Source organism: Phascolarctos cinereus, unplaced genomic scaffold (genome assembly GCF_003287225.1).
Source record: "Phascolarctos cinereus isolate Bilbo 61053 unplaced genomic scaffold, phaCin_HiC Scaffold_4;HRSCAF=312, whole genome shotgun sequence".
Taxonomy (NCBI): Eukaryota; Metazoa; Chordata; class Mammalia; order Diprotodontia; family Phascolarctidae; genus Phascolarctos; species Phascolarctos cinereus.
Window position 1 is genome coordinate 312,730,543 of NW_027555847.1, and position 243,793 is coordinate 312,974,335.

General features: G+C 39.5%; 1 protein-coding gene across 2 annotated transcripts; it reads left to right on the forward strand.

The window, feature by feature from the left end:
• Positions 1 to 112,381: 112,381 nt before the first annotated feature.
• Positions 112,382 to 233,769, forward strand: MAP1B (microtubule associated protein 1B). Of its 2 annotated transcripts, XM_020998390.2 has the most exons (7): positions 112,382 to 112,643; positions 120,259 to 120,360; positions 203,246 to 203,328; positions 205,269 to 205,409; positions 216,548 to 223,070; positions 227,708 to 227,946; positions 229,188 to 233,769. In XM_020998390.2, the coding sequence occupies exons 1-7, from the start codon at positions 112,466 to 112,468 to the stop codon at positions 229,341 to 229,343; spliced, it is 7,422 nt and encodes a 2,473-aa protein (XP_020854049.1). In that variant the 5' UTR covers positions 112,382 to 112,465; the 3' UTR covers positions 229,344 to 233,769. The 2 variants fall into 2 exon arrangements, with proteins under 2 accessions (XP_020854049.1, XP_020854050.1); XM_020998391.2 differs by lacking the exons at positions 112,382 to 112,643; positions 120,259 to 120,360 and adding an exon at positions 200,609 to 200,707.
• The last annotated feature ends 10,024 nt before the right edge of the window (positions 233,770 to 243,793 follow it).

A 243,793-nucleotide genomic window follows, 5' to 3' on the forward strand; every position in this document is an offset into this window, starting at 1 on the left:
CTCCAAATACTCATAAAAAATGGCTCTAAACAAATTCTGAAGCAGCAGAACCCACGAAAAGACAGAGTGAAACAAATTTACAGCCAAAGACAATCTGAATGATTGATCAGAAAGGTGTATTGCACCAGGCTGGGAGCGCAGCGCAGCGTGGGCGCGCAGGCCACAGAAAACCTGGAGCAGGCCTCAGAGGACTGAATCACAGGCAGCTGTGGAGGTTTCCAGACTCCTCAATTCACCAATGCCAAAGACAACTTAGAAGGTCAGTGGGAAAAGTCTGTTTCTGTTGGTGCTGAGAAAGGAAGGCGGGGTGTCAGCTCCATTCCCCAAGAGCCTGGCCCTGGAGGGGGCAGCTGCTTCCCGAGCTTCCAGCCCACAGACTGAGGGGGAATCCAGTGGCTGATCAGAGAGTGATCACAGGGATCTCTTTGCCAGTGCTGAGGCAGGAATCTCTTGCTTTGCCCCTGTTTGGATCTGGGCACAGTTCTGGGCAGTGGTGCTGGGTGAGGAGGAGCGCTGGCTGGTGGAGCTTGTAGTGGCTGTGAGAGGAGCCCCTCCTCACAGTTACAGGACAGGAAGGAGTACTTGTAGTCACAGGCCAGGAAAGGAGTAAACACCTCGCCCTTTATCATACCACCTTGGAAGAACTGATACTTTACAAGTCCCTACAAGTATCTCAGAAAACAGCTATACAAACCCCCGAAACTTGGGACAGTACATTCTCCACATTGGAAGCAGACTCTTACCTTAACAAAGAGTTTAAAACTCAAGTAATTGGCCGGGATCATGAGCAAGCAAGCAGCAAAAAGAGTCAGACTATATTATCTTACTTTGGTGAAAAGAAGATCAAAAATACAACCAGAAGAAGACAACAAAGTCAAAGCTCCTACATCCAAAGCCTCCAAGAAAAATATGAATCAGTCCCAGGCCTTGGAAGAGCTCAAAAGGGATCTTGAGAAGCAAGTAAGGGAAGTAGAGGAAAAACTGAGAGTGATGCAAGAAAATCATGAAAAACAAGTCAACAGCTTGCTAAAGGAGACCCAAAAAAATACTGAAGAAAATAACACCTTAAAAAATAGCCTAACCCAAATGGCAAAAGAGGTCCAAAAAGCCAATGAGGAGAAAAATGCCCTAAAAAGAAAATTGGCCAAATGGAAAAGGAAGTCCAAAAGCTTACTGAAGAAAATACTTCCTTAAAAATTAGAATAGAGCAATTGGAAGACAGTGACTTTATGAGAAATCAAGACACAGTAAACAAATCCAAAAGAATGAAAAATTAGAAAACAATGTGAAATATCTCATTGGAAAAACAACTGACCTGGAAAATAGATCCAGGAGAGAGAATTTAAAAATTATTGGACTATCTGAAAGCCATGATCAAAAAAAGAGCCTAGACATCATCTTTCAAGAAATTATCAAGGAAAACTGCCCTGATATAGTAGAACCAGAGGGCAAAATAGAAATTGAAAGAATCCACAGATCTCCTCCTGAAAGAGATCCCCAAAGGAAAACTCCTAGGAATATTGTAGCCAAATTCCAGAGTTCCCAGGTCAAGGAGAAAATATTACAAGCTGCCAGAAGGAAACAGTTCAAGTACTGTGGAAACACAATCAGGATAACACAAGATTTAGCAGCTTCTACATTAAAGGACCGCAGGGCATGGAATATAATATTCTGGAGGGCAAAGGAGATAGGATTACAACCAAGAATCACCTACCCAGCAAAACTGAGTATAATCCTTCAGGGGAAAAAATGGTCATTCAGTGAAATAGAGGACTTTCAAGCATTCCTGATGAAAAGACCAGAGCTGAATAGAAAATTTGACTTTCAAATACAGGACTCAAGTGGAACATGAAGAGGTAAACAGGAAAGAGAAATCATAAGAGACTTATTAAGATTGAACTGTTTACATTCCTGCATGGAAAGATGATATTTAACTCATGAGACCTTTGTCAGTATTAGGGTAGTTGGAGGAAAAAAATTATATGTATGTATATGTAGATAGATAGAGGGCACAGGGTGAGTGAAGATTAAGGGTCATATCTGGAGAATAAAATTAAGGGATGAGAGAGGATTATACTCAGAGAAGAAGAAAGGGAGAGGTAGAATGGGGTAAATTATCTCACAAAAAAAACAGAAGAAAAGTCTCTTACAGTGGAGGGGAAATGGGGGAAGGTGAGAGGGAATGAGTGAATCTTATTCTCATAGGATTTGGCTTAAGGAGGGAATAACATACACATTCAATTGGGTATGGAAATCTGTCTTACCCTACAGGAAAATAGGGGGAGAAGGGGACAAGAGAGCAGGGGAATGATAGAGAGGAGGGCAGATTGGGAAAGGGGTAATCAGAAGTAAATACTTCTGAGGAGGGACAGGGTCAAAAGAAAGAATAGAATAAATGGGAGGGCAGGATAGGATTAAGGGAAATAGAGTTAGTTTTTCACAACATGTCTACTATGGAAGTGTTTTGCATAACTGCACATGTACAACCTATATTGAGTTGCTTGCCTTTTCAATGAGGGTGGGTGGGGAGGGAGGAAGAGAGAAAATTTGAAACCTAAAGTTTTAAAAACATATGTTTAAAAAAATGTTTTCACGTGCTATTGGGAAATAAGAAATACAGGAAATGGGGTACAGAAGTCTATCCTGCCCTACAGGAAAATAGAAGGGGAAGGGGATAAGAGAAGGGGAGAGAGATAGAAGAGAGGACAGAGTAGGGGAAGGGATATTCAGAATGCATGCCATCTTGGGGTGGGGGAGGGGGAAGATGGGGTGAAAATTTGGAACTCAAAAACTTGTGGAAGTGAATGTTGAAAACTAAAAATAAATAAATTTATATTAAAATATAAAAAAATAAAAAATATATTTATAGCAGCTCTTTTTGTGGTAGCTAAGAATTGGAAATCAAAGGGATACCCATCAATTGAGGAATGGCTATACAAGCTGTAGTATATGGTTGTAATGAAATATAATTGTGCTATAAGAAATGGCAAGCAGGATGATTTAAGAAAAACCTGGACTTACATGAGGTGTACAGAACCAGGAGAACACTGTACAAAGCAAGAGCAATATTGTTTGATGTAGAATTGTGAATGACTTACCTATTCTCAGCAATCCAGTGATCCAAGACAATCCCAAAGGACTAATGATGAAGCATACTATCCATCTCCAGAAAAAGAACTGATATTGATTGAATACAGACTGAAGCATGCTACTTTTTGCTTTCTTTTTTTCATTTTTTTCTTTTATCAGCCTTCTTGTACAAAATGACTAATATGGAAATGTTTTATACAATTGCACATGTATAACCTATGTCTGATTGCTTACCATCTCAGTGAGGGAGGGAGAGAGGGAGGGAGAGATAGAATTTGGAACTCAAAACTTTAAATAAAAATGTTAAAAAAAACAACTGGAAAAAAAATAGTGAAAGGAATGCAAGAACAGAATAGAGGAAGTCAGAGTTACTGAAAGGGCAAATGTTGGTGCAGGCAAAAAGAAGGAATAAAAGACATTACCTATGTTTATCTGTAACGATAGTATGGATTTTTCATTAGAATGTAAATAAACTATGTAAAAGGTTTTTTTAAAAACGCATATATCTTATGTCTTGCAATCAGGAAGTTCTCCATTATCTCTGGCCCAAGTGTCTCCCACCTGAAAAGTAAATATGTTCCCTGGTGTCCAATCTTCAGAAGAAACATAAAATGGCTGTTCATTCTCCCTCAGATAGTAGCACTTCATGGGCTAGCCCTGAAAATTATTGGTAATTCTGTTCAGTCACTCCAAGACAAAATTAGGCCCTTTTTTGGTTCCCCTAAATACCTAAATATCCTTTTCTAAAGGAAGGTTTGTGGGAAGGCCCACAAACAGCAGACACATTAAGCTTAGAGAGCCCAGAGGAATGCAGGACTGAAAAAGTAGGGGCACTGACTGACTCACTACAGCTCTCCACAGGCCATGTTTGTTCTTATTAGACCACTAAGGGCCTTTGCCTAAATATGTCCAAGAGTCTTCTTATACACCTTGCCCTGGCTTTTTCTAAAAAGCTAGCCCCTCCAGGGGTTCACTACAGTCATATTTTTCTTTGAGAACAAAGGACAAACAATAACAACCATTACGATCCACTGGATTTCGATGACTCTGGAGGAGACACTGAGGCTGATGCCTTTGCACAACTCTGCCTCACTTAAATCCAATTCATGGACAAGTCAAGACATCATCCTCATGATGTCATTGGTCCTCTTCAAGAACTGAGGATGAACAACAACCATTACGACTAGCTCATAGCTCACACATTGTTCGAAACTATTTCCCCTGAGAGAATTAATGGTAATCTTCAAACAGGACTTTGAACAGGAGAGGATTTTGAAAGATAAAGGGTATAATTCTGAACTTCAGATGCTCGTTAAATATGACCTGAATGTTTCAAATATATGTGAATGAAGACCCATGGTCATACATACACATGCCTGCCTCTGTGTGCACATACATACACACATGCACATATACTCACGAACACAAAAATTTCTTTTTTTTTTGAAGCATGGTTAAGCCCAATAATAATGAGACTCTTTGCCACAGAACTGAAAATTTTCTTTGAATTCTCAAAGTCATACACAGTCAAGATAGACAGAGTAATGTGCTGTTAAGTGTTTAACAACCAGCTTTCTGGAAACAAAAATGTACACATGACATACTTTCACATTTAGTCTGTACTATTAACATTTTCTCCATCACTTTCTAAAGTGTAAACAATCAATAAAACTATAAATCAAGTCCTGATTTGTAGCATTTGCTGATTTTTGAGGTGTAAATGCTCATACTGAAAATTTAACAATCAGTTCTAGAGAGCTGCTTAAAGCTAGCTCCAGCACACCCCTGGATAGCATGAGCCTTCTACTACTCCCTTCACGCAGGTATGCAAAGCAACCTCCTTGGCATAACAGACTTATGAAGAAAAAGAAAAGCCCAGACGAGAGTTAGTGCATGAATAGCCTTCTCCACAGTTGTTGTTACAAACACAGTTTAATTAGGTATAGCCAAGATCCATCAACTAAGTCATAAAACACTCCTGAGGAGACATGTGCCCAATGAGGAAAACACTTTAAGTGAAATTCACTGAAAAGTTTTACAGAGGTTGACATTAAAAAACAAACAATCCAGAACTGTTAGCATCTGGAGGGTTGATGTTTGAGCCCATCCAAGAAAGAAGGGATGAGGCCTGAGTCCTACCTTTGGAAGGAAACCTAGACACAAATAGGGAGCAGGAATTCAATCTCTGGTTGATGTTGCCGGCTCTCACGCAGAAAACATTTTCCATTATCTGAACCAAGAAAAACAGAACCAAAACCACATAAGAATATGGCTCTTGCCAGTGCAACATAAAAGAGTTAAGAAAGCAACATGCATGGGCTTGTCCAAGGACATTGTGGTTTAGGGTATTGAATGCAAGGGTCTCAGCCTGTTGGAGGCAGCCAGAGTTGTGTGGCAACTGGTGGGGGTGGGGGGGAATCTATTTGCTTTTCTGTAGAAAGTTCCTCAAGAAAATGGCATATTCTTGACATGGAAAGGGGAGAGTGTGGGCTCTAGGAGAGCATCTTACATATTAAGAAGTTATTCTTTTTCTCTCCATGGAGGACCCTGTTGTCTTTTCTCATGTGAAGGACAGTCTTTGAGGCAGGAATGACTTTTTCTGAGTACCTAAAAAGCCACGGCCTTGTTATGTTTCTTTACAGAGGTCATGGTTACTATCTAACATTCAAGAGCAAGAATTGTAATTAGAAACCAGAAGAGTTCCCACTTCTTGTATCCTAGGCTGAGTATTGACAAGAGGATTCTGAGGCTTTGCGCTGGAGCAGAATTCATCCATTCTATGGGATGTATGGGGCAACTCAAGCTCAGAGGAGGCAAAATGAGATCACATGGTGAATTAGAATGAAATTGGGTCATCAGCATCAAGAGCGCCCCCCCTCCCTTTATGAAGTCTTGGCGGGGGGAGAAACAGGAGACAGAAAAAGGCAGAGACAGAGACACAGAAAGACAGCAAGACGGAATGAGACACAGAGAAAGAGATTAAGACAGAGAGCACTTCATTAAGTCTAGGTCTATTAGAGCTGGAAGAAAAACTTAGTGCATCCCCTTAACAACAAATGAGATTCACAGGGTCACCAGTTGTTGTAGTTGCTTAGGGCTCATCAAGACTAATTCCTTTTGAATAGTTTCCCTCTCAGATCTATGGAGAACAGAAGAATTCATGACCAAACAGGAGATAGAGAACATTATGAAAAGCAAAATGGATCATTTTGATTACATTAAATTGAAAAGTTTTTGCACAAAGCCAATGCAATTAAGATTAGACGGAAGGTAGAAAATTGGGAAAGAATTTTTACAACCAGTCTTTCTGAGAAAGGCCTTATTTCTAAAATATATAGAGAATTAAGACAAATTTATAAGAACACAAGCCATTCCCCAATTGATAAATGGTCAAAGGATATGAACAGACAGTTCTCAGATGAAGAAATTAAAGCCATCTATAGTCATAGGAAAAAATGCTCTAAATCATTATTGATTAGAGAAATGCAAATCAAAACAACTCTGAGGTACCACATCACACCTATCAGATTGGCCAACATGACAAAACAGGAAAATGATAAATGTTGGAGAAAAATGTGGGAAAATTGGAACGCTAGTACATTGTTGGTGGAGTTGTGAAATGATCCAACCATTTTGGAGAACAATTTGGAACTATGCCCAAAAGGCTACAAAAATGTACATACCCTTTGATCCAGCAATAGCACTTCTAGGGCTATATCCCAAAGAGATCAAACAAATGGGAAAAGGACCCACATGTACAAAAATATACATAGCAGCTCTGTTTGTGGTGGCAAAGAATTGGAAATGGAGAGGATGCCCATCCATTGGGGAATGGCGGAGCAAGTTGTGGTATATGAATGTAATGGAATACTATTGTGCTATAAGAAATGATGAACAGGCTGACTTCAGAAAAACCTGGAAAGACTTATATGGTCTGATGCTGAGTGAAGTGAGCAGAATCAAGAGGACTTTGTATACAATAACAGCCATGTTATGCAATGACTAAGATTGTTGAACTGAACCTTTCTCAGCATTATGAGGATCTAAGACATTTCCAGGGACCTCAGGATGAATAATGCTGTCTACATCCAAAGAAAGAACTATGGAAGTCAAATCGCTATCACTTATTTTTGCCTTCTGTTGAGTTTTGTTTCATCTTTCTGATGGTTCCTCGTATTGGTTTAATTTTTACTTACAACTTCACTAATGTGAAAATATGTTTAATGGGTATGTAACTGTAAAGCCTATATCAGATTGTGGGCCATCTTGGGGAGGGTGGGGGGGAGGAAAAGGGAGAAAAATTTTCAACTCAAAAGCATATGGAAAAAATCAAAAATTTTAAATTAAAAAAAAAGACTAATTCCTTTTGTTGTTATGCAGTCCTGTCCGACTCTTCATGGACCCATTTGGGGTTTTCATGGCAAAGATCATTTTACAGATAGGGAAACTGAGGCAAACAGGGTGAAGTGACTTGCCCAGGGTCACACAGCTGGTATGTGTATTAGGCCAGGTTTGAACTCAGGAAGATTAGTCTTCCTGACTCCAGGCCCAGCACTCTATCCCCTGTGCCGCCTAGCTGCCTGTTCTTTGTAAATGAGGAAAGTGAGCTGTGCAGTAACTGAAGGAAGCCCTGGCAGTAGGGTGGAAAAAGCATTAACTCTTGAGTCAGAGAACCTGGGTTCAGATACTGTCTCTGATACTATCAGTATGACCTTGTAGGACCTTGTCCAGGAGTGATCCTCAGTTTTGTCAGCTATAAAGTGAAGGGATTAGGGTAGTCAGCCTCTCAGGTTCCTTCCAGCTCAGAATCTAGAATCCTAAAGTCACATAGCTAGTGAGTGGGAGCTCTGAGATCCAAGCCCAGATCTTTTGAATCCAGTTTCAATGATTTTTCTATTATTCCACGCAACAGTCGTTTAGGAAGATGTAGTGGATTGCCAAAACTCACACAGCTAGTTGATGGAAAGTAGAATGGGTATAGTGCATAGTCAATGGTATGCTGGTGAATGTTTAACAATCAGCTCTCTAGAGGAAAAAAGTATGCATGACACACTTGAAAATTTAATCTGCATTATTATTAAATTTTATGATTACTTATTCAATATCATACATACTACATTATACATTATACTAAATATTATATAATTTATTTTTATTTAAATTAAATCTGCATTATTAATATTTTCTTCATCATTTTATTAAGTCTAGACAATCAACAAAATAAAATCAAGCCCTGATTTGTACCATTTACCTATTTCTGAAAATGACTAAACATTCACTCATATATATTCTAGTTATTATTGTTGTTGTTAATCTCACTAGCTCTAGGCTTAGGCCTAAGTGGACAGAATTCTCTGATCACCACATGCCAGTCACTTAACTTGTATGAGATTTAGTTCCTAATCTGTAAAATAGAGATAATATTTGTAGCTTCTATCTCATAGGATCTTTGTGAGGTTCAAATGAGAAGCTGGACACATAGACAGTATTATTTCTGCCAAAGAATCAGATCTGTGCTCTCTAGACAGCTAAGCCCACTATTTCTTTCATAATTTGAGAGATCTGCGATCTAATCAGTGAGGTTACTTCTTCCAACCCATCTTATTTCACTCTTTTTCACCTTCTGTCATTAGTTCTCCTCAGGGGACCTGACCCCTGTGTGCTATGGGCCTTCTATAGATCTCCAGGACCAGTATAATACAAAGAGGGCTATTATTATTCCAAAGACATGCTTGAAATAGGTCTGCTACAATTTTTTGGAGCTCTATTAATAAAATGAGTAATTTAACTTATATTTCTCTTTCTTTAAAATAGTTCTGAATGTTTTATATGGGATCCAGTGTTGAGGCTCAATAGATACAAGGCCTATTATTTATTCTGTTGTGCTTTTAGCTGTTTGACATTACTACAGCTAACACTGGGTAGCTTAGCATTATAGACCTTGAGGCCTCTGAGGAAGCCTGTGCCTCTAGGGAGAAAAATAAAAGCTTTGTGCTTGTGCTCATATAACTTTTGATAATCCATTATCTGTTCATGTTTTACCTTTCTGAAAACTATCAGATATGGCTAGGCCTCAGCGGTTCACCTTCAAATTTGTCCATTAATATGATGAATAATTTCATAAATTTTATTATCTATGCTTTTTCTTCACAGTCCAGAGACTCCTGTCTTTTGATTCTGTTTCCCCAAGACCATAAAAGCTATTGCTTTTCTCATCTATTTTGAGAGAGATTCTTCTAGTTCAGTTCAGACCCTCTTGGAGTTTGAGAGTGTGGTGTGTGTGTGTGTGTGTGTGTGTGTGTGTGTGTGTGTGTGTATACCCACATTGGGGATCAACCCCCTTGAGGTGTGGGAAGAAAGCTACACATACATACATATGTATTATACACAATTTTATAAAATGTGTATATTATATTAGTGTATTTATATATGCATTATATATATGTCACACACAAATTTATATAAATACATATACAACTATGTGTATGCATAAGTATATATGCACTCTATATACATATATGTGTTCTCTATGTGTTCTCTATGTATGTGTGTGTATCACACACATATACACATCAGCTAAGTGGCACAGTGGATAGAGTGCAGGGCCTGGAGTCAGGAAGACTCATCTTCTTGAGTTTAAATCTCAAGACATTTTCTAGCTATGTGACCCCAGGCAACTCCCTCGGTTTCCTCATCTGTAAAATGAGCTGGAAAAGGAAATGGCAAGCTACTCCAGTATCTTTGCCAAGAAAACAAGAAAACCCCAAATGGGGTCATGAAGAGTCAGACACAACTGAAAATGACTGATCTCTCTCTCTCTCTCTCTCTCTCTCTCTCTCTCTCTCTCTCTCTCTCTCTCTCTCTCTGTCTGTCTTCATATACATATGTATGCAAGTATATATATGTATATATGAGTGTGTGTGTGACAAAGACTCACCTCATCCTCTCCCCCAGAACCAGGCCAGGCCATCTCAAAACCCAGCCATGCTGTCTGATCACTGGCAAGTCTATACAAAGAGCTTTTGAGGGAAAACATGAAGCTGGAGAAAACATTATCTCTCGATAAAAATAGTTGAATTTTCTAACGTATTCCCAGAACAAAGACTGAAATGATCTGTGGAAGAAATGTGAAATGATTATTTAAGTGGCACCAAATATAACAGTTTCTTTTTTATTGAGTTGAACATCTGATTTGGGGGCTAATTTTTCATTTGTATCCAATTGCTGCACAGAAACATTCTGAATGAAAGAAAGAAACATGGTAACTTATTTTTAGTGTTTTCTTATTAGTTTATTAGTCATGCTTCCACACGGAGACACAATTTATACAAACATGTCCATTTGTTTCTGGATAAATTATGAATAGCATAAAGATTTTTTTAAAATTCAATTTGAGAAATTTGAGCCATTATCTGACCATGAATTGATAAGAATTTGTTTGGACGACTCAATTCCCTTCCCTGTGCTGTGTTGGCAGGCTTTAGAGCGAGATAAAAATCTTAAAAGCAAAAGATATTTAGAGCAAGAAACAGGGCCTAACCACACTGGAATATTTGCAGGCATTGCCCCACTTGGGAATACCAGTAATCAGCTGGACATTCCCTTCCATTTCTAGAGTTATTTATGAAGGAAATGCTAAGAAAGAGTCTCATCATTTATAAACTCAGCATTAGAACTGGAAGAGAGTTTAGAGGTGATTCAGTCTTATACCCACATTCCCCTGTTTAGACTCAGAAAGATTAACTGACTTACCAAGCTAATGAACAGTAGTCAGGACTTGAACTCAGAGCTTTCAGTTCCAAGACCAGGACATGTCCCATTATTTCCACATTGCTTCATCAGGGTCAGTGTCTGCTGCTGCTATAGTTTTTCCAGATTATCAGTTCATACCTCACATGCTTAGGCTGCTGCCTAGGACCTTCTTCTTAGGTTGAATCACCAGAGGAGAAAGTAGCTTCTTCAAATTTTGTTAAATTCCATATTACTGGCTCACTGAGCTGTCTTCTGTCAACGTCCAGCTGGCTGATGTAGCTATCAATTAAAAATCTCACTGACTGATTGACCCAGTACAGAGAGACAGTTCAGTTAGCCAGTAACAACTATAAGAAAAGGGAGAAGAAATGGTTTCAATGCCCATAACAGAATTTAAAAATTCTATTAGAACAAGAGTCATAGGAATATAGATTTAGTGATGGAAGGGTCCTTCTGGGTCATCTAGTCCAGGGCTTCTTAAATTTTTTCCACTCACAACCCTTTCAATGCTTCTTAAACTGTGGGTGATGACCCCAGTAGTCTAAGCTCATAACTTTACAGAAGAGGAAACTGAGGCCCAGAAAGTTAAGTACTTGCTCAAGGTCATGCAGGTCATATGTGGCAAAGCCAAAATTTAAAATTAGTGGCCAATTCAGCACTGTTTCCACTATACTACCATGGACAGAAGAGACATTGCCTATCATCTTGCTCATTTGCTGATAAGAAAGTAAGATCATAGTGGTGAAGTGTCTTTTCCAGGATCACAAGTTAGTTAGGAAAAGAACGAAGATTGTCATAGCTTCTTATTGATATGGATACTGATGGGAAGTATAGTTTTTTCCAGCTGGAAGGAGATAGCAAAGGATGAAGGAAGCAGAAGCTTCTCAGGACAGCTAGCAGAGTGCAAAGAAAGGGTGCTGCTACCACAAACTAAATTTAATCTAGTGGTTGAGCCTTGTCTGGCTCTCTGACATGTTAAAGAAATGATCTTCTGCTACAGAATGTTACTGTTTGCCTGATTGTTGCTTCTACTAGGGCCTGGTGAATTTATCCCTTCTTCACTTCTTCCCCTCACCTGTCTCATTGCTATCTGGCTAACTGGCCTTTTCTTATCCATAAATCTTGTGTATCTGCTGTCTGCAATCTTATAATGGACTTTGTCTCCTGATGAATCTAAAGTTTTTGGTGGTGGTTGTTGTTTTTTTAATCACGTTCTAAGTGAGTAAAGGTCCTAAGTGAATAAAGGAGTGCACCACTCAGTGGGAAAGGTTGAAAGGGACCGATAGATGTAGACTTAATGAAGTGCTGTCTGTCTTTGTCTCTGTCTCTATCTCTGACTCAATCTCTTTCTTTCTGTCTCTTTCTGTCTTGCTCTGTCTTTCTGTGTGTCTGTCTCTGCCTCTCTCTGTCTCCTGTCTCTCTTTCCCACAAGCCTTCACAAAAAGGGGGCGGGAAGCTTTACTAAAACTTCTGCTCCTGCTCTTATTCCCTTCCTATGCTGCCTTTCAGGGCTTTGATAGTAGAATATGCTATAAGAATGATAAATGATAGTAGCAGTGATCAGACCTTGGAGATACTGGCAGATGAGTTCTTAAAATGGTAAAAAAAAAAATTCTTCCACAAAAAAATGGTTTGAAGTAGATCCAGTCCATCTGTATATGCACAGAGCTCCTTTGGTTGCATGACTCCCATTGCCATCAAAGGCAGCAAGTTCAGTATGTGGGAGAATAGGTGCAAAGGACCAATGACAAGGCCTCGGAATCACAGCTGTTTGTAAGCATGCAGTTGTCCTCAGTGGACCTAAAGGTGTCTCTCTGGGGCTTAATCTGATCATAGACTCATGTTCAGAGCTAGAAAAGACACTAGAGATGATCATCTAATTCTAGTCCTGCCTCTTTGTTTTAGAGATGAGGAAAATGAGACCTGGAAAAATTAACTACCCAAGGTCACATGAGTATGAAGTGATTAGAGCCAGGATTCAAATCTGTCATGGCTAGTGTTCATTCTATTGTGTCTTGTGGCCTCCCAAGGCTGGATGTACAGTCTGGTTGGGCGATGCTTCTGGAATTCTGGTTTAAGTGGTAAGAAGAAAAGTAGAATATCAGTGAGAATCAGAGAGTTAGTGATGCTAGGTGTACAACAACAGTATATTTGTAAATAATAACAATAATGTCATTCGTATTTTGTTGTTGTTCAATTGTTTCAGTCATGTTGGACTCTTTGTGACCCCATGTGGGGTTTTCTTGACAAAGATATTGGAATGGTTTGCCATTTCCTTCTCCAGATCATTTTACAAATAAGGAAACTGAGGCAAACAGGCTTAAGTGACTTGCCCAAGGTCATACAACTAGTACATGTCTATGATCAGGTCTGAACTCATTAGGATGAGTCTCACTGATTTCAAGCCCAGTGTTCTATCCACTGTGCCACGTAGCTGCCCAACATTTGCATTGAACTTTCTAGTTTTCAAAAAGTTTTCTCCTACATTATTTCATTTGCGCCTCATAATAAATATATAATGTCAGGAGGGTAGGAATTATTACCAATATTGTGTAGGAAACTGTCCTTAAGATCCCACTGTTATACAGCCATGATGTAGGTTTATAAGCTTTAAAGATGAAAGGGATCTTAGAGATCATCAGATGCAATGTCTTCATTTTATTGATAAGCAAACATGACTCGCCCAAAGTCTAACCCAGGGCAGAGCTGGGCTTCAAACCTAGTCATTAGATTTCAAGCCCAGGGCTCATTCTACCTCACCATACTTCCACCTGCAAGACAGGAAATATTCATGACCAAAAATTGTTGGGCACTTGTTAAGGGGCATGATATCATGAATCAAGTGACTGAAACTTATTCTCTTCAATATTTTCAGCTATCTTTATCTCTGATTCATGTGTTAATAAAATGTGAGAGCCAAGAATACCTCAATTTTCCATTTGTATTCTTCACATTTAGCATCTCATATATGCTTAGTGAACATCTCCATATCCCATTACATTCTATTGAATCATCTACATGAGGATCAAACAGGTTGATGGGGATGGAGCTATCCAATCACCAAACATACTGTGTACCCGGGGCTGCACTAGCAACTTTGAGAAACCAAAAGAAGTGGAAGACATAATCCTACCCATAAAGAATTATAATTGAATCTAGCTGGAAAAAACATTTGATTTACTAAACTTTAGTCCCATTAGTCTAGATGGACCAAACATGCCATGGTTGTTTGTGCTGGCTGACACCATTTGCTTTTCCCTTCTGCTTTGACTTTATTTTAATTTGCAAGGCATAGAAACTGAACTCGGTTACTAAGGCCGATACCAGATAGTGGGCTGGAGAGCACACATTGTTGAGAAATCCAACTCCCTCACAGCAGAAGAAATAAAAGGAAAAATGAAACAAGTAATTCTAATAGGTACCATGAGGAAATATGGATATATTGGCAGTTAGAATAAGTTGTTTGGAGATATTATTATAAGAACTTGGTCTTTGAATCTCATTCCCAAACAAACTTATTATTTATAATAACAGCATATGTTACATAACACAGTAGACACTTAATAAATGCTTGTCAATTGATTGACATTAGAAAATTGGCTCCTTGAGGGAAAAAACAGTTTTGCCTTTCTTTGTATCCCCAGCACTTAGCAGGGTACCTGGCACAAAATAGGTACTTAATAAATTTTTATTGACCAACTATAGCAATAATTATAGACCTAGACCAAGAGGCAGATATATAGTTTAGCCTCCACAAAGTCCTACTCTGATGCACTGTAATTGTGTGCAGGAGCCCCTGAGTTCTCCAAGGCTATAAGAACAGATCACAAGACCTGGCATGTTTTACTATTCTTGAAAGGTTTCTAAGATGGTTCTAGTAAGGGAGAGTCATACTAAGCATGGAAAAGTTCATACTAATAGATTGACCACTTCATGATGAATTCTTTGGTCACGGCAATCCATAAAGCAAAGACGAATTAAAAATGATCCTCAAACCTCTATATTTCCCTTTTGCTTCTACAGAAGAGGGGCAGCATGGTGGAAAGGGGGACCAAGGGGAAAAGGAATCAATCACACCATTTATAAACATTAATTGGTATTTTGTTATTCTAAATGTGAGATCTTTGTGCAAGAACCAGTAAGTGGACATACCGCAGAAGGAAATAAGTGATTTCAATCTTAATATTTTTCTTCCTATAAATGAAACTGGAAGGAAAAAAGAAGTTGTAGCTAGATCACAAGTTGGCTCCAAGATTCTCTTTGGAGAGGCAAATAAAATAATTGCTTTTATTTCTAGGAAACAAGAAACATCATTCCATAAGACACTTGCTCACCTCATAGCGCTCATGATAAGCACTTGCAAGAAGACTCTCATGAAAATCATTAAAACCAATTCACTAACATCCATTGCAGAGGAAGAGGTAGAGAAACACTGCAAGGAATTTGATTAAAAGGTTTCAGGTGGTGTCAACATATGTTTTAGTTTGCAGTGAATTCAATGCAAAGGTTGGCAGAAGGGAAGGTGATGAAAAATATGTTGGAAAATACAGTTCAGGAGCAAGGAAATAGAGAGGCCAAAGACTTATAAACATATAGACATACAGAAGTCTAATGCCTATAAATCATGAATACTTTCTTCAAGAAAAGAATTGAGACAGAGGACATGTTAAGCATTGAATTGCATCACCAACAAATGAAATTGATTATGTTCTGACATCAAGAAGTGACTCATTTCTGAATTAATTTTCTATGTAAAATCAGAATGCCAGCATACGTTAAAGCAAAGACCAAATTAATAATAAAAAAAACAACAACAACTAGGAGAACGAAACTGAGAAAAAGATATGGTAGGGCACTCAACTCCAATGTGCTAAAAATAAGTTTGTTTAAATAAGAGGCTGACACAAGAAGAAGAAGAAGAAGAAGAAGAAGAAGAAGAAGAAGAAGAAGAAGAAGAAGAAGAAGAAGAAGAAGAAGAAGAAGAAGAAGAAGAAGAAGAAGAAGAAGGAGAAGAAGAAATGAGATTAATGTAAGGCAATTGCCATAAGGAAACAAAAGGAATCTCCAAACTTCCTTAGTTAGCAAATATGACCTACTTCCCAAGAAGAAAGATATGGCAGGCAAGGGGAACACTGGCTTATAGTATGAACTTATTTGGAAAATCTTGTGGAGAAAGATAGTAAAAGATGATGAGCAATATTGCATCATAAAACAGTAAGAAGTCATGGATAGAAAAATCATTTTAAAGAATGTTTGGAAGGAGAGAGATCTAGCTGAGCTAAGTCAACATAAGGACGTTTAAGGATAAATGTAGAAAGAGAATAAGAAACAAGACATCACAGTTACAGATGATCTTTTAGAGAAAGTGGAAATGACACTGAAGAAAAGATAAGAAAAGCCACCTTTATTGAACTAAGAGGAGGTCTTTATTGAAGGCAACACAATGTTGATAATGTCAAGAAACCAGTTCTCAAAATATCTGAAGGAGGGCAAGATCTGGAAAATCTCAGACCTTATTACCAAAAAAGAATTACTAAGGGAACATCAATAATTATTTATCCATGTTTTCCCCATTTATTTATTTATTTATTTGTTTGTTTGTTTGTTTGTTTGTTTGTTTAGACTGTCATCTAAACACATACAAGGGTATTAAAGAAGAACAGGCAGAGTTATGCAAGGAATATATTGCAATACTTCTTTACCATTACACAACTGACTAAAAGATGTAAAGAACACAAGAGTCACTGTGCTTCCTGTTTGTTGACTTAGAAAAAACAAAACCAAAAACATTTGATTCAATAACATGAAATGCCACCATGAAAGTTCTGTGATGGAAACCATCTCCAATGAATAGGTCAGAATAATTTAGATTCCTTAGGAGCTAAAATAAAAGATAACATTGTTTGATGGCTCTCTGTTAATATCAAGCAACTCATAAAACAAGTAGATGTGAAGTCACCAAAGATGTTCACCACTGTCATGGAGCACATCCAGCACAAAGTCCAAGTCAAAGAGGAGGAGATGCTCCAGATTCTCCTGCTTGGGCATGACGGTGCTTATTTTATTAATCCCCAGACCGTTGTTTCCTAAATGAGATCTATCATTATCCCCCAAAGAGTATGAGCTATCTTCACAGGAAAAGTCAACTGGATAAAGAATGACTATCATGACATGCAATTGGATGGACAACCTATACAGTTCATTCATCAGTATATTGGGTAGCCACTGCACATGAAGAGTGAGTTGGGATTGGAGCTGAACAGGGGGAGGAGAGTGGGCTAGATTGCCTTTGTGAAACTACATGGTGTTCTTAATGACCCCAAGTTTCTCACTGAGACCAAGGCTCATCTTTTTAACACCAGTGACATTGTAGTGCTACAAGCCATAGGAAACTGTTTTATCCAAAGAACTGAAGTTAGAGAGCACTTAGTGGGCCTGAGGAGACAGCAATGCATTAATGGAATCAGAGGGATCTGAGACAGCAGAAATTGGACTTGAATCCTACTTTTAGCACTTACCTGCCATGTGACCCAGATTTTATTGCTTAAACTCTGATTGTCAGGATTTTCTTTTTACAAGAAATCACACAAAAAAGCTATGAAGGATGTCATCAAAGAAATGTATTACAGAAAAATATCCCACATCTGATTGTGGGAAAAGAGCAAGGGGGTAGGCCACATGTCAAGAAACTCAAGAAAGCTTCCCAGCATGATGAATGATCCTCTCTGGTCACTTTATAGGAGGATGTGGACAATAGTCACACAGCTCTTATGATTTACCTGTGGTTACATATGAAGGTCAAAGCCAGGACTCAAAGCCAAGTTTTCTGATTCCAAATCCAGTGCATCACAGTTATCTCTTCAATATTAGGGAGGCAGATAAATGAGGAATATGGTGTATATAATGTTAGATATTGTGACTATGTTGGCAGGTTTTGCTCAAAGGTTTTTCTTTGTTATAATGGAGGGTCATATGGGGGTTAAGGGGAAATGGCTGATGTAAAAAATTTTTAAACCATTTAAAATATATATTAGGCAGCAGATTTGGGTAAGAGAAAATAGATTTGTTTCCTCTTGCTCCAGAGGGAAGGACAAGAATCAATAAATGGCAGTCATGAGGAAGAACATGGATGAGATGATAGATTTAGAACTGGAAGGAATCGTAGAGGTCATCTAACTCAATCCTTCACTTTACAAATGAGAGATAAGGAAAATGAGGCCCATAGAAATGAGGCAATGTCCCCATAGTCACATAGGTAGTAAGGGGAAGGATTTTCAAACCTGGATTCTTTTTTTTTTTTTTTTTGGCAATTGGATTTAAGTGACTTGCCCAGGGTCACACAGCTAGTAAGTGTCAAGAGTTTGGTCTGAGGCCAGATTTGAACTCAGGTCTTCCTGACTTTAGGGCTGGTGCTCTACCCACTGAGCTACCTAGCTGCCCCAAACCCAGATTCTTTTTTTTAAAAAAATTTTAATTTTTTCCATATGCTTTTGAGTTGAAAATTTTTCTCCCTTTTCCTCCCCCCAACCCTCCCCAAGCTGGCACACAATCTGATATAGGCTTTACAGTTACATACCCATTAAACATATTTTCACATTAGTGAAGTTGTAAGTAAAAATTAAAACCAATACGAGGAACCATCAGAAAGATGAAACAAAACTCAACAGAAGGTAAAAATAAGTGATAGCGATTTGACTTCCATAGTTCTTTCTTTGGATGTGGATAGCATTATCCATCCTGAGGTCTCTGGAAATGTCTTAGATCCTCATAATGCTGAGAAAGGTTCAGTTCAACAATCTTAGTCATTGCATAACATGGCTGTTATTGTATACAAAGTCCTCTTGATTCTGCTCACTTCACTCAGCATCAGACCATATAAGTCTTTCCAGGTTTTTCTGAAGTCAGCCTGTTCATCATTTCTTATAGCACAATAGTATTCCATTACATTCATATAGCACAACTTGCTCAGCCATTCCCCAATGGATGGGCATCCTCTCCATTTCCAATTCTTTGCCACCACAAACAGAGCTGCTATGTATATTTTTGTACATGTGGGTCCTTTTCCCATTTGTTTGATCTCTTTGGGATATAGCCCTAGAAGTGCTATTGCTGGATCAAAGGGTATGTACATTTTTGTAGCCTTTTGGGCATAGTTCCAAATTGTTCTCCAAAATGGTTGGATCATTTCACAACTCCACCAACAATGTATTAGTGTTCCAATTTTCCCACATCCTCTCCAACATTTATCACTTTCCTGTTTTGTCATGTTGGCCAATCTGATAGGTGTGATGTGGTACCTCAGAGTTGTTTTGATTTGCATTTCTCTAATCAATAACGATTTAGAGCATTTTTTCATATGACTATAGACGGCTTTAATTTCTTCATCTGAGAACTGTCTGTTCATATCCTTTGACCATTTATCAATTGGGGAATGGCTTGTGTTCTTATAAATTTGTCTTAATTCTCTATATATTTTAGAAATGAGGCCTTTCTCAGAAAGACTGGTTGTAAAAATTCTTTCCCAATTTTCTACCTTCCTTCTAATCTTAGTTGCATTGGCTTTGTTTGTGCAAAAACTTTTCAATTTAATGTAATCAAAATGATCCATTTTGCTTTTCATAATGTTCTCTATCTCCTGTTTGGTCATGAATTCTTCTGTTCTCCATAGATCTGATAGGTAAACTATTCCTTGTTCTCCCAGTTTACTTATGGTATCAGCCTTTATCTCTAAGTCCGGAACCCATTTTGACTTTATTTTGGTATATGGTGTAAGATTTGGGTCTATGCCTAGTTTCTGCCATACTCTTTTCCAGTTTTCCCAGCAGTTTTTTTCAAAGAGTGGATTCTTATCCCAGAAGCTGGGGTCTTTGGGCCAAACCCAGATTCTTTAACTCCAAATTCAGCACTCTTTTTGCGGCTCCATATAACCAAGAACTTCTTGGCAGTTTGAGTGGAACGGACTTTGAGTTAGTGAGCCAAGGAGTACCATCACTAATTTCTGTAAGGATGGACAGCCATTAAGATCCCAGGATTCTATAACGGAATTAGTGGATTGGATATAAATAGGGCTCTTCTCACTGCCACAAAGTTAAGGGAAATGGACTTGCCATATGTTGAAAACTGAGTTACTTGATGCAAGCAAGGGGAGACATTGGGTTGTGTTTTATCTTAGTAGAAGTGGGGTGGTGTTTTACTATACCATATGAAAAGACTTCCCTCTTCTTTCCAAAGCTTCAGTGCTGCCTTGTTGACCTAGCAAGACTCCTGCATCTCGCTGTGTGCATCCCTGACTCCTAAGAGAATCTTTCCCACAGTCTCTGACCCTTTGGTTAGGGTGAGAAGTAGGAGGAAGGAGGCATGTTAAAAAGGGAGTAGAAGCAGCACATCTGGAAGTAACTTATGAGATGGTAGAGTTCCAGGATTTGCAAAAGAAGGAAGACCAGTCGTACAGGGGCTTTTTGTTCTTTCCCTCTTCCCTAGAGAGGGGAAGTGAGTCATGGCACTGAGTGATACTCTTCCCAGAACTCCGTGCTGTGACTCCACAAAATGAGTGGCCTTGCCTTAGGAGATAGTTTCAATTCTATCCAATCCTCAAGCTGAGAGGTAAGGTGAATAGGACCCTATACCTAGAATCAGAAATCCCTGGATTCAAATCCTCCTTTAGATACTATAGCTATATGACTCTGGGGAAGTCACTTAACCTTTATCTGCCTTAGTTTCCTCACTTGCAGAAAACATGAGTTTGAACTTGATGACTTCTGAGGTCCCTCCTAGTTTTAAATTTTTTATCCTTTGCATAACTATTAGGTACCATATTCACTGTTGTGCCTATAGCAATCCTTCCTTGCCCCTCTATTATCTCCCTCTTTCCTTTACCAGAGTGTTGCTGCCTCAAGACAGAGAACACAACTGTCCTGTAATCAAGGCTGACTTTTGGACATAAAGATGTAAAGAAAGTTATACTTCCCTTACTGTTGATGTAGGTGCTAGTGACACCAAGGAGAGGTCCTAATGGTGCAATGGAAACGGTGGTGGATTTGGAGTCTTAAAGAAGCTGCTTTGTTCCTGGAGTACTCATTGAACAACTCAGCTTCAGTTTCCTCAACTAAAAGATGAGGGTATGAGACTATATCACCTTTAAAGTCCATTCCAGCTCTAAATTTGTGACATGGAGGTTCTGAAGGGACACAGCAGCTTCTGACCACATTGTGGGCCCTGAACCACTGGCTAATTACGTGAGAGCAGGTCTAATTCATGCCTATTAGGGCTAGATTGTGATGAGATTTCAGTACCTGCACCTTGAAAATTAATTGTGCAGTAGTTCACTTTATTTTAATCTCTTTTAAAAATTTTATTTTTTTAATTTTATTTTTAATTTATAGAATAAAACGAGCATTTCCATAACATTGTACAATAAAAAGATGATTGTACATGAAATGCACAACTTGCTATTCTTTCAAATATACCACAAAATTATCATGTAAGTTTTTTTCTTTTTTTCTCCTGCTCCCCCCACCCCAGAGATGGCTACCATTAGACACAAATATGTATGTGTGTATATATATACATATATGTGTATATATATATATGTAAAATTATTCTGTACATACTTCTATTCATCAGTTCTTTCTCTGGATACAGATAGCATCTTTCTTCATATGTCCTTTATAGTGAATTTGGGTATTTGTAATAGACAAAATAACTTATTCACTCAAAGTCATTCTTAAAACAATATTGCGGTTATTGTATACGATGTCTTCTTATTATGCCCAAAGGGTATAGGTATTTTTATAGCTCCTTGGGCATAATTCCAGATTGCTCTCCAAAATGGTTGGATCATTTTACAGCTCCACAAACAAGCCCTCTTAGTTGCTAATAAATTCCTTGAAAAAAAATCAATCTTTAAATAAGCATAGGCAAAGAGGAAACAAAATCATTTATTTTTGTGTCTTCCTCACACCTCGACTTGCTCTTCAGACTTTTCCTCCTTTTCATCAGCTGTTTTCTCACCTGGAGAAACTTCTACCCTGAGGTCTTGCTATCCTCCACTGATGACTCCCTTAAAGGCTGCCCTACTTCACTAAGGGTCGCCCCCATGCTTCACCTCACTCATACAATTTTCCAGGTGGTCACCACCCCCATTATCAGCTCCCTTGTGTTATCTTCTCCTGTTACATGTTGTTTGTTGTTGTTTGTCCTTCATTTGGTAGAGGATCAATGACATCATAGGGTGATGTTAATTCGTGCTTGAATTGGATTTAAGTGAAGCAGAGTCTCATAAAGTCATCATCCTCGCTCTTTCTTTCAGAGTCTATGAAGTCCAATGACAAGACAAAAGTCAGGATGACTAGTGATGACCCAAGATGCAGCAGATGACCTTGATGTCTCTGATGTCTGACCAATTTCTAAGTGTTCCACAGTCCCTGATTCAGCCACTTTCATGACCATTGGAATAAATTGTTCTCATCTGCCCATTGTGCTGGGGGGGGGGTCTTCGCATGCTTGGAGTAGACATCCCTCTAACTCACTGAGGCCTGTCAGTTACTCTCAACATGATTTAGCCTGTCTACTGGGACAGTTTTACGGGGGATGGCCACTATACATGCTACAGTTTTTTGGAGACAAGTGTGAGAGTTGAGTGAAGGTGGATACCAAAGTGTCCCAGTGGGACCCATAGATGAGCAGCTATGAAAAGGGCTCATCGAGCCCTTACACCCAGCCCAAATTCCTTGAAGATAAGAACTGTTTTGTTTACTTGTATCAGTTTCTCCATCTAAAAGTGGAGATAATAATAGCATTGGTACTTCACAGCCTTGTTGTGAGAATCAAATGAGATTACATACACACACACACACACAGAGTTTTACAAACCTTGAAGTACCATAAAAAATGATAGGTATTGTTATTATTCCAAGCCTCTACCATTGCAGGAAACTTTTTCTGGAGCTGTTCCTCTCAGCCATCTTTCTGTCCAGATGAAAGGAAGGTTGGGGGTGTTGAAGAATGAATAACCATTGAAAATTTATCTTATTTTTGGAACCTTTTTCCAAATAATTTTGTTAAATCCCCATGGACATTTCACCCCAGTCCTGGTATCCCTGGTATTTCTTTAAGGTAGGTGACAAATGGTGCTGTTTGCATTGAAAAGCTATATGGTTTGAAAGGAAGGAAAGGGGGAGAAGGAGGAGGAGGAGGAAGAAAAGGAGTAAGAAGGAGGAGGAGGAGGAGGAGGAGGAGGAGAAGAAGAAGAAGAAGAAGAAGAAGAAGAAGAAGAAGAAGAAGAAGAAGAAGAAGAAGGAAGAGGAGGAGGAGGAGGGATTTTTTCATTAGATCTAAATTCAGCTCTTCTGCTTATTAGCTATGTATATGGTGTAGTGAAAACAGTGCTAAACTTGGGGTCACAGAATCTGAGTTTGGATTCTAAATCCACCACTTACTATTGAGTGGCTTTGGGGCAAGCCATTTAACCTATCTGGTCCCTTCATCTGTAAAATGTGGGGTTTAGATTAGTTGACATCTACTATCCCATCCGACTCTAGATTTAGGATCCTAGTACTTTGGCGGAGGAATGTTACATCTGTGGGGCTCTTTCCTCACAAAGTAAATATGATCAGCTCTAAAGTCCTTTCCATTTCTAACATTTTATCATTTCTGAGTTGGAAGCTTAGACCTACAGGGATTGTTGCCTCTCCAAGCCTCAAAGAAATGACTGTTAACCTCCTCAGAAGTTCCTAATTTGATCACAAACCAATAGACATATAGACAGAAGGATACTGAGAAGACATCAAGTCCATTAGTACCTTTAGGTAAGCTAATACTTAACTTGTCAGCTCCCTAAAATGTGTTACCCAACTAAGCTTCCTCAAGCACACTTTGCAGTGGGGGTGGGGAGGGAATAATCTCAAAAGGTATGAATCAGGAATGCATCCTCAGCTGAACCAACTTTTCACAGACCTCCTAAAAGGCACAATGGATAGCCAAACCACACACAGTATGGCAGCCTATCTCAGCACATAGGATACAAACATCAGTGGACACAAAGGTAAATATTGCTACCAGTCAACTTTGTGTATCTTTCTCTTTCTGTATGCAAACAACATATAGCTCTGTGAACACAGTGTTTGGAAGCTAGTTTCTAAACACAAGTGGAAACCTAGCTTCTCTCTTATTAAGTGTGCTGGCTTAAGGCAGTTCTATTATAGACAAGAGGCTAATATATTTCTTGGAGCTATTAGCTACAACACTTCCCTCCCTGAACTCATGATCTACCTGTACTAAACTCTGGTGTTTTGTTTTTGTTTTGCTAATATGTTTTACTCAGGAAAATGAAAATCTATCCCATTTTTAAGATTTTTTTTTAATAAAATGAAAGAATCTTTAAGTTGGAAGAATGTATTGGAAAAGTACTGTGTTTAAAGTTAGATAACCTGGCAACAAATCCTTCCTCTGCCATTTATTACCTGTGGGACCTTGGCCAAATCATTGCCCTAGTCTGGACCCCAGTTTCCTCATCTATTAAATGAGAAGATTGGATTAAATGTCCTCTGTAGTACCTTAGAACACTAAATCTGTGATCTGATGACCTTAGAAGTTGTCTGCTTAAACCTCCCTTCCCAGGTCACAAATATACTCTATGTCATCATATGGTTACTTAGCCTCTGTTTGAACATTTCTGGTAATTGATGAACCCATTAGCCTTTAATCCCTGAATGAGTGTTGCTTCAGACAAACTGAGACCTGCAAAAGACCTTGGCCTCAAAAGGCCAAGGTTTCTCCCACTATCCAGGGCCATCACCAGTCATTCTGACTCATTTTGCCACTGGGATCCCAATGACTCTGGAGGAGAGAGTGAGGCAGTCCTGCTTCACTTAGCTCCAATTCACTTGCGAGTCAAGACATCACCCTCCTGATATAATTAGTCCTCTTCTAGGATGACGGATAAGCAACATTTTTTTTTGTGGTGGCCCATCTTATTGTTGGAAAGTCTAGCTGTTAGAGAGTTCTTTCTTAGATCAGACAGTAATCTGTCTCTCTCATTTCTATCCTTTCATCCTTATTCTGATTTATAAAGCTTCAAAGGAAAAGTCTAATCCCTCTCCTGTATAATTTGTTGTTGTCATTTTTCAGTCATTTCTGACTCTTTATGACTCCTTTGGAGGTTTTCTTGGCAAAGATACTGGAGTGGTTTGCCATTTCTTTCTCTAGCTTATTTTACAGATGAGAAAACCAAGACAAACATAGTTAAGTGACTTGCCCAGGGTCACACAGTTAGCCAGATTTCAACTCAGGACAATGAGTCTTCCTGACTCCAGGCTTGGTACTCTATGCTCTATGGTGCAACCTAGCAGCTTTCTCTTATTAGACGATCACTATCATGTCTTATCTTTGCTCTCTGCCTCTACTCTAGTAGTCATTTATTACCATTAATTTTCCTCAGTTCCTTTAATAATTTCTTATGTTATATGGCTTCCCCAAGCCCTGACTCCATCCTGACTCTCCTCCCCTGGCTGATCTCTGGTTTGCCATGTGAATGAGTTTCCTACTGAAAGCTACATACCCTCCTCCTTCACCTGCCATTCTGAACAGTCAGGTCTTTGGGAGTGGAGGAGGGACAAGATTCAGCAGCAGGCTTGCTTTACATCAGCCCTTGGGACATTTCTGGAGGCTCAATAAGCAGCTCAAAATAGTATTACCAACCATCATATTTCTGATTGAGTCATCACCATTCTTGTGGGAGTGCTATTCACCTAGAGATTTGGGAATATGTTTAGAGTCTGAGTTTTGCCTACACAAGTAGTGTGTCTCAGTCTTTAGGTTTAGTGAGGTGATAACAGTTTGGCGTATGGAAGCCTGCAGCTTTATGACTTGAAGGCTTTTTTATCGAACAGAACACAATTATGTGAAAAAAATTACAATAGAACAAAACAGCTAGGCTAAGCAGTATAATGAACAGATAAAACAAAGGGAAAGCTGAGTCACTAATGGAAAGAAAGAAGGAAGGAAGGAAGAAGAGGGAGGAAGGAGGAAGGAAGAAAGGAAAGGAAAGGAAAGGAAAGGAAAGGAAAGGAAAGGAAAGGAAAGGAAAGGAAAGGAAAGGAAAGGAAAGGAAAGGAAAGGAAAGGAAAGGAAAGGAAAGGAAAGGAAAGGAAAGGAAAGGAAAGGAAAGGAAAGGAAAGGAAAGGAAAGGAAAGGAAAGGAAAGGAAAGGAAGGAAAGGAAAGGAAAGGAAAGGAAAGGAAGGGAAAGGGAAGGAAAGGGAAGGGAAGGGAAGGGAAGGGAAGGGAAGGGAAGGGGAGGGGATGGGAAGGGGAGGGGATGGGAACAGAAGGGAAGGAGAGGGTTTGGGAACGGAAGGGAAGGAGAGGGAGGAAGGAAGGAAGGGGTGGGGAGGGAAGAGAAGGGAAGGGATGGGGAGGGAAGAGAAGGGAAGGGATGGGGAGGGAAGAGGAGGGAAGAAGGGAGAAAGAAGAAAGAAAAAGAAGGAAGGAAAGAAAGAAGGAAGGAAGAGAGAGGATAATAATAAAGCATTTATTAAATGTTATATGCTAGGTACTGTGCTAAGTGCTGGGGATAAATATACAAGCAATCAAGACAGTCTGCTCTGAAGGAATTGATATATTTAATGAGGGAAGAAAACAATTTAAGGATAGCGAAAAGAGCTAGGTAATGCAGGCATCAGAATGGTTTGGAAATGTCTAGGGAGTGACATGGAAATTTGTTTCTGCCAACACAGGGTGAAAACTTACCTACCAGGCAGCTAGGTGGTGCAGTGGACAGAGAGCACTGGGCCTGGAGTCAGGGAGGCCTGAGTTCAAATTTGACCTTATACACTTACTAACTGTCTAACCTTGGGCAAGTCACTTTACCACACTCTGCCTCAGTTTTTTCAACTGTAAAATGGAGATAATAACACCTACCTTACAAGGTTGTCATGAGGATCAAATGAGATAATATTTGTAAAGTCTCTGGCACAAAGTAGATTCTTAATGAGAAGACTGTTGGAGTGAATGCAACCTAGTCTGGAAATGAAAAAGAAATAAAGAGGTTTTTTAAAGAATTGTTGAGACATGTAATACCTGAGATATTATATCCAATGTGAGATTTCTTTACTTGAGTGATCTGAATAAACGAAATTGTATAGACTGTGGATTTTTGACCTTTTTTGTGTATCATAAAACCCTTCAGCTGGCAGTCTATTGAAACTTCTATATCCCTTCTTAGAGCAATGTTTCTAAATGCATAGAATGAAATGTATAGAATACCAAAGGGAAATAATTATACAGAAATACTGTTATCAAAATATTTTTTTAAAAAACAAGTTCACATGGAGAGCAATTTGGAATTATGCCCAAAGAGTCATAAAACTGTGTATGCCCTTTGACCCAGCAGTTAGGTCCATTTCCCAAGGTGATCAGGGGAAAAGGAAAAGAATCTGAATGTTCTAAAATATTTATAGCAGTTCTTTTGTGGTAGCAAAGAACTGGAAACTGAGGGGATGCCCATCAATTGGGGCATGGCTGAATAAGTTATGGTATATGATTGTGATGGAATACTGCTGTAAGAAATGGTTAACGAGTTGATTTTAGAAAAACATGGAAAGACTTGTATGAAATAATGAAGATTGAAATGAGCAGAACCAAGAGAACATTGTATATTGTAACAGTAATATTGTTCAAAGAGTAACTATGAGTGACGAAGCTATTTTGAGTAATACGATCAGTCAAAGAAACTATGAAGGACTTATGAAAGAAAATGCTATACACTTACAAAGAAAGAACTGATATATGAAAGTATGGATTATATGGTTCCACATATATATCTATATCAAATAATAATTTGATATAGATAAAAATTCTCTAATGCTGGGTTGGGATAGAGGGAGAAAACTCAGACCTCAAAATAGAATAAAAAAGTTAAACTAAATAGATAGATGGAAACAAGTTCATGGACCCCCCAGGTTAAGAACCCCTGATCTAGATTCATCCTAAGATTTACATTTAGACAAGACATCTCTCTTTTAAGTTTTTGCTGAGTTCTGGCCTTGGAACCAGAGAACTTGGGTTTGAATCTGGTTTGAATCTCTACTCTGCCACTTCCCACCTCTGAATCTTTGAGCCAGTCACTTAAAACTCTCTTTGCTTCAGATTATTTACTGTCAAATCAGGTTGTTTGACTACATGACTTCTAAATTGCTTCCCCTTTGAAAGCTCTGATTCTGTAGCCACTTGACCCAGCCACACCACTCCTGAGTATATTCTTCAAGGGGGTCAAAGACAGAGGGAAAAGTCACTTATATACACAAATATTATAGTAACAATTTTTGTAGTGCCTAAAACCGATAAAGAAAAGTGGGTTTCCATAGATTGGTGAATGGTTGAATAAATTATGGCATACATTTCAAGAAATGACAAATATGAGGAATTTAGTGAAACTTGGGAAGCCTTCTATGAACTAATGCAAAGTGAAGCAATAGAATCAAAGGAACAATATATAAATGCCAATCATGATATAAAAGAAACCACTAAAATATATCAGGCTTTGAATCAATGCAATGGTTAATCTTGACTCTAGGAGACTAAGAATGAAACACTTTGTTATAGGGGTAGTGGATGATAAGTGGGGAAAGAAGTACACACAATTAGGCATGGCTAATGTGCCACTACAATTTGATTGACTGTGCTTCTTTGTTATAAGAGGTTTTTTTTAGAATTATATTGGGAAATGTACTTCTTTCTCTTCTTTGTAGAGGTGAGACACTATGGTTACATGCACTATCAGATGCCAATGACATAAGGCTTAGTTTTGCTAAACTTTTTCTACCTCTTTCTTTTATATTTTTTGTTACAAGGAATCATTCACTGGATAGGGGAGGTGGGATAGATATATTAAAAAATGAAGGAGATTAAAACCAAAAAATGCCAATAAAATGTACTAAAAGGGTATAAGCTGGAAGTTTGTAGCTCGAGACCAGGTTGTAACTAGTCCTATGAGCTAGAGCTGGTTGCTATAGTAATGCTACAAATTATTTCATTTCTCCCTACCTCAGCTAAAATATTGATCAGAAAGGCAGGGAGTGAATTAATAAAGGGACTGAGAAATCTGTTCCTTCTTTGAAAAAAACAAACAAACACGGGGTTTTATCCAGAACAGTGGAATCCCACATGGTATAACAAATTACTCTTTTCTATCATCTGCTTGTATAGAGAGGTAGGAAATACTAGGAACAGGAAAACTGAAAAGAGATACTCTCTTCCTTTTCTCTCATGATGTTTTATTTATCTTGTTAGCTAAAACAGTGAGGTTACAGGATCTGGAGAAGGCAGACTAGTGCCTGCCTTTGAGTAGCTGTGGGTATGTGGCTAAGTCTTTGTCCCTAGAGGGTTCAAAGACAAGAGTTTTTGATGCTAAACTGACCTGAAGTCTCAAAGCACTGAGATCATTGATTCACCTTCAGAACTTTTTGGCTCAAAGTTAAGAGATTCAGAGTGAGTGGAAATAAACATTCTAACTATTGTGCGATGAGAAATTATGAGCAGGATGATTTCAGAAAAACCTGGTAAGACTGATATAAACTGATGCAAAGTGAAGTGAGCAGAACTGAAAGAACACTGTGCGCAGTAACAGCAATATTATAATGATGATGAACTGCTACTCTGATCAAGTCAATTATCCAAGACAATTCCAAAGAATGTGTGATGAAAAATGCCATTCGCCTGCAGAGAGAGAACTGGTTAAGACTAAGTACAGATTCAAGTATAACTTTCCCCCCTTTGTTTTTCTTGCTTTTTTGGCAAAATTGCTAGTATGGAAATATATTTTGCATGATTTCACATGTGTAATTAATAACACAGTGCTTGCCTTTTCAATAGATGGAGGAGGTACTGGAGGGAGGGAAAGAATTCAGAACTCAATTAAAAAAACGTCTTTTGAAATTAAAAAAAATTAATGTTGAAAAAGAAAAAATAAACATTCTACTCAAGATCAGGAAAAGAAAAGGTTAAATTAAGTAGTGATCGAAAAGAGTTTAGGATTAGAGAGAAAGGCCACCTGGATTTCTGTTTTCTTTAAAAAGCTTGCTTTATCATATATTTATAGAACTTCCTGGAATTTGGGATTTGCTATTTCATAGCAATAAAAAACACTTGTATTTTTGTTACATTATATAGTAACATGTATGTATGTGGAAAGTTAGATAGATGGATGGTTGGATAGATAGATGATAGACAGATAGATAGATAGATAGATTACACGTATGAGTTGGAAAGCATTCTGTTACCCCTACCTATGGAAGCATGGCTGAGGACACCATGAGGACATAATTAAGGCACCACTTTCATTTGATATCTAGAAGGCAATATCCTCTTGAAGACCAGACTTATAAACCTAACCCTCTAAATTGGCAGTAGTAAATGGCACAATGTAATTTTCATTTTGCTTACATATAGATGAGTCCAAAGTATGTCCAAACACTGGGCCAGTGAAAAATATTCTCAGTAAGAGAAATATTCTCTAGAAACTAACTTCTAATGAAACCAAAGTAGATAGTCCATAGTCCCTCCTCTGAGCAACCCAGGCTGAGCCCAAGTTTTTTAGGTGACTTACTTTAAAGCATTGGTTCTTACCTCTAGAAATTTCCTAAATAGGATTTAAATTTTTAGTTTGGATTTAGGCAGCGACCCTCAAATTTAGGAGCCACTTTTTCCTATCAAAGAAAGAAAATCAAAATGGGGGCACTTTACATTACTGCTGCAGACCCTTTCCTAATTGCTTCTCTGCACCCAATTTCCCTTTCATTTCCCTCCATTTGTATGTATCATTCTGGAGTTTAAGCTCTAATTTGCTACTGGAGCTTGGATGCCTGAAAAGAATGCTAGTGGTTGCATGCGCACTGTCTTTGACTGGGGCTGCTCAGCACTGCAAATGTCTTCTTTTCAATTTGAGCAGAAGGAACTAAGTGTATTTCTGTAGGTTGGGACAAAATTGTGCCAAAAAATACTGGCCTGCTTGATGACATTGCTTAGCACCATGGCAACCTGGTGCTTAGGAATTATGGAGTGCTATCTCACCTTTCCTGGCTCCTATGATCTCCCTCGGCCTCACAACATCTCCCATAGGCATACACAAGAAAGGAGATGACAGTCAGAGGCATAAGCATAAATTCCAGGCCTTCAAGCAAACCCTCTTCCCATCCATCAGTCCATTGCTCTCTCTGGAGTGTCCCTCCATTGGTTCCCAAGCCTGGCAAAGTGACTATGTGGGTATCAGTTTTGTCCATGGTGATAGTATTTCCAAGGGGTTAAGAAAGTGAGAACCATCATAGTGTTTCCTTTGTTTCAGAGAGTAAAGGAAAGGCCAATAGGAAAGAAAAGTGGTTAGAGATGACAATAATTATAGCGAGGTTTGTACTGAGAAAATGAGGGGGAAGATAGAGACAGCAGGGTACAGTAGAAAGAGAACTCAATTTGGAGTCAAAAGGATATGGTACAATTCTTAACACTGCCACTTATTAATCATGTGACCTTATCCAAGCCACTTGACCTCTATGAGTCTCAGTTTTCTCATCTATAAAATGAATTAGAATAGACAATGTCCACGATCCCTTCTGGCTCTGATGCCAGATGCTGGTGGGGTGGAGTGGCAAGGGACACTAATGATGTGCTATCTCCTCACTCTGCTTTAATTTGCTTGGTCTATGGGTCTGGCCCCTGCAGCCAAGCTCCAGTTTATTTTCTATTCTTTGAAGAAGACACAATCTAGATGGTCTGGACCTGGACTTCAGTTTCTGACCCAACACTACTGTCTTGAGTGACAAAACATAGGTTTAAGCTTCCGTAAGTTTTTATTGAGTGTGGAGCTGTTGGAGCTTAGAGAAACCTAGAAAGACCGAAAATTGCTGATGGGATTTATCATTACTAAGTACTTAACATTTTTGTTTTCTGTAGTATTTCTTCCTCCAAAGTCCAACTCTGATGCTTCAGCATAGCGCAGAGGTGACCTGGAATCTTGATGCCTATTTCATTTTTGAAAATTTTTAATTTTTTTTGGCCTCTCTTTTTTTTTGTTTTTTGGTTTTTTTGGTCAATTTATTTTCATTTTTAAAATTAATTTATTTTGATTTATCAACAATCACTTCCATAAGCTTTTGAGTTTTAAATTTTTCTCCCCCTCCCTCCCCAAGACAGTGCGCAATCTGATATAGACTATACATATACATTCCTATTAAACATATTTTCACATGTAAGTATTGATGCCTATTTCAATGGAGTACAAGGCCTGATAGATCCTACAAAGCTGGAAAGTCTTTAAATACTGGCAAGGGCCAGGAGTTTGTTATCTAAGGACCAGCCCAGCTGAACACAGAGAAGCTTCTTACTAAAAAAAAAAAAAGGCTACAAGATGTTGATTCTTTTGCCCCATCCAGTCATGAATACTGACTACTAGACATGGAAAGGTTGATGAATGAATGTATCCGTTAATCAACGAAAAGGCATTCATAGCCTTTTCCAGCTCCAGTTCTCTGGAGCTTCTTTTCCAACTCTCACTCAGATTGAATAGTTGAGTCTCCAGAATGTGACTACTACATCCCTTAGGACTCTAGAGGTGGCCTTGAGTCATTGGGGAAGGGGATGTCTTCCTAAAACTAGAGCTCATGAGCTGCCACTGGTGTGCCTCCCATTGTGATTATGGGTTGTCATCTTAATTAGCTTTTAGTAAGGAGTATTGTAATATAATTGTGCAGTTGGTACATGAATTGATAGTTAATTTATGAAATTATGAAATGGGTCAGGCATGCCCAATTCTTTGGGTACTTATTGGGAAAGACTTCTATTGGCAGCAAAGAATGGGGTGACAATCACACTTTAATTAAACACAGAGGATATGGAGGCAAAAAAATACAGGAAAACAGAGACAAGTAGTGAAAAGTAGTACAGAGGCAGATGGCAACATGGGAACAGGGAATGGGATGGTAAAGGAAGGCAGCATGGCGAAGGGGTAGGATGTGTAGAGACAAAGAATATCACTCATGTAACCACAGATTAGAGTTTGGAGCGCTAAGCAGCATGGACCCTTAGGGGATGGAAAAGTACTTGGGAGCATGAGTTTGAGTTCTTGTTTTTACAAGGTTGGGGCTTTTTTTGAGAAACAGACCAACTCCTATCTGTACCACCTTGGGGTTAGTTCATTAACATACCAAAATCATCTCAAAGTTAGTGGTAAAACTTCAAATCATCATCTTAAAGTTATCATTGCCTTTTTGATGTTCTGCTGATCTGAGCTGTAAAGGTCTAAAATTTGTCTGGGATTTACGTATCATAGGACCAGAACTTTGACAAGCAGCACCTGGATAGCTTTCTCCTAGTTCGGCACATATTACCTGGATGTGAATTTTCATTAATATATGACACAACTTGTTAATTATTCTCCTTTGATCTTGGGATGGATTGAAGCCTGGGGCTCTGCTCTTTTTCCCAGTCAATTCCTTCTCAGGGTTGGTTTAACCAGAACATTCTCACCTCTCTGCTTACTTAAATCTCTCAAGCCAAACTATCTTGATGTTTCATAAATGATCTAAATTTCATAAAAGACCAAATTTCCTCAGCTAATTCAAATCTACTTTCTATGTTCATTCTAGTTGATGAAGGGATTTTTTTTGTACTTTTCCTTAAGTCTATAATTGATCCAGGGGAGAATATTCTCACGTAGTTAAGATATCAAGGTTTCATGTCTGGACATTTTAAATGGGATGGCAGTGATTTGATTGATTTATTTAATGAGGTCCATACTTGCTCAATTATTTAAGCATTGACTAAGTGCCAAGCACCATACTAACTTTTGAGGATACAAATATAAAAAGTATGATATTTCTTGCCCTCAAGGAGCTTTCATTCTAATAGGAGAAGACAACACATATAGAAAGGCAGTGACCAGGGAGGATTGTTTTATACAGGAGTCAGAGGGAAGGTGAGCAGAGTCGTAGGACCATTGATTTACCTATTCCTTCCAGGAATGGTAGCGTTTATTTGATTACTGTTCCCAGAATAAAAAGTTGAAAAGTGGGGATGAGAGATGGGGGCAAATACACACACACACACACACACACACACACACACACACACACACACACACACACACAGAGGATGGCATAAGAGAAAGATGGCCAAACTACTCCTTGGTGGGCTACATATAGTGAACTTTCCAGTCAGAAGTGAAAGATTTGGGTGAGAACTGGAATATCAATCACCCCAGAGGCCAAGAGCAGATGGAAGCATCTTGGAATGAAGGTGGCCAGAGTGGCAGATGGAGTTCCCTCACTGGTAAAATTATGAATCCTCTGAAATTGAAATAAGGATACTCTTTAGGAAGCTTCCTGCTTTTTTCTTATTGATGGATATAAATGTGTAAATACATGTCTCTGTCTAACTACCTATCTTTATAGTGATGCAGTTGGTAGAGCACCCACCTGGAGTCAGGAAAACCTGAGTTCAAATCTGGCCTCAGACACTTACTAGCTGTGTGATCCTGGGCAAGTCATTTAACCTTGTTTGCCCTTGCTCATCTGTAAAATGAGCTGGAGAAGAAAATGCAAAATCCCAAATGGGGTCACAAGGAGTGAGACATGACTCAACAACAAATGTATTATGAATTTATGGCACACATCTGCAAACATTTATGGCATGCTGATTGTTTGCCAGACACTGTGCTGAGTACGGGGCAGACAAAGACAAAGATAAAATAGCTCCTGCCTCCAAGAAGCTTATACTCTATCAAGGGAGACAACATATTTGTATATGAATAAAATAATAAAACAAATACAAGATAGTCTTTGAGGGGGATCTCTCATTCTCTCTCTCTCTCTTTCTCTGTCTCTCTGTCTCTGTCTGTCTTCCTCTGTGTCTGTCTCTCTTTCTCTGTCTCTCTTTGTCTCTCTGTCTCTGTCTCTTTCTGTCTCTCTCTGTCTCTCTTTCTCTCTCTGTCCTCTGTTTCTCTCTGTCTCTCATTCTCTCCATCTATCCTCTTTAGAACTACTTGGCTCTCTCCCCTTGATACTTTCCCCCCTTAAATACCAGGGGTCTGTCTGGAGGAAGAACAGCAGTCTCTGGTGCCGACATCATCCGGCCTCAGGGACCAGTCTCAGTGAGCAGGTGTGGGTCAACCCTCATCTCTGCAGGGGGTGGGAGGAGTCACAGTTAGACTAGGAGTGAAAACAAAAGCAGGGAAAGGAGAAAGGAAAAAGAGTTTCTTTTTTAACTTCATTCTGTTCCAGTGATTTGGAGGCTGCCAGGAAGGGCAGGCTCATGGCATCAGTACCCCACCCTTGTTCTTATGGGGAAAATGTCTCACCCTCCACAGGGGCCTTTCTGAATGGTCAGATGCTCTCTTTCATTTGATGTGTTGCATGTAGCACAGTGGATCAATCATGTCCTCCTCTACCTCAAAGTTCAAGTGTTATCACTCCATTCACCAAACTCCACACATCATTCTGTGGGAGCCCCATCCTGTGCACCCACATTCTTGGATGTGATCAGGTTTCCAGTGCAATGCAGCCAGAAATTGGGAGTATCTGAGTCACATTAAGTGATCTGCCCCCTCCCCCTCAAAGGCATCTTAATCATGTGCTCCTCCTGAGGAGCATGGTTGATTATTTAAAAGAAGCATCTCTTCTTTCTTTAGTATCCTGAGCTAACTTACTTAGGCTAATGCACCTCCTCTACTGAAGGACCTCAATTTCTTTTCTCCTCCATGGACTAGTTAGCTCATTTCCTAGTTTTAAGAATACCATTCTATTTTTTTTCTTTTTAGTAATTAAAAAAATATAGTAAAATGATCCTTCTGAAAGGGGCCTTCTATCATTTTCTTGATTTAAAATCAAAGTGAATTCCTGTAGTCCTGCGAGCAGTTGTTTGCTGCACAGAAACCTTGACTGTGGATGCCAAGAATGAGGCTAGGACTGAAACCAATCCTTCCATTAGGTCTTGGAGCTGCCCAAACCGATGCATGGTATATTTGCAAAAATGACATTTTATATTTTCCCATACCCAAAATGCTGGAGAGTTGGGCTCCAAAGGATTGAATCTATGTTCCTTTAAAGGTGTTCAGAAGGCTAGAGCTGGTGCCTGACCCCAGAGAGCAAGCTGGCTGAAGCAGCAGATTGACAGTAATTAAAGCAGGATCTATGGCTTCTGGGCATGCCTGGTGGGGGAGGGGTTTCCTTTGGCAGGGATTCTGGCCTGAATGAGCAGCAAGAAGCTGAGCTGTACTGCACCACAGAGACTGCAGCATGCACTGGCACCAGGCAGCAGGGCCTGATGGGGTTGGGGAGGAGCCAGGCTCAGCAGGGCTTCTGTCCTTCTCCAAATGGTATTTGGAATCTGGAAGGGGATAAAAAAAAAAAAAAAGAAGTCTTGATGAAAAAAAAAGCTGGAAATGGGATGGGGGCAGGGGAAGAGAAATGATGCAGTGCCATGCAGATTTTTCAATAACGAATGTCACAAAACCTAAATTACCAAATGGCAGAGTTGAAAGGTCTTCTCTTACAAATCCAACCTAACCCAGAATTCCCTCTCCAATATCACTCCTAAGTGGTCATCCAGCCTTTTCTTGAAACCCTCCACCGACACTAACGCTGGGTGCAGCCCATTTCACTTTGGAAGATTTTTGGTTGTTTGAACGTTTTTCTTCTCATCTCTCCTAAAACTGCCTCTTTACAATAGGCTGGTTGCTGCTGCTTCTGCCCTGTGGGGCCAAGCAGAACAAATTCCCCTCTTCCCTCAGATTACCCTTCAAATATCCTGACAGCTAGTATTTCCGCTGCTAAATCTTCTCTTTGAAATGAGAATGCTGTATTCGTACCTCATAGGGTCATTGTGATAACAGATTTGAAAGCATTTTAAAGAGTTGTAAGAGCGCTCCAAAACTTGTAGGCAGTATTTATTATCTTTTCTCTTTCCCTAGAACAGCCTGAAAATCACGGAGCTCCAAAAAATACTCACACTGCTGTTGTACACTCTGCTAATGTTGAGTACTTTAAAACAAAAGGGAATTAAAATTAGTTTATTTTAAGCAGTTTGATGCCCCCTTAAGAGGAATGGAAGCACTCCGAGGTATCTCCAAACCAGAGCTAGTGACATTTCTAAGTTGGCCATTTCCTTTTCCAGTAGATTAAGGCAAACATGTTTAAGTGATTTGCCTCAGGTCATACAACTAGTGAGTGTTTGAGGTTACATTTGAACTCAGATCTTCCTGATTCCAGGCTCGGTGCTCTATCTACTGATCCACCTAGCTGCCTCCAAGAAAATGTGCTAGATGTGTGTTATTATTTTACTAAATAAACATTTTTCATAGCACAAATAGTTCAGAAATTTTTCTTTGTATCCAGCCTAAATCTGTCTCTCTAAACTTCCACTCCCTCATTGGGCCTACTTCTGTCCTCTGGAGCCAAAATAAGTCTAATCCTTCCAAGTAACAGCCTTCCTACTATCATTTCTCTCATAAGTCTTTAGTCTGCTTTCCCACCAGATACTGGTTGTACTTCATTTGTGATCATACCCTAAAAAGTAGAATGCTCCTTATCTAACTTGACAAGTGGGGTGTGTGTGTGTGTGTGTATGTGTGTGTGTGTGTGTGTGTATGTGTGTGTGTGTACACGTTATTGACTGATGCAGTTTATCTTTTCAGCACCACCCACCTCCTGGTCAAATCCTAGCTTATGATCAAGAAAAACAATTAAACAAAAAAAAAGGTTTACCAAATTGTGTTCTAATAGTCCCCCTCTTCTCTGCCATGAGGTGGGGGAATCTATTCTCTTGGACCTTTATTAGCTGTTTTAGTTACTCAGAGAGCAGCTTTCTTTTAGAGTTCTCTTCATTTGCATTATTAGAGTTGTTGAGTATATTACTCTTTTGGTTCTACTCATTTCTCTCACATCAGTTCATAGAGATCTTCCTATGCTTCTTTGATTCATCTTCATCATTTCTTACTGCTCACCATACTTCATTATGCTGTGTGCTATAGGTTTTTCAGTCATTCTTTATTTGATGTGTACCCACTTTGCTTTTAATTGTTTGCTACCACAAAGGGTGCTTTGACTTCCTTGGAGTATGCATCCCCAAGTGGGACATATAGGTTAAAAGCTATAGAGAGTTTAGGTAGTTTTCTTGCACAATTCTAGATTGAAATGGAGTACAGCTGAACCACTTCACAATTCCACTAACAGAGCATTGGAGTGTCTGTTTTCCCGTAACACCTCCAACACTGACTGTTCCCATCTTTTTCTACCTTTGAAATTTGCATGAAACCAACAGGTGACTAGTTTTCAAACTTCAGGTGAGTGGGGCAGAGATTTGCTTCCCTTTAATAGAGTTAAGCTAGAATATGCTTAATTGTAGGTGGGGAGGGATGGGAGACATATACAGGAAATATCAAGAAAGCTTACTGTCCGTGACAAGAAACCTTCTTTGTCTGCTTTTAAGAGATTACTTTTCATATAGCTTAGCTGTAAGCTTTGCTTTATCATCACTGCTTGTTCTTCCAGCTGGAAGAAATCCGAAAGCTAAAAGCCTGAAACTTCCAGAGTAGGAGGGCATTTGGCAGCAGTGTTATTAATAATGTGGAGACTCATTGCCTGGCCAGTGGGCTTCTGGGTAAATTAGATGAGAAATTTCTTGAGTCTAGAATTTCGTGCTGGATCTGCCTTCAGACACCTGCAATGTTCAGATTCACATTTGCTGCTGTGGATACACTTCTTATAAGGCTGTAGGGCAATGGGAAAAGAAAAATATATCCAACCTCCCAATTTGCTACTGCCATCTTCTTTATACCAGAACAGTCAAGCTGCCTGTCAGAAGTGTGGCTCATAAAAATATAGAGCAATCTAGAGTCCGGATAGTGAACTATTTGTGAGTGCAGGCTACTGATTACATCAACAGATACAGGAAAAGCTTTTGTTAAAATACAATACCAATTTTTGTTAAAAAAAAACACACTAGAAAGCATAGGAATAAATGGACCTTTCCTTAATACGGTAAATCATATCCATCTATCCAAGAATCATCATTGTATGTAATAAATATACTAGAGGCTTTAAAAAAATAAGATCAAGGATAAAGCAAAGTTTTCCATTATTCCCATTACTGTTTATCATATTACTAGAAATCTAGCTATAGCAACAAGACAAGAAAAAGAAATTGTAGCAATAAGTAAAAGAGAAACAAAAGTGTTCCTCTTTGCAAATGATATGATGTTATATATATATATATAGAGAGAAAAAAAACCCTAGAGTCAACTAAAAATTCATTGAAATAATTTCAGGAAAGCAGTAGGATAGTAAATAAATCCATATAAATCATCAGGCTATCTATATATTACCCATAAAATCTAGCAGGAAGAGATTTAGAAAGGAAATTCTACTTAAATTAACTATAAATATATAAAATATTCCGGAGTTTACTTACTAAAACATATACAGGAGCCCTATAAATACAACTACAAAATGCTTTTTAGAAAAATAAAGACATAACTAAATAGAGGGAGAGATAAAAATCACTCATAGTTGGACCATGCCAATTTAATAAAATGATTGGTTTTAATAACAAATTTAATTTATTATTTATTAATTATTTTAATAATTTAATTTTAGATTTAATACTTTAATACTTCTTTTAAATTATTATTCAATTAAAGTTTTAATAATAATTTAATTAATAACATTACCTAAAATGATTTACCTTTTTAGTGCTATATCAATCAAACTATTAAATCAAACACACACTTTAGAGAGCTGGGAAAAAGATAATAGAGGAGGCTTCCTTGCAGAAAAAAAAAACTCATGCATTCAATGGACTCGGAATTATAGATTCAAAACTGGAATGGATCCTAGAGATTTTTTCTCCCTCCCCCATTTTATAGATTAAGAAAGTAAGGTCCAGAGATGTTAAATTTTTGGCCCAAGGTCATCCAGCCTGTGCATAGCAGAGCTGAGACTCAACCTTAGGAGAGAGTGTGGTGTACCAGCAAGAGCACTGACTCTGGAGTCAGAGGACCTGGTTTCAAATCTGACCTCTGATGCCTGCTACCTGTGTGACCTCAGTCAAGTCATTTCACTTCCTTAAGTCTCAGTTTCCTCATTTTTCAAATGTTGGGCTTGTCGCTTCCTGATTTAGTCCTATTATTTCAAGTCCAATGTTCTTTCCATTGCAACATACTCCCTCTTTTTGTAGCTGTGCAGCAAAGTCCAAAATCTTCTTTATAGTAATAGAAGCCTCTAGGAAAAAGGAGACTGCTGACTGCAGTTCCTTAGGACTGAGATAGCTCCAATGAGCATGTGAAGCTATTGACCCTTGGGTACCTTTATGCTAAAAGGCATCTGGGATTTCTCTAAAGGACTATGGGAAGGGGCCGACCTCATTAGGACTGCAATGGAAGTATCATCTTAGGGACTAGTTGCTTCTGGAAAACGATTTCTGAGCTTCAGATAAAGCATGGGTCTTGTCAGGAGATACAGCATGGAGGTTACTCCTTCACCCAACATATACTCTCTTGTGAAGTTGGTTCATATACAAGGAAGCAGGGAACAAAATGCTTTAGAGTCATGCTACACTCTAAGCACCATGATAATCCTATTGGCATGCACTGAAGATGATTTGCTGAGGGCTGCTAACCCTAGCTAGTTCATAGGGGTGGTAACCCTAGGCCAGAATAAATTGTGATGGGATTGGCTTGAGCTGCAGAATTTGGCAGTTTCATCAAAGACAGCAGACCAGGTAGGGGAGGTGGGTTGTGCCAAATGTCTTGAAGAAAGAATGTCAGCCCTGTCTGGGTGCTTCACAGGATCAAATTAATTGAGGCTAACTTTAGCATTTGACTTTATTGCTGTGGGACTGAATCTTCTACTTATTTACAATCATGTTGTTGTTGTTGATGATGATGATAATAATGATGATGATGGTGATGGTGACTATTTGGATCAGGATAACTACAAATCTAAACCCAGGTCAGATTTTGGGAGATATTAACTATTGTTTCAAATCCAATGTTCTTTCCATTACAAAACTCTTCCTCTTTTTGTAATGTGGAGCAAAGTCTGAAATTCCCTTTATAGTCACAGAAATCTATAGTAATAGAATAATTTCATGAAATAAACAGTGCAAGGACACTTTAATATCTGTTTCTACTGAATGTCATGTATCTATCAATATTACTTCAGCGTTTTGATGGAGCTATGATTTCATCAGTATGGGTACTTCCTTCAGTCATGTAGCTCATTTAAACCTTCTCATCATCTCTGACTCTTGTTCATATTCCCCCATAAATACTCCCCAGGGAACCTACCCAATATTCTGGGATCCTTCTTCTAGATTTCTGGACATTATTGAGGTATCAGTGGAACATACAGATTATCCATCAGTTATCTCCCACTTCTTTTGGTCATCTCCCATACACAAACCTTTAATGGAAATATTTACACAGTGCATTTAGGCCCATCATGCATTCTCTGCTGGTCTTTGGGTGACCCATAACTTTAATTCATTATAGACTATGGTATTGCATGACTCACCAGGCACATAGTACTACCAGAAGAATAGGAGAGAGACTGGACCTGTGATTTAATTGGTATAGGGAACTTCTAGGTGAGGAAACTCCCGATATAAATGCGGGTAGGCATCTTATCGGCAACTTAAGAGTCTTACAGTACCTGAGGGCACTGAAGGGTAAAGAAACTTACCAAGCCAATCTCTGTCAGACACAGGTATTCCTGACTTTGAGATTGGGCGCTGTACCCACTATGGCATGTTACCTCTCTTTACTAGGTAGTACAGTGGATAGAGTGCTGGGCCTGGAGTCAGCAAGACCGGAGTTCAAATCCAGCCATATTTATTAGCTGTATGACTTTGGGCAAATCCCTTAACCTTATTTGCCTCAGTTTCCTCATCTATAAAATGAGCTGGAGAAGGAAATGGCAAACCACTCCTGTATCTCTGCCAAGAAAACCCCAAATGGGGTCACAAAGAGTCAGATACAACTAAATGACTGAACAACAACAAATCCTAGTCAGGACTTCAGACAAGTTACCAAAAGAATATTGGCATTAAAAGAGAAGGACCATTGTTCAAGTGACAAGCTTGACATCATCAAAGTCCTGAACAATTTTCCAACTGCAATCCAGCATATTCTCCACTTCCTATTCAATTGTGGGCCCAGCTCACTGTTCATCCAAGTGTCCATGGACCAGCTCTATGGACTATCCATACAACCTACGTGGATGCCAGGCTATCTTCATCCATTTGTTTTCCCAGTGCAATTAGTTAAGCTGAGCCCTTTGAATGATGTTTTTTACTGAGAAGGTCCTGCGATGGTCTGAGACTTGATGCAAACAAGACAATATTATCTGCAAATGAAAACATCTGGAGGACCTCGCCATCCTGTGGATAATACTTTTTCCATTGGACTCTGTGCTGGATAGCCTCTATGACAGCCCCTGTGGTGAGCATATATCTCCCTTGTTTCTGCCTTGCTTGATATTTCTAATCAGGGCCATTAAACAAAATTATTTCAGTTGTTAAACCTTTCAATGCATCTTATATGATTTTATTTTGTGCTTGTGAGGCACTTTGTTATAGGAGAGACTTTGTAGCTATTGGGATCAAAAAAAAAAAAGCCAACAAACACACACTAAAATTATACCCTTACTGCCTACCTCAATGACATGCTTTAAACTAGAATTTATGCAACGGTTTTTTGCAAGCATACATTATCATAGTGCGGATGGCCATAATTTTCATCATTACAGCCAGTATGACAATAATTGCTTAAATCTATGTAGCATTTTATGATTATTAGGCTTTTTCTTATACATGATCTCATTTTATCTCTACAACAATGCTGTGAAAGAGGGAGAGCAGATATTAACCCCTTTACAGATGAAGAAACTGAGGGCTGTGGAAGGTAAGTGGCTTGCCCAAGGGCATAGAAATGGCAAATGGCAGTGAGTTTAACTGGGGGGGGTGTCTTCTGACCAACAACGCTCTCTCTGAGCCACCACAATGCCTGTCACCACTGTTTTCCACATCATGATCTGTCAGAAGAAAAGTAACAGCCACCTAAGCAACACTTGATAATCCAAAGACACTTGGAGGTCTTCTAGATCAGGGGTGGGGAACCTGAGGCCTTGAGGCCACACATGGCCTTCTAGGTCCTTAGGTGTGGCCTTTTGAGTAAGTCCAAGTTTTACAGAACAAATCCTTTTATTAAGGAAATTTGTTCTGTGAAGTTTGGATTCAGTGAAAGGGCCACCCATGGATAAAATTGGTTTTCTAGAACTAAGACTCAGGAGGTAAGAAAGTACAGGGTACATTCAGAGAATAGGGAGTCTTCCAGTTACACTGGAGCAAAGAAGGCAAGGAGGGAAAAAAATCAGATAATCTTGGAAAGGTAGGAAGGCACCTGATTGTAGAGGGCCTTAAATGATGGGCAAGGAATTTTAACTTTACTCAATGACCAGTAGAAATCCTCTGAAGCTTTTTTGTTTTAAATTTTTTAATTAATTAATTAATTTTTAGTATTCAACATTCACTTCCACAAGATTTTGTGTTCCAAATTTTCTCTTCATCTCATCCCTCCCCACACCCCAAGAAGACATGCATTCAGAATATACTTTCCCCTAATATGCCCTCCCTTCTTTCTCTCCCCCCTTCTCTTATCCCCGTCCCCTTCAATTTTTCTGTAGGGCAGGATAGATTTCTATACCCCATTTCCTGTGTATCTTATTTTCAAGTTGCATGTGAAAACAATTTTTTTAACATGTGTTTTTAAAACTTTGGGTTCCAAATATTCTCCCTCCCTCCCCGCCCACCCTCATTGAGAAGGTAAGCAACTCAATGCAGGTTATACATGTGTAGTCATGCAAAACACTTCCATAGTAGTCATGTTGTGAAAAACTAAGTATATTTCCCTTAATTCTATCCCACCCCCATTTATTCTATTCTCTCTTTTGACCCTGTCCCTCCTTAGAAGTGCTTGCCTCTGATTACCCCCTCCCCCAATCTGCCCCCGCCATCATCCTCCTGCTCTCTTGTTCCCCCCACACACACCATTTTCCTGTAGGGTAAGACACATTTCCATACCCAAATGAGTGTGTATGTTATTCCCTTCTTAAGCCAAATCTGATGAGAATAAGATTCACTCATTCCTTCTCACCTTCCTCCATTTCCCCTCCAATGTAAAAGCCTTTTCTTGTCTGTTTTATGTGAGATAATTTATCTCATTCTACCTTTCCCTTTCTCCTTCTCTCCATATAACCCTCTCTCACCCCTAAATTTTATTCTCCAGATATCATCCCTTCATCTTCAACTCACCCTGTGCCATCTATCTATCTATCTATCTATCTATCTATCTATCTATCTATCTATCTATCTATCTATCTACATACATATCATTTTTTCCCCTCCAACTACTATAATACTGACAAAGGACTCATGAGTTACAAGTATCATCTTTCCATGCAAAATGTAAACAGTTCAACCTTAATAAGTCTCTTATGATTTCTCTTTCCTGTTTACCTCTTCATGTTTTTCTTGAGTCTTGTATCTGAAAGTCAAATTTTCTATTCAGCTCTGGTCTTTTCATCAAGAATGCTTGAAAGTCCTCTATTTCACTGAATGACCATTTTTTCCTCTGAAGGATTATACTCAGTTTTGCTGGATAGGTGATTCTTGGTTGTAATCCCATCTCCTTTTCCCTCCAGAATATTATATTCCAAGCCCTGTGGTCCCTTAATGTAAAAGCTGCTAAATCTTGTGTTATCCTGATTGTGTTTCCACAATACTTGAATTGTTTCTTTCTGGTTGCTTGTAATATTTTCTCCTTGACCTGGGAATTCTGGAATTTGGCTACAATATTCCTAGGAGTTTTCCTTTGGGGATCTCTTTCAGGAGGTGATTGGTGGATTCTTTCAATTTCTATTTTGCCCTCTGGTATCAGGGCAGTTTTCCTTGATGATTTCTTGAAAGATGATGTCTAGGCTCTTTTTTTGATCATGGCTTTCAGATAGTCCAATAATTTTTAAATTCTCTCTCCTGGATCTATTTTCCAGGTCAGTTGTTTTTCCAATGAGATATTTCACATTGTTTTCTAATTTTCATTCTTTTGGATTTGTTCTACTGTGTCATGATTTCTCATAAAGTCACTAGCTTCCAATTACTCCAATGTAATTTTTAAGGAAGTTTTTTTTTCAGTAAGCTTTTGGATTTCCTTTTCCATTTGGCCAATTTTGCTTTTTAAGGCATTCTTCTCCTCATTGGCTTTTTGGACCTCTTTTGCCATTTGAGTGAGGCAGTATTTTTTTGTGTCTCCTTTAGCTAGCTGTTGACTTATTTTTCATGATTTTCTTGCATCCCTTTCAGTTTTTCCTCTGCTCCTCTTACTTGCTTCTCAAAATCCTTTTTGAGCTCTTCCATGGCCTGGGACCAATTCATATTTTTCTTAGAAGTTTTGGATGTAGGAGCTTTGACTGTGTTGTCTTCTTCTGGTTGTATGTTTTGATCTTCTTTGTTACCAAAGTAAGATTCTATGGTCTGACTCTTTTTGTGCTGCTTGCTCATGATACCAGCCAATTACTTGAGTTATAGACTTTTTGTTAAGGTTAGAGTCTGCTTCTAGGGTGGAGAATGCACTGTCCCAAGCTTTGGGGGTTTTGTGCAGCTGTTTTCAGAGATATTTCTAGGGACCTGTAAATTTTCAGTTCTTCCAGGGTGGTATGATCAGTGGTGAGGTGTTTACTCCTTTCCTGGCCTGTGCTCTGGTCTGAGTTACCATAAGCACTCTTTTCTGTTTTGGAACTGTGAGGAGGATTTTCTCTTCATCACCTCTACAAGCTCCACCACACCAGCACTCCTCCTTGCCTCAAGATCGCCACCCAGAACTGTGACCCAGATCCAAGCACAGGCAAAGCAAGGGAATCCTGCACCAGCAAAGAGATCCCTGCAATCCCCCTCTGATCAGCCACTTGATTCCCTCTCAGTCTGTGGGCAGGAAGCTCAGGAGGCAGCCGCCGCCTCTGGGCCAAGCTTGGGACTGAGGCTGGGACCTCACACTTCTCTCTCACCACCACAGACACAGACTTTGCCTGTTGTCTTTGGCATTCATGGGTTGAGAAGTCTGGAAACCTCCACAACTGCCCATGATTCAGTACTCTCCCTCTGAAACTTTTTGATCAGAGGAAGAACATGAGTAGAACTATGCAGAAGGAAAATTAGTGTGGCAGGAGTAGAAAAGACAGTTTGTGGGAGGAGGATAACAGGGAGAGTAAAGGTAGGAAGGACCATCGGAGACTTTTTGTTGTTCAGTCATTTTAGCATATCCAATACTTCATGACCCCATTTGGGGTTTTCTTGGCAGAGAAACTGGAGTGGTTTGCTTCCTTCTCCAGCTCATTTTACAGATGAGAAAAGAGGCAAACAGTGACTTGCCCAAGGTCACACAGCTAATAGATGGCTCAGGGTGGATTTGAACTCAGGTCTTCCTGATTCTCTCCCCAACACTGTTTACTACGCCACCTAGCTGCCCCATTATGGGGCTAGGCTACTTCAGTAATACAAATGGGTGGTAGTGAGGGCATGTACTGAAGAGGTGGTCCTGGGACTAGAGAAGAGGTGGCAAATGTAAGAGCTATTTTAGAGGTACAACAAATAGGATGTGTTTGTATTATTAAATGCTAATCAAATGTATTATCAATATTGTGAAGCAGAGACTAGAAGCACAGAAGGGATTCAGAGGAGAGAACAAGTGGGGGTATAGGAGATGATTTTTGTGTGTAACATGGCAGTGGCTAATGACAGTCCAGTCCTGATGAGCACACACAGTGTTCTCTGCATGAAGCAAACATGAACTCTAGAGCACGTGTTGGTATTCTATAATTGTTCCCTGTCTGTGCAGTGAAGAGGAGCCTTTTGATTGACCATGGAGACAGAACAGAGTATGCCTGCATACCCAAAGCATCACCTGCCAAACCAGTCACTGTTTTCTCTCTGAATTCAAGTGGGAAGAACAAACTGTTGTAAGACCCTGAGTAGGAGAGTCCCCTGTCTACCTGGTCACCATGTTTCTTTGAAGTCGATTCTGTCCCTATTGGATCTTTTCTTTCCTGTTCTTCAGTGAAAGGGTATTGGAGACAGAATAACCTTCCGAGATTTAAAAGGCTGGAGGACCAGAGGTCCGGTGACAGGAGTCCATATCACAGTCTGCATGCTCATAAAGACCAGACTCTCCTTAGCCATCCCCCTGTTATATACGCAACCCTTGGACAAGATTCTAGGATGAAAACTACATATACTCAACTGCCTCATAATTTTTCTTATATGGCTGGCTTGCATTGTTATGGAATTTTCCATATATGGACAGGTGCCATTTCAATTATTTTGTAAACCTCTTGAAGGCAAGAACTGCATATTTTACTTATTTGTATTCCAGTCCCCAGAACAGTGCCTTGCACACTGTAAACATACTCAGTAATGACTTATTGGTTCCAACAGTCTTAGGCATCATACTCAGTTCTGAACTGACAGCTCCCCAATGTCCTATCCCTGACTGAGCTGGGGGTTTTCTTCTCTCAGCTCTCTCATCAAATGTTCTATCTCTGCCACAATGTTTACTTACCTCTTTATCCTTTAGTCTTCATCACAGCTAGGGCAGATAGGAGAAGAAGGTGCTCTTTGGTGCATATTCATCAGTGTCTGTTTACACAGGGAAAACAAGGAGCAAGGCTGTTTTTCCAGCCAAAAGGACACCCAGCCTGTCAGGGACTGATCAGGGATTAGAATAGAGGTCATGTTCCCTCAGGTCAAAATCTGTCCCTACGTCCAGTGAGCTCTGCTGTCTATCTATCTGAGATAGTTTTCTTTATTAGGGAAAGGAAGGAAAAATGCTTTCTCCACTAACCCTTGTTTTAGGTCTATGAGAAAAAAAAATTGCACTCATATTTGAGGAGAAGAAGAAAAAAGTAAGGTGTTAGAAACAGAAGCATTGGCAACCCCTTACTTTCCTGAGAAAAACTGCTTTAGCTCCTCTCAGAAGCAGGGGGAAAGACTTGTGTTCTTACAAAACAAACAGGCTATATAATAAATACTCCCTTGGAGAGTCTAGTCTATTTAAAAAAAAAACAACAAAACCACTGTTTAATATATTTGTTTCATTTGGGCCATGACTCATTGCTTCTCTGAAGCCTATTTTTAGGTTTTCTTCTTCATTGTATTTTTCCTCACATTAGACTACGACAATGTATCTGAGAGACAGTAATCACCTTGATGCTGAAATGTCACTTCTTATTTAGAACAAAATACTGTATATGGCTTAATACTTGCATAATGTTAAGGTAAAAACAACATTTCTTCCTTTCCCCTCCAAAATCAAATCAAAACAAAACAAAACCCTCCCAAAGTGATTAGAACTTTCCCCCCTCCTCTCCTCCACCTCCTTCCTGGCTTCCCTGGCTCTGGTCTCAGCTAAAATCTCTTCTGTCAGTGGCCTTTCCCAGATCTCCTCAATGTTAGTGCCTTGCTCTTGAGATTATGTCCAATTTATCCTGCAGACATCTTGTTTGTATTTAGTTGCTTGCATCTTGTCTCTCTCATCAAATTGTAAGCTTCTTGAGGGGAGGAACTGTTTTTGCCTTCCTTTGTATCCCCAGCACTTAGCCTGGCACATAGTAGGAGCTTAATAAATGCTAGTTGCATTGACTTGACAATTCATCCCAATCCTGGAGTCCAGGAACGTCAGAAAGAATGACCAACAACTTTATGCATACTTATCAAGTGTGTACTATGTGTGAAGGACTGGAAAAACAAATGTCATCACTGGAGGAAATTATGAGGTTAAACATTGGTAGCATAACTGCCTTGGCTTTGCCTACTGTGTTTAAACTTTCCAGTTTGGGGTACTGTGTTTGTCTTTTTGTTGTTCAGCTGGGTCTGACTTTTCATGACCCCATTTGGATTTTTCTTGGCAAAGATACTAAAATGGTTTGCCACTTTCTTCTCCAGCTCATTTGACAGATGGGGAAACTGAGGCAAACAAGGAAGCTGACTGAATCTTCCTGCCTCCAGGCTCAGCACTCTATTCACTGAGCCACCTAGCTTTTTGTTCATTTCCCTGCTTTAAAAGTAAAATTTCCATTGAAATGTATGCAGAAGCCACCCACCTAAATGCTCTCAAATTAAGTGGGTAGACCTTTTTCTCCCTAGGCCTGCTTTTAGGTTTGTCTATTTAAAATGAATGAATCCAGTAATATCTGGGGCATGTTCCATCACAGATTTTTTTTTTACAGTGTTGTGAATGCTATACATAATTTCTCCCTCACTCTCAGAACACACACACACACACACACACACACATTTTTCTCCTCTTGGGTCAGCCCCCAGTTTAGCTCTGCTGAACAATCTGTGTTTTGGTTTTAAATGATGAAATCTTTCTCTCCTATCTTTCCTGCTTATCTTTCTGTACCTTGTATAAAATACATCAGACAGCTTGGATTTTTGTTGGCCAACATATTTATCACATTTGAAATACTTGGAAGTTAAAATTAATTATTTATAATTATAGTTTGACAACAGTTTAAAGGATTGTGGGTAAACCCTGCCAAAGGTGCTAGAATTATTTTGTATTGGGAATGAGTGAGAGAGCTAAACTCAAGTCTGAGTGTTGCAATATGGTGGACTAGGAAAAATAGTAAATCATAGGTCACATATCCAAAGGAGGTCAATGATGGAGATAAAAGTCTCAAAATATAATTAAAGCAGCACTTTTGGTCATTACCAAAAACTCTAAACAAACTGGGTGCCCATTGCTTGGGGAATTGCTAAAAAAGTAATTTTTTTAGGGGCAGCTAGGTGGTGCAGTGGATAGAGCACCAGCCCTAGAGTCAGGAAGACCTGAGTTCAAATCTGGCCTCAGATACTTACTAGCTGTGTGACCCTGGGCAAGTCACTTAACCCTAATTGCGTTTAAAAAAAATTTATGTTTCTCCACATCGTTGTTAACAGTTTGGATTTCTCCATTTAATAACTGTCTTTTAACTAAACTTTGAATACTTATCTATTGGGGAATAATCCTTGTTCTCATATATTTGTCTCTTTTAAAAACTATATCTTGGATACTAGACTTTTATTGGAGAAATTTGCTGTGAAGATTATTTATTAAAATATATTTAAGATTATTTTAACCCTTCTAATTCTACTTATAATTATTTTGTTTATGCAAAAGCTTTTCAATTTCATATAACAAAATTATCCACTTTATATTTTGTTTAGATAATATTCTCTACCAAATTATAGCTGTGAAAGTTACCTCATTTCCTTATCCTATAATTTTGTTTTGAAATGATATTTTATATTTGCTTCATGTATCTATTTGTAGTTTATTGAGGTATGAGGTTATTGTGTAAATCTAGTTTCTGCCAGATTTCTTTGCATTTTTTCCACAACTTCCCCATCACACATACATAAGACTGGCAAAGATAACAAAAGAAGAAAATAGCAATGGTTACAGGGATTGTGGGAGAATACGTACGCTAATGCACTATTGGTAGAGCTGTACATTATAGTTCAACCATCCTGGAAAATAATTTGCAACTGTACCCCCAAAGTCTCTATACTGCATACTATATACTTTGGCCCAGGAATTGCACGATTAGACATATACCCCCAAGCAAGTCAAGGAGAGAAAGGACCCATATCTACAAAAATGCTTACAGTAGCACTTTTTGTATTAGCAAAGAACTGGAAAGAAAGTGCCCATCATTTGGGTGATGGCTAAATAGATTTTGACATATGAATGTAATGAAAATCTTGTACCATAAGATCAAATGAATAGTAAGGATTCAGAGATACACGGGAAATTTTGTAGAAACCAATGCTAAGTGAAATAAATAATCAGGAGAATAAATTATGTGATGAAAGCACAATAATATCAAGGAAAACACCTTTGAAAGACTTTTTAACTCTTCAATGCAGCAAACAATAGCAACTTCAAAAGATGAATGATGAAACATAACTGTTACCTCCTAAAAGAAAAGTAATGGACTAGAAATGCAAAATGAGATATGTATCCTTGAATGTGGCCAATGTGTTCCTTTGTTTTGCTGGCCTCTACATATTTGTTACAAGTGATAGTTTCTAATGGGAAGGGTGGTTGTAGGTTAGTGGGTATTGATAGACTTGTCAAAAAAATCAATAAAACATTTTTAAATGCACAGAAGAAAACAAAAAGGAAGGACACATAATCAAAAGGGAACAATTTTGGTGCTGCCTTGTTAAATTTAATGCTATGTATGTGTATATTTCTTAAAAATCAAAGTATAGATATGTATGTATCTATACATTAATTAGTTTAGTTTCTTATACAAGTCTCTTCCTTGTTTTCCCTCATATCCTGAAATATTTGTGTCTGTTGATGATCATTCAGTTCAAAGTAAAAAAAAATTAATTTAAAAGAACAAATTATTATTCAGGAATGCAACGAAATGTTATTATTCCATAAGAAATGACAAACATAAGGAATTAGGAGAAAGATGAGAAGGCTCATAAGAAGTGATGCAAAAAGAAGAGAATGGAGCCAAAAGAGCAATATTTGCAAGGACTTCAATAATGTAAATGAAAACAGTGCTAAAAGGCAGCTTGCGAAACTCAGATTAATTGTAATGAATAATTTTGGTTCTGGAGAGCAAAGGATGAAATGCAGCAACTGGCAAATAGAAGGCACTTAGTACATGCTGGCCCCTTTGCTTGTCATTGATCCATTGAACACACTGTCTTCCTCTTAGTTAAAAGGTGGGTGACTATGTATGTAGGAGGTGGCACACACTGTCAAATGCAGTTGCCTTAATAGTTGGTTTTGCTTCACTGCATTTCCTTGCTGTAAGGAAGGTATCAGTGGAGGAGGGGGATGTGTACCTAGAAATGGCTGTGGTGTTAAAAAAAAAAAACAAAATATCAAAGCTTAGAGTTGGGGTCTGGAACTGAAAAAGGAGTGAAGTGTAGAAAACTTGGAAAACATTGATATATGCTTGGACCCTATGTCAAGCTGACTGAGTAGCATGAGATAGCTATAATTTACCTTTTCTGTAGATTGCGGTATGATCCACGGATAGATATCTAAACCAAGGAGGTTAAAAAAAAAGAAAAAGAAAGGAAGGAAGGAAGGAAGGAAGACTAATATACACCAAAATATTCACCAGAACACTTTTTGTGAGAGAAAACAAAACAAAACAACAAATTATAAACAAAGTAGATGCCCCAGTAATTGGGGAATAGCTAAATAAATTATGACTAATTCATGTAACAGAATATTATTACATCATAAGAAAAAATTAATATGAAGAATTCAGGCAAGTCTGAGAAAGCTTATAGGAACCTAAGGACTTAGGTAAACAGAAGTTGGAAAATAATGTACACAATAGCTACAACAATGCAAATAGAAAAACAAACAAAAAAGTTATGTAATTATAATGAACAAATTTGGCCTCAAAAAGATGAGAAAGTGCACCCGTCTCCCTTCTTTACAGAGGTGGAAGAAAACAGGTAAGGAACACTGCGTATGTGGTCAAACTCAGCTGATATGTTGATCAGTATTGATGAATTGCTCTTTTTCTCTTTCTTTTAAGAAAATTATTTCCTACAAGGAATGTCTCTCTGTGCGGAGAGAGACAGGAATATATTTGGAAATGAAGGTGATGTCCAGAAGAAATAAAAAGTCAAAACAATTTTTCAAAGTCTATACCCTTTTATGGGTGGATGGGAGATTGTTAAGACTATATACATTTAGAGTTGATGAGCATTTTTTTAAAAGTTGTACTCTTTTAACTTATCATTAAAATACGGTACATCATAGAATAAGACCTAAAATCTCTTTTGTTACAAGATCCTTCAACATTTTGTGGCATCATTGAGAAAATTTCTAATTTCATAGGAAATGGCACCTTGTTAATAATGCAATAAACTCTTGATTAATTTGTAATCCCCGTTACAAGTATTAACTCATTTAAAGCTGGTGGGGAGGGCATTATAATGGCTCCCCAGGACCATGTATTCCTTCCTCCTCAGATTTAGAGAGTTTAAGTAAAAAGTTATGAGTTTATTCACAGTAGCTCTGAGATCCCAGTTAGGAAAATTCCTAAGATTTGGGCAGAGGTTGATCTCTCTACCTAAGTTTATATTTATATTTTTAATTAACCTCTGGCCCTTTTGTGGCTAAGACAAATTCACTTTCCTGAAAACATTTAGAGAATGAAACAGCAGATTATGTTCTAGTGTCTGTGGACAATCAGAAAGCAAGAAGAAAAACTGGGGAAAAAAACTACCTTTTCTTGTGACTTCCTCCAGCCTGGGTCTTTTGCTATGAGATGCTAGTAGGGCTAATGACCCTCCTCAATATCTCCATTTTCTGCCATAGCACAGTCCTACCTTTATTACTCAGATATATACTAAAAAGCCACATATTCTACTTTCTGAAATTCCTCTCCCTTCTCAGATCATTAGCAATTTATAGATGATCCCCAGAGGCATGATCAAATTTTCTAGTTTATTGGAACAGACTTCCTGTCTAGAGGAATCTTGCTTTATCCACTGGCTTTCAAAGACTTCTCATACTTAGTCTAAGACCTTTTGATTGTTTGATTGAGTAATGTTCTCATCTAGTTAAGGTAATAGTGCTAAAATGGGGTAAGGTGGTTTCAACCCACTCCTAAAATATTCTTAGATTTATCACTGGTTTTGTGTTGGCTAGAGAACAATATGTTAGCTGTAGGAATATAAGCCAAGGAGTCGTTTTCTGATTTTAGGTAAGTATATTACATTTTTGTTTTTATTTGAATTCATACAAATAAAAGATCATTGCCTGAAAATGTTTTTTATTCAGTTTGAAAATAGTGCCCAGTATAATGCCACCCAGCGAATAATCCACACCTGAAAACATGCTTTAGTTTCCCATCCCATCCAGCCACATGCCCAGGCTGTATCACTATCTGCCTGCAAAATGCAAGATGCACAACTTTAGAGAATCCATTCCAAATGTTCACATGGACCATTTGTGCCTGACCTGTGGTAGAGCATTCTGAGCTCCTATTGGTCTGATCAGCCATCTATGGTCGGACACAAGGTAACTTGACTCTTGTATAATGATGTCATTTTGGTCCTCTTCAAGAACAAAGAACAGCAACTAACCACCAACCAGCTATAGACCAACAACATCCACACCAGAACTGAGACCTGGACCTCTAGAGTTGGGTCTTCTTGGATCTATAATCCAGGCCTTGGGGAAGTTGCTGCACCTTCTTTGGAACTCTTGTCCTAGGGCTGATCCCAGTTCAATAGTGACTGAGTTCAAATTAGCCCACACTAGGCCTACTGGTTGACCTCAGGTCATGTTTGAGCTTCATATCTCTTCCAGACATCCAGGCATTCATCCAGGCCATCTCTCCACTGCCACTGCCCATTAATCCCTACATCCCACTTTTTACCTCTTTCAGACAAAACACCCTTCCCTTTCTGAGGTCAATATTTATCAATATTTATATTTCCAGTACTTAGCATGGTGGCTGAAACAGTAGCATTTAATAAATTCTTTCTATCTCTATCTCGCTCCATCTTTCTTCCTTCCTTTCTTCTATTTTTCTTTCTCTCTTCCTTTCTCCTCCCCTCCTTCCCTCCCTCCCTTCTTCCTTCCTTCTTTCTTTTCTTTCTTACCTTCCTTCTTCCTTCCTTCCTTCCTTCCTTCCTTCCTTCCTTCCTTCCTTCCTTCCTCTCTCTCTGTCTCTGTCTCTGTCTCTGTCTCTCTCTCTCTCTCTCTCTCTCTCTCTCTCTCTCTCTTTTTCTTTCTTTCTTGCTTTCCTTCTTGCTTTCTTTCCTTCTTTCATTAAGGATGAAAGTCATCAAGGATATGGAGTTTATGACTGGAGATTCCAGACCTGAAAAGAAAGTCCCCTTGGTTGAAAAACTGAGGCAGATGACCAGTGCTTCTTTAACAGATGTGTCAAAGAAGGTTTTGTCGTATCTTATTCTTTGATGAGCACACTGTCTAACTGTTCCTTTGGGGGGGGTGTAGTGTGGTTGAGATCAAAAAGCACTGAATTTGGAGTCAGAGGACATCAGTTCAAATGCCAGGACTCCTATTGATTGCTTGTGGTGCCTGGAGGCTGATAGGTGGTACAGTGGTTAAGTTCACATCCAGGCTCAGACATTTAAAAGCTGTGTGATCCTAGACAAGTCATTTAGCCTCTGCTACGCCTCAGTTTCCTCATCTGTAAAATGGGGATAATAATACCTCTTGCCCAGAGCTATTGTGAGGATCAAATGACAATGTTTATAAAGTATCTGGCACCTGACAGGCAGTATATAAATGCTAGCTATTATTATTGTTATTGTTATTATTCTGGGCCTCATATTCCTCACTTTTGTTGTTGTTGTTGTTGTTATTTTAGGCAATGGGGTTAAGTGACTTGCCCAGGGTCACAGAGCTAGTAAGTGTTACATGTCTGAGGCCGAATTTGAACTCAGGTCCTCCTGAATCCAGGGCCAGTGCTCTGCCCACTGTGCCAGCTAGCTGCCCCTCATATTCCTCATTTTCAAGAGTGAGGGGGTTTGACTAGGTGACCTTAAAGGTATCTTCCAGCTCTAAATCTATGATCTTATGACCAGATGTTATCTAAGATGCCCCTTCACTTTAAATACTCATTCCAAAAGCAAAAGCAGATACTCAGTGCACTGAATGGGTATCAAAGAAGGAATAACAGATCCAGAGCAAAGGCAATATCCTTGACAGGAGCATATTATCATCATAGTAGTTGGCATTTATAGAGTGCCTGCTGTGTGCTAGGCACTTCACATTTTAGCTCATTTGAACTTCACCGCAACTCTGAGAGGTAGGTGCTGTTATTATCATCCCCATTATACAGTTGAGGACACTGAGAGTAAGAGTCTGCCCGGGGTCACACAACTAATAAGTACCTGCAGTGGGATTTGAACTCTGGTCTTCCTGACTTTGGGCCCAGCACTCCATCCACTGCTGCACCAGCTAGCTGCCTCATAGCTTTCATACTAGATATGGGCACAAGAGAAGGGGCCAGGGACAAGCACAGTTCCCAGGTTCAACTCTGAGTGCCGTTCAGCAAGAGAAGGATATATCAAGTACTGGTTTTCCCTGTGTTCCACCATCAGTGGCGGAATAGCTTCCGTGTTTTGTGAGTCATGGCAATGCCACGGAACGTACTGAAAAGAATGGGTCCGCTGGGGGCCATCGAGTTTGGCCCACATTCCCTTTGCTTATTCAGCACATTCTCTCTTGATCACTGAGAGCAGCTGTGTTTAGTGAGCTGGAACCTAAGGAGATCAATAAAATGTGAGCTAACTATGCCGTTCGAAAAGTACTGATTGTGGGGAGGGGGTGGGGGAAGGGGAGGTATCCTGTGTGCCTCCTCAGTTTGGTGGACAGAGAAGAGGCTATGTGGATTCTGCCAGATATCCGAGGATATTCTTGATCAGGATCTAGGAGGCTTTGCTGTTTCGATAGCCAAATACACCCACACAAGTAGGTTAAGTGCCTTGTACTAGGCTCATAATAGTATACGGTATGGCTATATTCAAAATACTGCAAAAAATGAGGCATATTTTACTTTATGAGTAAGATATTTTCCTGAAATTTGGGATGCAAATCAACCTTTCACAAATCAAGTCCCAATTTCAAAGGATTAGCAGAGGTTCCCAAACTTATTTGACCTACCACCCCTTTAAAAAAATTACTCAGTGCCCTCTAGGGTTAGGTTAGGTCGGGAGTGAGGAATCTATGGCCTCAAGACCATACGTAGCCTCTAGGTCCTCAAGTGCAGCCCTTGAGAACCTAGAGGGCCATATGTGGTCTCGAGGCAGCAGGTTCCCTATCCGCAGGTTAGGTTGACCCTTATTTTTATTCAATACCTCCCAATTGCATCTGAGGCTACTACTGCCCCCCTCCCCATTTCAGCACACCCCCCCGGGGGGGGTGATATCATCCATTTTGGGAATCTATGAATTGGGCATCTCCCTCTGCAAAAGAAGCCTACTACGAATTCTATTGTAAAGTTAAAAAAAAAACCTTTTGATAATGGAATTCATTACCCTATGATCTGTTTTTTAAGTATTTGTGGATATTTGGTATCCTTGAGGTGAAGACTAGGAGTGTTGTGAATAAGATGCTATTGGCAAGGACTCTCACTTTAACAGTGAGAAATTTTAATTCCTTTCCTAGTCTGGTTCCTTTACCCACCCCTAGTTAAGCAGACATTTCAGAGACGGCCATGAGGGATAGAGAAGCAATGGAAGTCTAAGCCATATACCAATCTTAAAAATCAACAAACATTGGGGCAGCTAGGTGGCGCAGTGGATAGAACACTGGCCCTGAAGTCAGGAGGACCTGAGTTCAAATCTGGCCTCAGACACTTGAAACTTACTAGCTGTGTGACCCTGGGCAAGTCGCTTAATTGCCTAAAAAAAAAAATCAACAAACATGAGCCTGGACAGTATCTTTCAGGAAATCGTAAAGGAAAACTGCCCTGAAGTCCTAAAACCAGAAGGTAAAATAACCATAGAAAGAATATGCTCACCACCTCAAAGAGATCCCAAATTGACAACGCCAAGGAATATAATAGCAAAATTCCAAAATTACCAGATGAAAGAGAAGGTGTTGCAAGCAGCCAGAAAGAAACAATTTAAATATCATGGAACCACAGTCAGGATTACACAGGACCTTGCAGCTTCTACATTAAAAGACCGTAGGGTGTGTGGAACATGATATTCTGTAAGGCAAAGGAGCTTGGATTGCAGCCAACGATCAACTACGCTGCAAAAATGAGCATGATCTTTCAGGGGAGGAGATGGATATTCAAAGAAATAGGGGACTTCCAAACCTTCCTGATAAAAAGACTGGAGCTCAACAAAAAATTTGATCTTCAAGTACAAGATTCAAGAAAGACATAAAAAGGTAAATGGGACAGAAAGATACAAAATATTGTTAATAAGGGCAGACTGTTTACATCCCTACAAGGGAAGATGACACTTGCAACTCTTGAGAACTGTATTGTTATTACACCATGTTAAAGGAGTATACATAAAGGGGGTGGATATTAGTTGACTTTGATGTAATGTTAAAAAAAAATCTAATCAAGTGGGTTAAATGGATCCAAGTAAGTGGCTAAGTCTGATCTTAGAAAATGTACTGAGAAAGGAGGAGGCAGACAAGGGTAAATTACATTACAGGAAAAGACAGAAAATCCTATTACAGCAGAGGGAAAGAAGGTAGAGGGGGTGAGCATTGTTTGAACCTTACTCTCATCAGATTTGGCTCAAGAAGGGAATAACATAATCAGGTATACAAATCTAACTTGCCCTATATGCAATAGGAGGGAAAAGTTTAGAAAAGGGAGGGAGGATAGCAGGGAGGGAAGAAGCAGTAAGGGCAAAGGGGAAGGATACAGACGGAGGCAGTGGTCAACAGTGAAACACTAGTAGGGGGAAGAAGGAGAAAGGAGAAAGAAAAGCAATGGGGGGGAAAGTATGGAGAAAAACATACAGATAGCAATCATAACTGTGAAAGTTGAATGGCTATTTTTTTTCCTCTTCTGTTGAGTTTTGTTTCCTCTTTCTGATGGTTCCTCCTATTGGTTTTAATTTTTACTTACAACTTCACTAGTGTGAAAATATGTTTAATAGGAATGTAAATGTATAGCTATATCAGATGTGTGCCGTCTTGGGGAAGGTGGTGGGGAAGAAGGGGGAGAAAAATTTTAAACTCAAAAGCATGTGTGATTGTTGATAAATCAAAATAAATTAATGAAAATTAAAAAATCAACAAACATCTAATAACTAAATTATTTAGCAAATCATTATTTGATTATTTATTGAATGGTTTTATTTAATTCTTAAAATTTATTATTTTTAAACATCAGTTGTGTGGCTAGGCACTAATCTAGGTGCTAGGGATAAAAGTAAAAAATTGAAACAACCCCTACTCTTGGGAAGCTCTTCCCTTTAGCCTTGTGCTGGATTTGGAACCTCCTTCTTCTCTTGACCGTCAAGGAAAAATTGGAAACTTCATCATCTTTGGCTCTCAGAGTACAAAATAACCAAAAGAGAAGCTTGGTAAAGCAGAGATGGGGGACATGTGGATGCTGCTACTCATGGAAGATTTCCCAGAACTTCTATACTGAAGAGCACAATAAAAGGAGCACATGAATGATGCGTGATTTCTTTTTTATCGCTGTGGGAATTTTCCTTGCTAAAAGCAAATTGTCCTATAGGGAATAAATCCTAGGCAGTTGACTAAGGCATGCATCAATCAAGTGACTTGACTAGCATCATGCCTCTGGTAAATGTCAGAGGAAGGATTTAAACTCAGGTCTTCCTGACTCTAGATACACACCTCATCCACCACTCTACACTGCCTTTGAAAACCAATTATTTCATCAATATGGGAAAAGGCCAGGCCTCTGATCACTACTGCAAAGGATGCCATAACTACACAGTAAAAGATCTTACAACTTAAAGGAAACTGTTTACAATGAATCCAGGAGGGCTTTCTGGCAACTGCTTAAAACTAAGCAAGACAAAACTTTTTAAAAGCCCATTTATCTTTCCATCAACAAACATTTCCCATATTGTTGTCAGACAAATGGAAGTGACAGTTTCTGACAGCATTCACGAGGTGGACAAATCTTTAAAATGAGAATATTTGGCCACACCTATGAAGAGCATTTTTCATCTGATAAAAAAGAAAATAAGAAAACTAGTATTTCTTAAGTACCCAGTACATGCCAAACATTATGTTAAGTGCTTTACAAATATCTCATTTGATCCTCATAATAACTCTGGGTGATTATTACTACTACTACTGCTATTATTACCCCTACTTTACAGTTGGGGAAACTGAGGCAAGGAGAGGTTTAAGCCTAGGGACACATAACTAATAGATTTCTGAAGTCAGATTTCAATTTGGGTCTTTCTGACTCCAGGCCCAGAGCTCTATCCACTGTGCCACCTAGCTATCTTTATAGGTACTTGAATCAGGCAAACACTTCCAGGGCACCATGTCCTTGAAAAGATTACTTCTCATTTGAGCTTTTCACTGAGCCTTGAGTGGGATAGGGTTGAAAGGTTCTGTGCAAATACAAAATACTGCAGAGCATTTTTGTAATGTTGGTGTCAGGGGATCAGGGTTAACACCTAGAATGAGCTGTTGTGTTATATAAGAGTTTTACAATTACAGCTATCCCAAAGTAGAATAGGCTGATACCAGAGGTAGTGAGGTACCCATCACTAGAAGTATTCAAGCTAAGATTAGATGATCTTTTGTCAGTGATATTCTGGAGGGGATTCTTATCCAAGGGTGGATTGGACTAAAAGGTATCTTCTAATTCTGAGATTCTGGGCTTTAGTTGCATACAGCTGTATTTCAGAGACGTGATTTGACCAGTGATCCATCTGGACCTTCTTGATGATGAGTCATGTTAAAATGTCTTTTCCTGTATTGCTCTAAATCAAACCTTGTGAGGCAGTGGAAGGAGAACTTGATCCCCAGTCAGAAGACCTGGGGCTGATACCCAGCTCTGCTGCTTACTTTTTGAATGACCCTGGGAAAGTCTCTTAACCTCTCTGGGCCTCATTTTCTTCCTCTGTAGAATGAGGGGATTGGACTACAAAGGTGTCAAACTCACTGCCCATAACACTCCCAGGTGTAGCAGAACCAGATTAAAATGAAATTGGGAAATATTTAACAAAATACATAAAGATACAATAGAACATAGATAATGTTAATATGAAGTTTTCTAAGTCTGTCTGCTGCCTGCAGGGATCCTTATGTACATTTTAGCAACCCTTAATTCTGTTTGAGTTTAATAGGATTGGACTAGATGACCTTGAAGTTCCCCCCCAGCTTTAAATCTCTGATCCTATCATCATTGAGTGTTTTGTTTTTAGAGTTTTTTTAAGGCCCTTGGTGTCTACCACATAGCCAGGAAGGAAAATATCTAGGAGGAAAGTATCTAGAAGTAAAATGTACATTTCAGCTTATTTCTGTAATCTTCCCAGAGGCTAGAGTTCTTTCATCTTACTGATATTCACATAAATAGGAGCATTATAGAGCAGCATTGGGCATATTATTGGTGAATCCAGGTCAGACTAAGGCAAATAAAGCTATGTCCATATGGTACCATGCAAAGAGGAGATTTGTTAATTTAATCAATGTAGGAAACTGATCTGGGCAATTCAGGCCCAACTTGGCTAATCTTGAATAAATTCCATTGATAAAACTAGATAAAATTCTCAAAGTGGATGTTAGATCTGAATTATTTATTCTGTCTGTCTTCATAATCCAAGTTAACTAGATAATTACAACATCACCCATAGCCTTTAGTTGCTACCATGTGGATCCAGCTCCAGGGTCTTTTGCTTTGGAAATAAAATTAGGTTTAGGAGAGGTAAAGGAGGCTACTGAAAACAAACAATATGAGTGAGCTAGGAAGTGCCTAGAAATTTCTGCTGACCTGAATTTAAGCCTCTGAAAGACCAGATGGAGTCCAGGAAGGGTCCTGTTCCCTTTATGCTCCAGTTCTTAGGTGATAGTGGGCAAGAACAAGAAATCCATCCCTTTCCACACACAGTGAATGTGCTGTGTGTGTCTCAGGGGAAACTGGAAAGGAAGGACCTGGCCATAAAACCGATGGCTACAACTTCCTCTGAAATATTTCTTAAGAGACATTACTTAGCTAACTGCACACAGGTCAATGATTTCATCAGGTGTTTTATCACATGGCTTCAAAACACTTTCCTATTTTCAGATTTCCCTCTATTATATTTGCAGGGAAAGACCAAAAGAATAATTTCATCCCTCAGATGAGTGAAGGCAAAACCAGCTAAACGAATGGAAGCTAGTCATAAAAGCTGTGAATTTGATACTTGCCTGGGTTTAATGTCTTTTCCTATGGCCATTTTTATCAAGATGATTTATTCATATTATAATCTTTGAGCATAATAGATTCTTTAGCTTACCCTCACCTTCACATGACCTTGAGTTTTATGATAAAATAACAGCATTGGTTACAGTGACATTGGTCACAAATCAGCCCTAGAATAACTTAGATAACAAGGCAGTGGAGGGTTGTGCGTGTATGAAGGAATTTCAGCCTTGATTATTATATGGAGAACTTCACGCATGAGTAACAGTTGGGCGAGGAAACATGGGGGAGGGTGACTTGGCTCTGTAGCTGGAAAGAGAGGGACAGTGAAGAGGGAAGAGCAATCTTAGAGCTAAGGTTTGTGTTGGGTTCTTATTAACAAGTTGGAAAATAGAGCATAAAGGGTCTAAGACATCTCCAAAGGTCTCATGATGGAAAATGCTATCCACATCCGAAGAAAGAGCTGTGGAGTTTGAATGTAGATCGAAGCATACTATTTGATATTTTTTTTCTGTTTTGTTTTGTTTTCTGTTTCTTGTGCTTCCTTCTATTGGTTCCAATTCTTCCTTACAACTCACTAATGTGAAAATGTTTGATGGGAATGTATGTATACATTATCAGATTGTGCATCATCTTGGGGAGGAAGGCGGAGAGGGAAGGGGAGAAAAATTTGAAACTCAGAAGCTTATGGAAGTGATTATTGATAAATCAAAATAAATTAATAAAAAAAAACACAGATGAACAAAAAAAAGAAAAATGGAACATAGGCACTACCCCTGTTTGGTCCACACCTTTCCCAAAGTAAGGATGCCCCCTTGAAGCTTTCCAGCCCCACCTTGCTTAGTGAAGATTCCTAAGAGGAAAAGGGGGGAGACAGAGAGAGAGAGAGAGAGAGAGAGAGAGACAAAGACAGACAGAGACAGAGAGAGAGGAGAAAAGAGTGAGTGAGAGCGAAAGGGAGGGAGAAAGGGGGAAGGGAGAGAGAGACAGAGAAAGAGAGAGAGGCAGAGACAGAGAAAGGGAGGAAGGGAGGGAGAGAGAGAAGAAGGGAGGGAGGGGAGGAAGAGAAAGAGGGAGGGAGAAAGAAGAGAAGGAACATTTTCTCATCTTCTCTCTAAGGGCCTTTTCTTATCTATAGCTCCCTTAGGCATCACTGAAAGAGAATCTATTTCTTCTTTCTTTCCAATGGTCTTTTGGAAAGAGTTCCACGTTAAATGATAAGTTTGTGGGGTTCTGAGTTACCCCCTGAAAAGAATGTTCAAGAGTGTTGGATTTGGACTCAAAAGACCCAGTTTCATATTGCACCTCTGCCTCTTGGTAGCTGTGTAACTGAGCAAGTAACTTCCCCTCTTGTCCGGGCCTCACTTTCCTCATCTGTAAAATGAAGGGATTGGGTCAGATGGCCTCTAGGGTCTGTTCCAGCTCTGAATTCATGATCCTACTAGCTTAACTAGCACAAAGCTTAATTTCTGCAATAGTGTCAAATGACAAATTTCTTAGTTAGATACTTAGTGGACAGTAAATTTAAAGGGCATCTGGCTCTTTGGAGCGATATAGAATCAAGAGGCATTTTTTAGTTTTCAAGAAAGAAATGAGTGAGCATTGAGAATGCTGGGTGTATGTAACCTTTAAAAAACAATAACAACTATCTCTAACGAGCTGTCAGATACCAGCCAAAGAGCTCATTTCCTCCCACAGGTTCAGAACACTGCAGGAATATCTGATGCTGTGGTATCTGGGCACCTATTTTTATAATCATCCAGTTATTGATGAATAGAAAATCTTTTTTTTTTGTTTCCACTGACGCCTTCTCCTCTCTTCATTTTATTTTTGGTGTGTAAGACACTTTGGAATCTAAAGAAGCACAGTTGGGAATGCTCCTTGATTTCACCCACAAGAACAACATCCTGTTGGCTTATGAGTAAGGATGAAATCTTGATTTATTTATTTTTAAATTTTGAGTGCCAAACCTCTCAATTTTTCCCCTTCCCTTCAATTCTACCTCTACCTCCCTCAACCCTGAAAGCTAATTTTCCTAATGCATTCCCTTATCAGCCTCATCCTCCATGTGCCAAATATGTATATGGTGGAATAGTGGCTAGAGCTCCAGGCCTGGAGTCAGGAAAATCTGAGTTCAAATGCAGCCTCAGATACTTACTAGCTGTGTGGCCCCGGGCAAGTCACTTAACCTTGTTTGCCTCAGTTTCCTCATTTGTTAAATGAGCTGGAGAAGGAAATGGCAAACCACTCCAGTATCTTTGCCAAAAAAAAAAAAACCCAAATGGCGTCATCAAAAGTCAGACACAATTGAACAAGGAAACAACATGTATATGTAATATGTATATACACGCATATTATATATATCTAACAATGTATATATGCATGCATACATGAATATATATTTGAAAAGATACACATGCATTTATATGTATATGTATATAATTTGCCCCATTTTCTTCTCCCTCAACTCCAGATGTATAAAATAAAATTAAGCCAAGGGGTCTGGTACAATTGTATTTGCCCTGTTTCCTTTGCATTCTCCCAACCTGTGGAAATTTCCAAAAATGACGGCTACAGAGCCATCCCATGTTCAGGAAAGCAGCCGAAGATGGCTTATAGCATCACAGGATTGGAGATTTAGAACTAGAAGAGTAAAGATTTTCTAATCCAAGCCCTTCGTTTTACTGAAAGCTGAAGAGACCTGCCCCAAGTGGTAGGTAAGAGCTGGGCTTCAGACCTTGCCTGAGCACACACCTTTCCCGCCCCCACTGGAGCCCTGATGGGATCTGCCACTCATGCCCAGGGCCTAGGTAATCAGCGGTTTCTCAGGTGAGGCTGATGGCCCTTCTGTGCCATTCATAGTCCTAATTTGGTGCCCTGGAGCTACCTTCTTCCCCTGTCATAGAAAACTGAAAAAGTGGCCCAGGAGACAGGCTCAGTCTTCTACCAGTCCTTGAACAAGCTCCAAAAGCTTCCTTTCCTGTAAGTTGGCTCCTAAGATGAAAATCCCCAAGGGTTGACATTGCAGGAGAAATCGAAGGTGGATAGCTAGTCCAAATGCTAAGGGAGGGAAAAAAGCCTGATATTTTTTAGTTTAAACCAACAGAATAGAAAGTGCATGTGAAGTATATAGATAGCTATTGAGCCCAGGGTTTCAGCTAAAGCAAGAACAAAATAATTTTCACTTAAGGAAGGCTTTCTGGTGGAGTGCATTATTGAAGACAGTGTCTGGGCCACTGAGGGGTAGCCAGATTCCTCCAGACATGGAACCATTCCTCATCTGTCTACCTGAGGTGACTCAGGTGCAGTCCTGTCTGAAGGCCAGGCTCTGTGGCAGCTCACCTGTGGATGATGACAATTTCAGGCCTTTTCAGATACTTTGGAGGAGATCGATACTTGTTGCCTGAGAGGGCTTCAGAATTCAGCTTCCTTTATCTTCATGCACATAAGCATAGGCACAAGCACTCAAAGTTTCCCCAGCATTTTTTTTTGTCCTGTGAGTTATTAATAAATAAAGAGTGATAAAGCTTGATGGAGCCTTGATAAAGGGCAGTTAGGGGACACCATGCTGCATAGACTGCTTGGCCTGGAATCAGGAAGGCCTAAGTTCAAATTTAACCTCAGGTACTTATTAGCTGTGTGATCATGGGCAAATTACTCAATATCTGTTTGCCCCAGTTTCCTCATGTGTAAAATGGAGATAATAATAGTACCTACCTTCCAGGGTTGTTGTAAGGACCGAATGAGGTAATAATTATTAAGTGCATACCATACTGCCTGGTATATAGTAAGTACTATATAAATGTGTATGGATCTGTATCTATATATCTATACATAATACTACAATATATATTAGACATAATATCATATATTATATATACTAGATACATTATATGTAAAAATACATTATATATACACATATATACATATATACACATATCTAATAACATAAATCATAAATTTATATACTTTAGTACACATAAACATATTTACATATAACATATAACATTATGCATATAACATTTGTATAGCATCTATTACGTACCAGATGATGTCTGTGTATATATGCTAGTCACATACATATGTTATTCATGTGCATAGGTGTTACTCATAACCTGAAAATACATGCAGGTCTTCTTCACTGACTGATTTAACCTTGTAATGAGAAAATATACTTCCAAAGCACTTCTTCCTGAGAGCCAATATTCATACCTTTCCTAGTATGTTCAAAATCCAATGGAAAAGAATTACATTCCAATTCAGGTCTTGAAGAATCCAAATGGAAACCACAGTGATTAACCTTAAATAACATTCAAACTATTTTAAAATTATAGTCTTTAAATCATTTTTTCCCATCTTTAGGTTGACAGTATATCACTGATAAAAGAAGACTATATTTTGAGATCCCCCTCCTTTCCATCAGCCATACTATTAGTTCCATCATAGCTGAAGCATTTGCTATAGAAGAAATGACAATGCATGCATGGGCTGCATCTATACAGCAGGTAGATATATACTGGCAGGTATTGTAGAATTTTTTTTTTATCTCTAGCATAATGCACATGGTAGGTGCTAAATAAATACTTTTGGAACCAAATTGAATTTTACAGGAGTCCTGGTCAGGTATCTTGCTAATATGCATAACTGCATGGTAATTTAGGATCATATTGGGGTTCAGAACAAAGAAGCACTTTCCTTATCAGTTAGGGACTCTCCCTGTAGTCTGAGATCCCTTTCAAAAAAAGTCTCTCAGGGCAGTTAGATGGCTCAGTGGATAGAGCACTGACCCTGAAGTCAGGAGGACCTGAATTCAAATCTGGCCTCAGACACTTGACACTTATTAGCTGTGTGACCAAGTCACTTAACCCCAATTGCCTAAAAAAAAAAATCTCTCTCTGTCTCTATTTCTGTGTGTGTGCGTGGCTGTCACTCTCTGCTTCTCTCTCCGTGTGTCTTTGTCTCTTTGTCTCTATTTCTGTGTGTGTGTCTCTGTCTCTCTGTCTGTCTCTGTCTCTGTCTCTGCCTCTCTCTCTCTCTCTCTCTCTCTCTCTCTCTCTCTCTCTCTCTCTCTCTCTCTCTCTCTCTTTGAGAGGCCCTTCCCAATATTACTTTCAATAAATTCAGAGATATTCCAATTTTCTGTAGATTCCTTTTAATTCTTACTCCAAGTACAGAAAGTAAAACCATAGATTAGCTATTGCACATTACATATTGACATGATTTGGGAGTGATATTGATGTTGAATCAGAGATGTTTTCTCCTCTCCAAGTGCCTCTTGGTTTTTCTGCTGAGTCACACAAATCCATCTGCTTATATGCTTATATTTACCCAGACAGCTGTATATTCCAGGTGGAAGATTTCCATCATTTACCTTTAAATTCAAGTGATGACAAAGATAATGGTTTAGCTTCCTTACTGCTTGATAAGGAATATGAAACCCACAACTCATAGAAGACAGGCAGTGAGCAATAGGCCTTCAGTGCTCTGTGCTAAAAATCCAGGACCAAATGCAGATGCCAAGATAGCATCCCACCAGGGACAGGCCAGTAGCTGGAAACAGGCATTCATAAAAGAATGTCTAAATATGGTTCACTAACCGCATTTGTTCACCAACTCAAAAAATGCAGCCACCAGAAAGAATGAGAGAGATGGAAAATGTTAAGCATTTTACCCATGAATACAGATATACACATTCAATACATTCCCCTAAAATATTTTTCTGTGGTGGTCTTCTTCCATCCGCAGTTCTTCTCTGGACAGCCATAGGCCAGCAGCAGGAGCTGCATAAGAGAGTGCTAACTTTCCTACTGGAGCTGCCTACTCTTTCCTGGATCTTCACTATTGCTAGCAAGCCTGCTTCATACCCATTTTGAACAGAAATTGTGGAAGTAGCAATGGTTTTATCACAAAAAGGGAAAGATAAGGGCAGAAGCAGGTACCAGAGTAGATATAGGCACTGTTGCACTCTAAAGGATCCTAGATCTCAAAGAACTCTCACATCCATCCCCTTCTGTACACACACACACACACACACACACACACACACACACACACACACACAGCAATCGCTGTACTACAAGACTTCACTTCCTGTCAAAACTATAGCAATAAGCCTCCTATTTTGTTTTTAAAATAATTTTTTGCTCTTTTTTATCTCTTCAGTTCTTCTAGGAATTCTTCTTTTACTTGTGGCCAATCTGCATTTTTCTTTGAGTTTTTGCTTGTAGATATTTTTATGTAGTGTCATTTTCAGATTCTAAATTTGTGTCTTGAGCTTCCCTGTCAGCATAGTAGCTTTTTTTGTCAGGTTCTTTTTTGTTATTTGCTCATTTTCCCCAGCTTTTTTCTTGACTTGCAATAGGCCTCCTAATTGTTTGCCTTGCCTCAGGTCTCTCCTCTCTCCATCTATCCTCTGTAGAGCTGTCACACTGATATTATTAAAGCACAAATCTGGCCAATTTAGCTCCCTCTTATTTCTTTTTTAAAAATTCATTTATTGTTAGTTTTCAATATTCTTTTCCATAAGATTTTGAGTACTAAATTTTCTCCTTCTTCCTACCCTCCCCTCTCCTGAAGATGGCACACAATCTGATATAGGCTATACATATACATTCATATTAAACATATTTTCACATTAATCATGTTGTAAAGAAGAATTAGAACCAATGGGAGAAATTACAAGAAAGAAGAAACAAAAAAAGAGAGAGAACAAATAATATGCTTCAATCTACATTCAGACTCCATAGTTCTTTTTCTGGATGTGGATAGCATTGTCTTTTGGAGTTGTCTTAGATCCTTGCTGAGAAGAACAGTCTATCAAAGTTATTCTTTGCACAACGTTGCTGTTACTGTGTATAATATTCTCTTGGGTCTGCTCCCTTCACTCAGCATCAGTTCATGTAAGTCTTTCCAGGCTTTTCTGAAGTCTGTCTGCTCATTATTTCTTATGGAACAATAGTATTCCATTACATTCATATACCACAACTTGTCCGGCCATTCCGCAATTGGTGGGCACCCCTTCAATTTCCAATTATTGGCCACCACAAAAAAAGAGCTGCTATAAATATTTTTGTACATATAGGTCCTTTTCCCATTTTTATGATCTCTTTGGGATACAGACCTAGAAGTACTACTACTGGGTCAAAGGATATGCTCAGTTTTATAGCCCCTTTGGGTGTAGTTTCAAATTGCTCTACAGAATGGTTGGATCATTTCACAACTCCACCAACAATGCACTAGTGTTCCAATTTTCCCATATCTTCTCCAACATTTATCTTTTCCTGTTTTGTCATGTTGGCCAATCTGATAGGTGTAATGTAGTACCTCAGAGTTGTTTTGATTTGCATTTCTCTAATCAGTTCTCTCTTATTTCGAAGATCAAATATAAACTCCTCTCATTGGTATTTAAAGCCCTTCATAACCTAACCCTAACCTTCCTTTCCAGCCTCACTGTACTTACTCCCTTTCACATACACAAGCATTCAGCAAAACTGGGTTTCTTGTTGTTCCTCATACAAGACCCTCAATCTCCTTGTCCATTTATGTCTTTGCAACTGGCCATTCCCCATGCATGGAATTCACTCCTTCCTTGACTCTCTCTCTCTCTCTTGGAATCACCATCTCCTTCATGGCTCAGTTCAAATACCATATTCTACAAGAAGACTTTCCTATTTCTGCCAACTATCAGTACCTTCCCCCAGAAATTACCTCATGTCTACTTTATGTGCATAAAAACGGGCACATTGTCTTCCTGCTCCTTGCTAGCTTGCAAATTCCTCAAGGGCAGGAACTGTCACTTTTGTCTTTGTATCTATCCAGTGCCTAACTCAGTATCTGGTCCATAGTAGCTATTGATTGAACAACTGATGAGAAGGATCTCCAAATCTCCAGCAGGTCTGGCCCTATCTAGAATCAATGAGGCTAGAGTTTTATCCAGGATTGTGCAAGTACTAATACTATTAGTAGCTAGAATTTATATATCACTTTAAGACTCAAAAAGCACAACTCATTTAATCTTCACAACAATTCAGTGAGGTAGGTGTTATCATTATTCCCGTTTTACTGATGAGGAAACTGAGACATAGAGAGATTAAGTGCCTTGCCCAGCATCACAGAGTTGGGGAGTATCTGAGGCAGTATTCAAATTCAAGTCTTCCTTACTCCAAATCTAGCATTCCATCCACTGCACCACCTAGTAGCTACTAAGAAATAGAGGGGAAGGAACTAAAGCCAAGTCTTCCACTGACCAGTGAAAATCTTTCCCCATCCCCAAGCACTAGCACCTTCCACCTCAATGCATATCCTCCACCTTCCACAGAGTTGGGAGCAGTGGAAAGATTAATGTGCAGTCTCTCCCTCTCACCCCTGCAAAGGAGGCCTATTCTGAAGACTAATCGTTGAAGATTATGACATTTCCAGAATAATGATAGCAAACATTTACATAGTGCTTACCATGAGCCAGGCACCATGCTAAGTGCTTTACAAATATTATCTCATCTTATCATCACAACAACCCTGTGAAGTAGGTGCTATTATTATCCCCATTTTACAGATGAGGAAACTGAGGCAAAGAGAAATTAAGTGATTAGCCCAGGCTCATACAGCTAGTAAGTTTCTAAGACCAGATTTGAACTCCAGGCCTGGCACTTGATCCATTATACCACCCAGCTGTCCTGAAATACTAAGCTGCTCCAGAAATACTAAGACCCTAGGGTACGACCACTATCTATTTCTAGTCTATCTCTGATATACCTCAGAAAGAATGTATGATGCAGTGATGTACTGGTAGATGTTTAACAACCAGCTCTCTGAAAAAAAAAAGTGTTCATGAAACAATTTTAAGTTTAACCTGAATTATTAATATTTTCTCCAACATTAAGTCTAAATGATCAACAAAACAATAAACCAAGCCATGATTTGTACCATTTCCAAGGTGTGAAATCTCACACTGAAAATTTAACAATTATCTCAGGATCTGGTTTGAATGCACTTCAGCACATCCCTGAGTGTATCCCATTGGGTATATCATGAAGAATACAGTTCAGTAGGGATGTCTCTGGCTACTACCTCACTCCAGTTTTCTTTTAATTTCTTTCTCCTCAGAGCAAGAAGGAAATATATGCTCTACACCTGCTGGAGATTAATGCGAAGGTGAGGTTAATGGCCCTTAGCTGTACTTTATCCTCATCAACTTTTACCAACTGCACATCAATCTGAAGGAAATATCCCAACCGTGATTGTTTTTATTTCAATCAATACCCATATGGTCATTCAACCCATGAGTAGGGATCAACATAGTAAAAAGCCATGACTGCATGGTTAAAAGCAAACAGATCATTCTACCTTCCAGTCTTTTTATGCATAAAAAAAAAATTCCCTTTTCCAGGTGGTTAAAAAAAAAAGAAAACTTGGCCCCATGCCTAGCAACTCACCTAGACATTCTGGTATGAGGCAATAAAATTCCACTTGTCATGTGCTCTTGCTTAATTACTGTGATCAACTTTCAGAATTTTTGTAAACTCAACACACTGTATAATGAGGTTAATAAAACTGGTGGCCTCCTTTGCCATGTTTCTATAAAAATGTCAAACACATTATGAGCTCAGATTTAATCATCTTTTCCTTTATCTTGTAAATGGTGCCTAATGAACATATCTACTTTCCAGAGTTGGTTTTACTTAGTCAGCTTTGGATTTGTAATTCTTCAGGATGTGATTAAAGTCCATATATTTGTTGTTTCTGACATTTCTGTATTGAATAAATTCTTCATTGGATATTTAGCTGTTACCTGACATTGTCCATCTAGATACCCAATAGAGTTTACATACACATGGTTAAGCCCGAGGCAGAGCCCAAGGCTCTGTCTTACCCTGGGGCCTTTGGGCAAGTCACTGGGCCATGTTTGAGCATTTCAGTTTTCTCATCTATGGAAATGTCCTTCCAATTATTTTATAATCTCTTGTCAAGGAGACTTCATTATTATTTTGTTTGGACCAGATCTATGATTTCATAGTTGGAGAGAATCCTAGGTAAGGAAACTCTCTCTCTACAACACATGCTCTGCTTTGTATAGTCTTGGAGAGATGCCTGGGGTACTAAAAGACTAAAGACTTACCCAAAGTCACCAAGCTAAAAAATGTGAGGCAGGACTTTCTGCCTCAGAGAGCAGTACTCCATTCACTAAACCAGGCTGGGTCTTGCATTACTATTAATATTGTCCTTTTCACCTTTTTCAAGGTAATGCATATAGGAACAGTCCTGGCAAGTTATTATCCTGCTATTATTATTTTATATTTAATATTCTGCTTACTATTAAACACAAGGATAAAATCACTGCCTTTTACAGTTGAAAAAAAAAAGGTGAAATGACTTAAAAAGTTCTAGGACGTGACTTCATCTCCTGTAGGTTCACTGAAAGCGTCCTTGGTATATCTTACATAGGATGACAGATTTAGAGTTGGAAGGGACCTTAGAGGTCATGGAGTAAAATCCATTCATTTTTAAAATGGAGAAACTGAGGCATAGAGGCATTAAGTGATTTGCTTAGAGTCACCTAGCTAGTAAGTGTCTGAGGCAGGTTTTAAACAGGTCTTTCTGATTCAAAGGGCAATGCTCATTGCATTATACTATACTGCCTCAAATTTAATAACAGATGGAATGATGGGGATAATGAGTGCCTTATCCCCTTCTCACATGATTTTTATTTCTGCTAAGTCTCTAAATTTTAAAAAATTTTTCATTCTACTTATCTGGGGTATTATGAGTACTTGATATGGCAGCATCTATTAAAAATGTTCTCGTGGTTTTTTTGGATCAATGTTATTATGTCCGCATAATTGTGGGCAACATCTGGCCTGTGATGATGCTATGGTCCTAATACAGTTTGTTAATTGAGTTCTCAAGAATATTTTGAGCCTTTATTATAGGATGGGGATTTGTCTTCTATCAGTCCTTGAAAGTTATCAGATTTCTGGTGCACAATTCTAGTGACCAAGGCATTTCTTGGTAGATATTTTCTGCCTGATACATCATAGAGTTTCTAACATTGTATTGAATAATCTCCATTGATCACTTTAGTTATGGCTCCTTAAGAATAACTTTTCTGGTTTATGATAAAATAAGAAACAAAGAGGATTGCAGGAAGTAAAATAGATAATTTTGATTGCATGAAATTAAAGGTTTTATACAAACAAAACTAATGTAGCCAAAATTAGAAGGAAAACAGGAAGCAGAGGGGGGGAATTTTTACAGCAAGTTTCTCTGATAAAGGCCTCACTTCTCAAATATATTAGGGAACTGAGCCAAATTTATAAAAATAAGAGCCATTCCCCAGCTGACAAATGGTCAAAGGATATGAACAGGCAGTTTGCAGAAGAAGAAATCAAAGCTATTGGGGCAGCTAGGTGGCACAGTAGATACAGCACCAGCCCTAGATTCATAAGGACTCAAGTTCAAATCTGGCCTCAGACACATAACACTTACTAGCTGTGTGACCCTGGGCAAGTCACTTAACCCCCATTGCCCAACCCAAAAAATATCAAAGCTATCAATAGTCACATGAAAAAATGCTCTCAATCATTACTGAATAGAAAAATGCAAGTTAAAACAGCTCTGAGATACCACCTCACCCATCAGATTGGCTAACATAACAGAAAAGAAAAATGACAAGCGCTAGAGTGGATGTGGAAAATTGGGACACTAATGCATTGTTGGTGGGGTTCTGAACTAGTCTGACCATTCTTAAAAACAATTTGGAATTATGTCCAAAGAGTTATAAAACTATGCATACCTTTTGAACCAGCAATACCACTACTAGGTTTGTATTCCAAAGAAATCAAAGAAAAGGGAAAAGGACCTATTTATACAAAAATATTCACAGCAGCTCTTTCTGTGGTGGCAAAGAATTGGAAATCGAGGGGATACCCATCAAATGAGGAATGCCTGAACAAGTTGTGGTATATGATCGTAAAGAAATACTACTGTGCTATAAGAAATGACAAGCAAGATGGTTTCAGAAAAACCTGGCATGACTAACATGAACTCATGCAAAGTGAAGTGAGCAGATCCAGGAGAACATTACACACTTATACAACAATATTGTAATGATGATCAACCGTGAAAGATTTAGCTGTTCTTATCAAGACAATAATGAGACAATTCCAAAGGACTCATAGTGAAAAATGCAAATCTATCTCCAGAGAGAGAACTGATGAACTCTGAATGCAAATTGAACCATATTTTTGAAACTTTATTTTATTGTTTTATTTTCTTTGTTTTCTTTGTTACATGGCTAATATGGAAATATATTTTGCATGACTTCATGTGTTTAATTGATATAAAATTGCTTGCTTTCTCAAGGAGTGGGAAGAGGTAGGAAAGAGGGAGAGAATTTGAAATTCAAACTTTTAAAAAAACACAATTGTTAAACATATTTACATGTAATTGGGAAATATTTAATGAAATAATAATAATAATAAACTTCTGCTTTGTCTAGTGGCAATGACCTGGTACTGAATTGCTACCATAAACCCTTCTATTTCCATGAAACAGAATCATGAACAGAATTTCATTACTCAGCCATTTGTTTGATACTTCTTTGTCAACAAATTGTTGGCTGAGTTCATGAGGATGTTGCCCATGGAGGGCCTTTTGATTTCATTTTTAGATCTTAGCCATTGCTTAAACTTTATTCAGAGGTAAACTACTTTTGCTTATGTTGGTCAGATCCAACCTGACCTGATATTATCCCTTGTGATCATTCACTGGAATGATGTCTGCTTGTTTCAAAAGTGTTTATTCAGGTTTTTGACTTGCTTACAGTGTGTTCTGAGGATGTCTATCAATCTCCTTCCTCCTTTTCGATGGAGAGGTGTTTATCTTTCTATAATAGTGATGGGCCTTGTGTTTGTCAATAGTGTACAGTTGTCATTGCTATTATTATTAGTTCAAGAACAGTTTTTTTCTATAAAAGGGGTATTTTAATCACATGTGACCTGTTTACAAGAATACAGAAGAAACAGCAGTAGTTTAATTATGTTAGATAAGCAGAATAGATAAGTTCAATGTGGTGAACTGAGAACAAAATCTCATGTTTGTTTATTATGCCAGTCAGTCACAGAAGCACACAAAGATGATCCTTAGGTTTTTTCAGGATGTACAGACACAATGTTCCCAAACAGTATCAAATTCCTCTTATTGCTTGACTTGTTAAAAAAAAAATGCAGAGAAACTAAAAACAAAAGAAGCAATTCTGAAGGTCAACAAAGAAAATGAGGGAAGAAGAGGGAGCTTCAAGAAGACAATTAAGGGCTTGCTGCCTCTAGAGAGAATCATTACTGACTATTAAGAGTAGCATAGCTACCAGGAAGAGAGATGACAGTCACATTATATTTTGCCTCAGCAGACTTCACCTAGAGTATTATTCAATTATTCAGTTCTGGGTACCACAGTTTAAGAAGGAGTTATCCTATTCAACAAATTCTGAATCCTTGGTAGCAAGTGGCACAGTAGATAGAGTGCTGGGCTTCGAGTCAGGAAGAATAAAGGTCAAATTCTAGCTTGGGCATCACTTCGCTATATGTCTCTGGACAAGTCACTCAGCCTCAGGTTACATCTGTAAAATGAGGAAGTCGAACTTAATGGCCTCAAAAGTTCCTTCCAGGCCAAATTTATAATTGTACCATTGTCTTTCTCACATTTTTCTGTCTTTTCTGCGAGAATAATATGAGATACCATACCAATTGTTTTGCTGAAATTTTGGTAATCTGTATTTATAACATTCCCCTGATCATACTTTGGGGCCCCCTCCCCAAAGGAGATCAGTTCAATCTGATTTGATCTGTTCTTAATGAAGCCAAGCCCTCTGTGATCATGGCTTCCTTTTCTAGATGTCCGTTGGCCATTCTTAAATAATCACTTCTAGAATATTGATAGGAAATAAAGTCAAGCTCACTGGCCTCTAGTTTGAAGATTCTGTTATTCTCTTCTCCTTCCCCTCCCTTTGAAAAAAATTTGGATATTTGCCTTTTTCCAGTCTTGAGGCACCTCTCCCAATCTCTATGATGTTCAAATATCAACTGATGGAGCAACTACACCTATTGGTTCTTTCCATAACCAAGGATATAGTCCATCTGGACCCAAAGACATAAATTCTCCAGGAGGCAGCCAATGTTCTTATCCTACCTTCCTACTTACCTTGGGTGTTAATTCCTTATTATGCATTGTTGTTCTGTCTTTTCCAGTGCAAAGGTCATTTTGATTGCTGGAAAAAACAGAGGCAAAAAAAGAATTGAGCCACATTGTCTTCTCTCTGTTGCCCCGAGAAGTAGCTCTATTCCTTCTCTGATCTTCTTTTTCCCATATAATACACCCCCCCCACACACAACACACAACCCTTTTCTTATCCTTAGGTCCTCTGGTCAGCCTCAACTCATTCTCAGTTTTAGCATTTCTGACATTTTTCTTACAGAACCATGCCATGCTTTTGTATTCATCCTGTTGCTAGCCATGTCTTTCATTTTTTGTAGATATTTTTAAAAAATCTAACTTGTTTGGTAAGTTACTTGTATATCCACATGAATATTTTCAGACCACTTTCATATTTTTCTTCCTTCTAGAAACAGTTTCATTTTATGTCCCAAGAATTTCGTTCTTGAAGTTTCTCCTATCCTCTCCTAGGCTGTCTTCCCCCAGAGAATTTTAGGCCATAGATTTCTACTAACCCTTCCTCTGAACTCCCTAAAAAACTGCAATGCCGTAATCTCAGGCACATATCAGACCTCACCTGGATTCCTCTCCTCTGTCACAAAACTCCAAAAGGGCGTGGTTACTTCTACTCCACAGCCTCTCATCTTTTCTATCCTAATAACCAGTTCCCCTATGTTAGTGAGAATCAGACCCAGAATGCCATTGTCCATTGTTGATTCATTCACCTTTGGAAGGTGTTCCCTAAATAATATATTTTGAAAGTACACATCTTTTTCTTTGACTGAAGAACTTTTAGAGTGCTACTTTATTCAATGGCAGACAGAAGAATGGGATGAGTATAATTCAGAGAAGAAATTAATCAGAGTTGAAAAAGCTCATGTTGCTGACAGCTCTTGTCCATCTGTGATCACTACCCAATCTTCCTGTCTTCTCTGACTTGGACGACTACTGGTAACCCCACCAGGTTGGCAGAGCTGTGGGCTATATACTCTGACTCTATTTCCTAAAACTCTGAAGAATGAACTCGGATAAGCGGGTAAGCCTGCTTACTCAGCAGCTGGGTCTTTGGCTATAATGGTAAGCAATTGAATTTGGCAAAGATTTTAATCCTTGACTGGTGTTTCATCAATTAATGATTCTGGAACTAATGTTCCTCTCTTGGAGTCAGTTCCCCTCTTGATTATGTGGAATGACATTCGTAAATTCTTTGTGGCCTCAGACAATGCTGTCTAGAACATCCCTGTGTCATTGCAGAGATCTGGTTTCACTGCACTGTCTTATTTTTCTTCATCTCTTCAGTTTTTATATTTTACATGAAATATGGCACATTTCATGCCATCATTTCTGAACACATCCTTTCCCCTATCCAATGAGCCATCCCCTGCAACAAAAATTTTAAAAGAAAGGAAAAAGAAAGTAGGTCAGCCAAATCAAACAACACAGCAGCTATGTCGGACAATGTATGCAATATTCATGTCCATAGCCCCATCCACCTCTGTAAAAAGAGAATCAATCAAATGCTGAATCAACAAGCATTTATTAAGTGCCTACTGTGTGCTAGGCACAATGTGAGGTGCCAGAGATGCAAATACAAAGAATGAAGCAATCCCTATACTTAACAACAGCAGCAGCTAATACTTATATAACACCTACTTCATGCTAAGCACTTTATGATTATTATCTCATTTGATCTTCAAAACAACCATGGGAGATAGATGCTATTATTATTTCCATTTTACAGATAAGGAAACTGAGGCAGACAGTGCTTAAGTAACTTAACCTCACTAGCCTCCAAAAGAAAAATGAAGATTATGTGACTTTTCCAGGGACACATGGCTAGTATGCATCAGAAAGGCAAGATTTGAACTCAACTCTTCCAGAATGTAAAACCAGCTTTTTATTTTTTAATTTTTATTATTATTTCTTATCATATTATTGTTATTTATTGTATATATTATTCATTCATTTATTTACTTATTTATTATTTTCTTTAGCTGCCTCCCAACCCAGATTGTTTCTAGTTTCATGGAAGCTTTATAGGGCCATGGTACTGATGCACAGCTCACCCTTTCCCCCTTTCCAAAGCTGCCTATTAGCCACACATCCCATGCTGTCTGGCATGGACCCACCATCTCTGGGCTGGACTGTCACTTCCACTTGTTTAGACTTTTTGGTGATGAATACCTGTTCAGCTCCTAGTTCTTCCTCGAAGATGGTTTCCAAAGACTGACTAGCTCATCTTTGAACAACAGGAGGCCTACTGGAAAAAGGACTAGTTTTAGTATACAGGACCTGCATTTGAATTATCTGACATTCCTTCACTATGTGACTCGAGACAAGACATTTCATCAGAATGGGTCTCAGTTTCCTCGTCTGTGAGCTGATGAAAATTGGACTGGAAAACTTCCAGGGTCTCTTCCAGCTCTAAATCTATGATCCTAGGATCCCACCTCCTTTTCCTACTGTTCCCTCCCAGCACACCCAAAAAATCCCCCCAAAATAAAAAACAAAATTCTCTTTCTAGTTGAGCAGGATGCAGGTTCTTTAAGAGAGCAAAGAAAAGATTGGTGGTATCAGTCCGTTTTTCCTCTTCCTTATCTAGCTAAGAGCGTGGCTGTTTATTGTTCTACTGCAGCGAAATGTCTTTTTTTGTTTATGTGTCCTGGGAAGCAGGCTTAAGGATCATATTACAAATCCGACTATAAATAAATAAAGTCAAGATTGGAGCTTTTTGAGGTCAGTCAAAACCTCCTGCCTCTTTTTCTCAAGGGCCAGAATGTTAGTTTTAGTGTCCCTAACTCATGTCCTTTTTAGGACAAGAAGGATCCAAGCTAGATTCATCCTGTCATATTTTAATTGCATTTATCTTCACTTTTTCCCCCTGGGCTGCTGTTGTTTCATGTTTCAGGGCCCTATTGAATAGCTCCTTCCCTTCCATCTTCATTTGCGCCAAGGGAATTATAAGTCAGTGGCAAAGGGGGAAGCTTTGAGAGAATCTACAACTTGTAAAGTGATTTGGGATTCTTTGAGAATCAAGATGTTATGCTGTGAAATGTCAGCTGGACCTTGCAGGCCAAGAAAGCCTTTTCAAGTGGGAGGTTTCAAGTCCCGTGCCTCATAGGTTTCATTTTTAAATTTGTTGTCATTGTTCAGTCATTTCGGTCGTGACCAACTCTTCGTGATTCCACTTGGGGTTTTCTTGGCAAAGATACTGCAGTGGTTTGCCATTTCCTTCTCCTAGCTCATTTTACAGATGAGGAAACTGAGGCAAAAAAAGTTAAATGCCTTGCCTAGAGTTACACAGCTAATAAATGTCTGAGGCCAGATTTGAACTCAGGAAGATGAGTTTTCCTGACTCCAGGGCGCTATCCAGTGTGCCATCTAGCTGCCCCTCATTTTTAAATAGTTATTTTTAAAGTCATGGATGATAGATACTGCAGATCAGAGATTTGGCTGATTCATTCTCAGAGGCACTAAGGCACAAGTGTTAGGGTCAGCACTAAGTTCATGAAACAGAGCCACATGCATGAAACAGAGCCACGTGGACCTCAAACCAACAAAAACTCTGATAGAGTCACTGGTATGAGGGGCCATACACTATCGGGTGTGAGGGGGGATGGGAGGCTGGCCTCTAACGTCCCTTCCAGCTCTAAATCTACAACCTTTATGGTAGCTAACTTCCTAGAGTTCTAAGTTTTCCCTTTTTTAAAAAATACATTTATACTCTAAAATAGATGATCCAGCACTTGGTATCTATCTAATTTCATGTGTATAGGCCTTGTTTCCCCCCAAAAATCTTCAAGGGCAGGGATTGTGTCTTAGCTTCTCTTTTATACTCCCAAATTGCTTAGCACAGTTCTGGGGCTTCCTCCCAGAGCCAGCATAACTCTCATCCCTTCTGAGGTCTTTCTATAAGAATAGTTTCCTCTTGGGCATTGTAATTTCTTTACTAAAAAAAGACAAAATAGGGTAGTGAATAGATAGCTGTCCTGGGGTTGAGATGACCTGAGTTCAAATTCTGAACACTGGCAGCTGCTCTGCAACGTGCTATGTTAAATATCTGTCTATAGCCCTAAGTGGTTAGGTGACTTGCCTAGCATCACACAACCTACATGTGTCGGAGTCAGGACTTGAACTCATGTCTTTTTGATTCAGGCTCTCTCTGTAAACACTATGCTACATTCATTCCTAGCTTAGACAGAGTAGATTAAAAAAAAATTGTTTAATTGAAACAAATTGAATTTTGTTTTTCACTTACTCACTTAGCATCTTTGTATTTATTGCTTTAGGATTTTATTGCTTGTATACTGTAATGTGCTTTTCACTGATAGGTTTCTGTATATAGGTCTCGTCTTCCTAACTAAAGCGTACAAGAGAATTGCTTCTGATATTTCTTCAGTTAGTCACGTGGCATAGTATAGTACTATGCAAATAGAAGACTCTCAAAAATGAATACTTGCTGATTCATTGACAATAGGCACTCAATACATGGTGACTTGATTAATGGAAGACCAAGGAAAAATTCTAAACAAATAATTTGTGCATTTCCTATGGTTTTCATTTTCCAAATTCACCTTTTCTCTGAATACTAGACTTACAAGGGAAGGCATGGGGACATTATTGCACGTCCCCCCAACTTTCATAGAAGGATGGTCACTGTAAGTAAGCAGTGAGGAACAGGAAGAAACTATCTTGGTAATGGATCCATTTAATATTTATAGAGCAATATGTAGATGTGGTCTAAAAACAAATGTTTACCTTTTTTAAACTCATCCTACTCAGTGCTCTAATATAATATGATATGATGATATGATATGATATGATACAAAATAATTTCCTTAAAGGAAAAATTTGCTGTCATCTCTGTCTCATTAGTTGTTGCAGTGCCCCCCCCTTCAATAAAATGCTTTTATAATAATTACTCAGATTTCAGTGGCTATCATAGGCTGGAGGGAACCTAAAAAAATCATCTAGGTCAATACCTTTATTTGACAGATGAGGAAACTAAAATCCAGAGAGATGATCAATCAAACAAGGAGTAAGTAGAAAGGGTGTGATTCAGACCTGGGTCTGAAGGCAAATCCTGGGCTCTTTCTAGCACAGCAACATCCTCATGTGGGGCTTTACACAATCTTCTTCCTGTGTCATCTCACTGGATCCTTATAACAATCCTATTAGGTGGTAGTCCAACGATTATAATCCCTATTTCACATGCGGGTGAACTGAGATACAACAGATAGCATGATTTAACAGGAAGAATGCTTCACCTGGAGTCAAGAAAGCCAAGCTAGGTTTGAAATGTTACCTTTAACACGTAGTTCTGTGCTATCCATAAATTGAAGCTAATAAAACCCACAGTGCTCATCTGAGTCCAGAGCTGTTGTGAGGAACAAATGAGATAATGCATAAAAGGGACTTTGCAAACATTAAAGTACTAAAATGTTGGTTTGGAAAAATGACTATGGGCTTGTTGTGTTTAATTGAGTGATCTGCCCAAACTAATTGCCCAGTTAGCAAGCTGTTGTGGCAGGACTTCTCCAGGCTCTAGAGCTGATATGTCACAAAAGCTTTCCTCTCTTTTTCAGGTCTACTAATTCAATTCTCAAGGGACAGATGAAATAATGAACTATTCATTCATTCAGCAAACAATTATTTAATGCCTATGATTTGTGATGTATAATCAATGCACATGTTAATTGTTCCCCTTCCCTAATTCCACATTTGACTTGAGAGAGGTAAAAATCTTTAAAAGGTAAAATGTATTATGAAAACGTAGTCCAAATATTTTGATGAATCTCTCTCTCTCTCTCTTTTTTTTTTGGTTTGTTTTGTTTTTGGCGAGGCAATTGGGGTTAAGTGACTTGCCCAGGGTCACACAGCTAGTAAGTATCAAATGTCTGGTCTGAGACTGGATTTGAACTCAGGTTCTCCTGACTCCAGGGCTGGTGCTCTATCCATTGCACCACCTAGGTGCTCCAGATGAATCTCTCATGAAACCCATCCATGACTTCTTATCCTAGGGGAACCCTGTCCATGTTCCTCTTAGGGGATCCACCCAATCCTTTAGAGATATTCCTTGATATCTCTTGATATTTTTTGGATATCAATGGAGAGTCCACAAGTTACCCCTGACTTAGGGGGAGAAGGGGACAAGAGAACAGGGGGATGATAGAGAGGAGGGCAGATTGGGAAAGGGGGTAATCAGAAGTAAATACTTCTGAGGAGGGACAGGGTCAAAAGAAAGAATAGAATAAATGGGAGGGCAGGATAGGATTAAGGGAAATAGAATTAGTTTTTCACAACATGTCTACTAAGGAAGTGTTTTGCATAACTGCACACGTACAACCTATACTGAGTTGCTTGCCTTTTCAATGAGGGTGGGTGGGGAGGGAAGAAGGCAGAAAATTTGAAACCTAAAGTTTTAAAAACATATGTTTTTAAAAAAATGTTTTCACATGCAACTGGGAAATAAGAAATATAGGAAATGGGGTATAGAAGTCTGTCCTGCCCTACAGGAAAATAGAAGGGGAAGGTGATAAGAGAAGGGGAGAGAGATAGAAGAGAGGACAGAGTAGGGGAAGGGATATTCAGAATGCATGCCATCTTGGAGTGGGGGGAGGGGTGAGATGGGGTGAAAATTTGGAACTCAAAAACTTGTGGAAGTGAATGTTGAAAACTAAAAATAAACATTTATATTAAAAAAAATACACAACCCCCCCCCCCAAAAAAACAAGTTACCCCTGACTCTTGTTATGTGTGGTCCACCTTCCTTTTCAGTCTTTCATCTCTTTGAAGTCATCTTCCTTTACACTGTTTCTTTCATACACTTGTTAGTTGGTAATGCATTTTATCCTATTCACACTTACCATGGGCCTCTCCACTGCCTTTTCAGTTACCCACTGGTTTAATTCTTCAGAGACTGTGGTGTTCTATTACTCTTCTCATAGCTACACAGCATCCCTGGAAGAATATTGATGCTAAAAATATGGCCTTTGTTCCAGGGGAAAATGCAGAATCATTAAAAATACTGCACAATTTTCACGATGTAACCTAGACTTCCTACTAGCCTCCCTGTATGATTCTGGACCCGTTTACAACGTACTTCCAATATAGATGTTCTGATGGATTAGCATTATGGGTTTTCTATCCAACTACATATTTTAGTCTGGACAATAGGCATCTTCATCCATTTGGTTTTTCTTATGTGGATAGGTCATAGATCACTCTTTAGGGAACCATCTTCAAAGTGATAAGAGTCAGAAAGTAAATTGTAAGAGAAGATGAAGGGAGAAATGCCTGAACTTATCAAAAATCTCAGGAGGAATAAAAAGCAAGAAAAATCTTGAGCACAAGCTGATAAACCAAAAAAGAAGATATTAAAACAAAAGGGAGGATGGTCACCAAATTATCTAAATGAGTCCAAGCCTCTCTAAATAAATATTACAAGTCAAAGGAAATTGAAACAATACTTGATAAGCCAGAGGACTCTGAATTAACAAGAATATGAAACTACAGCAGGATGTCTCCAAATGGTTTGAGAAAGAAGCAAGAATCATTAAAGCAGAATTTATGACCTACACAGCAAAAATAATCGACAGAATAGAAAAACTTTTATAGTCAGTGGTGAGTCTCTCCAAAGAAGTGAAAGAGAAAACAACTGATTAGGAATACAAATACACTGAAATGAAAGATAATCTGGAAGAAAAGAAGCAAAATGCAATATTAAAAAAGAAACAAACAAACATAATCTCTATACAAGTAAAATATCCATCTTAAAGACAGCTCGCGGCTTGCAGCTGTTCATCCTTGGTTTCCACAGAGGACCATGACATCAGGAAGGTGATGCCATGACATGCAAGTAAATTGGATTTAAGTGAGTGGGATTCATAGAGACAACTTAGGGATCATAGGTTTCTTAGAATAACACAATAAATAAATTTTAAAAAACCTTGAACACCATAACGCAAGAAATAAAACAAGAAAACTTGTATCTGTATGCCCAGAACTTCTGAAAACAGAAATAAAGTATCTATCAAAAGAATAAATAGATTAAAGAAAAAAAGTTATGCTGCAAATTCCAATACACATAGTTGTTAAATTTGACTATTCCAGTGACAAACATTAAATTTTGCAAGAGACCAGGAGAAAGACCTTCAGACAAGAGAAAGGAAATTCATAAAACACAAGAACATTAAACACCAACCAGAAATCACTGGAAGAAATGGAATATTCTGAAGAGCAAAAGAGCTCAAGATGTAACCCAAAATGGCATATCCTACAAACCGGAGCCTAATCATCAATGAAAGAAGATGCATGTTCAATAAAGGAGAGGCATTTGAAGTATTCCTATTAAAAAATAATCCAGATGTGAGATTATTAGATTTTCAAAACCTCAAACAAAAGAAACACAAGAAAGGCAAATAAATGCAGCTATCAAAGGAAGCAGCCTGTATATAGATTGGTATATACAAGATGCATATAGAGTAGATGCAAGGTAATCATAGAAGGGAAGGAACTAGCAGGTTGAGAGACAGCGAAAGCAAATTTTAAAAACAGTTAAACAATAATGGGAGCTTGTATTCTCTGCACCTTCCAGTCAATTATGTGACTGTGATCAAAATATAAAATTATTTTTATTTCCTATTGCTCTAAGCTCACAGGAGAGAGCCACAGAGGTGAGTGAAAAGACAGAAGTAGCACTTTAAGAAATTAAAGGCCCTGATAGCATAAGAGTTGGAAAATAGCTAATACTGATGCAATAATAATGGCTAGCATTTATATAGATAGCACTTTCAGGTTTGCAGAGCACTATACAAATATCCTCAAAATACCCCTATTCATCATCTCCATTTTACAGATGAGAAAACAGACATGTTAAGTCAACTTCAGCAGGGTCGCACAACAAATAAGTCTAAATTTGAACTCAGCACCTTCCTGATTCTGGGTCAGGCACCTTATCCACTGTGTCACCTAGGTGCCAAGAGAAGTATGTGCAGAAAACTGTGCGGTAAGACTAATAACAACACAGGTAGAAGGATTGGAGACACTTGGCATTTGGAATGAAGACAACTGAAAAGAGCTGAGTTTCTATCTCATGCCAACACACTCATTAATGCAGAGCTTCTTTTGAATTTCGGGCAGTGAGAAGGGCTCTAGAGGTCAATGGTCCACAGCTAAGCAGGGGCTGGGCCCATTTCTACCTCTAGTGCTTGTTACACGACCACCGAGAGTATCTCCCAGCAATCAAGTCAAGCCATTCTTTTCAGCCTAACATGTTGGATGATCTACCACCTCCGGCTTCATCTTCTGAAACAATGGATAAAAAATAATTGGACCCAGCCTACTGGCCTGGGAAAACCAACTCTTTTTGAACTGACAGCCGCTGTGAAAGCCTTTGAGGGTCTGTATTTCTGTTGATTTTCAAGTGCTTTGTTCTGACTTCAAAGAGCACACTGAGCCCCCAAGTAATTTTCTTACCTGAAAGTTCATTGATTGCCTTTAGAAAATCCCATTCTCCAAGACACATCCTCTTTTCAGAGGCAGAGAATATCAGTGTGGGCCCAGGCAGATCCATGGGCTGTAGAAGGCGGCACAAGAACAACAGAAGAATTCTGGATGTTTGTCCTATGGGTCTGGTGATATCAGAGGGACTAAAAGTCCTTTTGCCATGTGAAGACCTTGCTGAGGCAAAGACTGAGAGTCACCAGCCCACAGAGTGAATAGGAATCTCAAGGAGTTCCTGATCTCCAGGCTGATTAAGAAGATATTTAAATAAAGGGAAACCAGCAGATTGATTCATTCATTAGCTTAAGTGCCTACAATGTACAAGGCACTGTGCTAGGCAATGGGGGAGATTTTTAAAAAATAATTAAGGTGTTGTCTCTGCTTTCATGGTGATTAGTATCTAGAAATCAGAAAAGAACAAAGATGCTACAGATATTTACCTCTTATACCTAGAGTCTACTAAATATGTTTCATGTTTAGGGACATATGAATGTCTTTAAATGAAATTTTGATTTTCATATATATGTATATACACACAGATGTACACACATACATACATATTCACATATACATGCTATATACCTATGTATATGTGTACATATATGCACACAAATACATATATATATACACACTGTGTTTTGTGTTTAGAGACATATTAATGTATTCAAATGAGATTTTGACTTTCTAGTTGTATGTGTGTATGTATGTGTATATATATACATACATGCACACTCACATATATACATATATACACAGAGATATGTATACACATACATGCATGTTATATATACACTCTCCCCACTCATCCCCACCAGCAGCCTCAAGGTACAACCTTGGCTCCTTATTGGGAATTTGGTGGAGAGAAAGGGAATGAAGAGGAAGCATCCTCCAAAACTTATGGTCTCCTTCACTACCCCGCTCTTATGGCCACCATCACCAATCAATTCCTTCTGGCCCTGGCACCAGCCCTCCAAAAGGATTGTGATAGAGAAGGAAAGAAGATGGAAATGTCTGCCTCTTATAATAAGTACTGCCTGATTTCTGAGGGAGGCCTCCTTCAGCACATGACTTTCCCAACTGCCATTATCATTAACCCTCCCAATCCTCCGTTCTGATCAACCAAGGAGCACCATAAATTAGCTGGTCATTCCTGTCCTGTAGCTAGGAAATATCCACCTCCTGCTTCCCCAATCCCTATAAGTCAGAGTCTGTCTATAGAGGAAAACAAATTCCTTATAACTTCTCTCCAACCTCAGGCCCTTATCATGTCTAGTTTAGATTATTGTGATAATCTCTTCCTCCTCTCTCTCCCCATCCTTTCTCATCTCTCCCACAGCTGCCAAAATAAGCTGAGCTAAGGTCTGAATCTGACCGTGTCACTCTTGAAAACTTCCAGCAGCTTCTTACTGCCATTAAGATAAAATACAAACTCTTAAGCCTGGCACAGCATATTAGGTGGGCACATTTTAGGCCCATCACAATCTTGGGTTCTAAGTCTGGCACAGGCGGGCACATTTCAGGCCCATCACAATCTTGGATTCTAAATCTGGCACAGGTGGGCACATCACAATCTTGGGTTCTAAGCCAGGCTCAGGTAGGCACATTTTAGGCCCATTACAACCTTGGGGCCTAATCTTGGCACAGGTAGGCACATTTCAGGCCCATCACAATCTTGGGTTCTAAGTCTGGCACAGGTGGGCACATTTCAGGCCCCTCACAATCTTGGCTCCAATAGAACTCCTGGGCTAATTTCACATTACCTGTCGTGCCCTCTTCAGTCTAACTAAATTGAGCTAATAGATATTCCTCAAACTCAACATTCTCTCTTCTGTCTTCATGCAGTTACACTGGTCATTCCCTATGCCTGGAATGCACTCCTTCTTCATCTCCATCTTTCAGAATCCGTGTCTTCCTCTAAGTCTCAGTTCCTGAGTTCCATTTTCTTAGGTAAGTCTAATAATAATGATGACAATAATAACAATAATGATATGCTAATGTATGTAGTGAACGTTTGTAAAGTACTTTTCATACATTATGTCATTTGAACTTCACAACAACCCTATGAGATAGGTGCTATTATCATCCCCACTTTACAGATGAGGAAACTGAGGCTCAGAAAGAGTAAGCAACCTGCCCAGGGTTACATAGCCTAGCAAGGGTGGGAAACCTATGGCCTCAAGGCCACCTGTGGACCTTTGGCTGAATCCAAACTTCACAGAACAAATCCACACTTGAGGGTCTAGAGGGCCACATCTGGCCTCGAGACTGCAGGTTCCCCACCCCTGGCCCTCTCATCTGAGGCAAGGTTCAAATTCAGATCTTCCTGATTCCAAGTCCATTGCTCCATCCACTACAACCTAATCCCCTAGTATCAAGTGCTAGCTCTGTCCTAAAATGTTCCTAGAACACTTTTCTGTCTCTTCCTTGTTCTAGTTGATTCCTCCCTGAATTATACTTATCTATGCACTTGCTGTATGAGGATGAAAGTTCCTTGAGGATAGTTTTATTTTTCTTTGTCTATTCCCAGTAGCTAGCACATGGTCTTACATATAATAGGAATTTTTTTTAATTGTTGAATTTAAATTGCAAACTTTTAAGCATAATACAAATATCAGTCTTTGTCTTTAAATACTCCTGTTTATGAAAATTCATGGTTTTTAAATGAGCTCACACACATACATGCATGTAATTAGACAACACTCATTTAGCATAGTACCGTAAGGACTCACTTAGGAAATGAGAAGGCCCAAATAAAACTTATGGGAACCTTCCACATTTCTGAAAGTTGCTTATAAACATCATTTAATAAATCTTCTCCATGTCTCACTGAGGAGTTGAGGAAACTGAGGCATGTAATTTAGGTCCATGGTTCAGTCTGGGAGTAGATAACCCATTCTCAACAAAATGGTCTAATAAAGGAAAATGTTTGAATTCCCATATTTTCCTTGCATGCACTCTTAATTGGATGACTTTCACAAGTGAAAACTTGCACGGATAGGAATGCCCAGGCTGAGGCTTTTGGCTACATTAGTTTCATTGTTATACTTTCTTATTATAGAACCTATGCTCTGTCCCAACTATTCATCCAAACCCCAAACCTCAACATTCCTTCATGTCCCAAACATACCAAACTTCTCTTGACACAAAAGCATGATCGAAAGTTTCTCTCTGTACTTCTATGCCAATTTGCTAATCATGCTAATCAATAGAACAATGACATGCTTAAGCATGCCTCTGTCATAAATCATGAAAGCTCAATATAATCATTTTTCTATAAAAAGTACATTTTCATTGTTTGCTATGACCTATTAAGGTCATAGCAAATATAGATATTTATCATGACTCAGGGACAATTGTAGGCTTCAATTTCCAAAGGTACATATTCTGCCATATAAAGCAGAAGTTCATTTGGATACTTTTCCAGTTATAGCACAAAATAAAACAGTTATAAAATCATGGAGCTGCAAAGAACAATAGAGATCATATAGGCTAGGTCTCTCATTTTATGGATAAGGAAATGGAGACTCCAAGGGGTTTAATGACGTGCCCAATATCACACAGCAGGATTAGTACTAGAACCTAGGTCTTTTGAACCCTAGTCAAGCATCTTTTCCCTTATAACAGTCTACCTCAACCTTAGTCGTGATATCCTCTTCTGCCCTCCAAGTGCCTGGTCCTCACCCCATATTCTGTACCTCTGTAGTTAGCTGTACGTTTCCTCAGCCTGTTTTTGACAGTCTCAGAGGTAGAAAAAAGCATCTTCCACTTTCATCCTGTTGGCCAGACATCAAAACTAGTTCATTACCCAAGTAACCTGGGAAAATAGTATTGCCATAAACTCTGCAACATTTTAAACAGCATGTTTTCCCATTCTAGCTTTACAGAGTGCCAAATTTAGAATATTGGAAAGAAAATGAATTAGAGATAGGTCACAAAAGGCCCCTTTAAAATCTTTATTTTTGAAATGACATGAATATATTGTCTCAATCCAGAGTGGGATGTTGTTACACTGGACTAGGCTGTTTCCACTCCAGTCTAGAAGTCATTACCCTGTGGCCTCTGGGTGGGAACCAAGCGAGTCAGAGGTAGCAAAAGGTTTTGTTATCATTTCATCAGGGTAGGAAATTCCTGATGAATAAATCCCTCCACTGCTGTAGGTCCATAATTTATAACTTCAAGGAGTTCCTTGAGGCACCACTGACCAGACTCATGTAGCCAGTAAATGTTGGAGGGGCAAAGTAAATTCGTCTCTTTTTGAATCTGAGGCTGAGGCTGGCCTTCTCTCTACTTTGCCACACTAATTTGTGATGAAGGTGATGATGGCGATGACAGCAATCATAATAACCCCCATTTACAAGTCGCTCAAACTTTACAAAGCATTTTTCTCACAGCAAGCCTCTAAGGGAGGTGGCATAAGCAAAACAGTACTATCCCCATATACATGACTGGTTCACAAGTCATTTCCTAAATAGTCACATGGATCTCAAGCACAGACTCAGATACTATAATCCCAAGTCTGCTACAGTGTGTCCCAAAAAACTTTTCTTAAATGAACAATGGAAAGAAATAAAAGAAAACAATAGAATGGGAAAGACAAGAGATGTTCAGGAAATTAGAGATATCATGCAAAAATGGGCATGATAAAAGATAAAAATGGTAGGGACTTAAAAGCACAAGAGATTAAGAAGAGGTGGTATGAATACACAAAAGAACTATACAAGAAAGTTCTTAACACTACTGATAACCATGATGGTATGGTTACTGATCTAGAGCCAGACATCCTGGAGAGTGAAGTCAAATGGGCCTTAGGAAGCATTGCTGACAATAAGGCTGCTGGAGGTGATGGAATTCCAGCTGAGCTATTTAAAATCCTAAAAGATAATGCTGTTAAAGTGCTGCACTCAATACGGCCAGCAAATTTGGAAAACTCAATAGTGGCCCCTGGATTGGAAAAGATCGATTTACATCCCATTCCTTAAGAAGGACAATGCCAAGGAATTTTCAAATTGTTGAACAATTGTGCTCATTTTACACACCAGCAAGGGTATGCTTAAGACTCTGCAAGCTAGGCTTCAGTAATATGTGAACTGGGAATTACCAGGAGAACAGGCTGGTTTTCAAAGAGGCAGAGGAACTAGAGGCCAAATTGCCAGTATTCCCTGGATTATGGAGGAAGCAAGGGAGTTTCAGAAAAAACCAAAAACATCTATTTCTGCTTTACTGACTACACTAAAGCCTTTGACTGTGTGGCAAGTCCTCAAAGAGATGGGAGTACCAGATCATCTTACTTGTCTTCTGAGGAACCTCTATGGGGGTCAAGAAGCAACAGTTAGAACCTAACACAGAACAATTAATTGGTTTAAGATTGGAAAAGGAGTACAATAAGGCTCTATATTGTCACCTTATTTATTTAACTTATATGCATGTGAAATGCCAGGCTGGATGAATCAAAAGCAGAATTAAGGTTGCCAGGAGAAACATCGACAATTTCAGATGTGTAGACAATACTACTCTGATGGTAGAAAGTGAAGAAGAATTAAAAAGCCTCTTGATGAGGGTAAAAGAGGAGAGTGTAAAAGCTGGCTTGAAGCTTAACATAAAAAAAAAAAACTAAGACCTTGGCAACTGGTCCCATCACTTCCTGGCAAATAGAGGGAAAAGAAATAGAAGTGTCAGATTTTGTATTCTTGTGCTCAAAGATCACTGTAGACAGGAAGTGTAGCCATGAAATTAAAAGATACTTGCTCCTTGGAAGAAAAGCTATGGCAAATCTGAATAGCATACTAAAAAGAAGAGACATCACCTTGCTAACAAAAGCCCATATAGTCAAAGCTATAGAGTCCTCCCTCCCCCCAATGGCAATCTATGGCTGTGAGAGCTGGACTATAAGGAAAGCTGAGCACTGCAGAATCCACGCTTTTGAATTGTGGTACTGGAGAAGACTTTTGAGAATCCCTTGGAGAGCAAGGAGATCAAATCAGTCAATAGTTAAAGAAAGTAATTCAGACTATCCATTGGAAGGTCAAATACTGAAGCTGAAGTTTAAATACTTTGGCCACATAATGAGAAGATGGGACTCACTAGAAAAGATCCTGATGTTAGGAAAGATTGAGGGCAAAAGGAGAAGGGGAAGACAGAGGATGAGATGGATAGATAGTGTCATGGAAACAATGAGCGTGAGCTTAAACTTTAAGAGATAGTGGAGGATAGAAAGGCCTAGTGTGCTGTGGTCCATGAAAAGTCAGACAAGACTGAATGGCTAAACAATAACATCCCAAAAAGCTTTAAGCTAGTAAAGCTTTAAACCACACTAAGACTTTTGGGACTATATGTATTTGTGTGTGTGTATGTGTGTATATACATATACATGTATGTATGTATGTACACACATACACATACACATATACACATATATACAAATATATGAACTTCTGCATTTATTAATACCATAACTAATAACACATAAAATTATATTTATATATTAATATATAATATAGACTTCTTTGTGCTATATATATTATATACTTTCCCAGAGGAACCCCAGCTACTTCTCCCTTCTCTGACTTTATTTACTCAGAGCAAGCTCAGCTACATCACCCCCTCAGGGTAGTAGGGGACTTGGCTTTCTCTGATGCTATCTACTTAATCCTAAATTTTGGTGTGTTCCCTCTGGCTATATATAATACATATTAATATATAATAAAAATAATATGCATAAAATACCAATTAATACAATAATTAATGTTTTACAAAAAAGATTAAAATTTTAAAAATCTAATTTAAAAGTGAAAATCCAATTTTCAAAACTCTAATGCATTTCTCCCCCATTATCTTCACTCTGAGGAGACCCCTCAAGGATGTAGGCCGTGTTTCCATCCAACTTCACCCTCAAATCAGACTGGCATTACTATGTAGACTTTCTGAAATCTCAGTGGCTTTTTTTTAGGTCATTTTTGCCATCAAACCACTGATTTCCCAACAGTTCCTCCACTACTGTTCTGTGTTATTGGAGGTTTGTCTCATTTTGTTTTGTTGTCACTGTTGTTTAAAAAGGCTTTAAATTAAATGCCTCTATTGCATTGTTCCCCATGAACAAAACTGCTAGTAAACCAAGCTGCCTTGGTGGGTTTAAACGCTGGCATGTGGTCTCTAAACTAACCCCTCTGAAAGCTGTTTGCATACTCCCTTCCCACTGCTTACCATCAATGTGGTTAGCCGGCTTATTCCCTGATGCAACATTTTCCTGGGTGTGGCTTTGATTTTTCTGGAGTCAGTTCAGAAGAAACAAGAATAGAGCACTCTGGTCGGTAGCTGATATAGTCTGAGATACAATCTTATAATCCTGACACCTTGGAACAGAAATTTTTCTACATTTAAGTTCCTGCAAACTGCATGATCGGCTGAATTATTAGAAGGCACAAAGAGAATTAGCTGCTGTCCCTGAGGAAGGAAGCAAAGAGACTGTTGATGGATTTGACAGATCTTACTGGAGATTGACTTAATACAGAGTTGATATTTTATATGATATTACTGAGAAGATGTTTTGCTTTTAATTCCTTATACAAATAGGTGTCCCTGTTGTAGCCATATCTGTTTTGCATTCCAAGTTTGTTTTGTCGGTCTGCAGTCTATGATCCCTGGGAAATGTGAAGGACAAAATACTTATGGATAAACATCATTTTAAAAATGCCCATTCAAAGGTGTTGCCAGAATGAACTTAAAAAAAATCTTGAATGCTGTAGTATATTCTGTTTTTTAGATTTAATATATTTTATTTTTCCCCAATTACAACACACTATTTTTTATTGGATAAAATATAATTTCAAAGAAATAGGTCTTTGTGAACCTATTGTTCCTCTAAACATTGTCCTATATTCTTCCCAAGGAAGAATCACTCAGTAGCTTCCTCATATCACTGGAATACTGTTTCTTTATCCTGTACCAAAGATTGGGATGGGCAGGCATTGATGAGCTACAGTCTATATCATTGTGGAAAATACCCATAACATTGAAATCATAGGTTCATTAGAGTATTAGAGTTATTGATCTTTTCATCACAAGCCCTCCTTTCAATAAAGAGGTATGAGACTAGGGATGCAGAATGCAATATACAGTGCAATACCCAATTACTTTGTCAGGTCAGGTTTGTTTAATTGTTTTTCTTTGTTGCAAGGGAAGATATAGCAGATGGGAATACATAGGGAGATTACCATAATGATAAAACAAAATGTAATGATGGCTCTGGACTCACTTTCCCAGAGGAACACCAGCCATCCCTCCCTTCTCTGACCTCATTTACCCAGAGCAAACTGAGCTACATCCCCCTCTCAGGGGTCTAGGGGCACTCCTGAAGGGTAGTAGGGGGCATAGCTTTCTCTAATGCTATCTATTTAACCCCGAATCCTGGTATGTTCCCCCTGGCTATTAACTGCCAATGATTAGCACCCTAGTTTTATTTAACTATTCAACATGAATTAACTTTTACAAAGGGATATTTACTGATAAGATATAGCAAGTACAGATATTATAAACATGTCTCCTAACATCTACCCCTGCTCTCCCCTATAATACCTTGATCCCTCAGGAGAGTAGGCTCAGACTTAATGCAATTTCTACATGGCATTTGCCCCACCAAGTTTTATTTACATATGATGCATGACCAAGGGATGGAAGAATACACATCTCTACTACTGCAGGACTGGGCTAGACAAATCTCTCAGGATTTCACTCCTCATTGTCTGGCTTCCAGCAAATCCTCAAATGGACTCCATTCCCAGGCCTTTAGATAGCTTGAACTCCTGACCTTTCAAAGTTCACAAGGTCATAGGCGTCTCCAATCTCCTTCACCTAAAATCAGGAAAGAATAGAGATAAGAGACTGAAATAACAGAGCCATGCAATCATGGGCCACATCATGGTGGCCCCATTGGGGAGATAAAGACTTGAGGCCTCTCTCCTCACTGAAGGCTCTAAAGCAAGACTTGCCTTTTCCCATTCCAACTGGTCTAGGAAAAGCTGGAGAAAAGAGAATGGCCTTGGATGACTAATGCCTTTTGAATCAACTCCAGTTCTAGCTACTCAGCCAATCAACAGTTCATCTCTTCATCATGTGGTTAGCCAATGGAACCAGATACAAAATATCTTTACCTGTTTCAAGATGAGGAGCATTACATATCATCACACCTTTCCGGAATTTCCCCTCCACTGCAGCTCCCTTCTCATGGGCAACAGCATCAGCCCCTCCCCCCATTCCAGAAGGTATCAATGAAATTTTTAGAAATTATCATCGCCATGACTATCCTTTATTCTTATGGATTCTTCAAGTAGCTAGCAGCCAATTGTGTCTTTGACTTCAGCAAACATTTATCAATGCCTGCTATATGCAGAGTACTGTATTTTGATGAGATATACAAAGATAAATAAGATGTATTGCTTGCCTGAGAGGAGGAGCCTTCAAACTAGTAGAGGAATACAAAAGAGACACAACTAATTATAAAACAAAATGTCATGCAACGCACATGAATTGTGCAAACCAAGGGCTCCGCCAGATCCCGAGGGAAAAGATTGTTACCGACTTGGCAGATCTGTGATGGCTTCATGGAGATGCACTTGAACCGGGAATGCAAGGACGAGCAGATTTAACTGGTGGAGATGAGAAGGGGAGGTCATTCCAGGCACAGGAATAGAGTGAGCAAGGGTGTGAAGAGAGGTGCAATATATACAGGAATGAGCTGTGTACCCGAATCAGGCAAACATGCAGTGTGTAGAGTGTAGCTCAGAGAGTGTTTGTGAGCTGGAGAGGAGGGGGAGGGCAGGAACTAGTATGAGATAAAACCAAATACTGCTCAACTAAACTCTTCAGACATGACCATTCTATCTGCTCTTGAAAACTCAAATCACTTAGTTTTAAACTTTTCTTTTTTCAACCAAAGCTAGCTACAGTAGATATTTGTAAAATATAACATAAAATCCTAGAAGGCAAGGACTAATTTCTTTTTTTTTTGGAAGGGGGGGGCTGTCCATATCCCCATTACCTACTGCAGCCCATAGAAGACAATTAATAGATTGACTGAAGTAAAATACTAGGAAATAAGCTACACCCCAGCCCACCCAGCCCCCGGGTATACAGTTTAATAAAGAATATTTAAAATTTAATTTAATTTAATTTTCATGTCATTTAAAAATTGGCATCAAATGACAGGTTTGCAAGTTTACATATTAGCAGGTTGTTAACAACAACAACGACAACAACTAGCATTTGTATAGCACTTTAAGGTTTACAAAACATGTAACAAATATTATCTCATTTGACCCTCACAACATCTTTGGGAGGTTAAGTGCTATTATTAGTGCCAGTTTAAGGTTGAGGAAACTCAGTTGAGTACAAGTCAAGTGACTTACCCAGAGTCATACAATTAGTAAATGTCTGTGCTGAATTTGAACTCAGGTCTTCCTGACTCCAGATCCAGCACTCTATCCACTGGGTCCTAGCTGCCTTCCCTTATTAGTAGCTTTTGAAGTGTTTGAAACAGAGCAGTGACATGACCAGATCTGTGTGGCATATCTGTGTTGTGCTCAATAAATAGATGAACTCACACTGAAGTTAAGGGGGTCATCTTGAGCCATAGCAAAGTCATTGACAAAAACAAAAAACCAAATGAATTCCGTTTTTTTTCTCACTACATTTTCCTTTATTACTTAGAGGCTTTATTCTCTACAGATATTTCTTCTTTCCCTTCCCCCATTTCCCATATCTGTGCATCCTTCTTCTCTGCTCCTGGAAAACTATTCCTATCTGACCATCTGTCACTGATTTTCCTCTTTACTTGCTTTTAAGTGGCAATAGTTACATGATATCACAGATGCGGGTGTTCCTTCTACCAGCACAGATCACAACCCATCCATATCTTCTCCATCTGGGTGGAGCCTCCTCTCTGAATCTTTCTCTAATTTTTCCTTAGAGGATCTTCCAACTCACTGGAGATCATATGTACACATGCATGATGTACATATATATATATATATATATATATATATATATATATATATATATATATATATATATATATTATATATTATATATATATATTTACACATAAACAAATATATTTGTGTCAAATGTATACGTGGATGTATATATAGTATGTACATAATGCATGTGCATAATGCATGCATGCATACATATGTGCATATCTACATATACATGCACAAAGTAAATGAAAGATAATTTCAGTGGGGCAGGAAACTATTGTTTGTCCTTCATTTCGAAGAGGACCAATGACATCACATCACTGGATTTAAGTGAGGCAGAGTTGCACAAAGTCATCAGCCTCACTCTCTCTTCCAGAGTCACTGGAATCCAGTGGCAGGAGGAAAGTCAAGATGACTGGTGATGGCCCAGGATACAATGGATGACCTTGGCATCTTTGATGTCTGACCAAGCCCTAAGCACTCCACAGCATCTCCTTCAGTCACCTTCATGGCCATTGTAACAAACTGCTTTCATCCACCCATTCCATCAGAGGAAGTCTTCATATACTTGGGAGAGACACCCCCCTAACTCACTGATGGGTTTGAGGTCTGTCGGTTGCCCTCAACCTGCTTTAGCCCATCTTCTAAGAAGGTTTTTCGGGGTATGGCCCCTGCTCACACTACAGCTTCTTGGAGCCATAGATGAGAGTTGTGTGAAAGGTGGATAAGACAGGTGGATGAGCAGCCCTGAAAGGGGCTTGGCAGCCTTCATACCAGACGTACTAGTCCTCCCTGAATACCTCACATACCCTAGTAGGTCACTAGCAAGTAAAGGGAGTCAAAAAACTGTTTCATATTGGAGGTGATACTTGAACTAAGCCTTAACAGAAGCTAAGGATTCTAAGAGTCAGTGGTGAGGAGAGAGAGAATCCCAGGGGTGGGACACAGTCTGGGCAAAGATACAGAGATGGGAAATGAAATATCATGTATACAAAACAGCACTTATTACTCATAATCTTGTATGGTAGTCATTTGGGTCTAGGTCCTCTACTGAATATGTTCCTTCAGGGCAACTGGCCATCTACCAAACTTCTTTGTATATCTTCATAAAACCTTGCACACATATAGATGCTCAACAAATATTGATTAAAGGAATTAATAACATGATGCTAAGTCATAGGAATCATAGGTTTTTAGAGCTGGATGGGCCTTAAAAAATCAAATACCTTAACCTCTTCATTTTGATGAAACTGGATTAAATGAGATAATATTTGTAAAACAGCACAGTGCCAGGCACTAGTAGGTGCTACATAAATACTTTCTCCCTCTTCCCTTCTCCTTCCCTTTCCCCTCCCTTGCTAGAGTTATAATTGAGGAAAATGAATACCAGAATAGTTAAGAGATTTGCCCAAGGTTAGACAGCTGGTATTTGAACCCGTATCATCTGATACCCAATCAGTGTTCTGCCCACTGTAACTCCTGCTCTGCATGGTGCTTCTCTCTGGCAGAGAGGCCTCTCAATGTCTCTCTCACTGTCTGGGAGGCTGTCTCCTGAGGAGCCAGTCTCTTAAAGTCCAGATGGGGCAGACTCCACAGTTGCTTCTGTGTTATGTTGCATTTATCCCCCTGGGGTCTTCTGGTAGCCTGGGAAGGGAGTAGCTTTTATACCTACAAGCTTCACGTCTTGGGTGAGATGTCTTGTTATGACTGTGTATCCACCAACCCAACTTCACTCTCACCCATCAGGGGAGAAATGGAAGGTGCATCTGGCTCCCAGGAAGAGGAGGTCATTTACTCTGACCACCCCTTTGTTCTTGCCAGGGCCTGATGAGGCTCATCAGGATTGGACCTTCTCTATTTGTGAACATTAGTTAATGCATTTCCATCTCATGATGTGTTTTTAGTTGATATGGGGCCTTGGGAGCTAATGAAGAAAGGGCCATTATAGTTGGGGCCACAAGACACAAGTTCAATTCTTGACACCCTTGCTTTCTAACTCTGCACCTTTTGGACAATGACATCTTACATCTATATAGAGCTTACTTGTATATGAATTGCTTTCCATATAATATCCCTGAGAGATGTAGTATAACCATTAATGTACCCATTTTACAGATAAAGAACCTGAGTTCAACAATGTGAATTGACAACATGCCATGGTGGAGAGCATGGACTTGGGGTCAGGTAATCTTGTCTTACTAGCTGTGTGACCTTGTCAAGTTACTCAACTTCTCTAATGTTTCCTTATCTGTAAAACAGGAGCAAAAGTCAATGTTGTTGTGAGGCTCAAATGAAATAATATGCATCACATGTTTTAAAGCACCGTATTAATGTTAGCCGTTATTAATATTTGACTTACCAGTGGTTACATGGCTAGTTTCAGAATCTAGACTTGAACCCAGGTCTCCACTCTAGGTCCAGTATGCTTCCTGCTATGCTATGCTGTCTCTCTATAAGTCATACCACGTCTCTGGGCCTCAATTTCCTTGTCTGTAAAATGATAATGTTTGACTAGTTCATGCCTAGGATCATAGACTCTCAGAGGGAATCTCAAAATTCACTTAGTCCAATCTGTATGTAGAGTAGGAGTCTTCACTTCAGAATCCTTGACAGATAAGCATCCATTCTCCACATTATGATTACTGTCACAGAGAGCTCACTACATTCCACAGCATCCTGTTCCACTTTTGGACAGTAATTATTGGGAAGTTTGTCATTATATTGAGCTGCTTCTTTCTATGGTCTCAACCAATTACTACATTTTGTGATTCTATGATTTCATAGCAAGACACAGGTATTGGAATTAGTACACTACGCCTGATTGAATAGCTATGATATTGACAGGGTGTGTTTTGGTTCAAGCAAGTACCTAAATTTCTCAGTAGGCAAGTATTCCTAAAAGTTGTTATTGTTCAGTCATTTTTTCAATCCTTTCCAACTCTCTGTGACCTCATTTGGGATTTTCTTGGCAAAGATACTGGAGTGATTTGCTATTTCCTTCTCCAGCTCATTTTACAAATGAGGAAACGGAGGCAAACAGGGTGAAGTGACTTGCCATGGGTCATACAGCTAGTAACTGCCTAAGGCCAGATTTGAACTCGGAAAGATGAGTCTTCCTGACTCCACCCCTGGCACTCTATCCGCTATACCACCTAGCTGCCCATTCCTAAGAGTAATCAAATACAAAAATGTGTAATATTTAGATACTTTAATCATTTATAATGTCTATCATGTGCCAAGCATTGTGCTGGGCTTTGTGGATATAAATCAATTAATCAACAATCATTAAATGCATCCTAAGTGCCAAGCACTGTGTAAGATACTGGGAATATAAAGCCAAAAAGTGAAACAATCCTTGCCTTCAGGGAGCTTATAATCTAATGAGGAAAAGCACATGAACATATATAGTAAAATGTAAATCACAGAGCTAATATTTATGTAACACTTTAAGGTCTGCAAAGCATTTCACATGATTAGCTCATCTGATCCTCACAACAATCCTGCATTAGAGATGTTAGTGTTATCCTCATTTTACAGATGTGGAAATTGAGATGGAGAAAGGTTAATTAACTTTCGTAGGGTCACAGAGCTAATAAATGTCTAAAGTAAGATCTGAACTCATGTCTTCCTAACCTCAAGTCCAGTAAGATTCAAGTTATCATTGGAGGGGAAAGCACTGGCAGCTGGGTGTAGGGATAGGGAAGGGACCAAGAAAGGTCTCATTCAAAAGGAGGCATTTAGCTGTATTTTAAAGGAAACCAGGGATTTCAGGAGCTAGTGAGGAGATAGGGCATTCCAGGTATGGGGATAGCCAGTACAAAGGCACAGAGATGATCTATGTATGTGTAAGGGGCAGGTAGGTGGCACGGTGGATAGAGTGCCTGGCCTGGAGTGGGGAAGACCTTTCTTCCTGAGTTCAAATCTGGTCTTAGACACTAGATAAGTCATTTAATTCTGCTTGCCTCAGTTTCCTCAACTGTAAAATAAGCTGGAAAAGGAATGGCAAATCACCCTAGTATCTCTGCCAAAAACATAAACAAACAAACTCCAATGGAGTCACAAAAGAGTCAGACACTACTGAAGACAACTGAACAATAACAAACAGCAAGAAAGTTGGTCCGACTGAACCGTATAGTATGTGGAGGAGAATTACATGTAATAAGACTTGAAAAGTAGAATGGGCCCAGTCTGTGAAGAGCTTTAAAATGCTAAGCAGAGTTTATATTTAACCCTAGAGGGAAAAGAGAATAAGATAGACTGGGGTCTATCGGGGGAGTGGGGAAGGAGAGAGAAGAGTCCTGATCAGAGCTACGCCTTGGGAAAATCCCTTTGAAGATTATGTGAAGGAGGACGTGCAGAGGGGAGAGACTAGAGGAAGCGAGAGCAGCTGGGAGGCCACCGTAATTATCTGGAGAGAAGGGATAAGGGCCTAAAACTAAGATGGCAACTGAGAAGACAGAAAAGAGGTTGTATTCAAGAGAAAAACAAGTTTGGGCAATGGATTGGATCTATAGGATGAGTGAGACTGAAGAAGTGATAAGGAGGTTGTGAGCCTGAGCAAACAGAAGTGTGGTTCTAGCCCTCAATAGTACCAGAGAAACTCAGAGGACAAGTGGGCTGCAGGGCAAAGGGATCAAAGCCACAAAAAAAGGAGAACTGGTATTGTGCCAGATTCTCCTGCTGCTCCAGTGATTCTCTGGCTATAAGTTATCTACCTCTGAAAGGTTCATTAACCTTGCTAGGCTGTTAACTTTTGTTCTAGTACTCTGTTCATAAAGCTCTTTCGAAGGAAAGCATATTGTATTGCCATATAGCATCACATAGTGTGTGCCAAAAGCCATCTTAAACTAATAAGCTTAAGCTTATTTTGGGAGTTTGGGGACACCCTGTATATAACACAATATTTCACGATATGCTAAAATTACAATGTTCTTTGGGAGGCTTCTCTTGGCCTTAAAGAATGGCTGTCTGTACAATGTTCATTCATTTCTTCTTTGACTTCAGTGAGGCTTTCCTGACATATGCAATTAAAGTTTGGTTCACATTTTTAAAATGCATGTTTGCATTAGTTCATCATTTATCAATGAAGGATTTGCAACAAGAAAGGTACTATTTGGTAATTTTTAAATTACAAGAACACAGTAGCTGACAAAGACAATGTAATTGCTTTTTTTTTTGTAGTAGTAGTAGTAGTAACAACAACAGTAGCAGCAACAGTAGAATTTAGATAGCATGTTTAGGTTTACAAAATCCTTTATAAATATTGTCTCATTTGATCCATACAACAACCTTGGGAGATAGGTGCTATTATTATCCCCATCTTATAGATGAGAAAATTGAGGCAGATAGCTGCATGACTTATCCAGGGTCTTGTAAATGTTTAAGGCCAGATTTTCCTGGCTCCAGTCCAATGTTCCATCTTTCTGGATGTGCCCTTATGATATGATAATATATTATAATAACATAATATATAAAGTTAGTATTTCTTGACTGCCATTTTTATATTTCTATATATTATTTATATACTATATGTTAGTATTACATTATATATTATGTACTATTATTTATATACTATATGCTACTTCCATATTATTAAAATAATAAAATGACACTATTATAATATTAATGATATTACCATATTTATGCTTCACTTCATTAATATTATGTTAGCATTATTATTATAGCGATATCAGTATTATAACTGTAGCAAGACCTCACATACTGATGATAATAGTATGGTAATATAGTACATTATAATATCCTATACCATAATGTACTATGTTTACATGCTTATAAGAACAAGAATCATATGGGATTTTTGAGTACATGAAACACTGCTGATGACATCATATACTTGTTGAAGGTATGAAATATTACCATATTTTTGTATTATTTTCATATTAATACTAAGACCCTTCCTACCTCTAAATTCTTTAAGTACTATTGCTATTACTATTATTATTATCTTATCACAATGGTACTATTTCATCCAAAGTTTCTGCCTTTATGTGGAACATGACTATCTATCTGTTTCATTAAAACTCCCAGAGCAAGTGTTTCTATGGTCTATAACAACGTTTAACTACCAACAGGAAGAGAGGAAAGCATATCATAGGATCACAGAATCTTAAAATAGGAGGGACCTTAAGGAATCTTCTGGACTAGTCCACAGCCATCAGATAATGAAGATATTGTTATTCTTACTTCCACGATGGAGCAACTGAGACCCAGTGGTTACTCAAAGATGGCAAGTCAATGATGGAGGGAGGACCAGAATCCTTCCTCTTGGTATAGCCTAACAAAATAGAGAGCTCAGAACAAAGACAGATCTGTAACCAGTGATAGGTTCTATAGCCACAAACCAAAGAGGAGGCTTCACATGTATACACTGCAAGAGACTACTGGTTAAGTATGGTTTGTGTGGGATTGACTAAAAAGGCCAGATGGATATTATTATTAATAACTCCTTTGAACAGAATATTGTCAGGTAGGGTTGCTGGGCTGTTTTTTTTTTTAACCTGAATGTGTACTACCATAACTTAACCCATTTGAGATGAAAAACAGCTGTTTCTTATGAGAAGTATTCAAATCCAAACTTTTTTGCCAAGAAATATTACTATTTCTACTTTGCAGATGGGGTAACCAAGATAAAGAGAGGGTGTGATCTGCCCAAAGTCAACCAGCAAGTCAATGGGGAGAAGGGACTGCTTTCTAAGTATGCTGCAACTGAACCCCAGAGAGGTGAAGAGGCTTGTCCGTTACAGCTGGTTGGAGTAGTTGAGAGCAAATTGACTTGCTTGATCTATAAGACATTTAAAACATTCAGTAAAAGTTATCCTTAGGTTTATTCTCTAAGCCAAATAATCCAAACTCTACAAAACTTTTACTTTAGGTGTAATTGTATATTTTATAATAATAGCTATTTTGTTGTTATTTTACACGTCTTTAAAATTTTTTTGTTTTTTTCTCCATATCTTTTCTAATTTCTCCACACATACCTTAAAATCTGAAAAACGAAAATAAACCATCAGTAATAAGTCCAGAAGGACTATTCCTGGCTGTAAATGATGCAATCCTCACAATTACCCTCTAAAATTACCTTAATTAAAAAAAAGCATAGTGTTGACTTACTCAAACTTAGTTTGTTTATGAGCTTCAGGATATTTTGGGTTTTCTTTTTTCTTTTCCTGTTCCCTTGGTGCCTAACTAGTAATTTTCTGTTCTGAGCAGTTTGTTTTTTCTACTTGCTCATTTTTTTTTTTGTATACCACATATATGAACATGTACATATATTTCTTTGTTTTAGCATTGTCACTGAACTCAGAGTCAAAAGACCTTGGGTTCAAATCTTGGCTCTAAAATTTCTACCCTGTGTGATCTCATACAAGTCACTTAAGCTCTCTGTGCCTCAGTTTCCTCTTTTGTAGAAGAAGGGGATTGACCTGAGGTTTCACTTCATATCCAGCAATTTGGCAAGGATGACAGAAGGTAAGAATAGTGTTGGAAAGTCTGAGGAAAGACAGGCAAAGTTACCCATTTTAGTGGAGTTGTGAATTCTAGAAACCATTCTGGAAACCATTCTGGAAAGCAATTAGGAATTATGCTAAGAAAGAGGATAAAATGTCCGTACACTTTTAAAAAATAGAATTTTTTTCTCAATTACATGTTAAGACAATTTTTAGCATTAATTTTTATGAGATTTTAAGTTCCAAATGTTTCTCCCTCCCCTCCCCTCTTCATAAAATGGTAGCTAATTTGATATAGGTTATACATGTGCTATCATATAAAATATATTTCCATATCAGTCACAGTTGTGAAAGAAACAGATCAAAAGGAAAAAAGCCATGAAAAAGAATAAAGTAAATGAAAAAAGTGTATTTGATCTTCATTCAGAGTCCATCAGTTTTTTATCTGGATATGAATGGCATTTTCCTGCGTGAGACCTTTGTACTTGTCTTGGATAATTGTGCTGCTGAGAAGAGCTGAGTCATTCAGAGTTGCTTATCACATGATGTTGCTGATACTGTGTACAATGTTTTCCTGCTTCTGCTCATTTCACTCTACATCAGTTGGAACAAGTCTTTTCAGGTTTTTCTGAAATCTGCCTGTTCATCGTTTCTCATTTCACTATAGTATTTCATTATATTCACATACCACAACTTGTTCAGCCATTCCCCAATAAATAGACATCCCTTCAATTTCCAATATTTTTGCCACCATGAAAAGGGCTACTATAAATATTTTTATACATGTACGTCCTTTTCCCCTTTTCATGATCTCTTTGGATAGACCTACTAGTGGTATTGCTGGTTCAAAAGGTAGGCACAGTTCAGTTACCCTTTGGGCATAGTTCCAAATTGCTCTCCAGAATGGTTGGATCAGTACACAATTCCACCAATTTGCCCACATCCTCTCCAACATTTATTATTTTCCTTTTTTGTCGTATTAGCTAATTTGACATGTGTGAGGTAGTACCTGTTGTTTTAATTTGTATTTCTCTAATCAAAAGTGATTCAGAGCACTTCTTCATATGACTACAGATAGCTTTGATTTATTCATCTGAAAACTGCTTGTTCATATCTTTTGACCATTTATCAATTGGGGAATGGCTTGTATTATAAATTTGACTCCATTTTCTATATAGTTAAGAAATGAGGCCTTTATCAGAGACACTTGCTGTAAAGATTGTTTCCCACCTTTCTGCTTTCCTTCTAATCTTGGTTACATTGGTTTTGTTCGTATAAAAGCATTTTAAGATATTCAAAATTATCTATTCTACATTCCATAATGCTCTATATTTCTTTTTTGGTCATGAATTCTTCCCTTCTCCAGAGATCTGACAGGTACACTATTCCTTGCTCTTTTAATTTGCTCATGGTGTCACCCCTTATGTCTAAATTGTGCATGTATGTTGACCCCAAGACCCCACTGCTATCTTATACACCAAGGACATCAAAGACAGACAGAAAGGCTCCATATCTTCCAAAATATTCCAAAATATTATAGAAGCACTTTTTGTAATAGTGAAGAACTGAAAACAAAATGGATGTCCATTGATTGGGGAATAGTTAAACAGTTAATGATACATGAATGTAATTGAATATTTAAATTTAAAACATTCATTAAAAGTTACCCTTGGATTTTTTCCCTCTAGACTAAACATCTTAACTCTTTAAAGTTTTCTTTTTTAATATATACAATGATAAATATGGAAAATAAAGAGATGGATGGAAAGACAGGAATTGATTCAAAGTGCTGTACGCAGAACCAGAAAGCAACATACACAGGACTACAATAATGTAAAAAATAACAACCAAAAAACAACCCTAAATGCACTGTATCATTATAATGAGCAAGTATGATCCCCAAAAAGAGGTGAGATAATGTGCTGTGGTTGTGGAACTTTACACATACTATTAGATCGTTTTGATGTGTTGGTTAATTTTGTTGAACTGATTGTTTTCTCTCATTCTCTTAAGGGAGGAGACATATGTAAATAAGAGCGATATAAAAATATAAGCTATCTTTTTTTTTTAATGGGAGGGTTGGACTAGAAGAACTCTAAGGTCTCTTTTAGTTCTGAAATGTTAAAATTACTTGAAGGCAGGATCCCCGTGCTTAGCACAGTAAATACCTGCCACATTGTTTTTCAATTGTTTTTCATTTCTATACAACATTTTGTGACCCCATTTGGAGTTTTCTTGGCACTGGAGTTTACCATTTCCTTCCCTAGATCATCTTACAGATGAGGAAACTGAGGCAAATAGGAGTAAGACTTGCCCAGGATCGCACAACCAGTAAGTGTCTGAGGCTGAATTTGAACTCAAGTCCTCCCAATTCCAGACCCAGTGCTCTATCCACTGCACCACCTAGCTGCCCCCACCTGGCACAGAGTAGGTGTTTAATAAATGTTTATTGATCGATTTTTCATCATTCATGTCAAATTTGTTACTATCTCTAGGCCTAGTAAGCTCTCAGTTCTATCACAGGATCTCTCTTGGAAGGGAACTCAGATCATTTTATTTGACATTGGAGATAGGGTGGGATAGTGGAGAGCTAGCTGGATCTAGAATCAGATAGGGTTCAAATCCTTTCCTCAACCCCTGCCCCCAGGTCACTGGATACCAGTGTGATCTTAGGCAAGCAACTTTGCCTCAGTTTCCTCATCTGTCAAATGGAAAGGCTTGAATAGGTGACCTTTAAGGTCTTTTAGCTATCTAAATTAGATTCTGCTCATGTTGCAGAGGAAGAAATCAGGAGAGATTGACTTATTCAAGCTCATACAGATAGAAGCAGCAGTCAGGATTCAAACTAAGGCTTTGTGACTCTAAATTCAGTGTATTTGCCACTGAACCCCATTGCCTTTCCTCTAAAAAACTGAGGAAAAAAACAAATTAACCAACCTCCAAACTCATCCACAGTGACTTAACCTCTATGGAACATAAATTGATGTTGTTCTCTTCCTTTGGAAACTTTTAAAAATTATTCTAAAAAATAAAGTATATGTTAAATTTAAGATGGTAGAATCAACATTGCTATGTGTTTGTGTACCTTGTTGACCTTCCTTCTGCTCTCTTCTGTGTGTTTTTAAAAATATTTCATTACTGGTCTCTTTTTTCCTTTTCTTTTTTTTTTTTTTTTGAATCACTATTCCTACTCATCTACTACTCTCCTACAACTGTCCCTACCCCAAAATAAAAGCTCTTTCATAAACAAAATATACTAAAATAAAACACGTGGACATGTTGGCTATCCCTGAAAATGTGTATCTCATTCTGCACCTGTAGCCCATCACCTCTCTGCCAAGATGTGGGGGGCATGACTCAGCGCCACTCTGCTGGAGCTGTGGTTGGTCATTGCCTTGATCATCAGAGTTCTTTTTAAAAATAGATTTTTTTATTGGTATCTTTTGTTTTTCATGTCATCTAGATTTCCTCTGTATCCCCCCAGAAAGATATTCTTTTCAACAAAGAAGAAAACAAATTCAGCAAAACGATTGATCAGAGTTCTTAAGTTCTTCAAAGTTTATTTTCCTTTACACTATTTTAGTCACTGTATCAATCGCATTCCTGATTCTGTTCACTTCACTCTGAATCATCACAATACAAGTCTTCCCAAATTTCTCTGAATTTGTCTCTTTTATCATAATAAGATCCTATTACATTTACATACCATACTTTGGTCAATCCCCAATTGATGGGTAATCAGTTCTTTACTAACACAAAAAGTGGTTATGGATATTTTTTGTATATTTTGGTCCTTTCTCTCTGTTTCTTATCTTTTGGGGGCATATGCCTAGTAGCAGCATTGCTAGGTCAAAGAATAGGCACAGTTCAGTGACTTTTTAGGTATAGTCCCAAATTCTACAAAGTCATACTTCTAAAATAATCCCAATTCACAGCTCCACAACAGTGTTTGAATGTAATTTCTATCCTATCATCTCCTCCTACCATACACACAAACTTCTAAAAAAAAAACCATATCTGTTATCATATCATTTGTTCTTCTAAATTTTTCTTTCAGAATGGTTGGACCAATTCACAGTTTCATCAATAGTCCATGAGTGTGCTTGCCATCCCATAACCCCTCCACTGTCATTTTCCTTTTTTTTATTATCTTTCCTAATCTGATAGGTAGAAGTGGATCCCATTATTAATTTAGAGCATTTTATATGGTTGTTGCTAGCTTGCATTTCTTCTTTTGCAGACTGCCTGTTCATATCCTTTGACTATTTATCTACTGGGAAATGACCCCTATTCTTAAATACTTTTATAAATTCTTTGCACATCTTGCATACCAGACTATTATTTTTTAAAAATTACTGCAAAGATTTTTGTAGTTAACTGTTTTCCTTCTAAGTCTTGTTTACTGAATATTATTATTTTTTCAACCACTGGTAAAAGAAAACAAAAAAGAAAAAGAAAATCCTTGTTACTGATATGCAGTTAAGAGAATTCCTTCAGTGACCATATCCAAAAAAATATATGTCTTATTCTGTACTCTCAAGCCATCACCTGTCACAAAATACGTAGGGTAGCACGATGTATTACTGACTCTCTGGATAATAGTTGATCATTGCATTGATCAGAGTTCTTAAAGCTTTCAAAGTTGTTTTTTTACAGAATGGTTGTTATTGCATAAATCATTCTCTTGGTTCTGTTCATTTTACTCTATCTCAGTTTATACATGTCTTCCCAGATTTCACTGAAACCATTTCTTTCGGCATTTCTAATTGTACAATAGCATTCCATTCTATTTATATCCCATAATTTTTTTAGCCAGTCCCAAATTAAATTCCTTAGTTAATAGTTCTTTGTCACTATAAAAAATTGCTGCTAGGAATATTTTCTGTGCATATAGGTCCTTTTCTTCTTTCTTTGATCTCTTTGGGACATAGCCCTAGTAATGGTACAGCTGGTTACATGGTATGCAGAATTGAGTAAATTTTTTAGGTATTGTACCAAATCACTTTTCAGAATAACTCACAAGGACACAACACCATGAACAATGCATTAATGTGCCAGTTTTCACACAACCCCTGCAACATTTGTCATTTTCTTTCTTTTTTGTGTGTGCCAACTTTACTGATCTGATGGGTGTGAGGCAGAACCTCAGAAATACTTTAATTTGCATTTTTCTATTAGTGATTTGGAGCATTTTTATATGGCTATTGATAGCTTGGATTTCTTCCTTAGAAAACTGCCTACTCCTATCCTTGAGCCATTTTTCAACTGGGTTATAGCTCTTAGCTTGATAGATCTAAATCAGTTCCTTATATATCTTGGAAAGGAGACTCTTACAAGTTGAAATTTGCTACAAACATTTCCCCCCATTTACTTGCTCCTCTTCTAATTCTAATTGCATTGATTTTGTTTGTGCAAAATATGTTCAAACCTATACAATCAAAACTGTCTATTCTATCTTTTATAAACATCTCAATCCCTTGTCAAGAACTCTCCCCCTCCCACTGGGAAATCTTAGCTACTGGCCACCGATGAATATAACCATCAAGCCAACTGTACATGAACCCAAAAGTAGGTTGAGCAAAACTATATCTTTTGAGCCTATGGAAGTCATGTGTGATGTAATTTAAAAACAAACACCTTTTTTCTGTCTTCAGACTTCAAGTCCTACAAGGCCTATCACTAAATTCAATTCAGTAAAACATGTATTGAAAAGGTATTATGTACCATATACCAGAGAAGTATAGAAAAGAAAAGGTAAGGAGCTTGTAATCTAGTAAGAAAACTTCGACTGATAAATGAATTGTAACACAAGGAAGCAGCACATGAAACACGCTACAGATGCAAATACAAAGTGGTATGGCATCACAGAGTTTGAAATGAATGTGTTTAACCAAGAAATGCCTAATTTCTATTGGAAGTCTTTAAACTGGTCAATGATATGTTCTAATATATATAACAATAAGTAGCACTTACATAGCATTTTAAAGTTTACAGAGCATTTTGTATACATGATCTCATTTGACCCTCACAGCAACTCTGTGAGAAATAAGTGATATTATCATCCCCTTTTACAGATAAGAAAACTGAGGCTGAAGAGAGGTTAATTGACTTGCCCAGGATCATACTTAAGTGCCTGAGACAGGATTCACACTCAGATCTGCCAGATTTCAGGTCCAGCCCTCTCTCCACATAACAAAGTAGCTGCCTTAAGTTCCCAAATACCTAAACTGACAATTGTATATAATAATTAATCCCCTCCCATTTTATTGATTACTTTTGTTTTCTTACACTAATGTGCAAATCCTTCCTTCCTTATAACAAAGAAAAATAATTGCGCAAAGCCTATCCTTAAGCAATCAAATGTGGCAGTACATGTTAAATTATATATATATATATATATATATATATATATATATATATATATAGTTCCCATCTCTCTGGAGAGAAGAAATTTGTATTATATCATCTGTTCTCCGGTTTAAACTCAATATTCATTGCCATTAATCTGAGAAGAGCTGTCTTTTAGCAGTTTCCATTTACGTTTGCTGTTGTTCTTCAGTCATTTTCAGTCTCAACTGACTCTTTGTGACCCCATTTGGGATTTTCTTGTCAAAGATACTGGAGTGATTTACGTTTCCTTCTCTAGCTCATTTTACAGATATGGAAACTGAGGCAAATGAGGCTAAGTGACTTACCCAGCATCACACAGCTAATAAGTGTCTGAGGCCAGATTTGAACTCACAAAGATGAGTCTTCCTGACTCCAGGCCCAGCGCTCTATCCACTGCACCAGTTAGCTGCTTCTTACCTTATTGTAGTCATTGCATATGTTGTTCTCTTGGTTCTCTTTTCTTCTTTTCTGTATCACTTCATGTTACCAGTAGGATCTTGAGGTCAAACGGTATTTGACTGTACTTTTTTTTTAGTAAAGTTCCAAATTTCAGAACAATTGGTGGTTGGCCCACCAAGAGTCTATGATTGTGCCTTCTACACAGTAATTTCCATCCAACTTCCCTCCTCATCCCCCATGTAGACATACTTTAAAACAAGATGTTATCATTACATTTAATCTGTACAACTTGCTTCCAAGGTCCTTACAGGAGGTATTATGCTTTACGTTTTTATTCTTCTCGCACCCCTCTTAAATGATCTAATACAACCTAACTAAGTTATTAACATTAATTAGATGCCTACTTTGCATCAAGTATGCCAAGGAGATAAACAGTTTAAGTAAAAAAAAGGGTCTTTGCCCACAAAGAACTTACAATCTTGTAGGAAAATAAGCATTAGCAAGTTTAACTGACTTGGCCTTTTTGGGGTTCTTCCAAAAACAAAAGAATGCATTTTAAAATTCCTAGTGCCGTATCTACTTTAAAAGGTCCCACTATCTCAAAACAGTTAACCATTTGTCTCTGTAAGGTACTAAGAAAAAGTACATTGTTATCACCATAATCATATCGATCAGGCACTATCTCTTTATCTTCTGATACTATCAATATTTGGATTTGATATATATACATATACACATATAAATTTATGCCTTTAATTAACATGTCTATAATCTGTGTATTTCCTAGTCAGTCAACTAGTATTTATCAAGCACCTACTATATGCCAGGCACTAAACTAAGTTGTGGCTTCTCTTAAGTTGGGTTTTATATTTAAGATAATCTTCCATGTTTTATCTTCACAGCTTAGAATAGGAACTCCTTATTAGAAGTACCAAGTTTTAAATCTTTATACCTCTCCTCTTCCAAAATGACTTTTGAAAAAAAATTTGAAGTTGGTAAGTCAGAGGCCTAGATGATATGTATGCATCCTATCACCTTGTGTAGTATCTCAAAATATAAACTCTGCTCTTGTGGGGCTGAGGAGGGAACCCTCTCATCTCTCTTTGAAGGGTAGCTGATCCTAGAAAAACAAATTCTCTGGACTGGTGAAATATCCCCAGGGCTAAAACATGTAACCAGGGCCAGGGAATCTCAAAGGTGTGTGTGTGAGAGGTTGGAAGAGAGAGATGTCCCCTTCTTTGTAGCTGTTAGGGGCCTTTGGGGCCCAGTCTGGGGCGAGGGGGGGTCTCCTAACCCTTTGCCCTAAGACCTCGCTCTGAGCATTGTCCGCACACCTCGTCCCTTCTGCTTCCGGCCCGCGGGCGTGATGATTTGCTGCAGATGACATCAGCCCAGGGCTGCTGGAAGAGAGGCAGCCAGCAGCAACAACGTAAGGATGTGCCGGGTCCCTTCCTCCTCCTCTTCCTCCTCCTCCTCCTCCTCCCAGGCTCCCAGAGCTGCCCAGTCTCCATATAAAAGCGCCGCCGTCTCCCCGCCCTCTCTCACTCCCCTGCTACCCAGCTCCTCTCCGCAGCTCTCTGCTTAGGAAGAAGAGGGTGGAGGGGGGAGGAGGCAAGAAGCTGAAGGAAGGGGAGGGGGGGAGGGGGAAGAAGCACCTTTGGAAGTAATCCTTTCTCCCTGCCGCAGAGGAGAGGCGGCGGCCGTAGCGGGAAGAGTGGGGCTTGCAGGATGGCGACCGTGGTGGTGGAAGCGGATTCGGAGCCGTCCTGTAGCATCCCCAACCCGGCATCTACCTCTCCCAGCCTTTCGCACCGCTTCCTGGACAGCAAATTTTACCTGCTGGTGGTCATCGGGGAGATAGTGACCGAGGAGCACCTGCGACGAGCCATAGGCAATATTGAGCAAGGTAAGGAGGAGTGGGCTACCAGGCAGTCAGCTCAATGGCCAGTCCTAGCCCTGGCACTCCCTGTCTGGCCCGCGGGATCCCAAAGCGCCAAGATGAGGCTGGGCGGAGGCAAGATGCAGAGAACAAAACCTTCTTGGGTGCAGAACTACCCCACCCCACCCCACCCCACCCCAACACACACACACACGCACACACGCACACACACACACACACACACACACACACACACACACGCCCTCCAGCACCACCTTAACCTACTATATAGACATCCTTTTGTGCTGATTTTGATGGAGATGATTTATAGAAAAGAGGAGGAAAGAGAGCAATCAATTTCATAACCTTGAAAGATCTGTCAGCTGTGGACTTGGCCACAGCCTTCTTTTAATTAAAACGCAGGTGGGGGGAGGAGCGTGGGCCACAATAAGCCGGCAAAACACCGGAGGCAAAAAGCATAAAATCATATAACCACTCCCTTTTACGTACCCCCCCCAAATCTCCTGAGGCGGGGGAAGAGGAGCCCCCAAGTGGGGCTCTACTTGGCTAGGAGACCATGTGCTGCGTAGCCTGGAGGATTGCATAGAAATTCTCCGCTGACGGCCATGCCCAGAAAACCTCTTTTCGGTTTAAAACCTCCAGGTCCGTCCACTTCTATTGCCATGACTAGTGCGAGGACCGTCCCCACCCTCTCTTTATACCGTCCCTCATCCCAATTTTTTGTGATGCTTCTGTAGGGGGCTGTGGGAAAAGGGTGGGGACCAGGAGACTGCTTTTATTCAGAAACGCAGCGCATCACCAGCTCCCGACCTCGTGTGCCAAGTCCTTTAGCTGTACTTAATTCCAACAGGGAGAATGGGCTAGACAAAGTTGTGGGGCGGGGTTTATTCATTTGTTCTTTTAAAATCAGGTCTTAGGGAAGTTTAAAAAAAAAGACGGGGGAGGGGGAGTGTGTGAACCGAGAGTGTCAAATACCCGTTGGGTCCTTGGATACAGAAAGCAACCCATCTCTTTCCTTCTGTTTAATTCTTAAGTGAAAGATCTGGTTCGGTCCCTTAGTTGTACGTCCTCTGGGGCTCTAAAGGCGGGGCCGGTGTTTGTTATGTAGGTGCGGTATCTGGAGACAGCGACCCACACTCAGCCCAAGCAGCCTCTGCAGGAAGGGGTGGTGCGCCCTCTCCCCTCCCCCCCCCGTGCGGTGCATTATATATTGCTGTCTCCTGCACAAAGATCCCCCACGATCCGTAGGGAGCCAGGGCGTTCTCTGCGCCCACACCTTGGGGAGGTGAGAGAGGGCACGCCGAGTGCCCGGCGCAGCGCGAGCTGCTGGTGGTGCTGGGTGTAGCCCGGCTCCACCCCCCACTCCTTTGCACCCTCTTCTCTACCTTTCTAGACCACTTGCCATTGTGGCTCTTCTATGACTTCGGGGGTAGGAGGTGCATCCCCGCCCTTCTCCCTCACCCACTGGGTGCCATCCATCCCCGACCCAGGCGGAGGTCACCCTGTTCTTCCGCAGCCCTGCCCAACCCCAGTCTCCCTAGCATCCTCTGTTCTCTCCTGAGTGATGCTGGAGAAGTGTCTGCTCAGATACCGGCTTGTGGGCGTGGTGCAGTCCGCACTGCGGTCCCTACGGCAGCCCATAGCGGACAAAGGGCGTTCACACAGCTGGCTCCTTTGGAATAAAAGAGGAGCAATGAATATCTTTCTCTTTCTCTCTCTTTTCTAAAAATTTATTTTTCTTAATTTATTTGCTATTCATCTACATTTAGAAAGCCCTCCTGGCGCACAGAACAAAAGGCTGCAGCGGAGAGGGGAGGGGAGGGGAGCTGCAGAACTGCATCACCAGCAAGCCGCGCACCAGAGCTGGGTCTTTTGTTTCTCTAACTTGGAAGCACTGGTTTTCCTTTTCAGTTGCTAGGCTATTTGTACATCGAGTAGACCTAGAGAACTCAAGAATGAGGAAGAGTGGTGTTGGAAATGCCGATGCTTGAGCATTTTACTCACCTTTCGTGCTCAAACTACGATTTTAAAATCTGACCTTCAAAAAAAAAATATCCAAAGAAATAATGTGATGGGCAATTTCATGATCACACTGTGCGGAGTTTGGAGTGGGGGGGAGACAAAATCCTTATTTTTCAGCACCAGAACCTAAAATAATGAGCAATTCCACCCGGCATTATTTTATTTGATCCTCATAATGACCCGGTGCGGTAGACAGAGAAGGTGTTTTTTATGCCCATTTTGCATGAGGCACTGAGGCTCAGAAAGGTTGCAACTTGTCCAAGGTCATACCAATTACTCAGCAGGAAAGCCAGAACTACACCGGCAAATCTTGACTCATAATCTAATGTGATTTCCATTACACCTTGCTGCCTTTTTATTGCTTAAAGTAGGTAATAATAATTCTCAGCACTATTGCATTCTGTCAATTCTGGTGTATCCCTTAGATCTCTTGGCCCAACTGGTGATTTAGGAAATAGAACGTACTAGAGATTGGAATTATAGAAATGAAAATGCAGTGACTTTCAGAGCCTGCCTTTCCTCATTTATAGCCTCTGGGCAATGTTGTTGTGTAGGTGTGGTTCAGCAGCCTGCTCTGAACCTTAATAGTCTTTTTCCCCCATTGTTACTTGGCTGATAATTTCTTTTGGCATGGTGTTAGACTTATTCATACCTCTTCTGGTGGAAGACTAGCCAAGTCAGATAGAACCAGTACCCTAAAATGCTTCCTACCTCCTTTTTTTCCTTTTTTTTAAAACTTCATTATGAAAGCTTCAGATCTGCCTTTGCCTTTCTTATTTACACTCCTGACTCTAGCTTTTATGGAGCCCCAAAATGATCTGACTGCATTATTGATCCCAGGAACAATCAATCAAGTGATCAAGCAGAGTCTCCTCCCCATTCTCAAGCTAACAGATGCCACCCTTCATCTGCAGATGTCTCTGGTCCTCAAATCTTCCATGCAGGATTTAGTCATACAGACCTCCTTTCTGCCAGATACTGTTCATGGCAGTTTTGAAAACATTTTAGATGACTTAGCAAGAAAATCTGTTCCACCTACCCTTAATTTTGCATTAGAGGGTATCTCAATATAGAACGTCACTGTACTGTTCTCCTCTGGAGGTCGTTGATTATATGATGTTTCAGAGCTCTGGATGGGTCAGCTGGTAAACATTCATATGGCTTTGTGCCATGGGGTTTGAGTGTGTGTGTGTGTGTGTGTGTGTGTGTGTGTGTGTTTCCCATGGAAAATCTTGCTCAACCATTTTTAAAAGATTCTATAGATTTGGTTTGGAGATCCTTATAACTTGGTTACTTGTGGTATTCTCTTTGAGGACTGGGGAATCATCTACAATATACCAGGAATATACAGAAGAATCATAGATTTAGAACTGGAAGGGACCTTAAAGGTCATCTAAGCCAATCCCCTCATATTACAGATGAGGAAACTGAGGCCCAGAGATGTTAAGTGATTTGCTTTAATGTCGGAGTTGGTATTCAAACCCAGGTTTGAATGGCTCTGAATCCAGATCTCATTCTCCTGTATTACCCTGTTTCCAGTGGGGGCGCTTTTGATGATGAAGTAAGTCAGCAGGCTCTAGATATCCCTAGATGAATGCTTAGCAGATGTTTCTTGAAACTCACAAGAGAAAGATTATCACTGAGCCTTCTCAAATGCTGTTAAGAAGCGCTGTATGACCTCTGTGACAATCTCCTCCCACGTTTGAAAAGATGATGTTCCAAATGGCCTAGCTTTAGTGACTTTGCTTAAGATCGTCATGATGTCCAGCTAGTCCCTCCTCGGGCCTAACTAGGCTGTTCTTGAGGGATTTATTTAGCCCAAAACATAGATCCAGCAGCCAGTTTCATTTCAAGCAGATTCTTCAGCTATTTGCTTTAATAACAGAATGAATTCGTAGGATCATAGGATTCAATACCTTGTGCAGAGAATTCTAACACAGTAAGAAAAAATATTTTAATTGTAGCCTCTGATTATAATTACATTATAGTTGTTTAAATGATCCAAACTGTACCATAAAGAATAATTAGGGGTAGTATGATGAGGCAAACTAGTGTTGATGGGAAATGGCCTTCCATTAGCAAACATTGGGGATCTACCAGTCTCTCAGGGATCTTGAGGTTGGTTTTAGAACAGATTACTTTTAAAAATTATGGCAGTACAACAAATTTACTTGACTCTGTACATAATTAGTCACTTTTTGGGGGCCTCTAGATTTAAATTTAAGTTTATCCCACCATAATTTCCTAATGTCATCCTTTTATTTTGGATCTTTGAGATAATCAAATGATACAACTTAAGTCAAAAAGGGTGGGGTGGGGAGGGGTGTAGAGTGGTGGTAGTGGCTCAGGAATTAAGCCATGCCAAGCAGAACCGAATAGAGATTTCTGGAAAACATTCAAGTTTGATGATTTATTCCATCCTTTATATGCATATAGTCAAAAGATAGCAACCTTTCTAAACCTATCTGGCTTTATCCTTTTGCTGTCATGACCCATATCAAAACTAGAGTCATCCTTAGAAGTTAATGTAGCCACTATGTACCTACCCTTAGCTAATTCACTTTGAGGGCTTCTTTTTTCCATAAGCCTACAGCATTTTCACTGAGAGATAAATCATCATAAATATGTCTCTGTGTTTAGCTTTGCCAAAGACCTGAATTATTGTCCAGGTTTTGAAACTGGCTCTCTGAATACCATCCGATATTCACTGCATGGAACATGCATCTTCCAAGAGAAGTCTCCCAAAGAACATAGTAATTTTAGCATTATTTAGAATGAATAGCAAAATATTCACACATATTATAATTAAATTCTTGTTACGTTTCATGATTAGCTTATTGACCTACACTGACAAGCCTGAAGACAAAGTGGAGGCCCAAGTCTAGGTTGTGAAGAATTCAGTAGACAATAGCAATTAGGTGGCTCAGGAAGGAATGATATCTCAGACTAGACAAGTATATAGTGTATACATTGAAATAAAATATTCTAATGAATTCAGACCTCTCAACCTGTCAGGCGCTTCTGTGAGTGGAAAAGAACTCATTTATCAATTCTGCACTAAAAAGATCACCAAAGCTCAACATGCATTTCTCATTAAAATTTAAGTAGTCCATTAGCACAAATGCAAACCGATGCTATTAATGTTTCTAAGGAGACTAATAAAATCATATGTAATAATTTAGGTGCTCTTTAATAGAGTTAACTCTTTCACACCTGAATTCTCCCCATCTATCACAATGGGAATTATATTGCTCTTTAGAGGCCTTCCTGAATTTGGGCAAGCTTTTTTTTTTAAAAGAAACTATGCATCTCTCTGAAAATGTTCTGCCTCATTAAGTTAAAATAGGCTTTTGGTTGGAATATTTCTTTTTTAAAAAATTCTGAGGCCAGTAGAGAGTTTGTTTTGCGGCATACAATTGTAGTATAGAAATGTTAACTTTGATGCTTTGAATGATACCAAGGCAGCGCAGGATAGTAATGAAGCAAATGATTTAGAGACGTGATTAAAATTATATAGTTGGCATTTATACTCTAAATCTCTTACCTTTGTGCCACTAATGACTAATAAAAACATGAACTCACCAGGTTGCCTATTATAATAATTGACAGGTCATGTTTATGGGGAGCTTAAGCGCTTGGCATACATCATATCTCATTTGATCTGAACAACAACCCTGTCAGGTAGGCAGGGTGGGTATTATTAGCCTGATTTTATAGATGAGGAACCTGAATCTCAGAAAGGGTGAGTAACATGCCCTCAAGTTATACAGTAACAGAAAGGAGATGTGAACCCAACCAATTGTTTTTTTCTTTTAAATCAGTCTGTTACCTGTATTATTGGTAGGTATGTCTAATAATCAGATGGTTATGGAGGAGAGTGCTAACTGTACTGGGTTGGAGAGTGATAACTTAACTGGACAAGTAAGCAAAAGACCTGGGTCACAACTCTGCTACTCACTAGCTGTGTGACCCTGGGTAAATCATTTCACTTTTCTATCATCTCACTGTCCTCATCTATAAAATGAAGAGATTGAATTAGACCAGGGATTACTTCTTTTTTTTAATGTGTGTGAAGCAGAATAATGTATTTAAATGCATAAAATAAAATACATAAGATTACAAAGGAAATTAATTATATTGAAATACAGTTATTGAAAAAAGTTGTCAGGGCAGCTAGGTGGAATAGTGGATAGAGCACAGGCACTGAAGTCAGGAGGACCTGAGTTCAAATGTGACCTTAGACATATGACACTTACTAGGTGTATGACCCTGGGCAGGTCACTTAACCCCAATTGCTCCCCCCAAAAAAGACACCTTTTTTTTTTAATAAGAAGTTCATAGGCCTAAGAATCCTTGGAATAAGTAATGTCTAACCTCGTCTTTCCCTCTCCTTCCAGCTCTAATAATCTGTGGGCCCTTGAGGGATTCTTTCCAGGCCTGTGTCAGTGTTGAGTGGCCTTTGCAAAAGCCACACTCTCTCAGACAGTGCTCCCTGCTTTGCCCAGTGCTGTATCAGGGAAATATAAATAGTCGACTATAGAGGATTCTGTGGTTTCCCAATCTCCTTTCTGTTCCCCCATTCCTATAGATACATACAGAGCCTGGTACTCCTTCCCAAGTCCTCCACTCAGGAAGGCAGAACAGGCAAAGGAAGGAGGAAGGAAGAAGAATGGGATCATGGAGGTTGTCAGTGCAGGAAATCAACTTTCATCCTGCTTCCTACCCTCACCTCTCGGCTGACTGCAGCTTCCTTTCTATACAAAGGAAGCTTACACATTTTTTTCCCCTAGAGTAAATAAGCCCTGAATTCCTATTTTAGAGTGGTTTTATGATTTTAAAAAATATTACTTTCATTTTTGCCCCAGGATATGAAAACTTAAAAGTAGCAGTGAATAAAGGGCTATCTGTCAACTTGTTCAGGTAATGTGCCTGGAGAAGGACAGTCCAAGTCCTGAATACTAAGAGAGCCAGACTTTTGCTCAGGATTACATAAAACCTTCCTGACCTGGCACCGAACAATTGGAGAAACAGTATTCAAAGACAGGGCTTGTGAAGAGTAGCAAACACACCCGCAATGAAAACAGTATAACTTAGAACTGAAGACCTGAAAATGAACCTCTGTTCTCACCCCCTCCAACATATCCTTTCCTTTAGCTAGGACCACTCCCAAACCATGAGTAGCCCATTGGACACCAAGGGAGCATTCCAGTGGCCTTATAACCCACACTCTACCTCTGAGGCTTTCTCTCCTTGTTCTTCCTGTTCACATCCTGTAGTGGAGCCTGTCATTTCCTTAATGAATGTTTTCTTTCACTTGTCCAGAAAAGCAGTATTTAAATTTTATGAGGAGTCAAGAGTTCATCCTATTCTTGTCTTTCCTCCTCCTTCCCTACCATGTTCTAGCCTAGATAAAGTTTGCTTAGTTTTCTAAGAGAAGAATATTTAGTTCTGTGGTACCCATAGTCCTTCATAAAGCACTCTAGGGAGGGAGTTTCTGTATCCTTCCTTAAAATTATGCAAATGTTCATTTGATGTTTTCCAAACCACATTTGGATTATTAACTGGATACATGGCTTCTCTTCCTTTTCTTTCTCTTCAGGAATCCGATCATGGGACACAAACCTAATTGAATGCAACTTGGATCAAGAACTGAAACTTTTTGTATCTCGACACTCTGCACGATTTTCTCCTGATGTTCGAGGTGATTTTACTTTCACTATTATTCAATATAGAGTTTAAAATGAAAACATAAATCTGTTGCATGAGGGGAATCATTACATGAGGGTGCTTTAAGTACTTCAATTATTTGGAAAGGTTTCTGTGTGTTATTCGATATGCAAATATATTTAGACATCAGCAGCATTTAAAAGTATAATCAACTCTCAGTTATCTATATGTGGATTATCCTAAGAAGTGTGGATTCTTAGGAAGAAATTTTTTAACCCTAGGCTTATTTCCATCTGCCCTGCAATGCAGTCCTGAGCCTCCTGCCCTTGTAAGAGTTGGCATATACTCAGGAAAAGCAAAATAATCTTATTGTTCATCCTAGCCAGATACCATTAGGGACAGAAACCAAAATCAATTTGGCATTCCAAACCAAATGCAAATGATCAGGGGGAATAGAGAGCTGACAAGTCTATCCTGGCAGCATAAGAGTTTTCGTGAGATGACAACAAATCTCGAAAAAGATTGATCATAAAAAATATGGAAACTTGATGTTGTAGAGAGTGCTAATGGCCTCTTCTTGGTATACATATAATCTGAATGGCTACTTGAGGAGTAGGCTGATTTGTGTGAATGTGGCTATACCTTCTTCCCCTTACTCTCCTTGGGATGGCAATTTTCAGTACCATGGGGTACAGCCTACGGAAGGGAGAACAAATTCCCCTCCCTACCGAGAGAGCCATCCTAGGATGGGGCGGGGGAGGAGCAGTGGGCTGTTGAGTTAACTGCCCATAAGACAATGACATTCCTTGTTGTCCTTTGGCTATTACTTAAATTTTGGGTAATATACAATTGATAATTTCTTTTTCTTATGCGCATTCACAGTCTTTTTGCTAGTCCCAGCATTGTATCGAGGAGAAACTGGGCTCAGAATTTCTTTGACGGAGATCAAATTCTTGTCTTGTATATCATCACTCTGGGAAATGTCCTGCAGCATCCCACAGACTAAGAATCTAACCCAGTCAGTATATTCATGACTCATATTCATTAGCAGTTCTGCTAGAAGTCTCTCTGTGGTTGTCTGTTTGAATCGAAAGCCCTAGGATGATGGCAGAATAAGGGCTATGTAGCTTTCAGTTAGCCAGATGGATGGTTTCTGGAAGTGAGTGAAAAATGTGAAACTGTACTGTCAAGTTCAGTATGAACTTGTTCAGAGAAAGTTGCTATGAAGCTATGTAGTGCTTTACATATGGAAAGCTATTGGATTTTACTGGTAATCAAAACAGAAAAATTTTTATGGGCTCTTGATATCATACTGTAGCAGGTAATTTACTAAGGTTACTAGAGGTAATCCTTTTAGGGCACTGAAATCATGGCTTCCTTTTGTCACATTATGAATATAAAAGAAAACAGTTTTTTCTGGCAAGATATGTCTTTTTAGGAAAATTCTGGTAAGAGGACAAATGCTTGTCTAGTTTTATTTTACAGAAGTTATTGTTCCAAATTCCTTAAAACACAACTTATTAGATTTTTTTTCTTTTATTTGTTAAAACAAACATGGGATTCCCAGAATGGTCATTGAGGCCTACAGTCTACTTCATGTAAGGTCAGCAGTGCCTTGCACATCGTTTTGGGGAAGGCCCTTCTTATTGTAAATGAATGGTCCCAAGACTTCTTGTGGTCAGTTAGGAAAATTGGATCTTGGAGGAATAAAAACTAGTTTAAAAGTGGCTCATTATTCTAGCTGGGGAAGACCCTGTACTTCCTTGCCACCTGATCATATGTATATCATGAAAGAGAACTTGTTCCCAAGGCAGTCACAGTAGCTTAGACATAGAACTTAAAGGACTTTTTCTAACATTATTAATAATGAATAATATATAATATTTATATAATGCTATAAAGTTTACAAATCAGTTTATATAGCTATTGAATTGAAATATTGAATTGACTCGAGTCAAACTGAATTTATTTTATATGTATATGTATATATATATACATTTATATGTCATGTAGATATTTATCTATAATCTCATTTGATCCCCATGACTACCCTATGAGAAAAGCTATTATTATCCCCATTTATGATGAGGAAATAGACTGAAACAGGTTAAGGGCCTTGCCCAATGTCACAGCTAAGTGTCTGAGGTAAGAGTTGAACCCAAGTCTTCCTGACTCCTACTCCGGAATGCTAGTGACTGTGCCACCTAAAGGGCATCTGGTCCAACATCCTCATTTTACAGATGAGGAAACTGAGGCCCAGAGAAGTTAAAATTATTTGCTCAAGGTTACACAAGTAATAAATGGCAGAACTATAATTCAAATCCAGATATTCTGGCTTTAAATCCAGCTGACTTTACTACTAGATGACACAGCATTGTGGTGGAGAAGAGTTCACCAGACTCAACAGAGGGAAGGCGTTCGCTATTTTCTGCTCTCACTAGGAAGACTCTTTGAGGAGAGATGTGATTTCTTGCTTGTGCCTTAATGCATCCCAAATCCATTTGAGGGCCCTCCACTCGCCATGATTCTGTAAAGTCTAAGGCAGACATAGAGTTCATCCACAGGAGCACAGCAGACCCTATATTGGATCCCTAACACATAGGAGCCATCTTGAAAAGATGAGTGGACAGGTGAAAACACACCATTCTAATTCTTTCCAATTCCCCCATCTCATCTCTTCCTCAACTCTCTAGTCATTCATCACTTATGTTCCTTTTTTTTTTAAGCCACCTTATTCCATCTTTCTAGTTCTCTCAAAGCCTCTCACATTGGATTCCTTCTCGCTATTTCCTCACAGCTCATAATCCCTCACTCACCCAGATTTTGTCTCCATGATTATTCAGGACAGGAATAATGGTTGACAGTATGCCATTATGCGTCCATGCTAATAGCTACCGCTTTTCCTAATGGCTTTGTTCTTATGAACTCCTCGGCAGTAGCCTTGAAGTTATTGAAAGAGATTACCCAGATGACTAATTCCAAATCATTCCTCTACCGAAACTTCAAAATAAAGAAATACTTTGTCTGTGTTAAGTCCTGCTCATGATTTCAAGTCAGCCAGGGGGAAGATTATCTTTTTTCCTACTTGGGTTGTTCCTGTTCTGTAATTTCCATTCAAGATTGGTTTGTAGAGTTTTATTGTCACTATTAAGGCATGGTTTTAGAGCAATCATCCTGAATGTGGGAATCATTCCTCTGCACAAGATGGAGGCAGCCCAGACAACACAGACATTCAGTTCATGTTGTCCATTCTTTAAAAGCTTCAGCCCCAAATGGAACTTATTGTTTTGTCTTTGGAACTTATTGGCCTCATGGCTTTTCTAAGAATACCATTCATTTCCTAGGCAGCTATTGAGTAGGTTGTGAACCTATTAATTCATATCAAAGGTGTCATCAGGTAGGAGACCAGTTGGTAATTCCATGGTTACTCTTAGCCTGGTCTTAGTCCAGGCCATTTACCTGGAGATAAAAAATTAGATACATATTCACACTTCATATCATTCGCTCAGGCCAAAAATAAGGTCCAGGAATTGAATATTTTAATAATAAAGTGATAGTCTGAATTTTCCCTAGATTTATATGATCATATAATAAAGTGTCTATTTATATGCAGAAGCAGTGTGGTGCTGTGGAAAGGGTACTCAATGGCTTTGGAGTCAGAGGACCCAGTTCAAATCCTGCCTTTGCCAATTACTACCTTGGGCAAGTCGCTTTTGACCTCCCTGTTTCTTTTTCCTCATCTGTAAAAAGAGGATGTTGGAGGTGAGCTCTAAGGCCCTTCCATAATTTACTGCCTGTAACCAACATTGATTCACTTTATTAATGCCTACACAGAAGTGTTACAGACAGCGTTTTTTTTTTTTAGTTAAATTGCTTTCTTTCCCCAACTCACTTTACCTCCTTCCTCTACTGAGCTTTAGAGCTAATCACATTCAGGACAGCAGGAGAAACATTTCAAAGGGATAAGAATCATAATGGAAATTTGGTCCAAGGGACACATATAATGAACACAAGAGTGAGGGAAAGTACTCCAAATATTTTTGTCCTAAAGAAGTAAAAAGGGATTTAAAATTGCCCTCCAGTTCCTTTTCTCTCTGATGCTTTTCTCCTGCCTTTCCATTTGAAGCAATATGACAGTGATTTGTGGTACAACCAAATATGGAAACCATTGTTTCTTTGGTTTACTCAGTGGGAGTAGATGGGATCTGACAAGTTTGATGATTAACTTTGACTACCAAAAAATGCTAACCTTAGGTGTTTATAACTTTAAGCCTTCTTTTTAAAAAAAATCACATTGAAGACTGTTTTTAGTGGAATGTTTGTGTTTTGTATGGCTAAAGATTGCCAATGGCGTTAGAGAACCCTGGGAATTGTAGAGCACTGAGTCACTTTAGCATAATATGACTGGACTGAAGTGGGATAGGAAAGGTCAGGAAAGGGTTTATTTTATTGACACAGCAGATTCTGGGAAGCAGATCACAGCTCATTAGTGAAGAGTTGATGTCTGGCACAGGACTTTAAATGCAGTGATGGCTCTGCACAGATGATTCTTTAACTCCCCCTTCAAACAATTTCAACAGTCCCCCACCTGCCTCTGATAAGCAAATAAGGAAGGACTTTACAACTGAGATTTTTTAAATTTTTAATCTTCAGCTGTGAGATAAATCATAAAAATTTATATTTAAATATTTTTCTGCTGATTTGAACAACTTGCCGATCACATTGACACAGTCCCCATGATGAAATTTTCAGTTTGTTAATTTTGCTTTAAAAACCCATTCTTTTGCCTTCAAAGAAAATCTCAGTAAAGTGAGATTTTTTCCCTGAAGTTTCTTGTTCCTAGGCACTAGTTTTTTGATAGTGAATTAAAACTGAGCCTTTTGAAATTAAGTCATGCAAATCCTTCACTTCCATTGACATTAATGAGGCAAGATTTTGTGCCTAATATTTTTCCATAGCAAGATAAAAATCCTCTTGGAAAATGTCTAAGGATGTATTTGAAAGCATCTTCTTTCTCTGTCTAGACATGTATGTTTAGTCTGTCATGCTGTAGAATTATAGCTTAATTGTATGTGACTTGAATGCATTGGCCTCCCTCCCTATGACGAGAATAATGAATGTGTAGCCCTGCTCTCAGCCTTTAAATAATAAGACACAAAAATCTACATTCCTGTAGCATTAAAGAGTCTGACTTAACCCTGAAAGCACCAGGGAATTCAGAGTGGAGGCTGCTACTTTATCCCTAAGGTACCCCCAAGTGCTTTGATGTTAACACACACACACACACACACACACACACACACACACACACACACACACCCCCCCCATATACACAAGGGTGCCTTCTATTGCATCATGCAAAGGCTTGGGGGATGGGGAAGGGAGCAGGGTATCTGGGTATTAAAAAAGATGACAAAGGCAGCCCTTGATTTTTGTTGAGGTACCCAGGGCTGCATTTAATATCCATTCAGGCAAACCCAGCCTATTTAGAGAGTAGACCCCCTATTTTAATGCAAATTATTACCATTCTCCCATTTCTTTCCTCCCCAGAGCTTTCCCAATCCAGTTCTTGTGAATGGTTTCCCATTCAAATGTTAGCAGATAGGAACAGCTACTGTGTTGGGACTGTACCATGGGTATCTCAGGCCCCCTTCCCCCCTGCCCCTCCCCTTTCTTTTGAAACATCGAAAGGGACTAAATCCTTCTGATGATAAGACTCGGAGGTATGTATTGTACTCAATACAATACATAATTCTTGGGAGATTTAAATAGAACTTCAGTTCCAGGCCCAACTTTGGAATTCTTGGCCACATCCTTTGTGGCCACATCCTCATGTTACATTAATGTGCCCCAGTGATTTTGTTTTGTTTTTGTTTGTTTTGTTTTTAAAACTTGTGTGGTGTTAGTTTGAAAAAAAAAAGTGGCAACATGGAGCCATGGTTTTCAGGCGTGCCTTGTAGCTCATGGGAAGCAAATGATCTCTCAGACCAGTAAATGAATCTCCCGAGAAGTATCTATTCATCTTCTTTTGAGGATTAAGAAGGAATGGTTTACCCTGGGGATAGTAATGGCTCTCAAGAGATTTCTAGAGTATACTGTGGAGCCACTCCAAATGGATAGAGGCAGTTAGGATGATAGGGGAAATTGCTGCCTGAGTTCAGTAGCCATTTTGAGAGATGACTGTAGTTCTTCCATTAACCCCCACCACATCTATTCCAGAGCTCTGTTAGCTTCTCAACAATCGTGGTGAATACCAGTGCTTCTTCCCAGTTACCAGAGCTCAGAAAGCATCTGAAGCCAGGTGGATGTTCAAGCTACCCTTTGGAGTTTCTACAAATAATCAACAAAAATAGCCCCTAAATTTTCTTTACCTTCCATTCCCCACCCCAACCCTTGTCTACACATTGTACTTGGCTCCTCTGTTTAAGGAGTTTTCCCGGAGACTCATGGGGGTTAGACTCCTGAAATATTGTTAGTCTATGGGAGAAGATGAAGAATAGGATGGAAGTATACAGCAACCACATTTTCCCAGGTTTTTTTTTTAATGTTTTATTGATTGATTTTTTTAACATCAGTGTCATTTTCCCATGGCTCTAGCCCCACCCCAATAGTAACCTCCTTTATGGCAATTAAGTACAGTTCAGCAAAACAAGTCAAGACATTACCCATGTCTGCTCCCATAGGCCACCACCCCTGTGCCAAGAAATCACAACTGGTCACTGTGTTGATCAGAGATCTGAAACCCTTCAGGGTTGTTTTCCTTTACATTGTTGTGGTCACCAATAATTAAAGAGTTTGTCTTGAGCACCTACTATGAACAGTGAAGACAAGCTGGGGGATACAAAGAAATATAGATGTGACCCCTGCCCTCAGGGAGCTTACAGTTTTAATTGGGAAGATGAAACATATACACATAACTTTAAAAAACATCTTGATATTGTATGAGTGAGAGGAGTGAGACAGAGACAGAAACAGAGAGATAGACAAAGCAGAATGTTTTTGTGTTCTGTCTATAAACCCCTGAGGACAGGGGATAGACTTGATCCTTGTCCCTTTAGCTCTATGGCTCCTGATTCCTTTGTAATGACAAAAGCCTACGCAGAGATTGCCCCCAGATGCCAGCCATAAATAGGATACCAGGACTAATTAAAGAGTGACCAGAGCAACAATCAGATATCACCTACAATTCATACTCAGGGGTTTATCTCTTATTTTCTCTGACCTGGACTGATGGCAAAATTTATTTCATTTTAAGTCATCTTCATAGAGAGAAATGCTGAAGAGATGAGGAGTGGGGAGAAATGATTCAGGAACTCCATAGAGTCCCACAGGAACGAGAGAGAAAGTGTTTTAGAATTAGCATGGTTCCAAAAATTTTTTTAAAAAATGAATGTGATTTTCAGAAATGATCCAAAGTTTGATTAAAACTGCCTTGCAGTACTGACTGAAAAGATGGTTGTATGTAGCTTATGAAACTAGGGATGAAATTCTAAAAATAATTTCTTTTAATGAGTTTATACACTACTAATAATTATTTTAAAAATTTTCTGAGTACTACTACCTCCTCAAGGCCAGAGGAAAAGTAGGGTTTGATTGGGTGTGATTCTTCTTAGCAATTGCTAAAAAGTGGCTCTGCTACTTACTATTTGCTTTTGAGACCTTGGACAAATCACTTAATCTCTTTGGTCCTCAGCTGTCTCATCTATAAAATGAGAAGTTTGGAGTAGGGATGTATATGGTCCTTCTGTCCTTAAGTCTTATGATCTTATTATCAAGATTAAGGTTTAAGCTTCCTCCCAAAAATTGCTTGGTACCTCTCCAAAGGTATGAAAATAAAATGGTATGCCAGATAAATCTCTGAGGACCCTTTCTCCCTAATTAATACAGTTTCATCAGCCCAGTTTGTTCACGAGCTACTGCTGAGCACATTGGACCAAATTCCTGGAGCCCCTTCTCTCTCCCATGTAGATCTTCTGAAGAAGAGAATGCCAACTTTCCTACTAATGAAATAATAAATGTATGGAGCACCTTTTTCCAGGGAGCTCACAGCATTTGACAGATGTGGCCTTATTAGTCCTTGGTATATCAGTCAGTGAAAATAACACATACAAAGAAATTAACCTGGAATCCAAACAATACAAAATAGAGTAAATCTCTAATCAAGTCAGACTCCTGGTATCTGAGATGGAAAAGAGTCAGCCATTTTTGAGTGGTTGTCCTCTGCCATTTTAAAGATCCCCTTATAGAAGTTTATTTTGACTCTTCTAGGACTAGAAATGACAGGGTGTGAATCTACTTTATGAAAATCAGCCGCCCTTGATTTAACATGATGGTTGTTCAAAGGTACCACAAACAACACCCAGCTAGCATGTCCTAGCAATCACCAAATTTAAATCAGATTTGCTTTTACTACCTAACAGCAACTGATGCTTATAAAACTTCACTCAGAGAATGCAGAGATCTTAGAACCACTTATTCTTGGGACCAAAAAAAAAAGGTTAAAGTATCCTTGTCACAATTTTTGTCTAAAGTATATTTTGTAGGATATGACAACTTTATTATATGTCAAGGCATCTGGTTATTCAGAAGGCTTGGATACCTTCAGCTTCTCAATAAATATAATTTTGTTGTAAATAGATTTGGCATTTTTGCATTTGAGGGCACAAGGCAGTGTGGTGAAATGGGAAAGAGCGTTGGAATAGAAGTCTCAAGACTTGAGCTCAGGCCCCCAGTTCTGTCACCGTCTAGCTTTTCGCAAGTCACACTTCCAGTGTGGGCCTCAACATTCCTTATCTATTGAGGAAAGTATTGGGTGAGGTCTTCTTCATTTAAGTTCTCTTCCAACTTTAGATATCTATGCTTTGCCTGACACCGAGATAGTTATCATTCTTTCCAAAGTTACTAATTTCTACTAGTCACTAAATCCATTGGCCTTTTCTCAGTCCCTATCTTACTGGCTCTCTGTAGCCTGTGCCACTGTGAACCTCCTCCTTCTCATTCTCTTTTCTTCCTTGGCTTCTTAGACACTGCTGCTTCTTGATATTCCTCCCACCTGTCTGATGGTACCTGCTTAGCTTCTTTTGCTGGATTATCCTTCTGCTCCCATGCTCTGAAGTATGTGTCCTCTCAACTCTCTATCCTTGTACCCTGTCTTGGAGGGTACAAACCTCCATTGGTTTGGTCGTCATATCTATCAAAATTTATATATTTAGCTCCAATATTTTTTTCCTGAACTCCAGTCCCATATTACCAAACTACCTGCTAGACATTTCTGTTCAGTTGTTTTTCAGTTATGTCCAACTCTTTGTGATCCCATTTGGGGTTTTCTTGGCAAAGACACAGGAGTGGTTTGCCATTTCCTTCTCCAGTTCATTTTACAGATGAGGAAACCGAGGCAAACAAGGTTAAGTGACTTGCCCACTAAATGTCTGAGGCCAGATTTGAACTCAGGAAGATGAATCTTCCTGACTCTAGGCCTGGCACTCTCTCCACTGAGTCACCTAGCTGCCCTATTTCTACCCACTAGCATTTTAAAATCAACTTGACCCAGACAGGACTCATTATCTTTTACCCCAATTTCCAAATTTCCATCTGTTGAGGGCACCACCATCCTTCAGATCACCCAGACACACACCCTCCGAGTCAGCCTTGACTCTTGCTTCCTCTCTCACCCTTCCCATGTTTAATTAATTGTTAAATCTTATCCATTCTTCAGACTCACAGCAATTCTCCCTTTACCACATCTCTACTATTTGTCTCCTCTCCAATGATAACAGTCACTACCCTTGTTCAGGGACTCATTGTCTCCAGCCTGTACTATTGCCCACAGTCTCCCAGTTCCTGGATTCCAATCTTGCACAAAGCTATCAAATTGATTTTCCTGTAACAAAGATCTGGCCATACCATTCTCATGCTCAGAAATCTCCAGTGCCTCCTTAGAACAAAATACAGACTTCTCAGCCTGGGTCTAAAGCTCTCCACAAACTGGCTTTCACCTCCCTCCTTAGCCTTATTCCATATCACTTCTCTTCATGTATCCACATACTCTTCATTCCAGTCAACTGGTCTATTGTCGTCATAGCCATTTTCTGCCTCCACGCTTTTCTATGGCCTCTTCTCTATGTCTGGAATGCATTCCTTCCTTACTTCTGCCTCTTAAAATTCTTATCTTCAAAGTACAGCTTAGGTCCTACCTCTTAAATCAGGCTTTTGCAAATCTCTAGTTGTTCTTTATCTTGCCTTCTTGAAATTATTTTATATTACTTGGTATATTTTGTATTTAGTTATTTGGGTATGTGCTATGTTCCCTCTTCCTCCTTCCAGTAGACTGTGTACTTTTGAGGGTAATGATTGTTTTGCTTTGATATTCTTAGTGTATAACATAGTGCTTTGCACACTGTAGGAGCTTAACAAATGTTTGTCGAATTAAATTGAGTTGAAATTGAATTGTATACATTGGAGCAGTTGATTTGCAAATGTTAAATCAGCATTCATATATTGAATGTCTACAATGGTGAGGCACACCAGTAAGTAATTGGGACTCTAAAGAGGCTAATGGAACCTCTCTTGCCAACAAAAGCTCTTGATTTCTTCAGGGAAACCGTATGTACACAAACTAAAAGATAACTGAAAATACGAGGCATTGTATGAGAAATACCAAATGAATGAGATAAATACGTAGTGCTATAAAAACTTAGATGAGGGGAGGATCTAGTTCTCTTGGCATTCTATCTATCTGCTTTTCATTCAAGCTATTTAAGAGAAAAGAGATAGAAGCAAAAATACAACAAATGCTGATCAACTGAATTCTCTTTGTGACTGAGTAATGTTGAATCCAAAGAAGGTTAAGCTGGCATACTGGTGTTGGGTCTACATTTCGAGTTAAGCCCTTTCATTGGATGTCAAAAAGAATCCACATGCTCAGGATTTACACCCTCTAAAATGAACCCCCAGAGAGCAAGACTACTGGGCTGAATAAACAGATTGATAATCAAGATTTTCCTGGTTTCTGATTTCTAGAAAACAGGGATTCTAGCAAGCCTTTGTAGATCTCAGGAACCAACTGTGAAAACGTGAAGTTCTAGCCAACTCCTCTATGGTTAAGAGAACAGATCCTATGCGAGGTAAAGGGATTTACCTAAAAATCACATAAGCCATAAGTGGTAGAGCCAGGATTTGAACCAAGGGCCTAAATCCAGAGCCTGTGGGCATACCACCAAGCTGTCATTCCCAGGCTTCTTGCCCTGGAATTTGGATTGACCTCTTAAAGAATCCATATTTCAGTTATCATTGTGTAAGGGTGAGACCTGGAAGGGTTAGATCCCCCAACTTCCTTATATTCTCAGCCCTTCTTATAAAGACACTTGAATCTCATTTTAATGTAATAGTGATGGTTCAGGGAAGCTTATAGTAATAGGCATGTTAATTGAAAACTTGCTATTAAAATGACCTCTTTGGGCCTCACTTTCTTCCTCAGTAAACTAAGAGGTAGAACAGATGATATTTGAATTAGGTTTGAATTCCCCCTACTCACTTTACTACTTATGGGGGCTTTGACAAGTTTTTTTTTTTTTAACCTTTCCAGGACTCAGTTTCTTCACCTGTAAAATGAAAGGTTGGGCCTCATAAACTTCCCTTCAAGTTCCATGACCTGTTACATACAATGGCAAACATATAGATAAAAAAAAAAAAGAGGAAATAAAGGTTAAATCATGGATGGTTTGTTGATATAATGCTATTTGAAAATATCTAGATTTTTTAATGAAACTTTGAAAATGAACTCAAGGAAATTTTTCCCTGAGTCTCCATGTCGGATATTGACTCAGTTTAACTTCTTGTCCTTCTAAAGGGACTGAAGATCGAAACTGGTGAGGCTTAGCCATTATCAGTATGCTGAATTTATCCACAGTGTGGATATTTGAGGAGGGGTTACATTTAAAACAGAACTGTTAGCAATGCATATCTTGCCACATGAACAATTAATTAACACTGCATAATTTAACAAGTCAGTACGTGTAAATACGAAGGCACTTGGGAAGCAGTGCTTAAATCAAATCAGTACTGATAACCCACAACTTGTACAGAGGCAATAATTATCAGAGAAAGCCATAATAATACTATTCAGAAAAAAAGTGATGTTTTAAAAAAATGTGTCTTTTGAAGTTTCCTTGTTAGCTGCCAGAACCATTAAGGTAACTATAACTTTATCCTCTCTCTAATTTGTTTTTGTCTTTTGTTATTGTTCAGTTGATTCAATCATGTCTGACTTCTTGTGACCCCATGGTCCATACTATCCATGGGGTTTTCTTGGCAAAGGTGCTGAAGTGATTTGCTATTTCCTTCTCCAGTCTCTAATTTGTCACACATGTGCTATCCAGAAGACCTAGAATAGAGGTGGAAACATAGTTACATACAGATATTAGCATATCAATATACAATAAACTCTACAAGTTGGGAAATTGAGCATTCCAGTCAATAAGATACTCTAGTTAGTAGAGTATTTTCTTGCCGAAGATGAGGGGCCATTTTTCAGATAGAATACTTTAAAATACACAAAACTAAAACTAAAGTGGGTGCAGTTTAATCCTTGACAATTCAGGAGGCAGGTTCAGATTTCACAGTACCTCGGGATCACTGTTACGAGTAACATTTATGTGTAGAGTTGCTGGCTAACAGAGTTCGCCTTACTAGGCACTGATAAAGAGTGAGTGAGGAAGAGAATAAGTATTTATATAGTGCTTACTATGTTTGAGGCATGTACTAAGCGCTTTTTACAAATATTATCTCATTGGGTCCTCACAACAACCCTTTGGAGATGCTATTATTAGCTCCATCTTACAGCTGAGGAATTTGGAGCAGATAAAGGCTAAGTGTCTTGCCCAGGGTCACACAGCTTTTAAGTGTTGGAAGGCAGATTTGAATTCAGATCCTCCTGACTCCAGGCCCAGCGCTTTATGCAGTATGGTGCTGCCAGCTACTTCGAAAGAGTTTGTGTCACTATAGACTGTGAACTTAAAGCTATCCATAATGCAACAAAATAATGGATATTGTAGTAAAGTCAAGACTAAGAGGGATAGAAAAGGTAGAAAAGGAAAAGAGGGAAAATCTGGGTTTTGGGTTGGTTGGTTTGGCTTGCAAAAATATTCTCTAGCACCCATGTTTGGGGTTGGATGCATTGGGCAGCTATATGGCACAGTGGATAGAGTGCCAGGCCTGGCGTCAGGAAAACTCATCTTCCTGAGTTAAAATCTGGCCTCATACACTGGCTAGCTCTGTGACCCTGAGCAAGTCACTTATTCCTGTTTGCCTTAGTTTCTTCATTTGTGAAATGAGTTGGCAAGGGAAATGGAGAACCACTCTAGGATCTTTGCCAAGAAAACCCCAAAAAGCATCATGAAGAGTTGGACACAACTGAAATGACCCAACAACAGCAAAGCCCTGGGTTCAAATCTCATCTCTGCCTTTTACTGCTTGTATGATTTTGTATGAGTTATTTAACCACTCTGGGCCTCAGTTTCCTTATTTGTAAAAATGAAGTAGTTGACTTTTAAGAGCCCTTCCAATTCTATATTCTATGAAGTTTTTATCATTTCCATCTACATTGGCTAGTTCTGCCCACACCCCTCTAAGTCATACCCATCTTCCCTTCCTGTTTTCTTCTTCCCAAATCAGCAGCAATTCCAGAAAAACGTATTATGTGCCAGCTATGTGCAAGGCACCATATTGTGCTGTAGCTCAGAATAAGAGAACACATATGTCTCCCTGAAGAAAGTGCAGATTAATCCTTTTTCTCTTTTTTCCCCCCACCCCTACCTCCAGTCCCATGAAGACTTAACCAAAAGGTAATAAGAAAGAGAATCAAATTTTTAACCATTTAAAGGTTGATTGCTTGATCTGCTGATAACTAGCATGAATTTCTTTTTAATCCTAGGAACACGCTAATTTTAACTCACATGGCTGAATTTTTTATAAGTATACACATGAATAATACTGTGTGTATATATAAGGTGCTGCTTTCATGTTATTTTCAAAACATCTGAAACTACATTTGTATTCCCCTTTAAAGAAAAAAAAAAGAAACCTTAGAAAATCAAACTAGAGGCAGATGGCCACAAATGTGGCCTTTTTCTTGTGTCTATACCCACTGTCCCTCATTTCTTTCCCAAGGAATGTCTCCTGTGTGTGTCTTCTTATGTGCTTTCATGGGCTCTGTTTCTGTATGTTTTTTTTTCCTTGTTTCCCTCTTCATCCTCTCTATTTCCCCTTTTGACATATGATTGTGATTGTAGTTACTTAAAAATATATCATAAAATGAATGTCTTTTTAAAAAAAAGCATCACTCTGTTCAATTTTATCTTTGTTGTATTATGCATAGGCCAGAGAATATTTTGGAACAACATTCTGCCATATAAATATAAATGAAGTAATTTGGCAAGTTGATGTACTCCAGGGATAGTTTATAAATATGACTCCATCATTGGATAGAAATTTTTATTCCTGGACTCCTTTAACCATCTGATGGTAAATAGACTCAGGAAAAGCTAAATAATTAACTCTTTCCTTGCCCTCAGTTTCCTCATCTATGAAAGGAAGACAATGGATTAGGTGATCTCTCAGGTCCCTGCCAGCTCAAGGGATAAAGAGGGAAGATGTAAAGAGCTTAGCATAGGGCATGGCACATAGTAGGTACTATGTGTGGACTTCCTTAAGAAGACTAACAATTCTGAAAGCTATGATTCTTTAAACAATAAAAGCCCACCCCTCCCTCCAACACATGCTTTTTTTTTTAAGATGACTTTTGTGTCCAGAAAGTGAAGGCCCCAAATTTTGAGTCCAAGATAGGTCTGTTTCACATATGGCTGATCTCTGAACTTCCAAAGTGAGGTTTTTACTAGCACTATTGTCACCAGGCAGGAAAATGAGAGAATTCAGACGTCTTGTCTATTAATCATGGTGACTGTACTCCCCAGAAATAGGAGTCATAGCTTTGAATAGCTATAATTAACTCTTGAATAGACGTGTGGGTTTTTAATGATAATGTGAAATAAGAAAATAGAAGTTAGGTAGTGATTATTTACATCCTAAAAGGATTCTATTTTACCCCCAGGGATCCTTTAAATGGAAGCTCTGACACTTTTTAGTATTCACAGATCATTAATTATCAGTGGATAGGCTGGTAGCCAAGAAACTTAAAAGAGTGAGAAACCCTTCGCCATTGAGAGCCAGCAATGGTGTGGGGAAAAGAACCCTGATCCGGGAGGTAGGAACCCTGAGCTCTATCTTGTAGCAGTTCTGCTGCTAAACAGAGCTACATGACCCAATGCAATCAAAGCTCTCTGAAATTAAGTCAAGGGCCTGGGCCAGCTCTTCTACTCCATCCTGAAGTGAAATGAACTCTCCTCTCAATTGGTAATGTGACAGCGTTAAGATGTAATTCAAGATTCTAAAAAGTCACTTTCAAAAACATAGCGTTATATATTTTACAGTTTACTCACATAAGCCTTATTTGCACAACCCACTTGAATTTCCTAAGATCAGTGATTATAATAAAATACTTTTCAACCTGGTGAATTTAGAGATGTTTCCTGAAAGCTAATAAAAATTCTAGTAGTGTTAATGCTACTAAATAAATAGCTTTGTGTTTAGAGTCTGGTATGCCAGTAACTCACTCATAGAGAATTAGTGTCTCTCAAAAATATGAGTAATTGGCTGCAAAAGTTCTTTAGTGTTCCAATGAAAAATGGAGAATTGACTCATCAAAATTCCCTAGAGAACAGCATTTGTAAGATTTGCATTGCAGTAAAATCATCCTAGGGCTGAGGTCCTTGCATCATCTACATCACATGTGCTACCTGCACTGAAATTCACCCTCTTCTTTTTGGCACTGTCATCATCATGGGTCAGAGGATTTTTATCTGGCATTGTCCCAGACCCCACTGGGTCAGTTGTCTCAAATTGGTGGTTTCTTTTCCTCGGATTTTTACCTCTTTCCCCAAACCCTCAGTTTGTAATGTGGCCTGACAGGCATTGCCATTTTATTTTCTATCTGATTGACCGTACCTAGGACTTGTTTTTTTTTGTTTTGTTTGTTTTTTGGGGAGATAATTGGCTTATGTGGTGTTTTAGCACCATATAGACTTATTTTAAAGATGATGTAGGCCGATAATACAAATTTGCTGATAAAGAAACCTTTTCTGTATCTTTTACATAAGACAGAGATTTTGTTCAATCTTGAACAAAACTGCTTTTTGGTCTCCAAGATGTAAGGCCATAAGACCAATTCAATTGTAATCCTATCCATTTATGGAATTCCATAGTAATTGAATCTTCTGGGCTTTGCCACTTATTACTTGACTAACCATAGGCAACTCACTTCAACTTCTCTGCCTTAGTTTTCTTCATCTGCAAAACAGAGATTGTAATAGCAATTTCAATTTGTGTATTGTTTTGAGGTTTACAAAGCACTTTCCTCACAGCCTTGGGAGATAACATTTTTGGGGCATCCAGACCTTTGATTTCATTGGCTTAGGGATCTCCTGGTAAGGAGATTCCTTCTACCAACACAGATCTGCAACTGATTTAAAATTTATAGTGTAGACTTGTTTGTTAGGCCAAGAAGCTAAATGGTCTGTCCAGAGACATTGCACCAGTTTGCATATGTCAGAGGTGAAACTTGGACCCAGATCTTCCTGAGCCCAAGATCAACTGTCTGTCAAGCAGGCCCTGCTGCTTTTGATTTCAAACGTTATTATTTCTGTGTTGTAGATGAGGAAACCAAGGCTCAGAGAGATAAAGTGATTTGTCCATGATCATTCAGCTAATAAGTATGTATGTGGTGAGATTCTAACTTCAGTATAGCAATTCTTGGTTCAGGACTCTAGACGTTGTGCCATGCTACCGGCAAATAGTAATTCAAACTACATACCTCAAAGGGTTCTGAGAAGAAAGTAACCTGAGGCATTATATTAATGTGAATTGTTGTTGTTTCAGTCGTCTCTGACTCTTTATGACCCTATTTGGATTTTGGTTTTTTGCCTTTTTTTTTTTTTGGTGAGGCAATCGGGGTTAAGTGACCTGCCCAGGGTCACGCAGCTAGTTAAGTGTCAAGTGTCTGAGGCCGGATTTGAACTCAGGTCCTCCTGACTCCAAGGCTGGAGCTCTATCCACTGCACCAATTTGGGGTTTTCTTGGCAAAGATTTTGGAATAGTTTGCCGTTTTCTTTGCCAGCTCATTTTATAGATGAGGAACTGAGGCAAACAGGATTGTCACTTTTTGTCGTTGTTGATACTTAATGTACTCTCCCTCCATTAGACTGTGAGATCCTTGGGAACAGAGACTGTTTTTTGTCTTTCTTTGCATCCCCAGTGCTTAGTAGGGTGCCTGGCACACATAGTAGGTGCTGAATACATGGTTGCTGACTTGCTTCTTGACCTATTGTCTATTGAGTGCATTTCTTGTCTGTAGGATCGTATTTCTTTCTTTTGGGGCTTACCGGTGTCTCAGTTCATAGGCATCCCTTTTTATACTTGCTAACATGCATACATTTTTCGCCACAGACTTGTAAATTAAATATATATATATATACATATATATATATACATATATATATATATATACATATATATATACATATATATATATATATATATATCTCATATATTTTCTGTAGGTTTCAGACAGAAGTACTTTTGGAAATAAAAGATAAAAATGGTCTTCGATCATGAAATCATTTCCATCTTGCCATCCAAAGAAATGACTAAGAAGTTCTAATAAAATAAGAGTAGTTGATTTGCTTTTACTAAATGCGCAGATAAACTGTATTATCTGTCATGCTACAAAATTTATAGGATTGCAGTGCTTTGTTTGGCCCTATAGGGTTTTTTTAAAAATTATAATTCCTGTCACCAGTTGTTACTTGCAGATCTCCAATAATCAAAATTCACTCTGGGATGAAGGCTTCAATTCTTTAATCAGGTTTGAAAATATTTTTCCAACTTTACATAAGTCTGTTTCCTTTTTGTACAGTATAATGTTGTTGTTGTTTTTAAGGCTTACTTTTCTTTCTATTGTCCCCGGATAAAGCCTTATGGGTCCTTAGCAAAATGCTGGCTAACATGTAGAGATATGAAAGTTTGTGTGCACAATTTGTGTGTGCTCAAATCTAAAAACAAAATGAAATTTATTTTAACATATACCTATAAAAATTCATTTGGCTGCAGAAATTCTAACCAGAGTCTGTAAATTATTTCAATGTACCTTAAAAGGTGGTCATCGTAGTCCTGTGCTTACTGCTTTTGGAGGACCTCACCCTTGCACAAGTAAGTTGGTGGCTACACTATTTGTGTTCCTGAAGAGTCTCCAGTGAGGAGAGTTTCTCCACACCTATATGTACCTCTCCTGCCCTGCTTATTAAACCCTGTAATTACAATAAGCATTATGGATTTGTCCCTAGCTACAGCAGGGTAATGTCACTGCATGTCAAAAAGGGGATTAGCATGAGGCGAGAGATCCTAGTCATGTTTTCATTTTTTGTTAAATAGAAGAATTTGATTGAATTTCATTTTGTTCACAAGAACTGTTGTCTTGCTTCTTGGGGCATATTAATTTTTTTCAAGATCCCAATGTAAGGGGCAGCTAGGTGGCGCAGAGGACAGAGCACCGGCCCTGAAGTCAGGAGTACCTGAGTTCAAATCCGGCCTCAGACCAAACACTTGACACTTACTAGCTGTGTGACCCTGGGCAAGTCACTTAACCCCAATTGCCTAAAAAAATAAAAAAATTTAAAAAAAAGATCCAAATGTAAAACCTAGACAGACATTCCCTGGCTCAGTAAATAGAGATATGGTCGGTAGACCTTTTCCCATCAATTAATAGACACATCTATGACTCAAAGCATTACTAAGAAATCTGCCATTTTTCCTAAAAAATAAAAAAATTGTTATCCCCAGATATTATCCCCAAAGCCCACTGGTGGCATTGGGATATGTAGCAGAAGACACTTCTCCCCAAAGAAGACAGGGCTTATAGCTTCTTCTGGGAAATATGGAGGAAAAAGCAGAGGTCTATGTGCTATACAGGCATTTGTGAGATTTCTGTGGAATTCATGTGATTGGCCTGATTGGGAAGAATCAAACAGGCTTGCCCTTTTCTTCTCAAGGGAATGCCATTGACTCTCTTTTCTTCACATAGAACAAATCTTGAAGTCAATACAGAAGAACCAAATGACTTGCATGTAGAGCAGAGCAAAGAACCTTGGAGGCCCTCATTTTCAAATTTCAAAAAAAAATTCAGGTTGGGGACAATGGAAGATAGGGGTTTTTTTTTGTTTTACTTCTCTACCATATCCTGTAAGTCAGCTGCCTGCCTCCTTTCAAGCTTCAAAGTAGGAGACCTCCCTATACTTTTCAACTACATTTACCCAGAAAATACTTAAATAAATGGTATAGATGAGCTTACTTTTTCTATATGGGGTTCTCATTCTTAGAGGTATAAAGCTGAGGGCACTTGGAATCCCAATTTGCTTGAACAGGAATCTCACCCCCTTCCCTGCTCTTCCACCTTGATTACCTGACAAAAGGTAATCAAGCCTCTACTCTAGTGAAGGGAATCCATCACTGCTTGTGTCTTTCCCACTTTATTTTGGGACAGTTCTAATTGTTAGGAAGTTTGTCTCACCTTGAATCAAAATTGAACCCATGGTAACTTCTAATGATGTTTCTAGTTCTGCTCTCCAGGGCCAAGCTGAAAGAGTTACCTCCCTTTTCCAACTGACAGGCCCCTCAAATACTTGAAGACGGTCCACATATACATACATACATATATACATATATACATATGCATTCCTTCCCTCAAATCTTGTTTCTCTCTTTTTCTCTTTCATTGTCACTTCCTAATCATTCCTCCCTCTTCCCACCAATAGAATTCCCCTTTGTAACCAGAAATTAAAATTAAGAATAACAAATTGACTTTAGACATTGACTATGTCTAAAAATGCATTACCTCAGGCTGCACCTATGATGTACCTATGATGTCTTTCTCTGAAAGAAAGGTGGTATGCTTCATTATCCTTACTGTTGGGTACTGATCAGAGTTCTTAAGCTTTTTCAGTCTTGTTTGTCTTTATATCACGAGGTCACTAAGAAAATTTTTCTCCAGGCCCTGCTTACTTCTCTCTGTATCAGTTCATATAAATCTTCCTAACTTTCTCTGAATTCTTCATCTTTGCCATTTCTTACTGTGCAATCATAGTATGTTCATATACCACAATTAGTTCAGCCATTCCCAATCAATTTATATCAACTTTTCTCCTGGTGTTTTTTTTTTTTTGCTACTATAAATGAAGCCTCAGGGCATACTTTGTGAGATATATATGTGTACAGTACACACACACATTATATGTACTACATATACACATGTATGTACGTGTACACATGTGCATATACATGCATGTGTGTACATGCATATATGTGAATGTGTGTGTGTACCTTTCCCTCCATCTTTGACTTTCTCTGAATACTTTTGTGAATACCTTGATCCTTTAAACCAATAAGGACGAAATGACCTTTAAAAAGTATAATTCCAAATTGTTTTCTAGAACAGTTGGACTAGTTCCCAGCTCCACTAACGTATCATTAGTATATCTATCATCCCAATGCCCCTTGATTATTTCCCATTTTTGCCTTTTTTCACACTTTGCTAATCTTACCAGCTGTGAGATATAACTATAGAGTTGTTTTAATTTGCATTTCTTTTATTAGTAATTTGGTGTATTCTTCCATATGGTTTTTGATAGTTTACATTTCTTCCTTTGAAACCTGCCTTTTCATATCCTTTGACCACTTATCTGTTGGGGAATAGTTCATGTTCTTATATATTTATATCAGTTCTCTATACATCTTGGATATATTAGCAGAGATATTGCCTGTAAATATATTTTTCTGGTTAGCTGCTTTTTTTCTAGTTGCATTATCATTGTTTATATGAAGGCTTTTCAAATTTATATAATGAAGCTGATCTATTTTTTTTATGATCATCTGTATCCAGAGGTTTTGGAAGGTTCAAATGAGATAATGTATATAGAGCAAACCTTAAAGCAGGCCTGTACAACCTATGGTCCATGGGCCGCTTATAGCCTGCAGGCACACTAAAGGATTTCCAGCAGTCTGCAAAAAACTGTAGAGGATATTTTCCTTTGGCGGGCTGCAGGTTGTGCAGGCCTGACTTAAAGCTTCCTATAAATGATAGTTGTTATTATTGCTGTTATTATTATTATCATTATTATTATTAGCTTACAGGCCTCTAGGCTGGTGATTCTGTCATTCCCCAAGCCTTCTATCGTGCTCCTGTTGATCTCAAGCCATCTTTATAGAACAATGCAAGAGAGTTCTGATAAATGTTTAACAACCAGTGTCTCTGGAAAAGAAAATGTGTGCACCTACACTTTTAAGTTTAAGCTTCATTATTAAGGTTTTCTTAAATCTCAACAATCAACAAAACAAGGAGCCAAGCCCTGATTTGCAGTGATTGTGGATTCTGATCCATTCAGTAAGCATTAAGCACCTACAAGTACCAGGCACTGTGCTAAGTGCTAGGGATACAATTATTTTTTTAAAAGTCCCTGCCTTCAATGAGCTTGCAGTCTAATAGGGGGAACAACAAACCAAAGTAGTCAGGAAGGAAGTGGGAGGAGGGTGGTGAATACCAGTATCTTGTTCTGTGGAGTTGAAGCCAGGCAGAGGAGCACATGCAAAATGGAGAGATAGACATGCTCAAACTTAAAATATGACAATGGGCCTAATTAGAAGGCGCTCTAGCATGCTTTGGTCTCTATCCCTTGTTCAATTCTTTTCTTCTTCAGGCTGAATATACCTAGTTCCTTCAACTGATTCTCATGGTCCTGTCTCCAAGTCCTTTTCCGTTCTCGGTCACCCTTTCAGGATTGTCTTCAATAGATGCCTTTCCTTTTGCTTTAAAATGCAGTATAAAGTACACTATAGAAAGTGTCCTAGGAGAGCTCACCACTTAAAGTCTTTGATTTGCAGAAGAGAGAACCCCTCTGTAAGGTGAATAATGAACTTCCCTTATTCCCCTTGCCCCTCTCCAACCCCACAACACACAGTGCACGCCATTTATCTCTTTTACAAATTTAGGTTTTTATGTATCATTATTTCTTAAAGGAAAGCACATCTGTGACACAATTGGAACCAGAAATGTTAATATTAACCTAAAAATGATATAGCCCTGGACTTTTCTTCTCTCTGTAAATGACTAAAAAACACTAAAGCTTTTTTGATCCTTTTAATATATTCATAACTTTTTCTAGGAAAATGAGAATGGAGAGTATTAGTCGTTGGGAACTAGGTGCATAAATCACTTTAGAATCTTCAATTCCTATTATTCCTTTCCCTCAGGCACTTTGAAATAACCAGTTATGATGGGAAAAAATTACTAGCTATTCTTCCATCTTGGAACAATACCATATGGATTTACTTTATGAAGGATTATGTCCCATTTTGGCTCTTCACCAGCAGGGGGCATTGGTAATTGCTATGCTGGTGAACCAGTAAACACCAATGTTACCAGCTGTTTTATCACTTTTTAAAGCTGGCTCATTAAAAACCAATCCTAGTGTTCGATAGGTGAATCAGCATAACATCTGTAATCTCTTGGGAATGAAGATTAGTAGTGTTTGAGGCTTAGGGAAATTCAGCTTATATGAATCAAAAACTTGAAAGATCCTTAAAATGCTAGCTTCCCTCAAGGACTCCAGATCATATTTTGGAGAATAATGATATGGCACATATACAGTTTGTTGATTTAAACTAGGCAAGTTGGAGTAGAAAGTCATAAGGACAAATTCTAGTATCTAGGAATATTGGCTGTACTTCTCTTAATATCTTGGAATACCCACTAAAGTCAACTAAAATCTTTGTTACAATATGGTGTAATGCAGTGGGTTGACCTGGGAGTGGAGGTGGGAGAGGAGTCGGGAGTCTCATGTTCTAGACCCAACCAGCTTTGCCTTTAAATAGCTATGCAGCTCTGAGCAAAGGCTTTTTGGTTTCTTTAGGTGCCAGTTTTCTCCTCCAGCTCTTAACGTCCTATGATTCCCTGATATTGGTTATTGATTTTTGTTCTTTTGAAAAGAAATGACGTTTTTCTACTCTGTGATAGATTTCTGGCAATGGAAAAAGCAGAGTTTGAATCTCTCATTGTGTTTAAAATCATTTAGAGCACCAGTTCTTAACCTAAACATTTTGATGATTGTACAAGGTGTCCCAAAAGTCTTACTGCAGTTTTAAACTGTTAAAGCTTGAACTATATGCTTCTATCTGCACTAAGCCTTTTAGGATACTTTGTACTGTATTTAAAAATAATTGCTTTCTTTTGTAACCTTATGCATTTTATTTTATGCATTTAGAAACATAATTCTGAGAAGAATGCCCATAGGCTTCTCTAGGATGCCAAAGGGGTCTATGACACACAAAATATCTGATTAAATTAAAAATCTGGTTAAAATAAATCCCTTGATTTAGAGACGGCCTCCTTGTGATTCATGTCCTAAGTCGGGTGTGTCTAAAGTCAGGCTAGTATACTAATTAAAGTCCCAACTTAAGTTTCCCTTGTACTTAGGAATTAGTGTTCACACCTAGAAGAAACCATGGAGATCATCCAGTCCACAGTCCACATTTTCAGATGGGGAAACCAAGGCACAGTCAGTCTAAGTGACTTGCACAAGATCACAGTCAAAGCTATAATTTAAAGTCGATGTTGAAAATAAATCCAAACCTATTACATTTATTCGTTGCACCAAGCTTCCAGTCATTGTAAACTTCAACTCTTCTTGAACAATGGCCTTCCATGGCTTAATCATGATCATCTTTGTAGGATTTCAACCAAGGAGAGTTAAAAAGAACTATAGGATTTTCACTTGGAACAATTCCCTCCCCCATCCTTCCCCCAAAACTGATAACCAAATCAACTAATCTAGTGTATAGGTTGGCCCCAGTTTTTGGTATATGATGAGGAGTGCTTTTCCAGACCAGAACTATAACTGTATCAGTATAGGGAACCTGTCTGCACTTACAGAGTTGCCACTGAGAAGTCATAACTTGCCCAGGATCCCCTAGCTATTATGTTTCAGAAGCAGAACTTGAACCCAGGTCTTCCTAATTCCAAGTTGCTTCTCTGACATCAGCTCAGGCAGTGTAGGGTGGTGGAGAGCCTGACTTTGGACTTAGGGGACTGGGTTTAAATCCCACTTCTGATATTTATGACCTTGAACAAATAATTTCATCTCCTTTAGCCTCAGTTTCCTCATCTATAAAATGAAAGGGTCAAATGAGGTCAGGTGTTTTCACTGCTTTTTTTTTTAAATTTTTGTTTTTCGTGTTACCGATCCTGTGGGCAGCCTGGGGAAGCTTCTGGACCCTTTTTCAGAGTAATTTTTTTAAATGCATACAATAAAATTCATGGCATTACAAAAGAAACTAATTATATTGAGCTATACTTTTTGAAATATTTAAAAACCTTTTGTGATAAAACTCCCCAGATCCCCTGAAATCTCTCCATGAACCTCAAAGTTAAGAACCTCTGTATTACATGGTCTTTGAAATCCCTTCTAGCCCCAAATCTATTAACAGTGTGTTGTTACACTATTGGAGGGGACCAGGAGGTAGCATTGCTGTTACCTACGGTCTGTGGTAGCAGTCTTCCATCCCTCCTCTTCACACTTGTCCATGGTTACTTACTTTTTATTTTCCCTTTTTTCCTTCTTTCTCACCCCCTCTCTATATCATGGACCTGCCAGTGGCTTTGATGGGCATTGCTTACCCCCAAATATGGGGCTCACAGCTAAAAATTCACTAGGTCCTCCAGTTCATGTGATTGGAGGGCTCTGGAGAAGGTCCTGGAAATGACCCAAAAGTCTTTCATTTACTGAGCCTCATTTCACCATCCCTTTTCTCCACTGGTAAGATTTTACCCACTGAGAAATTATTTGCACATTAAGATCAAGATTAATAAGAAAGAAGGGGGAAAGGCAAGATAAACAAGTCAAAGTCTAGTCAACTTAGATCTGGTTTTTATGTGTAAAATGGACAAGGATGCCTCAAGTACTACTCATCTCACAAGGCTGTGGTGAGGATTAACTAAGATAATATATGCAAAGTACTCTAAACATCAATGAAAATTTAAAAAAATTATTATTACTGTTGTTGTCAACTAGAGGTATCATGGTGTAGTGAGTGGCTAGAGTCAGCCTAGGAACCAGGAAGATTTAGGTTGATTCAAAGATTCTGGAGAAGACTGGCCCAACAATTCCACAGTGGGGTTGCTTATTGTGGCTATAAGGTCATGATAAAAAGAGTGGTAGCTTTGGAATTGAGACCTGGCTTTAAATCCTGTCTCTACCACTGACTAAACATGACATTACAGTTAGTAGTATTATGTACCAACCAACTGAGCAGACTTCTCTGTGCCTCAGTCTCCTTATCTATGAGATAAGAATAATAATACACTTTCTACCATATAGAGCTTTTGCAGGCATCACATGAAATAATGGATATAAAGTTCTGTATAAATGTCAGCTTAATATTATTCTTCATTAGCCTCTCTGCACAGATCCCCAGCCAGAGATCCCAGCAAAATGCATGCTCTGTCCTGGAAGGACTTGTGTGTTAGAGATCTACTTGAAACTATTTAGCTCATTTCACTTGGGTCAGTGGTTAGACGATTCCCACTCATTGTTGGCCAGATTTGGCTGTGGGCCTGTCCCCTAGAAAGGGAAGGGTCTTTGGGACATGACCCCTCCCCAATGAGTCAGAGAAGCTAAAGCTTGACCTAAGATGACTCTCTGCTCCAAAAAGAAAAAAAAATACCAAAAAAACCAGGCCGAGTCTGACTCTGTCTTTAAACTCCATATATGGAGACCCTGGTGGCTGGTTTAGAGGATCTGTTTTGCATTTGGTGTGTAAAGGGGAACATGTGAAAAACCTGGGCCTGGGATATCATTTGACCCAGATGCTTGGTTGAAAGGAAAGCAAAGACGACCTCAAATCGTTTCCACCTTAATTCTGGGTTGTAGCAGGAATAGCAGCAAACCAACTGTTTCCTCCAAGTAGGGACCTTGTGCTACAAGTGGAAAAACATTTGAAGGAAAAAGCATCCCCAGATGGTAAGATCCTGTCTGCCTCTCCCAGGCTGTGGTTTAGATGGAAAAGAGATGCGATAAAGCTTTGCCACGCGTTCAGGCAAATGGGCTGTGTTTCATATTATTTTGGGAATGTGGCTCCCAGCCCTAAAGCCTGTCGGAGAGCTGAAGAGACACGGAGAAATAAGATAAATGGCCTTTGGATTACCCTTCTGACTTGGCTCCATGCCTCATTTGACCTTCAGATCCTGAGGGAAGAGGGATGGCATTGGCTGCTTCAGTGGTACCCACCTAACGATCCCCGCCCCCACACCTCCTGGAGGCTAAGGCTCCAGGCTGGCTACCTCCATGGTGGCAGAGGGTTAATTAGAACACCAGGAAAGCCAAATGGAAGTGAAGTGATTTGAATTCCCCCCATTCCTATGATGAGCTGATGTTTATTAGTATGCAGTCTCAGTGCCAATACATAGTTTCAAGTGGTAGTCATGGAAAGGTTCCTGCCACTCCAGCATGTCTCTAGGGCCTCACAGACTTGGATTTCATACCCATATCTGCATTGTTTAATTAGGCAAGAAGAAATTATTGTCTTATGCTTTTACTGATGTTAGATCACTACTTAGAGGTGCTAGGAAATATAACTCCTCTTAGAGATGTACGCAACATAACTTCATTGGAGGCTGCATCCAGATAGTTTTTTGTCCCTATATGGTGAACATTTGTTGAATACTCAGTCACAAAGGACACTGTTTGTATGTACCAGACAAACTAAAGAAGTTAAAGCTTAACTAAGGAAAAGGGTCAGGGACTAGGCTTGTGATTTTGTTGGTACAGGGAACTTTTGGAGGAAGAACTAACTGTCTATCAATACAAGTGAGCATTTTCTCTCTGACTTACCCTCTGAGAGGGTTGCCTAGATCAACGAACGACGTTGAGTGACTCTCCCAGAGTCACAATGTCAGTATATGTCAGAAGCCTCTGAGACCATTCTCTATTCATGCCACTAAACTTTACTTCAAAAAACACAAATTTAAAAAAAAGAGACACTAAATACCAAATATTTTCAAGACAGGGTGTGCTTGGGCATGCCCAGTATACTCCTACCCCTGTTTATATTCTTAGATAAATTTGCACAAGGATAGTAGGGCTTACTCCACAGGACTAGGGCCATGAACCCTTGCATTAGACCATAATATGTTGCCTCCTGGGTTTCCTACCACCTCTCTGGCTGTCCCTTCCCACTCTCTTTGCTAGTTCATCATGCCCAATAATTATGGTTATCTCCCAAGGCTCTTTCATGGGCCCTCTTCTCACTCTATACCTTCTCTCTTGATGATCTCAAAAATCCTCATGGGTTCAATTATTATCTTTATGCAAATGATTCCCAAGTTTCCTTGATACAAACTCCTGTTTTGCTGTGGTATGTTAAGCCCAACCAAGCTGATTAGAATGCTGATTAAATGACGAGTAAATCATTCAAAGGACTTTAAAGGGTTATGAAAATGCACTGTTATGTATGAAGTGCATGAGAATTTGGAGCTCACAATTTTTAAAATGAATGTTAAAAATAAAGAAATAATAAATGAGAAAATTTGGAACTCACAATTTTAAAAATGAATGTTAAAAATAAATAATAAATTGGAGAATTTGGAATTTGCAATTTTAAAAATGAATGTTAAAATAAATAAAAATGAAATAATTTGGGTCTCAAAATTTTTAAAAATGGATGTTGAAAATAAATAAACAAGAGCTGAATAATATGCATGAGCTCTGGAATTTAGCTTCTCTAACCTCTCCTTGTACTGCTTGCCCCTAGATTCTCTGCTCTGTCCTGGAAGTCTGAGGTTGCCAGATAAGTCACTTCTGGATCTGTGAGGTGCTAATTTAGGTTTGACTTTCATAGTCAGAATCTTAAAATTTTTTGCAGGGAAAAGGAAAAAAAGGCCCAACATGTTTTTGAAGTGCATTCTAGACTAGAACTAGAAATGTGATCATAAGACCAAAAGATTTATAGATAAAGTATCATCTGGCCCTACCCCTTCTTTTTACAAAGTCCAACAGAGGGTGATGTGCTGTGTTCAAGATGTAGTAAATAGAAGGGTTAGGAGTAGATCCTAGGTCTTCTGCCTCTAAATTCAATGTTGTTTTCTGCTATACAATAATGTGAAAGCACAGCCTTGGAGGAGGGTGAACTAGAATAAACCCTTTCTTTGGGTTAGTGTGTGATTTTCCCCAAGTGTTGCTGAAATGTAAAGAGTTGAACATAAATACCCCTTTGCTGCTGGCCATCTGGAATTTTAGGAGAATATTATTGCTTATGAGCCATTTTAGAAGGGTGACCCATATCACTGCCTGTCTCCATGCTGCACATGAATTAGACTCTGTTTTGGTGAAGGGGGAATTCTGTACAGCTGGTGTGGTTTGCCGCCTGGAACAAACCTCCTCAACTCAGCTTGCTAACATTTTGGGAGAATTGTCTTTGTGAGGTTGGACTGCCACGAGGCAGGGCATTTTAGCTTTTAAACAAAAAAGAAAAAAATGCTTTAAAAAAAATGGAAAAACCCAGTGGAGAAAGGTAGTTATACTATATTAGACTATAGAAAAATCCCACTGGAAAGCTGGTCCATCTAATGCCTTTCTTTCCATTTCTTTCCTGAAAGAAAGTGCTGCACCCTACGGGAACACAAAGAAGGGGAATGATATTAAACATAGGATGATTTTGATCTTTGGCAGCAGTACCCATACAAAAAAATCCCATTCAATTTGCTGTGCACCTGTCATTACTCTCAATGAGTTCCTTTTTTCCTCTGATGGATGGTGGTCTTAAAAGCTTGATGTGTTTCATTATCAATGTGAAATGGAGTGCCAATGCTCACATTTTGTCATTCTGATGAAGTGTAAGGCAGAGAATCAGTGTAATTATTCAATGTTTGCATGATCTGTCAGATTTGGGATGGGACTGTGGCCCAACTAAGAATGGCGTCTAATCTTACCTGATAATTCTCTAGTTGTAGTCTAAGGGCCTACTCCAAGAAGCAGCACAGGTCATGGTGTTAGAAAATTGAGTCATATTAAATCTGTAACTAATTATGTTAATGATCCGTTAGATCATGGTGATGGCTCTCCTCTAAATGGCTAATATTCTTCATGATTTTTTTTTTAGAAGTTTATTCATTATGTAGGAAATAGGACAGATCCGCTACATGGGCCCAGCAGAGCTTTGGTGGCTAATTTCTAAATTTGGCCGAGGAGGAAAGGAAATCTTTGATTCACTGGGTGTTACAAGTGAAGGAAATCCTGATTAAAAAAAAAAGCTGCAGCTGATTAAAGTAAACTTACAATTCTGCTGCCCAAATAAGAACTCAATGAAAGCCTTTAGGGAAAGTTTCCCTGTGTGAAATTAAGCTCTCTCTCCCTCATCCCTCGGGGGGATGATTCCTTTTTGGATAAAACAGAATCTTTTCGGTTGAATTGTTTTAGATTCACCTGTGACCTCCCCAGTTTTGTCAGAATGGAGATGCCCAATTTTTCCTATTATATCATTTAAATCAATTTATTTTAGCCCAGCATGACACCCAGCATCATAAATCTGAATAAAGCCTCAGGCTAGAACTCCTATTCATTCAATTCATCTCATTTGGAGTAGATTCCTTTCTCCATTAAAGTCTAAAAATAATTTCATGCAGGCCCCCTTTCTAGGGACCACTGAGGCGTAATCAGATTCTTGGGAAAGGGTTTGTCACTTTCAGAGTTGTCTAATTTTTAAGGCAGTCATCATGTCTGTTTTCCTTTCTGCTTGAAAGACTCATCTTGATTTTTGTTTGTGATGGCACAGGAGATTATATACCAAAGAGCTAAAACTTATTATTTCTTCACTAAAGGTTTTTCATGTTAGATGGGACCTCAGAGACCATCTAGTCTAGCCCACTCATTTTTACAGGTGAGGAAACTGAGGCCCAGCAAAGTAAAGTGAGTTGCCTCAGAAGACCCATGATAGTAAGCATGCAGTTGGATTTGAGCCCTGGTCTCTCACTCACAATCAGGGCTCTCTTTCTCATGTACCACATACTACCTTTAGTTTTCTATATTAAGTCTTCTGTATTTCAGGGTTGCACATGTAGTTTTGGTAATGAGCCAGCATGGTTGATTATTGTCAAATTCAAGCCTATAGCATGCCCCATATGTTTAATGTCCTTCCTCATATAAGTTCCTAAATCCTTTACCCCAGACCCTATAGCAAAGCAACTTAGAAACAGCATTGCTTGCTCCATGGAAAAATTGAGCAATCTCTACCTCCATTCTGCCTCTACCCCACCCCTCCCTCCTTTTTTTTTTTTTTGGTGTGAGGCAATTGGGGTTAAATGACTTTCCCAGAGTCACACAGCTAGTAAGTGTTATGTGTAGGAGGTCACATTTGAGCTCAGGTCCTCCTGACTACAGGGCTGGTGCTCTATCCACTGCGCCACCTAGCTGCCCCCCCTTTTTTTTTTAATGCTGTAACTATTAGGAAAAAATACTTCTGAAAACTCTCTTGTGTTCTAGATGTGAAATTAAAATTAACGTAAATTAGTAGATAGATTATTTCCCCCAAAAAAAACCAGAAGCTAAAAGCACAAGAGCAATTATTAGCCACTGCGTGAGTTTTTGAACAGAGACTTGAGGAGGATTGGCAGAAAAGTGCCTGGAGTACTAGGCAGTGAGAACGTCCTACTGGGTGATTAATAGATCTAGAATTCATGTGTCCTCCAAAAGACTGCCCACTCCATACTCTCCCTTCAGACAGAAGATGAGTGGTATGGCCCTGATCGCTGTAGGGAGGGGAGGACTAGGAGAGATGTCAAGAGGGGAAATTGGTAGCTGCTAGATGGACTGGGGTCAAAGCTTGGCTCCAGTTGTCTGGGAAACCCAAATGACTGAAAAATGAAGTGTAAGAGGATCTAGCTTCCTATCTATGTGGAATGATTTACAAATTGAAAAGGACTTCTAACCTGAGCAAAGTAGCATTTTAATATTAATATTAGAATGAAAAAGAACATATACAAAATAGATTAGGCTGAGAGTTCCAAATACTTAGGAATAATAATGATAGCTTGCATTTATATAGCACTTTAAAGTGTACAAAACACCTTACATGGATTATCTAACTTTCTCCTAACAACAACTCTGCAAAGGAGGTGGTATTATTATTCCCATTTTACAGATGGGGAAACTGAGGCAGACAGGTTAAGTGACTTGCCCAGGATCACACACCTATTAAGCGTCTGAAGCAGGATTTGAACTCAGGTCTTGCTGATTCTGAGCCCCAGACTCTAAACTTTTTGAATTTATAGAAACTTGTGTACTTTTATTTATACGTATGGTCATAGTCACATATATATGTATATATATATGCACACACACACACACACACACACACACACACACACACACATATATATATACACATATGTGTGTGTTTGTGTAGATGGATAGATGAGTAATAGGTAGATGGATGGACAGGTAGATAGATGGGTAGATAGATATATAGATGAGTAGATGGGTAGGTAGATGGATAGATGGATGAATGGGTGGATAGACAGATATAAGAGGTTATGACTTCTTTACTCATCAGTTCTTTCCTAACTAGCTCAAGTCGTCTTTGGTTTGGGGTTAGACTTTTTTGTTGGTCATTCATTCTGAGCTGATCTTTCCCTACCCTTCCTTACCACCCTTATTTCATATTGTTCTCCCCCATACACCTATTCTTAATGTTACAGTCAAACTGGATGGTAAGATTTTGAGCAAAAGGAACCTTAGAGATCATGTAAATTAAACTCTATTCTTGCCACTTCCTCTCTCCATTTTATAGATGAATTCAACAATCCAATAAACATTTATTAAGCACTTACTATGTGCTAGGCACCGTGCTAAGCTCAGGAGATACAAAGAGAGGCAAAAGATAGCCTCCGCCCTCAAGGAACTTACAGTCTAATGTGGAAGACAACATGCAGCCAAATATATACAAAACAAGCTATATACAGGAAACATAGGAAGTGATTAACAGAGGAACGACCCTGGAGGAGCTGGGGGAGGCCTAGAAAGGTGAAATAATTTGTACAAGATCACACAGCTGCTCAGGAATTCAAATCTAGGTCCAAATTCTGTTCTCTGTTTGCCACACCATATACAGATTTACTAATTTGTTTCTATATATACACCCTTACAGGTCTTTCTCCACTGTGGTTACTTCCCCCCTCACCACCACACACACACACACACACACACACACCCTCCATGTCCCAAAGGCAAATTTGACTAAGGGAAATGGGGGGATCCCAGGCATTCTAAAGCACCTACAATGTCAGCCTCTTGAAAATGGGTAAAAAAAAATGATCATGTAGATCCTAACACCAGATAATAGACAACATCTCCTTACCGGTGTGGCTATCATAGATTACAGAATCCAAGAGTGGGGGAGACCAGTCAGTTGGTCCAGCCCAAGCATGAAAGGAATCCTCACTATAACAAACTGGAAAAGTGGTCGCCTAGTCTCTAATTGAAAGCCTCCAAAGAGAGGGAACTCACCATCTCTTGAGTCAACTCTGTCCCACTTTTGGACAGCTGTAATTGTTTTTTTAATTTTTTTTAATTTTTAGGCAATTGGGGTTAAGTGACTTGCCCAGGGTCGCATAGCTAGTAAGTGTCAAGTGTTTGGTGTGAGGCCGGATTTGAACTCAGGTCCTCCTGACTTCAGGGCTGGTGCTGTATCTGCTGTGCCACCTAGCTTGCCCTCCTGACAGCTCTAATTGTTAAGAAAAATTTCCTGATATCAATCCCCTTTACAACTTCTGCACACTCACTGATTCTGGTTCAGCCTTCTAGAGCCAATAGGAATAAGGAAACATGTTGTAGTAGAAAGAGTTAGGAAAACTTGGTTTCAAATTCTCCTCAGACACTTAATAGTTGTGTAACCCTGGGCAGGTCACTTAACTTTTGGGACCTCAGTTCACTCATCTGTAAAATAAGAGGGTTGGCTTCTATCCGCTCCCTTCCAGCTCCAAATATGAGTCTGTCCTAAATTTAATCCCTCCTTCACATGATGGCAAATTTCGTGATGATTTCTCCTGTTTACTTAGGGGCCTCAGCTCTCCAACTTACAGATGTCTGTTTTACATCCCCGAGACAGTGGCATCATGCCCAGTTGGTTTGAATAGCAAATCCAGAAGGGGCCCATGGGGAAGAGTTTTCCCTCCTCCCTGTCACTCCGGAGGGCTCACTGCAACCTGCTCCAGTGCCAGAAGGAGGGAACTGGGTTAATAACTTTCAAGTAAAAATCTTTTCCAGCAGGCTGTTGGTGTGTTTGGTTATACCTCCTGAATATTGATGTAGCAGCCCAGATAGAGTACCTCTTTTAACTGAGCACCCCACAGGAAGATAATGAGGAAAATCTTGATAGGATTAAGTTATTTTTAGGATTTGTTTTATATAGCTCATGACGTGACAGCCTGACTAAAGAGGCCAGCATGAGGGACACTCTATTCTGACTTCCAGGGCAGGAGCTAAGTGTTCCTGTAAAAACAAAAGTTATCCCTCTGTGCAGCTAACTGCTGACTTTGCACCCTTGGCCATCTGTCCCCTAACACATGTTTTGCATACTCCACTTTTGTGCCTGTGCTTTGAAACTGGGCTCATGTAGCTATGAAAATTAAATGAAATATTCATTCTCATTAACTATTTACTTAGAGTATATCTGTCTATGGGCCCTGTTGAACCATAATATGAGGCAGCTAAGTGGTACAGGCGATAAGAGTGCAAGATTTGGAACCAGGAAGATGTGGGTTCATATCCGGTTTCAGATACTTAACTATCTGTGTGACCTTAGGCAAGTCACTTAACCTTGGTCTGCCTTCATTCTCTCATTTGTAAAATGAAGATGATAGTACCTACCTCCCAGGGTTGTTGTGAGAATAAAATAAAATAATATTTGTAAAGTGCTTTACAAACCTTAAATGCTATATAAATGTTAGCTAATATTATTATTATCATTATTGAAACATTGAAATAATTACTCTCAGTTCTGATCACTTTTTTTTCATCTTGCTACATATTATATAGTTAAAATGGAATTTTATACAATGACTTTATAGACTGGCTCCAGAGCTTCTAGTTGTATGACCCTAGGCAACTCACAACTTTTCTGTGCCTCAGTTTCTTCTCCTATAAAATAGATTTTTTCATGACTATGGATTGTGAAGAAAAAGGCTCTTTGTAAACTTTTAAGTGTTATATAGGTGGTGGTGTTATTATTTTTGTTGTTCCAGAGAACCTGGAGTTGTTCATTATACCCTGATCTCCTCTGCATGTTACTCTCTAGTGTTTCTGGGAACTCACGAAGTGCTTTCTCCAGTACCATTTGCTTTAATGTTTTAGGTATTTAATAAAGGAGTTCATGAGCCTCCTGGTGGGCCTGACTTGCTCATAGAGAATAACTTTGGCTTTCAAAAAAACTGAATTCTTCACCCATTACTCCCATTATATTCCTGTGAGGTAGAAGAGAGAATAGGCCTTGCTGTCTCTATTTCACAATAGATGGTGAAATGTTGCATTAAGTGTAGTCATAGAACTGTCCAGTGATACAGGTGTCTAGACTCCTAAATTCAGTGACTTTTCCCCTAGGTTTACTTCTTTCTGGTACAGTATAATGGTTCTCAAAATGTTGGCCTTTGATACCTGGAAGCTTTACAAGGTCAAACTTGTTTTCATAATAATGCTAAAAGGCCACTTTTCTATTAAAGTATTCTCCTCCTTTCCAGCTTCATATCTGTATGGCCAGATTGTCATCTTGTACTTCAACCAAAACAACACTCCACAATAGACTAAACACAGAAGCAGATGGGAGAATCCAGCTATCTTCTATTAAGCCAGACATTAAAGAGATTTGCAAAAAAAAAAAAAGTAAAACAGTGCCATTTTTCTCACTAATTTTTTTCTTGGGAAAATATAATTATTTTTCACATAAATCTATTTTAATATGTAATGGGTTTATTATAGTTATTTTAAATTAATAAGCATTTTTAAATTTTACCCATTAAAATTTTCTAATATAGTAGATATCAGTAGCTATAACCCATATAAACAAAAGTGCTTTGAGATCCTCAGTAATTTAAGAGTGTAAAGGGGTCCTGAGACCAATAAGTCTGAGAAACATTGGTGAAGTGAATTGAGTGTGGGACTGGGAATCAGGAAGAAAAGTGTTTGACTCTTACTTCAGACTCTTATTAACTGTGCAACCACGGGCAAGCCTCTCTTGGCCTCAGATTCTTCATCTGGAAAATGGGGAGAATGTTGTATTGCAGCCTCACAGAGTCAAATGAGATGATTCACGTAAAGTGTTCTACAAACCTTAAAGTGCTACACAAATGTTATTGATAGCATAACCAAAATAACAATAGTGATCACCCAATCTTGTCTCCTTTTGAATGCCTGAGCATTTTCTAAACTATTGGTAAAACCAGGAATGGTTCTCTTAGAATCTATAAATAATCAGACTAGTTTCTGTAAATGGTCCAGTTCTAGTGGGATACATGGAGGTTTATTTCTTTTGGTCCAGATCTGTGATTTCCATGGTCTAAAGGAATTCAATTGGGGAAACTCCCTTCTCCCAAAGCAGACCTGGTATCTTTCAACAATTTGGGCATGATCCACTTAAAAGATGCTCCATTATGTCTGTGGAGGCTGTCGTTGATGTTGGTCCTTCATTTTTCAAAATTTTTTTTTATCTTTTGCTTAGGCAGTCAGGGTTAAGTGACTTGCCCAGGGTCACACAGCTAGTAAGTGTTAAGTGTCTGAGGCTGGATTTGAACTCAGGTCCTCCTGACTCCAAGGCCAGAGCTCTATTCACTGCACCACCTAGCTGCCCCTTGGTCCTTCATTTTTGAAGAAGCCCAAAGACATCATGGAATGACGTCTTGACTTGATTGTAAACTGGATTGCACGATGTTGTCTACCTCAATCTCTCTTTCAGAGGTTATTTTAAATGGGATCTCAAGTATTTGTGAGTTTGATTTTTTAAGCATCTTTTGTTAGGTACTGTTTGAGGTGCTGGGGATAGAAAGACAACGATGAAACAGTTTCTGCCCTCAAGGAGCTTACGTTCTATGATGCAGACAACATGCACGTAAATAAATATATATGTAAAATAAATGCAAAGTAAATTTGAGGAGAAGCAGACAGTAGCAGTTGGCCGGGGGTGGGAGGGGGAATAGTTTAGGAAGGAAGGAAACTAGCATTTGTTGAATACCTGCTCTGTACCAGACACCACACTTAGCACTTTACAAACATTTTCTCATTTGCTCCTCACAGCAACCCTATGAGGTAGGTGCTATTATTATCCCCTTTTTACAGTTGGGGAAACAGAGGCAGATAGTTTCAGTGACTTGCACAGGATCACACAACAAATCTGGGGCCAGATTTAAACTCAGGTCTTCCTGACTCCAGGTTCAACGCTCTATCCACTGCACCACCAGCTGCCTCCTCATTTAGGAAGGGCTTCATGTAGAAAGCATCTCTTGAGCAGAGTTGTGAAAGAAACAAGGATAAGTATGCTGAGAGGTGGAGTGGAGGGAGGGCATACATCCCAGGTATGGGGGACAGCCAGTGAAAAGACACTTGAGACGAGAAACGAAGTTTGTGTGTGAGGAGCAGAAATGAGCTGCCAGACCCTACAGAGTTGGGTCCAGATTTGATGACATGTTTTTATTGCAAAACTTGTTATCCATCTCTATCCCTGATTATGTCCCTGTCATTTTGAGTTATTATGTAAAGACCACAGGCTGATCTATGAAGAAAAAGAAATTAAGCTACTGAGGTTCTAAGGAAAAGGGGAGCACTTTGAAAATCCCATGACTTTCTATAATGCTCATAAAGGATGTCGATTTTATAAAATAAAAACATTGGCAACAAAGTCAGGGAGAGGAGAAATCCATAGGCTGCCGGTTTGTTCAGCAAAGTGGTAATTTTACTGCTGAGCTAGTACAGCCCTACAGAACAGAGGACTTTGAAAGAGGAAAGTACCGAGGCTGCAATCATTGATTGTAAAGTCCTTTCGGGGAGGGCAAGGCTGGAGCGAGCTTTTCAAGGGAGACAGCCTTGTGCATTTGACAGAGCAAGCACAAAGAAAGCAGTTTTGTCTGAATGAAGGTGCTGGATAGAAGCTTATCTCAGATCCCAAGAGCAAATTGGAGAAAACAAAATTTAGCCAGAAAATTGCATTGTGGTGATGTCTAGTGTCTGGTTTTATGAATTGTGATTGGACCAGATAAGTATTTGCTTAGTTAGACATAAAAACTGATTCTTGGAGTGGAGAGGGCAGGATAAAGTCGAGAAGAGATAAATGTCGCGAAACAAACCAAATCAAAACAAAAAACAAAAACCCCAAACTGAACAGATATGAGGATTCTGCGCAGGTTTTTTTCATTCTTTCTCATGTGGCTCTATCCATCCCATAATGCTAGTCAGGACTCTTGCAAAAACAGGCAGTTGTTTTCTGTATAGGAACTTGCTGAGAGAGTATGGGTGGAGTACAACCAAATCTATCCCCTTGCCGCTAGCTCTCCAGAAGTCTGCCATCTTGATGCAGGTTTGAGAGTGTCATGAAGGACAATAACACTAAAGCCTTACATTTTGATATATGGTGCTTGGAGGTGCTAAAGCACTTTCTGAACATTACAGAGCATGTACTTCTAAGCAGTAACAATAGCTCCCATCTATCTGGCACCTGTAATTGCAAAATATTTTACATTATCTAATTGCATCCTCACAATAGCCCTGTGAGGTAGTTATTAAATATTATTAAATATTTATTATTTAATATTACAATTATTAATTTTATTATTATTAAACAGGCCCAACGTGATGGCTTTGCACATGGTAGGTGCTTAATAAATGTTTGTTAAAGTGGGCTTACCTTTTACGGGTGAGGAAACTGAGGCTCAGAAAGAAGCGACTTGCCCAGGGTCACACAGCTATTAAATTAGGTCTCAAACCCTAGGTCATGTGATGATTCTAGGATTTAGAGTTGGAGAGGATATAAATGCTTATCTGATCAGACTCTCTCATTAAAAAAAAAAACATTGATGTCTTCTATCTTTTTATCACAGTCATGTCTGAAGTGAATGCCTTACCCTAACAACTTTGTCTCCCCCATAGCAAATTGTGACAAAGAAAAGCACTTAAGCCTCAGACTTCATTTTTACAGAGGAGAAAGCTGAGGTCTGGATGGGTTAAGGAATTTGGCTAATGTCACACGGGAGGTAAACACAATTAAATATTGTACGATCAGATTAGTAGGTGCTGAAGTTTGAACTTTGAATGCAATCAGAATCCTGTTTCATGAAGACTTTTATGTGGGGAAAATAACTATTTTATGAAAAGTCAAGGTACTGTAATTTAGCTTCATAAGGGTATTAGATGGTCACACTTGACTCCCATTTGGGGAAAGCTGTTTCTTTGGTATTTGGCAAATGCAGAAATTTATTTCCTGGAAAAATTAAGGGCCAGAGGCATTGCATGCTAGAAGACCAGGAACTGTTGGATTTTTTTTTTTTTGAAAATGGGAAGAGGGATGATGAATAAGATGAAAAGCTTTTAAGTTACACACCCTTGAACATGTCCAATTCAACTCTGTGTTCCCTTCTTCCTTCTTCATTGAGTTCTTTTCCTTCTGTTCTCAGGCAAAGAGGCCGGAGAAAGGGAACTGCTCTGCCTTTGTCTGAAGACTGCTATTATGCTCTGAATAGCAAATGAGGAGAGTCAAAGTGTCTGTAGGCCCCAGCTGTGGAAGCCTGCAGTGAGCATGCTGGACAAAGGCCCCCTCACAATGGGGCCATTTCTTTCTTTGTGGCAGCTCCATGATTAAGTCTCTTTTCCATAAGGTGACAACAGGGCCTTAAAATCACAACTTCTGACTGAGACCTGGAACTTGAAACTATAATTAAGAAGCAGTTCCCTGAGGATATCCACTAGAAACCTGTTGGCACATAGAGGAAAGATGAGGTGGAACAGGGTCTTTTAGTAAACTGGATGCAGTAGGAATTTTTACTGGTCAAATTCCACAACTTTATAGCATCCTCTGGTATTTTTTTGGAAGCCATTTTCCTCTTTTGCCCATCACCTATCCCCAGCTCGCTCTGATCTTTCATGTTTCTGAAGTTGTTTTATGTGCTTCTCAAGTGGAGTGTATCTGATGGAGGTCCCCTAGAATTCTTTGGAAATGAGCTAATGTGTCCTGTGTGTATGATCAGAGAGGAAGAAATGTGGTAAGCCCAGGTCAATGTACTGATGTTGCTATTATGCATCACGAAGGGTGAGATGGGGGCTTCCAATGGTATGCTGGCTTTCTGGCTCTTCCATGTCCAGGACTGAAGTCTCTGCAAATGACCAAAGTTTTTTAATCCTGCTCCCATCTGCTAACAATAAACAGATACAGCTGTAAAAAGAAACAAAGCCAGATGGGGTGTCTCCACACAGTTATATGTAGGTTTAATGATCAATTTAATAATAAAAATAGCTAATATTTATATAGCACTTACTATGTGCCAGGCATTGTGCTAAGTGCTTTACAATTATTATCTCATTTGATCCTCACAACAATCCTGAGAGGTAGGTGCTATTATTATTCTATTTTGCAGATGAGGAAACTGAGGCAAGCAATTTCAGTGACTTACCCAGAGCAACCTAGCTAATAAGTATCTGAGGCCAGATTTGAACTCAGGAAGATGAGTCTTCCTGACTCCAGGCTTGGTGCTCTATGTGCTATGGAGCCACCTAGCTGACTGTTATGAGACTTTTAGACTTTTCAGACTTTGGCAGACCAGTCATTTGGGAAATCAACAAGGGTTTCATACCAAGTAGTGCTACATTCAGAACTTGTCATCATAAGTCAGGCATCTTTTTAGGTCCCCATGACTGAACAAGAAGAGTTTGGAAACAATCCAGAGTTTCTGCCAAGCCTGCCCTTGTGGATACATTCCTCTCCTCTGTAATTTCAGGTCCCTGTTGACTGATGGGCTGAATCAGGAAGTTTGGGGCACACCAATAGATATTGATTCTCCCTTCTCTTGCTCCCTTCCCCTACTCTTACCTCTCATTGTGCTTAATAAAAACAAACGACGCCCTGAACTCTCCTCTTCAGTTCTGAATATTTGAACCATCATTCATTAGTAAAAAAGTTTTAGTAACTGATACCTTGGTGAACTTTTGTCCTTGTAAATCCAGAGCCATCAGTAATTAGGCACAGGAAAATGCTGATGTTTCAGATTTGTGAGACAGGTCTTTGGAGGAGAAGCTGATAAGGTGAATTTAAGTATCTCTTCAGAATAACTTAATTCAGAAACAAGAATCAAAAATTCTGCCTACTTTACATCAGAGAAACCATATCATCTGTTCAAACTAGTGATGGCGTATGATGTCTTCATTTTAGGTAAATAATGTCTATGGAAAATAAAAATTTCTGCTTCCTTAATTGACCTCTCCTAATAGTATACCTTGCTATTAATGTTCTCTTAAGGCCTGATCCAACTGTCAATCACAAAGGATGGATGAAAGGGCCTATGATGTGGAAGGAGAGCACATCCTACTAATGGGAAGCTAATGCTAAAGCTAAGCACTTAGTATGACTGTTGGCATGTTTGCCCTTGGGCTGAGGTCCTACAAAGAGCCCATACTGAATATCTTCATGACTTACTGTCTGATCCACCCAATTTAGCACCTATTGCAGACTATCTTGTATTATTTTCTGATTATTTCATGTACTTAAGTCTTGTCTCATCAGCTAGATTGTTAAAGTGTCCGTGGGTAGGACTTGTGATGAATTTTGTAATCCAGGGACTAGGTTTCTTTGCTATGCAAGATAGTAGATCTCTTGGCATTTCCTCTGGTTGTTACCCAGGCCTGCTCCTCAGCTCCTCATCTCTGCTTCTTGGTTTGCCTGGATTTCTGGTCTTCTCACTGCCTGCCCACTCATTCACTGCTAGCTGTCACTGATCTCACCTTCCATTTTCAAAGAGGACCAGTGACATCACGAGGTGATGCCTTGACTTAGGCGTGAATTGGCTTTAAGCGAAGCAGAGTTGCACAAAGTCATCGGCCTTACTCTCTCTTCCTGAGTCCTTGATGTCCAGTGGCAAGACAAAAGTCAAAGCAACTGGCGATGGCCCAGGATGCAGACTACAGGTAGTTCAAAAAAGATCAGAGACAGGCACAGTACTCAAAGATGGTCCTATGAATTAGGTAGGACTTGAGGCCTTGCTTTGAAAAATGGGTTGGATTTGGTCAGAAGGAGAGAAGGTAGCAGGCATCTCAGGTCAAGGGACTGACATACCAAAGGTGTAATGAGCGTCTCTTGTTGAGCAGGCAGTGAGAAGACCCACTTCATTTCAGTGGAAGGTTGGTATTAGAGCCAAAGTAAAGTTGGATGGATGGGATGGGGTCACACTGTGGAAGGTCTTGAATGCTAAACTGAGGAATATCATGACAAAGAAGAGCCATTGAGGTTGTTTCAGTAGTGGTAGAATATGTTGAAATGATTATTAGGATTGCTTGTTTGTGAAGAAAAAAAAACAGGGTGTTTCCTTAGAGTCTTATGTTCTGTAGGCCTTGGAAGGTTCCCATTAGTGCCACTGGCTATACAAATGAAATTAAAAACCTTATTGTAAATATAATGTTCCAAAAGGCAGCTTGTCTAAAGGCAATACATCTATAAATTATAAAAAAAAAAAACCAAGGGGCAATGGAAGGAAGAGGCAAATTGAGGCTTCGTATAAAGAAATAATAACCGGCATATATGTGGCACTTTAAGATTTGCAAAGCACTTTACATACATTATCTCACTTTATCATCACAACGACTCTGTGAGTAGGTGCTATTATTAGCCCCATTTTACAGGAAGAAATGGAGGCTGAGAAAGCTTAAGTGACTTGCTCTGGGTCGTATAGCTAGTAAATGTCTGAGGCAAGATTCAGGACCAAGACCAACGTTCTATCCCCAGCAACAACCTGGCACCTGAGGTTCAAAACACTTAGCACTAACAATGAGAGCTGTCCAAAAGCATCTTCCTTGTGGGGCTGGGGTATCCTCATCGTTGGAGGTCTCTCAGAAAAGGCTGGTGCCCACTTGTCTGAGATACTAAAGAAGGAATACTTGGTCAGGTGAAGATTGGATTAAATGGCCTCTGAGCGTCTTCTGTAGTCAGGGAGTGGCTTATCGGTCTTCTCCCCCAGGTCTCTAAATAAACAGGTAAATAAGCATAGCTCAACTTAACACTTATGTAATTATGTTTGAAAGTCTGTGAGTCTTTTTGCACTTAACAATTTCAATTTTCCCTTTTTGAAAGACTATTTCTTAGATTATTTTCATTCACTGAAGAATCTCCCCAAGTTTCAGACAGAATTTCACTTCTAATAGTGTGACAAAATAATGCAACGATTTTTGAAGGTTATTAATTTGGAGCCTGTATCCTGTCCTTTGGAATCGCTTGCAACCCTGCTCCTCTCTGGTCCTTTCCCATTTGTCTGCTTCCAAAATATTGATTTCTCTCTATGCCATTTATGTTCATGATCAATATTCCAGGCAATGAGGCAGCAGGTTTTCGATGATGTTGCAGATGTGGACCTACCATACAGCCTGCCTACTAATCATATTAAGTCAATTGCTTACATATGTCATTTTTTCAGGCACTTTCTTAGAGTAAACATTAGAATCAGAAGCAAAGGGAACTTTGCATGGAATTGAACAGAGAAAAGAGAGCAATGTGGAAGCAGATGAAGCCCATGCTTCTGAGCCAGGAATTAGATAAAGGAATGACAACTTCAGGCAGGCAAAAGATAAGGCAGGTAAAAGTCAGTCCAATTTTCTTTTTTAAAAGAAATCACCTGATGATCCAATAGCAAGCCACATTTTAATAGCTACTGTAAATTACTTGAGAATGAAAAGCAGGAAATGTGGTACAGAGTTTGTTAGGGGTTGTGAGGAGGTGAAATATCTTTTCTAATCATAAAGATGATGGTTGCATTTCAGTAGAGTTGATCGACTGTGGAGTCAGCATTCTTACCAGCATTTCAGTTGTTTGTAATTGTAGATGTGCATGTGAGGATATTCCATTGGAGGCACGAGCTAGAGCAGATTTGGAGGAAATCAGCCAGAGTAGAGTTTGTGGGTCATGGAGTATGAGTGTGATTAGTGCTAGTTGCAAAAGTTCCTTCTGACTTGATTTGATATGAAAATGGCTTTTATCAAATGTTTATGTGTTGGTGGTAGCAGCACTGATTCATGGCGAGCTCAATAGCTCTCCAACTCCCGTATTATCAATAGACACTTTCCAAAACTACAGTTTCAAAAGATTAATATAGACTGGGTATCTGGCAACTAAATTATGCTTCTTTCTATGCTGAGTTCCCCAATTAACTAGAATTTTTATTCAGCCTTTTCTAAATGAATTCGCTGGCCTAAGAATCATTGAAAGAATAAAGAGCTGTTCACATGGTACGTATTCTTTGTGATAATAGTGAGAGAGGGGAGCTTCAGTCTTGAAGAAACATGCATCTTTTGTCATTGTAATTCAAGGCGATGAGGAAAGTGTGAATGGAAAGGCAATTTCCATCTTCATTTTAGCTGTGATATTTAACAAAAAAAAAGAAAAAAGAAAATACTTTTTTAAAGACTTAATACTTTGACTGATTTAGGCCTATATAAATCAGTGTCCTGGAAATCAGCTATGAGGTGGGCCCACTCAGAATTAACTGGTTAATGTCAGTGAAGTATCAGAGACCTTCCCTCTAAAAGCTTCCTCCCCCCCACGTCCCACACTCTTATATAAAGGGTTATTAGCTGTATTTTGAGTTGCTTTTTTTCTGTATATTTAAGGTTAATCAAAGGCCTTTGTTGTTGTTGTTGTTGAAAAGATAAATCTTCAATTTATTATTTAGTTCATCACTTTTATTAACTTCTTTGAAATGCAAATGGCAGCGATGCACAGGTCACCAGCTGCAGCTGTGCCTGGAAGGCTGTGGAAGCCAAGGCAACAAGATGGAAATGGGATTCCCAAGGAATAATCGGCTAGCTGTGGGGGCTTTTAAACAATCACAGGGGACACTTAGAGAGTGGTTCTTTGATTATGGGAGATGGGGAGAGTGTTGGGAGATGGTGTTCAGCAAAAACTAAAAGGAAATATCGATCTCAGAGGCTGAAAGCTGGGAGACACGATCTGTAGGTGCCTAATTGGATTAATGATTCTCCGCTAATGGATCCTTGCAGTAAAAGCAAAATCCCAGATCTTCCAGTAATCACTGTTTGGTCGCATGAAATCACACGGTAAAATATACAAGTTATGATGGGTACAAGCTATAGTAGACTGGAAAAAAAGGATCATCTATGCCTTGAACTCCTTCCTGTTTTTCTGAGGTCTATGATAAATCACTAATGATAATCATGCCATTGTTTCCAGGTGAAGTTAATTTCTTTTACATGGAAGTACAATGTTTATTTAAACAGAGTTCAGTAGGGGTAGCCATGGTATTTCAGTTCATCCAGAAGAAAAGGGAAGGTGGGGAAAGTGCTTAATGTGAAATAAAATGCCAAATTTACTCATACTTTTGTTATTCAATATTCTCTTCTACACACCATGTAAGGTGTCTCCTTATGAAAATCAAAGAGGTGACCACATATTCACGTACACCAAGAGTCTTCAGACAGCCCTTTTTTAAAAAAGAAAATGACAGTATCTGATTAATACCTTTTATTTTCACTTCATATTCATTTCCATATATAATCATCCCTACCTACCATATCCAATGAACCTATTGGAATCTATTGTAACAAAGGTTTTTTTTAAGAATCAGATAAAAATCAGTTCTTCAAAATTAACCAATCCATCAGCCATGTTTGACAGTATCCCCAGCATTCCATACCCATAATGCCCCATTATGCGATGAAGGTAAGTATATATTCTCAACTCTTCTTCAGGGTTTCATTGCTATATTGACTTTGGGCAAAGCCATAGCCAGCTCCTTACTCCTGACATTTTTTAATTTCAGCTAAGAATAAGTAATCCCAGCTCCACTACTTACTGTGTGGCCTTGGGCAAGTTATCTAACCTAACATTTTACATGATACCTTAAAGCTTGCAACTCTGATTGGTACAGGAATTATCCCCATTTTAAGGATGAGGAAATAAGCACAGAGAATTGAAATGATTGAACAATTGAAGACTCAGTTCTTCATCTGTAAAATGAGGAAGCTGGGCAATGACCCAGCACTCTCCCATAAGACTCATTGTGAAACAGGCTACCCATCTCCTGACAGGAAGGTGATGGACTTAGGGTGCAGACTGACGTATTTTTTGGATATGGTCAATATAGGAATTTGTTTTGACTATCCATATTTGTTTGAATTTCTTTTTCAATGTGGGGGGATGGAGGAGGGAAGGAACATGAGAGGGAGGAAAAGTAGATTTTTGTTTGTTGAAAAAATTAAATTAAATTCTAAAAATTAAATGAAGAACATAAGGTGGATGGCTTCCAAGGCTCCTTCCAGGTCTAAAGCTATGATCTGATGATCCAAAGGACACTAAATTGAAGTCTAAGTATTATCCTGTTTATACATAAACATTTTAGAAAGTGTAGGATGGGCCAGATTTTAATTCTTCCAATAAAATGGAGAGCAGAAAGACTAGTGGGGCCAGTCTCAACAGGCTTCCATTGTTGTGCAGCTGGAAGTGTCTGTTCTGGGAATAGGCCATGTGGCTGAATGGGGAATCTTAGCCATGGAAAACTTCATGAAGATTTAGATGCTGATGGGGCAGTTTTTAGGTTAGGAGCAGTTTTTTTTTGTATTGTTCATTTTTATGATAACATTGGAAAGGACATCAATATATCAACAAAGGGACCACAGTTTGGCATTTTGATGGTTAAGAAAACCCAGAACTTATTCTAAAGTAAGATTGGCATAATTAAAAAAAAATACACACACACACACACACACATACACACATATATATTCCTAATAATAGCTATCTAACCGTATATTATCTTGTTTTATATCCTCAACAACCCTACAGGGTAAGTGCCATTATTATTCTTCACATTTTTACGAAAGAGGAAACTGAACCTTAGTTTGGCTTGCCCACTGTGAGAAGGATTCAAATTCAGATCTTCCTGACTTGAAATACAACACTCTACTACGCCATCTAGCTACCTTAAGAAAATAAACACCATCTTTAAAAAAAAAAAAAGCTTTTTGATATATAGGATTCTCTGGGCAAGGAAGGAGGGGGAAATGTTCCAAGAAACTGTGGTGAGATATAAATGTATACACACACACACACACACACACACACACACACGCACGCACACACACGTGCACATATACATATACGTGTGTGTGTGTACGGAGAGAGAGAGAGAGTGATTAAGCAAATTCACATTTTAGTATTCTAAGATGTATATATTAGAATTTCCATTCACAATAAAATCTCTAGGTATTTGGAAATTTTCTGTATAGTAATGACTAACATTTTACGTGATACTTTAAAGCTTGCAACTCTGGTTGGTACAGGAATTATCATCCCCATTTTAGGAATTTGATTTGCCTAGGATAATAGTTTGAAAGCATGAAAGGGGGACTTCGAACCAAGGTTTTCCTTTGTACGTATCCAACTGTCTATCTGCTAGACCGCCAGACTGTTTCTCTTTCAGAGGTTGCGTATCCGAAAACATTCCCAAAAGGTTAGATAGTATAATGAAACACACCAGAAGGAGAGGACCTGCTCATTGTCACTTACCCTGGATGTTATGGTGTTAGAAATTAGGATACAAGGGGATTAATGTTTTACTGCCCTTCTAATTGGGTTGTTTATGTGAAGCACTGTGAGCTGTGTTAAGCTGACAGTGTTGTCTTATTTGGAGGCTAACAGTATTGTTAGCTATGATTTGGCTTATGTATGCCCTGAGGGAGGAAGTGCCTTCTGGCCCCCTCTTAATGCCTATTAAAAGGTGGCATTGATGGATTTTGGAGGGAGTCACACAAGGCTCTTTGAGTGGGAGAAATCAAGCAAAGAACATTTGTGGAGGCACAGCCCGGGTTTCAGGGACCCTCAAGGGACCAAGCCGTTTTACATCAATTTCCCATCATACCCTAGTAGAATTCTCAGCAAAAAAAAAAAACTCGGAAAATGAGAGATACATAAGGACTGTGGAGTGTGAGAATCAGGACTGAGTTGTTTATTGTCTTAAAGGAATGGAACCTGAAGTATATTTACATTAAGTAACCACTGTCAACAAAAAGATAATTATATTGATGTGGTTTGCTGTTGGGGGAACTTAAATAGTCAGGCATGACACCATCCAGATAAATGTCTACAATCTCCCAGGAATCAAGAGGCCTTGGGGGAGGACTTTAAAAACAAACAAACAAACAAACAATTCTGAACCCAGTCAACATGGGATTACTTAACAAAGAGGAGACTTAAATCTGTTTCTTCCCCTCCTTCTTCTCCTTCCTCCCCTCCCTCTATTTACAGTTTCACTTAGTGCATCAATGAGAAATGGGTAGCTGGAGGAGGGAAGATGCCTTGTCATTGTGTGGGTTAAGGAATGAACAAAGGAGTATTTTCAAAGTCTGTTTTGGAAATAACTGCTGTAGCTACAGGGCTGGCTTAGAGAATGAGCTTAAAAGGGAATGTCATTGATGAAAAGGTACATGTTTATAAGGAGGAATATTAGGATTTAGCTTTTTTGGCTACAAGTTCTATTTTTCAGTCTTCATTCTTTTTAAACAAAGCTATAAATAGTTATTTTAGCCACTGTGATTATTGTCTTGGAATTAAGTTCAGGATAGCAATAGGCTGAGAGACTGCACTGTGTAGAAGTAAGACAGGTTTGTAATTACTTAGGCAGAGAAAGGCTGATGTGGGATACTGATAAAGCTTCTCTGTCTTTTGCTTTCTCCCATTGCCTAACAGAGCACTTTGCAGATTTTTCTTTTTGTGTCCAACCTCTGATTTCATTGCTGTCCCAATGTGAAAACTCTTTGACCCGCGCAGATCATCACTCTACAGTATTGGAGAGGTGTCTGGGCCACAGAGATGTTAAGCGACTTACCTGTGGTCACACAGCTAGTATTTATCAAAAGCAGGATTTGAACTCAGGTTTTCCTGGGTTCCAACCCTTTCTATCAATTAAGCAATGTGGTACAGGGACTGGAGTCAGGAAGGCTTAGGTTGGAACCCTGCCTTTTTGAGTGTCCTTAGCATCTCCATTTGATAGATAAAGAGAAAAAATCAGGGAAGCAAAGTCACTTGCCCAAGGTCACACAACTAGAATCCAAGACTGTGAAAGGGACCTTAGCAAATATGTAGTCCAGAGCCCTTATTTTATATTTGGAGGAACTGAAGCCCAGAGAATGGAAGTGATTTAGCCAGAGTTACACTGTTCATGAAGGCTAGGACAGGGATGTGTACCCTGGCTCTTCACACCTCAGTGGCTCCATTTGGGCAAGCCTAATCATTGTTGTTGTTGACTAGTTTCAGTCATGTCCTATTCCTCGTGATCCCATTTGGGGTTTTCTTGGCAAAGATACTGGAGTCACTTGCCATTTCCCTCTCCAGCTCATTTTTTGTTGTTGTTGTTCATTCGTTTCAGTTGTGTCTGACTCTTCATGACCCCAAATGGGGTCTTCTTGGCAAAGATACTGTAGTGGTTTGCCATTTCCTTCTCTAGCTCATTTTACAGGTAAGGAAACTGAGGCAAACAAGGCTAAGTGACTTGCGCAGGGTCACATAGCTAGGAAGTGTCTGAGGCCCGATTTGAACTCAGGAAGATGAGTCTTCCAGGAGACTCAAGGCCTAGGGCTTTATCCACTCTACCATCTAGCTGCCTCTTTATCTTATTGTATCTTCCCTGATTACATCTTCTCTTCTGAATATGAATATATATGTGTGTGTGTGTGTGTGTGTGTGTGTGTGTGTGTGTATACACATAAACACACATAAGATTATATCTTCTGTAACTTCTGTAGAGAAAATAAAAGTCTAGATCTATCATCTGGGATGCTGAAGGGTAGCTCAGAATTGTATGTAAAGGGAGGCTTGTTGCATGTAGCTCTTAGCATAGAACAAGGATTATTCCCACCTTCCGCAGGCACAAGGGCCAAGACCACTCCCATGTCTGTAAATGGGTTTAATTCAGATTCACTCTTCATATTACTGCTTCTTTCCTGCTGCTTCCTGCCCTTCCCTTTCCTCCAGGGGCTCTGGGAGAACTAAGTCACTGGTTCCAATGAGACTCAGTAAGTGAAGCCATAAAAAAATCTTATGTCTAAATACTTATAATGTACAAAGCCCTCTCACAGACGTTAGTTCATCCGCTGCTCACAATAACCTCACGATAGATCAGGAGACTGAACTTAAGAGACTTGTCTAAACCCAGTGAGGGAGTGCCAGAACTGAGACTTAACTCTAATTCCTCTGATTCTAGCCTGGAATGGTCTTTATACTAATACCCCTCTGCCCATCCAGGGGCATCTGCCAAGCCTCCCAGCCCACCTTGAAAATGCAGGAGGAAAAGTAGCTCCTGAAAGATGGTGGACAGGGGTTCTTTCTCTTGTTTTTAAAAAGTGGAACTAAGTAACTGGCTCATTTTATGATGTCCCAGTTTATAGCATTGAAAAGGTGCTGGTGTGAAACTAATCAGGTTTGTGTACTGGTATGTGCTAAATAGAAAGCCAGTTTTCTCTGGATCTCACTATCCCCAAATCCTGGAACTAGTCATTCACTTTCTTAAGTGCCTACCATATACAAAGCCTTGTTCTAGATGTGTAGATAATGCCCTTTATTTGAATTCAGCTTTATCATAGACCTTAATTTAGAAAGGCCAAGGTCATTCACTGCATCCCAGGCCTTGGGGACTTTTGTTTTGCCCCTGGACTTAGATGACTCTGGAAGAGAGGGTGAGGCTGATGACTTTGTGCAGCAATGCCTCACCTAAAGCCAATTCACTCACGAATCAAGACCACGCTTGTGATTGTCATTGGTCTTAGAGAATGGATAAATGACAACAACAGCAACAACATCATGGAACTTAATGAGATATTAAAGGCCAGCCTTCCCAAAGGGGCTGCTTAATGGTCAGTGTGAGGAGTGGGAAGAGGGAGAGACCCAGAGTTAGGAAACACAAGGCAAAATGTCAACCTTGACCTTTATTAGCGTGTCTGACCATGATCATTCGTCACTTATCTTCTCTGGGGCTCAGTTTCCTTATCTGTGAAAATGGGATAACGAATTCTCTTGTTGCTTGAGGGGTCAGAGACTTGTGATGAAAACGCTTTGAGGACTGGAAAGTGTTTACAGAAGTCTGACTATTCATCCACTTGCATAATGTGGGGTTCTTGATGTGTTCAATAAATATTTGTTGATTTAGGTTTCTGAAACCTACATTTGTCTTTGAAATGTGTTTATTTATTATAGATTGGCTAAAACTATATGGCTGTTTTTTAACCACCGTTCATGTTCTTCCTGAAATGTACGAGTAGGAACAATTTAGATAGCTGGTTTTGAAAACCTGCCAAGATTTGGGAGTCATGATCTCCCTTCTCCTCCCCTATTCCTTGCTGCCTGCCTCCCTCTGTGACTGTCTCTTTCTGTCTCTTTTTCTCTGTTTTTAGTTGGAGCTCTTCAGAGACTTCTTTGACTACTTAAAATGTAGAATTCCAAATCCCAAGGGTTGACATTTGGGTTGTTGTTAAGTTGTGTCAGACTCTTCACGACCCCATTTGGAGTTTTCTTGGCAAAGATGCTAGGGTGGTTTGTCATTTCCTCCTCTGGCTCATTTTATAGGTGAGGAGCTGAGACAAATGGGGTTAAGTGACTTGCCCAGGGTCACACAGCTAGTAAGTCTCTGAGGCTGGATTTGAACTCAGGAAGACAAGGCTTTCTGACTCCAGACCCAGCACTCTATCCACTGTACTCCCTAGCTACCCAATAGTTCATATCAGAGCCCCATCCCCCTTGCTCCATATCTATCCATGATGATGTACGTACTAAGAAGGGTTAATAGCTCTAATTTTAAAACCATACTTTCAGTGTTTTGAGTAAGCATAAAGAACTTCCTTCTAGGAGGAAGGGGGAATGCCATGTTTAATTGGAAATATAAAAACTGTGAGTAAAAACACAGCTTATTCCTCGTGGACCAAAATTTGTTCTGTCCCCCACCCCCCGCCTCCCCATCCCCCATCATCAGTATAAAGTAAGCTTGAATTTGAGTGTTTACTGTCTGTTTCTTTTAGGCAGCTTCTTTTTTATGGGGCCAGAGAATTAGGTAGTGGCTTACTTCAAAAGCAAACATATTTTAAAGCCATCAGTTACCTAAACCATGTAATAAGATTAACTCTCATGGTTCCTACACCGTCCTGGAGGGGTTTCAGAAATCGATCAGGACCGCTCACCAAATCTTGAATGACGCTCATTCTGATTTTGTGTGTGCACATTCATGCCCATTGACACTAGAAGGTTGTATAGTCACACACATCAAGGACCTTTGAGGCACCATTTCTAAGCAGTTTTACAAAGAATTACAACTCAACTGAATTATAGGATTATCATGCCCACAGACTATATGAAACATTTCCTGAGATCCGTAATTTTAAGTAGATTAGACAGGTTCCCCATTTTAGAATCACTGGCCATAAGAATTTTTGAGGGAAAACGATGCATGTTGAGTAGTGGAAAGAGTGTTGGAGATGGAGTTAAAAGACTCTGGCTCTGAATCTCACTCTGCCATAATATAGAGGAAAGAATACTAGCTTTTAAGTATGAGGACCTAGGTTCAAATTCTGCTCTAGTGTGTACTATATTGTGTGATCTTAGACAAATCATTTGGCCTCCCTAGGCCTCTGTTTCATGTGAAAATGAGGGGGTTCAACTGAATGACCTTTGCAGTCCCTTTCAGCTCAAGATCAGTGATCATAAGAATATTGAGTTTAACCTCTCTGAGGTTAAACCTCTCAGTGTCTTCATCTATAAAGGAAGATGTTGGATCAGATCAGGGGTACTTAACCTTTTCTATGTCATAAACCCCCTTGGCAGTCTGATGAAACCTGCAGACCCTCTTCTCTGAATAATGTTTTTAAATGCATAAAATAAAATACAGAAAATTGCAAAGGAAACGAATTATAATGATATGTAGTCTTTGAAATGTATTTTTAAAAAACAAAATCCACGGACACCAGGACCTTTGAACTAGATGATATTGAAGGTTCCTTCTAGCTCTAAATTCTTGTGACCTCAGAAATTATCTTTTTTGTTTTGTTCAGTCATTTCAGTTGTGTCAGACTCTTCATGACTCCATTTTGGGTTTCCTTGGCATAGATACTAAAGTGGTTTGCCATTTCCTTCTCCAGCTAATTTTACAGAAGAAGAAACTGAGGCAAACAAGGTGAAGTGACTTGCCCAGGGTCATGCAGCTAGTAAGTGTCTGAGGCTAGATTTGAACTCAGGTCCTGACTCCAGACCAGGTGCTCTAACCACTGAGCTTTTTCTGTGATCCTATGAACTCTAAAATGGAGCTCATGGTTCACAGAAGTAGCTGTGACCTGGACTTCTGCCCGACTTCTGTTAGCTTTGGGGTTAGAATCTTTGATGCAGCCTCAGGCTTCTCTCTCCCTGTGAGTCACTGGGCTTGGCAGGCCAATGGTATGGTCCCCAAAGGAGTTGATCCTCAGCTGGGGGGAAAATGCTTCCTGGGCAATGCTGTCATGGAGCTTCTCTGCTGAAGGCCAGCACTCCTGGCATCAGTCATTTCAAGTCCTGACAGGCTGATCAATGAGTGAATTCAGCAATTAAGCACAGGATAACCAAGAAGAAAGATCAACTTTCTTTGGGTATAAATATATGCTTTTTATTTTGAAAGAAGGAGAGAAACATCTTAAGCTCCTGATATTCTGACCACAGAGAACTTTGCTTTATTTGGAAGCACTTAGGGTAGGGAAAACCCTCCATCTGTTCATTGAACATTACTTGTTTTTAGGCTTTTCTCTTGTAAGGACTTTTTGTGGTGGTGTTTGGAGCAATTTTAGATTCCCATTGTTAGGAAGCCCTTACTTTTAAGGTGATGTCTGGGTGCAAATTGTCCCTGGGTGCAAAGAAAGGGTTCCTTTTCTTATTCCCTTTTTGACTGGGTTCATCTGCTAGATAACAGGATGTGTGGTATATTATGCTATATACTATATACTGGCCAGTTGTTTGCATTTAGAATGTCTTAGGAGAATTGAAAGGCTAAAACCAGAGCATAATATCTATCTGTTCATATTTATATCCTTTGGAAGCAACTGAATTTTGTCATCTTGTTTCTATGTACAACTATTAATATGGTCTAGTTCAGGCTTATTTCCTTACTTCCTTAGCTTACTTTCTTTCAACCCAAAGTCTGAAAGAAATTACTCTGTGCCTAAAAGATAGGGGGCTATCCGCAAATGCCATTTCTCAGCTAGTGGAAGAGAAGGTTTGGTATCAGTGTGTGTCTTTTGGCTCACTGTTATTTTATTTTTATCTATTAACTTATTATTTTTATAATTTGCTAAGTATAAATTAATTTATTATTACTTTATTCTATTTTATTTATTATGTTTGGTTCACAAGGCAGGGTGGTATAATAGGGAAGGGATGAAACTGGACAAGATTTAGCAAAAAGAGCACTGGACCACCATTAGGAGAACTGGATTCAGGAGGAAAGAAGGAAGCATTTATTAAATGCTTTCTATGCAAGACACTCTGCTAAGCACAATAAATAGAAATACAAGCAAATAGAAAAAAAAGTCCCTGACCTCAAAGAGCTTGCATTCTAATGGAGGACAGTACACGAAAGGACCTGAAAAGGGGATGGCAGTGGGATAAGGAGGAATGATGGTTCCCAGCATGGGACCATGGTTTTGAAATCCAGAGGAAAACATGAACAGGGCTGGGAAGATAATGAAAGCAGGAGAATGGTGAAACAAGTTGTAGCATATGGTTGTGATGGAATACTATTGTGCTGTAAGAAATGTTGAGCAGGATGGTTTTAGAAAAATCTGAGAAGACTTATATGAACTGATGCAAAGTGAAGTGAGCAGAACCAGGAAAATGTTATATATAGTAACAGTAATATTATAAGAAAGCTGAACTGTGAAAGACAGCTACTCTGATCGACACAATGATCCAAAACAATTCTAAAGGACATAATAATGAAAAATACTGCCCGCCTCCAGAGCACTGATGAAAACTGAGTACAGATTGAAATATAATTTTTTCACTTTATTTTTCCTGCCTTTTTTTTTTTTACAACATGGCTGATATGGAAATATGTTTTGGATGATATCACATATATAATTGATAGCACGTTGCTTTGCCTTCTCAATGGGGGGGCATAAGAGGGACAGGAGGTAGTAAGAGAATTCAGAACTCAAAAAAAAATGTTTAAATGTTAAAAATATGTAAATAACAATTTATTTAAAAAATAAAAGCAAAAATAAAAAATGAATTATTTGATCCTCACAACAACCCTGCAGAGCGGGTGCTCTTATTATTCCCATTTTACAGATGAGGAAATTGAGGCAAACAGAGCTTAAGCGACTTTCTCAGGGTCACAGGACTAATGAGTATCAGAGGCTGTATTTGAATCTAGGTCTTCCTAGATCCAGGTCCAGTGCTCTCTCTTCCATGCCAATCAGCAGGCATTTCCCTACCTGGCTTGGGCAGCCCTCAGCCCACATTCTGTAACCAGCCAAGCTTTGGTTGTAATGTGTGACAGCAAATCCTACTGGTGAGGAGATCTGATTAGGGCTGCTCCATGCAGCATCTTCATGTTTCTTTCTGGGGCTATGAAAGGAAAGACAAGCCTGAGGGAGCAGTGGCTTGAGAATGAGAGGCTGGGTGGGTGCCAGGGCCAGCCTTGAAGCCAAACTCATTAAAGACTCTAAAATAGGAATAACTTGTGAGGTTTGCAGACAGACTGGCTAGAAAAGCCAAGGGTGCCTACATTTGGCAAATGAGAGGTCCGAAGCGTAGCAAGACACACAGGCTAGCCAAAGCTTTAGAGAGTTCATTTAAAAGATCAATATGTGTTTGCAAGTTACTACACCACTACAGACGAGTATGTCTGCAAATTACCGTGTTTTCTCTGTTCTAGTAAAACTTATTATTGAAAGGTCTGAGACAAGAAATAGCACAAATAAAACCAGATTCCTCTACTGCAAAAAGAAGGTGGGGCATAAGGCGACGTAGCAAATCCAGCTTTGCAAAACGGTTTACAGTTGTGCAAAATTAGCCCTTCAAAGTTTATAATGTGGAGCTTATGGAAGACAAGTGAGGTGAAGGTCCTGGTTTCCTGTATGCATTGCAGCATCTGCCCAGTGGTTTCTATAGTTATTCCTTAGAAAGGTTAATTAACCAACTAATTCTTTTGGGCAGCAAAGTGGCACAGTGGCTGGAGCACTGGGCCTGGAGTCAGAAAGACTCATCTTCCTGAGTTCAAGTCTGCCCTCAGATACTTCCTAGCTGTGTGACCCTGGGCAAGTCACTTGCCTCAGTTTCCTCATCTGTAAAATGAGCTGGAGAAGGAAATGGCAAACCGCTCCACTACCTTTGCCAAGAAAACCCCAAATGGGGGTAAGGAAGAGTTGGACATGACTGAACAACAACAATTTTTTTTTAAATTCTAGAGATAAAGATTAGACCTGCAATTTCATTTGTCTAGGTGAACTCCTGGTGAGAAAACTCTCTACCAGTGTAGATCAGTACCTTGTCTGCAACTTCTAGCCGTAATGAGTTACTTGGACTCTAGGCCCTAGAACAAGGCTAGAGGGAAAAATTTAGCTGCTGCCAGTTTTGGTCTGACCCACGAGCTAAGAATAGTTTTTACATTTTTAAATACCATAAAACTTTATTTTAAAATGTAAAAGCCATTCTTAGAGGGTCAGACAAAAGGAGTAGCAGACTAGAGTGGTTTTGTTAGCCCTGCCCTAGGGTACTGAGAGAAGAAGTGATATTTTCCTGGGAGCCAGATGGTGAGAGGGAGTGTCAAAAAGCCAATAGATATCTTCTTCCAGAAGCTCCATGCTAGGGGCAGCTAGGTGGCACAGTGAATAGAGCTCTGGCCTTGGAGTCAGGAGGACCTGAGTTCAAATCCAGCCTCAGACACTTAACACTTACTAGCTGTGTGACCCTGGGCAAGTCACTTAACCCCATTGCCTAGCCAAAAAAAAAAAACCAACCCAAAAAACAGAAGCTCCATGCTTCTGGGGGCACTTTCCTATACACAACACTACACTGCATTAAGTTTTTAACCTAATGGAAGAAAGTGCATTCATGGACTAAAAACCTAGCAAGCTCAGGTGTGAGCCAAGACTGATCATCACCATTGCTCCTCAGGAACACTGGTGGACATTTGGTTGGTTTTCTTGTTTCATCTCTGGATGAAGAAGAGTTTCTGTCAACTGGACAATTCAGATATAAACTAGGGAGTATTCAGAGCAGTGTACAATTAAAATAATGACCCATTAAATGAAAAGACTCATTAAAAATAATTCTTCCTTCATGTGCCAAACCATGGAAATGCTTATGTTCCATTTAATGCACCCTAGGGCAATAGGCATTCTAACTATAAATATAAATTAGCATGTTAAAAGGAATAACTTTCCTAATGGACCTAATTATGGTGTGTTGAGCATTTAAAATCCAATGGAAAATTATCCAATGAAAAGAATTACATTTTCTGCAATGGAACAAATGTATGGGTTGACAGTGGCATTTAAATACGAAGTTAAAGGAATTTTTTGAAACACAAATTTGAAGGGAAGGCACATGCATATCTAAAAATATTTTTTGGCTTTAAGATCTCAAGGGCTGAAATAGTGCCATATAGATTCAGAAACCCTGCTTAATTTTGACCTCTTGTTTTTGGTGTATCTGATACTGAAGTTGTGAAAATGTGTTGTGTGAGTTCCTGTCTCACCTTCCCAGCATCTTCAAAACTTCCTTTTAGTAAGTCATTCTCTGCTCTAGAATAGCTAGGAAGACATTCAGAGTTGATTTTTCCAGAGTAGAGTCCAATCATCCCAATTTTGATTATTTGTTTTCAGGAACTTGGAGAGGGGAATTCTCAATAGAATTATGGATAATGGTCCTTTGTCTAGTGGGCTTACCTGGATGTCTCTTTAAGTTTATAAATTATATCCACACTGCCACTAAGCTATATCCTTAAAATAAAAAGGAGTAATATATATTACATCTAACTGAGATAAATATGCGTTATGTATAAAGATTGTAGTTTTACACAGAGCTAGAAAATAGATTTTTATGAAAATTCAGTCATGGAGAATAGCAAGCCATCTTATACACGGAAGCTGGAAATGAACCTTGTCCTTCCTGACTTCTGGAGTCGTTCTCCCAAACTAGGCTTTGTAATGTCTGCATTAATAAATGAAGGACATTAGTAAATGTCCGTCATTCTTGTATTCTTTCTGAATTTCATTTCTTTGGAAAAGAAACCAGCTGAGAGACAGGATACACTTGACCGTATCATACAAATCATACATTATCATGGGGTCATAGAACCAGAAAGGATCTTAAATTTATAGGTGAGGAAACTGAGGCCAACGTGGTTAAGTTAGTTATTTGTCCAAGGTGATGTTGGCAGTAAGCAGCAGGACTGGATTTGAACCCAGATCCTCTGACTCCAAGTCTGGTGCTTTTGGAACTATACCATTGCAATAAGCACAGCCTTTGGAAATACTCTCTCTTTACAAAATAAGGAATACTGGGTAATAACCTGTACTTTGGTTAGCACATTCCCAGCACATGGAACATTCTTGGATATTAGACCATCACCAGCCCTCTATAATATTTCTTTTGAGCACTAACATATGGAAAAAAGTTGTACTGGGTACCACGCAGGACAAATCAAATAGACGTGGTCTTAAAACATTAGGCTCTTACAAATCTAAATTTGTTTTGGATATGGCAGCTGAGGGATCACTATATTTATGTTGGCTTCTTTATGTCATGTTATATAAATGGTGTCACCCTCAATTTTTCAGCGATTGCCAAAAATAACAGCCAAGAGGGACTCTCTTCACTGAGGAGTCATATAAGTACTCGGCTTGCACTTCTGAAGTTCAGCTCACATCCAAGAACCAAAATAAAAATAATGACAGATCTTCTAAAAATGTGGATTGAGAGTGGAAATTACAATTTTGATTGTGTGAAATTTGTGCTGTGTGTGAATAGCACACACTTAAGATAATGTTCTTTCAAGTTTGAAGTTGTAACCAGAGCATTTTTTGAACTATGAGACCATAGAGATCATCTAATGGTTAATTTCACAAGTACCTGAAAAAATGTGTAAGTATCCAGATTAATCTCTACCTGTATTGATGATTAGTTCGTAGGGAAATTCTTCAGCTTCTTCTCAATGATTTGTTAATACCCACTATAAAAATATCCTAGAGCATTTAGAGAATTACAGAATTTCATAGTTGGAAGGCAGCTCAAAGGCCATCTAATGAAACTTATCTATGAACCAGCCTTCCTACTTAAAGTCTTAGAAATTACCGGAGTCACCAGGACTCAATGAACTCTTCCACTTTTGCTTAGAGACTTCCTGTGATGGAGAACCCATTCCCCCAAGAGATAACCTATTTCATGTATGGATATCTCTAATTATTAGGAAGCTTTTCCTTCCATTAAGATGAAATCTTGCCTCTCTAATTTTCACTCATTCTCCTTGGTCTTTTTGGAACCAACCAGAATAAGGTGTTCACAACATGGTCCTTCAAATACTTAAACATAGCAATCATGATTCCACTGAGCCTTCTCTTTCTAACTAAACATACCTGGTCCCTTCAACTTATTTCTCATATGACATGATTTTTAAGCCTTTCCCCAGCTTAGTTACCATTGGAAGTTAAAATGTGAGTTGGAGTCCCAGTTCTGTCATTTACTATGTATGTTATCCTGGTCAGCTCATTTTACCTCTGTATGCCTCAGTTTCCTCACCTGTAAAATATAAAGGTTGGAGTTTGACTTCTAAGGCCCCTTCTAGCTTTAAATCTATAAATTACTTCCTTTATTTGGGTCTCAGTTTCCTTATTTGTAAAATGAGGAAGTTGGATTAGATGATTTCTAAGGTGTTTCCCAGTTCTAAAGCTGTCATAATACTAGATGCTTTGTACCTGGGAAACCCCTTAGGAGGCCTCTGAGAGTGAAAATACACTGGAAAACTTAAGTGAAGGGTATGGTCAATATGAAGGGACAATTCAAGCCCCAACCAGGGTGGACTCTCAGAATTTGGGGACATGATTAAAAAAATTTTGCTGATGAGACATGGATGTTTCCTTATGTGCCATTAAGGTGTCTTCCAGTTCTAAGGGAAGTGACCAACTCGGTAAAGGGAAAGCATTTAACTGCTGATTGATCAAGACAATAAAACTTTGACAGTATCAGATAAGTGGGGACAAGATCAATTAAAAATATAACTGATATACTGCCTAATAAAAAGTCTGCATGACAGTCTAGAAAAAGAAGATTCCAGGAGTCAGAACTGACTAGCACTTTTCAGGCCCCTTCAGGGAGGAGGGGGTGCCTTGAAGAATATCACCTAAGGTTGTCTGATGTATTTTGGTCTGACTATATTCACCAAGGAGCCTTCTGATGTTGATTTGGTTTCTCAAAGAGACTTTGCTATTAGGAAGAAAATGTGCTGATACAAATATTCTAGTTGGTTTTATAGTTACATTTCTCAATGTAAATAAATAAATTGATACCCTTCTAAAAAGTCACATGTGTGCATACACACATGTATGTCAAATATATGTACATATACATGTATGTACACCGTACGTGTAGTTAGCCTCTTTCCAAAACAATTAACAGCTATTGAGCACTGACTGTGTACAAGGCACTATACTAGGTTCTGTGAGGGGTTACATAGGAAAAACCTGTCACCCTACAAATTTGGTCAGGATGAATCTGTTAATTAGGTCTTAACCACCCTGGGGGAGCTAACAAAGTTGAGAGACTGAACCTGCAAAGGTGAGAAGAACCCAACCAGGCGCCCAGTGTGGTGTTAGTGGAGAAAGATCAGTTTTTAGAGCCAGAGGGCTTAGTTTCACATCTTCCTCTTCTATTTCCAGCTTGAGTGATACTGAGCAAGTCACTGACCTTCTCTAGATGACAGTTTCTTCCGTTTCCTGAGGATATTAGACTGTCTGACTTCTGAGGTGCCTTTTAGCTTTGAATTCATGATTCTGGGACCCATAGCAGCTCCCCTTAGGTGCATTCACTTGACAAATCCTTGACTGAGCAGCCAACTAGCTAGCTCTTTCTCTCCCTCCCTCCCTCTTTCTCTGTCTCTCTGTCTCTCTCTCTCTCTCTCCCTCCCTCCTTCCCTCCACCCTCTCTCCTGCCTCTCCTCCTCCTGCTCTGCCCCTCCTTCTCTCCAGTTCTTAACTGCAAAGGTACAAGTGATACTCTTTTTTTAAAATTGAGAATTAATATAATTTTCTTTAAGCTAGAATAACAAAACAGGTGTTCACAATGTCCTCTATCCATAACTTAATATGTTTTTTTTTTACTTTTATCCTCAGCCCCTAGCACCAATACCTTACATGTAATAGACACTTAATAAATGCTTGTTGACTGACTTATACTACATATTATCCCTCAACAACTAAACTATATCTGTATCTATGCTTTAAGTAATAACATTGAAATTTATGTCAATAATTAAAGGAGAAAGTTCTCTTTTGCAGTGAATTACATGAGCTACCTTGTGGTTATCACTAACATGTCTCTAAGTCACTTTTTGGGAGCTATTTTCTTAAAACTATCCAAACAAAGAGGTTGGTGTAGGTCTTAGATAATCTAAGCTCTCACTGTAGGCATCCTCTTAGATAGCATTCCTAACAGGTAGTTTATCCAGCCTCTGCTTGAACATTTCTAGTGATGGAGATGTGTTCCAATTATTTAGTGCCTGCTATGTCTCACTGTGCTAAGTGCTTAAGGATAGAATCATGAAAGCAAGCACATAGATCATCTGTGTGTATGTGTGTGTGTGTGTGTATACATACATATATACACATACATATATATGAATGTGAGTATGTATTGTATATGTATATTTATATATTATGTAAATACAGGGAATGGGATGGGGTGAAGAAGATGAGCTGGTCAGTCATTAACCATTTTTTGAGCACCTGCTTTGTGCCAAGCACTGTGCTGATCACTGAGGATATACACACCCACGCAAACACACACACATACATGTGTGTATATCTACACAAATATACATAAATGTTAGTATATGTGTGTATCACAAAAGATAGTTCCTGCGCTCAAGAAGCCCACACAGTAATGGGAGCAAAGCCAGCAAAGGGGTCAGAGAAAGACTAGTCAGATTGGTAGAAGGAGGAAAACCAAGAGAAAGCCGCAGTGTCATGCACACCCAGAAAGGAGCAAGTGTTCAGGAGGACAGGGTGGTTAACACTGACAAATGATGAAGAAGGGTCCAGAAGGATGGAAATGCTGAAAGGTGTTTGAACTTGATAGTTAAGAGACCTTTAATCACTTCAAAGAGCTCAGTATCAGTTGAGGGATGATTTTGGAAGCCTGATTGCAAGTGGCTGAAAAGTTAGTAAGAGAAGTGAAGGTAATGAGTGTAGCAGGTTTGGTTTTTTTTTCCCCCCTAGGAGTTTGGCTGTGAAAGGAGGAGAGGTATAGGTCAATAGCTTGTAGAGATGAGAGGATCAAGTGAGTTGTTTTTAAGGATGAGGGAGACTTGACTATGTTTTTAGGGAATAGAGAAAGAGTCAGTAGAAGTGGAGAATTGAAAATTAGAGATGGAAAATGCTTGCATGGGCAAGTGAGAGGAGGGGGTTGAATCAAGTGCACAGTTAGACCTCTTGCCTTTGGCAAGAAGGGCCACCTCTTCCTCTGAAATTAGAGCAGAATAGGAATGGGAGAATGGGGGATGATGTCAAAGGGTTTTAAGATGTAAAATTATTCAGGCAAATTTCCCCTGGCTACTTTCCTGTTCTGGTAAACTGAGACCATTCTAGCCAAGAGATTAATTTCTCCTCTGGCTGAGTCTCAGAAGACTTTGTCAGAGCAATTAACCATTGTTAACACCTCTATGAACTCTTCCTTTTCTTTAATATGCCTTCAGAGTTTCCTCTTCTTGCTGACAACCAAAGTACCCCCCTGCAGGAAAATCATCTGGAAGGAAAAAAAATTAAATGTTTCTCTATAAAATTTCAAGGAGAGGATAGGGAGTACATCATAGGGGAAATTGCTAAATAAATGCAGTGTTTTTCTGGTAATCATTCGTCTGAAGAATAGAAGAATAAATTGGGTCACACAGGTAAAGACTGACTATGGGCCTTGACAACCAAGGAAAACAAGTTTAATAATTGAAAAGGTGTTCCCCAAATTCACTTGTGCTAGGAAGAGCTCTTCTTGGGCAAAGAACATTAGAGAACCTTGATTTTAAAGGAAATGTTACCTTGGTGAGAAGATAGAATAAGGGGGCAAAGCTACTTGTTTTCAGGGCAATGAATCAGAAAGAAAGGGACCCTGGTTTCTACACCTGATATACCCTGATTTGTTCTCAACCACTGGCAGACTTGAAAACTGATGTTAAGTTGAATTGGGAGTAGGTCAAGTTGAACTGGGAATAGCCCAATCACTATAACATCCAGTGGCCTGTAGATAGCTATGAAGTAGAAATTGGTAGAGTTAAAAGCTTTGTTTTGGGGAATGGGATGCCATCTATCTAGCATAAATTCAAATGTCCTCCTATCTGTCAACTACTAGGACTATTTTAAATTTCTTATCATTGTAGAGTGCTGAAAATGCAATCCCAGTTGAGCCAACATTCCAACCAAACACGATACCGTTTTTATCTATGTTTGCAGTAAATGGTCTAGTCTGAAATTGCATTTCATGTAGTAGTTTATAACATGGGCTTAGAAAGGAGTCAAAGAGCTTGGCACCTGTGAATCTCCTGACCTGAGTGTCTTCTGACTCTTCCACGGTTCTCATTATATGATGCCATACTGTGTTCTAGAAAGTAGGATAATAGAGCCTATGGTCTGATAAATTAGAGTGGTAAGCATTCAAGGCAGGCAAACTAATAAATGATCCATTTAGGACCATTCTTCTCCTGTATCAGTTCTTGAAAACCACTACTATGCAGACTTGGTCCAATATTCTCCTTGTGGGCCCTGCTTAAAGATAATTACCTTACAATGGGGTCCCCTCTTTGAGGGAACTTAAGCTACACAGTACCTTGTACACAGTAGGTATTCAATAAAATCTTTTAAAGGAAAGAATGAGTGACACCCAAGAATGAGGTCAGGAATGGATCAGATTTGTACCGAATTCTAAAAAATGTTGGGATAGTAAAGTGCTTTGAAATTTGGATTTGCAATGAATAGTTCAACTTATGGTGCAAGATCCCTGGCCCCAGTGATGTATGAGTTACTGTTTCCTGTGTCATACACTTGTTATTTGTGTTTTCCTTTGTTAGCTCCTGTTCTAAAAATCCATTCATAAACTACATGTGATTTTTTTTTTAAAGGCAGCTGGTGTTGAAGGTAAGTATTATGGTGCCTTGTCGGGTGATGGTAACAGATGGGGGTGAAAGGTCAGCAGTTTGCCTTGACTTGACAAATGGCAGGCATTTGACAGCAAATTAAATGTCAAATAAACCTGGCAAATGATTCAGGAAATCAATACCGAGTGAGAAAAGTTGTGAGAGCTTTGCATTAGACTATTTTGTCACCTTGGCACCCTTGGGAAATAAGTCTGGCGGGATTTTCAGATATTAAGGATGGATGGTGATAAATAGACAGGCACATAGTTGAAAACAACAGACTCCCGTGATTTTATGTAGGGTCTGCCTTAAATGGGCCACCCAGCTGTGTGTTAATTGTGTTATATGTATGTATCCATCATTTTGTGAAGGATCCGCAGTCTTCTCCCCTGCCCAAATGGCTGCTGACCCTATAGCTGAGCTAGGAGGGACAGGGCTTAGATGGATTGTATTTGAATCTCCAATATGTATGTGCCTGATCAAATAGAAGTAATTGGCTTTTTAAGGTCTCAGCCTTCCTCCATTAGAATAGATTAGATATTAAAAGTTGTACGTAGAGTTGACCCTCTCATAAGCAAGTCTGGACTGTGACCTGGGGCACTGCTTTTTGGTGTGGAACCAGGTTCCAGGGCCCTGACTTCAGAGGGTAGTTGGCCAGGAAGGAGGATGAGGGAAAAGGAGTTAGTTTACAATTAATGCTTAGAAAGATCCAAGTTACTGGTATGCGTATACAATTGGCTCTTAATCTTTTTAGAGATGCCCAAAAGATATGGGCCGGGAGACCAGCACCTCACCTCCTGGTTTCTTCCCATTTCCCCCTTATAATCCCACTCATCGTCTCCCTAATGTCACGGTCCTCTTCTAGAACAAAGGGCAAACAAAAACAACAATCCCACCTCCAAAATCAGGATCCGTACTGCTGCCCTTTTGTTTTTATTTATTTTTTACTTTTTATGTTTATTTTAACTTGATTTGTATCTATACCGGGGGTGGGGAACTTGCAGACTACTATTATCCTTTTATTAAGGGGATTTGTTCTGCGAAGTGTGAATTCAAAGGGCTGCCCTTGAGGAAGTAGAGGGCCATACGCAGCCTTGAGGCTGCAGGTTTCCCACCGCTGATCTAGACTTAAATGTAGAAGAGTTGGTCCATTGGCTGGCTCTGCTCCACTCCCTCTCTTCAGGGATATGCCTTCTGGTGGAGATAAATTGACTTAGTACACTTATTCTCTCAAAATGGCTCCTGAACATAACCAGTTGAGAACGCGCCCTGTAGACTACATTAAGCAGATTTAACCCCCTTTTTAGCTGTCAAATTTTAGAGAGGCTTATTTTGCCCGGTGACTTGAAGCAGGAGTGGGAGCCGAGCTCATTTTAAGTGTGACAAACAGCAATGGGGTTTGGCTTCCTAGAGCAGCATTTCATCTGAATCTCAGATCTGAGCACTCTTTGCTAATATATAATAGTTCCCATGCAAATGCATTGATTAGATAGAATGAATGCTTTTCAAAGTTTCCACAAATCTTAATCAACCTCCTTTCTCTGTCCTTTCAATAAGGCAATGAGCCTGTTGTCATTAATACTTGTCATTAATGACATCATTATAAGAATAAAAGGAAGTATGTATAGAGTGATTTTACATACATATACATATTTATATCTAATGGTAGTAATAGTGAGGGAAGAAAAAAGACATTTACACAATAACATTATTATATATTTAAAAGGAATAGCAAGTTGCACATAATAGATTTGCAGTTTCATGTGTGATAATCTTTTTTTGTTATACTGTTATAGAAATGCTTCTTTTATTCCATAAATTAAAAATAAAATAAAGTTAAAACTTTTTTTTTAAAAAAATGCATTTACATGCCTTTAAGGTTACAAAGTGCTTTCATGACTATGGATGAATTAAAAAAATTAAATTGCCTGCTGTGTGCAAAGCACTGGGCTAAGGCTGGGGATACAAATGGAAAAGTAAGACAGTGTGTGCTTCTAATGGAAGAGAGCCATCACCTCATTTGTTCCTCATAGCAACCCTATGATGCAGGTAATTCAAATATTATTACTCCCATTTTACAAATGTTGGTGGATCTGCTCACCTCAAGTCTCTCCCCACTCCAACCCATCCTCCATTCAGCCACTAAAGTGATTTTCCTAAAGCAGAGGTACAACCACATCACTCCCCCCACTCAATAAACTCTAAAGGCTCCCTGTTGCCTATAGGTCAAAACCAAAATGCTCTGTTTGTCATTAAAAGCCTTTTATAATCTAGCCCAAGGATGGGGAACCTGCAGCCTTGAGGCCACATGTGTCCCTCTAAGTCCTCATGTGTGTCCCTTTGAAAAGGGTGGGGCACATTTGAGGACCTAGAGGGCCACATGTGGCCTTGAGACTGCAGGTTCACCATCCCTGACCTAGTCCCCTCCTATCTTTTCAGTTTTCTTAAACCTTACTCCCCAATATGTACTCTTCAGTTCAGTGACTCTGGCTTCCTGGGTATTTTACCAACAAGAAACTCCATCTCTTCACTCAGGCATTCTCCAGCTCTCTTCCATTCCTGGAATGTTCTCCATCCTCCACTCCAGCTACTGATCTCCCTGGCTTCCTTTAAGGCCCAATTAAAATCTTACCTTCTACAGGAAGGCTTCCCCAACCCCTCTTACTTCCAGTGATCTCTCTGTTGATTATCTCCTATTTGTCCTGCATAAAGCTTGTTTTGTATATATTTGTTTGCATATTGTCTCCCCCATTAGATTGTAAGCTCCTTGAGGTCAGGGACTGTCTTTTGCCTCTTTTTGTATCCCCAGTGCTTAGCTCAGTGCCTGGCATGTAGTATATACTTAATAAATATTGATTGATTGATTGATTGAGATAAGGAAATTGAAGTACAGAGAGGTTACTTGACTTACCAACTCTACAATATTCCTTTCAAGATCACATAACTTATAGTGGACCTGGAATTTTTTTTTTTTTGTTATGCAACTGGGGTTAAGTGACTTGCCCAGGGTCACACAGCTTGTTTGGTATGAGACCAGATTGGAACTCAGGTCCTCCTGACTTCAGGTCTGGTGCTCCACTGCACCACCTTAGCTGCCCTGGACCTGTACTTTGAACATGAGTCTTTTAACTCTCTCTGGTACTTTTTCCAGTACAGCTTCCTTCCAATCATAAAGTTAAGATTAAAATTTTGGACCAGATGGCCATGAAGTTATAGTTAAGCATATCTCTGTCTCAAATCCTGGGATTTTCCATAACCCACCAGTAAAAGCTTGTCCTGGCAGAAACCTTACAAAAAAATAATGATATTGGGTTAGGCCAGGGGTTCTTTAACCAGGGTGTGTGTGTGTGTGTGTGTGTGTGTGTGTGTGTGTGTGTGTGTGTGTGTGTTCATGGGTCCTAGTTAAGAACCCCCTAGGTTATATACTCTCTTGGGTCATAGAATTTGAAAATACTGTCATTCCATGATTCTCTAGAAAAACCTATAGGAAATGCCTGTGAACTGGATTTTTATTATGTGTGACAGTCACATGAATAAAACCATATAACAGTCAACCACAGGTGCCTGAAAAATAGCTTCTGGGCAGATGAGGCTGGATGGGCAGGTGTGGGAGCTTCTGTCAGTGGAGAAGGTCAAGACCCAGAGAAAAGTGCTAAATCAGAATTGACAGCTAATGTGGAGGGCCAGGGGAAGTACTCAAACTGTGTACAGTACTGCATTATTCAGGATGCCTGTTTAGCCTTGGGATAAGGTCATTTAAATTTTATGGAGCCTCAACTCAGTTTGAAATGCCAGTTTCTATGTTGTTTAAATACTTCCTGGGGATTTAAAGACCTACTAGGAAGGAGGAGGGAAGAGAAAAGGAAAGGTTTGTTAGGGGAAAAAGGGATCTAAGTTTTGGGCCAAAGAGAGGCTATTAAATATTCACTTTGTGTGACTGATGTAGGCACCAATTTAGAATCAACAGACTTGAAGTTTTTGAATCCTGGCTCCATTAGTACTTTGCCCTGTGACTTTAGAGCAACCTACAGACCTTTCTAGGCCAATTTTTCATCAGTAAATTATATGACTTTTTTCTTCTGTACTTTAAAGAATAAGATATAAGAAATCCTGTACATTTTCCCAAAGTCTGCAAAAAAGGGTGGTTTTCTTAAAGGCCATTCTGCTATTATAGGTTAAAGGAGGCCTCTCTGGTCATCTCTTGGTCCAGGACAAAAAAGAAAACAGGGAAATAGATTGAGAGCTAGAAGGAATCTCAGAAGTTTCTCTCTTTGCTTTCAGACAGAGAAGTCATGTCTAAAGAATGAAGTGACTTACCCAGGGTCACAGGTAGTAAATAGCAGAGCCGGAATTTAAACCCAGGACTTCTGACTCTAAATTCAGCCTTTTGCTACCTGTCAAACTTGTCCTTTTCCACAGCTGATTTGCTCAGAACTTTGGAGGTTCACTTGGAGGCATTGGTTCTTCCTTGCCTATTTCAGAAATATCCTGCTAATTATTGTTGTTGTTGAGTCCTGTCTGACCCTTCATGACCCCTTTTGGGGTTTTCTTGGCAAAGATACTGGAGCAGTTTGCCATTTTTTTCCCCTCCAGCTCATTTTACAGATGAGAAAATTGACAAAGATTAAGTGACTTGCCCAGTGTCACACAGCTAATAAGTGTCTAAGGCCAGATTTGAATTCAGGTCCTTCAGACTCCAGGGCTGGTGCTGCAACCATTACCCCACCTAGCTGCCTCTTATCTGTTGTCCTGCTAATAGACTGACACTTTATCTCATCTAGAATTGGTACTCCCCTGAAGTTGGTACCCTTTCTAGGGTGATGACTTTATCTGAGATACTGGCATTATCTTTGAATAAACAGACTTTCTACATCTTAGCCTCCTCAGATGCTGCCAAAAAGAATATTGATGCTTTTTCCTAAAGTGTCTGTGTTTCAGTCTGGGGGGGAACTGGACCAAACTGGCACCATCTCTGCTGGTTTTTTCCCCCTTATAGTCAATCAGGGTGTAAGGCAGAGGATTAAAAAATTGAAGTGATTCCTTTAGGAATCTGGCTTTAGAAAAGAGAAAAAGGAAAGAAGTTAGGGAAGAGGAAAGCTGGAAATAAAAGGGGTGACGAAGGAAGGAAGAAGGAAGAAGGATGAAGGGGGCTTGTAAGATACAGACGGAAACAAAAGGGTCCATGTAGTGGTTAGTGTTGGACCTGAAGGGAGAGTTCGCTAAGGTACACAGGCGTCTACTGGCAGCCACACCCAGATGTAGCTTATTCTCCATTAAGGAAGGCAGGGTTTTCCAGAAGATTCTTGCAATAGGTATGTATGAGGCAATACTGAAAGATATAAAACAAACAGTATTTTTAAAAAGAATACCTACCAGTCTTAGTGAAAATCAGGGCATATTCTAAAATTGTATTATTCATAATTTTCAGTCTCTATAAAAATATTCTGTAACTATTAAGTTCAAAATTCTCAACAACAGGCTTAGCAAGAGTGACCCTCATAATAATTTAACTCACTTTTTATTCATTTCCATTTAACAAACACTTAGAGCTCCTACCATGGGCCTCAGTTCTTCATCTTTGATGAGATTGGATGGGATGGTATTTCAGTTCCCTCCCAGCTGTAGATGTCTGATCATGTAAGGCAGGAAGAGTTTTGTCCTGATGTTGTGTCAAACACTTAGTAGCTTGTGTGACCCTGGGGAGCCATTTAACTTCTCTATGCCTCATCCTTAAAATAGAGATGATATAGCAACAACCCCTATAGATTTGAGCCCCTGAGGCTCAAATAAAATAATGTATGTAAAGCATTTTGCAAACCTTAAATGCTATATAAATGTGAATCATTATTATTCAAAAGAATTCCACACCTTTTCACCTTGTGTTTTATCTTACCACTAGACCTCATTGATAGCAAAGTGAAAGGCTGACACTAATGGAATGTGAAATTGAGGGCCCAGGCTTACTCCTGTACAGTCTATCTACTCATGAATTCCTTTAATACAAGATTTCTTCATCTTTTAGTTGTCATGGCCCCCTTTGGCAGGCTGGTGACACCTAAGGACCTCTTCTCAGCATAATTAATGTCATTATATTCAAACTCGCTTCCCCTCCAAAAAAAAAAATCAAATACAAAAAAAGCCAAACTACATAAGATTACAAAGGGAGCCAATTACATTGAAATAGAGCTATCAGAAAATTGTTTTTTAAACCAAGGCCATAGGTTATGTGACATATAAAAAGTTCAAGGGGCATAGTTCCTGGGTAATTAATCATTTTATTAATCATGCTAACAATAATTAATAAAAGGGGTCAGTGACATTCTCAAATGCCAAAGATCCCCCATAGAACCCATTCAGTGCTTATATGTCATTGGAAGAGTGGGTGTTCCTGAGGGTAGCAATTGACTGGTTAACAAGTAATGAGAGAATGACTATTATAATGACAAGTGGACCTATTCTAATGAGGGGCTGGGGGACATGATTTTAACTAGACTAGAAATACAATGGGCCAGATTTCACCCAGATTAGGTTAATTCTTTGTAAGGTTCTCTGGTTGGGTGAAGTTCTCTACCCAGGATGGAAGGGCATATACTCCAAGGATTTGAGCAATTTCATCTATCAACAATGTCCTTCAGCGACTAAACAACCTAGAGGCTGCTGAAAAAATCCTGGTCCTAATTCAATAATTGATTGTTAACATAAGAGAGAAATAATCATTTCTCTCAGTTAAGAACTCTTGGCTTAGTAAGATGAGGAGATGCCTTGTCAAGGTGTCTGATCACAGAATATCAAAGATAAAATGGAACTTCAAAGTCTTGATCAATGAATATCTGAGCGGGAAGAACCCTCTAAACATTCTCAAACAAGTGATGATACATCTACCAGTTGGAAACCTGTAGTGATGGGAGCCACCAGCCTGTCCATTTCAAAGCTTTTCCTTTTGCTGAATTGAAATCTGCCTCTTAGCAACCACCATTTATTGCTTCTGGTTCTGCCCTCTGGGACTGATAGACACAAATGTAATCTCTCTTCTACATCAGAGGTGTCAAACACAGGTGGCACTGTGGCCCATATCATTCCCAAGTGTAACTGAGAATCAGATTAAAATGTAATTTGGAAATATTTAACAATAAATAAAAATACAGTAGAACATAGATGATGTTAACATGTAGATTTCTAAGTCAATAGATCTGTATGCAAGATTTAGTGAGCCCCAAAAATATATTCTGACAACTACATTTCATTGGTTTCCTTTGTGACCCTTTATATTTTATTTTATGCATTTAAAAACATTATTCCGAGAAGGGGTCCATGTGTAGGCTTCACCATACTGCCAGAGGGGTTCAGGACACACAAAAGGTTATGAACCTATTCTAGACCTCTTCTGTTTTCTTCTCTGTTAAATGAGGGGCTTGGACTAGACCAAGTCCTCAGTGTGTGTCTCGGGGTACAGTAGGACACCAGAATGGACTCAGCACTCTCAAGTGTGGCCCTTTGACTGAATCTAAACTTCCCAGAACTTGAGGACATAAAGGGCCACATGTGGCCTCAAGGCTGCAGGTTCCCTACCCCTGGATTAGATAATCTCTAAGGTCTTGTCCACATCTAACAGAGGGGAGGTAGTATAGCAGAAAGGACATTGGATTTGGAATCTGAGGACCTGTGTTTAAATGTTGGTTCTACCATGCCCATTCTGTGTGACATTAGCAAGTCATCTCATCTCCTGAGGTCTCAGTTTCCCTTTCTGTGAAATGTAGGGATTGACCGCTATGTCCTCTAGGATTTCTTCTAGCTCTATGTTAATGACTTCAAAAGCAAGAAAATGGAAGTAAAACATCTGTAGAACTTCAAGAAAACCTGGAGAAAAAGTAGATACAGATCAGATTCCATCACACCTAAAATATCTGTAAAACAAAAATTATCCAAATCCTGGTTCATTCATTTCAGTTAGTATTTAATCCAACTAAATTCTAATACACACGTGGGTGCACGCGCGCGCACACACACACACACACACATATCCCACCATCACTATCAACACCATCACCAACATTTTTAAAGTCTTGAGTTCATGGTAGCAGATTTTGACTCATTCTCTTGTGTACTGGAGAAAAAAACCTTATCAGAAGGGTAAAATGAGATATAGGAAGGCATAAGAAAATAGAATAGGAGATAAGCAGAGACAGAAATGGAGAAAACTTTATTTCTTTCCGATAGAAATAAAATTATTTCCAAGGAAGCTTGGGGGAGAGTTTAATAGTAAATAGCAGTAATAATAATATGTTAATAACAGCTGGCATTTAGATGGTGCTCTGAGGTTTAAGAAGCTCTTTTCAAATATTGCCTCTTACAACAACTCTGGGAGGGAGGTAGCTATTATTATTCCCATTTTGCAGATGAAGGAACATGGGTTGTTTTGTTGTTATTTTTTTAAATTTAATGATAACTGCAATTAGACAGAAGTGTGAGAAAACTGGAAACTAAATAGGAAATGGTTCAGGATCCAAGCTATGATGGGGGTCCTGTAGGACACCCGAATACTTTCCAGGACAATAGAGAGGGTGTGATGGAGGAATGCAACAATGCCATTACCCAGGGTATGTGTTTCTCACCACAGTAGGGAAAATCCAACTAGATGATGTCTTTCAGCTACAAGAATTATATTTTAAAGGGGAGAATCAAGAAGAGATAGAAAAAATGGTATATCAGCCTTAGCATCACTGGCTATGGTCATTCACTGAGTTCTTTAATAGAAAAGGAGATATGAAAGATAACCACCTCTACCTACTTTACTTCAGAACAACATTCAGGGATCTTCCCCCCACCCCCTGCCATGAACATCTCTTGATCTCATAAGGCCCTTTTTTTTTTTTTGCAGGGGCGAGGGAAGGGAAAGGAAGGGAATAAACATTTATTAAGTGCCTATCAAGTATAAAGCCTTGTGCTCAGTGCTTTACAAACATTACCTCATTTAATCCTCACAGAAACCCTGAGAGGTAGATACTATTATTATCCCCATTTTACAGTTGAGGAAACTGAAGCCGGAAAGAAGTGACTTGCCCAGGGTTAAACAGCTCGGAAGAGTCTTAAGGCTAGATCTGAACTCAGGTCTTCCTGACACTCCAAGCCCAGTGCTCTTATCTACTGCATCACCTAATTTTGCACATAGTAAGTGTTTAGTAAATATTTTTGAGGAGTTGACCAATTCTTCGAACTATATGTTAGCAGCAGCAGCAGCAATTCCAACATCCTATATTTAAGTAACACTTTAAGGTTGGTAAGTGTTTTTACAGACTTCATTCAGTCTTCACAATGATCTCATGATGTTGGTGGTACTTTTGTGTGTGTGTCTGGGGTAGAGGGGTGTGGCCTGGGTTTTATGAGTTCATTTGTGTAGGGAGCTTCTTCATGATATATACCTCTTTCACCAACTTACAGTTATTTGGGCTCTACTGACTGAGTGGCTAAGGGGCTTTCACAGGATCAGATAGCCAGGCAGAAGGAATACTTGAACCCACATGGTGCCTGGCTTTGAGGTCAGCTCTCTGTCTACTACGACACACTGCCTCTCTACAAATATAACTCTCCCCCTTTTACAGATGAGGAAACTGAGGTCCAGAGATTATAAAGTGACTTACTTGGGTGTCACACAGCAAGCAAGGAATGAGGCTAGATCTCAGACCCGAGGCTTCAGACAGCAAAGACAGTGTGCTTTCCACTATAATACCCTGCCCATCATGGATCCACTATTCTTGTATACTTTTGGACTGACAGAAGCCCTCTGGTGTCCCTTCCAACTCTGAGATTCCCCACTTATAAGATTCTTTGATTCTATGAAATGTAGTTTTCTGAGCCTCAAGCTAAGCTCTCTAATACTAACAAGCACAGATGAATATAAAGAGGAGGCCCAGTTTACTCTGATGTGTAGGGCTCTCTGGGAAATCAAAGAACTAGTCATCAGAGGGTCCCCCCTCCCACTGCTACCTCCCATGTCCCTGAAGAGTTAGGATTTTACACACCCCGGGAGACAATCTCAAGGAGCTATTTCCTGGTCCTGTATCTATCAATTTTCTGCAGTGTAGCCGTTGCTTTGGCCACCCCCTGGCCTCGTTATGAGAGCCTCAGAGCCGTCTTCCAACACCTTTGTGTATTTTCATTGAGCTTCCACAGATCCAGTGAAGCAGGGCTTTGGAGCTTTGGCAGCCTAGATGTTGGCTCTGATCTCATGTATTAATCAATGGGCAGTGGATAAATACGTACCATGCAGAACAAAATGGAGGCTTTTGTTTGTTCTTAGTGGCATGGACTCCTATTCTGAATGACCTCACCCCCTGCTCCAAATGTGGACAACATGGAAACAAATGTGCCGGACACGGGCGTATTGCTACTGTCTGCTGCTCAGACATGACTCTTGGGGCGACTTGAGCGGGAGTTTTTTGCAGTCCTTTTCTTTTTAAAAAGAGAATTTTGAAGGGAAAAAGGAAATAAGCATTTATATAGCACCTACTATGTTCCAGGCACTGTACTATGCACTCTACAAATATTTCATTTGAGGTGAGATGTGCCCTCCACATAAAAGAGGAAACCATTGTGTCCTTTGCTTCAAGGGGTGAGGTACAATTTCCTCAATGATACCCTCTAAGAAGGGGGCCCAGGAAGAATACTCCAGACAGACTGAGGGCTATAGCATCCCCAGTGCCTCAAAGTTAATTAAAAAAGGAGAGAGAGGATTTTCTTGGTGGATTCTAGCTGCTAACAGTTCACTTTCTGTTCTCCAGAAGAACAGAAGATTCATTAGAGAGCTCTGCTGACTCAGCCATCTGACACACATACACACACCCCTCCTCTCTTTCCCTCCTTCTCCTTCCCTCCCCTTGGCTACCAACTCCCTCTCTCCCCAGACAAACATGCTTGAAGGGGCAGCTGGGATGTAAGATGTAATGGGAATAGATGTACTGCATGGACTCCAGACAGCCTAGGTTACAGCTCTGCTGACTCTGCCACTACTTAGCTGTGTGACCTTAGGCAAGTGACTTAATCTCTTTGGGGCTAAGTTTCCTCATCTATAAAATGAGAGGACCAGGCGAGACTCTTGTCCAGCCCTAAATTTCCATGACTCTCAGTGTTTTATTTATATAAGCAGAAAAGATAACCTGGATGCTGTATTAAATGGAAAGCACGTATTAGAAACTGATGGTTAGGTAACCTGATGTCGATTGTTCACGTACCTCTTCTAATTTAGTTTCTGTTGTTTTTTCATTTTGTTTTACAAAAAAAAAAAATTGCTCATTTTTTGTTCAAAGAGGTCCATGACATCAGGGAGGGGATGCCATGACATGTAAGTGAGTTGGATTTAAGTGAGGAAGGGCTGTGCAAGGTCACCAGCCTCACTCTCTTCTCCAGAACCTCTGGGTCCAGTGGCAAGATATAGATCAGGACAACAGAAGATAGCTCTGGTATTGCTATACCCTCCCCCCCCAAAAAAAAACACAGGAAATGCCCTTGGCACAGTTTTTTAATTCTGCATTTGCTGGTGTTGGTTTCTCCTCTAAAATCTGCTTTTTTAAAAAGGGAGTGTAGATTTATTTATCTTTAAATCGCTGCCTCTGAGAGTTGGTAGCCACTGTGAGCTAATGTTCTTCTCTCTGCAGAATCACCAGTTGGATGGGCAGACAGGAGGCTTTGCAAACCAAAGCCCTCAGTCTTAACTATTGGCCTGTGTATGAATTGTTTGCTGAATATGCCCTTAGTGTTCATTCTTTAATGCTGAATTTAGAGTGAATAGACCTGTGTGACCTTGTCACTTAACTTTCCTAGATCTAAGTTTTCTCGTCTATAAAATAGGAAGTTTGGATCAGATCAGACACTCTTAACTTGAAGTTTGTGAACGTGCTTTTAAAAAACATTTGATTATTGCATTTTGATAGGATTCATTTCTTTGTGATCCTTTATATTTTATTTTGTGCATTTCAAAACATTATTCTGAGGAAGAGTCCATAGATTTCACCAGATAGCCAAAGGGGTCCATGATAGAAGAAGCTAAGAACCCCTGGAGTAGATGATAACAGTAGCTAGGTTTTATATAGCACTCTAAGGTTTGCAAAGTATTTTACAAATATTATCTCATTTTATCCTCATGATAACCCTGGGTGGCAGGTGCTGTTATTACTTCCATTTTATAGATGAGGGCAGCTAGGTGGCACAGAGGATAGAGCATTGGCCCTGAAGTAAGGAAGACTTGAATTCGAATCTGGCCTCAAACTTGTACTAACTGTGACCTTAGCCAAGTCACATAACCAACCCTGTTTGCCTCAATTGTCCTCATCTGTAAAGTGAACTGGAGAAGTAAATGGCAAATCACTCCAGTATCTTTGCCAAGAAAACTCCATGGACATGACTGAAATGACTGAATAACAATAATATAGATGAGGAAACTGAGGCAGACAGAGTTTAAGTTACTTGCCCAGGATCACAAATCTAGTAACTTTATGCAGCCGGATTTGAACTCAGGTCTTCCTGAATCCAGGTCCACCATTATTCACTGCTACTCTTTAGCTGCCTGGGGTGATTTCTAAGGTCCCTATACACTGCAAATCAATGCTATTAAGAAGAATGCTTTAAAAGAAAAAAAGAAGTCTTGTGTTCTGCTCTCATTCAGCTTCATCCTAGCTAGTGATCCCTAAGCCACACACTCAGGAAAAATATAAGGTTATTTCAAACATGCAGGTTTCAAAAGCACAATGTGGGTATGATATCAAAGAATAGAGTTAATTAATGGATTTCCTGGCCCAAGTAAGTTTTGAAAAAAGGGGGAAACCTGGATGTTGACACCGAAGAGAAGGAAATATTTCCACATTGAATCAATGAATAAGCACAAGCCTAGCTCCCCACAAGCCTTTCCTCCTTTGGCCATAGCTCTTTGCTTGATCCCCCCCTTTTTTTTTTATCATTTTCAGTCATGTCCAACTCTTCATGACCCCATTTGGGGTTTTCTTGGCAAGGTACTGGAAGGGAGTGGTTTGCCTTTTTTTTTTCTCCAACTCATTTTACAGATGAGGAAACTGAGGCAAACAGGGTTAAATAACTTGCCCAGGGTCACACAGCTAGTAAGTGTCTAAGGTCAAATTTGAATTCAGAGATGAGACTTCAGGCCCGGTGCTACAACCACTGCACCACATGGCTGATACTCTCTTACACTCTTCCATATCATTTGTATGATAATCACCTATTTATGGGTCATGTCCCTCTATTAGACTATAAGCTCCATGAGGGCAAGGACCAAGTTTTATATCAACTTTGTGGACTACTCTACCTGACATAAACATTTCATTAATGCTTTTTTTTTTTAATGTAAGGGAGGCAGGAATGAGCAAATCATGTGCAAGGGATAACAAACACATTTTCGTAGAATCAGTGACAAGGGAGCATGATATTAAGAAACTGGGTTGGTGAAATGTGTAAGAGAAGGAAGTCAAATTGGTAGAGGGGCCTTGAAGGCCAGGTAAGGGAGTTTAGGTTTGATAAGTGAGGAAGCATTGAGCAAAGGCATGGTATGATTTTCTTTTTAAAAGATACTTGAGAAAAGCCTGCTTTTGCACTGGTATGCAGGAAGGAGAGAGAGACCAGACATAGAGAAACTAGTTAGGATACTACTTTTGTAATCCAAGCATTAGGTGCTAAGTATTCACCCTTAAGGAGCTAATATTCTCAACACATACAAGCAGATATAAACACAGACATGAGGATATAGATGAAAACATGGCACAGAATCCCAGAGGTGAAAGAAAACTAGGAGGGTGGTCTAATTCTACCTCCTTGCTACCTAGCTGCACTCATGTGTCCATCTCTCTCTGAGCATGTCAGTATGTCATAGAATCATATTACGTCTTAGAACCGGAAAAGACCTTGGAAGTCCACCTCCCCACCCATTTCAGGAATCTCTTCTATAGTGATTTTTGACAGATGGTTGTTCAACCTATACTCTCTATCCATCCAAGATAGCCTGTTTCCATTTTGGAAAACTGTTAGCTGTTGTTGTTACTTTTTAACCCTTGGAAAAGTTGCTTCTACCTGTTGGTCCTAGTTTTTTGCTTTGGAGCTACACAGAATAAATTTAGCTTGTTGCCACATGACAGCCCTTCAGATATTTCAAGCTAACAACCATGCCCTTCCTCTCCCCAACAGTACTCCTAGAGAAACATAACAGCTTCAACCATTTCTCATGAGTGTGTCAAAGAATCTAGAACATGTTCAATCTTTCACATTCCCATAGAACATTAGTTCTTCTCACCGTATAACATCCATGAAGAATGCAGAATATTTCTCCATCTCAGATCAGCTATGGACACAGCACCATGGTCTCTTCTTCTAAAGCTAGGGTTCTTAACTGTTTCTATGTCAATACATGCCTTAAACAGTCTGGCGACATCTATAAACCTTTCTTAGAATTGTTGTTCAGTTGTTTTTCAGTCACATTGGACTATTTGTGACCCCATTTGGAGTTTTCTTGGCAAAGGTAATGGAGTGCTTTGCCTTTTCCTTCTCCAGCTCATTTTATAAATGAGGAAATTGAGGCAAACAGGGTTAAATGATTTGCCCAGAGTCACACAGCTAGTAAGTGTCTGAGGCAAGATTTAAACTCAGGAAAATAAGTCTTCCTGACTTCAGGCCTGGCACTCTATCCTCTGCAAGACCTAGTTGCACCTTTCTTAGAATGATATTTTTTTAAATGTATAAAATAAAATAAATACAAAGGATTATAAAAGAAATCAATTATACTAAAACATAGGAATCCAAGTATCCAAAAAAAACCCCCTAAAAGTTCACTGACCCCTGGTTAAGAATTCTTAATTTATCTATTCTAAAGCCAGTAGGAGCTATGGTTACTGACTTGATAGACAGTATGCAGTGGGGATTGAAGATAGAAACTGGGATCCACACCCTAGGATAGCCATTGGATGGTAAGGAATCTTGGGTGCTGTTGACTTTTCCAGGTTTGATATGGGTACCACCAAAGTATAAATATCCAGCTCTTTTTATGATGCCTTTTCCCCCTTATCTCCTATAATGCTTTTTTTGTGTGTGTTCTTCTTTTTCTCTTTCTTATTGTACCCCTTTTCCTTCTATCTCTGCTTCTGGTTTTAAAGAAACATTGTTTTATGTGTGAGCATTCTTGTAAGAATGAGCTGTTTAGAGGAAATACACAACAAATATCCAAGGAATTTTTTAAAAATCAACTTTAAAATACTTCAAAATAAGTTACAACTAACCTTCCCTTTTCTTCTCCATCCCCCACCCCCAAGTAGCCTAATCCCTAGAAGACATACAGAGCTCCTGAATCTTTAAGGTTTTTAAGAAGAAAAAAGGATACTGTTGTTTTAAGGCTATTTGAAAAAACACAATCTTGATTTAGAAGCAGCTTGGGCCAATGAATGAAGTGCCTGAATTGGAAGGAAGATCTGGGCTCAGATCTTCCTTCTGACACTTACTAGCTGTGTGACCATTATGAAATCATGTAACTTCCCTGAACCTCAGGCAATGCCCTAAAATTTATCTGCAAGCCTATAGATAGGTCAGTGTTCCATTTGAGTTTTTAATGATCTTTGGAATAGCATAAACAGCTATTTCATCATCAGTAGCAATGATAGATATTGCTTTCAAGTATCTCTTTTTCTCCACCCCCCCAATCCCACCTTTTATTTATATTGAAGTGGCTCTGATTTCTCTTCCTTAAGGTAATAGCAGTGTTGTATGGACTGCCCAGGAAGAATCTTGACAACTGAGTGCTCTTTTCTGTAATCAAAGCCATACGTGAGAAAATCAGCCACTCTCAAGCCCCGCACTCTTCGGTCCCTCTGGCTAGCTCTGGGGAAAGCAGGCCATTCACGGGGGCTGTGTAACAGTTTTCTTGTGAGATTCAGAATAGTTTGCACAATGGTCCAAAAGAAGTGATGAAAACGTGTTGCTTTTCTTTCTTGGGAACTTCTGTTCTGAAACAACTGAATGAGACCTTTACAAATGCGGTGGCAGCCTCCTCCCTCGGTAAACCTGGCCATGTTCCCAGTTTGGAGACTGGGAACACCAAATATTCCGCTTTCTGGGAGCCCCAGCAGCCTGCCCTGAAGACTGTCTGCAGCTAGCAGAGCTGGCGTCACTGGGTGGGTGTTGGGGAGAGAAGGGAGGGGGTTCCTCTCAGAGGCCATTGTGCCAGCTTCAGAGTTTGCCAGATGCCTCAAGGACCTAGCCCTTGGTTACATCGTCCTGCGGAGGAATGTTGGCTAACAGACAGTCTGGCTGTGATCAGAGCTCAACTGCAGGCTTTCTTCTGTTTTTCCTTTAATCCGTCATCTTCATTCAAATCCAACTTGAGGAAAACAAAACAAAACAAACTTTTGTTGGAGGAGGAACCCTGGCATCATAGGTGAAGGTCTTTTTGTGGTGCTGAGAGTTTCTAGTGAGCAGGATGAGAAGCAAAGGCTGAGTTGAATTCCAGTGGGGTTAGCTCTGAAGCCACCCGTGGAGTGGCCAGGGGTAAACACCAGCTGCCTCCGTCAGAGACGGAGGAGAAACAGGATCCTACGAATCGGTGAGCATCAGCCCAAGTTTTATGTGTCAGGTTTGCAGCCAGTTTTCTGAGAAAGGGCAAACAGCTGGGGAAACTAGGGGCAGAAGTGGTTGCTCGAGGGTGTGACCCAGAGGTGGTATACAAGGCTGTTGTTGCTGAGAGATGAAGATGTGTGCATTTTGGAAAGTGTGGTAGCAATGCTGGGAGTATCCCTGTGAGGTCACTGAAGAGAGAGTAAGTGACTAATGTCTTTATCACCTGTTGTGGGATAGAGCTCGGGAAGCCTGTTTCAGTGACATGTGGAGGAAGTCTGCTTTTCCAGGTTGTGTATCAGGGACTCAGGATTGCATTTGTGGCTTGGGCATTGGGCTATTGTGTATTGAAAACTATCATGCTGAAGATGTGACCAAGGAGACAGGTCTTTATTCCCATTGGGTCTGAAACTGCCGGCCAGGTGCAACAGAATGTGTTTCTTCCGGTGTTTCAAGGAAGCCCCAAACCTCTCTTTGTTTGTAAGGCTGCTCTGTCAGGAGGAATCTGGACAGCGGGTTTTATTATTTATTTGAGTTTTGATTCCTTTTATATCATTGTGATTAGTGAATTCAATTTAATTTTCTTTTAAATGCACCAAGTGGTCATGGAAAAGGTTGCCAGATCTAGAAATCATTTGCAGATTGTAACATTAGCAACAAAAGAACCTTTTATTCAATGAATTCATTTAATTTTTCTTTTTCTGGAGCTCTCCCCTCATCCTAAGTCTTTTTTGCTAGTTCATACAATGCAACATTATTCTTCCTTGGAATTTCTTCCTTTCCAGGCTGAAAAACTCTACCGTCTTCTAAATACATTTACCTTGATCTTTGTCTTCCCCATCCAGTATCATTTTTTTTCTTGATAGAATTCTCTTACTTGTGCTTTGGTCTCCCAGCTTCTTTAAGAAGATGCTAAGATTTTTCTGAATTCTTCTTTTGTCACCATCAGAACTTTTCTTTGGTCCCTCCCTCCTGTTCTTTTGCTGTGTCTCTGGATTGTGCCCCATCTGTGTTCTGTGCCTGGCCCAGTGAATGTTGCTGAAAATGAGTTGAGGGGAGAATGGAGCTGATTGCTAGCCTGGCATCAGGAGCCTGTTTTTCATGCCCCTCACAGAGAACCTCAACATTTGCGGCTTCTGCTGCCCTTCTGGTCCTTGATAATGACAAGAGGCAAAGATCCACATGCAATCTGGACCTCTCAGATGTTTCCGTAATTCTGCTGACCCAGTTTTAGCTTTATAGGAGTAACAACTGTTTTTTCCCCATTGGACCATCCCCCAATTTCACTCTTTCCACTGTGTTGGCTTATGTTCCTTCCTGGAACCACAGGTTCTACTGCCTTGCAGTCAATTGATCAGTGAATCAACAAGGATTTACTGAGTGCCCACTTTGTGCCAGGGACTTTGCTAGATGCTAAGGATACAGCAACATGAAGGAAACAGCTTAAAATCTCTAGATAGCTTATGTTCTTTTTGTAGCAGAAATGTCTGTGTAACCCGGGGAATATGGCTATGCTTTTTTGCTTTTCTGTTGGACATTTCTTCTCTCCATGAAAAGGACAGGAAACACTGTGGCCAGTTGTGTGCCCCCGAGTTCCCCCCCACAACCCCATCACCCTTGCTTTCCAGTCCAATGGATTCTGTATAAAAGAAGCCCATTTGAAGGCCATATACTGTTGATGCTGGGGGATAAAGGAGGGGTTCAGAATCAGGAAATTTCTGCCCAGGAGTATCATTATAGTTGTGATGTAGCCTCTCCAAGTGGGAAAACCATAAGTAGATGTGAAGGAAGGCAATAAAGTAAGGTAAAATTCATACCTTACTTTTTTTAATCTTCCTCTTTGGAAGACTCTCGACCAGTGAGCCACATCTTGTTTTTTTTCTTCATCTGTCATGTTTGCTTTTGTATCAGGAGTCTCCCAAGGGCAATATGGCTGCCTTGCCCAGTGGAAAGATTTGCTCTGTGTTTCCCTGCACTTTTCTCCGAGCAAAATTAATTAATTAATAACCCAGCAGTCTGTAAGCTTGCCTCAGACAGCCATTCTCATTGGACTAATTGCTAGTCCGGGTTTTCTGGGTGACAGTCATTCCACAATGAGGCTCCTAATTAATCTCTGCACAGTTCTCACCAGAAGAAAGGCTGATAAGAAGAAACATCCCCAATTACCATGAGAAAGGAAATGTCAAGATCCCTGTCAAGTTTTCCTGGAACCCACCCCTTGCATCAGATGAAAATTACCATTAGCCCTGAGAGGCAGACTCACTATTAACTATGAAAGTGAAGGGAATGTAAAGGCTAAAGTTCCTAAGACCACACAGACTGGGTTCAGAGAGTATCTACACTGTATATATCGGATGTCTGTGTACTCTTGTTTAATAACGCTGATTATGGTTTCACTTGTAAGATGGAGTAAGGGGCACCAGGTTGGAGAAAGAAATTTTTCTGCTGCCTCAAACTGAACAGTTCTGTTGGTTTTCATCTGGAAAAGCTAAAGCTTTCTTTCTTTTCTGTGTGTTTATGCTTACAGGACAGAAAATTCTTCACCACCGAAGTGACGTTTTAGAGACTGTCGTCCTGATCAATCCTTCAGATGAAGCAGTCAGCACTGAGGTAAAGCCAGTCCAGTCAGCAATATGATTCTGGGGCTAGGGCTCCTCCTCCTCTCCCCACCCCATCCCACTCACAGAGGGACAGGGCAAACATCCGAGCTTAGAGGAGGCTAGAGAAGTGGGGCTGGGGAGGAAAGGAAACCTGTAAACTGTTGCCAGCACCCAGTAATACACCTCCTCCAAGCCCAGTTTCTTCTTATTAATCAGTGAAGAATTTATCTTACTGTTTCCCCTCCCAGTTTTGCCCATGTTTTATTCTAAATTGGTTTCTCTGAACTTAACCCTCTTGCACCTTTAGCAAAGCAAAGGTTGAAGAAAACAGGGGCCGGAACTGGTCTTTGTAAGTTCAGAGTTGCATCACTTTGCTGGAGGAGGTTGGTGTGGGTGCTGACATGGGTGGGGGGAGGGAGGAATGGGCAGAAATCCTCTGTTAGATGTACAAATAGAAAAAAAGAAAGTTGAAGTAGGGGCTCAAGAGACATATCATAGGGTAAGTGAATGTGGATCCCATCTCTAAGATAGCTAGGGGAACCCTTGTATCACTACTCTGCTAAGTATCCTTTTGGAGAAAGTCAGCAGAAGCCCCATGCTCTGAAATTCAAAGTGTGCTCTAAAATAGGAACTCACCTAAGGCTAAGAATCTCATCACTGAGGCCAGGGAATTGGTCTGGCTCACATTCCCATTTCCTTTATTATATGGAACACTGTTTGGCAAGTGGGATGTCACTCAAGGTTCAAAGTAGCCATAGTCCCTGTAGGCCTTCATTACACTTTCACTATCCCTTCTCCTGGCTCTCCACATATCCTGTAGCTAGGCCTAGTGTGCTCGGACATGCTGAGATTGATTCCCACTTCCGCCCCTGACCTACTCCTTCAAACTGGCAGAACCCCTTTGACTATCCATTAAGAAACAGGGTTGATGAGCAAAGTGATGTTGACAGCCATATATCAGTGACTTACAAGTCAGGAAGCAATTTTGTGGCTGAAAAAAGCCAGAGGTTTTATACACGAGTTGGCAGACTGCCTGCAGAAGCCAGTAGTCATGGAGGAAGGAAAGATAAGGTCAGACATGTATTTATTTTCAAGACTCTAGCAATGCCTTTGGAGCAGATAAGATGGTAGCAACACACCAAAAGGCAAAGTGCACTCAGCGGTGCTTCTTCCCCAAAAGGAAAGTAAATTGACTTGACCCATCAAGGAGAGGGTTGCGTTTTAAAGAGCCCGCTGCATGACAGGCTGACTTCTCCTGGTAGGGACTTTTGTTAAGGTATATGGATATTTCTGCAGTGCAGTCAGACTAGAAACCCAGTTGAAGGGTTCGTTTTGCCCCTATTTACCATGAAGATTCATGCTGACTGTGCTAAGACGTCAGAGTTTGGAGGCATCTCTTTACCTACCAATGGGAAGGAATGGAACCTTTGCTGGCCGGAATTGACCAAGTATGTACACAGGTAACCTATTACTGGCCAGCCTGGCAGCTTGGAGGTTAAGGTTAGTCGTTAGATATCATGAGGCATATTAGTCATGATTAGTCATTATATAATATGATGGCTGAGGAAATATCGGATTCTACTGTACTTGGTGGAATTTGGTAGAGCTTTAAGTCAGCCATTGACTCAGAGGCCACATGCTGTCAGTGGACACTTCAGGGTAGCCATGCAACATATGGACGGACAGTTGTGAGAGAATTGCACTTGGAAGGGTTGCCAATTATTATTTTCTCTGGTAGATCAGGAAGTAGCATTAATAATAGGCTTTCTGCTGACCTCAGTGATTGGCCCTTAGCTGCAGTTGGGAATCATCATGACATTTATGGACAGTTCACTGCATGGACACCCTATGGGAGAGCAAAGCCACAGAATTGGGGGGGCAGCCTGTTGACTCTCAAGAGCTTCAGAGTCATGCAAGCCCATGGTCTTGTTCATCTCTCCTTGCTTTCAGGTGCGCTTGATGATCACAGACGCCGCCAGACACAAGCTGCTGGTGCTGACCGGACAATGCTTTGAAAACACAGGAGAGCTGATCCTGCAGTCAGGCTCATTCTCCTTCCATAACTTCATAGAGATTTTTACTGATCAAGAGGTGGGTTCTTGACCAGAAAAGGCACATCATTTTGTTTAAACATTAAGTATATTATGTTGGTTCAGCTTGACAATATCAGGTTAATTTGGGTAGTGGGGGTGTAGGTGGCAAGACAGTGAGAACGTGCCCTCATATTGGAAATGAGGATGGATATGGCCAACGCCTGATCTAGTTTTTATAGGGCATCTATCTCCAACAGATTCTCAAAGCACTTGCTCCCTCTTTTAATCAATTCTCATAGTGTCTTTGTGATGTAAGTGGGAGGTGGACATACAATCATTTCATAGGTCTAGAGAGGCCTTGAGCCATAGACAAAATCAATAACAGAGCTGGGAAAAAGGTGTCATGCCCTTAACTCCAGCATATCATGTCTCTTGCACTTAAATCATAACCATTTAGCAGGTAATCTCAGCCTTCCTTGTCTCCAGACCAGGGATGGGAAACCTGTGGCCACGAGGCCACATATGACCCTCCAGGTCCTCAAGTGTGGCCCTTTGGCTGAATCCAAATGTCACAGAGCAAATCCCCTTAATAAAAGGATTTATTCTGTAAAACTTGGACTCAGTCAAAAGGCCACACCCAAAGACCTAGAAGGCTACATGTGGCCTCAAGGCTGCAGGTTTCCTACCCCTGTTAGACACATCTCAGCTGCCTACTATTTTTAATGCCCAATCCCTTTGTGTAGACTTGAGAAGGGTGATGAGATTGTGTAGAAAGGGGAAGATGTGTCTGCTGACCAGCAGGGACCTGCATATAAGAGACATGTCCAAAGGATAAGTGAGCAGAAGTGGCTGACTTAAAGCCAGACCCTCAGTGCTTCTGGTCCATTCACATTTTGAATGATGTGTTATTTATGATATGAATTTTACAAAACCACACCAAATCAGATAAAAGATTTTAATTTGTTCCAGATTGGAAAACCATCAGAGCAGAGAGCCCAGGCTAAGCTCACAGTATTCACAGAATGCATACTTCTCTCTAAAACGAGTGGCCCCTTCATGTCTATTCTAACACATCGGTCTAGATGAAACCCAGTGTCTTTGCCATCACAAGGTTTAGCCTGCCGGTGGCTGATAGATACTGTGTGGAGGGGCTGACAAGTGAACTGCTTCATATTTTATACAGTGTTCCAAAGATGGCAGGCTCTTGGGCTTCCAGGGACAGTAAAAGACCCAAACCTCCGTGACTTAACTCTGTGTTATTGCAGTGTCTCCTTAAGGGTTCTGGGTGTGCTTTTTTCCTGACTGGCAAGAGCTGTAAACAAACTGTCGGGTCTCATTTGGTTCCCCTGAGCGCTTTTGGAAACCCACTGGTCAGCTGACATAACTGGACTTCTCTCTCAGTTCAGAAAGGGAGGGAACCACCACAAGAAACGTTTACCTTGTAGCTTGAAGTCCCAGATTTCACGAGGTTTGGGACCACAAGCTTCTCAGGGCAGAGGACACCACCTATGGAAGTGAGAAATGGGCCAAGTTGGAGTCAAGAGGACCTGAGTTCAAATCCAGTCTCAGACCAGACACTTGACACTAGCTGTGTGATCCTGGGCTGCCTTGCAAAAAAAAAAAAATGGGCCAAGAGCACCCTGTCTGACCCCTTCCTGTAAGGTTGGGAGGGAAGCCAGGTAAAAAGGACACTGGATTGGGCATCAGAAGACCCGAGTTTGGATCCAAACTCTGTTGCTTAACTACCTGTATACCTTTAAGCAGCTCACTTCCTCTCTCAGGACCTCAGTCCTCTCCTTCATAAAATGAGCGGTGTGGATGAAATGATCTCTAAGGTCTTTTAGAACTCTAAATACAATGTTGATAATAACTCACATTTATATATAGTACTTTTCTCACAATAATCTTGTAAGGGAACTAAGGCAGTGGTTAGAGCACTGGCCTGGGAGCCACAAGGTCCTGAGTTCAAATCCAGGTTCTGACACTTATAGCAATGTGATCCTGGGCAAGTGACTTAATTCCTATTGCTTCAGAGAGAAGGAGACACACACACACGCAGGGTGGGGAGTGCTATAAGATAAAGAGGAGAGGAGAAATGGGGAGACAGGGGCAGCTAGGTGGTACAGTGGTTAGAGCACTGGCCCAGGAACCAAAAGGTCCTGAGTGCAAATCCAGCATCTGACATTTACTAGCAATGTGACCCTGGGCAAGTCATTTAACCCCTATTGCTTCCAATATTTATTATTCTCATTTTACAAATAAAGAAACTGAGTCATTAAGTGACTTTTGCCCACTTCACAGATAATAAGTATCGAAGGAGGAGTTTAAGCAGAAATCACTCTATCCCACAAAACCATGCTACCTCCCCATGAGTATTCAAAGCACTGAACTTGGACATCAGAGACCTGAATTTGAGCCCCAAGTCTGCTGCTTAGTGCCTTCACGATCTCGGCAGGTGCCTCAACCTCTCTGAGCTTTGATTTTCTGTAAAACAGTGATCCTTGTACCACCCACTTTACAGAGTTGTTGGCAGGATAAATGAGAGTATGAAAATGCTTTTTAATCGTGAAGCTCAATTTGTTTAGACAATTTTTTAAAAAACCAGACCTGTGGTTTGTAGAGAGTTTCTGGTGACAAACTCCCTCCACTCAAGCAGGTCAGCACCTCCTTTGCAACTGAGAGATTTGCCTGGGAAAGTGAGAGATTAAGTGACTGGCCCATTTACCCACCCAGTTTGTGGCAGACACAGATCTTTAGGTCTTTCGATCAGCTGTGCTGTGCTTGCATGCAAGCATAAGCTATTATTATAATTATTGTTATGATTCTGCAATTGAATCCCTACATTTCTGCAACCTCTGGCACTTTACCTGAGAACTATTGATTGATTTATATCTTCTTTTAAATTAATAGGGCTTCAAATCTCACTGCAAATGCCCCTGTAACCCCTGTGTAAATGCCTTCAGTACTCTGAGAGTAAGATATATTTTAGTACTTTGTTAAAAGAGCCATATCCTTGAAAATTAGTTGTTCTGAGTCTATCTTGGAGATACTGAGCACCTTCCATACATTTGGTGGAGAAAGAAAAAAGCATCAGTGACCTAGAAAGTCTACTTTAGGATTCAGCATCATGGGAATTTGCCTGGTCAGCTCAGTGGCCATGGTCCAAGTCTGAATCTTCCCACTCATTTACAGGGAACAATCTTTCAAATACTTGAACAGTCTTGTAGGAGCCTTTTAGAGACTAGGTCTCATGCCATGACATCAGTAGTAGCTTCATTCATAGTGAGATTGCAGATAGAGAATGCCTCAGGAATAGGAAGAGGTTGTCTTAGCTGAGATTCTAAATGAAGTAAATGTCATATTCAGTCACTGGGGGCCTGTAAAAATATTTTTTTGTTTAAGAAAGTATAAAATGGTTGTTTGGGTTGGAACTGCTTGTATGACCTTAAACTAGTCATATATTTCCTCTCTGAGTTTCCTCAAATGAGTAGTTTGGGCTAGCCAATAGCTAAGGGCCTTTCAAGGTTCCTAAATTTATTAATGCATGAAATTAGAATTTGAGGATAGTGAGATACTTGACAGAAAACTGGAACAGTGGCAAGAGAAAATGAAAGAGGAAGCCAGACTCAAAATGAAAGGACGTAGGTTAGAAATAATGAAGAAATATCTTTAGTGGTCGTCGTCTTTGGAATAGGTTGTGGAGGGAGCTTACTGTCTTGGTCTTGGACAGTTTTCGCATAGATAGGGGTTGGCCTTGGTAAGAAGAAGGACCACCTCATTATCAGAGATTAGGAGAAATAGGTCAGTAAGGAGTAGATCAATGATTCTTGAAGTTGTGACATCTCATCGTTGTTTCCTTAACTTTGTATTACCAGGGGCAGCTAGGCGACCCAGGGGATAGAGCACTGGGCTTGGCATCAGGCTTCCTGAGTTCAAATCTGGCCTCAGACACTGACTAGCTCTGTGACCCTGGGCAAGTCACTGAACCCTCTTTGCCTCAGTTCCTCATCTGTGAAATGAGCTGGAGAAGGAAATGGCAAACTGCTCCAGTATCCTTGCCAAGAAAACCCCAAATGGGGTCACAACGAGTCAGACAGGACTGAAACAACTCAACAATAATGACAACAAAAGTTTTACCACTTTTCTTCCTTCTCCCCATCTTTGTTTTTAAATTAAAACAAATTATAGTTAATTTTTTGTTCTATCACAATGAAAAATGGAGGCATCCTAGGCTGTTACAAAACCACTGCTGTTAGTCATTGGAATTGGATATGAAAATAGAGGGCTGGAAAATCTGTCAAGAACCCTTCACCACCCCCTGATTTGGTGATCTTTCAAAGGGAACTCACACACTGAACAGAAAATAAGGGACCAATGCTGAGTGTGAAAACTGTGCTTGTTTCTTGCTAGAAATAAGCTCTCATTAAAATTGCATTCTCATTGTACTTTTGAATCTTCTCCAAAGTGAAATGTAGATATGGTTTGATCCTCTCTATGCCTGTTTTCCCAGTTATGGAAATAGAAAGCGGAGAATTGTTTGCTTCAATAAGCATTTGTTAGGCACCTATTAAATTTAGAGCAATGTGCTAGGCATTGGGACCAAGATTAAATAAGATAAAAATCTTGGTTCAAATGCACCTTACAAACCAGTAGGGGTAATAGAATACAAAATTAACTATAGGGCAAAACAGACCATGATAAATGCACAAATGTTACGTGAGGTCCAAGGAAGAAAATGCTATTTCTAACTGAGGAAATCAAGGAAAGCTTCAAGGAGAAGATAGTGTTTAATGGTGGGTCATGGTGAATGGATAGGATTTCAACAGATAGAGAAGAAGTGAAGGTATGGCATAAGGAATGATGGGAGCAAGACACAAAAATAGATATATGGCATAGAGTACGTGGTGGAAAATAGTGTGCAATAAGGCTAGAAAGATAGAGGAGCAGTAGAACTTGAATGCCAGGCCAACCAAAAAGTTTGAACTTGACTTAGGAGGCAAGAAGGAGCTATTAAGGGTTTTGAAACAGACCTAAAAATAAGGAATCTTAAAATTGTGATCTACATGCTTTGAAGCTAAGTGCTTAGCCTAGAGGCTAGGAGTAAGACCTAGAGGTTGGTATGAAAGATGAATTGAAGAACATGGGGGCAGGCAAGGAAAGTTATTCTAATTTGATGGAAAGGTGGGTTGCCAGTGGGGTGATAGAGTAGTGGCAATGAGAATTGAAAGTGGGACGGCAATCTAAGAAATATCAGACAAGCAGAATGGCCATATTTGATGTGAAACGTGAAGAAGGAAGACTTGATAGTCACACCTGTGTTACCAACCTGAGTGACTGGGTGAATGATGATGATTTATAACATTAACAGAAAAATCAGGAGTTTGGAGGAAGGAGTAGGTAATTTTCCCTTTTAAGGGAAAGATAATAAATTTTCCTTTGGATCTGTTGAGTTCGAGACACTGTTTGGATACCCAAAGAAAATATCCATCGAATAGCTGGAAATTTTGGCCAGAAACTCATGAGACAGGTCAGGACTAGAGGTCTAGATTTGGAGCCATCCATGTAGAGGTGATATTTGAACCCATGGACGTGGATAATTTGCCAAGGAAGATAATGTAGAGAGAGAAGGGAAGAGTGTGTCTGATGTGGAGAAGAGTGGCTAGTGTGTCCGTGTCACCAAACAGATCAAAAATGAAATCCTCTGTCTTGCATTCAAAGATCTTCATAATTTAGTCCCTTCCTGTCTTTCCAGTCTACTCACACCTTATTCCTTGTCACATACCCTATGATCCAGTGACACTGGTCTCCTAGCTGTTCCTCCCACAAGGCACTCTATGTCTCAACTCCAGGCATTTTCATTGGCTGTCCCCATGCTAGGAATTCTGTCCCTTCCTTATCTCCATTTCCTGCCCTCCCTGCATTCCTTCGAGTCCCAGCTAAAGTCCCATCTTCTACAGGAAACCTTTCCTGATCTTGTATAATATTAATGCCTTCCCTCTGTTATCTCCAATTTATCCTTTAAACATCTTATTTGTATATAATTGTTTACATGTTGTCTTTCCAATTAGATTGTAAGCTTCTTGAGAGCATGGATTGCTTTTTTTTTGCTTTTCTTTGTAACCCCAATGCTTAACATAGTGTCTGGCATATGGCAGGCCCTTAATAAGTGCAAATTGACTGAATGAAATGCCAGGTCAAAGAGAATGAGGCCTGAGAAAAGACCATTGGATTTGGTACTGAGTTCATTGGTGAACAGTGAGAGAACAATGGCAGGACTGTGGGGACAGAATCCAGATTGCAAGGGACTGGTGGTGAGGAAGTGGAGATTTTTGGCTGAAAGGTATTTTTTCATGAGGTTTAGCAAAAAAGAAGAGAGAGATGGTACAATTGTTCAAGAGAGTACAAGGGTGGAGGGAATCCTCTCTTTCAGATGGAGGAAACCTACACGTTTGTAAAGAGAAGAAACCTAGAGGAGAGGATGGGGTTATAGTAGGAGAGGGAGATAGACAGAAAAAGAGAGAGGGAGAGAGAAAATGATGATTCATTCATTGATTCATGCACTGAGGTCCTGAAGCTATCAGAAAAGGGATGAGATCAAGGGCACAGGTGGAGGCATTAGCCTTGGCGAGGATTTGGGATCCCTCTTTTTCTGACTCAGAAGGAAAGTAAAGGACTTTATGAAGAACTGAGTTTTTAAATTATAAAGGGACAGAGTTGAAGGAGCTCCTGTCAGATAGCCTTAATATTCTTAGTAAAGTAAAAGGTGAGATCACCTGCTGTGAGATTATGTATGAGGTGGGATTGGTACCTTGAAGACAGAAGAAAAACTTTGGAATAGTCATGCATTGTAGATGAGATAAGGAATCAATAAGAGGTAAATGACTGGTTCAGTTCTTATTGATTCCCTATTTTAGTGAATAATTACAAAGCAGCATTAAGGGACCTGCTACAGTTAGGTGGCATTCATTTATGAGGAGTGAAATCAGCACAATTATATGACTCCACAGCAATGTGTGCCAGCCTGGAAGCAGGTTCCCCAGACTTGAGGATTAACAGGGTAAGGCTGACAGAAGGCACAGGAAGTTAGAAATTATAAGGCAGTGACTATTGAGTCTAAGAAATGGCTGATCATGAGGTCAACCAAAAAATCAACAATCATTTATTAATCACCTACTATGTGCTACGCACTGGTGATACAAATAAAAACAATGAAATAATTCCTACTCTCAAGGAGATTACTTTCTTCTTTGAAATTTTTGTGCTTTAATTTTATTTTCAGTTCTGTACTCTTCCCCTCCCTTCCCCCTACTTACTGACACAATGAGCAATATGATATCACATGTGAAGTCATGTAAAACATTTCCATATTAGTCATATTGTGAAAAAAAGCAAAAAAAAATAGTGAAAAAAATACTCTTCCATCTGCATTCAGATTTCATCAGTTCTCTCTTTGGAAGTGGATAGAATTTTTTATCGTGAGTCCTTTGGAACTGGATCATTGTGTTGATTGGAGTAGTTGAGTCTTTCACAGTTGGTTGTTTTTACAATGTTGCTGTTATTGTGTACAATGTCCTTCTGGTTCTGTTCACTTCACTTTGCATCAGTTCACATAAGTCTTCCCAGATTCTTCTGAAACCATCTCCTTCATCATTTCTTGCAGCACAATAGTATTCCTTCACAATTGTATACCACAACTAGCACAGTCATTCCCCAGTTGATAGGCATGCCTCAGTTTCCAATTCTTTGCCAACACACACACACACACACACACACACACACACACACACACATAATATCCCTGGTATAAATATTTTTGTACATATTAATTCTCTTTTCTCTTTGATAGGAGCTTAGTATGAGGAGGTAATAATTTATGTACAAAATAAATACAGAGTATAAATACAAATAAATAAAAGGTGGTTTAGGAGGGAAAGGAAGGGAAGACACTAGCATGGGGGTGGGGGTGGAGATAAGGAAAGGCTTCACGTAGAAGATAGCATGTGAGCTTCATCTCAAACAGAAAGAAGATGGGTTTTCTATTAGACAGAAGTTGAGGAGGAAGTGCATTCCAGGCATGGGAGACAGCTAGTATGAAGGCATGAGAGATAGAGATGGAGTACCTTTGTAGTGTGGGGAACTAGAAAAGGCTAGTTTGGCTGGATCCAAAAATATAGGCAGCAAGGGGAGAGGAGGGGCAGTGTACAATGAGGCTGGAAAGATAAGTTGGAACCAAGTTCTGAAGGGCTTTTAAAGCTAAACAGCAAGATTTATATTAGGTGTTAGAGGCAGTAGGGGACCATTGGAGTATATGAAGTCAGGGAGTGACATAGTCACCTCTGCACTTCCCTTTGGTGGCAGTATGGAGGATGGCCTAGAATTGGGAGATACTTGAGGTAGTGAAACCAATTAGGATGTTATTTCAATAATCTAGGTAAAAAGTGATGAAGATCTGAACTAAAGGGATTTATGTAAGCATAGAGAGAAGAGTTCAGTTTTGAGATGTATTGTGGAGGTAATCAAAGCAAGATTTGGTACTTGACGAATCCAAGATTATAAATCTAAGAGACTGGAAGAATGGTAGTAGCTTTGACAGAAATAGGCAAGTTTTGAAGAGAAGTAGGTTTTGTGGGAACAATAATCATTTATAGTTGTACATGTCAAGCTTGAGATGTTTCTGGGATATCCAGTTTGAAATGTCCAACAGGAAGTTGTTGATGCTGAGCTAAAAAGCTCAGGGGAGACTGGGGCTAGATAGATAGATTGATAGATAGATAGATAGATAGATAGATAGATAGATAGATAGATAGATAGATAGATAGATAGATAATTGTGAGTCATCTGCATAAAAATGCAATGAAACAGGAGCTTATGAAGTTACGAGAGAGTTTAGAGAGTGAAGAGAAGGGAGCCCAAGACAAGTTTTGAGGGAAGACCAATTGGTAGGGAGTATGACAAGGGATTAAAAGCCAGCCTAGCAGCCTGAGGAATGGTTAGACAGTTAGGGTAAGAACCAGGATGGAGTGGTGTGATGAAAAACTTAGAAATGGAACAGGTCAGAGGTTCCTTACTGATCAGCTGTGGGGTCAGGCCCTTGAGTGGCCACTGCACTTCTAGTCTGGGCAAAATAGTGAAACTCGATCAGAGAGAGAGAGACAGAGAGAAGTACATTGAGTTGGATAGAGCTGCCCTGGGGTTATATTTGAAAGTGCAGTAAGAGGGAGTAGGGGTATGTAAGTCCTGGTGCTATATAACAGGAATTGAAGAGCATAGATTAGTGTGGCACTGTTGACAGGATGGGGGAGGGGAATTACTATGCAGATAGAATACAATCAGTGGTGATACATGACTAATTACCCAGAATCTTTGTTGGACTCAATTTTGGCAAAGTTGTGTCCTCAACAGTCTAACTCCTGGGTGGTCTTAGGCTGTCTTTTGTCAAAGCCACAGAGATACCAAAGCTAGAGCATTATAGTCATACAAAGTGTTAATACTTTGTGGCCATCTAAAGAAAATTGTATGGGCTCCAGATCAAGAGGTTCACAATATCAAGAGATCTTTTTCTTTGGAACCAAATGAAGGAAAAAATTAGATATTGTCTTTCCCATGATCATATTTGGAAAGAAGCTAAATGTGACTATGTTTAGTTTCTCTCCAAATGTGATCGTCAAATAAAATAAACCTTAAGGAAACAATATGAGCCAGGGAAAACCCTGCTCCATTCAAGAAAAATTAAGGGTTCAAACTAGCATTGTTTTGGGAAGCTTAGAAACCAAAGGACATGGTTTTTTTTTTCTTTGCTACTTCATATTTGTTTTTGTTTACCCAGGATTCCTTTCCAGTCTGAAATGATATCTGAGCTGGTTTCTGAGTTTTGCTGAATCCTGGGCTTAAGATGGGCCCCTGACTCCTAACTTACTAGACAAAGTCCATCAAGCCTGTGTCTATAAATCTGGCCTTTGGATGAAAAGAAATAAGCTTTTTGTATTAAGCCACAATCTATTTTGTGGACTCCTTATTTCTCTGCCTACTGTGGAGCTATTATATAAGAAAAGCTAGCCAATGCATGTGAACCATTGGGGCCAAATTTCATCTTCATTCACTTACTCAACTTCCGCAAAAACAATAGGAGAGAATTATGTTTGATTGTAATTTTCATATTTAATCATGAACAAATGAAAGAAATAATTTTGACAATTATAAAATTGTGTAACTGACTCAATGATTTTTGCCTCTACATTTCTACTTGCAGAGGTGTGAACATTCAGCTCTCTTTCTCTCTCTCTTTTCTTTTTTTAAGGCAATTAGGGTTAAGTGACTTGCGCAAGGTCACAGAGCTAGTATGTGTCAAGTGTTTGACCTGAGGCCAGATTTGAACTCAGGTCCTCCTGACTTCAGGGCGGGTGCTCTATCCACTGCGCCACCTAGCTGCCCCCCCCAGCTCTCTTCCTTAGATTCTACTGGGCAGACTACTCATGTTCTTAAAAAAAAATCTAATAGGAATGTTGGGAACAGGGAGGAGGCATGGGAGAGAAAAAAATCTTGGTAAACTGAAAAAAAATGAATTAAAAAATAAAAAATAAAAATCTTATAGGGTCATAGATAGAAAGCTGGAAGGGACCTTAAAAAACCGCTAGTCCAGATCCTTCATTTTATGGATGAAACTGAAGCCCAGAGAAAAGTGACTTGTCCAAGGTCATACAGGTGGCAGAGTCGGGATTCAAACTTAGATTCAATGACTCACAGTCCTGTGCTTTCTGCTGTTCCACATTCATTCCAAAATTTAATTGTTTTGGAGGAGTAAGCATCTCCCTGTCACCTAGACGGTGGAATTTGGTAGTGTCTCACCTACTGAATTTTTAAAGAAGCCCTGCTTGCTCTGTAAAAAAAAAAATGGCAACAAGTGCTCACATGCAGTGTGTATGTGTGTATATGCATATATGTATGTTATATATTTGTATGTGCATATACATAATATATATATTCTTTTATTGCTTAGATCTGGCCTGTATTGTGGCACCAAAGAGAAAGTTTTCCGTTGATGGCAAAATGACTCATCACAGACATCATAGATAGATGACCACATCATATGCCATTCATGCCATTGGATTCTATGTCAGCATCTTGTCAATTTAAGATGATGATGATTCATTGATATTCACCTAAATTTCCTTTCTATTCTTTATCTCCCTATCCCAGATTGGGGAATTACTGAGTACCACCCATCCTGCCAACAAAGCCAGTCTAACCTTATTCTGTCCCGAGGAAGGGGACTGGAAGAACTCAAACCTCGATAGACATAACCTTCAGGACTTCATCAATATTAAACTCAACTCAGCTTCAATATTGCCAGAAATGGAAGGACTTTCAGAGTTTACTGAATATTTGTCAGAATCAGTGGAAGTCCCATCTCCCTTTGACATATTGGAACCTCCCACGTCAGGAGGATTTCTGAAGCTCTCCAAACCCTGTTGTTACATTTTCCCAGGGGGAAGAGGTGATTCGGCACTGTTTGCTGTCAATGGATTCAATATGCTTATCAATGGAGGATCAGAAAGAAAATCCTGCTTCTGGAAACTTATTCGACACTTGGACCGGGTGGACTCCATTCTGCTCACCCACATTGGAGATGACAACTTGCCAGGAATCAACAGCATGCTGCAGAGGAAAATTGCTGAACTGGAAGAGGAGCAGTCCCAGGGTTCCACCACCAATAGTGACTGGATGAAAAACCTGATCTCCCCTGATTTGGGAGTTGTCTTTCTCAATGTACCTGAAAACCTGAAAAGTCCCGATCCAAATATCAAGATGAAGAGGAGCATTGAAGAGGCTTGCTTCACCCTCCAATACTTAAACAAGTTGTCCATGAAACCAGAACCTCTCTCTAGAAGTGTAGGGAATACCATTGATCCTGTCATTCTTTTTCAGAAGATGGGAGTAGGGAAACTTGAGATGTATGTACTTAACCCAGTCAAGAGTAGCAAGGAGATGCAATACTTTATGAACCAATGGACTGGAACCAGCAAAGACAAGGCTGAACTAATCCTGCCAAATGGCCAAGAAGTAGATATCCCCATTTCCTATTTGACCTCAGTTTCCTCTTTGATTGTGTGGCATCCAGCAAACCCTGCAGAGAAAATCATCCGAGTCCTGTTTCCTGGAAACAGCACCCAATACAACATATTAGAAGGACTGGAAAAACTCAAACATTTAGACTTCCTGAAGCAGCCCATGGTCACCCAGAAGGATCTCTCTGGCCAAGTGGCTAGTCCAGCAGTGAAACAAGTAAAACTGAAACAGAGAACAGATAGCCGGGAAAGTCTCAAACCTGTTGCCAAGACACTTTCCAGCAAACCAGTCAGAAAGGAGTCTAAAGAAGAAACACCTGAAACAACTAAAATCAACCATGTGGAAAAGGCACCCAAAGTTGAAAGCAAAGAAAAAGTGATAGTGAAGAAAGAGAAACCAATAAAAACAGAAGCTAAACCTTCAGTGCCTGAAAAGGAGGTTTCTAACAAAGAAGATCTTTCTGTGGTGAAGGCTGATGTGGCTGAAAAGCAAGCCACCGACGTCAAACCCAAGGTCACCAAGGACAAAATTGTGAAAAAGGAAGTGAAGGCAAAATCTGAAGACAAGAAGGAAGAGAAGGAAAAGCCAAAGAAAGAGGTATCTAAAAAAGAGGAAAAAACTCCTCTCAAGAAGGAGGAAAAACCTAAAAAGGAAGATGTCAAGAAAGAAGTCAAGAAAGAAGAGAAAAAAGAACCCAAGAAAGAGGTAAAGAAAGAAACACCACTGAAAGAAGTCAAAAAGGAGGTGAAAAAGGAAGATAAAAAGGAAATTAAGAAAGAAGAAAAGGAAATCAAAAAAGACATTAAAAAGCTCCCTAAAGACACAAAAAAATTGTCTACTTCTGTTTCTGAAGCCAAAAAGCCCATATTGAAACCTAAAGTGCAGAAGAAGGAAGAGCCCATCAAGAAAGAGACCACTGCTGTTGGAAAGCCAAAAGAGAAAGGGAAAATTAAGGTGGTTAAGAAAGAAAGCAAGGTCTCTGAAATCACAGCCGCCGCCATTGGCACAGCTGCGACAGCTGCTGCTGTAGTAGCAGCTACTGGAATCGCCGCAGCAAGTCCTGCCAAGGACCTTGAAGCTGAGAGATCTCTCATGTCCTCCCCTGAAGACTTGACCAAGGACTTTGAAGAGCTAAAAGCTGAAGAAGTCGATGTTCTCCAGGAGACCAAACCTCAGCTAGAGCTAATAGAAGACGAAGAGAAACTGACAGAAACCGAACAAGTCGAAGCTTACGTCATCCAGAAAGAAACTGATGTCATTAAAGGTCCTGCCGAGTCTCCCGATGAGGGCATCACCACGACTGAAGTGGAAGGGGAATGTGAACAGACCCCTGAGGAGCTGGAGCCAGCGGAGAAGCACAGGGAAGATGACAATGAAAAATTTGAGGATGAAGGAACAGTTTTTGAAGAATCATCAGAAGCTGGAGATTATGAAGAAAAGGCAGAGACAGAGGAAGCTGAGGAGCCTGACTATGAAGCTGATGAAAATGTGCCTCTGAGCAGTGCCAAGCATGGCACAGAGGAGGCAAGAGCACTTGACGAGGAAGAGGAAGCTGAGGAAGATATGAAGGTTGAGGCAGATGGACATGGTAAGGAGAAAAGAGAATCTCTGGCAGGTGGTGACGAGCGAGCTGAAGAAGACATGGATGAGATCATTGAGAAAGCAGAAGCTGAAGAGACAGAGGAGGAACTAGATGAGGAGGAAAAAACAGAGGATGCCAGAGATGATGACTATGAGATGGAAAAACATCTAGCTGAAGAAGATTATGTGATGGCCGTGGTGGACAAGGCAGCAGAGGCTGGTGATGCTGAAGATAAATATGGCTTACTCCTCACACCAAGCAAGCAATCAGGAGCCCAGTCTCCAGCCAGAGAACCTGCTTCTTCCATTCATGATGAGACTTTGCCTGGTGGCTCAGAAAGCGAGGCGACCGTTTCTGATGAGGAGAATCGAGAGGACCAACCTGAAGAATTCACTGCTACATCAGGCTACACACAATCTACCATTGAGATTTCCAGTGAGCCCACTCCCATGGATGAAATGTCCACTCCTCGAGATGTGATGAGTGATGAGACTAACAATGAGGAGAGTGAATCTCCTTCTCAGGAATTTGTGAACATCACCAAATATGAGTCTTCATTGTATTCTCAAGAATACACCAAGCCCAAGCTTCCTGATGCTTTCAACGGACTATCTGATGGGTCAAAAACAGATGCCACTGATGGCAAAGATTATAATGCTTCAGCTTCTACTATCTCACCACCTTCATCAATGGAGGAAGATAAATTTAGCAGATCTGTTCTACAAGATGCTTATTATTCCAGTGACAGGGACATGAAAACCACGGCTATGCTAGAAATCAAAGATGTCTCATCAACACTTTCAGATGAAAAAGTTAGTCCAGCCAAGAGTCCATCCCTGAGCCCCTCCCCTCCATCTCCAGTGGCAAAAACACCCCTTGGGGAGCGCAGTGTGAACTTTTCTCTGACCCCCAATGAGATTAAAGTCTCAGCTGAAGCTGTCGTCATCCCCAAATCTCCTGAGCTACCTCAGGAAGTCCTTGAAGAACACTGTGCAAGTCCAGAGGATAAAACACTGGAAGTTGTTTCTCCATCTCAGTCTGCCGCTGGCAGTGCTGGCCACACTCCTTACTACCAATCTCCCACTGACGAGAAGTCCAGCCATCTTCCATCAGATGTTACTGAAAAGGCACCATCTGTTCCTGTAAGTTTTGAATTTGATGATGCCAAAGATGAAAATGGGAAAGCCTCAATAAGCCCTATGGATGAGCCAGTGCCTGACTCTGAGTCTCCAATTGAGAAAGTCTTATCTCCTTTACGCAGTCCTCCATTGATTGGGTCAGAATCTGCATATGAAACTTTTCTGAGTGCCGATGTCAAGACTTCTGGCCGACAAGTTGAGAGCCCTTTTGAAGAAAAGCTTGGAAAACAAGATTCTCCATCTCAGATAAGTCCTGTTTCTGAAGTGACTTCCACTGGTCTTTTCCAAGAGAAACAAGATGAGAAAAGCACTGAATTTATACCAATAAAGGAAGATTTGGGCCAAGAAAAGAAAATGGAGGATTTTGAAGCCGTAGGTTCTCAGCCAGGCCTGACTTTGGATGAAAGGAAATTAGCGGGAGATGTCTCTCCTACACAGATAGATATCAGTCAATTTGGATCCTTTAAAGAAGACACCAAAATGTCCATTTCTGAAGGCACTGTCTCTGATAAATCAGCAACCCCTGTTGATGAGGGTGTAGCAGAAGACACTTACTCCCATATAGAAGGTGTGGCTTCAGTTTCCACAGCTTCAGTGGCCACTAGTTCATTTCCAGAACCAACAACCGATGATGTGTCTCCTTCTTTGCATGCTGAAGTTGGCTCACCACACTCCACAGAGGTGGATGATTCCCTTTCAGTCTCTGTTGTACAAACACCTACTACTTTCCAGGAAACTGAAATGTCTCCATCTAAGGAAGAATGCCCAAGACCAATGTCCATTTCACCACCAGATCTTTCTCCTAAAACAGCCAAATCCAGAACACCAGTGCAAGAGCATAAGTCTGAACAGTCATCAATGTCTATTGAGTTTGGTCAGGAATCTCCTGAGCAATCTCTGGCAATGGACTTTAGTAGACAATCTCCAGACCATCCTACAGCTGGCATGAGTGTGCTCCATATATCTGAAAATGGACCCACCGAAGTGGATTACAGTCCTGACATGCAGGAGTCCAGTTTTTCACATAAGATACCACCAGCTGAGGAGCCATCCTATACCCAAGATAACGATCTTTCTGAGCTCATCTCGGTATCTCAGGTAGAGGCGTCCCCATCTACTTCTTCAGCACACACCCCTTCCCAGATTGCTTCTCCCCTCCAAGAGGATGCTCTCTCTGATGTTGTTCCTCCCAGAGAGATATCATTGTATTCTTCACTCGCCTCTGAGAAGGTGCAAAGTCTAGAAGGAGAAAAGCTTTCACCAAAGTCTGATATCTCTCCACTGACTCCAAGAGAATCATCTCCTTTATATTCACCCACTTTTTCTGAATCCACCTCGGCGTTCAAAGAAACCACATCCACTTGCCGCAGTCCTTCCCCATCTCTGTCGATGGGTACTTCCTCTGCTGAACCCTATGGCTTCCGCTCCTCCATGTTATTTGATACGATGCAACACCATCTGTCCTTGAATAGTCATCTGCCTTCATCTGGCACAGAGAAAGAACAAGAGGGGAAGATGTCGGATGACTTCAGCTATACCTATCAGAAAACTGAGAAAACCACCAGGTCTCCTGATGAAGAGGACTATGAGTATGAGACATGTGAGAAAACTTCCCGGTCACCTGAATTAGGCAGCTACTCCTATGAGAAGACAGAAAAAGCTACAAGGTCTCCACATGATAGTGGCTACTCCTATGAGACAATTGAAAAGACCTTCAGGGCTCCGGAGGAGTGTGGTTTTGCCTGTGAAATTATAGAGAAGACCAGAAGGACTCCTGAAGAAGGTGAATACTCCTATGAGGCAAGTGAGAAGATAACCAGGACCCCTGAGCTGGGAGGGTACACCCATGAGAAGATGGAGAGGACTGCAAGACTCTTAGATGACATCAGCAATGGCTATGATGATTCTGAGGATGGTAGCCAGACACCTGGAGACTCTGCTTACTCCTATGAGACTACTGAAAAAATCACCAGCTTCCCTGATGCTGAAAGTTATTCCTATGAAACACCTAAGAGAACAAGCCAGACTCCTGAGTCTTCCACCTACTGTTATGAGACACCTGAGAAAATTACTAGAACTCCCCAAGCTTCTGCTTACTCTTATGAGACATCAGACCAATATGCAGAAAAGAAATCTCCCACACAAGCCCGTCAGGATGTTGATTTGTGCCTCGTGTCTTCCTGTGAATATAAGCACCCCAAGACAGAGCTCTCGCCTTCCTTCATCAATCCCAACCCCCTAGAATGGTTTGCCAGTGAAGAACAGACCCAAGAGTATGAGAAACCCCTCACTCAAGCTGGAGGAGGCCCACCACCCCCAGGAGGAAAGCAGCAAGGGCGTCAGTGCGATGAAACCCCTCCCACATCAGTCAGTGAATCAGCCCCATCTCAGACAGACTCAGATGTTCCTCCGGAGACGGAAGAGTGTCCTTCCATCACGGCCGACGCCAACATTGACTCTGAAGATGAATCTGAAACCATCCCCACAGACAAAACTGTCACATACAAACACATCGACCCACCCCCTGTTCCAATGCAAGACCGAAGCCCATCCCCACGCCATCCTGATGTCTCCATGGTAGATCCAGAGGCCCTGGCTATTGAGCAGAATCTTGGCAAAGCTCTGAAGAAGGACCTCAAGGAAAAGACAAAAACAAAGAAACCAGGTACGAAGACCAAGTCTTCTTCCCCTGTTAAAAAGGCTGATGGGAAGTCTAAGCAGTCTGCTGCCTCTCCCAAGCCAGGGGGCTTGAAGGAATCTTTAGAGAAGGTCTCCCGAACTACTTCTCCAAAGAAGAAGGAATCTGTAGAGAAAACGACCAAGACTAGTGCCACACCAGAAGTCAAAGCTTCTCGTGTAGAAGAGAAGGATAAGGAGGCCAAGAATGCCACCAACACTTCGACATCAAAGTCAGCAAAGACTGCAACTGCAGGTGAGGCGAGAGAGGTTTTGTCCCAAGCAGCCTGATTTGGGGCAGAAAGATCACATTTTCAACAGAAATTAATGTCCTCTACCTAGGAAGAGACTTTCAATGTTTTTGTTCCTCCCTCACTAAACACCCACACATGCCCCATTCACCCATGACAGAAAAGCCCCAGCCTGATGTCCTTCAGCAGACCCTGGGGGAAGGGAAAGGGGAAAAAGCATTTATCAAGCACCTACTGTATGTCTGGCACTGGGCTAAGCACTTTAGAAAATATCATCTCATTTGAACGTTATCCCACTGGACTAGTTCCAGGATATAGAGATGTGCCATTGGGTGTCCATGATGGATTCTGTGTCCATAACATTCTCGTGCACTCTGCCTGCACTCCCTTGTCCAGGATATCCAAGACTACTTTAGTTAGAGCTTTGGATATGCATGGTGGTTAGCCGTGGGATCCCCAGAAACAAGTCTCGAGTTTGGAGTTAGGACTAGGCATTTATTTGTGTGTTCTAGGCAAAATTTGAAGATAAATTCCCCTTGTATTACTGTCCATTGATAGCTTTGAAGCATCACCATGATAATTTTGACTTGTACTATAAGACGCACACACATAAACACACACACACACACACACACACACACACACAAACACGACCATGGAAAACAAAAATCTGATTCCCCCAACTAGAATCCAAGCTCCTTGAGTGGAAGAGAGATTGTTTTACTTTTCTGTTTGTATCCCCTCCGTTTAGCAGAATGTTTGCCATATAATAAGTGCTTTTTCATTCATTCATGGAAATACACATACACACACATATACAAATCACACTAAGTGGTGTTTCTCATTGTGTCCTCTTACGTTACACTCCAAGCTTACCTTGCCTAGCCCTAGTCCTGGCTCTACTTAGGCTTATACGCTCCAAGGGCCTACCCAAAGTCAATGGTTTTATACCAAGCCCAAGGAATGGGCCTTTTAGGCCCAAGAGATTTTTTTTTTTAATGCTAGAACTTTGGGGAGTCAATCACCAGGCTAAAGTCAACTCATTAACTCATCAACTCATTGTCTTGTCATCTACCATTTTCTATGGCAACTGAGTCTCAGCCAATATTCACTAAGCATTAATTGAGGAAAGTTCTGCTAAAATGACCTTTCTGATCCAATTCCCTTTTTATGAGTCTCTAAACAGAAAAATGTTTTAAGTGGTTGAAGAGAATTTATGTATCCTTTTATGAGTGGAAATACAAAATTCTATTTATGTTTAAAGCTCCACTTTGTTAGAACTTCTAGATATTGCTGATTTCTGGGAATAGATCATATTCTGGTGCCTTTTTCCAGATGTATTATGTCTCCAGGACTGACCTTGGCTTACTAGAAAGACCACTCTTGTCCCAACTATTTATAGTGGCTCTGAATATTAAGCTTTAATACAATGACAGTAGATTATATTAATTTTTCCTAGCATGTTCACATATTTAGTCAAGATTTTTAATATAAATGAATATAAATAATATAAGTGAAGGCAAATTAACAAAAATGTGTGTGCAAAATACTTTACAAACAGCATGCCCTATATTGGAAAAAATCTGGCAAATCTTTGAGATTCTGAAGTTTAGGTCCCTCTTAAATAAAGGAAAGTCCCATGCTGCAGATAATTCTTTTTTAAAACACGAAGAATCAGCATTAAGACTCGGTCCAAATCAGAATACTACTTGATCCCACTGAGACATGTACATTCATGTAAAGGCAAATTGAAGTCCTCCATATTTAAACATAGCTCAGTCCCCTGAAAGACAACCCAGAATTAATGAAACTCACAAAATTAACCCCTCAGCCTGAGAAGCAGTGACAAGTGAATTGGCTAAAGACGTAAAAGCAAAATGCTACTGGATGTATTTTTAAAAATATTTTAAGTTGCTACAGTAGCACTCATGCCACTAGTTTGACAATGTGCTTTGAGTCATTCAAAAGGATAATTTAGAGGTCAAGTTTTAAATGGAAACTCTTGTGTGATTGAGCCCATCCTGCAGGAAGGTGCTTTTCCACTCATTTAATAGATTTATTCCTGAAAAAGGAGAATTTTGACATTCCTTGCATTAAAACATGACCTAAATCCTGTCCATTTTCTCCACTGTCATTGGATATTTCAATAACATCTGTCTAGCCAGGGCTGCTGGACTTTGCTAATCATAGAACAAGGTAATTCCTTGCAAACATGTCTACCTATTGGAAGATGAAGTCATGGGGTAACCAGCTGAAAATTCTTTGGCTCTGGCTGTTCAGGACTAAGGGACTATTTCACTCAAACAGCCACCATTGAGTTTTAAACAGAAAATTGACTGGCTTAATGAATTCCTTGGTGTTTTTGTTTTTCTACTTTTGAAGACATGGCCTTTGTAAATCCCATAGAGAACACAGGAATCCTTCAGGGCAAACTGCAAGTTTTCATGAAGTTGAAAAATATAGAATATAGTTAAGTGCTTTGAAATGTTCTGGGGCCAGCCCTATTAAAGTTTCAACTACTTGAAACATTTCTCTGTTTAGAGATTAATTGTCTATGCCCATGTGTGCACATGTGTGATTTATCCTTACCCATGGCATGATGCCCACTTTTATTTTAACTGATCTGACTTGAATGTTAAATATCCAGTTTAACCTCAAAATTATATTAGCTCTCCTTTCTAGCCATGAGCAGATTTCCAAAGATTCCCCAATTGGTTTGCTGTCCTTTTCAGATACCCTTCAAATGACCTAGTTAGATAAACAGGAGTATATTGTTCTCTCTGTATATATACACACATGAGCGGTATCTGCCAGCAGCTTGGCCTGCCCATTGACTGGGGGAGAGGTAGTGAGAATCTGATGAAGCAGATGCTTTCTGTTTTCTTTTTGTCAGTTAACAAGCAGTTATTAAAAGCTTAGTATGCACCAGGCTAAGACCTGGAGAAACAAAGAAAGGCAAAAATAGGGTCCCTGCCCTCAAGGAGCTCACTTTTTAATGGTGGAGACTACATGTAAATAATTAATTATTTATAAAGATAAGATAAAACAGATTCTCTGAAGGGGTAGGAGACCTAGAAAGGCCTCCTGCAGAAGGTAGGATTTGAGATTAGTCTTGAAACTGCTATGCAGGGATTTCTGGGAAAGCAGTCGAGAACTCTTGGTAGTTTTTATCTGGCAAAAAGTCTGTTTCCAGGCTTGTGTTCAGCTGCAGCAAGTTCATAACTCCTTGGAGAAGCAGACAGCCAAAGACCTCTGCCAAGATGGTTTCCATGGCCCCAGCTTCTCAAGCTAGTGAGAAGGCAGCACCTCAAACCAGGCAGTGCTGTGGCTGCTTCCAGGAGTGATTCCTTTGATTGGTCTGGATTTGGACTTTGTTTGGGCCTTTCTGGTGTGAGGTCTGGATAAAAGATGCTCCTCACTTCACTCAGTTGGGTATGGCCCAGTTGGCTAGAGAAAACCTTTTCCCCTAGAACCTGAAAACCTCCCTGCCAATGTCATCCTTTCCCCCAGATATAGTCTAGTTTTCCAACGCTGCCTGGAAAGATCACTGCTCTGGGGACACAGGGCCAACATTTGTCATGAATGTTGGCATATGATGTTGAATAAGCTCTGGAGATGAGAAGGTAGCCAGACATCTCAGCTCTATCACTTAGGCTCATCTCAAGCAGTGAGATGCGGCTGCACAAGGCAAACCGCCTCTCATGGATGGGCTAAAGGAGAAAACCTAAACACCTTCATTTGCATCTGAAAGCAAGGCTTAAAACGATCCTGTTGCCATTTAGAGGACTGTGTGTATGGAGAAGTCATCCCATTTTATTTCTCATATTGAAATGACACACAAACTATTTTTGCTTTTTCTTTATCATTGCAAACATTGGTTCTATGAGGGAAGGGGGAGAAGGTAGTCAGCAGTGGGAGGGAGGGTCTGGACATGTGATTTTATTTCTATAGAGAACACCTGGTATGGAAATTCCCTTCATAAATATGAATCAGCAATTCACTTGCAATTCACAGTCTTGAAGAGTTGCTGGAGAAGCTAAGAGGTTAAGTGATTGGCCCAAAAGTCACAGATCCACTATATCTCAAAGGCAGGACTTTGATGCTGATCTTTTTTTTTTTTAAATTTATGGAATAAAACAGGCATTTCCATAACATAGTACAATAAAAAAGATGATTACATATGAAACTATAAATCTACTATGTACAACTTGCTATCCCTTTTAAATATACAACAAAATTATCATGCAATTTTTTTTCTTCCTTCTCCCTCCCTGCCCTAGAGATGACTACCATTAGACACAAATAGGTGTATATATATATAAAATTATTTTATATGTACTTCTATTTATCGGTTCTTTCTCTGGATACAGATAGTGAATAAGTTATTTTGACTATTATAAATACTCAAATTAACTATAAAGGACATATGAAGAAAGACCCTGGTCTTTCCAACTCCATGACTGCCCCCCCTTCCTCCACTCTACCTCTTTATCTCTTTCTGGATCCAGTAAGGGTTGAGGAGAAAAAGGAAGGAAGAATGATGTGTGCATTGAGTATCATAATGGGGAGAGGGTAGTAGGATTATTGTATGGCTGATTGCAAACTGGTGTGACGTTTACCATTCTGTGTTTACTTACCCAAGGACCTGGGGCTACCAAGACAGCCAAGTCCTCAGCTGCACCTCCAGGACCTCCTGTGTATCTGGACCTTGTCTATATTCCCAACCATAGCAACAGCAAAAATGTCGACGTAGAATTTTTCAAGCGAGTGAGGTCATCCTACTACGTGGTGAGTGGGAATGACCCTGCAGCCGAAGAGCCCAGTAGAGCTGTCCTGGACTCCTTACTGGAAGGGAAGGCTCAATGGGGAAGCAACATGCAGGTAACTATACAAATACATCCTGATGAACTGTAATCCCCCTAAGAGGATTGAATAGGATGAGAATTACAGAAACTCTAAGAATCACGTTCCAGAATAGAGCAAAGTAGTTGGATCCAAGGTTTGGTCCAAAGAAGTAAGTTTTTTGATACAAAGGAGTTAGGAAAGGACTTTACTGAAGTTCTACTTCTTTCTTTTTATTTATTTATTTATAGTTTTCAACATTCACTTTTATAAGATTTTGAATTACAAATTTTCCCCCCTCCCTCTCCTCTTCCCTTCCCAAGACAGCATGCAATCTGATGTAGGCCATACATGCATGATCCTATTAAACATATTTGCACCTTAGTCATGTTGTGAAAGAAGAATCAGAACAAAAGGGAAAAAAACATGAGAAAGGGAAAAAAGAGAGAGAAAATAGTCTGCTTCAATCTGGATTCAGACGCCATAGTTCTTTCTCTGGATGTGGATAGTTCTACTTCTTTCTACTCACGTCATATTCATACCCACAAATCTTTATACAACTGGTCCCTCTCTAATTCATAGATAGTATTGTGTGGATAAAAATCAGGTTTCTAACATGTTTCAGGAGAACTTCTAGGGAAAGGCCTATACTCTTCCAGACTTCCTGGACCAAGCCAGAAATCAAGTATTCAACAAATATTTATTAAGCAGCTACTATGCTGGGATAGAGAGACAAAGATAACATAGTTCCTGCCCTCAAGGGGCTTATGTTCTGTTGGATTTGTCATGTACCAAATAACCAGAAAAGAAAAAGGAATTATAGATTTATTAGAATGATAAGGAAAACAGGAAACCTTTGGTCTGATGTTAATGTCTTAGCCAGATTTAACCAGTAGGTGTACAAGAATGTGGTTCCCAAAACCCCATAAACTGAATTATTTTTAAGGTTGCAATAGGGAAAGACTGAAAATTTTACCCTGCCTTACAGCAACCCTTTTCTCTATAATGGAGAATTATAATGAGATGAATATCGTACTTTAAATAAAGGGATTTTGTTTTTAACTTTTGTTTCCCCTCCTCTTCCCCTACCCCAAGTGAATGAATGGTGACTTTTGTGGGTGGAAGGGAAGGTACTTCCACCAGCTTGGAAAGTAGGAGTTTCAAAGCCCCTTTACTCTTTTTGAGAGCTGAAAACCATTTGTTGACAAATCTATTACTTTGTTCTCTCCCTCATTCCTTATTGCTGAAACTATTAAAGGCCATCTTCTTTTACCCTTCAGGTGACCCTAATCCCAACTCATGACTCGGAAGTGATGAGGGAATGGTACCAAGAGACGCATGAGAAACAGCAGGACCTTAACATCATGGTTCTAGCAAGCAGCAGCACTGTTGTCATGCAAGATGAATCCTTCCCTGCATGCAAGATTGAATTGTAAAAACAAAAAACAAAAAACAAAAACAAAAAAACACAACACAACCTTTAAACTTTGTTTCCAGAAATTCTTCAATTTGAAACCACCTTTTCTAAAAAAGTTAACCCATTCAATTCAACTGCTGAACTATTTACCTGCCAAATGCTATACTGTGTCATGGTGATGCAAGTCACTAATATTTTTCAGTTTTTGCTGATTGCTAAAGGGAAGTAACAGTATTCCCGCAATAAGGTTCAAATTACTGCAAAATTACAAATCCTGGCTCATCTCCGCTGAACGTTTAGAAACCATGCACTGGCAAACCCAATTTGACTTCTGCCAGGTAGAGGCATTTGTCTTAAAGAGAGAGAGAGAGAGAGAGAGAGAGAGAGAGAGAGAGAGAGAGAGAGAGAGAGAGAGAGAGAGAGAGAGAGAGAGAGAGAGAAAGAGAGAGAGAGAGAGAGAGAAGAGAAAGACAGTAAGACAGTGAAAGGGTGAGTGCTGGCAAGATACACAGAGAGAAAAGGAGAGGGGTAGGGTAAGGAGGAGAAAGTAACAAACAATTAGGTCTGCACTTGTCTCGGGCAATAGGTGTATTTACTTCTGCAATTTACTTAGACTATCACATGCAAAGCAAGTTTTCAATTTATATGAGTCTGAGTTATCAAAAAAAAAAAAGGTATTCACTTACTAAACTAAGTTGGCTGGAAAACAAATGACCCAAAACAACAACATGAAGAAGGGAAGTGACTCTGAAGGGACATGAAATCTTCCCATCTTACCTATTCTAGTTTGAATTCTGCATACTGACATAGCATAATAATCCTAGGCTGCACCCACAAGTAGTTGGAACCCCATTCAGAACTCTCAGAACTTTTCTTTTAACTTGCAAATAGGTTGGTCTAAGGCATGCTCCCAGTGTCCACCCACTTAGTCCACTCTGAATCACTCCGACCTGCATGCGTGAACACCCAAGTCAACAGCCAATTAACTGAAGCAAAATACCAAAGCAGTTGGGAGTACATACCTACGGTAGACAATATGCCTTAGAAAGTGACTTGAATGTACAAAGATACTTGATGCACTTATTTTTTAACGTGAGACAGCAAGTTTATAAAACATCTGTGTAGGATTATAGATACACCAGTCAAAGGAGTGTGAGTGTGCATGTGTAGTATTAGGAGCCAATCTGATTGGTCCACCACAGCTTGGTGCTGTGAGTGACCACTATGTCAATGGAACACCACCAGCTCCACATCAGTGCACTGCGGCCCCTCAACCCAACAAGACAAGCCTTTTTGAAAGCTTCTTTTATGTTACAGCAAGATCAAGCCTGAAGTGGCATCAGTGACCAGAAGTGGGAAATGTAGGGAACCATTCTTACCGTATGTTGACAGAGGTTCTCAGCGAGTGTACAGTATTTGCCTTCCTTTGTCTTTCATTGGCTTTTTATTTTCAATTCATTTCAGAGCAATTATGGGAACAAGTGTACAGAAGAAATTTTTTTTAGCTATGTGTGAACTTTTCATAGATGAACTTTTTACCACAAGTTTTTGTTTACAGGAAAATGCAAAGAAAAAAATTTCAGGTGAAGGTAATTTTATTTTTTTTAAAAAAGTCTTTTGTAAGACAAACAAAAAAACCCCATCAATAATGTCGTTTGAGGTTTTGATGAGAATGAAGTCTGGTTTTGCAGTCATATATTGATGAAAGCCCTTGAACTGCCAGGAATAATGGTTCTTTCCCCACCACCTGGTGTCACATGCCCCTCCCCCCCAACAACATTTAAATTTGAGTGTTAGTGATATTTGACAGTGGGGATCAACAGGACAGGTACAGCACTCAAGAATATCTGATGTTTTACTTCTTTCAACACCTTCAGCAATGAGATGAATAAGCCAAAACACATTTAAAGAACCCAAGCAAATTTTTGCTTTGGCATTTTTTTCTTTAAAAAAAAAATTTAAATTGAGAGCAGTTAAGTTCCCAGTTCCTACAGAATCATAACCTAGAACATGGAGATCATTTCTCCCATCACAGCCATTTGACACATTAGTTTGGGAAGCTTGATGAAGATCAAGCTAAGGTTCAGGTGAGATATCAGGGCTCCCAAATCTCAAAAGAAGGATGCTTTTATTAAAGAAATTGTGCTGCTCTGCACAACTCACATTTCCTACAGACTCTAAAGTCCACTAAGTAGCTGAACAATGACCTCATTTTATTTTCCGTTTGTATTTATTTCAGAATTAACATTGTTAGTTTATTTTTGTTTGATAAGGTGTATGTTTGCACTGCTAACTTTTATGAGGGTTTAAAAATGTGCTTCAGAGCTCTTTCACTGAGGGCTCATGCAGTCCACTTAATGCTGTGAATTAAGTTTTTCAAATGTTTAATTTAAAAGAAATTAATATTCTATTTTTGTTAGATGTCTCTAGCAACACAGCCTTTATTTATTACTCTGTCTCTTCAAAATCCTTTAAAAAATAACTCAGAATTATTATGGAACAAAAAACCCCCCACATACAAAGGGAATGAATTACAAAGAAAATCAAATTTGCTGACTTCATAATCATTTTCTTAGAATTTATTGTACAAGACAGCTTATGAAATGAAAGAAAACAGTTTATTGCATAACTGATTAATCTGAATTCTGCCACAGTCTTTTGCGGATAAGATTCCAAAGTGTGTTTTAATGGAGGAAGAGCAAACTTGCCACCTTCTTGCCCAGTTAAGAACTCTTGGTAGTTTTTATTTGGCAGGAGGTCTAGTTATGATGGGAGCTTTGGCTCATATGTTAGTTTTGCTTTTAAGCAAACAAACATATATTTTGGCCAAATAGCAGTCCATTTTCCATTTCTGGCATATTTTCTTTTTTGCTGCTATAGAATTCGAGAAAGAGAGAAAGAAAGAAAGGAAAGAATTGTCACTGGTCAGCTGGCTTTTTCCTGTAAAATATTGTAATTGCTTCCTCCATCCACCGCCATTCTAGGTGATGGCAACAGCCTGAGTGTTACAGAGCAAACCAAGGTTTATGATGGGATAGCTCCTCTTGCCCCAGAGCCTTTCCTGCCCTTGTGAATCAATTTGCTAGTCACAGACCTACCCACTTCTTTTAGCACCAGTCATCACAATGTACTGTGTACATTCATGGTGAGCTCTGGAAATCAGCACAGATTTTTAGTAGCGTGGTTTGATATTGATTCCTCCACTTACATAGATTCAATATTCGAGTGCAGAGCACACTCAGCTTAAATGACGGTATTCCCCATGACAACATTCATAATCACGACCTCGGTGGTAGTACTCTGGACAAAATTTGATGGAGAATGAACATTAGAGATGACTCTCCATTTCCAATGTGAACCAGCTCTCCTTCCTTCCATCCTCTTCCCCATGCATGCTTTCTCAGTCTTGTGGTGGGACTGGATACATTGACTCCCTCCAACACCATCTCCATGGCATTAATTTTTTTTTTTAATTTAACATAGATCCCACAGTGTATATGAATGTTTTTAAGTGTCTCCAATAGTTTACGCAATTTAGGAGCTTTCCAAGGCTCATTCCCTAAGATTTAATCATTTGGTTAATGGTGTTTTACAGCCCCTTACCCATCCCATATGCTCCCCCCACCCCAATAAACCCACAGCATCCCGAAGCTGCTGTGCTACTTTAGAACTGCTGTCTTGCCTCTATTTCAGGTACCTGTCCCTGGGAGGTTCTTGCTCAATGATGATATTGTGAGAGTTTTAGTATTCTTTTTTTTAATTTAGTAGATCAGAAAGCGGTTCTGTTTACATTTGAAAGGAACTGTAAGCTTTGATCTTTTAACTGAACAACACACCAAAAGCGATCTAGGGATGAGCATTTCTTTAAATGCAATTATGTTATTCACCTGGTATAAATTAAAAAAAAAATACAACTAACCAAAACCAACCTGTTTGTTGTAACTTCTGCTAAAGGGAATTGACAAGGCAGCACCCACAAAAAGTCAGAAAACACAACACAACAAAACAAAAAAAGCTTCTCTGTACTAAAGTAGTTTGGCTCTCCAGATGACGAGAGGTACTGAGGATATATGCATTCAAGACTGGGCTGCCTCAATGGCAGCAGCAACGCCTCTGAGGGAGGCTGTGGCGAGATGTCCCTTGTAAGCCGCTGCCTCTATTGCTGACCTCAGGAAGAAAGTCTTGAGCTGGGCTGAGAAGCACCTCACACACTCCTCTCTCTTATTCTGAATGGTGTTTGTGTCAGTCTGCAGCTGTGTATGGTATTATGTCTTATAATCCTGCATCACTCTATTCTACCCAGTCATATCTAATGTAGAAAATTAGTTTCCAGTGAAAGTAATATGTAGTGCTTTTATGACATTCGTGTGCAATATCCCCTCTTCCATTTGATGTAAAGGAAACAAACTCAGTTCCACAATAAAATACAAAAGTGGTAAAAAATATGCTCTGTGTGTATGTGTTTTGTCATTTTTGTATCATTGACTGGTTGGTTGGACAGAGATGCATTAGGAGGAGGAAACATGGGTTCAAGTTCCAACCTCACCATTGGGATCTTGGACAAGTCCCTTCACTTCTGGGCTTCCATATCTTTAAGTGAAGGGTCTGGATGGAATCATCCTTGAAATCTCCTAGAGCTCCAATATTCTATAATTTAATCAATGACTCCGTTTCACAAAGCTTAAGGATTATCACCAAGAGTTTTCCAGGATGATAACCCTGGTCCTTCTCAGAGTACACTCGGTAAGGACTTGGACAGTAGCTAAAACAGTCCAGTTCCTTCTCTGGGACCCCCATTTCCTCCATTGAAGACAAGCGTGATGGTATCTTTAGTGCCATAGAATGTCTCTCATAAATAAATTAGTGTGCCTGTGGGTTTGTCTGCTAGGAAAATGGATGAAATTGGAAGGAAAAAAAAAGACAGTCTCTTTATTGAAACATGAAGAGATTCTAGAAGGACCTTCATTCCTTGAAAGCAACTCAATAGAGAAAACAGTATTTTCTCCACAGCTGTTTTTTGGGAAATATGCATTTAATACCATTAAACTTTTTTTCTTCTTTGGAGGAATTTTTTTTTTAAGGAGAGGAAATATGGTATAACAATAATAACCACTTACACTACATGTGCATAGCATTGTAGAATTTCCCAAGTGTTTTGGATATGGGTCTTATTTAGTGTAAACAAAAAGATACCCAGAGTCTGGGCTAACCTACAGACCTAGGTTAATCTCAGCTCTGCTAATAAAGCAGCTGTGTGACCTCAAGCAAGGAATTTCATCTCATTGGGCCTCAGTTTCCTCATCTGTAAATATGGGGGCTTGGCATGCCAGATACTGGGCTAGGATCTGAGGATACCAAACCAAAATTGAAACCATCCCAAAGCAACTTTTTGGTTTTTTCCTTGTTGGAGGGAGGGAGACTAGGGATACAAAGGTGCAAATACAAAGTAATTCCAGGAAGGGGAAAGCACCAGGACATGCCTCTTGTAGAAGGAAGCACCTGGGCTGAGCCTGGAAAGAAGCTTGGAATTCCAAGAGGCAGAAGTAATGGAGGGTGTGGGGAATATCATTGACTCTGCCACATAGTAAAGCAAGATCCAATCACTAGCTCTGGAGTCATAATGGAAATGAAGGATATTACTCAAACTCATTTCAACCTCTGTTCAACTGAGATGCCTTTTCCTCTTACAAAGTGTAAATGGGAACATGAAAGAGATGAATTGAGTGCCTTGAAGCAATAACCATGCAGGGAATATCCATTATCCAGCAACAGGGTGATGATGAGTTGATTACTTTCCCTTTTCCGATATTCATTTATTTCTCTAAGGGTGGAATTTATGGTTAGAAATTTTATCTTTTTTCATCCCTAATACCTTGTTGAAGGTAAATATCTGGATGAAGAAATTTCTATTTAATCAAAACTTTCCAGACCACAAATTAGCAGAGTGTGAGCTCTGAAACTCACAAAACACTTTTCTACTTTTGAGGGACGTCAAGGAATTAACTAGTTTAGACAATTTTCCATTGCTGCTACAATTCCCAGAATTTAGGATTTGGTGATATTCCCATAAGAAATCCTGATTTTTAGATTGAATTTATAGGCACTATAACATAGGAAGTCAGATCCTTCCTGACCCTTGACATTGACCTTACCACTACCACACCTCCACCTCCCCCCAGTCTTACTTTGATTCACCATAGAATGAGAGAGAACTTGACTCCTAATGGATTTAATTGCCATCTCTATGGGTTCTCAAATCTGCCTATCCTGCCCAATCTCTCTGCTGACCTCCAATTTTGAAACTGCAGCTGCATTTCAGAAATCTCAAACTGGATGTCCAGTAGACGTCTTGAACTCTATATGTCCAAATCAGAACTTACTATCTTTTCCCTAAGCCCCTTCCCCCTCCAACTTTCCCTGTTGTTATAGAGGCATCTTCCCAATACCTGAGGTTCACAACCTAGGTGTCATCCTTGGTTCCTCAGTGTCTGTCACCCTGTATCCAAGCTGTTGCCAAGGCCTGTCCGTTTCACCTTTGCAGCATCTCTCAATAACATCTCCTTCTCTCCTCTGTCCACTGTCACCACTCTAGCACAGGGCTTTATCATTCTGCACCTGGATTATTGCAGCAACCTGCTGGTGGGCCTACCTGCCTCAAGTCTCTCCCCACTCCAATCCATCCTCTACTCAGCCACTAAAGTGATTTTCCTAAAACACCAGTCTGATCATGTCACACGTATACCTCCTCCTGCCTCCTCCCCACCCCAAACTCCAGTGAGTCTGTATTGCCTTCAGGAGCAAATACAAAATGCTCTGTTTGGCATTCAAAGCCCTTTACAACTTAACCCCCTCCTACCTTTCCAGTCTCTTTTATGCCTTACTCCTTGACACATGCTCTTCAAACCACTGACAGTGTCCTCCTGACTATTCCATGAAGAAGACACTCCATCTCTCAGCTCTGGGCATTTTCTCTAGTTTTCCCCCTTGCCTGAAATGTTCTCTCTCCTCTGCTCTGACTGCTGATCTCTCTGAAGATTTGGCAAAGGCGTCTGAGGAATGGCCAGAACTCTGACGACTTAACCCCTCTTAATTTCGGTGCTTTTCCTCTTTTATTTCCTGTTTATCCTGGATATAGCTTGCTTTATATATTGTTGTTTGCATAGCGTAAGCTCCTTAAGGGCAGGGACTGTCTTTTGCCTCTTTTTGTATCCCCAGTGCTTAGCACAGTGCCTGGCACACAGTAAGCATTTAATAAATGTTTATTGGTTGATTGATTGACTAATGGAGTTGGAAAGGCCTTGAGGCTAAGGCCTAGTGATAGATCACAGGACTGATGTCCAAGGAAAGGTCTATGTACATTGTCAGTAGAGATTCATCACCAGTGGTTGGTCATTAAATGATGAATTCTTTTGGCCATAGTAGTACATGAAACCATCTGCTAAGGAGTGGAGAGGGTTTTGATCTAAGTTGATAGAGTGAATACTTACATCCCAGAAATCATGGATCCTTGATATATGAAGTAGTTTGATACTTCTTTGGCAGATAATTAGAGTACACCTATTTATGAAGACTCCAATGGAGTGTGCTCACAGAGCAGCTTGGAGATGAAGTCCAAGGCAATCAACTGATCAATAAGCCTTTATTAAGTGACTGCTGTGTACCAGGCAGTGTGCTAGATGCTGGTGGTATAAAGCCAAAACAAATCATTGCCCCTGCCTTCAAGGAGCTTATAGTCTCCTTATGGATAGAGTATGTTCACAGACAGGTAAATACAGGATATATACCAAATAAATCCACAATGATGATGGCAAGGCAGCCAATAACAATTGAGAGTCAGAAAAGGCTTCTCCAAGGGGATGGTACTTGAGCTGATCCTTGAAGAAAGCCAAGCATTCTCAGACATGACCAATGTGTTGTCTTGCTTTGCTGGGATAGAAGTATTTGTTACAATGGAACGTTTCTACTGAGGGTGGGGCAGAGGAGGTGGCCATTAGGTCAGTGAATAGTGTGATAGTGAGAAAAAAGGCATCAATAAAATGTTTCTTTTTAAATACACAGAAGAAAAGTGCGAAGGGGGACAAAAAATGGAGCAATTTTATTACTACTTTGTTAAATTTATTACACATATGTGCTTCTTTTTAAAAAAAACTACATAAAAATTCACAGATTCTTATGCAAGCCTTGTGCTGTTCCTTTTAGATTGAAATATTAATATTTGTTGAGGATCAGGTTCACAACAAAAATATTCATTTTAAAGAACAAGTGCTTTGCAAATCTTAAGAAGAAAAGATTTGACCACTGTAATTACTCAATCTGGTACATCATTCCTTTCTTATGAGATTTTGGGGTTGAAAAGGTTTGCAGAAAGCAATTAGACCACATTTCGCTGCTCATGTGAGCTAGTGCAGACTTTTAACCCTAGTATATATACGTAGGTTGAAAATATTTTTGAGACATCCTGAAATTTCTTCAGACTAGATGGCATTTGATTCTATATATAATTCTCTCAGTTCCTTGGGAAGAACAAAAGAGAATCTACAAGACAGGACAGGTAGATGATGCAGTAGATAGAGCACTGGGCCCAGAGTCAGGAAGACCTGAGTTCAAGTGCACCCTCAGACCCTTACTTAGCTGTGTGACCTTGGGCAAGTCATTTAACTTGTTTGCCTTACTTTCCTTTAGTCTAACATGGGGGATAATAATAGGATTAAATGAAATAATATTGCACAGTGCCTGGCACATAGGCATTATGTAAAAGCTAGCTGTTATTCTCATCATCACACACAGGGGATGGATGAGTTTAATGCTGGAGGGTTGGCCCTACAGCATTTCTATCTGTTGTAGGAATTTATTTGAGAAAAGTCCTTTACTAGCTGAAGGTGGATTCCCTTCAGCCTTTCCCTTCTATTGCCCCATGTTCCTTTGGCACTCTTCAGTTCTTTCTCTTTTTTCATTCATTTATTCATCAATTACCTACTAAGTTCCAAGCACTGTGGGTTACAAAAAACAAACCAGTCCCTGCTCTCAGGGATTCTGGTGAGGGGGGAGACGATGCCTATCATGACAGCTAAGTACAAACTATACATGATGTAAAGGCCAGATAGAATTTGGGAAAGAAAGAATCATGGAGGGTCTCCTGTAGGAGGTACACCTGGGCTGGGCCCTGAAGGAAGTTAGAGATGTTACTGCTCACAGTAACCCACCACTTGCTTGAACTCTCTGTTCTGTACCCCTTTTGGAACTCAAAACAGCTCAAGAAACATTCCTGTTCTTGACCCTGTTACCCCAGGAGAAGGTTGGGAATAGAGAGCCACATAAGTCTCTGCTTTCACCCAGTGGGCATTTTCTTTGGACTTAACATCATATTACTAAGCCAAGAATGTCTAAAGACTATTCTTAGCCTTGTCCTCTACCCTTAGAAGATGACAGTCCAGGGGCAGTTAGGTGGTGCAATGGATAGAGCTCTAGCCTTGGAGTCAGGAGGACCTGAGTTCAAATCTGACCTCAGACACATGACACTTCCTAGCTGTGTGACCCTGGGCAAGTCACTTAACCCCATTGCCTAGCGAAGAAGAAGAGGAAGAAGAAGAAGAAGAAGAAGAAGAAGAAGAAGAAGAAGAAGAAGAAGAAGAAGAAGAAGAAGAAGAAGAAGAAGAAGAAGAAGAAGAAGAAGAAGAAGAAGAAGAAGAAGAAGAAGAAGACAGACCTCAACTGCAAGGACAACACTTCCTCTGGCTGTGCCCCAAGCCTGGAACACTCTCCCTCCTCTACTCTGGCTACTGATTTCCTTGGCTTCCTTTAAATCCCAACTAAAATCTCACCTTCTAAAGGAAGGCTTCCCCAACCTCTAATTATTTCCTATTTATCCTGAATATAGCTTGCTTTGTATATATTTGTTTATCTGTTGTTTCTCCCATTGGATTGTAAGCTTCCTGAGGGCAGGGACTGTCTTTTGCCTTTTTGTATCTCCAGCAGTGCCCAGCACATAGTAAGCACTTAATAAATATTTATTAAATTGTGTATTGAATTCAACTAATTTCACTAAACATATCAAGTACCTAGTAAGTGCAAAGCTCTTCAGGAAAGATAGCAGTGAATGAGGTCCCTGCTTTTAAGAAGCTTCCAGTCTAGTAGACTGGCCTGCCATGATTTCAGACTAATGCCCCATTGCTATGCTTTTCTAAGCTTCTCAGTTCCTTGAAAGGTTATAGGACAGTAGATAACCATGAAGAAGAAACTGGGAAAGCTTTCTGGTTCATCTGCATATTCTAGGCACAACTTTAAACCAGCCAAAGCAGGGAACAGTCATATTTCTAACCATCTTTAAATGTCAGGTGCCAGATCTCCAAGATTCTATAATTTCCTCAGTAACACCTTCTAAGATCTCACTACTCCAGTTCAAAAGGCTTTTCTCATGTTTGAGCTAAATTTCTTCACTATCTCTTTAGTCTGTTATTTATTTTCAAAAGTGATGGGGTAAGGGTGGAGGGGGCAACTAGGTGTCACAGTGGAGTTCCACTGGCCTGGAGTGGGAAAGAAATGATTTCAAATTCAGCCTCATACACTTGTTGGCTGTGTGACCCTGGGCAAGTCACTTAACCCTGATTGTCCACCCTACCCCCCCAAAAAAAAGTGATAGAGGACAGCAGATACTTTGCTAACTGGACCCTTTGGACTGAAAAGTGGACTCCACTTTTCACTTTTCAGTTTTCCCTCAATTTTTCTTTTTTTAGTCTTCAAATTCAATCAATATCTACCTCTTCAATGCCTACTATATACAAGGCACTAGGCTAGATACTATGGTCATTTTGTGGATCTCTGTGGATGCTGTTCTATTTTTCTACAACGGGATTAAGTGTGAGGGGGTGTGGCCACTTGGAAGATGTGGAATAAAGAAATGACTTGTAAATTTCTGTCATAAAGAGATGTTGTGATACCCTTAGAAGATGACAGTCCAGGGGCAGCTAGGTGGCACAGTGGATAGAGCACCGGCTCTGGAGTCTGGAGGACCTGAGTTCAAATCTGGCCTCAGACATATAACACTCACTAGCTGTGTGACCCTGGGCAAGTCACAACCCCAACTGCCTAACCAAAAATAATAATAATAATAATAATAATAATAATAATAATAATAATAATAATAATAATAATAATAATAACAACAACAATAAATAAAATGGCATTTCTGGATTATGGCATCCACCAACTATATGACCTTGTAGACATCATGCTACCTCTTGTAGGTGGTCAGTTTTCTCATCTGTGAAATAAGAGGGTTGGACAAGGTGATTACTAGGGTTTTTCTAACTCTAAATCCTCTTTACTCTTACAATTGATGTACCTCTGAAATCTAGCAGAGCCACCAGATAGAGTGACAAGTCTTCTAGTGTGAATTAAACATTTTTCCTCTATCTGATCAGTGTTAGACTGGTCTATCAGAGACTCTACTCTATCCAGATTTCTTTACCTCCCCTCCAGCCTTGCCATCCTGGAGATAGCTGTGCCTGTAGCCTTATCTTTTTGAAAAAATATTTTTTCATATTTTATTTTTTCCAATTACATATAAAAACACTTTTTAACATTCTTTGAAAAAAAATTGCTGAGCTCCAAATTCCTTCCCCTTCTCTCCCCTCCTTATTGAGAAAGCAAGCAATCTGATAGTTATACACGTGCAGTCATGCAAAACATATTTCCATAGTAGTCATGTTGTGAAAGAAATCACAGACCAAGAAAACCAACAAAAATTAATGCAAGTTTAAAAAGTGTGCTTCGATCTGCATTCAGGCTCCTTCAGTTCTTTCTCTGGAGGTGGATTAGCTTTCTTTTTTGATTGGTGGCTCAAGCCATCCATTTCCTGAGGGTCCCTGACCCTGCTCTCTTCTTGGCTCCACTCCCTGTTCTCTGAACTTCCCCCTCCTCACCATAGCCTCGGTCCCCCCCCAGCTTCCTAGCTCCCCTTTATGGATGATCTTCCTCTGTTGGAACGTATGTTCCTTGAGGGTAGAGACTGTCTTTTTTGGATTGCATTTGTATCTTAGTACTTAGTACGGTGCCTAGCTCTTGATAAATGCTGTTTATCTGTTACTTATCTACTGTCTTTGGTTAATTCCATTGACCAAGTATGTTTGTGTCTTAACATGGTGCCAGCCTCATGGTTTGGCTCTCCATGTGATCCTCTTAGCTTCCCCCTGTCTCTTCAGTAGACCATTATTAGAGGTCACCATTCTACCAATATGGAGATAGACAGCATCATGTTTGTATGGGATGGAAGGATGCTATGGAAGGCTTCTGTTTCTCTAGACCTACATCCCCTGAGCCAGGAAACCATCTATTCCCTATAGTGGCCCAGCTCTCTGTGATGAAAGACATCTTTTCAAGGGATTCCTCAGGCTTCCTCTCACCGTCAGCGATCTGCATCTCCCAATCTAGGGTGTTTTGAAGGCTGACTTAAGGTGCGTTGAAAGCTTCCAAAGCACTATACAGACTAAAATGAACAAAGGTCTCTTGACTTAGGCTGCACTGAAGGGGACCTTTACTCTATTTTCTGCAGAAATCTTTCCCTCAGTATTTTACACATGCTAATTCTCATCAAAGGCAATAATGCAAGAGGCAGCGAAGTGGACAGAATGCTGAGCTTTGAGTCAGGAAGATCTGAGTTCAGATTTGACTTCAGATGCTTACTATCTGTGTGACCCTGGGCAAATCACTTTATCTCTGTTTGCCTCAGTTTCCTCATCTGAAAAAAATTGGGATGATAATAGCACCTACCTCCCAGGGTTGTTGTGAGGTTCAAATGAAATAATATTTGTAAAATGTTCAGCACAGTGCCTGACACAGAATCAGTGCTTAATAAATGGTTATTTATCTTTGTATCTGCCTTGGTGCCCAGTACAGTACACTCAATATAGTAAGTTTGCTTAATAATGGGATTTTTTTCTCCCAAAGGCTCCCCCCCCCAAGCATAAACTCACTGATTTCTGAACTTTGTGCTCTCTAGATTTGGAATCCATCTTTCAGATCTCCTCAATAAGGCTCAAGTGAATATTCTATTTTAAAGTAAGGTCTCAGTATTTGCCACAGTCTATGGAAGGGGCTGTGATGCAGTTTGATGCTCTGTATCCATCCATGTATAGGAAAATGTGTATTATTACTGTCAGGAAAATTACTATGTCAATGAAATGGGGGAAAAACTCTTTTCATGCCGAGAGGCTGTTATGAACAATGATAAGCAGTTTTCCTATCAAATCTCTCCCAAAGATTGCATCTCTTTCCCATTTTCTAGGATGGAGTTTTAAATTTTTTAAATTAATTAATTTTTAGTTTTCAACATTCACTTCCATAAACTTTTTTGTGTGTGTGATTTTTGCTAGGCAATGGTCTTAAGTGACTTGCCCAAGGTCACACAACTAGTAAGTATCAAGTGTCTCAGGCTGGATTCGGACTCAGGTCCTCCTGACTCCAAGGCCAGCATTCTATCCACTGCACCACCTAGCTGCCCCTCCATAAGCTTTCGAGTTTTAAATTTTCTCCTTCTTCCTTCACACCTCCCTCCCCAAGACAGTGTGCAATCTTACATAGGCTCTATTAAACATTCCTATTAAACATTTTCACATTAGTCATGTTATAAAGAAGAATTAGAACAAATAGGAGAAACCACTAGAAAGAAGAAACAAAACAAAACAGAAGAAAAAAAGAAAAGAGCAAATAGTGCATTCGATGTGCATTCAAACTCCATAGTTCTTTCTCTGGATGTGGATAGCATTTTCCATCATGAGTCTTTTGGAGATGTCTTAGATCCTTGTATTGCTGAGAGGAGCTAAGTCTACCAAAGTTAGTCATTGCACAACATGGCTGTTACTGTGTACAATGTTCTCCTGATTCTGCTCACTTCAGGCAGCATCAGTCCATACCAAGTTTTTCTGAAGTCTGCTTGTCTATCATTTCTTATAGCACAATAGTATTCCATTATATTCACATACTACAACTTGTTCAGCCATTCCCCAATTGATGAGCATCTCCTAAGTTTCCAATTCTTTGCCACCACAGAAAGAGCTGCTATAAATATTTTTGAACGTGTGGTCCCTTTCCCCATTTTTATGATCTTTTTAGGATATGGCCCCAGAAGTTCTGGGTCAAAGGGTATGCACATTTTTATAGCCCTTTGGGCACAGTTCCACATTGCTCTCCAAAATGGTTAGATCAGTTCACAATTCCACCAACAATGCACTGGTGTTCCAATTTTCCCACATCTTCTCCCAGTATTTATCATTGTCCTGTTTTGTCATGTTAGCCTATATGATAGGTGTGATGTGGTACCTCAGAGTCATTTTGATTTGCATTTCTCTAATCAATAGTGATTCAGGGCATTTTTATATGACTATAGATAGTTTTAATTTCTTCATCTGAAAACTGTCTGTTCATACCCTTTAACCATTTATCAATTGGAGAATGACTTGTATTCTTATAAAT

Excerpts from the sequence above, each read along its gene's own strand:
- MAP1B (XM_020998390.2), top strand. The coding sequence starts at position 112,466 with ATGGCGACCGTGGTGGTGGAAGCGGATTCGGAGCCGTCCTGTAGCATC. Across the intron at positions 205,410-216,547 it reads AGATTTTTACTGATCAAGAG|ATTGGGGAATTACTGAGTAC; the intron begins GTGGGTTCTTGA and ends TCCCTATCCCAG. Across the intron at positions 227,947-229,187 it reads AATGGGGAAGCAACATGCAG|GTGACCCTAATCCCAACTCA; the intron begins GTAACTATACAA and ends TTTACCCTTCAG.